The following is a 288,358-nucleotide window of genomic DNA, read 5'->3' as shown; positions in this document are numbered from 1 at the left end:
GAAGGAACAAGGATGGTCGGTGGCGCAGATGAATAGCTGCATGGCGGGGTTGGCCTTTGGGTTCAAGTTGCGGAATTCCCCAGACATCACTAAGTCCTTTTTGGTGCGACAGATGTTAAAGGGGTATAGGAGATTTCAGCGGGTAAGGGACACTCGTCTTCTGGTGTCTTTTTCTCTGTTGCTCCAGTTGGGGGAGCAAGTGGCCTTGGTCTGCCATTCGGTTTGGGAAGTGAGGTTATTCAGATTAGCGTTTGCTCTGGCTTTTTTCAGGGCGTTTCGTTTGGGAGAGTTAGTGTGTAGCAGTGTGACTCGTGAGGGGGGTTTGAGCGGGGAGGACGTGGCTTTGTATGCCGACAGGGTGGTGATTTATCTTCATTTTTCTAAGACGGATCGAGAGGGAAAAGGTCACTACATAACATTGTTTGAGGTACCAGGATGTTTGTTGTGTCCAGTCAAGTGTATGCGGAACTTCCAGAAGGGGTCCGGGGTTGGTGCCGGCCCGCTTCTCAGGCATGCAGATGGGTCCTTCTTGTCAAGGTTTCAATTCCTGGCGGTGTTTAAGACGTGTTTGTGTACCCTAGGAATGGATTCTGGCAACTTCATGGGTCATTCCTTCAGGATTGGGGCCGCCACGGAGGCCGCTCGGCTGGGCATGCGGGACGAGGTGATAAAGTGCATTGGGAGGTGGGAGTCAGAGCGATTTTGTTTATATGTGCGGTTAGGGGCGGTTTGAGGGTGTGGGATTCTGTCTAATCATTGTTTTGCCTTTGTTGTCTTGCAGGTGACGCCCCGTTGTTAGTGTGGATTTTGGGCCACTCATTCGTTTTCTGGGGGGCCTTGCGGTCGGATGTGCGGCGAAATGGGCGACAGTTGGGGTTTGACCGGGAGGTGGCTGTGGTGAGGTGGATCGGGCATTGAGGTATGTTGTGGGGTAGTGTCTTGCAGGAGGTACATCGTCATGCCAGGTTGGATAGGGCACCGGATGTGCTAGTGTTGCACGTGGGGGGTAATGACCTAGGTGTTCGTCCCTGCAGGGAATTGATTCGGGACATCCGGTTTGATTTTTTGCGTTTGTGGTCCCTTTTCCCGTCCATGGTCACTGTGTGGTCAGACATTGTACCAAGAAAATCCTGGAGGGAGGCTAGATCTGTGGATAAATTGAATAGGGCCAGGATCAAGTTAAATAGGGTGATTGGGCGATTTTGTGCCAAGCATGGGGCAGTAGCGGTGCGGCACCCTGAGTTGGAATCGGGGACCGGGGGATTCTGGAGAGAGGATGGGGTCCACCTTAATGCTGTGGGCATTGATCTGTGGTCGCTGGATTTGCAAGGAGGAGTGGAAAGAGCTCTCCGTGTGTGGCGGAACATGCGAGCTTGAGGATTGGAGTCAAGCTGCGCGTTGTTGGCGGGGGGAGGTCATAGAAGCCGGGGCTACTGGATGGTACAGGTGAATGAGAGGGCCTCAATGGTGGGGCTGGACTCTCAGAGTTTGGGCACCTGGTTGGCTTGGTGTGGCATCCATCAGTTGGTGTCCCCGAGCTTGTGGTACGCGGCTGGGGGCAAGATGGAATTGCCGTGGTGGTTTTTGGTTGGTTAAGGTGCATTTAGGCGGCTTCTACGACCTCCCTCGTCAGTTCTAAGTCAAAGGGTTATGTCATTATTATTATAATTATTTATGTTGTTTATGTTATTTATATTATTTAATAAAAACGTCTGCTGTGGCCGATTTAATCCGAACAGTGGCTGTGTGTGGTTATTTGGGATGGTGAGAGAGTTGGATGGTTTAGTTAACGGGTGGTAGTGGTCGTCTTTTTTCTAAAGTGAATAACCCTAATTTGGATAATCTTTCTGGGTACTGTCCCCCCCCCCCCCCCATTCCAGTTATTACTTTAGTTGCCCTCCTCTGAACCCTCTCCAGCTCTGCTATGTCTGCCTTGCTCACACAGGAGACCAGAACTGTACACAGTACTCCATGTGTGGTCTGACCAGTGATTTGTAAAGTGGTAGGACTATGTTCTCATCACGGGCATCTATGCCCCTTTTGATGCAACCCATTATCTTATTGGCCTTGGCAGCAGTTGCCTAACACTGGTTTTTACAGCTTAGTTTGCTGTTCACTAAAATTCCTAAGTCCTTTTCCATGTCAGTGTTACCCAGTGTTTTACCATTTAGTATGTACGGGTGACTTGCATTATTCCTACCCATGTGCATAACCTTACATTTGTCAGTGTTAAACCTCATCTGCCACTTATCTGCCCAAGCCTCCAATCTATACAGATCCCTCTGTAGTAGTATACTGTCCTCTTCCGTGTCAACTACTTTACACAGTTTAGTGTCATCTGCAAAAATTTATATTTTACTGTTAAAGCCTTCTACAAGATCATTAATAAATATATTGAAGAGGATAGGGCCCAATACTGACCCCCTGAGGTACCCCACTAGTGACAGTGACCCAATCTAAGTGCTTACCATTAATAGCCACCCTCTGTTTTCTATCACTCAGCCAGTTATTTACCCACATACAGACATTTTCTCCCAGTCCGAGCATTCTCATTTTATATACTAACCTTTTATGCGGTACAGTGTCAAATGCTTTGGAGAAGTCCAGATATATACGACATCCATTGATTCGCCGCTGTCAAGTCTAGAACTTACCTCCTCATAGAAACTGATTAAATTAGTTTGACATGACCGATCCCTCATGAAGCCATGCTAATATGGCGTTATTTGCTTATTTTCATTGAGGTGCTCCAAGATAGCATCTCTTAGAAAACCTTCAGTTTACCCACAACAGATGTTACCGGCCTACAGTTTCCGGGCTCAGTTTTTGGACCCTTTTTGAATATTGGCACCACATTTGCTATGTGCCAATCCTGTGGAACACTCCCTGTCAGTATAGAGTCCTTAAATATCAGAAATAATGGTCTGGCTATGACATTACTTATTGGATGGATTTTTTGATACTGTCGTGTCGCAGTCGCAGCATGTCACATGTCACATCATAGCCTATCATCATAGAAATTGTTGAGACAAAATGTCACGTGACACATATCGTTGCGTAGCCCTAGTATTAAAGAGACAGGGCGCTGTGGAGGTCACTGTTAAAGGGGCGGGCACTGTGGAGGTCACTGTTAAAGAGGCTTTCACTGTGAAGGTCACTGTTAAGGGGGCAGGGACCACTATTAAAGGGATAACTGCTGTGGAGGTCACTGTTAAGGTATCAGGGTACTGTGAGGTCACTGTTAAAGGGTCGGGCTGCTGTGAAGGTCAGAGTTAAGGGGATGGGCTGCTGTGGAGGTCAGAGTTAAGGGGATGGGCTGCTGTGGAGGTCCTATTTTAAAGTGGCGGGGCAGTGTGGGGGGGTCAGTGTTAAGGGGTGGAGGACGGTGAAGTTCACTGTTAAAGGAGCGGAGTGCTGTAGAGGTCACTGATATGGGGGATACTGTCGATATCTTATAATGACACACAGAAACATTAAATGAGATAGATGAAATATACCCGTGCGAAGCCGGGTCCTTCTGCTAGTACATACATAAAATACCAGGAATGGTAGATCAAGTAAACCTGCCCTATAAATCACCTTACTTAATATATATTACTTAGGCGGCTTCTTTGAAGGTGTCAATCAACTACGCTCTGGTGCATACAAAAGCTTCAGCTAGACCTTCAGGTCATTACACTGTTACATAGCAGACTCTTGAGAGAAAAGACATATGACCGATATCCTTGCAGAGAAATGCCAACTATTCGGCAGTTTTATGGTTGCTTTTACTCGCAATATTTCTTCCACATGCAGAGCTGAAATATCAATACAGCAATAATTCCTAATCTAGCGGATATCCTGAAAAAGTAGCGTCGTCTCAGCTCATTGGGTAAATCTTTCACTGTATATTGGCTCAATTCTGTAAGTGGCAATTGCTGAAATGCCATTATAGAAATCCATCACTGAAATCGATGATACTGTTTTTCTCAACAGGTCTTCAAGTGGCCGGTCCTTTAAAGTTAATGGAGAACTGAGGACTCCTGTCGCTTTACACTCAACTGGTTTCACAGCATTGAATTTTCTCCAAGTATGTTTAAAATACAACAATCATAAAAAGAGGAAACAGGGAAGCAGCGGGGGCCAACAGAGCCTTCTAGAAGTAGAGGACATATTTAGACAAAGGAAGGGATGTCTGTAAACTGCCGAACATCAGCAGCTTCAGTCCTAGGTGTATAGAAGTCGCCAACTATATTGTGGTAAAAATCTTCCAGTAATGATTGCTATGCACAATAAAAATGGTAACATAAAGGGGTTTTCTGAATCTAAAAACTTGCATAGGTGACATGTAATGTAATTCTGATTGAAGCAGCATGCAGATTTGGTACCATTCGTGTCCCTCTAGTTTCTGAGGTCCCCCTTCAACCACTCTGGGTGAAGGAGCTGACTGACAAGACAGGAGCAACACCAAAGCTGAATGGTGGGTATATAATAGTAATATATATATATTACATTGTGGGATGCTTTAAAGGCTATGTACACTAGTGTTGTGCGAGTGCACAAAGTGAATTTCAGGGAAAATTTGCTGTGAAGCCGAATTTCCTTGTGCTTTGTGGTAGCGAATCGATTTTCCCTGAATTGCAGTAAAAAAAAATAAAAAAATCGTACTTACATGCATTTGCTCGTGACAGGCGGGCCACCATCTTGATTGAAGATCTCACACGAAATTGGGGTGTTACAGCCATTAACAGGGTTTATTACAAGGAAATATTTCTACGTCTTAGTTGCCCTTGTGCGGTGCAGTTATATGTTCTAAAGCATTTTTTGGCTTGTATTAGTGGGAAAAAGGGCTTATTAGCCGCTGTGTGGTGAAGTGCTAAAATTACAGCACTTTTTGTCGTGTATTAGTGGCAAAAGAAAAATATACTTGCCGTTCAGCGGTGCAGTTATATGTTCTAAAGCCCTTTTTTCTGTGTATTAGTGGCACAAAAAAAGTATTTGCCGTTGTGTGGTGAAGTGAGAAAATTACAGACTTTTTTGGGGTGTTTTAATTTCCTTTTTATTTATTTATTACATTTTTGGGGCATTAGCAATACTGATGGATTATTGAGCAAATGCTGACCGAGTGAAGGCGGATGCTCTACAGACAGGATCCGTTTTTTGGGGGTTATTGTTCTGATGGATCAGAGGAAGGGCAAAATAATCAGTGACGTCAACACAAACTTACAGCTGACACCCTCTCCACTCTGTCGGGGGGGGGGCTCTACTTGTATAAGAGTTTAATAGAACAGGTTCTGTAGACATCTATGTGGAATTAGCTGACGACGGTGTAAAAGAAGTGCGCTTCTTCTTGGCGCTAACATCGACCTGTAAGGCTGAGTTCATACTTCACTTATTTGGGCAATCACGGGGCCAAAACTGACCAAATAACTGAAGTGTGCAGTGATTCTAAGAGCGACGCTTGTCATCTGCATGTCATACAGACTCACAGTATTATTTCACTACCACAGCAGACTAGCTATGCGTGTTACTGCAAGGCATAGTGTTCTACACCACTATAAAGGCTCTATGCAGCCAGGAAATAGCCGTTTTTTAACGCGATTCACGGTTAAATTCAATAAATTCTGATTGAGCCGAATCGAAAATTCACTCATCTCTCTCTCTCATATATATATATATACACACACACACTCACCTAAAGAATTATTAGGAACACCTGTTCTATTTCTCATTAATGCAATTATCTAGTCAACCAATCACATGGCAGTTGCTTCAATGCATTTAGGGGTGTGGTCCTGGTCAAGACAATCTCCTGAACTCCAAACTGAATGTCAGAATGGGAAAGAAAGGTGATTTAAGCAATTTTGAGCGTGGCATGGTTGTTGGTGCCAGACGGGCCGGGCTGAGTATTTCACAATCTGCTCAGTTACTGGGATTTTCACGCACAACCATTTCTAGGGTTTACAAAGAATGGTGTGAAAAGGGAAAAACATCCAGTATGCGGCAGTCCTGTGGGCGAAAATGCCTTGTGGATGCTAGAGGTCAGAGGAGAATGGGCCGACTGATTCAAGCTGATAGAAGAGCAACGTTGACTGAAATAACCACTCGTTACAACCGAGGTATGCAGCAAAGCATTTGTGAAGCCACAACACGCACAACCTTGAGGCGGATGGGCTACAACAGCAGAAGACCCCACAGGGTACCACTCATCTCCACTACAAATAGGAAAAAGAGGCTACAATTTGCACGAGCTCACCAAAATTGGACTGTTGAAGACTGGAAAAATGTTGCCTGGTCTGATGAGTCTCGATTTCTGTTGAGACATTCAAATGGTAGAGTCCGAATTTGGCGTAAACAGAATGAGCACATGTATCCATCATGCCTTGTTACCACTGTGCAGGCTGGTGGTGGTGGTGTAATGGTGTGGGGGATGTTTTCTGGGCACACTTTAGGCCCCTTAGTGCCAATTGGGCATCGTTTAAATGCCACGGGCTACCTGAGCATTGTTTCTGACCATGTCCATCCCTTCATGACCACCATGTACCCAGAATGAGAACATGTATCCATCCACTGATGGCTACTTCCAGCAGGATAATGCACCATGTCACAAAGCTCGAATAATTTCAAATTGGTTTCTTGAACATGACAATGAGTTCACTGTACTAAAATGGCCCCCACAGTCACTAGATCTCAACCCAATAGAGAATCTTTGGGATGTGGTGGAATGGGAGCTTCATGCCCTGGATGTGCATCCCTCAAATCTCCATCAACTGCAAGATGCTATCCTATCAATATGGGCCAACATTTCTAAAGAATGCTATCAGCACCTTGTGGAATCAATGCCACGTAGAATTAAGGCAGTTCTGAAGGCAAAAGGGGGTCCAACACTGTATTAGTATGGTGTTCCTAATAATTCTTTAGGTGAGTGTATATAGCAGCACAGTGGCTCAGTGGCTTGAAGTACTGGGGTCCTGGATTCTAATCCGACCAGGTACAATATGATGGAGATTATATGTTCTCTCCATATTTGAGTGGGTTTCTTCCAGGTACTGTATATGTGAGGTGTAGGAGGAAGAGTGACAGTCTTGGTTGTGATTAACCCATTCCTGACTGTCTTACGTATATATATATATATATATATATTAGCTATCGGGACTTTAACCCTTTGCCAACATCCGCCATACATACATTTAAAGATGGCACCCGCATATAGCAGACACCCGTGCAGGGGCGGACATACCGCCGGTGCTGCTGCACAGGGGCTCAGAGCAGAAGGGGGCCCCTTCTTACCGGCAGCAGGGGAAGATGAGCGCTTCCATTGTGGAAGTGCTCATCTCTATTCATCTGTATCGCTGTCCTTAGGACAGCGATACAGATGGATGCAGCGGCGGGGCAGGGGAGACGCGTCTCCCTTCCCCAGTCCTCTCATAGGCTACAGGCACTTGGCCTGCAACCTATCAGAGGGCGGCGCAATGACGTCATCACACCGTACAGTGCGGGACACAGGCCGGAAGAGGTCTGCATCGCATCGCTGAAAGTGGCAAGGAGGTAAGTATGTGATTTTTATCTGGCACTCAATGGGCATCTACTGGGGGCCCTATCTTATGTACTGGCACACAATGGTGGGTACTATGGAGGAGCACTATGGGGGCCCTATTTTAAATACTGACACACATGGGGGGCACTATGGAGGGGGGGAGTACTATTGGGGAACTATTTTATATACTGGCACACATGGGGGGCACTATGGAGGGGGAGGAGCACTATGGGGGGCCCTATTTTAAATACTGACACACATAGGGGGCACTATGGAGGGGGGGAGTACTATTGGGGCTCTATTTTATATACTGGCACACATGGGCAGCACTATGGAGGGGGAGGAGCACTATGGGGGGCCCTATCGTAGTTACTGGCACACATGGGGGGCACTATGGAGGGGAGGAGCATTATGGGGACCTAATCTTATATACTGGTATGGAGAAGGGGGGAGAGGAGCACTATGGGGGCATCTTCTGGGGCTCTATCTTATATATTGGCAGACATGGGGGGCACTATGGAGGGGGAGTAGCACTATGGGGGCCCTATCTTATATACTAGCACACATGGGGGGCACTATGGAAAAGGGGGGAGCACTATGGGGGCATCTACTGGTGACCCTATCTTATATACTGGCACACATTATGGGAGAATTTTATACTGGCACATTGTCAGGCATCATGGGGACAAGGGGAGGCGCACGATATAGGAGTATTTTATACTGGCGCAAATTATAGGGCACTATGGGGACCTTGGCTCAACTGGGGGCATTAGGAGGGTTTTTTGGGCACACAGTTGGGGGCATTGGCACACATTATGAGGGTACTATGGGGACATTGGCTCTACAGGGGGCACTAAGAGGAGGTATTTTTTATACTGCCACACAACAGGGCACATTATAAGGGGGCATTTTTCTACTGTTACACATTATAAAGAGAATTATTACTACCGGGGGCAATATGGTGGGCTTTATTACAGTTGAGGAACTATGAGGAACTTGAATATTAGTATGAGCACTATAGGAGCATTATTACTTCTGGGAAACAGTGGGGTCATTATTACTGTAGGGGCACTATTACTACTACGTGTTGTCTGGTAGATAATTATTTCTATTGGTGGAATTTTGGGGAGCACTGTTACTGTGGGGGGCACCCTGGCACAGTATCGGCTTAGCACAATTATTTTTGGGGAACATTATGTTTATTCTATTAATTTAAGGGACACTGTTTCCTGGGCGCAGTTATTTTTTAGGACACTGTGTGCCAATAATTATTGAAGGGGAACTATCTGTGTGTAACTAGAATAGGGAGCACAGTGGGCACAGTATTGGATGATGGAAAACTAGGAAACTAAGACGTCTGTCTGTCAAACTCTGCAGAGAGAAGAGATGACTGAAAGAAATCATCATGGCAGTGTGGTCTGAAAGGAGAAGAAGAGGACAGAGAACATCTACATCAAAGAAGACGTCCCTGGATGTAAGAGGTATGTGGACCTGTATTAGGCTACCTTCACATCTGAATTAGTGATTCTGGCAGGCTCTTCCAGCAGAAAACAGCCTGCCGGAATGCTCCAGCACTGCTGGATGCAGACAGAATGCCTGCCGGCCCCATTAACTATAATGGGGTCTGGCAGAGATCCAGTCACAATCTGGCAAAAATGCAGAGAATCAGCGGGACACAAACCGCTGCATGCCTGAGTTTGTGTCCGGCCAATTCCATGCATTCTCTGCCGGATCAGGTGGCCGGAGCGTAGTGCTGCAGGTGTGAAAGTTGCCTTACCCTGTATGTTTTGTATTGCTATAAGCAATGTTAGGATGGAATAGGTTATGTTGAGAATTTGGCTTGGGGGGGGGGGGGGGGGCAGGCACATTCTTTGCACAGGTGCCCTCTGCTGTCTGTATCCGCCCCTGCAGCCGTGGCTAATGTCTGTGATCAGCGGTAATGCTGACCGTGGACATTTAACTCCTTAGATGCCGTAGTCAAATGTGACCATGGCAACAGAGTGCTAAAAAACAGAAGCGCACACTTCCTGTTCAGGCGGAGACTGGGTGAAGCCTCCTGTTCTAATAATGAGCCAGAGCCTGTATTAGGCTTTCAGGTTCATTAGTAGTACATCCCAGTTCAAGCCAGCAGGAGGCAACACTGACCTGGGATATAGCATTATTCTGTACAGAATAATGGACCATTTCCCATTATTCTGTACAAGTTGCAATCTAATGATGAGGACACTTGGGGACCTAACAAAAAGTTAAAAAAAAAAAAAAAAAAGTTTTGAAAAATAAAAAAAACAAAACAAAAAACCTTTCCCCAAAATAAAAATAAAAAATAACATCATGGGCATCGCTGCGTGTGTACTATTAAAATATTAAAAAAGTTAGCCAATCGGGTAAATGGCGTAACGGAAAATAAAAAAATAGCCAATTCACCATTTTTTCGTCACTTTATCTCACAAAAGAATAAAAAGTGAGCAAAAAGCCAAAACACACCCCAAAATGGTATTATCAAAAACTTCAGATCGTCCTGCAGAAAATTATTCCCCACACACCTTTATAGACAGAACTATAAAAATTTGTAATAATTTGTACCTATGACACTGCTGACCTGTTACATGTGCGCTTGGCAGCTGAAGGCATCTGTGTTAGTCCCATGGTCATATGTGTCCTCATTGCTGAGAACAATGATGTTTTAATATAAGCAAATGAGCCTCTAGAAGCAATGGGGGTGTTGCTCTGTTTTCTCTGCAACTACCATGCCCTGGCCACTTTGACTGACAGGGGCAGGGGTAAAGATATTATCACTGTATATAAAATGAGAATGCTCGGACTGGGAGAAAACGTCTGTATGTGGGTAAGTAACTGGCTCAATGATAGAAAACAGAGGGTGGTTATTAACGGTACACACTCAGATTGGGTCACTGTCACTAGTGGAGTACCTCAGGGGTCAGTATTGGGCCCTATTCTCTTCAATATATTTATTAATGATCTTGTAGTAGGCTTGCATAGTAAAATATCAATTTTCGCAGATGACACTAAACTGTGTAAAGTAATTAACACTGAAAAGGACAGTATACTGCTACAAAGGCATCTGGATAGATTGGAGGCTTGGGCAGAGACGTGGCAGATGAGGTTTAACACTGACAAATGTAAAGTTATGCACATGGGAAGGAATATGTTACTATGTTACTATGTTACTGCCTGACAACTGTAGATATAAGTTGCATATACTGTATGTATAGACAGTCGCTCTACAGCCTGCAGCAGCAATCAGAATAATATAATGCTTGAACTCAGCAATCACTCTTGACTATGCTGAAGACAATACAGTGCTTAGCTTCTGACTACACCAGGTGACTTGCCTGTCCTAGAGAGGTGACTTGCCTGTGTTTTTCAGCAAAATGTGTCATCTTCAAATGACTAGAGATGAGCAAATAATTCAAATATTTGATTCGGCTGCTTCGCCGAATTTTACAAAAAAAATTTGCTTCATCATGTAGCGCATTTCTTTGTAAGTAGTGGGTGCAATGACAGGGAGCAGCAATCGCTCCACGTCATTGTACCCCTCAAATGCTGCCTGTCTCAAGCAAATGGATCAGATAAGTATGATTTATTTTTTTTGCTTTTTACACTATTTCAGGTTAAATTGATTCGCTACCACGAAGCACGAGGAAATTCGGCTTTGTGGTAAATTTAATTTATCCGAAAATTCAGATCGAAGTCCACTTCGTGGACTTTGATTCGCTCAACACTAAAAATGACCTATTGTTTAAATCAAGTTTTTATGTTTAACATATTTTTAAAGAATTTTTGGTTATATTTTTGATTTTCTATGTCATCTATATTTAAACAAAAAACTGGAAATTCTGCCGTTTTCTCACTGGCCACTAAGCCTAATAATAGGCGCCACTTCTTGATCTGTACCGATCACATTACTGCAGTTATATATTATTCTAAAACTGCCTGTAATGAGGAGATATCACCTCTGTGTATAGATAAGACAGGATCCACCATTCACAGTAGGTAATTGTCAGATCTTATCTATTCTTCCCTCATACAATGACCTCTGCACAGGTCACAGCGCATACCTAGAAAACTCTCCCATAGAAGTCAATAGGATCCCCCTGGTCCTACTTTCATTATATAATATCACTGTAGCGTGAACCTTTTACATTTTCTCTAAATTTCACCTAAAAGCCAAATAATCTTAACTTTTTGTGAGTAGTGTATGTTATAAATATGCTAATAAATGGCTAGACAGAATTTTTAACGAGAAAGATGATCCAATGGCTTATTTTCTAGTGATTATTTTTTTAAATGTTATTAAATAATTGTAAATGGGATTCTTAATACTCTACAAGGTACAGTTCGATGGCATCTTATCATCATAACTGTTCAACATGGAGATGCCTGACATTGACAAATTTGTATAATGTACAGTATTTTTTACTTTTAAGCATGAAATGAGTGCACACATCTACCCAGACAGTCTATAAATCAGAACTCTATATCTCACTGAGAAAATTGACAAAGTGACAAAATCAAAACAGAAAATAAATTACGGCTACAATTGACTCCTAGATTGCACTTTCTGCTTTATTATGGTGTGTGGATTTTGCTCTGGATGCATCTATCCCCGAGCCTTAAGGGACATTTCTTTTCTTCCCTTATACAGAGCAAGATTTGATTGATAGACAAACTCCTCAATCAAAGGCAGAAAAAAATGTCCTCTCTCAATAAAAGTTATGTATTATTTTTCAATCTAAGCTAACCATTAGCGTGAATCAAAGGAGGTCACTGACTTTGTATTAATGGCGTTGTGCTGTCAGTGTATAAACCACAACGGACATTGCATGTAAAATGACACAAAGAACTATTCCAAATCTGATTCCTGAAGCTGAAATTTTTTAAATACACTCACTGACAAATAATGTACCAAGATGGAGTTGTTGGAATGGAATGAAACTAAATATGTGTGAATGTAATAATGATATATGCAATTACAAAATTAGAGATGAAGGATATGTTTATTGGGGAGAGAACTGTACAATTGAAAGGTGGATGTAGTACCCAGATGGGCAGCCTCTAGTCTGGATACAAGATGAAAGCAAAAACAAACACAATGCAACAGCACTCTGCAAACACAAATAATAAAGTGATTACAATCATGCCATGCATGTGGAACCTGCATTCCCTGAAGTTAATGGAGGCCATTGTGGCACCAAAAGATGTATAATATAGTGTGGGCTCCGCATGCATGTGGAGCCTGCATGCCCTGAATTTTGTGGAGACCATTATGGCACCAGAGGGGGTAGTACTTAGTGTAGGTTTGTGTCGTAAAGAGATCACCTTGCCGATGGCAGACAGGCACAAATAATTTTGTACAAAGAATTTAGAATTTCTAACATGGCACTAGCATTAGTAAATTTCCTATGGTCAGTATGACATTTATGTATTTACTTTGTTAGTTGTGTTTGCAGAGTGCTGATGCATTGTGTTTGTTTTTGCTTTTCTGTTTTCAGCCATGGCGATGTGCACCTGCGCACTGAGACGTGCTGACTAACCCCCATTCTTTTTCTTTGGACACAAGATGAGACACAGCTGGACATGGAGGCATATAGGGTCAGTATCCAGCGGCACATTTGCCCACAGATGTTACAGCTGGGCCTGTGGATCCTGCACACTCGTAGGTTGTGGGAGCTGGTGCCCCACTGGTCCCATAAATGTTCTATTTGTGATAAATCTGGCGACTGGACAGGCTAAAGAGCAATCCAATCTGGTGGTGACCCTGCGGTGTGTGGACAAGCAATATCTTGCTGAAAAATACCAGTTGGAAGGCCATGCCATGACATTTCTATCCAGGTGTGTTATTGTTTTTTTGTCAGAGAGTGTATATGCATTTGTTATTCATCCATGTGAGAGCACAATATACAGTATGTTCTATTTGTTTATTATTTTGTACTGGAAAAAGAAAATCTAACAAAACAATCAAATATGAAATGCATGATATTGGAATAATTCAATTCTGTAAAAGCACAGAATGCATAGTGTAATATATGTATTAGGTAACATTGGTACAACAAAGACACTGAGCAGGGGATATGTGCATACTAACACAGCTAGGACATTTTATACCATATACATGGAGGAGCAATATCTGCATGAGGTTTCCTCTGGGTCCCTCAACATCCCAGCCAATAGGTCAGTCGGCTGAAAGTCTTATTATGCTTTCCATAATCCAGAACAGATCCATTTTTCTATTTCAACCTAAATAAATTGAATACATTGACAGTTGGATGTGTCATTGAAATATTGTGGTTATTTATCAAACTGGTGTAAAGTAGAACTGGCTAAATTGCCCATAGCAACCAATCAGATTCCACCTCTTTCATTTTCCGAAGGAGCTTTCAAAAATGAAAGGTGGAAAACTGATTGGTTGCTAAGGGCAACTAAGCCAGTTCTACTTTACAGCAATTTCATAAATTATCCTATATGTCCCTACACACTGTAACTCTATCCAGGACCTTTTTCAAAAGTGGTGACAGTTTAAGACTATGTATGACACATCCTATTGGCAAGAGGAATAGTACTGCCTAGTTGTCCATATATTTCCAGGAGGAATAATAGTGTGTTGAAATGCAAAGTTCTAAGAATTTATATTTTAGCGGGAATGGAAGCCTTTACTAAAACACACCTGAAAACCTGCATTCCTTTTAAGTTGCCCATGAGCAAGGGGGCCTAACTAAAGTTGGGCTCCTACTACAAGAGCTGCTTTTATGAAATGTGAACCATTGGATTAGTACATCAAATATAACAGTGACACCTAAAATTTTGACATTTGCAAATGATGTTAATAATTTGACATTTGTAAATAATTTTGACATTTGACAAATGATGTTAATACCAGCCAAATCATTATTCAATTTCCACTGCCAGTTTCAATTTTTAAGTATCTAAAAGAGAAGTTTAACCAATAAGAACCTCAGAAAAAATCTTCCAAATGGCACCAGTAATTAAATTTGAGACATTCCTCCAACCGAACCCCTGTGGTTTTCCAGTGCGGGTTATTAGTAATAGCAAAGCAGGAAAACAGAGGTGTTATAAGCACTTTATAGTGAAATTAGCCAAGTAATAGACCATTAAGCACCGTATATTAAAAATAATAAATTGTGGAAGGTAAGTTTTCATTAAATTTGATGGGAGACTGTTATACACAGCACCATTTATTTATTGTAAGCATTTCATGGGTTATTTTAGGTGAACTGTTGAAAATGACTTAAAGACGTATAAACTGTATGCATCATACATACACCAATCAGCCAACATTACGTGAACTGCCTAAAATTGTCTGGCTCCCACCTTGTACCACAATAACAGCTGAGACTTCTGAAGGTGTCCTGTAGTATCTGGTAGCAAGAAGTTAGCAGCAGATCCTTTAACTCCAGTAAGTTGTGAAGTGGGACAACCATGGTCAGACTGGCCATTTTTCCTGCTTCCAACACATCAACTTCGCAAACTTGTTACTGGCTTCCTAATATATCCCACTCCTTGAAAGATGTTAATCAATGTTGTTTGCTTCACTTCTCTAAGGGCACCATATGTACATGACGAAGGGTTTGGTTCAAATCTGCAATGCATTGCTTTTTGCACCTAATTATGTCAAGAAAAATCCAGTTCTGTATCCTGAATGAGTCCTGAACTCCATGAGCAGTGCCAGCATACATCCCATTCTTCTATACGAGTATTAATCTGAGAACCAGGTAACAGGCCATAGCTCATTGATTCATATGGCAAGCATAAGCTAGTTTATCTGATCCCACAGAAGAGCTACTGTTACATAAGTTGCTGAAAAAAGTCAATGTGGGTTATGATAAAAAGGTGTTATTAAACACAGGGCATTACAGCTTGCTGCCTATGGATCTACATAACATAGCTGTAGACCAGTCCTGGTTTCTACAAGCCACAATACAGCCGCATCTGTGTGGACCGATACATGGGGGGCAAAGATAAGTAATATGCTAATTAATGCACTACTTTAACCCCTTCAGGACCGGGCTCATTTTCACCTTAAGGACCAGGCCATTTTTTGGAAATCTGACCAGTGTCACTTTAAGTGCTAATAACTTTAAAACGCTTTGACTTATCCAGGCCATTCTGAGATTGTTTTTTCGTCACATATTGTACTTCATGACACTGGTAAAATGAAGTCAAAAAAAATTTTTTTTTTTGCACAAAAAAATACCTAATTTACCAAAAAATTTGAAAAATTTGCAAATTTCAAAGTTTCAGTTTCTGTACTTCTGTAATACATAGTAATACCCCAAAAAATGGTGATGACTTTACATTCCCCATATGTCTACTTCATGCTTGAATTATTTTGGGAATGATATTTTATTTTTTGGGGATGTTATAAGGCTTAGAAGTTTAGAAGCAAATCTTGAAATTTTTCCGAAATTTACAAAAACTCAATTTTTAGGGACCAGTTCAGGTCTGAAGTCACTTTGCGAGGCTTGCATAATAGAAACCACCCAAAAATGACCCCATCTAAGAAACTACACCCCTCAAGGTATTCAAAACTGATTTTGCATACATTGTTAACCCTTCAGGTGTTGCACAAGAGTTATTGGCAAATGGGGAGGAAATTTGAGAATTTCATTTTTTTTGTCTAATTTTTTTATTTTAACCCATTTTTTCCACTAACAAAGCAAGGGTTAACAGCCAAACAAGACTGTATCTTTATTGCCCTGACTCTGCCGTTTACAGAAACACCCAATATGTGGCCGTAAACTACTGTGCGGCCACACAGCGGGGCGTAGAGTGAAAGGTGCGCCGTTTGGTTTTTGGAAGGCTGATTTTTATGGACTGGTTTATTTACACCATGTCCCATTTGAAGCCCCCTGATGCACCCCTAGAGTAGAAACTCCATAAAAGTGACCCCATCTAAGAAACTACACCCCTCAAGGTATTCAAAACTGATTTTACATACGTCATTAACCCTTTAGGTGTTGCACAAGAGTTATTGGCAAATGGAGATGAAATTTGAGAATTTCATTTTTTTGCCTAATTTTTAATCTTAACCCATTTTTTCCACTAACAAAGCAAGGGTTAACAGCCAAACAAGACTGTATCTTTATTGCCCTGACTCTGCTGTTCACAGAAACACCCCATATGTGGCCGTAAACTACTGTATGGCCACACAGCGGGGCGTAGAGAGAAAGGTGCGCCGTTTGGTTTTTGGAGGGCTAATTTTGCTGGACTGTTTTTTTTACACCATGTCCCATTTGAAGCCCCCCTGATGCACCCCTAGAGTAGAAACTCCATAAAAGTGACCCCATCTAAGAAACTACACCCCTCAAGGTATTCAAAACTGATTTTACAAAAGTTGTTAACCCTTTAGGTGTTCCACAAGAAATAATGGAAAATAGAGATTCAATTTCAAAATAGAGATTCAATTTCACCCCTAGGTTAGAAACTCCAAAAAAGTGGCCCCATTTTGGAAACTACGGGATAAGGTGGCAGTTTTGTTGGTACTATTTTAGGGTACATATGATTTTTGGTTGCTCTATATTACACTTTTTGTGAGGCAAAGTAACAAAAAATAGAAATTCAGAAATTTCATCTCCATTTGCCATTAACTCTTGTGGAACACTTAAAGGGTTAACAAAGTTTGTAAAATCAGTTTTGAATACCTTGAGGGGTGTAGTTTCCAAAATGGGGTCATTTTTTGGAGTTTATGCTCTAGGGGTGCATCGGGGGGGCTTCAAATGGGACATGGTGTCAAAAAACCAGTCCAGCAAAAACTGCCTTCCAAAAACCATATGGCGCTCCTTTCCTTCTGCGTCCTGCCGTGTGGCCATACAGCAGTTTACGACCACATATGGGGCATTTCTATAAACTAAAGAATCAGGGCAATAAATATTGAGTTTTGTTTGGCTGTTAACCCTTGCTTTGTTATGGTAAAAAATTAATTAAAATGGAAAATTTGCCAAAAAATAGCTGTTTTAGCACTGTTTTTATTTTTTATTATTTACAACGTTCATCTGACAGGTTAGATCATGTGCTATTTTTATAGAGCAGGTTCTTACGGACGTGACGATACCTAATATGTATACTTTTTTATTTATTTAGGTTTTACACAATAATATCATTTTTGACACAAAAAAAAAACATGTTTTAGTGTCTCCATAGTCTGAGAGCCATAGTTTTTTCAGTTTTTTGGCGATTGTCTCAGGTTGGATATCATTTTTGCGGGATGAGATGAAGGTTAGATTGGTACTATTTTGGGGTGCATATGACTTTTTGATCGCTTGCTATTACACTTTTTGTGATGTAAGGTAACAAAAAATAGCTTTTTTTGACACCGTTTTTTTTTTTTTTTTACAGTGTTCACCTGAGGGGTTAGGTCATGTGGTATTTTTATAGATCAGGTTCTTACGGACATGGCAATACCTAATATGTCTACCTTTTTATAATTTATCAGGGTTTTACACAATAATATCATTTTTGAAACAAAAAAAAAAATCATGTTTTAGTATCTCCATAGTCTGAGACCCATAGTTTTTTTATTTTTTGGGCCATTGTCTCATGTAAGGGCTCATTTTTTGCGGGATGAGGTGACGGTTTGATTGGTACTTTTTTGGCGTACATACGACTTTTTTGATCACTTTTATTACCTTTTTTGGGAAGTAAGGTGGGCAAAATTTCAATTTCCACATAGTTTTTATTTTTTTATTTTTATGGCGTTCACCGTGCGGGGAAAGTAACATGACCGTTTTATAGATCAGGTCGTTACGGACGCGGCGATACCTAATATGTGTAGTGTATTTTTTTATTTATTTTTTTATTCAGTGATAAATGTGTTTTTTTGAAACTTTACTTTTTTAACTTTATTTTACTTTTTTTTTTACCCAGACCCACTTGGTTCTTGAAGATCCAGTGGGTCTGATGTCTGTATAATACAGTACAGAACAATATATATTGCACTGTACTGTATTTTACACTTGTCTGAACAGATCTATGCCTTTTAGCATAGATCTGTTCAGCACCATGGACAGCAGGACGCCTGAGAGGCGTCCTGTTGCCATGGGAACCTTCCCCGTCTGCTCAGTACTAGTCATATCTGCGCAGACGGGGAAGGGTAAGCACAGGGCTGAGGGGGGCTCTCTGGGGGCTCTCTCCCTCTCCCATCGGGGGGCTGCAAAGGCAGAGCAGCCCCCCGATGGGAGAGGGAGGAGCTCCCTGCGCTGTTAACCTTTTCCATACAGCGGTCCGTACGGACCGCTGTATGGAAAGGGTTAAACGGCTGACATCGCATCGCAGATGTCAGCCGTTTATACCAGGGTGCCAGCAATGTGCTGGCACCCTGGTATACCCACTAGACACCAACGATGATTCAAGGGGAGGCGGGCGGGGGAATCGCGATCCCGCCTGCCGCACCGCCCGCCTCCCGCACCTTACCGCACCTCCGGCACCGCCTGCGACACCCCCCCTGCACCACCCGCCCACATAATATTATTCAGGGGTGCAGGGGGGGTGAAAAATATTTATTTTAGACATACTAAAGTTTCTGATTCCCGCGGTCAGGGACCGCGGGGATCAGAAACCGCAGAAAGCGCTACAAACTGCAGGTCTGAATTGACCTGCGGTTTGCAGCGATCGCCGACATGGGGGGGTCACAGGACCCCCCTCGGCATTGACCCAAGGTGCCCGGCTGTGTGTGACAGCCGGGATCTCAGCGCTGTCACCATGTCTGCAGACATGGTGACAGTTTATGCCATGACGTGTATACTCATCATGGCGCGCTAAGTAGCAGTGCGCCATGACGAGTATACTCGTCATAGGTCTGGAATATTTTTATCTCCTTCTCTGATCGCTTCCCTGACAGGAATTGGGGCGATCAGAGAAGGAGAAGCACATAGTCCCTCCCTAACCCCCACTTACCTGCCCCGATGCGCTGCGATTGGTCCCTCTGCAGTAATGGACCAATCACAGCGATCGTGGGCGGGTCAGAGCTACAATACAGCTCCTGCCGGCTTCTCTGGTTGCCTAGCAACCCCAGCACGCCGGCTTCACTGAAGCTTCAGCGCTTCGCTCCCTGCGCTGACAGTGAAAGCCGATCACGTACATGCACGTGGGGATGCGGTGAGGCACCACATTCCCCCACGTACATGTACGTGATGTTGCGTGAAGGGGTTAAAGGGGCTTTATTTTCCCCATAGCATGTGATTACTGCACCGTAAACCAGTGGGAAGAGGTGGGTTTGAATCTGGGGGTGCAAACATATCCCAGTAAAAGTGACCACCACCTCCGAAACTGGGATCATAACTAATAGGTCCAACTCATCAGGGGACCTATGTCCAACGAAACGCCTTCGGACGCTTAATAGGACTTAAGAGTGCTACTGTACTAATATCTATACACTGGTGACAGGGCCCTCCACCACAGCGTGACGAAGTTGGGCAGTCTCCATTGCTGCGCAGGGACAGGGAGGGTCTTACAGGTGTTCACTGGCTACTTGGGATTTGTGGATAGTACTTTGCCACCTCAAGGTACATCCAGTGCAGGGTGAGATTAGTTATCAGAGACCCAGCACTAGTTTCCCCTATCCCTAGTTCCGGGTCACCAATTGCGCAGCGTTTGGTGTAAACCATGCACATTTAGGGATTTAATTGATTATAATAAATGTTACATTTTAATGGTATCTCATTAAGAATATATATATAATTGTTAAACACAGGGCATTACAGCTTGCTGCCTATGGATCTACATAACATAGCTGTAGACCAGTCCGGGCGCCCATGCTGATGCCTGGCAATCCTGAAAGCAATGGAAACGTGAAGATCACAAACGGACTAGGGATCAATAGAAAGAAAGTGGCCTGGTCTGAGGAATCCTGTTTTCCTTTACTGTACTCCACGTGGACAGATCAGTGTGTGTGCTCATTTACCTGGGAAAGAGCTGGCATCAGGATACACTATGGGAAAAAGGCAAGCTGGCAGAGGCAGTGTGTTCTGCTGGAAACATTGGGGGAGGGGAACGTATCATAAGTGTCCACCAGAACTGGTGTAAAAAAGTAAAAAATATTGTTACAAGTAAAAAAGAAGCAAGTGCTGCTTCCCATTGAAATGAATGGTAGGCTGTTTGAGACGTTTTTGGAGTCGATTTGAAACAGATTTTGAGGCAGAAACACTTTAAAGTCAGCGCCAAAAAAACTCTGTATGAACTGGCCCTTACAGATATTATTCTAATAGAAATGTACGATTTCAGTAATTAAAGTATATTGCAAAAATGGTCAGTATCATTGCCCTAGATGTGCCTAATTGAAAAATTGTTGCTGTCTGTCTATAAATTAACAAAATTTTCTAAATATGGAAAAACACAGCAATACCCCATGGAGAATCCTTGTACCACCCAATTTAATTGTAAATATGCTACTATCACTACCATTCCCCATGTTCTGACAGGCAGCAATCACATCTGGGAAATGTTATTTATTTTTTATCTGATCATGGTCCTCTCAATAGGCTCTCAGATGCTCTCCACAGACGGTATCCATTTTAACAAGTATGATCTTCTTTGAAAGAAAGGCAGGGGCTGCACAACTCAACCTTTTCAGTGGAAGAGCTGGCAGAGATCCTTGACTATGACTGACTTTAAATGACTATACAAGTAAACTACAAATTCAGCACAGAGAAAATACTATAATCAGAACACGGCAAGAATAGCATTATAGAAAATGACCATATATTTTGCAGCAACAAAGATAAAAAAAATAAAAAAGCGTATGTATAGTATACACTCACCTAAAGAATTATTAGGAACACCATACTAATACGGTGTTGGACCCCCTTTTGCCTTCAGAACTGCCTTAATTCTACGTGGCATTGATTCAACAAGGTGCTGATAGCATTCTTTAGAAATGTTGGCCCATATTGATAGGATAGCATCTTGCAGTTGATGGAGATTTGAGGGATGCACATCCAGGGCACGAAGCTCCCGTTCCACCACATCCCAAAGATGCTCTATTGGGTTGAGATCTGGTGACTGTGGGGGCCATTTTAGTACAGTGAACTCATTGTCATGTTCAAGAAACCAATTTGAAATGATTCGAGCTTTGTGACATGGTGCATTATCCTGCTGGAAGTAGCCATCAGAGGATGGGTACATGGTGGTCATGAAGGGATGGACATGGTCAGAAACAATGCTCAGGTAGCCCGTGGCATTTAAACGATGCCCAATTGGCACTAAGGGGCCTAAAGTGTGCCCAGAAAACATCCCCCACACCAGTACACCACCACCACCAGCATGAACAGTAGTAACAAGGCATGATGGATACATGTGCTCATTCTGTTTACGCCAAATTCGGACTCTACCATTTGAATGTCTCAACAGAAATCGAGACACATCAGACCAGGCAACATTTTTCCAGTCTTCAACAGTTCAATTTTGGTGAGCTTGTGCAAATTGTAGCCTCTTTTTCCTATTTGTAGTGGAGATGAGTGGTACCCGGTGGGGTCTTCTGCTGTTGTAGCCCATCCGCCTCAAGGTTGTGCGTGTTGTGGCTTCACAAATGCTTTGCTGCATACCTCGGTTGTAACGAGTGGTTATTTCAGTCAATGTTGCTCTTCTATCAGCTTGAATCAGTCGGCCCATTCTCTTCTGACCTCTAGCATCCACAAGGCATATTTGCCCACAGGACTGCCGCATACTGGATGTTTTTCCCTTTTCACACCATTCTTTGTAAACCCTAGAAATGGTTGTGCGTGAAAAAACCCAGTAACTGAGCAGATTGTGAAATACTCAGCCCGGCCCGTCTGGCACCAATAACCATGCCACGCTCAAAATTGCTTAAATCACCTTTCTTTCCCATTCTGACATTTAGTTTGGAGTTCAGGAGATTGTCTTGACCAGGACCACCCCTCTAAATGCATTGAAGCAACTGCCATGTGATTGGTTGACTAGATAATTGCATTAATGAGAAATAGAACAGGTGTTCCTAATAATTCTTTAGGTGAGTGTATTTTATAATAAGATTTGTACAAGGTGGGCCATAAAAATCAAGGCCCATTTCCCTTATGTGGCTTGTACAGGATAATTTATATCAGGCCTCATTCATCAGAACTGTATTACAGTAAAACTGTTTTTGTTGCCTATAGCAAGCAATCAGAGCTCAGTTTAGATTAACACATGAATGGGATCCATCATATTCTTCCCAAGTGGTGGAAGGGCAGTAGTATTGTACTTCGGTATGTCCATTCTACAAAGTATGATAGTGGAAGCCAATGTACACACAGGCTCATTCAAAGAAACATTGGACTGTTCCGCTAGTCAGTTTGCAGTTGTATACTGCAAAAAGCAGTATACAAGGTTTGGTGCACAAGCAGAGGATCTGTGGTTGATGGAAAAAAGTAGTCACCTTTTCCAGATACTAACAGTGTCATCCTGTACTCAGACAGATAGTAACATAGTAACATAGTACATAAGGCCGAAAAAAGACATTTGTCCATCCAGTTCAGCCTGTTATCCTGGAAGTTGATCCAGAGGAAGGCAAAAAACCCTGTGAGGTAGAAGCCAATTTTCTCCACTTTAGGGGAATAAAAAATTCCTTCCCGACTCCAATCATGCAATCAGAATAACTCCCTGGATCAATGACCCCTCTCTAGTAGCTATATCCTGTAATATTATTACACTCCAGAAATACGTCCAGGCCCCTCTTGAATTCCTTTATTGTACTCACCATCACCACCTCCTCAGGCAGAGAGTTCCATAGTCTCACTGCTCTTACCGTAAAGAATCCTCTTCTATGTTTGTGTACAAACCTTCTTTCCTCCAGACGTAGAGGATGTACCCTCGTCACAGTCACAGTCCTGGGGATAAATAACTGATGGGATAGATCTCTGTACTGACCCCTGATATATTTATACATATTAATTAGATCTCCCCTCAGTCGTCTTTTTTCTAAAGTGAATAACCCTAATTTTGATAATCTTTCAGGGTACTGTAGTTGCCCCATTCCAGTTATTACTTTAGTTGCCCTCCTCTGAACCCTCTCCAGCTCTGCTATGTCTGCCTTGTTTACAGGAGCCCAGAACTGTACACAATACTCCATGTGTGGTCTGACTAGCGATTTGTAAAGTGGTAGGACTATGTTCATATCACGGGAATCTATGCCCCTTCTGATGCAACCCATTATCTTGTTGGCCTTGGCAGCAGCTGCCTGACACTGGTAGTCACAAGAAAAAATCATTTTAAAGTATGTAACAACCCTGACTGGACACAGGAATGCAAGAAAATTGGAGTTGACCAATAGATAACAGGAACCATAGGGTGATGGTAAATGGATAATGGAGGAAAGGATAGTGGTGTTGACAACCAGGTAATGGAGCAGCTGGATGATGTTAACCAGAGATGAACAAACAGATGAACTGACTCCTAGCTAATAGGGATGAGTGAATGTATAGTTTTTTGGGGTGTCCGTGACACGGACCCGAACCCGAACATTTTCGTAAAAGTCCGGGTTCGGATTCGGTGTTCGGCGCTTTCTTGGCGCTTTTTGAAAGGCTGCAAAGCAGCCAATCAACAAGCGTCATACTACTTGCCCCAAGAGGCCATCACAGCCATGCCTACTATTGGCATGGCTGTGATTGGCCAGTGCAGCATGTGACCCAGCCTCTATTTAAGCTGGAGTCACGTAGCGCCGCACGTCACTCTGCTCTGATCAGTGTAGGGAGAGGTTGCAGCTGCTGTTAGGGCGAGATTAGGCAGGGATTAACTCAGCAAAAACACCTAATTCAGTGATCGATCTACAGCTGTGGATCATTGAACTGCTGCTATTTAATTGCTCACTGTTTTTAGGCTGCCCAGAGCGTTTTTATGTCACTTTTTTCTTGGGTGATCGGCGGCCATTTTGTGTCTTGTGGTGCGCCAGCACAAGCTGCCACCAAGTCCATTTAACCATCAATAGAGTGGTTATTTTTTTTTGCTATATCCTACATCAGGGGCTTGGCTGTGCTTGCTTTTTTTTTGAGGGGTAAAATACAATTGCCAAAATAGCAGTACCCTAAATCTGGTGTTTCAGCTGTGGCTAGCCAATTGTAATACTGTCTGCTGTCTGCCGAAGCACAGTTTTTGTTCTGGGTTGAATACAATTCCCAACTTAGCAATTCCCTAAATAATTTTTTTCTGCTGTATCAGGCCAAGTTTAAATCGATCCATAAACGGGTATATTAGATTTAAGGTGCTGATAGGGTCATTCTCAATAACTTCACACACACGCTACTGTGCATTTCCAAGTTTAATTCTGTCCGTAAACGTATACCTGTCACCCAGCGCCTAAATAATAGGCCTAAAATTTATATTCAGCTAAATCTGTGTTTATTGCTGAGGCTGGTCAATTCATTTAGTGTCCGCCAAAGCACAGGTTTTGTTCTGGGTTGAATACAATTCCCAACTTAGCAATTCCCTAAATAATTTTTTTCTGCTGTATCAGGCCAAGTTTAAATCGACTAAAACAAGCAAGTGGAAGTAATGTATTAAAATATCATTTATTATAAAATATAAAGTATGGGGAAACAACAGGATGGTATACAGTATACAGAAAAGCAAAGGGTCATGCAACACCAATCCATACACCTATCGATCTGTGCAAGATAAGACACAGAGTAGTAAAGCCAATGAACTGGGGCATTAGCTCTGGGACAACCAGAATGGCACAAAAATTGCCACAATGGGGCTATGTGCAAGATTGCAAAAGATCGTGCCTGGTTGACCATGAGCTAACCCAACACATCCCACAATACATAGGCAACAACACTGACCGTTATAACAGTAAACCCTCAATTAGAGTTACTATCTAGATATCAAAAAAAGTGGCAAGATAAACCTGAAGGTACAGGACCCACTATGGATATGTATAGAAGTTTCCTATGGGGATGCCAGGCTGTACTAAACGCAGGACGTACCTGAAGACATGGTAAATGGATGGATAACAGACCCTGAGCGCGAGACCTCGACGCGCGTTTCACCTCAGCGGCTTCGTCAGGAGGCACTAAATGATATGCAAGCAGGGTATATATAGGGGCTAGAATGAGGGTGGGAGGAATTACCTAGATGCGAGACACCTGCAATTCACTCTAACGGGCGCGGAAAACTCCATGATCCACGGAGCCATCTCTCAGCGCGTCCTCGTCTGCGCACCGTGCATGCGCGACGCTTACAGACGTTACGAAGCACGTCGAGATAGCGCCGTGCAGCGCATGCGTGATCCGCGGCCCAGTGGAACGCAGGTGACCCGCAACTCCCGATGGATGATTCGAGGACTAAAAACAAACGCAATCGTGTGGAACATATGACCCATGCCTAAGGGAAAGCGCTCCATATATACATATTGGGTCCCATACAATCCGCTGAATACAAGAAACATATTATGTAAAAATAAAAAGTGTAAATATATAGAGAAAATGTGTGTGTGAAGGGAATCTATATAAATATATAAAGAAGTAAAATGAAGTGAGTGAAAAAAGATATACAGAGGAACCATAATAAATGGAACCAAAGTACCATATATAAGTGGTGAAAGCAATAAATATAAGAGAAGAGTATTATGAAAAATACATATATACTGAATAAGTGATCACTACATACTGTATATATAGTCAATATGATTGAAACATGATCAATATGACAAAATAAATAAAGTGTCCATGATTAAAAGTGAACATTACAATAATATAAATATAATCGGAACATGATCCATATGAGTCAGGAATAGATATAGTTTAAATCGATCCATAAAAGGGTATATTAGATTTAAGGTGCGGATACTGTCATCCTCAATAACTTCACACGCTACCGTGCATTTCCAAGTTTAATTCTGTCCGTAAACATATACCTGTCACCCAGCGCCTAAATAATAGGCCTAAAATTTATATTCAGCTAAATCTGTTTATTGCTGAGGCTGGTCAATTCATTTAGTGTCCGCCAAAGCACAGTTTTTGTTCTGGGTTGAAATACAATTCCCAACTTAGCAATTCCCTAAATCAGTGGTTTCTGCTGTATCAGGCCAACTTTAAATCTATCCATAAAAGAGTATATTAGATTGAAGGTGCGGATAGGGTCATTCTCAATAACTTCACACGCTACCGTGCATTTCCAAGTCTAATTCTGTCCGTAAAAGGGATACCTGTCATCCAGGGCCTAAATACTAGGCCTACAATTTATATTCAGCTAAATCTGTCGTTACTGCTGTGCCTGTATTAGTGTAATACGGTACCTAAATAGATAGCCAGATAGTGTTAGGTGCCTGTAAAAAAAGACCTGAATTTGAATTCAATACATTGGGCCAAATAATTTTTTTCTTATTGTGGTGAACGGTAACAATGAGGAAAACATCTAGTAAGGGACGCGGACGCGGACATGGTCGTGGTGGTGTTAGTGGACCCTCTGGTGCTGGGAGAGGACGTGGCCGTTCTGCCACAGCCACACATCCTAGTGAACCAACTACCTCAGGTCCCAGTAGCCACCAGAATTTACAGCGATATTTGGTGGGGCCCAATGCCGTTCTAAGGATGGTAAGGCCTGAGCAGGTACAGGCATTAGTCAATTGGGTGGCCGACAGTGGATCCAGCACGTTCACATTATCTCCCACCCAGTCTTCTGCAGAAAGCGCACAGATGGCGCCTGAAAACCAAGCCCATCAGTCTGTCACATCACCCCCATGCATATCAGGGAAACTGTCTGAGCCTCAAGTTATGCAGCAGTCTCTTATGCTGTTTGAAGACTCTGCTGGCAGGGTTTCCCAAGGGCATCCACCTAGCCCTTCCCCAGGGGTGGAAGAGATAGAATGCACTAACGCACAACCACTTATGTTTCCTGATGAGGACATGGGAATACCACCTCAGCACGTCTCTGATGATGACGAAACACAGGTGCCAACTGCTGCGTCTTTCTGCAGTGTGCAGACTGAACAGGAGGTCAGGGAGGAAGACTGGGTGGAAGACGATGCAGGGGACGATGAGGTCCTAGACCCCACATGGAATGAAGGTCGTGCCACTGACTTTCAGAATTCGGAGGAAGAGGCAGTGGTGAGACCGAGCCAACAGCATAGCAAAAGAGGGAGCAGTGGGCAAAAGCAGAACACCCGCCGCCAAGAGAGTCCGTCTGCTACTGGCCACCGCCATCTGGGACCGAGCACCCCAAAGGCAGCTTCAAGGAGTTCCCTGGCGTGGCAGTTCTTCAAACAATGTGCTGACGACAAGACCCGAGTGGTTTGCACGCTGTGCCATCAGAGCCTGAAGCGAGGCATTAACGTTCTGAACCTTAGTACAACCTGCATGACCAGGCACCTGCATGCAAAGCATGAACTGCAGTAGAGTAAACACCTTAAAAACAAGGAACTCACTCAGGCTCCCCCTGCTACCTCTTCTGCTGCTGCTGCCTCGGCCTCTTCCTCAGCCTCTGGAGAAACGTTGGCACCTGCCGCCCAGCAAACAGAGGATGTACCACCAACATCACCACCTCCGTCACCAAGCATCTCAACCATGTCACACGGCAGCGTTCAGCTCTCCATCTAACAAACATTTGAGAGAAAGCGTAAATTCCCACCTAGCCACCCTCGATCCCTGGCCCTGAATGCCAGCATTTCTAAACTACTGGCCTATGAAATGCTGTCATTCAGGCTGGTGGACACAGACAGCTTCAAACAGCTCATGTCGCTTGCTGTCCCACAGTATGTTGTTCCCAGCCGCCACTACTTCTCCAAGAGAGCCGTGCCTTCCCCGCACAACCAAGTATCCGATAAAATCAAGTGTGCACTGCGTAACGCCATCTGTGGCAAGGTCCACCTAACCACAGATACGTGGACCAGTAAGCACGGCCAGGGACGCTATATCTCCCTAACTGCACACTGGGTAAATGTAGTGGCGGCTGGGCCCCAGGCGAAGAGCTGTTTGGCGCACGTCCTTCCGCCGCCAAGGATCGCAGGGCAACATTCTTTGCCTCCTGTTGCCTCCTCCTCCTACTCGGCTTCCTCCTCCTCTTCTTCCACCTGCTCATCCAGTCAGCCACACACCTTCACCACCAACTTCAGCACAGCCCGGGGTAAACGTCAGCAGGCCATTCTGAAACTCATATGTTTGGGGGACAGGCCCCACACCGCACAGGAGTTGTGGCGGGGTATAGAACAACAGACCGACGAGTGGTTGCTGCCAGTGAGCCTCAAGCCCGGCCTGGTGGTGTGCGATAATGGGCGAAATCTCGTTGCAGCTCTGGGACTAGCCGGTTTGACGCACATCCCTTGCCTGGCGCATGTGCTGAATTTGGTGGTGCAGAAGTTCATTCACAACTACCCCGACATGTCAGAGCTGCTGCATAAAGTGCGGGCCGTCTGTGCGCGCTTCCGGCGTTCACATCCTGCCGCTGCTCGCCTGTCTGCGCTACAGCGTAACTTCGGCCTTCCCGCTCACCGGGTGGAACTCCACCTTGCACATGCTGGACAGACTGTGCGAGCAGCAGCAGGCCATAGTGGAGTTTCAGCTGCAGCACGCACGGGTCAGTCGCACTGCGGAACAGCACCACTTCACCACCAATGACTGGGCTTCCATGCGAGACCTGTGTGCCCTGTTTCGAGTACTCCACCAACATGGCCAGTGGCGATGACGCCGTTATCAGCGTTACAATACCACTTCTATGTCTCCTTGAGAAAACACTTAGGGCGATGATGGAAGAGGAGGTGGCCCAGGAGGAGGAGGAGGAGGAGGAGGAAGAGGTGTAATTTTTAGCACTTTCAGGCGAGTCTCTTAGAAGTGACTCAGAGGGAGGTTTTTTGCAACAGCAGAGGCCAGGTACAAATGTGGCCAGACAGGGCCCACTACTGGAGGACGAGGATGAGGATGAGGATGAAGCATGTTCACAGCGGGGTGGCACCCAACGCAGCTCAGGCCCATCACTGGTGCATGGCTGGGGGGAAACGCAGGACGATGACGATACGCCTCCCACAGAGGACAGCTTGTCCTTACCTCTGGGCAGCCTGGCACACATGAGCGACTACATGCTGCAGTGCCTGCGCAACGACAGCAGAGTTGCCCACATTTTAACAAGTGCGGACTACTGGGTTGCCACCCTGCTGGATCCCCGGTACAAAGACAATGTGCCCACCTTACTTCCTGCACTGGAGCGTGATAGGAAGATGCGCGAGTACAAGCGCACGTTGGTAGACGCGCTACTGAGAGCATTCCCAAATGTCACAGGGGAACAAGTGGAAGCCCAAGGCGAAGGCAGAGGAGGAGCAAGAGGTCGCCAACGCAGCTGTGTCACGGCCAGCTCCTCAGAGGGCAGGGTTAGCATGGCAGAGATGTGGAAAAGTTTTGTCACCACGCCACAGCTAACTGCACCACCACCTGATACGAAACATGTTAGCAGGAGGCAACATTTCACTAACATGGTGAAACAGTACGTGTGCACACCCCTCCACGTACTGACTGATGGTTCGGCCCCATTCAACTTCTGGGTCTCCAAATTGTCCACGTGGCCAGAGCTAGCCTTTTATGCCTTGGAGGTGCTGGCCTGCCTGGCGGCCAGCGTTTTGTCTGAACGTGTATTCAGCACGGCAGGGGGCGTCATTAGAGACAAACGCAGCCGCCTGTCTACAGCCAATGTGGACAAGCTGACGTTCATAAAAATTAACCAGGCATGGACCCCACAGGACCTGTCCATCCCTTGTGCAGATTAGACATTAACTACCTCCCCTTAACCATATATTATTGTACTCCAGGGCACTTCCTCATTCAATCCTATTTTTATTTTCATTTTACCATTATATTGCGGGGCAACCCAAAGTTGAATGAACCTCTCCTCTGTCTGGGTGCCGGGGCCTAAAAATATCTGACAGTGGCCTGTTCCAGTTTTGGGTGACGTGAAGCATGATTCTCTGCTATGACATGAAGCCTGAATCTCTGCTATGGGACCTCTCTCCTCTTTCTGGGTGCCGGGGCCTAAATATCTGACAATGGACTGTTCCAGTTTTGGCTGACGTGAAGCATGATTCTCTGCTATGACATGAAGCCAGATTCTCTGCTATGGGACCTCTCTCCTCTGCCTGGGTGCCGGGGCCAAAATATCTGACAATGGACTGTTCCAGTTTTGGGTGACGTGAAGCATGATTCTCTGCTATGACATGAAGCCTGAATCTCTGCTATGGGACCTCTCTCCTCTTTCTGGGTGCCGGGGCCTAAATATCTGACAATGGACTGTTCCAGTTTTGGCTGACGTGAAGCCTGATTCTCTGCTATGACATGAAGCCTGATTCTCTGCTATGACATGAAGACTGATTCTCTGCTGACATGAAGCCTGATTCTCTCTTATGGGACCTCTCTCCTCTGTCTGGGTGCCGGGGCCTAAATATATGACAATGGACTGTTCCAGTTTTGGCTGACGTGAAGCATGATTCTCTGCTATGACATGAAGACTGATTCTCTGCTGACATGAAGCCAGATTCTCTGCTATGGGACCTCTCTTCTCTGCCTGGGTGCCGGGGCCTGAATATCTGACAATGGACTGTTCCAGTGTTGGGTGACGTGAAGCCTGATTCTCTGCTATGACATGAAGACTGATTCTCTGCTGACATGAAGCCAGATTCTCTGCTATGGGACCTCTCTCCTCTGCCTGGGTGCCTGGGCCTAAATATGTGACAATGGACTGTTCCAGTGTTGGGTGACGTGAAGCCTGATTCTCTGCTATGACATGAAGACTGATTCTCTGCTGACATGAAGCCAGATTCTCTGTTACGGGACCTCTCCTCTGTCTGGGTGCCGGGGCCTAAATATCTAACAATGGACTGTTCCAGTTTTGGCTGACGTGAAGCCTGATTCTCTGCTATGACATGAAGACTTATTCTCTGCTGACATGAAGCCTGATTCTCTGCTATGGGACCTCTCTCCAATTGATATTGGTTAATTTTTATTTATTTTATTTATTTATTTATTTAAGTATTCCTGCTCATCGCAACACAGAAAGGGATTTTGAGAGGCCTAGGAAGTCAATGTAAAAATCAGCAGAACAACACATTAATGTCTACCGAAATCACCTGAGGCCATAAAGGATGTCAGCTGTGCAAAAGTTTAAGAAGTGTGTGGTGTATTGCAATTTGCTACCATGATTGTAGACATTTGAACCCTTTGCAATACATCATATCTGAAGAAGTGTGGTTCCATCTAAATCAATGTCTAATTCTTCCAAAAAGTATATACTGGCACACTGAAAATGTTTGCAAGCTGCACCAACATGATCCAAAAATCTGTTTTGTGCACAGCTTTGGGTATGTGGATTGTGGATTCAATATTCTTTGAAAATGTGAACACAGTCACAACCATGGGCATCTTCTAGCAACTCTATGCACAGTTATATGATCTTGAGCTTAAAGTGTTATTCCCATCTCATCACATTGGGGGCATATCCCTACCATATGCCACAAATGTCTGATAGGTACGGGTCCAACCTTTGGGATCCGCACCTATACTTATAATGGAGCCAAAAAAGTGCCAGAGGGTGAACATGCGTGGCCGCCATCCATTCATTTTTATGGGAGCGCCGAATATAGACGATTTCCGTCTGCTTCATAGAATTCAATGGAGCAGTGTCTGTGCTTGCGTGGTGCAATGCCTATCAACTTCAAAGGGACTTCTGAAAATAGCTCAGTATGCCGCTTGGCTATTTTCGGTGCTCCCATAGAAATGAATAGAGGGTGGCTGCAGATGGGCGGTGCACCCGCAGGTACTTTGTTTGCAGGCTCCGTTCTAAGTATAGGTCCAGGTCTTAGAGGTGGGATCTCTACCTATCAGACATTGGGGACATATCCTAGCAATATGCTTCTAATGTCTGAGATGGGAATACCCCTTTAAGAATGGTGTCTTTCAGCAAGACTGGGGGCACTTGGCTTATGTAGCGTGCATCCCGGAGCGAGTTAATTTGCAGAAGAATGCATGGTAAGCAAAACGTCATGGCTTTCATGACCACCAGACCTAACAATGTGTGGCTTTTAACTGTGGGGTGATCTGAAGTTATTTAGCTGAAGGGTTTATAAAGCTAATCCCCAGACAGTTCCCCTGGAGTGAAACAGCAAACTGAAATTCATGTCTAGAATATGGAACATGTGGTATTGCAGAAGGTCTTTCTGAACATACTAAGATGGACACAAGTTTGCATAACCACTGGCGGAAACCACTTCTTCCATCTCCTTTAAAAGGTTCCTACATCATTCTTCCATTATCCTGTGCAACTCAAAAAAGAGAAACGTTTCCGTTTTTTGTTGTCCACGTTGTACAATATGAAACTGAGTAAAATGCATGAAATAATACAGCGGGCCAAACTAAAAAGTAATTCCTCTTCTCTTATCATAATTCTGAAATGGGATGGCTGGATTAAGGGCCTTGAACCCAAAAAAATTGTGGATGCCCCCTCCCTGGTGGAATTGTTACATAACGCATGGATAATTTATCCTGTGCATTAGACACTTATAGACAGACCCACTAATGACAAAATGATCTGACAGCAATCTACCAGGTGTAAAGGCAACACCACTGGCCATGTTTGCCAGCCATGTTGGATTTTAAGACTTTTAAATCTTTGTTTAAACATGAGATAAGTGATACCAGATGTATCCAGTAGCTGCGTATCTCCTTCCCAATGGTGATGAACATTTATATTTGTATTTCTTCTAGTAGACAGTACAGGCAGATAGTAAAATGGAGCTCCAATTCCATTAGGCCACATTCACACAACCGTGGGACCGCCATGCCCAGACCTAGGGTCTGCAAAACATGGGCACCGGCCATGTGAACTCCGCATCATAGTGTGGACCCATTGACTTGAACGGGTCCGCAATCTTCAAGATGCAGCGTAAGATAGGACATGTTCTATCTTTTGCGGCGTGGAGGCACAGACCTGGAAGTCCATGGAAACATATGGATGCCCTTCTGTGAGCTTCCGGGTCCGTGCCTCCAAAGATAGAACGTGTCTTATCTTGGTCGCATCTTGAGGATCGCGCACCCATTCAAGTCAATGTGTCCGCATCACGATGCGGTGTGCACACGGCCAGTGCCTGTGTTTTGCTGACCCGTGGTTTGAGGTCCATAACACGGGCACAGGGGTCCCACTATATTGAATATAGTGCTATATATTCGTTTTTTAGAATATTGGTCATTTTTTTTCCATCTGAAGTCATGATTCCTCCATGGTTAAGTTGCTTGTGGGCCAATCACTCATTGGCCTACAAGCAAGAAGCAGGGAGGAATCATGTGTTCAGATGGAAAAAATGACGAATATTCTAAAAACGAATATATAGCACTATATTCTATAGTGCTATATATAAATTTTTGACCCACGCCTGTATTGAGCATGTAATATTCGCATATTACGTGATCATTACCTTGCCGATTTTCGCATAAAAAAAAAAGAATATAGAATATAATGAATATACGAATTCGAAAATATATGACAAATATTCTATAAAATATTTGCGAAATATAACGAATTCGAAAATGACCCCTGCCGCTTATCACTACTAATCATACAGGAGGACAAGATACTTCCAAACACTGAGGTAAATATCTGCCTCATCCTCCTCTCTGCTTTACTTGTCAGGGATTATGATCCTGAATACAGATGATATGAACTTCAGCTGAATCTCTGTAGGAATGGACTTCATGAGGAGACATGAAGTACAGAGAGGAGGTGGGGGAGTGGGTAATGAGCAGCAGCACTTCTATACAGTGTCCATTACCACAGTCTGTCCTGTCTGTCCTCTCTGTACTTCATGTCTCCTTATGAACTCCATTCCCACAGAGTTTAATTTGAAGTTGTATCAGGATTATAATCCCTGATAATTAGGAGAGGAGGATGAGGCAGCTCTTTAGCTCAGTGTTCTGAAATAACTCGTCCTCCTGTGTGATTAGGACAGGTTTTGTGTGTACTAATAGGACGGTGGCCATTTTGTTTCCCCTGATGATTGCTCCCCAGACAAAAGGAGCCATTATAACTAATGAAAGGTATTTGGGAATATACACTGCTCAAAAAAATAAAGGGAACACAAAAATAACACATCCTAGATCTGAATGAATTAAATATTCTTCTGAAATACTTTGTTCTTTACATAGTTCAATGTGCTGACAACAAAATCACACAAAAATGTAAAAATGGAAATCAAATTTTCAACCCATGGAGGTCTGGATTTGGAGTCACACTCAAAATGAAAGTGGAAAAACACACTACAGGTTGATCCAACTTTGATGTAATGTCCTTAAAACAAGTCAAAATTAGGCTCAGTAGTGTGTGTGGCCTCCACGTGCCTGTATGACCTCCCTACAACGCCTGTGCATGCTCCTGATGAGGTGGCGGACGGTCTCCTGAGGGATATCCTCCCAGACCTGGACTAAAGCATCTGCCAACTCCTGGACAGTCTGTGGTGCAACGTGACATTGGTGGATAGAGCGAGACATGATGTCCCAGATGTGCTCAATTGGATTCAGGTCTGGGGAACGGGCGGGCCAGTCCATAGCATCAATGCCTTCGTCTTGCAGGAACTGCTGACACACTCCAGCCACATGAGGTCTAACATTGTCTTGCATTAGGAGGAACCCAGGGCCAACCGCACCAGCATCTCGGTACCTAATGGCAGTCAGGCTACCTCTGGCAAGCACATGGAGGGCTGTGCGGCCCTCCAAAGAAATGCCACCCCACACCATTAATGACCCAATGCCAAACCAGTCATGCTGGAGGATGTTGCAGGCAGCAGAACGTTCTCCACGGCATCTCCAGACTCTGTCACATGTGCTCAGTGTGAACCTGCTTTCATCTGTGAAGAGCACAGGGCGCCAGTGGCGAATTTGCCAATCTTGGTGTTCTCTGGCAAATGCCAAACGTCCTGCACGGTGTTGGGCTGTAAGCACAACCCCCACCTGTGGACGTCGGGCCCTCATATCACCCTCATGGAGTCTGTTTCTGACCGTTTAAGCAGACACATGCACCTTTGTGGCCTGCTAGAGGTCATTTTGCAGGGCTCTGGCAGTGCTCCTCCTGTTCCTACTTGCACAAAGGCGGAGGTAGCGGTCCTGCTGCTGGGTTGTTGCCCTCCTACGGCCTCCTCCACGTCTCCTGATGTACTGGCCTGTCTCCTGGTAGCGCCTCCATGCTCTGGACACTACGCTGACAGACACAGCAAACCTTCTTGCCACAGCTCGCATTGATGTGCGTTCCTGGATAAGGTGCACTACCTGAGCCACTTGTGTGGGTTGTAGACTCCGTCTCATGCTAGCACTAGAGTGAAAGCACCGCCAGCATTCAAAAGTGACCAAAACATCAGCCAGGAAGCATAGGAACTGAGAAGTGGTCTGTGATCACCACCTGCAGAACCACTCCTTTATTGGGGGTGTCTTGCTAATTGCCTATAATTTCCACCTGTTGTCTATCCCATTTGCACAACAGCATGTGAAATTGATTGTCACTCAGTGTTGCTTCCTAAGTGGACAGTTTGATTTCACAGAAGTGTGATTGACTTGGAGTTACATTGTGTTGTTTAAGTGTTCCCTTTATTTTTTTGAGCAGTGTATTTATAATAAAGTAATAGTTAAGAATTTTCATTTTCTTAATTCCCGGAGAACCCTTTTAATGAATATCACTCACAACTGCATAAACATTTCTGCCGCCACATACAATTTCAACGTAGTTGGAGATATGCAGGAAATCTTTTCAGACTACTGTATTAGTGCTATGAAGATTTGGGAAAGTATTTAAAGAACTAGGTGGTAGAGGCCCTTGGGTGGTGTGAGAACCTGGGCTGATGTCTATTTTGCCCTTAATCCAACCTAGATTACCAATAACATGTAAAAACAGTAATACCATTGAAATTAGTGATCTAATGTTTTTTATTCTTTGTTACCAGTTTCTTATAATTTCGTAAGCCACTCTTAATAAGTATGCATTCACCCTGAAATCTCATATTAAACAGAATGCATATGAAAATATCCAAAAGCCCCCATGTTAGCCAGTGTGGGCATTGCAAATCACTCATTATCAGTCATGTGCACTACTCACGTTTGTTTAAATTTCCATCTGCAATCATCTGGATTCCTATTGTACGGTTCACACATCATTTGACACATAAAGAAAGCAAATGTCAAGCACTGTCTGGTGTTCTTTGTCTACAACTTCTATGGGGATTTGCATCCTAAAGCTATGAAACTAATGTGGTGCTAAAAAAAATAGAGCAGATCCCCATAATAACCAGCGTAGACAAGGCAAATTACCCATCCTTTACGGAGATGGTTCTTTGATTTATTAACTGGAAGAATAAAGGGAAGATTTCCAGGGGTATCCATAATTTACATTATAATTAGTAAAGTGAGCTTATATAAATGACCTGCAAGCTGCTGTAAATAAGCTGCAGCTTATAAAAAATGCCACAGTCAAGAAATTAAGAATATATTTGTCATAGGACTGCGCTAAATTGTAAACAATATTAATAATCCACACAAGTGGTCCATTCAAATTAGGTCATAGTAAATGATTAAAAACTGCTTGATCTGGAGGATGAATACAAGAGATCATTTTTCATTTATTCTGCTTCATTTAGAATCTGTACGACACCCTGTAGAGAAGTGGAAGTGTAGAATAAACCCTCAGCTAATGACTTCTTCCTGCTTGTGTAATATACGTTCATATCGATGTGGTTATTGTGCCCTGTACTTGCCATGACAATCAAGCACTGCGTATAGCACAATACTACACAAAAGGACTCATTTCAACACTAATGGTAAATTACAAGAAATGACTTGTAATATTTGGTACAACCAGGATACATTTCTTTGTAACAAGTAGTGTTGGAATTTCATAGACACTGGACTTCATTTTCAAAACCCAAACATTTGAGTGTTTGTGTCTTGCAGAAGCATGTCTGAATGCAACCAAGGGCAATATCTGCATGGAGTTTGTATGGGTTTCCTCAGGTTCTCCGCTTTTCTCCCACACTCCTAAAACATACCAATAGGTTAATTTGAAATTTATTCTACTTTCACACTGGCGTTTTGGCTTTCCGTTTGCGAGATCCGTTCAGGGCTCTCACAAGCGGTCCAAAACGGATCAGTTTTGCCCTAATGCATTCTGAATGGAAAAGGATCCGCTCAGAATACATCAGTTTGCCTCCGTTCAGTCACCATTCCGCTCTAGAGGCGGACACCAAAACGCTGCCTGCAGCGTTTTGCTGTCCGCCTGACGAAGCGGAGCCAAACGGATCCATCCTGGCACACAATGTAAGTCACTGGGGACGGATCTGTTTTCTCTGACACAATCTGGAACCATAGAAAACTGATCCGTCCTCCATTGACTTTCAATGCAGTAACTAGAAAGGCTGGGAGTGACTCAATAAGGTCCTGGTAGGTGGTCACAGGTATCTGGAGCCATGCAGACTCACCAAGCTATGCACAGTAAATAAATACCTTAAATATTTGCAGCAGGCTACAGGGGAGAGCAGAGAGAATAGGAGTGGTGGTGAGAATAGGAGTAATTGTACTTCTGGTGGTGGTTCTCACAATGGAGCTCCCTGGATCAGTGCACCTTTCCTTCACTTCGATGCACTCTCTGGGTTTGAGGTTCTCCTGCCTGGTGGTGGTTCAGGGCGCTCCTGGTGGTAATGAATTTTAAGGTGCAAGGCAGGGTTCCATAAAGTATGAGGCAGCGTCAACAGTAGAACGATGCTTTTACTGGCAATTTCAGTATTTACAGCAGTTGTAACTGTTCAGACTTTGCACAGACCGGCAGATCTTCCACAGTTCTTACATTACTCATGGCCACAAAAGGTAGTGAATGGGCTAATCTTCCTTCTCTGGAGCAATCTTCCTCACACTGCACTTTGCTCTCTAGCTTAAATGGGTTATCCAAGTCTATTAAATGCCCCCCACATGCCGTACCCCTCACAATGAATATACTTACCTGGCTCCCCATGCTGCTCCTGTTCCTCACACCGCCACTTCTTCCCATACGCAGATGAAAACATCCGGTGTCGGGGAGGGGGAGCAGCCAATGGCAGGTGGGGATGGGGACGAGCCTCCCTTACATCACCCGCGATGCTAGAGAGGCTCGTCCCCGTCACCGCCTGCTCCTTTCCCCCCCAAAACCAGATGTTTTCATCCGCACATGGGGAGAAGCAGCAGCGGAGGTGCGGGGACCAGGAGAGGCGCAGGGAGTCTTGGATAACCCCTTTAAGCATCCAGAAATCGGGGTGCAACACTTCACTTGCAGCTTTCTGCACTTTCTCACAAGCAGCTCTACAACGTCCTCTGCAGGATGTGGGCCTTAGCAGATCGCCAGTCTGCCTCTAAAGCATGTACAGGTTTCTGAAATCTTTCATTTCCTGGACAACTTTTTGGCTGTGGAGTCCATAAGCCTCTCATACAAGTAATCTCCACAGTGTGTGTTTTTTGTGTACAATGTCTCTTTTCTACTTTTCTCTCCCTAAAGGCTACATGCACACGACCGTGCCGTGTTTTGCAGTCCACAAACCGTGGATCCTCAAAACATGGATGCCGCCTGTGTGCGTTCCGCAATTTCGTGAACGGAATGAGCCGACCATAATAGAGACATGTTCTGTTATTTTGCGGGGCCACAGAACGGAGCAGTGGATGGGCCCGCGTCCAAGCCACAAAAAATGTGGCTCTGGTGCGAACCCAAACAATGGTCACGTGCATGAGGCCTTAAGCTGGTTTTTAAAGATTTTTCTTCTCACCCACAGGCACCGTTTGCATAACCTCACCGTTTATTATCACGAGCATGCCCACCAATGCATGCTAAGTGGATAGCAATGCCTCCACCTCCTCAGGCCTTAGGGCCCTGGCACTTTTTTTGGGACTACATCTCTGAATTACAGCATAATGACCTTCTGCAAAAACACTGCATATCACATGCAAAGACTTGTATTTACTGTGCCAATGGACTGAAAGAGAGATGCTCATATATGGTTAGGTTTTATTACAAATCCACATTAAGAGGCGGCATGTTACTTCCCATTATAAAACACATAAAAGTATAATCAATTGCAGTTGTTTCCTTCTCTCAGTTCAATAGCAGTTATTCTGGACTGGTACATAGACAGATTATGTTCTTCCTGTATTCTTTGTCAAAAACAGAGAGATACAAAATAAAGGCTCCTAAAAGATTGGGCGTGAATGCCAGCATCACCATCAGCAGTCAGTTCTCTCTTTGGTTTATCAATTTTATATACAATGCATAGAGATTATCAGGGGAATTTATCATTTATAAATTGTAAAATGTGGCGCACAGGATTCACCAATAGCCACAATAGAGGTGCACTCAGTAAAGTGGACTCACCCTGTCCATTCCAAAAATACAAACCGGATTCCAAAAAAGTTGGGACACTAAACAAATTGTGAATAAAAACTGAATGCAATGATGTGGAGATGGCAAATGTCAATATTTTATTTGTAATAGAACGTAGATGACAGATCAAACGTTTAATCCGAGTAAATGTATCATTTTAAAGGAAAAATACGTTGATTCCAATTTTCACGGTGTCAACAAATCCCAAAAAAGTTGGGACAAGTAGCAATAAGAGGCTGGAAAAAGTAAATTTGAGCATAACGAAGAGCTGGAAGACCAATTAACACTAATTAGGTCAATTGGCAACATGATTGGGTATAAAAAGAGCTTCTCAGAGTGGCAGTGTCTCTCAGAAGCCAAGATGGGTAGAGGATCACCAATTCCCACAATGTTGCGCAGAAAGATAGTGGAGCAATATCAGAAAGGTGTTACCCAGCGAAAAATTGCAAAGACTTTGCATCTATCATCATCAACTGTGCATAACATCATCCGAAGATTCAGAGAATCTGGAACAATCTCTGTGCGTAAGGGTCAAGGCCGTAAAACCATACTTGATGCCCGTGATCTCCGGGCCCTTAAACGACACTGCACCACAAACAGGAATGCTACTGTAAAGGAAATCACAGAATGGGCTCAGGAATACTTCCAGAAACCATTGTCGGTGAACACAATCCACCGTGCCACCCGCCGTTGCCGGCTGAAACTCTACAGTGCAAAGAAGAAGCCATTTCTAAGCAAGATCCACAAGCTCAGGCGTTTTCACTGGGCCAGGGATCATTTAAAATGGAGTGTGGCAAAATGGAAGACTGTTCTGTGGTCAGACGAGTCACGATTCGAAGTTCTTTTTGGAAATCTGGGACGCCATGTCATCCAGACCAAAGAGGACAAGGACAACCCAAGTTGTTATCAATGCTCAGTTCAGAAGCCTGCATCTCTGATGGTATGGGGTTGCATGAGTGCGTGTGGCATGGGCAGCTTGCATGTCTGGAAAGGCACCATCAATGCAGAAAAATATATTCAGGTTCTAGAACAACATATGCTCCCATCCAGACGTCATCTCTTTCAGGGAAGACCCTGCATTTTTCAACAAGATAATGCAAGACCACATTCTGCATCAATCACAACATCATGGCTGCGTAGGAGAAGGATCCGGGTACTGAAATGGCCAGTCTGCAGTCCAGATCTTTCACCTATAGAGAACATTTGGCGCATCATAAAGAAGAAGGTGCAACAAAGAAGGCCCAAGACGATTGAACAGTTAGAGGCCTGTATTAGACAAGAATGGGAGAGCATTCCTATTTCTAAACTTGAGAAACTGGTCTCCTCGGTCCCCAGACGTCTGTTGAGTGTTGTAAGAAGAAGGGGAGATGCCCCACAGTGGTGAAAATGGCCTTGTCCCAACTTTTTGGGGATTTGTTGACACCATGAAATTCTGATTCAACATATTTTTCCCTTAAAATGGTACATTTTCTCAGTTTAAACTTTTGTTCCGTGATTTATGTTCTATTCTGAATAAAATATTAGAAGTTGGCACCTCCACATCATTGCATTCAGTTTTTATTCACGATTTGTATAGTGTCCCAACTTTTTTGGAATCCGGTTTGTAGAACCTGAGCAAATTTGTATAAGGAACTGGGCACTCTCAAGATATCTGAACCATACAGAAATTTATTAACATATTAAAATGACAACAATAAAATAGTGCGTATCCAAAAACTAAAAAAACACGTGATATAGTGGCTGAGAATATTCAATTAATAGGTAGAATGTGTATGGCCCCTTTCACACGGGTGAGTATTCCGCGCGGATGCGATGCGTGAGTTGCACCCGCACTGAATCCTGACCCATTCATTTCTATGGGGCTGTGCACACGAGCAGTGATTTTCACGCATCACTTGTGCGTTGCGTGAAAATCACAGAATGCTCCTCTTTGTGCAGACCCCATAGAAATGAATGGGGTTGCGTGAAAATCGCAAGCATCCGCAAGCAAGTGCAGATGCGGTGTGATTTTCACACACGGTTGCTAGGAGACGATCGGGATGGGGACCCGATCATTATTATTTTCCCTTATAACATGGTTATAAGGGAAAATAATAGCATTCTGAATACAGAATGCATAGTAAAATAGCGCTGGAGGAGTTAAATAAAAAAAAAAATTTAACTCACCTTAATCCACTTGCTCGCGCAGCCCGGCTTCTCTTCTGTCTCCATCTTAGCTGTGTGCAGGAAAAGGACCTGTGGTGACATCACTCCGGTCATCACATGATCCATCACCATGGTAAAAGATCATGTGATGGACCATGTGATGACCGAAGTGACGTCACCACAGGTCCTTTTCCTGCACACAGCTAAGATGAAGTCAGAAGAGATGCCGGCTGCGCGAGCAAGTGGATTAAGGCGAGTTAAATTATTATAATTTTTTTAACCCCTCCAGCCCTATTGTACTATGCATTCTGTATTCAGAATGCTATTATTTTCCCTTATAACTATGTTATAAGGGAAAATAATACAATCTACAGAACACCGATCCCAAGCCCGAACGCATTACAATGTTTTGCAGTCGCGTGGAAAAATCGTACATGTTCCCGCAACGCACCCGCACCTTTTCCCGCAACGCCCGTGTGAAAGAGGCCTATATCTATCTAATCCTGATGAAAATGCAGCTAAAATATACCAATGAGTTGATCTAAAAGCGAAATGGCATCAAAGATAAGTTATGTCCTAAAACTATACAAAGACTCTAAATTGATGGATAAATAGTAGCAGCAATGTTCGCATGAATAGCAGCAGTATTCAAATGCCAAATAGTTATCAGAAACGTGGTGGCAGCAGTTAGCATATAGCTCACACCACTTTTAACGCAAAATAGTCCCAGAGATAAATATTAACAGCAATGTTCTGAAATAAGTCTAGTGCAATATATAGTTGGGAGCAACGCTGGTTATTTGGTGTCCCACATTGGAAGATTGTGAAAAGGCAAGGTGCAGCGGCGTCCCACTATATGCACAAACCAGCGGCGTCCCACTGTAATATTATCACTGCGAGTTTTTGTAAATGTTCTGCCGGAAAAATTCGAACAGTCTTACCGCATTACTTTTCACACCACGGAATCACTCTACTAGATGGTTCTGTGTATGTAGAGGCCAATGTTCTCCAAGCGGTAGTAGTCCTCACTTCCCACGCTGGTAAATGTTTGACACGTGCAAACAGACCTTTGCTATAAACTCAGGTCTTGCGTAATATCTTTCTCATTTACCCTTTTACGCAGTGATGGACAGTGTTTTTCTGTGCGAGTCTGGCAGAATATTCCAATTTCCAGTAGTCAAAGGCTTGGGGTCCTGTCAAAGCATTTGACTACTGGAAATTGGAATATTCTGCCGGACTCGCACAGAAAAACACTGTCCATCACCGCGTAAAAGGGTAAATGAGAAAGATATTACGCAAGACCTGAGTTTATAGCAAAGGTCTGTTTGCACGTGCCAAACATTTACCAGTGTGGGAAGTGAGGACTACTACCGCTTGGAGAACATTGGCCTCTACATACACAGAACCATCTAGTAGAGTGATTCCGTGGTGTGAAAAATAATACGGTAAGACTGTTCGAATTTTTCCGGCAGAACATTTACAAAAACTCGCAGTGATAATATTACAGTGGGACGCCGCTGCACCTTGCCTTTTCACAGTCTTCCAATGTGGGACACCAAATAACCAGCGTTGCCCCCAACTATATATTGCACTGGACTTATTTCAGAACATTGCTGTTAATATTTATCTCTGGGACTATTTCGCGTTAAAAGTGGTGTGAGCTATATGCTAACTGCTGCCACCACATTTCTTAAGACTATTTCGCATTTGAATACTGCTGCTATTCATGCGAACATTGCTGCTACTATTTATCCATTAATTTAGAGTCTTTGTATAGTTTTATGACACAACTTATCTTTGATGCCATTTCGCTTTTAAATCAACTCATTGGTATATTTTAGCTGCATTTTCATCAGGATTAGATAGATATACACATGCTACCTATTAATTGAATATTCTCAGCCACTATATCACGTGTTTTTTTTGTTTTTGGATATGCACTATTTTATTGTTGTAATTTTAATATTAAAGATATCTTGAGAGTGCCCAGTTCCTTATACAAATTTGCTCAGGTAATTTATCATTTGCCTTACACCAGTTTTCTGGTGTTAAAAAGTTTCAAAAACCCAGTTTTGCGACTGCAATGCCATTACAACTTTTTTTTATTGTAACTGCAGTGGAGAGGGTGGGTTTCGGGCGGGGCCATCATCCCCAGCACATTTATCATTATTTATGCCAGAAAGTGGCATAAATAATGACTGACATCTATGACAGCTCGGGGCCGCCATAGATTGCAGTCTGGCACACGGACTGTCAGAAGTCTGCGTCTTGTCATAAATTAAATGCCTTTTCTGGCAGCGCAGGCCTTATTAAAACCATTGTAGATAAATCAGGGCCTTAATGTTTTTCTTTACAAATCTGACTTTATGTAGAAGCTGTCCCTTTGAATCTTTCATGAGGTGGTGCAAATAATGCTCTATCAAAAACATAAATTCTTAATTAAAGACTCTTAAATGAGGCTCCACAGTGTTTTCTGTAGCTGGTCTCCTTAAGATCAGCTATTGTTTTGTTTGAGTAGTCTCCAAGGCATTGCTCCCGGTTAGCCAGAATCCTACTCCACACTGATGAGGGACAACACCCCGAAACAGCTGTCTGTGGATGGATAACTCGCTTAGGTCTTCCCCGTCACATCCTTAAAGCTTGTAAAAGAGCGGGATCTTGACAGGGGCCACTTAATATGTTGGATTTGGTGATCTCTGTAATGGGGACACCCCTTTGCTCGATTTTCCTTCCTTTGAGGGATATCTGGATTTCACTGTGTTGAAGACCCATAACTGGGGCTCCACAGTTATTTTGCATATCAAAAACATTCACAGTAATGTTTTATGAGTGCATTTTGTAAGTTGACACTTATAGATGTTCTGCTGGAAGCCAGTCTAGTAGTAGATCAGAGATTATTTATATCGGAAGTAAAAGTCTAGTATATTATAAACACATAGGTACATAAAATTCATATCACTAGTAACTATTACAATTCTATGTTCCTACCATAGGTCCAAGCAGGCCGAAATACTTGTTGGCAGCTAAAAGTGGGGTATGATGTGAAGTGTATACGCATAAAGTGTAGCACTTCACTCAATGTGCACCTTAAATGGGTTTTCCATTTACACAAAAAAAGGAAATAACACCAGCATTCAACTTCTCTGCATTGTACAGGGTGGGCCATTTATATGGATACACCTTAATAAAATGGGAATGGTTGGTTAAATTAACTTCCTGTTTGTGGCACATTAGTATATGTGAGGGGGGAAACTTTTCAAAATGGGTGGTGACCATGGCGGCCATTTTGAAGTTGGCCATTTTGAATCCAACTTTTGTTTTTTCAATAGGAAGAGGGTCATGTGACACATCAAACTTATTGGGAATTTCACAAGAAAAACAATGGTGTGCTTGGTTTTAACGTAACTTTATTCTTTCATGAGTTATTTACAAGTTTCTCTTTGTTTACAGCCATTGACATGTCGCCGAGGTTAACACGTGAGGAGCGGATAGAAATTGTGTTGATGTCTGGTGAACGCAGTAACCGGGTCATTGCAGCAGATTTCAATGCAAGACACCCTACAAGACTACCCATCTCCCATGCTACAGTTAGCAAACTGCTTGCTAAGTTTCGTGAAACTGGTTCAGTGTTGGATTTGCCAAAATGTGGACGCATAAAATCTGTCTCTAATGAAGAAACATCAGTGGCTGTCCTAGCTTCATTCAGCAAGAGGCCACAGCGTAGCACTCGCCGCATGTCACAGGAGAGTGGCATTAGTCGAACATCCCTTCGGCGGATATTAGCTACTCACAAATGGCACCCTTACAAACTCCAGCTACTGCAGCATCTCAACGAGGATGACCCAGATCGGCGCACTGAATTTGCAGAATGGGCAAAACAAAAATTGGAACAGGACCCTCAGTTTACGCAGAAGATTTTGTTCAGTGATGAGGCAAACTTTTATGTGAATAGTGAAGTTAACAAACAAAACCACCGCTATTGGTCTGACACTAACCCACATTGGATAGATCCCTCCAAGACTGTTGGAACAAAAAAATTTATGGTATGGTGTGGTATATGGGGTACAAAGATAGTGGGGACATTCTTCATCAATGGAAACCTCAAGGCCACTGGATATGCTAAATTGCTACATGATGATGTGTTTCCCTCTTTATGCACTGAAGCTGGCACGTTCCCTGAGTTTTTCCAGCAAGATGGTGCACCACCACATTATGGGTGTCAGGTCCGAGCATTCCTAGATGAACAGTTTCCTGGAAAGTGGATTGGTCGTCGTGGGCCAGTTGAATGGCCCCCAAGGTCTCCCGATCTGACCCCCTTAGACTTTTATCTTTGGGGTCATCTGAAGGCAATTGTCTATGCTGTGAAGATACGAGATGTGCAGCACCTGAAAGTACGGATACTGGAAGCCTGTGCTAGCATTTCTCCTTCGGTGTTGCTATCAGTGTGTGAAGAGTGGGAGAAGAGTGTTGCATTGACAATCCAACACAATGGGCAGCACATTGAACACATTTTATAAGTGGTCAGAAACTTGTAAATAACTCATGAAAGAATAAAGTTACATTAAAGGGAGTCTGTCACCAGCATTTCACTTTTTTAACCCTTCCCACAGCTCTCTAGCATGCTTACAGTTAATAAAAACTTTACCTCTGGCATCAATCCTGGACTTATAGAACCCTCAAAAACGATGTTTATAAGATATGCAAATGAGGGCTCGCAAGTGCCCAGGGCGGCGTTACTCTCTTAGGTGCCCTGCTTGCGCAATAGTTACTGTGATGCCGTACAAGGAATGGGCATCGCAGTGCGCATGCGCCGGCCAAAGGAATGAGTGCGCCGGCGCGGGATATTGGCAGCATAACAAGTTTGTACAAAGGCGGTCAGAGGGAAAGGATGGGCGGGCAGAGGGTAGGAAGGGGCGGGGGGACGCAATGAGAAGGCTGAGCAAGCAGGGCACCTAAGAGAGTAACGCCGCCCTGGGCACTTGCGAGCCCTCATTTGCATATCTTATAAAGATCATTTTTGAGGGTTCTATAAGTCCAGGATTGATGCCAGAGGTAAAGTTTTTATTAACTGTAAGCATGCTAGGGAGCTGTGGGAAGGGTTAAAAAAGTGAAATGCTGGTGACAGACTCCTTAACCGCCTCAGGACCGCCGTACGCAGGATTGCGTCCTGGCGGCGGCTCTGCTATTCTGGGTGGACGCATATACACGTCCTCTCGCGAGAGGCGAGATTTCCTGTGAATGCGCGCACACAGGTGCGCGCGTTCACAGGATCGGAAGGTAAGCGAGTGGATCTCCAGCCTGCCAGCGGCGATCGTTCGATGGCAGGCTGTAGATGCGATTTTTTTAACCCCTAACAGGTATATTAGACGCTGTTTTGATAACAGCGTCTAATATACCTGCTACCTGGTCCTCTGGTGGTCTCTTTTGCTTGGATCGACCACCAGAGGACACAGGCAGCTCTGTAATAAGTAGCACCAAACACCACTACACCCCCCCTGTCACTTATTAACCCCTTATTAACCCCCTGATCACCCCATATAGACTCACTGATCACCCCCCTGTCATTGATCACCCCCTTGTAAGGCTCCATTCAGACGTCCGTATGTTTTTTACGGATTCACTGATACATGGATCGGATCCGCAAAACACATACGGACGTCTGAATGGAGCCTTACAGGGGGGTGATCAATGACGGGGGTGATCACCCCATATAGACTCCCTGATCACCCCCCTGTCATTGATCACCCCCCTGTAAGGCTCCATTCAGACGTCCGTATGTTTTTTACGGATCCACGGATCGGATCCGCAAAACACATACGGACATCTGAATGGAGCCTTACAGGGGGGTGATCAATGACAGGGGGGTGATCACCCCATATAGACTCCCTGATCACCCCCCTGTCATTGATCACCCCCCTGTCATTGATCACCCCCCTGTAAGGCTCCATTCAGACGTCCGTATGTTTTTTACGGATACACGGATACATGGATCGGATCCGCAAAACACATACAGACATCTGAATGGAGCCTTACAGGGGGGTGATCAATGACAGGGGGGTGATCACCCCATATAGACTCCCTGATCACCCCCCTGTCATTGATTACCCCCCTGTAAGGCTCCATTCAGACGTCCGTATGTCTTTTACAGATCCACGGATACATGGATCGGATCCGCAAAACACATACGGACATCTGAATGGAGCCTTACAGAGGGGTGATCAATGACAGGGGGGTGATCAATGACAGGGGGGTGATCAGGGAGTCTATATGGGGTGATCACCCCCCTGTCATTGATCACCCCCTGTAAGGCTCCATTCAGACGTCCGTATGTGTTTTGCGGATCCGCAAAACACATACGGACGCCTGAATGGAGCCTTACAGGGGGGTGATCAATGACAGGGGGGTGATAACCCCATATACACTCCCTGATCACCCCCCTGTAAGGCTCCATTCAGACATTTTTTTGGCCCAAGTTAGCGGAAATTTTTTTATTTTTTTTATTTATTTTTTTTCCTTACAAAGTCTCATATTCCACTAACTTGTGTCAAAAAATAAAATCTCACATGAACTCACCATACCCCTCACGGAAGCCAAATGCGTAAATTTTTTAGACATTTATATTCCAGACTTCTTCTCACGCTTTAGGGCCCCTAAAATGCCAGGGCAGTATAAATACCCCACATGTGACCCCATTTCGGAAAGTAGACACCCTAATGTACGGAGATCCGCCTCTGTACAGTATTAGTATTAGAATGCATGGGCTCCGATGAGCCGAAGCAAGGTATTTGCAGGTATTTTTAAAGTGGATCTCCGTACAGTATTATTCCGAAGTTTTGAACGAAGCGACTTCGGATGAAGCATCCAAAGCTCGCTTTGCTCAACACTAATTGCAATGGTGCACATAGCCTTTAAGAAGATCCGCAGTGCATCTAAAGATTTACAAATGAAAGGTATTGGGACCTTTATTATAAACTGACTCGTCAGATATCCTTGCGTCTGCATTGGCATATTTTGTGTCAAATTCATCAAATAGCACATGTAGTTTGTTAAATGTGGCTCCCTTTTAAACCTAACACTTTTGTTTAGAAATGCTACTCAAGTTCTCTGCATCACCCTCCTACTTTTAAAAAAAGTCACAGTGATCTGAAGTAAAACTGATTAACATAGCTAACCACGCGCACGTTACCTACATTTCAAAACTGGAGTGGTATAAAAATGCGACCTCAAAAAGTTGGAAAACACCTATTTTTCGACTTTTGAAGACAGAATTTTGCAATGCAGGGCTTGATAAATTCCCCCTATTAGGGTATAACTAATTGTAAAGCTCAGCCTACACAGTTGGGAAGCACAGGGTAATATAACTTCTCTCACTACTATATAAAGTTTATAGGAAATGTCAGATAGAAGAAAATACAATATGTGTTGCACCTTGTAAATGTCTAAATAATGCCTCGTTTGTGCCTACTGACTCATGAAAGCCTTAATAGTTTAACATACTGCGCCCTTCCTACATATGGAACAGGTGCTAAAACAACTGGAAAAAGAGACTATTCAGCTTCAAATAAAATGTAGAAACATATAGCAAAGATGTCATAGGGCTGTTATGAAAATTCTTTAATATCTAAAATGTTTGCGTTGTACCGAATAGGTTTTTAGAATCTGGCAGCTAAAAAACCTTGAAGCTGGCAAAGGATAGTAGTTAAAAAAAAAAACAAAAAAAAACTTTGTAATTATATGAAGGCTAAAAGAAACTTAAAGAAAAAAAGATATTTAATCTTATTGGATAACTCATGTTCACTCCATGTTTTGCCATACAGTTGACAATGAATGCTGTATATGGTTAAAACAGATGCAAATAAGTATGTCACTGATTTCAGTATACAAAAATATATGTTTGTGGTTTTTCTGAATATTATTGCTGATTAACAGCATAACTGTGTAAGTAATCCAAATTTCAAACGTTGACTACAACCACCCAAAACTGACTCCAGCTTCAACTCCAAAGTCCTGCTAGTTATCAATATTTTTAGATTGAAAGATCATGGCACATATTTTTCAAATCTTTCCTAAATTCATGTGAAAGTATATATGCTACAAGCTATGCATTTAGTAAATGAATTATACATTATTAATAATATACATTTTTACGTTGGAACATAGTAACATAAGGCCGAAAAAAGACATTTGTCCATCCAGTTCGGCCTGTCATCCTGCAAGTTGATCCAGAGGAAGGCAAAAAAAAACCTGTGAGGTAGAAGCCAATTTTCCCCACTTTAGGGGAATAAAAAATTCCTTCCCGACTCCAATCAGGCAATCAGAATAACTCCCTGGATCAACGACCCCCCTCTAGTAGCTATAGCCTGTAATATTATTACACTCCAGAAATACATCCAGGCCCCTCTTGAATTCCTTTATTGTACTCACCATCACCACCTCCTCAGGCAGAGAGTTCCATAGTCTCACTGCTCTTACCGTAAAGAATCCTCTTCTATGTTTGTGTACAAACCTTCTTTCCTCCAGACGCAGAGGATGTCCCCTCGTCACAGTCACAGTCCTGGGGATAAATAGCTGATGGGATAGATCTCTGTACTGACCCCTGATATATTTATACATAGTTATTAGATCTCCCCTCGTCGTCTTTTTTCTAAAGTTAATAACCCTAATTTTGATAATCTTTCAGGGTACTGTAGTTGCCCCATTCCAGTTATTACTTTAGTTGCCCTCCTCTGGACCCTCTCCAGCTCTGCTATGTCTGCCATGTTCACAGGAGACCAGAACTGTACACAGTACTCCATGTGTGGTCTGACTAATGATTTGTAAAGTGGTAGGACTATGTTCTCATCACGGGCATCTATGCCCCTTTTGATGCAACCCATTATCTTATTGGCCTTGGCAGCAGCTGCCTGACACTGGTTTTTGCAGCTTAGTTTGCTGTTTATTAAAATTCCTAGATCCTTTTCCATGTCAGTGTTACCCAGTGTTTTACCATTTAGTATGTACGGGTGACTTGCATTATTCCTTCCCATGTGCATAACTTTACATTTGTCAGTGTTAAACCTCATCTGCCACTTATCTGCCCAAGCCTCCAGTCTATCCAGATCCCTCTGTAGTAGTATACTGTCGTCTTACATGTCAATTACTTTACACAGTTTAGTGTCATCTGCGAAAATTTATATTTTACTATGCAAGCCTTCTACAAGATCATTAATAAATATATTGAAGAGAATAGGGCTCAGTACTGACCCCTGAGGTACCCCACTAGCGACAGTGACCTAATCTGAATGTGTACCGTTAATAACCACCCTCTGTTTTCTATCACTCAGCCAGTTACTTTCCCACATACAGACGTTTTCTCCCAGTCCGAGCATTCTCATTTTATATACTAACCTTTTATGTGGTACAGTGTCAAATGCTTTGGAGAAGTCCAGATATACGACATCCATTGATTCGCCGCTGTCAAGTCTAGAACTTACCTCCTCATAGAAACTGATTAAATTAGTTTGGCATGACAGATCCCTCATAAAGCCATGCTGATATGGCGTTATTTGCTTATTTCCATTGAGATGCTCTAACATAGCATCTCTCAGAAAACCTTCAAACAGTTTACCCACAACAGATGTTAAACTTACCGGCCTTTAGTTTCCAGGCTCTGTTTTTGGACCCTTTTTGAATATTGGCACCACATTTGCTATGTGCCAATATTGGACATTTTTACTACTACTACTCGACTCTGCCCAAAAACTCCATAACTCCGATTCCCCCTCCCTGGATGGCAGCCTTCACTTCAGTATTGTAAAAAAGAGGTATTGTAACAGCGGCTGCTGTGCGCCGCTGTTCCCCTGCTTACCGCCTCCCGTGTTCAGCCGTGATCTGCGGCTCTGTCTGTGTAAGTACTGTTGTTCTGGGATCTGCTCCATAGCTTCCTCTCAGCCTTGGCCACAGCATGCTTGCTGCTTGTTTCCTGCAGCACTTCCTTAAGGGCCGGCGCCCGTCACTTCCTATGCTTTATGGGTTAGGTCATGTGAAATCGCTGACCAATTCTAGGCCTCCCGCACATATATAAGTGGCTCAGCCCCCCTCCCAGATGCCTCAGTGTCAAGGTCCTTGTGTCCTGCTAAGCTTCCTGACATCCGCTTGTGTTCCTGACTCGTACTTGTATTCCTGGACTCTGCTACCTGTTTGATCCATGCCTGCTTGTCTTGACTCTCCTGTTGCCGACCCGGATTGCCTGACCTGTACCTGTGCCGCCTGCCCTGACCTATTGCCTGCTTGACATTACCTCTGCCTCATCCTTCGCTCCTGCACTGTTTCTCCTGGTTACGACTCAGCCTGCTGACAATGCCTGTACCTCTGGTACTTTTCTCAGGTACCTCCTGGTCAGCCTGGACCAGCTGCCTTGTGTGCCTATCCTCAAGCGGTTTTCCACCTGGTGTTCCCCTCGGGAAAATCTATCCCCACCATCAGGGGTACTGTGAAAATGGAGGGGGTTCACTTAGACAACACCCTTAGAGGAGGTAGGACACATGGTACAGTGGGTTCACATCCGCTGGTTAATGACAGGTATCCTGATGTAAACCTGCCAAACATATGCTAGGAGGACACAATTTGGGTTATCTTATACAAGCTGTGGCAGTGCAGCTGCCAGAGAGGCATATTGTTGCCATTAAGATGGTGTGTCTTGCCCAGGGAAAGCTGGGTGAAAGAGCAGTCTGGAAAAATTGGGTTTTCTCTCTGTTCATCAGGTAACTGGGCTTTTAACCCCTTCAAGCGACAGCCAGTTTGGACCAAATGCAGAGCCCCATTTTTCAAATCTGACATGTGTCACTTTATGTGGTAATAACTTTGGAACGCTTTTACTTATCCAAGCCATTCTGAGATGTTTTCTCGTGACCGTGACACAAAGTACTTCATGTTAATGGTGAATTTGAGTTGATACGTTTTACCTTTATGCATAAAAAAAAATCCAAAATTTGCAGAAATTTTAGAAAAATTCACCATTTTCAAAATTAGAATTTCTACGCTTTTAAGACGGATAGTGATATTTCATAAAATAGTTATCACTTTACATTCCCCATATGTCTACTTTATATTGCCATCATTTTGTAATTGTCATTTTATTTTTTTAGGAAGTTAAAAGGCTTATTCCAAAACAAACTTTTTTAAGGACCATTTCAGTTATGAAGTTACCTTGTGGGGCTTACGCAGTAGAAACCACCCATAAATTACCACATTTTAGAAATGGCACCCCTCAAGTAATTCAAAACAGATTTTACAAACTTTATTAACCCTTTAGGTGTTCTACAAGAAATAAAGCAAAATGGAGGGGAAATTTTAAAATTTCATTTTTTTGGGCAGCTTATCCATTTAAATCCTAACAAAGCAAGAGTTAACAGCCAAAGAAACCTCAATATTTATTACCCTGAGTCTGCAGTTTACAGAAACACCCCATATGTGGTCGTAAACTGCTTTATGGGCACAGAGGGAAAGGAGCACCATATTGTTAACGGAGGGCAGATTTTGCTGGAATGGTTTTCAGGTGCCATGTCACATTTAATGAGATCCTGAGGTACCCCTAGAAAGGAAACCCCAAAAAGTGACCCCATTTTGGAAATTACCCCCCTCAAGGAATACATTTTGTAGTGAAGTGAATGCTTTCACCCAACAAGCGTTTCATAGAATTTAGAAACACGTGGCTGTGAAAATGAAAAATGTACTTTTATTTCCAATATAAAGTTGCTTTAGCCCCAAAATTTTCATTTTCACAAGGGGTAACAGGAGAAAATGCACCCCAAAATTTGTTATGAATTTTTTTCTGAATTTTGCAACACCTCATACGTGGTCATAAACCGCTGTTTGGGGGCATGTCAGCATTCAGAAGGGTAAAAGCGACATTGGGATTTTCTAACATGTAATTTGCTGAAATGAGTTTAGGGCCTGTAACATTTGTATTTTTTCACCAATGTCGCTGTTTGGGGGCTTGTTTTTCGCGGGACGGGCTGTAGTTTTTATTGGTATCATTTTGGGGTACATATGTCTTTTTGATCACTATTTTTGTGGAGGTGAACTGGTCAAAAATGGCAATTCTGTCAGTGCTTTTTATTTTTTATGGGGTTCCTCTTGTGGTAAATATTATATGATTATTTTATTCTGTGGGTTGATACGGTTATGGCGATACCAAATTTATGTAGTTTTTTTATGTTTTACTACTTTTTCAGCAGAAAATCACTTTTGTGTTAAAAATAAATGATATTTTGCCTCGCCATATACTAAACTCCATAACATTTATATTTTTTCACCACGTCCTGAGGCAGTCAGTTCTTCACAGTTCTTACAGTAAAGAAATTTTTACACTTCTGGAGACTGAACTTTTTCTTCTCTAGTCGGAGGCAGTGGCCCCTTGTCTTTTGAGGGCATTTGACATGAAACAGTTTTTCACCATATTTTTTGTATGGCCCATTTATATATTTGTATAGGTTAATCATGTCCCCCCTTAGGCCCCTAAGGTGAACGCATTGCACCCGCACTGAATCCTGACCCATTTATTTCAATAGGGCTGTGTACATGAGCGATGTTTTTCACGCATCACTTGTGCGTTGCGTGAAAATCGCAGCATGTTCTATATTCTGCGTTTTTTACGCAACGCAGGCCCCATAGAAATAAATGGGGCTGTGTGAAAATCGCATCCGCAAGCAAGTACGGATGCGGTGCGATTTTCACGCATGGTTGCTAAGGAGACGAGTGATGTATGACCCAGGATCCCATTTACTTTATTATTTTCCATTATAACATGGTTATAATGGAAAATAATAACATTCTTTAATACAGAATGCTAAGTATAATGTCAATTGAGGGTTAAAAAATAATAAAAACATAACTCACCTCGTCCACTTGATTGCGCAGCCGGGATCCTCTTCTTCGTTCTTCTTGAAGGACCTGCAAAAGGACCTTCGCTGACATCATCGCGCTCACCAAGTGGTGAGCGCGGTGACGTCAGCGCAGGTCGTGCTGAATGAAGATAGGAGTTTCTTCTATCTTCATTCAGCAGGACCTGCGCGGACGTCACCACACTCACCACATTGGGATGATGTCAGCGAAGGTCCTTTTGCAGGTCCTTTAACCACCTCAGCCCCCATAGCTTAAACACCCTTAAAGACCAGGCCACTTTTTACACTTCTGACCTACATTACTTTCACAGTTTATTGCTTGGTCATGCAACTTACCACCCAAATGAATTTTACCTCCTTTTCTTCTCACTAATAGAGCTTTCATTTGGTGGTATTTCATTGCTGCTGACATTTTAACTTTTTTTGTTATTAATCGAAATTTAACTATTTTTTTGCAAAAAAATGAAATTTTTCACTTTCAGTTGTAAAATTTTGCAAAAAAACCGACATCCATATATAAATTTTTCTCTAAATTTATTGTTCTACATGTCTTTGATAAAAAAAAATTGTTTGGGTAAAAAAAAAAAATGGTTTGGGTAAAAGTTATAGCGTTTACAAACTATGGTACAAAAATGTGAATTTCCGCTTTTTGAAGCAGCTCTGACTTTCTGAGCACCTGTCATGTTTCCTGAGGTTCTACAATGGCCAGACAGTACAAACACCCCACAAATGACCCCATTTCGGAAAGTAGACACCCTAAGGTATTCGCTGATGGGCATAGTGAGTTCATAGAACTTTTTATTTTTTGTCACAAGTTAGTGGAAAATGATGATTTTTTTTTTTTTTCTTACAAAGTCTCATATTCCACTAACTTGTGACAAAAAATGGGGTCACTTGTGGGGTAGTTATACTGCCCTGGCATTCTAGGGGCCCAAATGTGTGGTAAGTAGTTTGAAATCAAAATGTGTAAAAAATGACCGGTGAAATCCAAAAGGTGCTCTTTGGAATGTGGGCCCCTTTGCCCACCTAGGCTGCAAAAAAGTGCCACACATGTGGTATCGCCGTACTCAGGAGAAGTTGGGAAATGTGTTTTGGGGTGTCATTTTACATATACCCATGCTGGGTGAGATAAATATCTTGGTCAAATGCCAACTTTGTATAAAAAAAATGGGAAAAGTTGTCTTTTGCCAAGATATTTCTCTCACCCAGCATGGGAATATGTAAAATGACACCCCTAAACACATTGCCCAACTTCTCCTGAGTACAGCGATACCACGTGTGACACTTTTTTGCAGCCTAGGTGGGCAAAGGGGCCCACATTCCAAAGAGCACCTTTCGGATTTCACCGACCATTTTTTACAGATTTTGATTTCAAACCACTTCTCACGCATTCGGCCCCTAAAATGCCAGGGCAGTATAACTACCCCACAAGTGACCCCATTTTGGAAAGAAGACACCCCAAGGTATTTCGTGATGGGCATAGTCAGTTCATGGAAGTTTTTATTTTTTGTCACAAGTTAGTGGAATATGAGACTTTGTAAGGGAAAAAAAAATAAAAAATCATCATTTTCCGCTAACTTGTGACAAAAAATACAAAATTCTAGGAACTCGCCATGCCCCTCACGGAATACCTTGGGGTGTCTTCTTTCCAAAATGGGGTCACTTGTGGGGTAGTTATACTGCCCTGGCATTTTCCAGGGGCCCTAATGTGTGGTAAATAGTTAAATGACCTGTGAAATCCTAAAGGTGCTCTTTGGAATGTGGGCCCCTTTGCCCACCTAGGCTGCAAAAAAGTGTCACACATGTGGTATCGCCGTATTCAGGAGAAGTTGGGCAATGTGTTTTGGGGTGTCTTTTTACATATACTCATGCTGGGTGAGAGAAATATCTCGGCAAAAGACAACTTTTCCCATTTTTTATACAAAGTTGGCATTTGACCAAGATATTTATCTCACCCAGCATGGGTATATGTAAAATGACACCCCAAAACACATTGCCCAACTTCTCCTGAGTATGGCGATACCACATGTGTGACACTTTTTTGCAGCCTAGATGCGCAAAGGGGCCCACATTCATTTTATGAGGGCATTTTTAGACATTTGGATCCCAGACCTCTTCTCACGCTTTAGGGCCCCTAGAATGCCAGGGCAGTATAAATACCCCACATGTGACCCCATTTTGGAAAGAAGACACCCCAAGGTATTCAATGAGGGGCATGGCGAGTTCATAGAAATTATTTTTTTTTGGCACAAGTTAGCGGAAATTGATATATATTTTTTTTTCTCACAAAGTTTCCCTTTCCGCTAACTTGGGACAAAAATTTCAATCTTTCATGGACTCAATATGCCCCTCACGGAATACCTTGGGGTGTCTTCTTTCCGAAATGGGGTCACATGTGGGGTATTTATACTGCCCTGGCATTCTAGGGGCCCTAAAGCGTGAGAAGAAGTCTGGAATATAAATGTCTAAAAAATTTAAGCATTTGGATTCCGTGAGGGGTATGGTGAGTTCATGTGAGATTTAATTTTTTGACACAAGTTAGTGGAATATGAGACTTTGTAAGAAAAAAAATAATAATTTCCGCTAACTTGGGCCAAAAAAATGTCTGAATGGAGCCTTACAGGGGGGTGATCAATGACAGGAGGGTGATCAATGACAGGGGGGTGATCAGAGAGTCTATATGGGGTGATCACCCCCCTATAAGGCTCCATTCAGATGTCCGTATGTGTTTTGCGGATCCGATCCATGTATCCGTAAAAATCATACGGACATCTGAATGCAGCCTGACAGGGGAGTGATCAATGACAGGGGGGGTGATCAATGACAGGGGGGTGATCAGGGAGTCTATATGGGGTGATCACCACAGTCATTGATCACGCCCCTGTAAGGCTCCATTCAGACGTCCGTATGCGTTTTGCGGATCCGATCCATCTATCAGTGGATCCGTAAAAATCATGCGGACGTCTGAATGGAGCTTTACAGGGGGGTGATCAATGACAGGGGGGTAATCAATGACAGGGGGGTGATCAGGGAGTCTATATGGGGTGATCACCACAGTCATTGATCACGCCCCTGTAAGGCTCCATTCAGACGTCCGTATGCGTTTTGCGGATCCGATCCATCTATCAGTGGATCCGTAAAAATCATGCGGATGTCTGAATGGAGCTTTACAGGGGGGTGATCAATGACAGGGGGGTAATCAATGACAGGGGGGGATCAGGGAGTCTATATGGGGTGATCAGGGGCTAATAAGGGGTTAATAAGTGACGGGGGGGGGGGGGGGTGTAGTGTAGTGTAGTGGTGTTTGGTGCTACTTTACTGAGCTACCTGTGTCCTCTGGTGGTCGATCCAAACAAAAGGGACCACCAGAGGACCAGGTAGCAGGTATATTAGACGCTGTTATCAAAACAGCGTGTAATATACCTGTTAGGGGTTAAAAAAATCACATCTCCAGCCTGCCAGCGAACTCGCTTACTTTCCGATCCTGTGAACGCGCGCGCCTGTGTGCGCGCGTTCACAGGAAATCTTGCGTCTCGCGAGATGACGCATATATGCGTGACTGTGCGCAGGGCTGTCGCCTCCGGAACGCGATCCTGCGTTAGGCGGTCCGGAGGCGGTTAAGAAGAACAAAGAAGAGGATCTCAGCTGCGCGATCAAGTGGATGAGGTGAGTTATGTTTTTATTATTTTTTAACCCTCAATTAACATTATACTTAGCATTCTGTAATAAAGAATGCTATTATTTTCCATTATAACCATGTTATAATGGAAAATAATAAAATCTACAGAACACCAAACCCAAATCCGAATTTCTGTGAAGAAGTCCGGGTTCAGGTCTGGGTACCACAATCAGTTTTTTGTCACGCGTGTGCAAAACGCATTGCACTCGCGCGGAAAAAACGGAACGCAATCGCAGTCAAAACTGACTGAAATTACATGCCTACTCGCACGATTTTCCCTGAACGCACCTGCATCGCATCTGGCCCTCACCCGCGTGAAAGAGGCCTTAGACGTCTCTTCTTAAGACTAAATAAATTTAATTATTTTAATCTTTCTTCATAACTAAGACCCTCCATGCCCCTTATCAGTTTAGTCGCTCTCCTTTTTACTTTTTCCAGCTTTGTGGCGTCCTTTCCATGGATTGGTGCCAAGAACTGAACTGCATATTCCAGATGAGGCCTCACCAATGCTTTGTAAAGTCAAAATATTACATCGCTGCCCCGCGAGTCCATGCCTCGTTTAATGCATGACAATATCCTGGTGGCCATTGAAGCAGCTGATTGACATTGTATGCTGTAACTTAATCTACCATAGAGAAGGATTTGGGTGTCCTTGTAGATAAGTGACTCTCCAGTGTTACATCAGCTAGGACATATGAAGCACAGATACTATTACTACTAAGATGCATAACTTTACATTTATCCTCATTAGCCAAGTTGATGCCCATATCACTCAGAGTGTTCAAGTCAGCTTGTATGTTATGGACATCTTCCATAGACTGCACACAGTACTACATAGCTTAGTGTCATCTGCAATAGTAGAAATTGTGCTATTAATCCCATCCTCAATATCATTCATAAATAAATTAAATAATAGAGGACCCAGCACTGAACCTTGGGGTACACCACTTACAACCCGGGACCATTCTAGGAATCACTGACCACAACTCTCTGGACATGGTCCTTCAACCAGTTTTTAATCCAATTACAAACTATACTTTCCAAGCCTATAGACCTTACATTACCTATGAAGTGCCAATCCGCTTGGCAGTTTCCATAAGCCCGCCTATTAGTCCCATCTCGCCTTGGAAAAGGTGAGATGGGACACCATTAAGTACAAAATTTCCCTGCATTTTTAAGGATTTAATGTCTTAATGCACATAAAATATTTCCTGATAAAAAAAAACCATAAGTGAAGATAATAATATTTAAGACAATAAATAAAACATTTGTCTGTTTAGTCATCAGTAATTTTCTATAAGCATTGATTAAATTCACTCTAATTCCCTTTGAAGTAAGTTCACTTAATACAAGACGCGGGCTCCACATTTTATGGAAATTGTGTGTAATTATTCAGAAACACCTACAGTAGGCTTACATCTCTGGGAATACGAACACAAGTGAGCACAGCTCTTTGAAGAGAAGTGTGCTTCACTAGAAGGAAAGGGTTGTGATTAAAATTCCATGAATTATCTTATTGGCACAATGTATCAAGCCCCTCGCTGCACTTTGCTAGGAGATATTAAACATTAAGAGCAGTATATTGGATTGAGTGTACCCATAGGCTCTATGTGAAGAGAAATTGCATTTTACAATTAAATATTTGTGTGCGTTTTGGCATAGAGCGTTAAGAGAAGCAGCCAATTTATGCAGGCCCATGGGGCAGATTGTAGAATTGAGATGGTGTCTCTGCATGACAAATATTCAATAAACACCTATGACCATTTATTTTAAACTGAATCATAAACATGGTTATCCTATTGTGTACACTTATAAATGGAGCGCTGATATTTTATCACTTACTGGGATACATGCAGTCAATGTACTCAACAATCTGAAAATGTACTGATTCTCGTTAAAATTTACCTAATATGATTTGCAGTAAATGTATCAAAATTAAAATTTGCAAACATAAAGCAAAATATACGCAAGATAGTAAAAATAAAAGCCATAAGACACAATAAAACAAGGTAAAGGAATTAACATTGTGTTTAATGGGTCTATTTTAACAGTAATGGAATGAAACGGAGTATTCCAGCAAGTCTAATTACAGTAGACACAAGATTTGTGTGTTACATAAGTATTTCCTCATTGGCTTTTAGGGATACATCATCCAATGGTAGGTAGTGGGCCATTGTGCAGAGCTGTAGGGACTTAGTGTGCCACTTTAAAAGTCCTGTATATGCTACCACAGAGTGAATAAACCTCAAGAGCTTGACAGAGTAATGACACTAAGAACGGGATAAATGTTTGATTTTGGGTCTCTGACTAGTGTTGAGCGAACGTGTGTTTTCAAGTTTGGCGTACAAGTTTCGGGTTATCTAAGAATACCATTATGGATTCCGCTACCATGGACCATAACTTATGGTCCGTGGTAGCGGAATCCATGACAGAATTCTTAGATAACCTGAACCTTGTATGTCAAACTTGAAAACACAAGTTCGCTCATCCCTATATCTGACCAATGGGCCCCCCAGCGATCATAAGAACAGGGTTCCGCAAGTGAGAATGGAGCAGTGGTGTGTATGAGTGACCACCACTCCATTCTCTTCTCTGGGACTGGTGAGTACATTGCTCATTGCAGTCTCATATAAGTGAATAGATGTGATGGTCACTCATGTGCACCAGCTGTTCTCATGATCACTGAGGGGTCTCAGTAGGTGGACCCTCCAAACACGTAAACCCTATCCTGTGGATGGAAGTGTTATTAGTAGAAATAACCCTTTAATCCTTATTAGGAGTTATATAATTTAGTATACGAATAGCAGGTCATTTATAATCCTATTTTACTCAGGATGACCTATCCTTAGGATACGTCATGAATAGCAGATAGGTGGAGGTCCAACTTCTGGCACCCCCAAGATCAGCTGTTTTCATAGGCTGGGGTCTGTAGGGTCTGTGCCTGTTTACCGCTCCGATTTAAAGGGAATCTGTCACCTGATTTGACCATATTAAGCGGTCACCATTGCCATGTTTTTTTTTAATTTAAATATCTTTATTACTTTTCTTACATAAAAAAGAAATTATAAAACAGATATCTGATCACAGAGAGTAGGCACGTATGACAGGTACATTTAAGCGATACATCACTTCAGTACTTAAACAGCGCACATACACACCTACAAAGGCATCTATATCCAGAGTATCGATTCTCTATTACACATAACAAAACCCATAGACCCATCCCCCCCCCAAGGCTCCCGGAGAAGCCCTCCCCCGCCCCTATCCCCCCACCCTGCACACCTGGCCTGGTGCGGCCGCCGCCAGGGGGCGTTAGGGCGCCCGTATCCCTCTCTTAGATATTTCTCAAACCTTCATCGTATCAGATCCTGTTTGATGTGAACTGTCATACTGGTATTTATAGTTTAAAAAAGCTTAACAGTTTATTTATTTGTGTTAGGGCATAGCCACAGCACATTGGTGGTCATCGGTTCCAGTCTGGAGATTTCTTCTCGCCATTTCCCCTCTCTATGTGCCCATTTCTGTGGCATAACTCATCCCGCGCCGTTTCATGTCCTCAAAGTCTGTTATTCTTGCCATTAAACCCTGCCATTCCTTCATTGTGGGTGATCTATCTTTCACCCATTGTCGCAGGATTATTACCTTGGCCAACAGGAGTCCCTTCAACCAGTAAATCCGTTCATTTTTGGTAGTTCTTTTTTTATACTCGGGGGGAAAGAGTCCTAGCACGGCTACTTGGATAGTTAGGGGGGGTTATTCCCACTTTGTACCATCATCGCCTGAAATATGCTACCCCAAAAACTCTTAATAGCTGGGCAGTCCCACAGCATGTGCACAAATCCTGCGGCCACAAGAGAACATTTGCCATGTTTAATAAATTACCTTATTTCCTGCAATGGTTTTGTTTCTTCTCTTCATGGTTTTATTTTGTTAAAAAAGTGATTTTTGTATTATAAAGGGTGATGAATAACGCCCCTCTGGGTACCTTCGGGGTTCATTTGCGTAATACAAAAATCGCTTTTTTAACTAAATAAAACCATGAAGAGAAGAAAGAAGACCACTGCAGGAAATAAGGTATTTTATTAAACATGGCAATGGTGACAGCTGAATATGGTCAAACCAGGTGACCGATTCCCTTCAAGTTAGATGGGAGTTGGAACGCCACCAATCGGAAGCTGATGACCTATCCTCAACAGTTAAGTCCTGGAAAACCCTTTTAATAGGCAATTTATATACTCACCTCCAACTAGGTTTGTGTGATTTGTTGAGGAACATTGGAAAAATGAACATTTGCATGTACTCTGTTACTAAGTAGTGTAAAGCTTTGGAAGGGACAGGCAGTGTGACATCATCAAATAGGCAGGAGGTAGATTATAGACTCCAATAGATACTATTGGCAAACTAGATTTAGGAATTGACTCACCAAAAGATTAGAATGAGGAGGATGCTGAATATTTATATAATGAATACTGTAACTTTTTGTACCTGGACTCGCATGTGATACTTTTGCTGTGGATATAAAGCCTAAAGCTTTCAGGTATTATTGTCGCAAGGAGCCACATTACTACCACATCTAAAATATTGCTCCTTTTATGTTGTTTTATTTTTTTTTACGCCACAACACTGAAGATGAATTCAGCATAAGAGTTTATTCCTTAAATAACATACAGTATAGATCTATTACAAACAAATAGATAAATTACACCAGTCATTTAATAACAAATAATTATTAAACAATAAATAAAGATCATTTAAAAGATTAGAAAACATCACAATTTCTGCTACAATATACTTTTTTCCAATGATTTTTAGTTGTCTTTCTAAACAGAGCAGAAGTTCATTTAAAAGGATAACGGTCATATTTTTTTTATTTGCTAGTTTATTAGAGCTAGGCATGTATGGACCGGGCTCACTGCTGGGCAGAAGCCTCTGCCTAGCAGTCCCTGTGGAGAGCCTGGTACATCACCAGAACTCCATAAAATACCTTTGCCTGTGAGATTCAGCGCAGGGCAAAGGAGAGCATCGGAGCATGAAATGCTCAGATGCTAACATCAGGGGGCTGCCTGGGTGAAATTGTCTGAACCAGGACAAACTCTACGTTTTATTGCGACCCTTAGGAGGGGTACAATCTTATGTGTTCCTTTGGATTATAAAAAGGTAGTATACCCCTACCCTAGAGACTTTTTTAATTACTAATTATTATTATTATTACTTCTTAATATAATTAAATATTTTATTTCATTCTATGACTATAATGTGGATTTGGAGCTTTGTCACAAAGCTCTATCCCTTTAAAAATAAATAAAGACATCCTAAAATTAAAGGCACAGCTAGATCGCCGCTAGCATGTCCGCAATATACCTGTCCTATAAAGCGGTCCTATACCTGTCCTATAGGGATGTGTGCTTTTATTGTGTTTAAAAAATTATTTTTGAGATATGTAAAGGACCCTGGTAAGGAGCCCAAGGGGCTGTACTAACCTTCTTGGAGCCCAGCCACGCCCCCTGTGAAGGATCCCAGCACCGCCTGCGTCCTCCGAATCTCCTCCTTGCTCACAGTTAGATTGCCGTAATCTCGCGATGCGCAGTTCCTACCCTGAGGCTGATGCCAGCACAGGGAAGGAACACTATACCGGCACTGCGCATGTGCGAGTTCGCGCATCGCGAGATTATGGCAATCTAACTGTGAAGAAAGGAGGAGAGTGGGAGGACGCAGGCGGTGCTGGGCTCCTTTATAGGGGGCGCGGCTGGGCACCAAGAAGGTTAGTAAAGCCCCTTGGGCACCTTACCAGGCTCATTTACATATCTCTAAAATCATTTTTAAACACGATAAAAGGACACAGCTTTATGGGACAGGTATATTGCAGGCATGCTAGCGGCGATCTAGCCGTGCATGTCCGCATCTCTATAACCTAAAACGAGGTGACAGAATCCCGTTAATCTGCACAGAATTGATACTTAAAAAATAAATAAAATCAATGGTGTTTAAAGGAGAACACTTCCATTAAACAGGCTCGAGACCTCTATGCTAGTAAGAGCTGTCAACTGAATATAGGGGAGCTGCAGCCAAACTATCTTAGGGTACTAAAAGTGAAGAGGAGTTTTTTTTCCACACGTTACATCATTGTGTTAACAGACACCCATGTTAGAGATAATTTTGTAATTATGCAACAAAATGTCATGCTGGTAAAGTACAGCAGTCAATCTTGGCTTTAAACAGGTTGTGCAGTGGGTAAACAACAATGACCTATCCTCAGGCACCCCCTCCGTTCTGCTGTTTGCTGTAGTAGTGGCGCTCGTGCCAGCGTTGCTTCTGCTTCAAAATGACCTGCTTGTTGTCTCACTTGCAGAGGCGGCGCAGTGTAGTTTGCAAGCCAGACGAGCAGAGTATAGGTCATCAATATTTACCCACTGCAAAACCCCTTGAAAGTTGATGCAATCATCACTTGTGAAAGTTAAAAGAAATAACATTTAAGTAAATTTAATGAAATAATTCAATTACAAATAAGCACAGGTCAGTGTCCTGAAGTAATGCATGTTTTTGACTATTACATGAACAACCACCGCAGGCCACAAATGATAGTTCTGGGATATCGACCAAACAAGCACCTAGTAAATTAATTAGAATAATGATAATTGTGGAGGTGTTCCTTATTTAAATACTTTCCCATGGTACATATGGAGATATACTGAAATTCAAACCATACATTTACATATCTTCATTCTGAGGTCTCAGTACAGGTTTATTGTGTACTGGTTACAGGGAGATTTATTTTTCATTATTAGGGATGAAGATATAGTAGCAGAGAAGTTATAATCAGACGGCGTTTCCCATACATACTGGTCTTTGACAGAATTTTTTAGGTAGATCCAAAAAGCCCTTCTCTGGACTGTGTAGCACATTTGCAGTGAAACCTTGAAGCCAAGAGTTGTACACCCAAAGTCACTAGGCATATGGCGGAAATGTGACCGAACAGAGCCTGTGCATCACCCAGGGGATGATGTTTCCTGAGCTAGGGAACATCAATCAAGATCCAGAAGGCAAGGGTTGGGTCGGGAACACTTGACTTCAAGGAGGAAAGCATTGGCCTACTTGACTTGAATCAGCTAAATTACATATGACGGGAACAATGTCTAAAGCTGAGTTTCTGTGGAATTCCAAATTAGAAAAAGGGAACAGAAGTCACTTCTGGAGTGCCATGAGCATATTGCAAATGTACTATGGGCAGTTTGTATTACATAAAAGAGCTGACAGGTTGCCTTTAAAGTTTCACTTTAAACACTATCTTTCACCGGATCAGGTATAGTGAGATGTGGTTAACTCGCTGAGAATCCAGACGTGGAGGCAAAAATGCAATGTCCAAAGAGTTTCATGCATGGGTCTTATTAATCAGAATATGACTCTTACAGAAGAAGCCTTGATTGGTTGGTTGCTTCAGTACCCATACCACCCAGGGCGCTACCTGCCTCTCTGTGTGCCCAACTGTAAGATCAGGCAGTAGATCGCAAGCAAAGTGAAACTTTAAAAGTAATAAGTATTATTAGGCACAAAAACATACAAAAAAATTGTAAACCATAAGCTATTTCCTTTATGTCCCAAATGGAGAAATATAGTGCTTTCCCACAAGGTGGTGCAAGAGAAGGAGAAGCCATATCATACTGTTAATTAATAAAAATAAGAACATTAAATCGGCATGAAATATTTGACATAGAGAATACCTGACCATAAATATGTAATGCTAAAATATTTATTTATATATTATATATATATATATATATATATATATATATATATATATATATAAATAAAATCAAGTAATCACATGATTTTATCTTCTAGATAAAAACTATGGGGGAGATGTATAAAAAACTGACTTTGCTGGCCACAGCAACCAATCACACAGCAGAAATTTTTCAAGAGCACTACAAGAAATGAAAACTGTGCTGTGATTGGTTGCTGTGGATAACAAACAGTTTTACTTTAGACAGTTTCATAAATCCCCTCCATTTTCATTTCATATGCAAAGTCTGGTTTAAGGCAAGTGAATAAAGAAGGTCAAGCAGAAAATAATATATATATACCACTACTAATTTAAAGTCCACACACAAAATCTGTTCTAACTGGCCAACCATGAGTACTAGAATGGATCAACGCTGCTTGATGTCGCGAGGTCCACTTTTCACAGTTTGGAAAAGATTAAATGCTCAACTCACGCATAAAATTATCAAATGACTTCATTAAACCTGCCAAGAAGGCCGCATCCTTACACTTTTGCTCCTTTGGAGGCTTTTGCTTCTATGACGAACTGGACTTGAGGTTTGGTTTTGCTGAGGTTGATTCTCTTGTATTTCCTTCTCTTTAGCTGTGGATGTTAGAGAGTTTTTCCTTCCAAAGGCAAAAAGTTGGGATGTGATATTCGTTATTTCACGTGCGTGATCAACAGACTCCTTTGTTTTTCCATCTGCGCTGTCACCCTCAGATTTTGAAGAGTGCTCATTGGAAGAACTTCCCTTATGCTTTCTTTCCATCTTTAAAGTTTTCATGGTATCTAATGCCTGATTAAGTTCTTGTCTTAATTTTTCTATTTCAAAAATGGACCGATCTCGTTCTTCTCTACAGTTTTTAAGTGAATTGTCCAAAGAAATAAAGAATTCTTTGCCAAGTTTAGAAAATGCCTCTTCTCCTTCAGGAAGAAAAAAAAACAACAATATGTGAAAACAGAATGAGAACATGAACTAGGATTACACCAGGTCTTCTACAAACAAAAGCAAATTTATTATAGCTTTAAATTCTACACACTATTACATATAATTATCACATACCGATATCCTACCTCTGATTATATTTGAAGTTTTATAATAGTCTATACATTCTTTTCCAAGTCTCTCATTGTTGGGCAGGACAAGCTCCCTTAGTAGCCCAGGCAGGGGTTTCAGAATGCACCCCTTCACTTTAGTTAGGTTACTGTCTGTTAAAAAATTATGCATTTGATTGCAAAAAAGGACAATGCTCCCTAGACAACATACCTTACAGGATTATTACCCCCCCCCCCCCCCCCGGCAATGTTGAATTGGTCCCACAGAGGCCTAAAAAAACTTTGTAGAATTGTTATTTTTCTTTAGCACATACATTGCATCCATCTCGTAATGGCATCCTAGATGCCACCAACCTCTTTCCCCAGCCAGCCCTACCCATTTTAGCCTATTTCTAGCCTATTTATTGAACTAGCAAAAATAGCCCAAAACATATGATTAAAGTGGTTATCCCACAAAAACCATTTAGCATCTGCCCACTTGATATAAGATGTCTGATCGCTGGGAGTTAAGCATTTTTCCCCTTTGCTGCAAGAACACAGTAAAGAGCAGTCTGAATGGAGCAGTGGTTACACATGTGCCCTGCCACTCCATTCAATGTCCATGGTGTGGACTTTGAAAGCAAAGTAAAGTGCTCTGGTGTTTCTATTGACTGCACAGACTGGAGAGGCAAGCTGCATGCATGACCACCACTCTATGCAAACCGCGACTGGAGTAAGGAGTAATGAGGGGCTTGAGACCAGTGGCGGATTACAATAGGGACGTTCGGGTCGGCAGCCCCGGGCCCAGCACCACTGGGGGGCCCAACGCTGACCCGAATGCCCACATACTGCGGCGGGGCACGGGAGCGCATAGCTCCCTGTCCCGTCCGCGATCACCGCCATAGGCTTCAGGCCTTGTAGGCCTGAGGCCTATGCGGTAGAGAAACCCCGGCGCAGGCGTGCGTGATGACGTCATCGCGCGCCTGTGTCAGGACGCAGCACTGTGACGCGCTTGACTCATCCCGCCTTCCTCTGCGAGCAAGCGCCTGGCCCTGGACATAGGTGAGTATTTATCTTTTCATTTTTTTGTTCTTTTTTTTCTATTTTTTTTATTTCATGTGCCTACTTGGGGGGAGGAGTGTGGGGACAAATTACTATATGGGGCAGTGTGGGGACAAATTACTATATGGGGCAGTGTGGGGACAAATTACTATATGGGGCAGTGTGGGGACAAATTGCTATATGGGGCAGTGTGGGGACAAATTGCTATATGGGGCAGTGTGGGGACAAATTGCTATATGGGGCAGTGTGGGGGCAAATTACTATGTGGGGGCAGTGTGGGGACAAATTACTATATGGGGCAGTGTGGGGACAAATTACTATGTGGGGGCAGTGTGTGGACAAATTATTATATGGGGCAGTGTGGGGACAAATTACTATATGGGGCAGTGTGGGGACAAATTACTATGTGGGGCAGTGTGGGGACAAATTACTATGTGGGGGCAGTGTGTGGACAAATTACTATGTGGGGGCAGTGTGTGGACAAATTACTATGTGGGGGCAGTGTGTGGACAAATTACTATATGGGGGCAGTGTGGGGACAAATTACTATATGGGGCAGTGTGGGGACAAATTACTATATGGGGCAGTGTGGGGACAAATTAGTATGTGGGGGCAGTGTGGGGACAAATTACTATGTGGGGGCAGTGTGGGGACAAATTACTATGTGGGGGCAGTGTGGGGACAAATTACTATGTGGGGGCAGTGTGGGGACAAATTACTATGTGGGGAGAGTGTGGGGACAAATTACTATATGGGGCAGTGTGGGGACAAATTACTATATGGGGCAGTGTGGGGACAAATTACTATATGGGGCAGTGTGGGGACAAATTACTATGTGGGGCAGTGTGGGGACAAATTACTATGTGGGGACAAATTACTATGTGGGGCAGTGTGGGGGCAAATTACTATATGGGGCAGTGTGGGGACAAATTACTATATGGGGTAGTGTGGGGACAAATTACTATATGGGGCAGTGTGGGGGCAAATTACTATATGGGGCAGTGTGGGGACAAATTACTATATGGGGCAGTGTGGGGGCAAATTACTATATGGTGCAGTGTGGGGACAAATTACTATGTGGGGGCAGTGTGGGGACAAATTACTATATGGGGCAGTGTGGGGACAAATTACTATATGGGGCAGTGTGGGGACAAATTACTATATGGGGCAGTGTGGGGGCAAATTACTATATGGGGCAGTGTGGGGGCAAATTACTATATGGGGCAGTGTGGGGGCAAATTACTATATGGGGCAGTGTGGGGGCAAATTACTATGTGGGGGCAGTGTGGGCCTATCATGCACTTAACCACCTCAGCCCCCCTAGCTTAAACACCCTTAATGACCAGCCCACTTTTTACACTTCTGACCTACACTACTTTAACGGTTTATTGCTCGGTCATGCAACTTACCACCCAAATGAATTTTACCTCCTTTTCTTCTCACTAATAGAGCTTTCATTTGGTGGTATTTCATTGCTGCTGACATTTTTACTTTTTTTGTTATTAATCGAAATTTAACGATTTTTTTTGCAAAAAAAATGACATTTTTCACTTTCAGTTGTAAAATTTTGCAAAAAAAAACGACATCCATCTATAAATTTCTCTCTAAATTTATTGTTCTACATGTCTTTGATAAAAAAAAAATGTTTGGGTAAAAAAAAAAAAATGGTTTGGGTAAAAGTTATAGCGTTTACAAACTATGGTACAAAAATGTGAATTTCCGCTTTTTGAAGCAGCTCTGACTTTCTGAGCACCTGTCATGTTTCCTGAGGTTCTACAATGCCCAGACAGTAGAAAAACCCCACAAATGACCCCATTTCGGAAAGTAGACACCCTAAGGTATTCGCTGATGGGCATAGTGAGTTCATAGAACTTTTTATTTTTTGTCACAAGTTAGCGGAAAATGATGATTTTTTTTTTTCCCCTTACAAAGTCTCATATTCCACTAACTTGTGACAAAAAATAAAAACTTCCATGAACTCACTATGCCCATCACGAAATACCTTGGGGTGTCTTCTTTCCAAAATGGGGTCACTTGTGGGGTAGTTATCAGGGAGATCAGGGAGTCTATATGGGGTGATCACCCCCCTGTCATTGATCACCCCCCTGTCATTGATCACCCCCCTATAAGGCTCCATTCAGATGTTCGTATGTGTTTTGCGGATCCGATCCATGTATCCGTGGATCCGTAAAAAACATACGGACATCTGAATGCAGCCTTACAGGGGGGTGATTAATGACAGGGGGGTGATCAATGACAGGGGGGTGATCAGGGAGTCTATATGGGGTGATCACCCCCCTGTCATTGATCACCCCCCTATAAGACTCCATTCAGATGTCCGTATGTGTTTTGCGGATCCGATCCATGTAACCGTGGATCCGTAAAAAACATACGGACATCTGAATGCAGCCTTACAGGGGGGTGATCAATGACAGGGGGGTGATCAATGACAGGGGGGTGATCAGGGAGTCTATATGGGGTGATCACCCCCTGTCATTGATCACCCCCCTGTAAGACTCCATTCAGATGTCCGTATGTGTTTTGCGGATCCGATCCATGTAACCGTGGATCCGTAAAAAACATACGGACATCTGAATGCAGCCTTACAGGGGGGTGATGAATGACAGGGGGGTGATCAATGACAGGGGGGTGATCAGGGAGTCTATATGGGGTGATCACCCCCTATCATTGATCACCCCCCTGTAAGGCTCCATTCAGACGTCCGTATATGTTTTGCGGATCCGATCCATGTATCAGTGGATCCGTAAAAATCATACGGACGTCTGAATGGAGCCTTACAAGGGGGTGATCAATGACAGGGGGGTGATCAGGGAGTCTATATGGGGTGATCACCCCCCTGTCATTGATCACCCCCTATAAGGCTCCATTCAGATCTCCGTATGTGTTTTGTGGATCCGATCCATGTATCCGTGGATCCGTAAAAAACATACGGACATCTGAATGCAGCCTTACAGGGGGGTGATCAATGACAGGGGGGTGATCAGGGAGTCTATATGGGGTGATCACCCCCTGTCATTGATCACCCCCCTGTAAGACTCCATTCAGATGTCCGTATGTGTTTTGCGGATCCGATCCATGTAACCGTGGATCCGTAAAAAACATACGGACATCTGAATGCAGCCTTACAGGGGGGTGATCAATGACAGGGGGGTGATCAGGGAGTCTATATGGGGTGATCACCCCCTATCATTGATCACCCCCCTGTAAGGCTCCATTCAGACGTCCGTATATGTTTTGTGGATCCGATCCATGTATCCGTGGATCCGTAAAAAACATACGGACATCTGAATGCAGCCTTACAGGGGGGTGATCAATGACAGGGGGGTGATCAGGGAGTCTATATGGGGTGATCACCCCCTGTCATTGATCACCCCCCTGTAAGACTCCATTCAGATGTCCGTATGTGTTTTGTGGATCCGATCCATGTATCCGTGGATCCGTAAAAAACATACGAACATCTGAATGCAGCCTTACAGGGGGGTGATCAATGACAGGGGGGTGATCAGGGAGTCTATATGGGGTGATCACCCCCTGTCATTGATCACCCCCCTGTAAGGCTCCATTCAGACGTCCGTATGCGTTTTGCGGATCCGATCCATGTATCCGTGGATCCGTAAAAAACATACGGACATCTGAATGCAGCCTTACAGGGGGGGTGATCAATGACAGGGGTGTGATCAGGGAGTCTATATGGGGTGATCACCCCCCTGTAAGGCTCCATTCAGACGCCTGTATGTGTTTTGCGGATCCGATCCATGTATCAGTGGATCCGTAAAAATCATACAGACGTCTGAATGGAGCCTTACAGGGGGGTGATCAATGACAGGGGGGTGATCAGGGAGTCTATATGGGGTGATCAGGGATTAATAAGTGACAGGGGGGGGTGTAGTGTAGTGTGGTGCTACTTATTACTGAGCTACCTGTGTCCTCTGGTGGTCGATCCAAACAAAAGGGACCACCAGAGGACCAGGTAGCAGGTATATTAGACGCTGTTATCAAAACAGCGTCTAATATACCTGTTAGGGGTTAAAAAAAAATCGCATCTCCAGCCTGCCAGCGAACGATCGCCGCTGGCAGGCTGGAGATCCACTCGCTTACCTTTCGATCCTGTGTGCGCGCGTTCACAGGAAATCTCGCGTCTCGCGAGAGGACGCGTATATGCGTCCAGGAGGAATGAATCAACCACCTCCAGGACGCGTCGCTGCGTTCGGCGGTGGTTAATCCGCCCCTGCTTGAGACTCATGTCCAAGTGACGGGTGAGGGTTCCAGCATTGGGTCCTCCATCGATCAGATATTTATCACACATCATGTGGGCAGTTAATGAATGTTCCTCCTGGAAATACGCTTTTAGATTCAGCTGAGCACAGACAGGCTTCAGACAGCCCTGAATAGAAAACCTATGTGCCTAAATTAAAAGAGGTTTCCCCAAAATGCATTTTTACAAAGTGCCAACAGGATGTCATAAAAATCTGGTTGGTCACTGAAGCCAATACAAGAATAGCACTTTACAGTACATTTTACTTCGGACAGCACAGAAAAATCTCCAGTTCTTTTAATGTGAAGTTTTAGTAATGAGCCACTCTAAAGGGAGTTTCTCACAACAATTCTGGACTATTATGTGCAGTATTACATGACTAGAAAAGAACATAAGGGGGGAAATTATCATGAGGGTAATATTTTAAGTCAGTTTTGCTCGAGTCTGTGACATACTTTATGCCCCATTTGTCAAATGTCACAGGTCGTTTGATACAATTGTCTTATTCTTAGACCTAACACTTTTGTGTAGAGAAGCTCCTCCAGTTTTTCTACTCTACCTTCCTCCTGGAGTGAGATTGTGACTTTTTTTTGTTGCTATTTAAAAAAAGTCTCAATGATAAATCTGGAGTGAAACTCATTAAAATAGCCAACACCACCTACTTTTCCACTCACATTACAAAACTCGAGTGAGTGGTGTAAAAATACCAAAAGGCGCAAAAGTTTTGCGACTTTTTGGTGCTAGAATTCTAGAGTGAAGGAATGATAAATCAGGGCCAAAGAGTCCAGATCTGTAGTCTTTATTTTCCTACTGTGTCCCTGTTCCTCTGCTGTGAGCGCTCAAAGCTGCACTGATATATACAGTCTTAACTGCTGAACTCATGAGTCCGCTTCTGTGTGTGAGCTCAACAGTCTGGACAGTGCTGTTTTTGTATATATTATGTGACTATCCATATAAAAGCAAATGAAAACACTAATGCACTGCTTGAGACCTAGATACAGTAGAGTAGTAATATCATATATACAGATAAGGTCTTGTATGCCACTCCCATGACACTCCTTGGTCTACTGACAGAGTGGCTGTGCTCCAGCACTTTCTAGAGACTGTAATAATTCTCTGTATTAAACTCACCTTTAATTTTCCATTTATTACATTAGAGTTGCTCTCTGTCATTTGGAACTGTAGTAATCTATTGACTTTTAACTGACCAGTAAAGAGGTTTTCCTGTAATTTCAAGTTATACCCTACCCAGTCAGGAGCTTAGCGGGTGCCATCTTTAAAAACTCAACATGCTGGGAAGGGGTTGGTGGATTAAAAGGCAAAAATTACTAGCCAAAGACCTTGAATGGGAAATCCAGTAAAAATGCTCTTCTGATATGTTAAAAGTACATGCAAGATCATATTAGAAAAATCTGTGATCTTGGACCACAACTGATGATTGAAAGGGCTGCAGAGACCTCAAGCACCTGGCACTGCTCAAAGAGAGAAATTACTGAAAACCTGACAATACGTTCCACACAAAAATACAGGAGTTTGCTAAGAATATTGTGCAGTTTTTTTTTAAATAAATATATTTTATTTTCAAAAAGATAGAATACAACAATCTTCTGTTTCAATATCACAACGCAATGAAGTATGAATGCATTAATAACTTCATCTCATCCTAAACTAAGTTTCCATTTTGTTTATAGACCCCCCTGTCCCTCCCTCCCTCCACCCCCCCCCTTTTTCTTTCCACGGGGCTGCCGTGTCTACATCTTTGTCAGTATTTCCAGTTACCCCCTTTCTCCTCCGCAGAACTGCCGCATCAACCTCGACTGTCATTATTTCCAGTTACCCCAGATCCGCAGCCAGACTACCTTTTTCCCTGCTGTTTGGGCTAGAATATGTTCGTACTGCCTCACCCTATTCATCCACTCCTGAAAACTGGGATATTTCCTGGTGTCCCAGTGTTTAACAATTGTTATTTTGGCTAGTGCAATGCCCCGGAACCACAGTGTCTGCTCAGTTTTGTTTTGGTCTGTCTCTGGGAGTATACGCAGGATAGCATAGTCAATGCATGCCTGGTACTTCATAGGGGAGCAATCCTGCAATTTCCGGAATATTTTAATCCAATATTCATTTACCCTGGGCATTCCCACAGCAGATGTTTATAGTCTCCTCTGTCTTTGTTGCATTTATAGCAATTCTGTTTCCTATCTTTATAAATGGTATGCAGCAGTGCTGGTGTATAATAGAGGTGGTGTATAATTTTCAAAAGGATCCATGCGTGGGCGGGTGACACAGTCGATCTTTTAATATTTCTGTACACTGTGTTCCACATAATAGGTTCCCCTTTATGTAGGTCTCTTTGTGCAGTTTTTAGTAGTAAATATTTCTTAATAGTGTCAAAGGCGTTAGAGACCAGACTTCCCAAAGTCATCGACTAAGATGTATCGATGATATAGAAGAAGATTATTTTTGACCTTTGAAGAACATATTAAAGCTGTGAAAAGCAGAGTAGTAGAAGGTTTTCAACTGCCATGTTGTTGACAGACACTGCAAATAAGGCACAAGTTAAAGATGTTACCTTCATGCTGCTGTGCCGTTGATGGAGTCAAGGTGTCAACAGCTTCCTGAATCTGTTCTGCGTTGTTCTTAAAAATTGTTAAGAAATTTCTCAAGGATGTTTCGGAAGATTTGGTTTTAAGGTCAGCATAGGAGGAAAGGACATCTGTAGAAATTCCGAAAGCAGATATTTAAGGGAAGAGGATATTGAAAATCTTCCATTTAACTATACTTAAAAATTCTTATTTTCAGCAATCCTTCTCACTGAGAGCAGCAAAATATAGTGACAGACATGCCGATTTCAATGGCTTGTTACTCATAAGCTAACATTAAGTGGTTGCCTAGAACCTGTCTTATGATCACTGCAACCAGTGCCTGAAAAAGAGTCACAGCTGCCTGACAAGAGTCCCAGTTATTCATGACCTCCTGCTGATGATTAGAAGATCTCTCAGTTTTCTCCCTAAGAGAAGACGGTCAGTCATCGTAGGTGGGCAGGAGCTCAGGAAGGACCGTCTCTGCTATGGGAGACATGGCCTGGGCTGCGATGATTAAGGCCTCATGCACACAACCGTTCCGTTTTTTGCGGTCCGCAAAAAATGGAAGCCGCCCGTGTGCCTTCCGCAATTTGCGGAACGGAATGGGCGGCCCATTGTAGAAATGCCTATTCTTGTCCGCAAAACGGACAATAATAGGACATGTTCTGTTTTTTTTGCAGGGTCACGGAACGGAGCAATGGATGCGGACAGCCCACGGAGTGCTGTCCGCATCTTTTGTGGCCCCATTGAAGTGAATGGGTCCGCATCCGAGCCGCAAAAACGGCAGCTCGGATGCGGACCCAAACAACGGCCGTGTGCATGAGGCCTAAATAGCAGGTTCACGGCAACCATTTCATTTTATCACTGACAGTGAAATCAGCATATCTGTTACCATTTTATTCTGTCCTTGGTGAGGGCAGCACAAAGTTTATGACAGGACCCCTTTAAGCCTTTAAAGTTGAAAATGTATGTCTGTGAGTACTGAATGTGACAAACACATAACATCTACCAGGTATTAAACCTCCAGTAAAACAGGCCCTAATAATGTAATTATGCCATTATAACATTTATACTGTCATTTTCATCTCATAATTCTATATTTAGTTCAAGATATGCATTTTTTTTTTTTATTATGCTGCTGTTTTGTAGCAGAAGCAAGTACCAGAGTATTAGAATTTCAGGACCTGAACAGATGCAGGTATTGGAAATTACTGTACCAGGAAAAAAAAAAAGATAAAAATACATACACAGGTAAATGTATAATTCAAAAGTAAAAAAGGGCTAAAATGCCATTCAGTGTGTACATAGCGGCCAACTATAAAGCCATTGCGCGGCTGTTGCTCTAGTAATACTAAATTACAAAGACCAAGTGCCTTCTAAAGGGTAAAACTATTAACCCTGAACATGTTGTGCTGAAATGTGTTCCTACAATGTGCAAATGTTATTTTTATGTCTCACTAACCTTTTAGTGGAGAACAAACAACCGCCACAACATTTTCTTGAAAGTTATGATAGGCTTGTTTTATCCCCTGGAAAAGAGCTTGTGTGTACTGAACTTGTAGGTTGTAAATGCCCCTGTGAAAATCAAGCTCAGCTTCCAGGGCATGGATCTAGAAAATAAAGGTCACAAAAAAAATGAGACATCTTACTGTTTCAACATAAACGAACAGTTGTGGTTAATATAGCAGCGCACAAGTTAATACACATGAGGATAGTTTTGAAACCATTATTACTAATGAATATATATAGATTAAAGCGGTTATCCAAGAATGAATAATGATGACTTATCCCCAGGATAGGTCATCGTTATCACATTGGTGGGGGGCCGAGTCCCAGCACCCCCTGTCTTTTAGAGAGCTTCCTTGCTCACCAGAGTTCTCGTGAGTGTAGCAGGCTCCCGGCAGCTTTCCAAGCACAGCGGCGTACAAGAAGACAAACTGCTGCATTTGTGAATTAGCATATATTTGAGCAGCAGTTAAAGTTTTTGGAGGGTGAAGCATAAAACAATGAAAGTATGAACACAGACAAATAAATGAAAAACTTTCACAACAAACCAACTCAATCAGACCTCAGCTCCCTACAAAATGTGGCTGATCATTGCCATTAAATTACTGACTTTATTTTCACAACAGTGGCACAACAAGTCTCAGTCATTAGACAGTACGCTTAAGTTTGTGCCATAGAGACTGCCAGCTCTTGCCGTTCCTGTTGTGCTGTTGAAGGACTCTAAAAAGTTACACCCTGCCCTGACTCTGCACCATACGCAGGGCTGCACCGCTCTCTTTGTATGGATGCTACTCTGGACCTCTCTGGGTTCTTGTTACTGCCGTCATGGATGCCCGATGCACACACCAAAGCAATCTCCGGAAACAGTGTGTCTAGCATAATTTTAGGCCCGATATTTTGTCAAAATGGGGTAACATCTCTTTAGGGAACCACTCAACTTAAAGTGGTTGTGCCAACTTTTAAGTTATCCTATACCCAGGATATAGGATGACTATCCTGTTTCCACTTGTGAATGAAGCAGCAGATTGAGCATGTACACTGTGATTCCATTTATTCTTGATGAGACTGCTGGACGTAGCCAAATACAGCTCTAAACAATCTCCAGTGGTCCCACAAAGAAAGAAAGGAGCAGCAGCGTGCGTGTTCAACTTGTTGCTCCATTCAGAGCGGGAACAGGACCCCTCTTTTCAGTAATGGTTATCAGATAATTTGCCTTGATCCAGGGACAATTATTTTAAAAAAGTACATTAATTGTGCAAAAGTAGTAAAACATAAAAAAACTGATAATTGTGTACAATCAAAACTGTATTAATCAAGATTAAATACAGAATCACTACCAGAATCTATTTATATGCAGGGCTGCGTGACAGTAAGAAGGGGGCAGCCACTACATCTAATGGAAAGAAGGTTTCTACACTAACGTAAAAGAGGGTTCTTTACGGTAAGAGCAGACAGACTATGGAACTCTCTGCCGGAGCAGGTGGTGATAGCGAATTCACTAAAAGAGTTCAACAGGGGTCTGGATATATTTCTGGAATTATCCTGATTGCCTGACTAGAGATGTGAAGGATTTTTTCCCCCAAAATTAGGAAAATTGGCTACTACCTCGTGCGTTTTTTGCCTTCCTCTGGACAAACTTAGCAGAATGATAAACCGAACTGGGGAGATTTATGTTTTTTCCCAGCCTTACAAACTTGTTACTATGTATCTACATACATAATAAGGTTAACATGTCATTTATGTAGAATGGTGAACGAAATAAAAGTTGCTCCCTCCCCCCATTCACTCCAGAAAAAGTTAAACCTCTTCCATAAGTTATATGTACACCAATGTGGGGCCACTGAAAATACAACTTGTCCCGCAAAAAACAAGCCCTCACATAGCTATGTTGGAAAATAAACATGTTATGGTTAATGGATGACAGGAATAACATAACAAAAAATTGATATACGCCACAAAGACAAACCCTGAGTGTGGCGGTAATGGGGTGAGCTAAGACAGGTAGAAAACATAACAGCAAAAATGGTATTGTGTTCTCTTCCGACAACTGATCTCTGAAAGGTGCAATGAAGAACATTTTGTGCATACCAAGACAATCCTTTACCACATGCCCAATGATATGAACATCATAGAGGGTAGTTTCCCAATAGGGACCCCCTCTATTGGCTAGAGCAGAGAAGCACTCAGTATCAACTTTCCTGCTCTAACAGACGTAACCTGTCATTGTATTAATGGGAATCTATCATCAGTTTTATGCTGTCCTAAGGGCAGCATAAATTAGGTACAGTATGGGTTCCCTTATCAAAACGATGAGCCTCTTTCTTGAGCTGACCTAGCCGTTTTGCTAATATCTGTATTGAACACCACCAACACTTGAGCTTTACACTACAACGTGTTCTGCCGAGTCCTCATATTCATAACATCCCACTTCTTCTTGCCCCTGCTGCTGATTAACAGCTTTTTTCCTATTGCAATCAGCGGTGGGGTGGGCATATGAATATGAGAACTCACCACAGTGAAGTTTGTATTGAACAACTCTAGCTATTCAATACAGACTTTAACAAAATGGCTGGGTCCCTTCAAGTAAGTGACCCAACATTTTGCTGAGGGTATCTGTCACCAGTTTATGATGCTCTTAGTTGACCATGACAAGGACGCACATTCACCTGAATGAATAACAACACTACATTTTCCTTGCAGTGGTCACCACAGGTGAATGTATAGCTTGAAACAACTTTCCCTGGCAGTAACAGCTGACAGCCAAAGCTGGAGCTAGGGGGATCCACTGATCACCAAGGTGGCTTCATTTCTAAAAGTGTTTGTCATGATTAGTGTTGAGAGAATTGAAGTATCCAAAGTGGACTTCAATCCAAATTTCAGGAAAAATTTGATTTGCTGTGAAGCCGAATTTCCTTGCGCTTCATGGTAACAAATCGATTTTCCCTTAAATGGTGGTAAAAAAAAATAAAAAATACACGCTTTGCGTGTGAAGCGTCCACCGAGGCTATCTTGATTGAAGATACTGCACAAAATCATGTGCACAGTGACGTATGATGTCACAACGCCAGCCAGCGTGCGGATGTGATCAAGTCACAGCGTGAGATTTTGCGCGGTGTCTTCAATCAAGATGGCTGTGGCGCGGGCTCTTTGCAATCAAATCAGTATTTTTTTTATTTATTTATTTTTTAACTGATCAATCCCTGAAAGCCCTCATTTTTAATCTCAGATGTCACAAACAGCAATGCACTTGGCATTTGATGGGTGGCACAATCACCATTCCCTGTCACTGCGTTTGCTACATACAAAGAAATGAGCTTCATGACAAAACTAATTCTTTATGAAATTCGGCAAAGCATCCAAATCTAATTTTTCATAACTTTGTTCACCTTTAGTCATGATCATGAGAGCATAATGCAGTACAAAGAGACTGTAGGGCAATAATCACATTTTTATGACATGTCTAGCTGTCAACTAAAATGTAACTGAAAAGCCCAGTAAAAAGAATAGCAGCAAAATCAATCTATATATTAAACCTTTCAGTGAAAAACAGCTCAAATCTATGATCAAAGACATCTTGTGTGATATTAATCTAATATTACTGCTATAAGCACATATACAGGCCCTTATTGGTAAAAACTGATAAATATTAAAAGGATAAAACATCATGCTTTTTCTAAAGAGAGAAAGAGAAATCATGTGAAAAGCACGGGTGTAATTTTTCAAGCAGAGGGGGTGAACTATGGCATTGTGACAGTATTTATTTTCAAAAAGATTCATAAGAACAGCTGGCTCCTGCTTCCCCATTGTCAGCAAAAAATTAATGTGGAACAATTCCACTGTGCTGGATGTGCTCCTGCCTCTGAAACAAACACCTGCAGAGTGGAGGAAAAATGACATTTTTTCTGTGTGTAAATATCTGTCACATTTTTATCTTCGGGACGGTGAGAGCAATAAGGTCTGTAATTCAAATGTTTACCAGGCTGACAAATCGTGATGTCTGGGTACTGAAGATTATATGAAATAAATATTACTGTGAAGCATACATAAATAAGTAAAGAACTGCAAACACCAAAAATAAAAGGAGGAAGAAAATGTAGATGCAAATAGAATAGATATTTTTTATGTGTTTTGTTAGTAAGGAAAGCATTTTAAATGTAAAAGTACTACCGTATTTTAATAGGACAGAGGTGATCCAGCATTGAAATGACATTGTAGTTTTAAAGATTCTGTTTGAACAAGTAATACTGCATTTACACAACACAATTGTCATGGAATATTATCGGGAACGAACATTCCCAATCTGCCCGTGTAAAGGATACCGCAGATCACCCAATGAATGACCAAACAGTTTGTTCATCCGGTGAAATTCTCTTTGTTGCGGACACCTCAATCATCATTTTTGAGTAGCAGATCGGGGTGTTGCCCAAACACAATGATTTTGTAGGAGGAGGAGAGATGGCAGTAGCCAGGGCTCATCCTCATGCATTGGAGGTGAATACAGCTCTTCACCTCCACTGACGAGCCGGCAATTGTCGGGAGGGAACGCTTCCTTCCAGACAACTGTCTGCTCATTGGCACAGTGTAAACGTGCCAAGTCTTGGAAGCTGCAGATAAATTATGTTTGGGTAAGTACACTGATCAGCCACCAAACAGCAAAACCACCGACATCCTGTCAACAGATAGAATATACTATATAAGGCTACATTCACACAACCGTAAATGTTTTGCGATCCGCAAATTGCTGTGGGTCCCGCATTTTGCGGCACTATATAAAAATGCCTATTCTTGTCGACAATTGTGGACAAGAACAAGGCATGCTCTATATTTTTTGCCGCCACACATCGTGGCCATGCTGCTCTTTGGATGTGTCAAAAAACGCATAAAAAAAAAATGCATGCAGTTTTTGCAACATACATGCGTTTATGCTGCGTATTCCTCCAGAAAAATTGAGTTACACTAATGTAATTTAAGTCTGCTGTGTGTATTCCTTTGCTGGAAGAAAACATAGCATTATTGCAGGCATGTTTTTGCAAATATTGCATGCGGTTTTTCTGCCACACCCAAAACAGAGCACAGCCACTACGTGGAAAGACCAGATGATGCCAAAAATCATGCAGACACTGGCTGGTGCCTGTGAGTGTGGCTTGTTCACTTGTGGTCTGGTCTCATCCTTAGATAGCTATGGACGCCTTTTGAAAGCATTTTTAAATTATTCAATTGTATTTATTTTTCAATCCAATAGTGCATACACATAACACAACTGAAGTGTTTGAGTTGTATGCTAGCCCTTAGACATCATGCACACGAACGTGTGCTGGACGTTCAGTGCATTGGGGACCGCAATTTGAATGGGTCCATGATCCGTCCCCACCGCAAAAAATAGAACCTGTTCTATTTTTTTGCGGTGCGGAGGCACGGAGAGAAACCCCACGGAAGCACTCTGTTCTGCACAGCTACTTCCGGATTGCGGACCCATTCACCGTGATACGTTGTCCACACGGCCGGTGCACGTGTATTGCGGGCCCGCAATACGGACACGGCCGGGCAATGGCCGTGTGCATGAGGCCCTAGTCATAGTTACTAAGTACCTAGTTATTAAGTAACTATGACTAAGGGCCCGAAACACGTCAGTTGTAATGTGTCTGCACCGTTGGATTTGCTGGCTACAATAAAGAAAACACTGTTTTATGGAAGCTAGAATCTTCATCTTGGATCATCTGCATGTATATCTGCCTCCGGAGACAATTTGAGCACCAAATCTACAGACTAACATTAGGAGTCTAGTAACCTCCAGCTCATAATGGGGATAGTAACCAAAACTGAGGTATAAGAAGAGTGGAAGGTATATCCCTAGCTCAGTGATTTTAAGAATTACATTGTCCTGTTGAAATCTGATTGGTTACTATAGTCAACGCGTCCACTTTCTTTGGATTAGTTTTCCGATTCTATTCTATGATGAAAGCTGCTATAGGTCCCAGCAGCAAGCCTTACTATTCAAAGATATATATTGTTCACAGTATCACGTTGCGATAAAAGTAGTCAGGCAACATACAAATGAAATATATTTGTAGGACTGAGGGGTAATCCACGTATTAAAAAAAAGCCTTGACTGAGTGGGCATTTCGCTTTGCAAAGTGTTGGCACTTCTTTTGAAAGTGTTTGACTGGTCTTGGTTTTCCAGAATCAAGTGCCTCTATCCGTGCAATAAAACCTAATCAAGCATCTGTTTCCTGGTCCTGGCCGGGAAATGCTCCATAGACTTCAGAGCAGCTGTTCATCATAATAGCTTTACTTCACACATAACAGCAAGCAGATCAATTGTGCAGCACTAACCAATGAATAGACGATTGAATCACTGTGCTAAAGTAACAGTCAAGGTACCTGTTGCATTGCCATTAGCCTGGAATAATTGGTGGCTTTCACTAATGCTTCTGCCGCTCTCTTTGCCCGCTGCTGAGGGGCACCTTTGGGAAATGCTGGCAATACTGCGAGAACATTCTCCACAGTAAATTCCTGGCTTGCTGAACACTCAATTTTTGCCTGTAATACAAACATAATAAAGTCAACTGGTGGAAACCAAGAAAGCATCTTCTTCAATGAAAACCCAAGTGGAAACAAGCTGAATAAACAGATAATATATGAGGAATTACAAAGTCATAAACATGAATGGAAATCAAAGCACTGACAATTTTGTTAGCTAAATGTTTATAGCTCGCTTTACATGCCCCCATGTTTTACCACCACCTACAACTAAACATTAAATTCATGAGAGCAAGTAGGATGCTTACATGAATATGTGTGTGGTTTCTATAAAATATTGTTTTACATTTTCTATTAAAAGCTGTCCAGATGAGTTTACAAAAATGTATTTATACAGAAGTGATCACCACTGGCGTGTGCTCAAGGCTGATGTGGAGCTTCACAGGAATTAGTCATTCATGGGCCACCAGGGGCATAGCTATAGGGCTAGAACCCAGGAGGAGAACTAAAATATTCTATTATCAGGGCCCCTCAACAGTATGATAAAACTACATTATATACAGGGACACTGCAGGAAAAGGACGGAGAGGGAGCCAGGCCTCGTCTGAGGGTGCGAGCTTGATAAGCTGGGGGTTGTGAAGAAGCTGCTGGGGGGCCCATTAACAAATCTTCTGTAGGACCCAGACATTTTTAGCTACGTCACTGTGGGCCACCCTACAAGTATGGCTCCAATTAAAGCAGTGACTATTCGCAATTCTCGGAAAAGAGTACTGTCATGTCGGTACTTTCATGTTATAAGTTGGCTGATTAGATGTAACGTAGATCATACAGAAAATCCAATAATCTGGAATAATATATATGGTCCGTCAGTGAAAACCCAATGCTTGGAACTTTGCTGTAAATAATTTATGAAATGTTAGACATTTTTCAATAAATATTTTTTTTTTTTAAATTAAAGCGAGTGTCAGCAGATTTTTGCTTAAGAAAGCATATCAGCTGGTAGAGCTTGCTGACAAAAAAATCAGTAGCTTTCTTAGGGAAAGCACTTTGTTCTAATATGCAAATGAGCTGTTTAGTGCACCAAAGGCAAGCCCTAGTCCTTCAGTGCACCAAAGTGCCATCCCTCTGCAGCCTACGGTAAGTTCCTCCTTTTCTCAGGTTGATTGACAGGACTGGGCATCTGTATGCTGCTCTCATCTGTAATATCGTGCATGTGCCGTGTGCTAGAATTTCTGAGGAAGGTCAGTCACCTTACATTTAAGCTGCAACACAGATTAAGGATTTCCCCCAATCAAACCCACCCTTGAGTTCTCCCATTATAAATCAGAAAGAGCATTCATGAAACACTCTGCCTGATCATAGAGAGAACTGCAGAGCTGTACACTACCAGGGATGTTGATATTAATCCCTTAATTGCCCTAGACCACGGAGGATTTTATTATTGCCATTTCTGTGCACTACACCACCAGGGTTCTTTGCACTAAAGCACCAAGGGTGCTGATAACCTCCTTTTTTCCCTAGACCACTGAAGGAATTCTGGATAGGTCATCAGTATCTGATCAGTGGGGGTCTGACACCTGTCGATCAGCTGTTTGAGAAGGCAGCAGTACTCGCAGTAGCACCGTGGCCTTCTCTCAGCTTTTCCTAGGCCAGTGATGACACTTTTATCGACACGTGGCTTGGTGCAGCTCAGCCCCTATACCAGGGGTCAGCAACTTTTAGCACTCCAGCTGTTGTGAAACTACAATTCCCAGCATGCTCCATTTATTTCGATGATAGTTCTTAGAAGAGCAGATGCCTGCTGGGAATTGTAGGATCACAACAGCTGAAGTGCCGGAGGTTGCCTACCCCTGCACTATACAATGTACAGCACTGTGCTTGGTGAGTACGCAGAAAGCCGCATGGCTCACAGGAGCGCCAGTGCCTCCTCAAACAGCTGATCGGTGGGTGTTCTCGGGTGTAGGATAGGTTATCAGTAATAACGTCTTGGAAAACCCTTTTAACTCCTTTTTTGACAGGGATACTACTACTACTCTACCTAATTTTGGATAATTATTTGGCAATATATAGCAATATTTATTTGGAGCTGTTTTGGAACGTCTAGTTTAGAGGGAACATTGCATTGTCCAGGTCCCTAACTGCCCTGCTCACTAGTTACAAAAGCTTAGAGGCCCCCTGACCTCAGCGCAGAGGATATAATAAAATTAAAAATAAAATGTTTAACATAGAGATAGACAGAAGGATAGATATGAGACAGATAAACAGACAAACAGACTGTGGTAAAGGAATAACATTCTTTTGGAAGAACTACTTTAAATAAGGGAAAATCAGGCCTAGTTTATTACAGTATATCAAATTTTAATAGATTCAGTACAGAAATTGTACAAACAAATATAAAATCCAGAGTAACTACTATTTATTTTATTCATGTTCCTTTTTTGTTCTTTTTATCCACTGCACTCATTCTGCATGTGTGGGTTTCGTCCAGGTTGTCTGGTTTTATCCAACGCTCCACAAACATACTAGTAGATTTAATGGTTTCCTGTAAATTGACTGTAGGAACTATTCATTTATACAGTATGTACTTGATATAGGGAAAGTAGATGGAGGTCCCACATGGGAGAGGAAAAGAAAAGCGAATACAGTCTGTTCTGTGAAACATGCTACAGAATATGCTGGTGCTATATACAAGTAAAAAGCAATAATCTCGTGGAATACTGAGAAGAAGGCTTATGAGACAAGTGTATACTTTACCAGTTAGCCAGCGCGTCATCAGATTATATAATGCAGATCACTGCCTGGCAGCACACCCACTACAGATTTCAGTTTCACCAATTTAAGAATCGGTTTGAGGTTAGCAGTCAGCAGGATGCATTGTATGAATTCACTTGCAACCAGTAAAACAAGCAAAACAATCTAAGGTCTAGTACCTGCTATAACAAGTATGTAACAGCCATATCCAGACACAGGAGCAAACTTAAAAATTATAATTATTGTAATTGAACAAAAATGGATGTATTGCATTCTCTAACAAGTCCATAGATGAGTTAAGGATGGCTCCACTAGAGCGCGGCTCCATAACCCCACTAGTGTACCTTCTCTAGCTGGTCATTGACCTCTGACCCTTCACCTTGTGAGATCATCAATCTTATTTGGAGTGGTTTAAAGGGGTTGTCTCACTTTAGCAAATGGCATTTATCATGTAGAGAAAGTTAATATAAGGCACTTACTAATGTATTGTGATTGTCCATATTGCTTACTTTGCTGTCTGGATTAATTTTTCTATCACACTATACACTACTCGTTTCCATGGTTACGACCACCCTGCAAACCAGCAACGGTGGCCATGCTTGTGCACTATAGAAAAAAAGTGCTGAACTATGCGCACAACTGCAGTCCCAGCCACCACAGAGGCCAGAGCTTTTTCCTATATTGTGCAAGCACGACCACTGCCACTGGATTACACTGCCTTTGTGTACTCCCGTGGTCCCAGCTACCAGAAAGGCTGCTGCCTTTTCCTATAATGTGGAAGCACGACCACCACTGCTGAATTACAGGGTGGTCGTACCCATGGAAACGAACAGTGTATAATGTGATAAAAAAATGAATCCAGCCAGCAAAGGAAACAATATGGACAATCAAAATACATTAGTAAGTGCCTTGCATTAAAGGGGTTATCAAACCCCTAAAATGCCCAAGACCCTCATAGAGGTTATACTTACCTTGTTTCCCCGGCACCCGTGCCGCTTATGATGCCCACGCACCCACCGCTGCATCTCCTGGTCCTGTGGATCAAAACATTGGGCGATGGGGGGGGAGGGGTGGAGGTCGACGCCAATAGCAGGCCTCGACAGGAACGAGCCTCCCTAGCATCACGGGTGACGCTAGGCAGGCTCATTATTCAGCTCAAGAGCAACCAAAAGGACCTTAAAAGAGGCAAGTGGTAAATTATCCACTAAATGGACTCCCCTAAGAAAAAAAAAAATATATATATATATAAATTGCTAGAGCTGAAATGCTAGGCTACATTTACTAAAGGACTGAAGAAGATTTGCAACTTAAAATTCATATGGAATACACGGATAAATATAAACCGATACTTCAAAACACATACTTAGAAAAAATTAATTATTTTCAACATACAAAGCAACCTAAGATCCCTTCTGTATTATGATTCAAGTTCAAAAAGAGCGTGAAAATTAGCTTTGAGCTAAATAACCGTTAAAATTAAATGGGAGAATATTCCCGGCAGAATTTATTCATTTATTATGTTGCTTTATGCGCTGTAAAGATGCAGAAATGTTTCTTAACTGCAGCAGATACCTGCAGGGAAATTTTAATGAAAGCTCTCAGCCAGGTTAAAAGCTAGAAAACTGGGAAAAAGAAAAAGTAAAGTGAACGGTGTGTTTATACTGAGAAGGACAAAATAATATCTGGTGCGGTGTAAGCTATGGCTTCTCGACACAAAAGGAGTCACTCATGTCGATCAACCCGATTGCTTCAGACAGAGAAAGGCTTGCTCAGAATAAGATCACATCTGTCAAATCTGTACCTCACCAACAAAGTGGGGAAGGGGGGGAAGGTGTGCCTTACAGTTTGAGAAGCATCTCCCTAACCCACAGAACTAGCAAAGTATAAGGTTTAAAGGGGTTGGCCACTTTTGAACCTAAATTTCAGAAATACCATATACGAGCGTGTAATGGAATAAGAAGCTGCTAAATGGCCTGCAGACATCCTTAGTCTGCATGTAGTTGGCAGAAGACTGCGATACAGTTGAATTCAGGCGGGTACTTGAGGCCACTGGCCAGGTGCATAGGAGTAAATCAGATTACGTACCCGGCTAGTGGCCATAAGGAGGGCTTGGGCGGCCCCCCAAGGCATCAGCATTCTTTCCCTTTTGGGTCTATGGCCAATCCGCCTCTTTATATCACTGGACATGGGAACCATGTGTGTGTGGGGGGGGGGGGGGGGGGGGGGCGGACGGACTCCATGCGGGCCAAGATAAGCCTACAGGCCATTTAGCAGATTCTTATGCGATTACACACCTATTACTTTAAAAACGTACTGTGTTAGATTCCATTATTAACACTGGATTTAGTCTTCACTGTGCTCAGACTGGAACTTCTCCCCAATGTACATAGTTTAAAGGGCCTGTCCAGACGTATGACAAACAAATGTACAGGGAACCTAAGCATCTACTAAGCATTACAAACTTTTGAAAAAGCCCAAGGAGCCACACCTCTAACCTCCACATTGCCCCTCTCACAGTAGGGCTGCCCCCTTAGTGTACCTCTTACAATAGAAAAGACCCTGTAGTGTTAATAAAATAAGACGTAATACTCACCTAGCTCCGTACTCCCGATGAATGATGGACAACGCATCATGCTCCACCCGGCAGCAGGCGCAAAGCAGTGACGTCATCGTGCCTTCTGGGCAGAAGGGCATGCAGGCCAGAGAATGATCCCTGACCTGTGCTCTCTCCTGCTCAGCTCGGCAGGCATGATGACGTCACTGCATCTTGCCTGCTTGGTGAGCCAACAGGCCTGCGAATACTGCGGCAGGGAGCTGATGGCTTCCTGATTTACCACTGCATTTCACTACTGTATATCTGCAAACCAACTGTATAGGCTAGCCCTCCTGCAACCACGGGACAGCTGCCGAAATCTGTGAATATCAGCCGGATCCAGAAGACTGCAGCGGTCATGTTTGGTATATCATTGCTGCAGGATAGGTAAATGAAGGGCAGCTGCGCTGGAGTGGCAGGGGATTTGACAAGTGATTAAGGTTTGGTTTATTTTTAGTTGTTTTTTTTTTTTTAAGATTTCCTGAAGCTACTTTTGTTTCTCATATTCCCTGAAACCTGATGCACAGAAATGAAGGCAGAGTCAAAAAAGGGCCCCGTCACCAAGTGCAATCTGCAGGCAGCATGTTTTTTATGCATAAAATTATTCTTTGTGCATAACAAAGTTTTATATATAAAAAGTAATTTATACATTCCAATAACGTGTTCAAATCCAATGTCTTTATGAAGAAAAAAAGTGAAAGAATATAAAAAAATATATGGCGAGTACACAGAGATGTTTAGATGATGCTAATGATACAACAGGCATTCACTCACCCAAGGCGCAGATGGTACAACGAGGGTTATGGTCAGCAAGTCTGTGCAACATTCCTCCAAGGACTGATTACATCTTGTCAAATGATTTATTAACCTGGAATATGTAACGGTTGGAAGTATGTGATGTGCCGATTCTGAAGATTCTGCTCCTGGGGCTAAAATAATACTCAGTGTTTGTCTCGCAGCATGCAGGTGTCTGAACAATGTGCTAAGCTTTCCTTCCAGCGCACTCTGTTGAAAACAGAAAAAATAAAAAAATTGAAAGTTCAAAGAATATCAAACATCTTCATACTAAGGAGACTTTGTAGCAAATCCTCACAGTTACCACATTTTTTATACATCTCTTTTATTATTAAACGGACATAGGAAAAACAAGTTCAAAATGCACCACCTTGGGCAGTAGGAGAGGACAAGCTGATATAGATGTTACATATAATTCCCAATCTGAATCTAGACGTGCAATTTGAGAGAGTAAAAAGGGGGACAAGAGATAGGATTAGTTTCCCTGTATTTCTGCTATTTAACAATAGGAACGTTCCGAGAGGATTCGGTGCAGGCGCGGTGAGGGAAAGACGTTCGCAGGCTGCCAGCTTTCTCACCACGCCTGCGCCGAATGCTGAACGGCGTGAGATTTCACCAGAGTACAGGGCTGGCAGACAGATGGGAGCGCTGCCTGGCCCTGTGAATCAGGACTTGGAGGGAGGCGACAAAGGTGGGAGAACGGAGCCTCTAGGAGCAGGAACAACGACCCCCCCTGCTCCTAGAGGCTAATTAGCATATTATAAAAGTTAGATATCTGGCATAAAGGGGCATAGATAAAAGTAGGAATAGGCTAGTTAGGTTTAGGTGAAAACAGGTAAAAACAGGCCTACTTCTCATCTCTCATATCTTCCCTGTCACACAGCCCTAAACAACTTTTTAGCACTTTTAACTCCCTTCTCCGCCCCCCAGCGCCCCCACCCTCTCCTCTCTTCTCAGCTGAGGACTTTGTCAAATATTTAAAACAAAAGATAGTCAACATCAGAGAAAGCTTCACCACACAGTCCCCACAGACCCTCTACACAACGGCTCGGTCCCCTTCTCCCAAAACCCGCTTCTCCACCATTACAGAAGAAAAACTCTCCACTCTACTCTCCAAATCTCATCTGACCACCTGTGCACTTGACCCAATCCCATCCCACCTCATCCCTAACCTCACCACAGTGTTTATCCCAGCCCTAACTCATCTCTTCAACCTATCACTAAACTCTGGTGTCTTCCCCTCTGCTTTTAAACATGCTACGATTACACCCATCCTCAAAAAGCCTTCACTTGACCAATCTTCCTTGTCCAGTTATCGCCCCATATCACTTCTTCCGTATGCCTCAAAGCTACTTGAACAACATGTCCATTCAGAACTGTCCTCCCACCTCTCCTCCTGCTCCCTCTTTGACCGCCTACAATCTGGCTTCCGACCCCACCACTCAACCGAGACTGCCCTTACCAAAGTCACCAATGACCTACTGACAGCCAAAACCAAGAAACCATACTCTGTCCTCCTTCTCCTTGACCTGTCCTCTGACTTCGACACTGTTGACCACTCCCTTCTGTTGCAAACTCTCTCATCTCTCGGCATCACCGACCTGGCCCTCTTCTGGATCACATCATACCTCACAGACCGGACGTTTAGCGTCTCCCACTCTCGCACCACCTCCTCGTCTCATTCCCTCTCTGTTGGTGTCCCGCAAGGCTCTGTCCTAGGACCCCTGCTCTTCTCTATCTACACCTTTGGCCTGGGACAGCTCATAGAGTCCCATGGCTTTCAGTATCACTCCTACGCTGACGACACACAAATCTACCTCTCTGGTCCAGAAATCACCACCTTACTATCAAGAATCCCACAATGTCTATCTTCTATATCATCCTTCTTCGCCTCTCGCTTTCTAAAACTTAACATGGATAAGACAGAATTCATAATCTTTCCCCATCTTGTTCAACCCCCTCAACAGACCTATCTATCATGATCAATGGCTGCACACTCTCCCCGGTCAACAAAGTCTGCTGCCTTGGAGTGACCTTGGATTCTGCACTTTCCTTCCGACCGCAAATCCAAGCTCTTTCCACCACCTGCCGCCTCCAACTCAAAAACATCTCCCGCATCCGTGCTTTCCTTAACTTTGAATCTGTGAAAATTCTTGTACATGCCCTCATTATCTCTCGCCTAGACTACTGCAACATTCTCCTCTGTGGCCTTCCATCTAGCACTCTCGCACCCCTCCAATCTATCCTCAACTCTGCTGCCCGACTAATCCACCTCTCCCCCTATTACTCCTCTGCCTCTCCCCTCTGCTAATCCCTTCACTGGCTCCCCATTGCCCAGCGAATTCACTTCAAAGTACTAACAAATACATACAAGGCCGTCCATAACCTGTCCCCTCCCTACATCTCTGAGCTACTTTCCAGATACATCCCCACACGCACTCTTCGATCCTCACAAGACCTCCTTCTCTCCTCTCCTCTTATTGCCTCTTCCCACAATCGACTCCAAGATTTCTCCCGTGCATCCCCCATACTCTGGAACTCGCTACCCCAACATATCAGACTCTCACCTACATTGGAATCCTTCGAAAGAAACCTGAAAACCCACCTCTTCAGACAAGCCTACAACCAGTGACCCCGCTGCCTCTATACCGCCATGACCAACTTAACTCGCACCTACTGTGTCCTTCACCCATACCATGTAGATTGTAAGCCCTCACGGGCAGGGCCCTCTCTCCTTCTGTACCAGTTTGTAACTCGTCTTGTTTATGATTAGTGCAATTGTCTGTATTATGTATGTGCACCGCTCATCATATGTACAGCGCTATGGAATGAATGGCGCTTTAATAATAAATAATAATAATAATAATAATTAGCACATCGCTAATGTCAGCTAGCTTAATAGGGTTAAATCTGGTGACAGAAACCCTTTAATGTTGTCATTTATCAAACTGGTGTAAAGCAGAACTGGCTTAGCTGCTCATACCAACCAATAAGATTCCACCTTTCATTTTTAACAGCTCCTTTGGAAAATGAAAGGTGGAATCCGATTGGTTGCTATGGGCAACTAAGCCAGTTCGACTTTACACAAGTTTGATAAATGACTCCATAAGAAAATTGCTTTCTGGCAGCCCCATGGTCCATAGACACAATGGTCAGGAGAGGACCTCAGTGACTTCTATGGTAGAGTTTTCTAGGCATGCTCTGTGACCTGTGCAGAGGTCATTGTATTGAGGGAAGAATAGATAAGCTTTGACAATCATCTATTGGGAATGGTGGATCCTGTCTTATCTATACACAGAGGTGATATCTCCTTATCATTACAGGCAGGATTAGAATAATATATAACTGCAGTAAAGTGATCTGTACAGACCAGGAAGTGGAGCCAATTATTAGGCTTAGTGGCCAGTGTGAAAACTACAGGAATTTATGGTTTTTGTTTAAATATAGATATTGACATGGAAAATTAAAAATAACATTTAAAAAATTCTTTCAAAATATGTTAAATGTAAAAACATTTGAACACCATTTTTTTCCCCCCCGATAACACATTCCCTTATGGGCTGCTTTAGCTGCTCATATCTCAGCTTTTTTAATTGGGGTCTGATTCATTAGATCTGATGAAGATTGGTGGTCTGACGAAGATTGGGGTTTGATAAAGATTAGTGGTCTGATGAAAAATATTATTTTTCTTATTTTCCTCCTCTAAAAACCTGCATCTTAGGCCTCATGCACATGACCGTTGTTTTGGTTACGCATCAGAGCTGCAGTTTTTGTGGCTTGGATGCGGACCCATTCCCTTCAATGGGGCCTCAAAAGATGCGGACAGCACTCAGTGTGCTGTCCGCATCCATTGCTCCGTTCCGTAGCCCCGCAAAAAAATATATATAACTTGTCCTATTTTTGTCTGTTTTGCGGACAAGAATAGGCATTTATTTTGCGGACCGCAATAAAAAGGAAAGGTCGTGTGCATGAGGCCTTATAGAGTGAAAAATATGGTGTATCAAGAAATGGTTCATAAATTATCCATTTTCCAAATGTGAAATGTCCCATTTAGTAGCACCAGCACCCCCTGCTTAGCAGTGTCTTTACTTTCATGTACACATCGATCAGCCTATGATTGCAATGTTCTTACACATGCAATAAATGTCACATTTACTAATGTCGGTGCACATAGATTTAGTTGTACAATATGCCAAAATGTGGCACAATTTGGAGCATCTAGGTTTAGCAAATGTATCTGAACCTAGTATGGCAAGGAGTGTGGCTTATCAGAAAAGGGGCATTGTCTAACGTATTCCCTTTATTTACAAACCAACTGAAAAGAATGGCGTGGTATTAAACAGGCAGGAGGTGCTCAAACCCATATGCAGTTGTGCATATATATATATATAGGGGAGCAAATCCTGCACTTGTGGCCTGTTGCTAATGTCGATCCCCAGCAAAAATACATACAGTAGAGGATGCCAGCAGCGGACTACAAGTACCACAACAGACATCCTACACAAGATAGCAATTACTCGCAGACTCCTCCCTCCTCCCATTGCAAGCATGGCTACATGCTGGAGGTAACTGGTGAGTTGGCTATGAGTCAGACCTTACACTCCTGTAATTTGCCCACTGGCTCCTGGTATTACCCATGTGGCACAGGTAGGTGAGTGTTAGGACCCGAGCTACTTGAGAAACCTTGGCGCGGTGCTCGGGCTCAGACATGTCCTCCACAGTAGGATATGTTGGCTAATCTCTCAATTTTAACATCAGTATGAGGGTTTAGTACGACTGCAGAGTGCACCTGTCTTTGCAAATGTTATTGTATCCCCTTTATTGCCAAAATTCTGCCTTAAAAATGTGGTGAACATCTTGACAGTCATCTATAGGATTCTTAAACCTAGTAAATCTGCCACTCTGTAGCAATAGGGAAATGCACAGTTATGCTGGCAGGGTTGGCCAACCCAAGCAGGAAGGAATGTCTCAGACTACTAAAACACAGTGTGTATTTAGTAGTTTCAAAGTTACCGGCCATTTTAGGTGAATGCAGACGGGACAAATAGGTAGATTTGCTGCAAAAGTTCTAAAAAGAATAGCAACAAGTACTTTAACTATACATTTCCCCATGTTAAGCTTTATGGAGAACTGGAAGGTCACTTTAAGGCAATGCAGTAAGAACTGTTTATACAAAAGAAACATGTTGCAGTAACACCTGCATAGACGTATCATGTTTACTTGCCATGGGAAATGCTCCAAGTCATGGAAGAATCCTATACACTCCAGACATTCACATTTTGTCTTTAAAAACCAGCTGCAGCTGATGTGCAATGGACAATATCTGACTACTAAAAACAACACCAGGCAGAACATTTGGTCTTTGACATCAATATATAAACATATTTCAAAGATTTGGCTAAGACAGATTGTTTTTAAAAGAACAGCATATAGAAAGAAAATAAATGTCAGCACTGGAAACAAGAAGACACTAATATACTACTGGAGACGTCCCATTGTTCTTCGTGTTTTTCCCTTTGGTTTTCACTCTTTTTAGGCTACTTTCACACTTGCGTTCGGAACAGATCCGTCTGGTATCTTTACAGACGGATCCGCTCCTATAATGCAAACGATGGTATCCGTTCAGAACGGATCCGTCTGCATTATATTTCACAAAAAAATCGAAGTCTAAAAGTTAGTCAGACGGATCCGTCCTGACTTTGCATTGAAAGTCAATAGGGGACGGATCCGTTTGAAATTGCACCATATTGTGTCAACTTCAAACGGATCTGTCCCCATTGACTTACATTGTAAGTCTGGACGGATCCGTTTGGCTCCGCACGGCCAGGCAAGCAGCGTTCGGGTGTCCGCGTCCCCTTGCTGAGCGGAACGGAGGCCAAACGGTGCAAGACTGATGCATTCTGAGCGGATCCGCATCCACTCAGAATGCATTGGGGCTGGACGGATCCGTTCGGGGCCGCTTGTGAGAGCCTTCAAACGGAGCTCACAAGCGGAACCCCGAACGCAAGTGTGAAAGTAGCCTTAACCAACTGGACAAATTACAAAAATATACATGTATTTTAATTTTGCTTGCAGAGCTGTATTATATCCATACAGTAACCTCTCCCCAATGAACAAAAATGATACATACAGCCCATTTAGTCCTGTAAAATGCATTCATAGGAGAGCTAGACAGGACCAAACATTGTGTCATGTGAGCCATCAAGTATCTAGCAAAAGAATAGTAATGTATTGAGGAGCAGAACATGATCCGTATAGATACTACTGCTCTCTGCAGAAGCACCTTAGCATATCTGTCAGTGTCTCTGTAGAAACAGATCTGTGTGTTTGTTTTTCTTACACTAAATTTTATTAACATGACAACATCATCTTGAGACAGGCAGCCATTTTATAACATCACCTACAGACAGGAAGTCATGTAAATACACATAGTAATGTAGTTACCATAACAGCCACAATAATAATCATGATTCCACCACTGGTCCTATTTACTTATCACATGATTGTGTCCTGTGTGCTGACCCAGCACATGTATGTCATGTAACACTGCTGCTTACTGAATATCAGGGATTATAGGATGTCACATGACTGATGCCATGTTTCAGTTAGGCCCTGGATTGATACATGGGCTATACCATTTTACTGCATATAGGGGTCAACCGTCTGATATAACAAAGTTATGTAAGCAGAATTTTAATACATGTATATTAGAAAATTGTGTGATTTCCCATTATGGAAACAAATACATATAAAAATGGAATACAACTTTAAAGGTGTTGTCCAGCCTCATAATACTTTATTATTTAGCATGTGTTTCATACATAAAAGCTAGCGCAGACCAAAAGACTTCCTAAGTCTAGAATCCCGCATGCAGTTTTCAAAACAGTTTTTGATGCAGCTTTTTGAGCCAAACACAGGAATAGAAGAAGCAATCTTTATATGTTTTACTGTTCTTGGATTCACACTGGGTATGGTTTAAAAACTGCATAAAAAAGAGATCCAAAAAAATGAATGAGCGACCAACTTCTGGTGGAATGGCGCTCATTTATTGCCTGGCATAGAACCATGTAAAAGCACCTTAAGGCCTCTTTCACACTAGCATATTTTCTGTCTGGAAGCGATGCGTGTTGTGAAAAGACATTGTATATCATTGATCATCCCTGCATTCAGGAAAAATCTCATTATTTTCTATATTGTGCAACCATCAGTGAAAAACACGCAGCCCCATTCATTTTATGGGGCCAGGGCTACATGAAAAACAGAGGGCACCCAGATGCAATATGTTTTTCACTGATGGTTGGTAGGAGATGTTGAGTGTTATTCTTTAGTTTTTCTTCATGGGCATGAAAAATTCTTCAAGAACTGATTGCAATTGCGTGGAAAAAACTGAAACAATGAATGCAATCACAGAAAAAACGGATTAAACTTGAATGAAAAACCATTCGTTTTTTCCTGAACAGACCCTGAATCATTCCGTATCCATCGTGAAATATGCCTAAGGCACTGACGAAGAAACCTGAGCACTCAGTAATTAAGTGGTAAGGTGCAGGCACTACCACGGCTCCAATCCAACTCCTCCAAGCCACGAACCAGAGTCTGTACAACAGAAAACCTGGGAAAGGTGTGGGCAATACCCCTTTAGGGGCTCATGCACACAAGCGTGTGTGGCCCGTGCTGCAGACCATAAAGCCGTTTGCTTATGCGGACCCATTGACTTATGGTCCGAAACGCAAAAAAAAAGGACATGTTCTATTTTTTTGCGGTGCATAGGCACAGTCCAAAATCCCATGGAAGCGCTTGGTAGTGCTTCCGTGGACTTCCAATCCATGCCTCCGCTCTGCTCCGTATCTTGAAGATTGCGGACCCATTCTAGTCAATGGGTCTGCATTCGTGATACAGACTGCACACGGTTGGGGCCCGTATATAGCAGATCCGCGGTTCTGCAATACAGGCATGGGGCACACATGCTCGTGTGCGGGAGCCCTAAGTGAAACACAAAGTAATAAGAGCAAAAACGAAAATAATACACACAAAAAAAGATGAAAAGATACAACACAAAGATACTAATTCTCAAAGTTGGAGCGTCACTTTAGCCTTGAAGTCATTTGTAGGAAACAACTGCATGAAAACAAAAAACAGCTTGGACTCTGAAGTCCAAGGTGAAGAATGTGTTGTAAACTGATATAAGGATGCAATTATGTCCCAGCTAGCCAACTGTACACAGACTACAACGCCAACACTTTAGTGTCTGAACAAGAATAACAAAGCAGGAAAACAATATATAAAGCCAAGACAGTGAAAAGAGTCCATCGTTCCCCTGACAGTGATGGAGGACCAGTGTATGAATTCAATATCCTTAAGGGACTCACCGGTCTTGTAAACTCTGACAATACAGATTATTCCACTGAATTTTCTCCCGAAAACTAATGACACTGCTGAGGAACAGTGATAAAGCTGACAATAAAATTGTTATGATTAATAAAATGATCAGAAGAACTGCAAAAAGTAGGCCTTAAAGACACAGCTAACTCGGAGTAATCCATGTAGTTGTATTCTTCTTACTAATCTGACTGCTTATACGAGAACTGAAAGCACTTACAGATTTCATGATGTATATTCAGTAGCTTTTCCGGATCAGTCTCTCCGGTTGTCATCCGGAAAAACGGATCCGGTATTTATCTTTTTCACATTTTTAAAAGGTCTGCGGATCCCTTTTTTCTGGAACACTTAGGGCCGAATCTGGCATTAATGCATGTCAATGTAAAATAGTGTTCCGGAATTTTGGACGGAGAAAAAAACGCAGCATGCAGTATTTTCTCGGTCCAAAAACCGTACAGTGACTGAACTGAAGACATCCTGATGCATAGTGAACAGATTGATCTCCATTCAGAATGCATTAGGATAAAACTGATCAGTTTTTTTTCTGGTATTGAGCCCCTAGGATGGAACTCAATACCGGAAAAGAAAAACGCTAGTGTGAAAGTACCCTAATCCTCCCACATATTAAGCTGGCCACACACATAAGATGTATATCGACCAAACCCGCCAAGCTCAAATTAACATCTAATGTGTATGGGGTGTCTGACGACTTTCTCCTGCTGGATGCTGGATATAAGGATCAGGCATGTTGGATTTAATTGCCTGATCATTTTGTTAGTGGGGAGACAAGTTGCTGCCAGAGAAGTCTGACATCAGCTTTCTCCCATCTCCTCATTCAGTACTGATCATGCATATGTATGGGAGGATCACATATGGCCAGCTTTACTGCTACTACTTTTCCCATGTATCTCATCATCCCAAGTCTTAAGACATATATTGCTGCTGCTATTTTAGAGGTGATATTTTTGTTTTCCCATCCCTGCCAAACAGTCATAACTTTTTTATTTTCAATCAACATAGATGAATGAGGGCTTGTTTTTTAAGGAATGAGTGGTACTTTTAATGCCACCATTTATTGATTCATATAATGTATTTAACTATAAAAACCTAATTTTAATGGTCACTAACTTTTCATACAACTTTGCATAAGACATTTTGTAATTTTATCAGAGAAAAATGTCTTGTTCTAGAGTTATCAGCTGTTTCTTCCCCTCCTTCTCCCTTTTCTAAAATGACTGTCATGAGAAATCGGTCTTGGGCGGCTGATGCTCATCCTATACAAGTCTATGGAAAGGGGAGGAGGGAGGGGTGAGCAGGAAATGAGTGAGACACACATAGCCAGAAAGACTGCTGCATCTAAATAGACAGTTTCTGCCTCAGACCAAGTGCTATATTCACATCAGCTCAGGACAGTACCTCTCTGGAATGATCCTGGGGCTGCTTCTCAGTGAGGAAGAGAAGGTCCGGGAGAAGGTTCTCCTATGCTTTTCGTGTGCAATGGATGGGAACTAGTCTCCACCCACCAAATGTAGAAGAACAGCAAACTAGACATTCAGCATGCACAGGTAAAAACTGCTAAAAATGCCAGGTACACATCATAAAATGGCCATAAATAGTATTATCACTCATGTACGCACACTATACTATTAATTAATGCAAAGTTTGTTGAAAGGCGAGGTACACTTTAAATAGTTTTTGTTATGCATTACTTTTTTTTTTTTTTAAAGCTTTATGTTTGATATTGTGATACTAATAAACTGTGTTTTCATCGATGGAGCTGTTTGAGCTTTTTTTGTGGAGTGAACTGTAGTTTTTATTCCTGCTATACTACCATATTGGGAAAGATAGAACTTTTTGATCATTTCTTATAAAAAAAAAAATTAAATATAAAAGAACAAAAAAAAAAGCATTTCGTCACCGGCATTTTTGTGCTATACCCTGCAATACTTATGTACTGCAGTGCATAGTGATTTAACCAGCAGACCTGGGGGCCTTCAGTAGGCCTCTGGCTGCAATAAAACAGTCAGCAACCTGTGACTGCATCATGGGGGTGCAGTCGGGAAGTTAAATGGATAAGAGGTATATCTGATGCCAGACTCTGTAGGCAGAGGTCTCAGCTCTGCAATACAGCTGGCACAAACCAGGTATGGCAGCCTCCCTCATATGTACATGTACGTTACTGGTCATCAGGATGTTAAAGATTTAGTAAGAACATTTAGCAATATCATATTAAATATTTCCCACCATTTGGCCTTAAGTAAAAAAAAAAGGGAAAAAAATCCTGTCCTGAAATGGCATTTCAGGTCTCAAAACACTGTAACGTGAAGCAAAACACTGCGAAAACCTCAGGAAGAAAGGTTAATTGGTTGATTCATACTTTTTTTTATTGTGTTGACTTGTCCAAATAGCTGTGGAAGAATATATTTAATAGAAAACATAATAAGGAGCAACAGGCCAACACGATTCCGCAGGCTTATGTAAACACTATAACTACTACCACCCGGGAATATTTTTTAAGCAAATATTAATCTTCTGAATTAATTAAGGGCTGCAGTCAATCTTTAATGAAATCCAAGTGACTTTTTTAAAATTTTCATTACAACTGTGACTTGATTGGATCTCTTAATAGCAGACATTTTGAGAAAAAGAAATAAGAATTGGCAGATTTTACTATGTTCAGAAAACTTGTGTTATTCATTTATATTAAAAGACAATTCTTTTTTAGGACTGACCTCACTTTTCAAAAATTTCTTTTTCTGCGACACAGCCAACCTTCGTATCTGGCTCTTATGTCTCTCCTTCCAGCCAACTTTGATCGTCCCACTACAGCAGAAAGTGTCGAGCTGCCATTAAAGGGGTTATACAATCACCCACGATGCTAGGGAGGCTGGTCACCATCGCGGCCTGCTATTAGCTTCCCCCTCTACCCACCCGTCGCCGGATGTTTTGATCCGCGCAACAGGGAGATGCAGCGGCGGCCGTGCAGGGATCTGGAGGGACGCGGGTGGCGGGGAGAAGGTAAGTTATGCTCTAGAGGAGAGTCCTGGGCATTCTGGGGGCCACTAATTTTATTTATTTAAAAAAAAATAATATACGGTATGTGTAATGCTGTTGATCATAAAATAATCTGTGCATCATAAATTTGTTAACATAATGTATCACTATTTTCTTTTGTGATGGATTTAAAGGGAGGCAGCTTCTTTTAGCATATTAAAGATATACCTCCATTTTCTCCCAGACAGCCCCCCTGACTTGAGCATAACGGCTAGGGCAGCGCTAAAGCCCGCCCATCAGAGCCCGTGACATTACCAAACACACTGCCAGGCGGAAGTTTCCGCCTGGCAGTGTGTTATGATAAACAAAAGAGCCCTTGCCCTGTGCGATCTAGCGCAGGGCAAGGGAGCGCATCGGAGCATTAGATGCTCCGATGCTAGCCTCAGGGATGCTGCCGGGGTGAAAATAAGGGTATGTCTGGGTTCAGCTTTGAACCCGGACAACCCCTTTAAACTAAGCAGAGTGCTATGTAGGGCTTGCATAGACAAAACATTAACTTTCTTTTTGAAAACTGTGCATTTTGCAGAAAAATACTTTTCTTTTTATTTTAAAGGCAGCCTGTCACCAGGAAATTAACCGTTAAACCAGGCACAATGCCTTGTAGGTCTAGCTCTACTGAAGGTAATGATAGCTTTCACTTCAATCTGTTGCTTTGTTCTGGACAAACAGTATGTTTAATCCACATTCAAATGAGCAGTTACGTGCACTGGGGGTGGTCCCAAGCCACTCTGTGCACCCTTGCTCCTTACAGGGCCAGGTGAGATGATTATGCAGGAACCTCGCCTTGTTAATCAAGAAGGAGAGGAGCTGGCAGTGGAAGCATGAGGTGTAAGGGTGCACAGAGTGGCTTGGTCCCACCCTTGATGCACTTAGCTTTTCATTTGCATAAAGATGAAACCTGCTTTATCTCCAGAATGAAGCAACAGATTACTTTGTGAAAGGTACAATTACATTCAGCTGGTCTAGCCCTACGTGGCATGGTTTATTAGTGAATTTCCTGGTGACAGATTACCGTTAAATATGCAAATGACATATTTGGAGCAAGAAGGGAAGGCCCTAGCCTCAGTGCACCATTGTCTTGTTCATCTTTTCACAAAGCCCCTTCTCTCCACTGAGCATCTGGGGGAATGTAAAGTTATGCATTTGGGCACTAATAACTTGCATACAGGCGCAAAATCATCATGGTGTACTGGATGATTGACATTGCATACTGCCATTTAGTCTATCAGCTGCTTCTAAGGCCAGCAGGATAGAAAGAAGAGAAACCCAACTAATATCGGGCATGGGGAATCTTAGTTATGCGAAAAGATTAAAATGCATTCTGTCTTGTCCCGTAGAAAAAATGTGGTAAAAAGCTATTCAATGTAAGGACCCCTAAATAGAAAAGGGGCACCTGAAAGTAGGTCTGGATGAGTGCCACCAGGGGTGGGCTAATCAGAAAAACAGAAGACTGTCTTGTGGGCCCATGTTTCATCAGAAATAATCTTGAAGATATATCTGTGAGTACAGCAGTTAAGTCCTCATAATGTTGTCTCCTGTTGTCTACATACCCAGTTTTTCAACTGTCAAGAATTCTACAATATACTTAATATATTTACTTACAGAAATGTATGTAAATTAGGCATATTTCTGGTGCAGATGGCACAAAGGCAATCTGTGACTTTTCCCCGCTCACACCAGGTCTACAAAAGTGGGCGCGGTGTGGACAGGAAAGGGGACTGGCCGGTAAACCCATCTCATTCATCATTTTCTACACCTGTTTTAGGCATAGAAAATGGTCTAAAAAATCTATGCCAGCAAGGGCGCTGGCATAGATTTAGAAGTTCCGGTCTTAATAAATGACCCCAATTGTTTTTTAAAGGGCACCTGAAGGCATCTGTGCTCCCATTGCTGAGAAAAATGATGTTTTAATATATGCAAATGAGCCTCTAGGAGCAGCGGGGGCATTGCTGTTACACCTAGAGGTTCAGTTCTCTCTGTAACTGCCATGCCCGCTGCATTTTGAGGACAGGGCCAGGCAGATTAAACATGATCAAGCATGTTTGAATCCTGAAATCCTTGTGAAATCATATGAGCACACGCTAAAAATTCTGAACAGCACACTGAAGAACCATATAGATTTAAAGGGATTGTTTGGACTACAGATATGGTCTCAGAATAGGTCATCAATATCAGGATGGTGGGGGTCTGACTCATAGCACCCCTAACAATGAGCTGTCTAAAGGGGCCGTGGTTCTCTTGTGAGCGTTGTGTCCTCTTCAATGTCCTGCATGCAGACCCCTAGTAGGGGCAGTGCAGTATAACTACAGCTTCCTCTTCCATTCACAGAAGAGGATGCAGTGCCCCCACAAGCGCTGCAACCCCCTGATCAGTGATGGTGTCGGGTGGCAAACCTTATCCGATCTGATATAGGTGAGCTATTCTGAGGACAGATCATCAGTATCTGTAGCACAGACAGCCCCTCTTAAAATATTTTTTCATCTCTTCTAAACAGATGTTTCCCCCAGAGGTTCAAACCAGTATCGACTGTTTCTATTAACTGAGACGATCCCTCAACAGGGAGTTATGCATTGAAAAATGTAATAGTCATTTTGGACAACTGGAGCCATGAGACCCTACAGTATGTAATGCAAAGAACAGTCCAGACTACCACTGACTTTTACTTTTTCCCATTATATCCTTTCTCCCCCTCGTTTCTCCTATACCCCCTTCTGTTTCTCTTATTTTCACCAATAAATTGTGATGTGTCTGAACTATAAAATAAAATTCCAAAATACAACTGTATATAATATTATACTTCATATTCAGAGTTAAAGGGAATCTGTCACCTGGTTTGAGCATATTCAGCTGTCACCATTGCATTGTACAGTAAACTACCTTATTTCCTGCAGTGGTCTTCTTTTTTCTTTTTATGGTTTCATTTTGATAAAAAAGCGCTTTTTGTGTTATGCAAATGAACCTCCAAGGTGTTTATAGGGGCGTTAGTCTTCATCTCGAGCCCAGTAACGCCCCCCTGCAGTGCCCATCCCGCCTTAATTTCGAGCCCAAGTACGCCTACTCATTATGAAATATGGTCCCACAGCCGAGGTGAACGGCACCGCCCCCTCCGCTACGTCAACTTATACAATCAAGCTACACCCCTGGCTTCTTCCTTTCGGCCGCCAAAAATCTTGCGCAGGCGCAGTACCGCCGACTGCCTGTGCGATCAAATAGCTCCTGAGGGCAACAGCTTCAAAAGTGTCACTGGGCATGCGCCGGAGGGGGCGGCGCCGTTCACTTCGGCTGTGGGACGATATTTCATAATGAGTAGATGTGGTTGGGCTCGAAATTAAGGCGGGGTGGGCACTGCAGGGGGGGCGTTAAGAGATGAAGACTAACGCCCCTCTGGGCACCTTGGAGGTTCATTTGCATAACTCAAAATGAAACCATGAAAAGAAGAAAGAAGACCACTGCAGGAAATAAGGTAGTTTATTGTAAATGCCAATGGTGACAGCTGAATATGCTCAAACCAGGTGACGGATTCTCTTTAATGTAACAAACAGCAACAAAAAATCTTAAAATGATATTTCATGATAGACAATGCTTCATTTTATTTCATTCTCTTCACAATTAAATTACATACCAATATGACCCCTTATCTTTCTGATTGCCTTTCAAAATGTCCTGTTGAAATGCAAATTCCTGCCTTTGTTACCCCTAATCTAATACACTGTAAATCATTATTTAAGCAAAATGGTTGTAATTCTCAAAGACTTAATTGTAAAGCCTGCTGCACATATTTTAAGAAGCAATGTGAAATCCTGCCAGCAGGTGCAATATAGGAGGTAGTGCTGGAAATGAATAATTCAACAAGGAAAGCACTTCTGCTGAGAAGGAATTTGCAATAATGTTTTTCAAGCGAGATCAGTGGCTATCATAGGCTGTCAATGTCAATTTCCTTCGGTTCAGCCAGAAAAGGTCACACCCATAACGCAAACAATGGGGGTATGTCATGCCCATTTTGTGTTTCCTCATATAGGTTAGGTCTTTTGACCATTCAATTTGTCCTGATAATAACATACATTGTGTCATGCTGCTTGCTTCCCATATAAATTTGAAAATTGGTTTTGACTTTGACATATGAAATAGATGCTAAATACTCTGAGTTATAAATAAAAAAATATATAAAAATATAAAAAATCTAAATAGTAAAAAACTATCAATATATATATATATATATATATATATATATATATATATATACACATATACACACACACACACACATATATACATATACAGTACAGACCAAAAGTTTGGACACACCTTCTCATTCATGAGTTTTCTTTATTTTCATGACTATGAAAATTGTAGATTCACACTGAAGGCATCAAAACTATGAATTAACACATGTGGAATTATATACATAACAAACAAGTGTAAAACAACTGAAAATATGTCATATTCTAGGTTCTTCAAAGTAGCCACCTTTTGCTTTGATTACTGCTTTGCACACTCTTGGCATTCTCTCGATGAGCTTCAAGAGGTAGTTCCTGAAATGGTTTTTACTTCACAGGTGTGCCCTGTCAGGTTTAATAAGTGGGATTTCTTGCCTTATAAATGGGGTTGGGACCATCAGTTGCGTTGAGGAGAAGTCAGGTGGATACACAGCTGATAGTCCTACTGAATAGACTGTTAGAATTTGTATTATGGCAAGAAAAATGCAGCTAAGTAAAGAAAAACGAGTGGCCATCATTACTTTAAGAAATGAAGGTCAGTCAGTCAGCCGAAAAATTGGGAAAACTTTGAAAAGTAAGGGCTATTTGACCATGAAGGAGAGTGATAGGGTGCTGCGCCAGATGACCTGGCCTCCACAGTCACCGGACCTGAACCCAATCGAGATGGTTTGGGGTGAGCTGGACCGCAGAGTGAAGGCAAAAGAGCCAACAAGTGCTAAGCATATCTGGGAACTTCTTCAAGACTGTTGGAAGACTATTTCAGGGGACTACCTCTTGAAGCTCATCAAGAGAATGCCAAGAGTGTGCAAAGCAGTAATCAAAGCAAAAGGTGGCTACTTTGAAGAACCTACAATATGACATATTTTCAGTTGTTTCACACTTGTTTGTTATGTATATAATTCCACATGTGTTAATTCATAGTTTTGATGCCTTCATAGTCATGAAAATAAAGAAAACTCTTTGAATGAGAAGGTGTGTCCAAACTTTTGGTCTGTACTGTATATACACACACACCTATATAGATATATACACTCACCTAAAGAATTATTAGGAACACCATACTAATACGGTGTTGGATCCCCTTTTGCCTTCAGAACTGCCTTAATTCTACATGGCATTGATAGCATTCTTTAGAAATGTTGGCCCATATTGATAGGATAGCATCTTGCAGTTGATGGAGATTTGAGGGATGCACATCCAGGGCACGATGCTCCCGTTCCACCACATCCCAAAGATGCTCTATTGGGTTGAGATCTGGTGACTGTGGGGGCCATTTTAGTACAGTGAACTCATTGTCATGTTCAAGAAACCATTTTCCTGTCTTCAACAGTCCAATTCTGGTGAGCTCGTGCAAATTGTAGCCTCTTTTTCCTATTTGTAGTGGAGATGAGTGGTACCCGGTGGGGTCTTCTGCTGTTGTAGCCCATCCGCCTCAAGGTTGTGCGTGTTGTGGCTTCACAAATGCTTTGCTGCATACCTCGGTTGTAACGAGTGGTTATTTCAGTCAAAGTTGCTCTTCTATCAGCTTGAATCAGTCGGCCCATTCTCCTCTGACCTCTAGCATTTAACAAGGCATTTTCACCCACAGGACTGCCGCATACTGGATGTTTTTCCCTTTTCACACCATTCTTTGTAAACCCTAGAAATGGTTGTGCGTGAAAATCCCAGTAACTGAGCAGATTGTGAAATACTCAGACCGGCCCGTCTGGCACCAACAACCATGCCACGCTCAAAATTGCTTAAATCACCTTTCTTTCCCATTCTGACATTCAGTTTGGAGTTCAGGAGATTGTCTTGACCAGGACCACAACCCTACATGCATTGAAGCAACTGCCATGTGATTGGTTGACTAGATAATCACATTAATGAGAAATAGAACAGGTGTTCCTAATAATTCTTTAGGTGAGTGACTCACCTAAAGAATTATTAGGAACACCTGTTCTATTTCTCATTAATGCAATTATCTAGTCAACCAATCACATGGCAGTTGCTTCAATGCATTTAGGGGGGTGGTCCTGGTCAAGACAATCTCCTGAACTGCAAACTGAATGTCAGAATGGGAAAGAAAGGTGATTTAAGCAATTTTGAGCGTGGCATGGTTGTTGGTGCCAGACGGGCCGGTCTGAGTATTTCACAATCTGCTCAGTTACTGGGATTTTCACGCACAACCATTTCTAGGGTTTACAAAGAATGGTGTGAAAAGGGAAAAACATCCAGTATGCGGCAGTCCTGTGGGCAGAAATGCCTTGTGGATGCTAGAGGTCAGAGGAGAATGGGCCGACTGATTTAAGCTGATAGAAGAGCAACGTTGACTGAAATAACCACTCGTTACAACCGAGGTATGCAGCAAAGCATTTGTGAAGCCACAACACGCAATACCTTGAGGCGGATGGGCTACAACAGCAGAAGACCCCACCGGGTACCACTCATCTCCACTACAAATAGGAAAAAGAGGCTACAATTTGCACGAGCTCACCAAAATTGGACTGTTGAAGACGGGAAAAATGTTGCCTGGTCTGATGAGTCTCGATATCTGTTGAGACATTAAAATGGTAGAGTCCGAATTTGGCGTAAACAGAATGAGAACATGTATCCATCCTCTGATGGCTACTTCCAGCAGGATAATGCACCATGTCACAAAGCTCGAATAATTTCAAATTGGTTTCTTGAACATGACAATGAGTTCACTGTACTAAAATGGCCCCCACAGTCACCAGATCTCAACCCAATAGAGCATCTTTGGGATGTGGTGGAACGGGATATTCGTGCCCTGGATGTGCATCCCTCAAATCTCCATCAACTGCAAGATGCTATTCTATCAATATGGGCCAACATTTTTAAAGAATGCTATCAGCACCTTGTTGAATCAATGCCACGTAGAATTAAGGCAGTTCTGAAGGCAAAAGGGGGTCCAACACCGTATTAGTATGGTGTTCCTAATAATTCTTTAGGTGAGTGTATATATATATATATATATATATATATATATATATATATATATACACATATATATACATACATACATACATACATACATATACACAGGGAGTGCAGAATTATTAGGCAAGTTGTATTTTTGAGGATTAATTTTATTATTGAACAACAACCATGTTCTCAATGAACCCAAAAAACTCATTAATATCAAAGCTGAATATTTTTGGAAGTAGTTTTTAGTTTGTTTTTAGTTTTAGCTATTTTAGGGGGATATCTGTGTGTGCAGGTGACTATTACTGTGCATAATTATTAGGCAACTTAACAAAAAACAAATCTATACCCATTTCAATTATTTATTTTTACCAGTGAAACCAATATAACATCTCAACATTCACAAATATACATTTCTGACATTCAAAAACAAAACAAAAACAAATCAGTGACCAATATAGCCACCTTTCTTTGCAAGGACACTCAAAAGCCTGCCATCCATGGATTCTGTCAGTGTTTTGATCTGTTCACCATCAACATTGCGTGCAGCAGCAACCACAGCCTCCCAGACACTGTTCAGAGAGGTGTACTGTTTTCCCTCCTTGTAAATCTCACATTTGATGAAGGACCACAGGTTCTCAATGGGGTTCAGATCAGGTGAACAAGGAGGCCATGTCATTAGATTTTCTTCTTTTCTACCCTTTCTTGCCAGCCACGCTGTGGAGTACTTGGACGCGTGTGATGGAGCATTGTCCTGCATGAAAATCATGTTTTTCTTGAAGGATGCAGACTCCTTCCTGTACCACTGCTTGAAGAAGGTGTCTTCCAGAAACTGGCAGTAGGACTGGGAGTTGAGCTTGACTCCATCCTCAACCCGAAAAGGCCCCACAAGCTCATCTTTGATGATACCAGCCCAAACCAGTACTCCACCTCCACCTTGCTGGCGTCTGAGTCGGACTGGAGCTCTCTGCCCTTTACCAATCCAGCCACGGGCCCATCCATCTGGCCCATCAAGACTCACTCTCATTTCATCAGTCCATAAAACCTTAGAAAAATCAGTCTTGAGATATTTCTTGGCCCAGTCTTGACGTTTCAGCTTGTGTGTCTTGTTCAGTGGTGGTCGTCTTTCAGCCTTTCTTACCTTGGCCATGTCTCTGAGTATTGCACACCTTGTGCTTTTGGGCACTCCAGTGATGTTGCAGCTCTGAAATATGGCCAAACTGGTGGCAAGTGGCATCTTGGCAGCTGCACGCTTGACTTTTCTCAGTTCATGGGCAGTTATTTTGCGCCTTGGTTTTTCCACACGCTTCTTGCGACCCTGTTGACTATTTTGAATGAAACGCTTGATTGTTCGATGATCACGCTTCAGAAGCTTTGCAATTTTAAGAGTGCTGCATCCCTCTGCAAGATATCTCACTATTTTTGACTTTTCTGAGCCTGTCAAGTCCTTCTTTTGACCCATTTGCCTAATAATTATGCACACCTGATATAGGTTGTTGATGTCATTAGACCACACCCCTTCTCATTACAGAGATGCACATCACCTAATATGCTTAATTGGTAGTAGGCTTTCGAGCCTATACAGCTTGGAGTAAGACAACATGCATAAAGAGGATGATGTGGTCAAAATACTCATTTGCCTAATAATTCTGCACTCCCTGTATATATATTTTGTGAGACATACATGAAGGAACAATTAGCTTGTGCTTCCACTAGGATAGATAGTGGACGCTCTTGTTAACTAGCATAGCTGGTTTCAGCTAATCTGGGCCTGGCTTTTACTAGGAATAAGCCAAGAGCTGAGTGGGTGCTTATTTCCCACGATCCACTCCGGGTTTCACACGTAGCCCATGTCCACGGTTGTGTTCAAAAGTCAGCAGCATGAAGCAGGGTATATCTGCTAGAGTGAGAGGCTACAGATCACAAGTGCAAGGCACGTGTGGAGCAACACTGGCCTGTGGATGGATCTAAATGAGACCCAAGCCTGCATTACCTATTTCGGTTGTTATGGACTGACTACCTGATCCGGCATTACTGAACTGTAAGTTGGCTGGAACAGTTAATAAACCGTATTGAAGTGACTTTGTTGTATCCCTTTGTTGGATCGTAGGAGCCCACAGCATTACTTATGGTGGAGGATGCGGGCACACCAGTAAGGCAATCATCGTGTTTGCATGTCTTGGATTAAACCAGCAAAGTTCCAACCTAAGCCAGCAGCCGAGATGGAGGAACTACTGAAGCAGCTGGTGCTGGCCAATGCGCAGCAACAACAGACTAATGCACAACAGCAACAGACCAACAGCCTGTTGCTGCAGCAGATTGCAGCCCTGAGAGACACCACCAGTGGTGACCCAGCTCCAGCCAGTGGCCCGGAATAAAGTCCAGCATTGAGGAAAATGACTCCAGAAGACGACGTGGAGGCCTTTCTCACTGTTTTTGAAAGAACAGCAGAGCGGGAGAATCTGAAATCCGACCAGTGGGCTGAAGTGGTGGCTCCGTTTCTGGTGGGGGATGCACAGAAGGACTACTTTGACCTCAGCCGTGAGGTTGCCCAGAACTATGGGAAGCTTAAAGTTGAGGTCCTGGCCCACGTGGGCTGTGAGGGCCCAGCAAGTGTACCAGTGGGCATTTGTAGAGTCTCAGCCTGCCAGGTCGCAGGCTTATGACCTGTTGCACCTTGTGAAATGGCTCCAACCTTAGACTTTGGGCCCAGCCCAGATGATGAAACAGGTGGTGGTGGATCGGTTTGTGCGTACTCTGCCAGTGGCCATCCAACGTTAGGTGGGTCAGAGGGACCCGGGTAACCTCGACCAGTTGATCAGCCTGGTCAAGCGATACATGGCCACTCTGGATTTGGTGTGGGACTTCTCAAAAACGGGTGACACCCAAACCCCGACCCTGCTTACAGAGACTGGGAAAAAAATACCAATCTGAAACAGGGAATAGTGCAACCCAAAGGCCCATTAAGCACTCCCCGTGGGCTTGAGAAGACACGTATATATCCGATGCTGGCGGTGCCACGGGCCTGGACATAGGGTCGCTAACTGCCTCTTGACCACTGAACCTATGGGTTCTCGCCGGTCCTCATTCTATGCCAGGCCTGTCTGTACCGCGGACACTCTGCTGAGAGTTGGTGAACCTCCCATGTGCCAGGTGTCTATTAACGGGTACCAGATTATCACGCTGTTAGACTACGGGAGTCTAGTGACCCTATTGCACGGGTCACTGGTTTCTCAGGAAAAGCCCTCTGAACAAAAGGTCTCCATTATCTGTATCTATGGGGATATCCGAGAGTATCCGACGGTGATGGTTGACATGGCCACGCCGGGCAGGAAAGTACAGCATGTGGTGGGAGTGGTAAAGAATCTTCTGTACAGGGTTATTTTGGGAAGAGACTTACCAATATTCGGGTCCTTATGGAAGGACGGAGTGCAACCTCTTGTGGAGAAACACTCTTCGGGTCCTGAACCCGACGACCCCGATTCCGGGGTACGGGCCGTAGGGGTCCGCATCTAAGGGCCAGAGTGTAACCCCGATATGTTTACCTTAGAGGTATTGGCCGGTGAGGCTGCTGAGGCCACATCTATCCCAGAGCTGGAGGTGTCCCAGGACACATTCGGGACCGCCCAACTCCAGGACCCCACTCTGGTATGGGCCAGAGAGAGAGTGACTGTAATCAATGGGGTAGCCCAACTACCGGGCGCCGAAGCGATGTTTCCCCATATGGCTGTTTCCCAGGACTTATTGTACCGGGTGGACAAGGTCAGACAGGATGTAGTGGAGCAGTTAGCGGTACCACAGCTCTACCACAGGGCGGTATTAGATTTAGCTCACACACATGTAATGGGAGGTAATCTTGGGGTCAAAAAGACAGTAGCGCGTATACTCTAACGGTTCTTTTGGCCTGGTGTTTATGAAGAGGTTAAGAGGTTTTCCAAGTCGTGTCCAGAGTGTCAGTTTACTGCTCCCACAGCGAATTTCTGTAGTCCACTAGTACCTCTTCCTATTATAGAGGTAACTTTTGAGCGGATCGCTATGGATCTAGTGGGGCCTGCAGTAAAGTCGGCCAGGGGCCACCAACACATATTTGTGGTAGTGGACTATGCGACTCGGTATCCGGAGGCCATTCCTCTCCGACATACCTCAGCCAAACTTATTGCCAGGGAGCTATTTGCCATGTTTTGCCGCACTGGGTTGCCCAAAGAGATCCTTATGGATCACGGTACTCCTTTTCTGTCCAAAGTGACAAAGAGTTGTGCAAACTGCTCCGAATCAAGCAGTTACGCACCTTAAAAAGTATGTTAAAAAAGGTATTATCTCAAGACGGGAAGGACTGAGATATGTTGCTTCCATATTGGATGTTCACTATCCGAGAGATACCCCAGTCCTCAACAGGGTTTTCCCTGTTTGAACTGTTATATGGCAGACATCCCAAAGGCCGGCTGGACATTGCCAAGGAGACATAGGAGCAAGAGCCTACTCCCTATAAGAGTGTAATAGAACATAGAAAACCAGAACAAATATATAATGTGAACTTGCTAAAGGCTTGGAAGGATCGAGGATCCCTGTGGGCCACTGAGACACTGGTTGGGACTAGTGTAGACACTTACACGTCAGTCCCGACAGAGGGCAGAGTAAAAATAGCATAATCCCTGTAAAAACAACAAAAAACGGTAGGTCAGAAAGTTAGTGCAGCAGAACACAGATGTCTTTTCAGAAAAACCCAGCCGTACATCGGTGGTCCAGCATGACATTGTCACCAAGCCGCGGGTAAGGGTACAAGTAAAACCGTACAGTGTGCCAGAGGCCCGGAGATAAGCCATTACGGAAGAGGTACAGAAAATACTTAGCCTAGGAGTTATCGAGAAATCCAACAGTGAGTGGGCCAGTCCCATTGTGTTGATTCCAAAGCCGGACGGATTGTTACGATTTCCGAAAATTGAATGAGGTGTCGAAGTTTGACTTTTATCCAATTCCCCGGGTTAACGAGCTGATTGAAAGACTAGGCCAAGCCCAGTACTTCACGATGCTGGATTTAACTAAGGGTTACTGGCAGGTACCTCTGAAAGAGTCAGCAAAGGAAAAGAACGCCTTTGTCTTACCAGAGGGACTTTATCACTATGTTGTTTTGCCTTTTGGGTTACATGGGGCCGCCACGTTCCAGAGGCTGATGGACATAGTCTTAAAACCAAAACGGAAGTATGTATCCGCCTAGTTAGACCATACCATTATTCATAGTGGCGTCTGGCAGTCTCATTTGTCCCATGTGAAGGCAGTCGTGGACTCACTCAGAGATGCGAGCCTGACTGCAAATCCTCAAAAGTGTACAATAGGGATAGAGGAGGCCCGTTATTTGGGGTACGTGATTGGCCGTGGGATCATCAAACCCCAAATAAACAAAGTAGAGGACATTGAAAATTGGCCCCGACCTCTCACGGCGAAGCAAGTCAAAACGTTTCTCTGCATCATTGGGTATTATAGGCGATTTAAACCCAATTTCGCCGGAAGGGCTGCACCCCTGACCGATCAGCTGAAAGTAAATAAGTCAGTCAGGATTCAGTGGAACCCTCAGGCAGCTTTTTGCTTATTCCCAGTAAAAGCCAGGCCCGGATTAGCTGAAACCAGCTATGCTAGTTAACAAGAGCGTCCACTATCTATCCTAGTGGACGCACAAGCTAATGGCTTTTACTCCACCAAGGCCGGGCACCTTGATGACACGTCTCAGGTGGCACACCGCAAAGCATGATATGCATCTATTCTAATAGGTTTCCGTCACTATTCTTTGAGACACATACCTTCCTTCATATACAGTTGCAAGAAAAAGTATGTGAACCCTTTGGAATGATATGGATTTCTGCACAAATTGGTCATAAAATGTGATCTGATCTTCATCTAAGTCACAACAATAGACAATCACAGTCTGCTTCAACTAATAACACACAAAGAATTAAATGTTACCATGTTTTTATTGAACACACCATATAAACATTAACAGTGCAGGTGGAAAAAGTATGTGAACCCCTAGACTAATGACATCTCCAAGAGCTAATTGGAGTGAGGTTTCAGCCAACTGGAGTCCAATCAATGAGATAAAAAATAGTGGTTTTTCTGAACCCTTTTTACGGCGCTGAAAACAGGAGGCAAGTTCTCATAAAATATTTAAAAAAAGGAAAGTAGCTATTTATTCTTTTCCAACGCGTTTCAAGGGCGCACAGCCCTCTTCATCAGGACAATAAAAGCATATGCTAAGTCGTATTAAAACATCGTCTTTTAAAAGGAATTTTGGCGCGCAGGCCAGTGGTTTGCTGGGCGGGGAGCTGGTGTGCATGACGTTATTCGTGACGTCACGTGGAGAAACGCCCATAGGTATCTGACTGTCACTGGGGATATGGTGATCGCTATTGTATAATGGCTGGTTGTTATCCATATGGTATGCGTGACTTTAGATTGGTATTTGTATGTGCTGGCCGTCTTTTCATGTTAGGGTGGTATGCGGCATATTTTATATACTGTGGGTTAATTTTGATGTTTTTATATATTAATATTTTTTAATATATTTTTTCTTTCTGTTTGTTTTTTGTAGATTGTGTTATTGCTAGCATTCCGGGCTGAAGACGGCCGACAGTAGCCATATCGTCCGCAGGTAGTGTCGCTGTATTTAGCGTTTATTATGTAGCAACCGGTGCTGCAACAGGGAGGAAGGGAAGTTATATTTTGTCAATATGTTTTGATGTGGCAACATTTTATCAAAAAGTGTTTATATATTTTTACACTTGAAAAACGGGTTGGGTACACTGTTGGTTATATTTAGGTCATGGGATGGAAGGATAAGGAGTAAGGGGAAGGGAGAAAGGAAGGGGAGGGGGGGGGAGGAAAAATCTATATATTTTTGTAGAAAATGAATTAGAGGGTATGTGTTTATAGTATGGTTTCTGAGATTACATTGAGCCCATATGGTGCAAGGGTGTCCAGCTGATATATCCAGTATACTTCTCTCTTTTGTAGAGTATTAAATCTGTTAAAGGTATTTTCTGGTATAAAGTCGATTGGGGTGATGAAAAAGAAAAACATCCCCTAACCAATTGTTGATGCACAGTGTCTGGAGTGTCAATGAGATGAGATTGGAGGTGTTAGTTACAGCTGCCCTGCCCTATAAAAAACACACACCAGTTCTGGATTTGCTTTTCACAAGAAGCATTGCCTGATGTGAATGATGCCTTGCACAAAAGAGCTCTCAGAAGACTTACGATTAAGAATTGCTGACTTGCATAAAGCTGGAAAGGGTTATAAAAGTATCTCCAAAAGCCTTGCTGTTCATCAGTCCACGGTAAGACAAATTGTCTATAAATGGAGAAAGTTCAGCACTGGTGCTACTCTACCTAGGAGTGGCCGTCCTGTAAAGATGACTGCAAGAGGACAGCGCAGACTGCTCAATGAGGTGAAGAAGAATCCTAGAGTGTCAGCTAAAGACTTACAAAAGTCTCTGGCATATGCTAACATCCCTGTTAGCGAATCTATGATACGTAAAACACTAAACAAGAATGGATTTCATAAGAGGATACCGCAGAGGAAGCCACTGCTGTCCAAAAAAACATTGCTGCATGTTTACAGTTTGCACAAGAGCACCTGAATGTTCCACAGCAGTACTGGCAAAATATTCTGTGGACAGATGAAACCAAAGTTGAGTTGTTTGGAAGAAACACACAACATTATGTGTGGAGAAAAAGAGGCACAGCACACCAACATCAACACCTCATCCCAACTGTGAAGTATGGTGGTGGGGGCATCATGGTTTGGGGCTGCTTTGCTGCGTCAGGGCCTGGACGGATTGCTATCATCGAAGGAAAAATGAATTCCCAAGTTTATCAAGACATTTTGCAGGAGAACTTAAGGCCATCTGTCCACCAGCTGAAGCTCAACAGAAGATGGGTGTTGTAACCGGACAACGACCCAAAGCATAGAAGTAAATCAACAACAGAATGGCTTAACCAGAAGAAAATACGCCTTCTGTAGTGGCCCAGTCAGAGTCCTGACTTCAACCCGATTGAGATGCTGTGGCATGACCTCAAGAAAGCGATTCACACCAGACATCCAAAGAATTTTGCTGAACTGAAAAGAGTTCTGTAAAGAGAAACGGTCAAGAATTACTCCTGTGTGCACGTCTGATCTGCAACTACAGGAAACGTTTGGTTGAAGTTTTTGCTGCCAAAGGAGGTTCAACCAGTTATTAAATCCAAGGGTTCACATACTTTTTACACCTGCCCTGTGAATGTTTACATGGTGTGTTCAATAAAAACATGGTAACATTTAATTCTTTGTGTGTTATTAGTTTAAGCAGACTGAGAATGTCTATTTTTGTGACTTAGACGAAGATCAGATCACATTTTATGACCAATTTGTGCAGAAATCCATATCATTTCAAAGGGTTCACATACTTTTTCTTGCAACTGTATAGAGCACCGCTGTAGAAAAAAAGCAAATGCTGGAGTGCCTGCGGCTGAAGGGAGATCCCTCAAGCCCAAAATTAAAGAAACTCTGCGGCACTTCCGTGAATGTGCGTTTATTTACCCAGTATCATGCGACATTTTAGTCCTCTCAGTGGGACTATTCTCAACCACTGCTTGAGAATAGTCCCACTGAGAGGACTGAAACGTCACATGATACTGGGTAAATAAACGCACATTCACGGAAGTGCCGCAGAGTTTCTTTATTTTTATATCATATATATATATATATATATATACACACACATATACACACACACACACATACATACATACATACATACATACACACACACACACACACACACACACACACACACAATGCAGCAGAATTATTTGTTTCTTGAAGGTGGAGGATTGAATCTTCAAATATAAATGCACTCCAGTTGCTCATTTTCTCGTTTGTAATCCAGCAGCATCTGTGACAAGATAATATTCAATAGATCGCTCTACATGTTGCAGTCTGTGCACACTTCACTTATTCATGTTAATTATTCATTCAGTTGTCTCTCCTTCCCCTATGGCTTAGTAGAGATATAAAGGATTGAGACACTATCAGATCTTCAAATTAGAAGCTTTGATGATTTGAACATGAGGTTTTCTGCAGCTATCGACTTGACAGTTGGATATTTTTTTATCTCAACCCGCTCCTGTCACAACATTTTTCCACCAGAAATGAAACAACAAAAATTTTGGATATATCTCATTTACGGAAACAGTGCAAGTAAATAATCATATATTGAATTTTGGTATTGCAAAATAAGAAAATAATATTGCATGAATTAATATTAGTAATACACTGCCTTTTCAAACAAAAAGTTGCCAGAAAAAAAAAAAAAAAGTCACACACTCTAATATTTCGTTGGACCGCCTTTAGCTTTGATTACGACACGCATTCGCTGTGGCATTGTTTCAATAAGCTTCTGCAATGTCACAAGATTTTTTTCCATCCAGTGTTGCATTAATTTTTCACCAAGATCTTGCATTCATGATGGTAGAGTCTGACTGCTGCGTAAAGCCTTCTCCAGCACATCCCAAAGATTCTCAATGGGGTTAAGGTCTGGACTCTGTGGTGGCCAATACATGTATGAAAATGATGTCTCATGCTCCCTGAACCATTCTTTCACAATTTGAGCCCGATGAATCCTGGCATTGTAATTTTGGAATATGCCTGTGCCATCAGGGAAGAAAAAAATCCATTGATGGAATAACCTGGTCATTCAGTATGTTCAGGTAGTCAGCTGACCTCATTCTTGGAGCACATACTGTTGCTGAACCTAGACCTGACCAACTGCAGCAACCCCAGATCATAGCCCCCACAGGCTTGTACAGTAGGCACTAGGCATGATGGGTGCATCATTTCATCTGCCTCTCTTCTTACCCTGATGTGCCCATCACTCTGGAACAGGGTAAATCTGGACTCATCAGACCACATGACCTTCTTCCATTGCTCCAGAGTCCAATCTTTATGCTCCCTAGCAAATTGAAGCCTTTTTTTTCTGGTTTGACTCACTGATTAGTAGTTTTCTTACGGCTACACAGCTGTTCAGTCCCTATCCCTTGAGTTTCCTTTGCATTGTGCGTGTGGAAATGCTCTTACTTTCACTATTAAACATAGCCCTGAGTTCTACAGTTGTTTTTCTTCGATTTGATTTCACCAAACGTTTAAGTGATCGCCGATCACGATCATTCAGGATTTTTTTCCCACCACATTTTCTTCCTCGAATACGATGGGTCCCCACTATCCTTCCAGTTTTTAATAATGTGTTGGACAGTTATTAACCCAATTTTAGTAGTTTATGCAATCTCCTTAGATGTTTTCTCTGCTTGATGCATGCCAATGATTTGACCCTTCTCAAACAGACTAACATCTTTTCCACAGCCATGAGATGTGTCTTTCGACATGGTTGTTTAAGAAATGAGAAAATACAATCAAATACAGCCACCACAGGAGCTGTTCCTACTCATAGGACAAGGTTTAGTCCTACAAGGCTACCACCGTATCCAAAAAAATAAAAAATCTAAAAAGGGCAGTAGTAAAATTTTACTTTTAATGATTTGTGTAAAAGGTCAAAAAGCCCATAATGTAACCATAAAGCCACACCAGAATCAACGTCCACACCATTTAATTCACGTCCTCACAGATAGATGATCTATCTGTGAGGACGTGAATTAAATGGTGTGGACGTTGATTCTGTTTACCTCTACCTATACATCTATTCGGGTAAGCGGTGTGTATATTACAGAACACTGGTTGATTTAAGTATCTAACATACACGTGTCTGATATGGATTTTGTGATGCTTATTGCCTAATTGGTGTGGCTTTATGGTTACATTATGGGCTTTTTGACCCTTTAGACAAATCATTAAAAGTTAAATTTTACTACTGCCCTTTTTAGATTTTGTTTTTTTAAGAAATGAGAAGCAACTCATTGCACCAGTTGGGGTTAAATAACGTATTGCCAGCTGAAAGATAATCGCCCATGCAGTAATTATCCAATAGGAGGCTCATAACTATTTGCTTAGTTAAATCCAGGTGGCGACTTTTTTTTGGGACAGGCAGTGTAATTAGAGATGAGCGAATTTCATATTTTGAAATTCGTTCACACTTCGTTTGTTTGTTAAAGGTGAATTGCGTTATGGTTTCCATTACCACGGACCATAACGCAATTCTATGATGGAATGCATAACGGAACCTTTAACCAACAAATGAAGTGTGAACGAATTTCATAAGCGGAAATTCGCTCATCTCTAGTAATAATGTATAGTAGTACATATTCTGCATCTATTATTAATATGAATTTATATAGAAAAGTACAGCACACACTTGTTTCCCTGTACAGTGCATTTGGAAAATATTCAGACCCTTTCGCCTTTTTCACATTTTGGTATGTTGCGGCCTTGTGCTAAAATAAAATAAAAACTACTTTTGCTCAATCATTCTGCAATCAATTGTACCTCAATATAGTGAAAACAGAATGTTCGAAATCTGTAAGTTTATTAAAAAGGAAAAAAAATATATGTTGCCCTGACATAAGTTTTCAGATCCTCTACTCAGTATTTACCATATTGTTCAGACTATAAGATGTTGTGGTTGTGGGTGGATTGGGGGCAATTGCAGTGCATCTTATGGTGCGAATGCTAATGACTGCAGGTGGTGAGGAGAGCGGTGAGTGAAACGCTGCACTGGCTGTACTCACTGCTCCCTGGTCGTCTTCCAGGTGCCACAATTATGTGTCCTTAAGCGTACAGCATTAGGAAATAGTGCACACAGGCGCCCAGTATGACCTGACACTGTGCAACGTCAGGTCACAGTGCAGTGCAGGCCTGAAAGAAGACCATTGAGTGGGGCAAGTGTCAGCACAGTCTGGAGCAGGAGTGTTAAGTTAATTTTTTTCGCCTGATGGAGATTGGGGTCGGATCCAAGGTCTGAGGAGGAATGGGGGTCTGATCTGGGGATCTTCCACAATTATAGATTTTAAATTTATAGATTTATTTGGTCTACAAATCTGTTTATCAGACATGAATATACACCCTGTACAGAATTATTAGGCAAATGAGTATTTTGACCACATCATCCTCTTTATGCATGTTGTCTTACTCCAAGCTGTATAGGCTCGAAAGCCTACTACCAATTAAGCATATTAGGTGATGTGCATCGCTGTAATGAGAAGGGGTGTGGTCTAATGACATCAACACCCTATATCAGGTGTGCATAATTATTAGGCAACTTCCTTTCCTTTGGCAAAATGGGTCAAAAGAAGGACTTGACAGGCTCAGAAAAGTCAAAAATAGTGAGATATCTTGCAGAGGGATGCAGCACTCTTAAAATTGCAAAGCTTCTGAAGCGTGATCATCGAACAATCAAGCGTTTCATTCAAAATAGTCAACAGGGTCGCAAGAAGCGTGTGGAAAAACCAAGGCGCAAAATAACTGCCCATGAACTGAGAAAAGTCAAGCGTGCAGCTGCCAAGATGCCACTTGCCACCAGTTTGGCCATATTTCAGAGCTGCAACATCACTGGAGTGCCCAAAAGCACAAGGTGTGCAATACTCAGAGACATGGCCAAGGTAAGAAAGGCTGAAAGACGACCACCACTGAACAAGACACACAAGCTGAAACGTCAAGACTGGGCCAAGAAATATCTCAAGACTGATTTTTCTAAGGTTTTATGGACTGATGAAATGAGAGTGAGTCTTGATGGGCCAGATGGATGGGCCCGTGGCTGGATTGGTAAAGGGCAGAGAGCTCCAGTCCGACTCAGACGCCAGCAAGGTGGAGGTGGAGTACTGGTTTGGGCTGGTATCATCAAAGATGAGCTTGTGGGGCCTTTTCGGGTTGAGGATGGAGTCAAGCTCAACTCCCAGTCCTACTGCCAGTTTCTGGAAGACACCTTCTTCAAGCAGTGGTACAGGAAGAAGTCTGCATCCTTCAAGAAAAACATGATTTTCATGCAGGACAATGCTCCATCACACGCGTACTCCACAGCGTGGCTGGCAAGAAAGGGTATACAAAAAGAAAATCTAATGACATGGCCTCCTTGTTCACCTGATCTGAACCCCATTGAGAACCTGTGGTCCATCATCAAATGTGAGATTTACAAGGAGGGAAAACAGTACACCTCTCTGAACAGTGTCTGGGAGGCTGTGGTTGCTGCTGCACGCAATGTTGATGGTGAACAGATCAAAACACTGACAGAATCCATGGATGGCAGGCTTTTGAGTGTCCTTGCAAAGAAAGGTGGCTATATTGGTCACTGATTTGTTTTTGTTTTGTTTTTGAATGTCAGAAATGTATATTTGTGAATGTTGAGATGTTATATTGGTTTCACTGGTAAAAATAAATAATTGAAATGGGTATATATTTGTTTTTTGTTAAGTTGCCTAATAATTATGCACAGTAATAGTCACCTGCACACACAGATATCCCCCTAAAATAGCTAAAACTAAAAACAAACTAAAAACTACTTCCAAAAATATTCAGCTTTGATATTAATGAGTTTTTTGGGTTCATTGAGAACATGGTTGTGGTTCAATAATAAAATTAATCCTCAAAAATACAACTTGCCTAATAATTCTGCACTCCCTGTAGTTTCCTAAGGGTACTTTCACACTAGCGGCAGGATGGATCCAACAGGCTGCTCACCCTGTCGGATCCGTGCTGCCGCTATTTCGCCGTGCCGCCGCTCCGTCCCCATTGACTATAATGGGAACAGGGGTGGAGCTCCGGCGCAGCACGGCAGTGCACGGCGAGAGGCCGCTGGACTAAAAGTACTAAAAGTCCGTCGGCCTCCCACCTCGCACTGCCGTGCTGCGACGGAGCTCTGCCCCCATCCCCATTATAGTCAATGGGGACGGAGCGGCAGTCCGGCAGCACGGCAAAATAGCGGCAGGACGGATCCGACAGGGTGAACAGCCTGTCGGATCCGTCCTGCCGCTAGTGTGAAAGTACCCTAAGAAAACAACTTCAAGTGCTGTGTATTTAAGTCACATGAGCAGATGTATACCTATTATAGTATATCGTACAAACTACTGTTTGCAGAACCCTCAGCATCATGTCCATCATCGCCCTACCAAAAATGAGTCTGGCAGACAGCAAACTGCTTAGGAAATTTGTTCTCTTCCAGGTGAATGGGGATCCAAAACCCCTTCCTGTATTATTTTCCACAGTGCACCTTGTACTACGCAATGGAAAGCTATGTCAGCGACTCTAAAACACGTATATGTATCCAAGGATAAAACTAACAGATGCTAAGATTACTTTTATAATGCAGCGCCTTTTTTGGGTATACCTATAATGCCAAATATATTTTAGGCATGCTTATATTTACAGCAATCAAATATTCTTAGCAACATCAAAATCATGCCATGAAAGGGGTTTTCAGGTTTCTAAAAATATAGAAAATTCATAGCAAAATGAAAAGTTAGGCAAGTTTCTAATATAACCTGTCATCAACCTCATGCTGACCTCACTGAGGGCAGTATAAAATAGTGACAAATGCTGAGTTTAGCGGTGTGTAACTCATGAGCTTAAAGTAAGTGGCTGCCGAGAACCAGCATCATAATTATTGCAGCACAGGCCTTGAAAAGAGTCAAATCTACTTGAGAAGAGTCATGGTTATTCATAATCTCTTGCACTCTCACCCATCTGCTGATGATTGGCAGTTCTCTACTACAGAGAAAGAGAAAACTAGGTAGAAGACTGTCAATCATCAGCAGGTGGGCAGGGAGAGCAGGAATTCATGAATAACCATGACTTCTCAGGTGGCCGTGAATTTTTTTCCAGGCACAGTCGGCAATGATTGTGATGTTGGTTCTCCGCAACCACTTACTTTTAACTTTTAAATGACAGACCGCTGAAATCCACTCACCTGTCTCTAATTTATGCTGCTGTTAGTATGGGCAGCATAAAGTAGATGACAGGTAATCTTTAAGTTTTAAAGTGGTTTTCCACTTTAAAAATCAACTACCGAAGTTATTCAACAAAGTCACGCGCAACTTTGTGAATAACTAACTTCGGCTCATCGGAGCCCATATATTCTAATACTGTTTGGAGATGTTTTATTAATAGTAGTATTATTCTGAAGTTTTGAACGAAGCGACTTCGTATGAAGCCTTCGAAGCTCGCTTTGCTTAACACTAGTTCTGTCCTCTTTTATCATTACCATTCTGTGTAATGATGTGCCTTGTAATTTAGTACCCATCCCATATTGTGCTGATAAGAATTCCTGAGTGATCTCGGAGACATGCGTGCTGCGTACTGGAGGAGGGTCTAAAAGTTTAAATATCTGTGACACACATTCATTCAGGAGACTCCAGCCTGAAGTTCAACCTAGTTAGGATGGAAGTATTGATTTGTTGTCACAGTCGTTACCTCTGACTGTGACCTTCCGTCCTTGCTCGTTCGGCGCTCCTCGCTGAAGTTCCGTTCCTGTGTCATTTGTGGTTCTTTATGGGTTAACTCCCCTGTGTGTCTATTAGGAGTTAATCCTCTCTGTCTGCTCCATGGGTGTGGCCTCTCTGCTGCACCCATGGAATCTGTTTATAAGGCTGAGGTTTCCTCAGTTCTGTGTCAGCTCTCCTGGTGTGTGTTGTCTGGTCCTGCTCCTGGTTTGTACTCTCTCTCTCTCTCTCTCTATCTCATGCTGCTGACCCATGGGATCCGTGTCTGTCTGTGCTCTGTGGGTTTCCCTACTTGTTCATTGACGTCCTCTTTCCTGTCTTTCTGTTATCTGTTCTGCTAGTTATGTTTTACTTACTTTGTGTTTATTCATATGTCTGTGTTCAGCAAGCCCTTGCTGCACCTTTCTTTGCAGCAGAGTGGCATGCGCAAGGCCATGCAGTTTACTACTGGTGGAGCAAGTCCGTCTCGGCTCATTGTAAAGAAGTGGAGTAGACGGCTCTACTGCTCAGGTAAATGGTAGAGGTGCAAGACTGCTTGGTCTGACTCACCCAGTCAGAAGCATAAAATTACAAACAATAAGGGATAAGCAGGCACACTCTTGATTTGGGTACAAGATGTATTTTATTTATATTCTGTTACTCATGTAGTAGGTAAGAGGGTATAAGTATAAAATAGGTAAAAAACATAGGGGGTGTTGAAGTGATCACCAATAGGTGAAGGGTGATGCCCTGGAAAAAAAGGTCCTAGGAAAAAATAAGAGTGTATATAGGATAGTGATAGGAGTACCCGGGTAGGAGTGTTATTGAAAATCCTTCAAAAGTATATAGTGAGCACAATGTCTTTTGTAGAACAGATGATAATATACGTAGGAAAGAGCGAATAAATGAAATAAAAACCTTAGAAAAAATAGTCCTTCATAAAGTGGTGAAAAACATATATGAAAAAATATATATATGGAAAAATAAAAACTGTAAAAAATTCTCCTTCATAAAATATGGATAATGGAAAAATTTGGCTTGCAGTCCTTTATAAGGTAATCACTGTATGGTAGATAAAATCAAATAAAAGATATTATAGCGAGGATATTATCCTATGTTGCCCCTTTATGCAACTCAGTTGGTGGGGTATAAGGAAGATAACAGTTTGGCAGTGTACTGCTCAGCAGAGGATGGTGTGTCTTTACAGGTATGTAGTATTACATATGTATTACTCTGTAAATGTCAGGGGTGCTCTGTGCCTGAGTGCGGCGTCCCGCACTGTCTCTGGCTACAGAGATCACTTACCCTTCTTGACGCTTGTATCCTTTTGGTCCTCCGATAGTGGTTCCTGGTGGTTGGTTGTTGCGATCCAATCCAGCTCTCCGGAGTCAGTGGCGTGCCTCGTGTTGCCTAGGACGCCGGGGGGCGTGGTTCGCGCGTCTGAAGGGTGACGTATGTGGTCACGTGATCGCGGATTCTGTTAGGCTTGTTAGCAATGCTTCTCCTGCTCTGTAGAGAGTGGTGGATAGTCCAATTGTCCAATGATCCTCTTAAACGCGTTTCGGGAGTCTATCCCTTCATCAGTAAGTGGAGGATTATAGTGGACACTGTGGTTTTTATAGAGCGATGTCAATTAATTAGTTTATCAATCAATAAAACCTAACAAGGAGGTTGATGTGTTCAATGGATGATTCAGTTTTCTTTGGCCAATTAGGTTTGTGGCAAAAATAAAATATACAAATAATCAAAAGGATCGATAGATAGGAATGTGTAGCAAAAATTAAAGAATTGTACAACTCAACATGTTTGTGTAATTATCTAGATGGTGTTAATCAGTCCTATGATAAGGTTATTATTTATTCAAATTAGTATATCTGCCAGATTTTGTGGTTTTGGTGTTTTATTTTCAAGGAGGAACCCTCATATAACCTTTCTATTTCCTATTTGATGGTATATGGGAATAGTAATATTGAGTATGGTTTAGCAATGTGGATTGCTTATTAAGCAGGTATTTGATTGTTAGTAGTATTTGTAATATAGTAGGCTTGTTATTTTTTAGGGGGTATAGACATCTTATGATTGTTATTTTTGTTTGTAGGTGTTGCCTCTCAATATGAGGCCTGCGGTAGTCCTGATGTGCTCCAGACCAGGATACACGTGGGAGATATGCCCATGATGTCACTGGTCCGTAGTATAAAAGACCCAGCGAGCACCTGGGTCCATCATTCCCGCATGTACCAAAAGGAGAAGGACTATCAAGGCATGACCTGTGTTATAGTATTTGAGGTGAAAGGAGCTTGTTAGTCTCAGGGGATACATACATATTATAATTTTTGTTTTCTTTATTTTCTAGTTGTGAGTATTCTATCACTATAGGTGCTAGTTTATTCCAGCTGTGGATGTTTTCTAGCTATGGATATTTTCTAGTTATGAGTATTCTATCACTGTAGGAAGCCTGTAGTGGTGCTAATGTGCTCCAGCTGTGGATACGTGTTAGGGACATGTCCATGATGTCACTGGTCCGCAGTGTGAAAGACCCAGTGAGTATTTGGGTCTGTCACTCTTGTATGTATCTTAAAGGAGAATGACTACAGAAAATATAGGCAGTGAGGTTTATTAGTTGTGGACTCAGAAGTCTTGATATAACTTAGTATTGGTAACAATCCTTTTTGGTACACAATGGGAGATATCCATTGCATCACTACGGACCAGTGATGCAATGGATATCTCCCATTGTGTACCAAAAAGGATTGTTACCAATACTAAGTTATATCAAGACTTCTGAGTCCACAACTAATAAACCTCACTGCCTATATTTTCTGTAGTCGTTCTCCTTTAGATACATACAGGAGTGACAGACCCAAATACTCACTGGGTCTTTCACACTGCGGACCAGTGACATCATGGACATGTCCCTAACACGTATCCACAGCTGGAGCACATTAGCACCACTACAGGCTTCCTACAGTGATAGAATACTCATAACTAGAAAATATCCATAGCTAGAAAACATCCACAGCTGGAATAAACTAGCACCTATAGTGATAGAATACTCACAACTAGAAAATAAAGAAAACAAAAATTATAATATGTATGTATCCCCTGAGACTAACAAGCTCCTTTCACCTCAAATACTATAACACAGGTCATGCCTTGATAGTCCTTCTCCTTTTGGTACATGCGGGAATGATGGACCCAGGTGCTCGCTGGGTCTTTTATACTACGGACCAGTGACATCATGGGCATATCTCCCACGTGTATCCTGGACTGGAGCACATCAGGACTACCGCAGGCCTCATATTGAGAGGCAACACCTACAAACAAAAATAACAATCATAAGATGTCCATACCCCCTAAAAAATAACAAGCCTACTATATTACAAATACTACTAACAATCAAATACCTGCTTAATAAGCAATCCACATTGCTAAACCATACTCAATATTACTATTCCCATATACCCTCAAATAGGAAATAGATAGAAAGGTTATATGAGGGTTCCTCCTTGAAAATAAAACACCAAAACCACAAAATCTGGCAGATATACTAATTTGAATAAATAATAACCTTATCATAGGACTGATTAACACCATCTAGATAATTACACAAACATGTTGAGTTGTACAATTCTTTAATTTTTGCTACACATTCCTATCTATCGATCCTTTTGATTATTTGTAAATTTTTTATTTTGGCCACAAACCTAATTGGCCAAAGAAAACTGAATCATCCATTGAACACATCAACCTCATTGTTAGGTTTTATTGATTGATAAACTAATTAATTGACATCGCTCTACAAAAACCACAGTGTCCACTATAATCCTCCACTTACTGATGAAGGGATAGACTCCCGAAACGCGTTTAAGAGGATCATTGGACAATTGGACTATCCACCACTCTCTACAGAGCAGGAGAAGCATTGCTAACAAGCCTAACAGAATCCGCGATCACGTGACCACATACGTCACCCTTCAGACGCGCGAACCACGCCCCCCGGCGTCCTAGGCAACACGAGGCACGCCACTGACTCCGGAGAGCTGGATTGGATCGCAACAACCAACCACCAGGAACCACTATCGGAGGACCAAAAGGATACAAGCGTCAAGAAGGGTAAGTGATCTCTGTAGCCAGAGACAGTGTGGGACGCCGCACTCAGGCACAGAGCACCCCTGTCATTTACAGAGTAATACATGGATTATCACCACTATATGTAATACTACATACCTGTAAAGACGCACCATCCTCTGCTGAGCAGTACACTGCCAAACTGTTATCTTCCTTATACCCCACCAACTGAGTTGCATAAAGGGGCAACATAGGATAATATCCTCGCTATAATATCTTTTATTTGATTTTATCTACCATACAGTGATTACCTTATAAAGGACTGCAAGCCAAATTTTTCCATTATCCATATTTTATGAAGGAGAATTTTTTACAATTTTTTTACAGTTTTTATTTTTCCATATATATATTTTTTCATATATGTTTTTCACCACTTTATGAAGGACTATTTTTTCTAAGGTTTTTATTTCATTTATTCGCTCTTTCCTACGTATATTATCATCTGTTCTACAAAAGACATTGTGCTCTCTATATACTTTTGAAGGATTTTCAATAACACCCCTACCCGGGTACTCCTATCACTATCCTATATACACTCTTATTTTTTCCTAGGACCTTTTTTTCCAGGGCATCACCCTTCACCTATTGGTGATCACTTCAACACCCCCTATTTTTTTTACCTATTTTATACTTATACCCTCTTACCTACTACATGAGTAACAGAATATAAATAAAATACATCTTGTACCCAAATCAAGAGTGTGCCTGCTTATCCCTTATTCTTCTCTGCTCATTGCCACTCCTGCTCCCTTGCGTGAACTCCTGCTTGTATTATTAGTTGCCCTGTTTTGTATTTGCCTGTCTGTTATGTTTGCCTATGTGCCGTCGGTACCTTCTGGTACCTGTTGTCCATTCGTTCCTGCTGTCACTGTCTAGTTCACGCTCCAGAGTGGACCCTGGCAACTTCCTGAGGCAAAGCCTAACCCTACCTTCTGGGGCCCTAGTGAATACCAGGAGTTGCTTAGTCACGCCCCTCTGGAGTATTACTAGACAGTGGCGCAGTGGGGGTTTTCTCCCACTGTGCTGATGGTACATAGAGCTCTTGTTTTGTCTGTGTTGCCTTCCCTGGTTTTTGTTTGTGCAATAAACTCTTGTGTGTCTGTACCTGATTTCGGTTTGTTTATTGCTTGACGACGCGGTGGTCTCTCCTGGGACCTCCAACTCGTGACAGAATAAACAAGTAAACTTTCACAGAGTGTTTTTTTGTTCTGTTTTCTGCTTATCTGTGGTGTGTGTGTGCATTCTGTATTTCCCTCTTTATGCTGCCTTTAGGTATCGGATTTGGTTGCCTTGGTGTACTGGCTGCGGTGTTTTCTGTGTATGCTGGTTGCCAGCGGCGACGTCCGGTGTAGCCTTTTAGCTTGCAGTTTTGCCTACGGCCGTGCTTTCCTTTAATCGGCGCAGGTATCTGCTTCTGGTCCTGGCCTCCGGAAGGGGGGTGTCAGCATGTCTGACCAATCAGTTCTTGGCAGACATGCCATTCTCCGGAGGGAGAGTGGAGGGGAAGGTGTTAGCACACTGCAGTTCACCATGACTTTTGTGGCCATGTAGTCTGGCGGCATTCCCCTTGGCATACTGGCTGCGTTTACCGTGTAGGCTGGTTGCTAGGGGCTGCGTCCTGGCTGCGGTCGTCTTATGTGTTCTGCTTGTGTACCTCTGTTCCCCTTTGATTCCGATTTTCTTTGTGTTCCTATTCCTGGTCCCAATCCTCCGGAAGGGGGTGTCTGCATGTCTGGCCTATCAGTTCTTGGCAGACATGTCATTCTCCGCAGGGAGAGTGGAGGGGGAGGTAACTGCATGGTGCGGTTCACTTGACGTGTATGCCGTGTTGGCTGGCTATCTTCCCCTGGCGTACTGGCTGCGGACCCTCCGTGTAGGCTGGTTTTCAGGGGTTGGGCTGGTGGCGGTCGTCGTGTGTGTCCCTGCCCTTGTACCTAGTCACCCCTTTGATTTCTGTCCCCTTGCCTGGTTTTGTTTGGGTTGTTGCCCCACTTCTTCCCCTTTCTGTTTGGGAGGAGAGGGGAAGGGGCTTTGAGGGGTGGGAGTGTCACAGTCGTTACCTCTGACTGTGACCTTCTGTCCTTGCTCGTTCGGCGCTCCTCGCTCAAGTTCCGTTCCTGTGTCATTTGTGGTTCTTTATGGGTTAACTCCCCTGTGTGTCTATTAGGAGTTAATCCTCTCTGTCTGCTTCATGGGTGTGGCCTCTCTGCTGCACCCATGGAATCTGTATATAAGGCTGAGGTTTCCTCAGTTCTGTGTCAACTCTCCTGGTGTGTGTTGTCTTGTCCTGCTCCTGGTTTGTACTGTCTCTCTCTCATGCTGCTGACCCATGGGATCCGTGTCGGTCTGTCTGTGCTCTGTGGGTTTCCCTACTTGTTCATTGACGTCCTCTTTCCTGTCTTTCTGTTATCTGTTCTGCCAGTTATGTTTTACTTACTTTGTGTTTATTCATATGTCTGTGTTCAGCAAGCCCTTGCTGCACCTTTCTTTGCAGCAGAGTGGCATGCGCAGGGCCATGCAGTTTACTACTGGTGGAGCAAGTCCTTCTCTGCTCATTGCCACTCCTGCTCCCTTGCGTGAACTCCTGCTTGTATTATTAGTTGCCCTGTTTTGTATTTGCCTGTCTGTTATGTTTGCCTATGTGCCGTCGGTACCTTCTGGTACCTGTTGTCCATTCGTTCCTGCTGTTACTGTCTAGTTCACGCTCCAGAGTGGACCCTGGAAACTTCCTGCGGCAAAGCCTAACCCTACCTTCTGGGGTCCTAGTGAATACCAGGAGTTGCTTAGTCACGCCCCTCTGGAGTATTACTAGACAGTGGCGCAGTGGGGGTTTTCTCCCACTGTGCTGACGGTACATAGAGCTCTTGCTTTGTCTGTGCTGCCTTCCCTGGTTTTTGTTTGTGCAATAGACTCTTGTGTGTCTGTACCTGATTTCTGTTTGTTTATTGCTTGACGACGCGGTGGTCTCTCCTGGGACCGCCAACTCGTGACATTTGCCCTATCTCTTGTACACCCTGGGGTGTCGGTCATGTGTTATAACGTGGTAGATAGCCATGTGTTATTGCATGATCGACTGAGTCTCCATCCCATTTAGGCTAGTGATTAGGGATGAGCGAACCCGAACTGTATAGTTCGGGTTCGTATCGAATTTTGGGGTGTCCGTGACACGGACCCGAACATTTTCGTAAAAGTCCGGGTTCGGTGTTCGGCGCTTTCTTGGCGCTTTTTGAAAGGCTGCAAAGCAGTCAATCAACAAGCGTCATACTACTTGCCCCAAGAGGCCATCACAGCCTTGCCTACTATTGGCATGGCTGTGATTGGCCAGTGCAGCATGTGACCCAGCCTCTATATAAGCTTGGGTCACGTAGCGCTGCACGTCACTCTGCTGATTCAAGCATAGGGAGAGGTTGCAGCTGCGACGTTAGGGCGAGATTAGGCAGATTAACTCCTCCAAAAGACTTCATTCTGTGATCGATCTGCAGCTGTGGATCATTGAAGTGCTAATATCGACTTGCTCACTTTTTTGAGGCTGCCCAGAGCGTTTTTAGATCACTTTTTTCTGGGGTGATCGGCGGCCATTTTGTGACTTGTGGTGCGCCAGCACAAACTATCACCAAGTGTATTTAACCATCAATAGTGTGGTTATTTTGTGCTATATCCTACATCAGCTGCAGGCTGAGCCTGTGTCACCGAAGTGCATTTAACCATCAACAGTCTGGTTATTTTTTGGCCATATACTACATCAGCTGCAGGCTGAGCCTGTGTCACCGAAGTGCATTTAACCATCAACAGTCTGGTTATTTTTTGGCCATATACTACATCAGCTGCAGGCTGAGCCTGTGTCACCCAAGTGCATTTAACCATCAATAGTGTGGTTATTTTTTGGCCATATACTACATCAGGGGCAAGTTGAGCCTGTCACCCAGCGCCTAAAAAATAGACCTGACATTTCTATTCAACCAAATCTGTACTGTTTTAGCTGGTCAAGTTATTTGTAGTGACCGTAAAAGCACATTTTTTGTTCTGGGTTGAAAAATCATTCCCAAATTTGCCATTCTCAAAATAACTAGTTTCTGCTATATGAGGCCTACTTGAAATCTATCCCAAAAAGGATATCTTACATTGAAGGTGCTGATAGTGTCATTCAGAAAAACCTAAGACACACGCTACCGTGCAGATAGAAGTCTGATTCTGTGATTTTAACCTATATCTGTCACACAGCGCAAATAAAAAAACAGGCCTCACATTTCTATTCAACCCAATCTGTACTGTTTTAGCTGGTCTAGTTATTTGTAGTGACCGTAAAAGCACACTTTTTGTTCTGGGTTGAAAAACTATTCCCAAATTTGCCATTCTCAAAATTGTGGTGAACGGGAACAATGAGGAAAACATCTAATAAGGGACGCGGACATGGTCGTGGTGGTGTTAGTGGACCCTCTGGTGCTGGGAGAGGACGTGGCCGTTCTGCCACAGCCACACGTCCTAGTGAACCAACTACCTCAGGTCCCAGTAGCCAGCAGAATTTACAGAGATATTTGGTGGGGCCCAATGCCGTTCTAAGGATGGTAAGGCCTGAGCAGGTACAGGCATTAGTCAATTGGGTGGCCGACAGTGCATCCAGCACGTTCACATTATCTCCCACCCAGTCTTCTGCAGAAAGCGCACAGATGGCGCATGAAAACCAAGCCCATCGGTCTGTCACATCACCCCCATGCATATCAGGGAAACTGTCTGAGCCTCAAGTTATGCAGCAGTCTCTTATGCTGTTTGAAGACTCTGCTGCCAGGGTTTCCCAAGGGCATCCACCTAGCCCTTCCCCAGGGGTGGAAGAGATAGAATGCACTAACGCACAACCACTTATTTTTCCTGATGATGAGGACATGGGAATACCACCTCAGCACGTCTCTGATGATGACGAAACACAGGTGCCAACTGCTGCGTCTTTCTGCAGTGTGCAGACTGAACAGGAGGTCAGGGATCAAGACTGGGTGGAAGACGATGCAGGGGACGATGAGGTCCTAGACCCCCACATGGAATGAAGGTCGTGCCACTGACTTTCAGAGTTCCGAGGAAGAGGCAGTGGTGAGACCGAGCCAACAGCGTAGCAAAAGAGGGAGCAGTGGGCAAAATCAGAACACCCGCCGCCAAGAGACTCCGCCTGCTACTGACCGCCGCCATCTGGGACCGAGCACCCCAAAGGCAGCTTCAAGGAGTTCCCTGGCATGGCACTTCTTCAAACAATGTGCTGACGACAAGACCCGAGTGGTTTGCACGCTGTGCCATCAGAGCCTGAAGCGAGGCATTAACGTTCTGAACCTTAGCACAACCTGCATGACCAGCCACCTTCATGCAAAGCATGAACTGCAGTGGAGTAAACACCTTAAAAACAAGGAAGTCACTCAGGCTCCCCCTGCTACCTCTTCTGCTGCTGCCGCCTCGGCCTCTTCTGCTGCTGCCGCCGCCTCGGCCTCTTCTGCTGCTGCCGCCGCCTCGGCCTCTTCCTCTGCCTCTGGAGGAACGTTGGCACCTGCCGCCCAGCAAACATGGGATGTACCCAGGGCCGGCCTTAGGTGTCCAGGCGCCCTGTGCGAGCTAACCTTGTGGCGCCCCCCCCCCCAAAAAAAAAAAAAACACTGCTTGTTGCTGGCATCATGGCATAGGCTGGCTGACTATCCAACCAAGTAGTTACCAGCCCACACACCCCAAAGGCCGGTGTAATGTCATACTTCCCTACTTCGTGAGATTTCCCTACCCTCGTCACTTCCGGTCGCACCGGACATGACGTGAGGAGGTGTGCAGCGCCGCGCAGGCGCACAACGTCAGGTTAGGGAAGTTTCACAGCAGAGTGCGCATGTGCCAGGAGTCTCGCCGGCGGTTAGGGAAGGGAAAAATTACGTACGGGCCAGTGCTTTTTCCCTACCCTAACCGCCGGCGAGGCTCCCAGCGCATGCGCACTCTGCTGTGAAATTTCCCTAACCCATCGTTGTGCGCAGTGCGCCCCCCCAGTATAATAAACATTGGTGGCGCAGTGCGCCCCCCCAACACCCCAGTATAATAAACATTGGTGGCGCAGTGCGCCCCCCCAACACCCCAGTATAATAAACATTGGCGCAGTGCGCCCCCCCAACACCCCAGTATAATAAACATTGGCGCAGTGCGCCCCCCAACACCCCAGTATAATAAACATTGGCGCAGTGCGCCCCCCCAACACCCCAGTATAATAAACATTGGCGCAGTGCGCCCCCCCAACACCCCAGTATAATAAACATTGGCGCAGTGCGCCCCCCCAACACCCCAGTATAACATTGGCGCAGTGCGCCCCCCCAACACCCCAGTATAATAAACATTGGCGCAGTGCGCCCCCCAACACCCCAGTATAATAAACATTGGCGCAGTGCGCCCCCCAACACCCCAGTATAATAAACATTGGTGGCGCAGTGCGCCCCCCCAACACCCCAGTATAATAAACATTGGCGCAGTGCGCCCCCCCTCAATATAATAAACATTGGTGGCGCAGTGCGCCCCCCTCAATATAATAAACATTGGTGGCGCAGTGCGCCCCCCCTCAATATAATAAACATTGGTGGCGCAGTGGGCAGTGCCAATGAGGGTTAAAAAATAAAAAAATAATTAACTCACCTCCTCCAATTGATCGTCTTCTGTTCTTTCTTCATGACCTGTCAAAGGACCTGTGGTGACATCACTGTGCTCATCACATGATACATCACATGATCCATAACCATGGTAATGGGTCATGTGATGAGCTCAGTGACGTCACCACAGGTCCTGAAGAAAGACCGGCAGCTACACGATCAACTGGAGGAGGTGAGTTAATTTTTTAAAATTATTTTTTAACCCTCATTGGCACTTCCCACTGAGCCACCAATGTTTCTTATACTGGGGGGGCGCACTGAGCCACCAATTATGTTTGTTTCTTATACTGGGGTGTTTGGGGGGGGGGGGCGCACTGTGCCACCAACGTTTCTTATACTAGGGGGGGCGCACTGAGCCACCAATTATGTTTCTTATACTGGGGTGTTGGGGGGAGGGGGGGCACTGTGCCACCAACGTTTCTTATACAAATACAGGAGGCGGGTGCCGGAATCAAATAGCCGACACCTGACCTCTGTGACAGGGAGCTGCGATCAGCGGCAGTTAACCCCTCAGGTACCGCACCTGAAGGGTTAACTCAACTGCAGATGATCGCAGCTCCCTGTCACAGAGGTCGGGTGCCGGCTATTTGATTCCGGCACCCGCCTCCTGTATTTGTATTCAGGTCAGTTTTCTTCATTGGTGGCGCAGTGGCCACAGCCCCTCCCCTCCTCCTCCTCCTGTCTCTCTTCTTATTGGCAGCGGCGGGGGCAGCAGGCAGGTCAGACAGGGGAGGGGGAGATGGAGGGGGCCCCCCGAGGGAGAACACAAGTACAGCCTCGCCTGCCGCAGATTACATTGCGAGCTGTCGGCCGCCCAGCGCCCCTGTTACTATGGCGCCCTGTGCGGCCGCACAGCCCGCACACCCCAAAGGCCGGCCCTGGATGTACCACCAACTTGTACCACCAACACCACCACCTGCGTCACTAAGCATCTCAACCATGTCACACGGCAGCGTTCAGCTCTCCATCTCACAAACATTTGAGAGAAAGCGTAAATTCCCACCTAGCCACCCTCGATCCCTGGCCCTGAATGCCAGCATTTCTAAACTACTGGCCTATGGAATGCTGTCATTTAGGCTAGTGGACACACACAGCTTCAAACAGCTCATGTCACTTGCTGTCCCACAGTATGTTGTTCCCAGCCGCCACTACTTCTCCAAGAGAGCCGTGCCTTCCCTGCACAAACAAGTGTCCGATAAAATCAAGTGTGCACTGAGCAACGCCATCTGTGGCAAGGTCCACCTAACCACAGATACGTGGACCAGTAAGCACGGCCAGGGACGCTATATCTCCCTAACTGCACACTGGGTAAATGTAGTGGCGGCTGGGCCCCAGGCGGAGAGCTGTTTGGCGCACGTCCTTCCGCCGCCAAGGATCGCAGGGCAACATTCTTTGCCTCCTGTCTCCTCCTCCTCCTACTCAGCTTCCTCCTCCTCTTCTTCCACCTGCTCATCCAGTCAGCCACACACCTTCACCACCAACTTCAGCACAGCCCGGGGTAAACGTCAGCAGGCCATTCTGAAACTCATATGTTTGGGGGACAGGCCCCACACCGCACAGGAGTTGTGGCGGGGTATAGAACAACAGACCGACGAGTGGTTGCTGCCGGTGAGCCTCAAGCCCGGCCTGGTGGTGTGCGATAATGGGCGAAATCTCGTTGCAGCTCTGGGACTAGCCGGTTTAACGCACATCCCTTGCCTGGCGCATGTGCTGAATTTGGTGGTGCAGAAGCTCATTCGCAACTACCCCGACATGTCAGAGCTGCTGCATAAAGTGCGGGCCGTCTGTTCGCGCTTCCGGCGTTCACACCCTGCCGCTGCTCGCCTGTCTGCGCTACAGCGTAACTTCGGCCTTCCCGCTCACCGCCTCATATGTGACGTACCCACCAGGTGGAACTCCACCTTGCATATGCTGGACAGACTGTGCGAGCAGCAGCAGGCCATAGTGGAGTTTCAGCTGCAGCACGCACGGGTCAGTCGCACTGCGGATCAGACACACTTCACCACCAATGACTGGGCCTCCATGCGAGACCTGTGTGCCCTGTTGCGTTGTTTCGAGTACTCCACCAACATGGCCAGTGGCGATTAAGCCGTTATCAGCGTTACAATACCACTTCTATGTCTCCTTGAGAAAACACTTAGGGCGATGATGGAAGAGGAGGTGGCCCAGGAGGAAGAGGAGGAAGAGGGGTCATTTTGAGCACTTTCAGGCCAGTCTCTTCGAAGTGACTCAGAGGGAGTTTTTTTGCAACACCAGAGGCCAGGTACAAATGTGGCTAGACAGGGCCCACTACTGGAGGACGAGGATGAGGAGGAGGTGGAGGAGGATGAGGATGAAGCATGTTCACAGCGGGGTGGCACCCAAAGCAGCTCGGGCCCATCACTGGTGCGTGGCTGGGGGGAAACACAGGACGATGACGATACGCCTCCCACAGAGGACAGCTTGTCCTTACCTCTGGGCAGCCTGGCACACATGAGCGACTACATGCTGCAGGGCCTGCGCAACGACAGCAGAGTTGCCCACATTTTAACGTGTGCGGACTACTGGGTTGCCACCCTGCTGGATCCCCGGTACAAAGACAATGTGCCCACCTTACTTCCTACACTGGAGCGTGATAGGAAGATGCGCGAGTACAAGCGCACGTTGGTAGACGCGCTACTGAGAGCATTCCCAAATGTCACAGGGGAACCAGTGGAAGCCCAAGGCGAAGGCAGAGGAGGAGCAAGAGGTCGCCAACGCAGCTGTGTCACGGCCAGCTCCTCTGAGGGCAGGGTTAGCATGGCAGAGATGTGGAAAAGTTTTGTCAACACGCCACAGCTAACTGCACCACCACCTGATACGGAACGTGTTAGCAGGAGGCAACATTTCACTAACATGGTGGAACAGTACCTGTGCACACCCCTCCACATACTGACTGATGGTTCGGCCCCATTCAACTTCTGGGTCTCCAAATTGTCCACGTGGCCAGAGCTAGCCTTTTATGCCTTGGAGGTGCTGGCCTGCCCGGCGGCCAGCGTTTTGTCTGAATGTGTATTCAGCACGGCAGGGGGCGTCATTACAGACAAACGCAGCCGCCTGTCTACAGCCAATGTGGACAAGCTGACGTTCATAAAAATTAACCAGGCATGGATCCCACAGGACCTGTCCATCCCTTGTGCAGATTAGATATTAACTACCTCCCCTTAACAATATATTATTCTACTCCAGGGCACTTCCTCATTCAATACTATTTTTAATTTCATTTTACCATTATATTGCGGGGCAACCCAAAGTTGAATGAACCTCTCCTCTGTCTGGGTGCCGGGGCCTAAATGTGTGACAGTGGCCTGTTCCAGTGGTGGGTGACGTGAAGCCTGATTCTCTGCTATGACATGAAGACTTATTCTGTGCTGACATGAAGCCAGATTCTCTGTTACGCGACCTCTCTCCTCTGCCTGGGCCTAAATATGTGACAGTGGCCTGTTCCAGTGGTGGGTGACGTGAAGCCTGATTCTCTGCTATGATGTGAAGACAGATTCTGTGCTGACATAAGGCCAGATTCTCTGTTACGGGACCTCTCTCCTCTGCCTGGGTGCCTGGGCCTAAATGTGTGACAGTGGCCTGTTCCAGTGGTGGGTGATGTGAAGCCTGATTCTCTGCTATGACATGAAGACTGATTCTGCGCTGACATAAGGCCAGATTCTCTGTTACGGGACCTCTCTCCTCTGCCTGGGTGCCTGGGCCTAAATGTGTGACAGTGGCCTGTTCCAGTGGTGGGTGAAGTGAAGCCTGATTCTCTGCTATGACATGAAGACAGATTCTGTGCTGACATAAGGCCAGATTCTCTGTTACGGGACCTCTCTCCTCTGCCTGGGCCTAAATGTGTGACAGTGGCCTGTTCCAGTGGTGGGTGACGTGAAGCCTGATTCTCTGCTATGACATGAAGACTGATTCTGCGCTGACATAAGGCCAGATTCTCTGTTACGGGACCTCTCTCCTCTGTCTGGGTGCCGGGGCCTAAATATGTGACAGTGGCCTGTTCCAGTGGTGGGTGACATGAAGCCAGATTCTCTGCTATGGCATGAAGAGACTGATTCTCTGCTGACGTGAAGCCAGATTCTCTGCTATGGGACCTCTGTCCAATTGATATTGGGTCATTTTTATTTTTTTAATTTTTATTTTAATTAATTTCCCTATCCACATTTGTTTGCAGGGGATTTACCTACATGTTGCTGCCTTTTGCAGCCCTCTAGCTCTTTCCTGGGCTGTTTTACAGCCTTTTTAGTGCCCAAAAGTTCGGGTCCCCATTGACTTCAATGGGGTTCGGGTTCGGGACGAAGTTCGGTTCGGGTTCGGATCCCGAACCCGAACATTTCCGGGAAGTTCGGTCGAACTTCTCGAACCCGAACATCCAGGTGTTCGCTCAACTCTACTAGTGATGTATTTACTTTTTATTATTTAGCATGTGATTTCTTTGTGTTATCGTATATTTAATCCCAGTTAGCAAACATATTTATTCACTTAGCTTGTGAAAGCTTATTCATTCTCAAATGTTTTGAATTCACGTTACATTACACAAGACCTGCACCTGTGTATGACATGACAGAGTTCAGCCTTTGGAAGTAAACAAGAATGCTCCCATTCAATTCAATGACTATGAGTCACTGATGCACAAAGTAAATTACAAGCTGTGTAAATGTTCTTTACGTACTACTGAAAATAATCATCAAAATGATAAATTACTAGCTATGCTCAGGTAATAAACTCACAGTACCTGACTAGGCTACCTGTAGGCTATGATTCACCAAGGGAACATAATAAAGATTATTTTTTTTTTAAATGGGGACATTCGCTCCTCACTGGATGCAGAAAGAATGGGTCTGCGCTTCCAGCGTGATGACGTAGAGGTTTTAAACGGCTGTTAGATGGGTGCACTCCAGTCTATATGGCCTTTAAAAACTGTCCCATAGATTTCAATGGGGTATGCCTGGCCACAAAAAAAAAAGAAGTGAATAGTCCCATTGATTTCAATTGATTCTAAAAATGTCTGTTACTTAAACGCCCATCACACAGCCGTTGTTCCCGTTCGTGTAAATTTAGCCTAAGCCTTTATTCTTGTTTAGTAATAAAGGATAAGTTTTAGAGAAATTTATGATCAGGTAATAAGAGAAAAATCCTTAGAGAAAGGAAAAATCCTGTTTGTCAGAATTTCAAAACCAGGTACAGTATCAATGATTTTTTATTTTATTTTTAAGATTCACTTTTACCACAAGCTATAAATGGTGGGCATCATGCCTCTAGTAATCTCAGCTATTGCAATAGACATCAGAAAACTGAATTTTCTTTTTATACACAGTATTTTTGGCATGCAAATTAGCCTGATTTCCAAAAGGAAAAGAAAGCGGATCCTCTAATGCTACCAGGGGTAAGCTAGCTGTCCTGTAAGTCAATGTTTGACCTTTTAGACCTTATAGGATAGTTAACTTATATCAAGTTGCATCAGGGGCTCAGTTTCTTATCTTTTTTGAAAGAGTTGATTGAATAGCTTTTTCCCAGAAGAACATTGCCTGACTTATAGGAATACTTAGAACCAATGAGGATAAATAGTAACCCCATGACAATATTTTTGGGTTTTCTAGATAAAAGGTTTAATTTTCTTTTTTCAATGAACGCAATAATATAAACATACACCATAAATAATTTCCTTTTTGTCTGGAAATGCATTGTTCTAGCCATGTAATTATTATTATTGTGCTTACTAGCATCTTGAAAACTTACCACATACAGAAGGTTAAGGTTATCAACTTTCCCATAACATAGATCCAGAAGAGTCACTGGATTTTTAGTTGCTTGTCTTCCAGACATTAGCCATGGTACAGAAAGATTTTCTACACTTGATGTCTATGAGGAAGTAACAGAGAATATACAATATATTAATTTTCTGGGGTTTGGAAAGAATACATAATCATGATGCTACAGAGATTATTGTACATGATGTATCCTGCAGTCATTTTCCATTCTGTCTGTCTCCTACATCTTGCTAACCTGCTGAATAGATATTAGGAAGAAGTAGGAGACAGATGGAAGGGAATGTGATTATAGCACCAGACTACATAAAATTTGACTATGAATATGATGACACATAGATCTGCATGGGAGCTGTAGACACAGAACGGTAGAACATTTTTAAATAAAGTTTAGAAGTAAAGTTGCTTAAATCCTCTTAAAGAGGTAGTACAGGTAGCATATATTGATGACCTATCCTGAGGATAGGTAATCAATATCAGATTGGTGGGGGTCCGACACCCAGCACCCCCACCGATCACCTGTTTGAAGAGTTGGCGGTTTTTCTGAAAATCTCTAAAACCCACTTTTTCAGGACTAGTTCAGGTCTGAAGTCACTTTGTGATGCTTACATAATAGAAACCACCCAAAAATGACCCCATTTTAGAAACTACACCCTCAAGGTATACAAAACTGATTTTACAAACTTTGTTAACCCTTTAGGTGTTCCACAAGAATTAATGGAAAATAGAGATGACATTACAGAATTTCACTTTTTGGGCAGATATTCCATTTGAATCATTTTGTTCAGCTAACAAAGGAAGGGTTAACAGCCAAACAAAGCTCAATATTTATTGCCGATTCTGTAGTTTACAAAAACACCACATATGTGGTCGTACGGGCACATGACATTGCGCAGAAGGAAAGGAACGCCATACGGTATTTGGAAGGCAGATTTTGCTGGACTGGTTTTTTGACACCATGTCCCATTTGAACCCGCCCTGATGCACCCCTAGAGTAGAAACTCCAAAAAAGTGACCCCATTTTGGAAACTACAGGATAAGGTGTCAGTTTTGTTGGTACTATTTGAGGGTACATATGATTTTTGGTTGCTCTATATTACACTTTTTGTGAGGCAAGGTAACAAGAAATAGCTGTTTTTCTGACAGGTTAGATCCATAGCAACCCTCGGTTCCCAGTCACCACAGCACGGGGACCCGATGGGGATGTACAACCTGCCGCAAACCCCCTATATGCTGCAGTCAGTGTGACCGCGGAATACAGTGGGTTAATCCGCCGGCATCAATGTTTTCACCGATGCTGGCAGATACAGCCGGGCCCCTGCTGCTGATCGTGGCAGCAGTTGTGGGGCAGCGCGTTAACCCTAGGACGAGAATGCTCGTCCTAGTGCGTTAGGTACCTGCAAGTTAGGGCGAGCATTCTCGTCCAAGGTCCTGAACGCGTTAAAGGGTTTATTCCACGATTAATGTAGAAAAATAGAAATCATATATTATGACAGTCTCCTTCTAACAAAGCTAGAAACAGCCCTGTACCTCACATGTATCCAGAGATTTCCTGATTCATTGCTCTGTTAAATTTATATCAAGCTGGCAGCAAACCAGGTGTATCCTTTCTGCTGCAGTTCTCTCCCTATCACAGCTCAGTAGGTAGTTGAAGGATGAAACTGAGCATGTGCGTCCACCTCAGCAAGGTGGACAGAGAAATAAGAAAGAATAAACAGCAGGTGGCACTATAAAGATACATTTTATTGAATACTTCAGTGGCTACTAAATGTTTTACATGCAATTACAAAAGTATTAGATCTAGATGCGAGTTAGAAAACTGCAGAATATTTTACACAAGAAAGTGGCATAAATTATTGCTCAAACCTTTACCAGCTCATAGCTGGTGTAGATTTGACTTTCTGGTGCAAGGAGAGCTAAAAGGACCAGGTACATCTCACTCCAGCACAAAGGATATTAAGACTGGATTGAGAAACACTAGTCTTAATAAATCACCCCCAGTGTACTGAAAATTTGAAAGATATTTCCAAATTCATTTCTTGGCTTTTTTAATGATTTGTGCTATCAGTGTCAAAAGCAATATTTTCACATATATGCACTCAGTCCTTGTCAGGATCTACAAATATATCTAGATTTATTAAACTGTATGTCTATCTAGGTTAAGACGCTGAGTCAACAGTGAAATCTAAGAAAAACAATAACGTAAGAACAAAGCAAGTGTAATACATAGATACACACAGGAATCTGCAGCAGACATTACAACAATCTAAAAAATATTTGCACAAAACTGAGATCTTAAGGAGAAATTTATCACTTTCTGTGCCAGAGAAGTGTCAGAAAAAAATTGCTACCGGCGTTTTTGTGACTTTTTGAACGGCACGTGTGACAAATTTTGTGGCTTTTCTGCGATACCCTCATAATTAGTGTTGAGCGAAGCGAGCTTCGGATGCTTCATCTAAAGTCGCTTTGTTCAAAACTTCGGAATACTGTGCGGAGATTCGTCTCCATACAGTATTAGAACGTATGGGCACCGATAAGCCGAAGTTAGTTATTCACGAAGTCGTGCGTGACTTCGTTGAATAACTTCGTAATTGATTTTTAAAGTGGAAAACCACTTTAAAACTTGAAACCGAAATCAGCTTTGGTTCCAAGGTACTAGTCGGAACCGAAGCAGAGTTTGGTTTCAAGTTTTTAAGTGGTTTTGCACTCTAAAAATCTATTACCGAAGTTATTCAACGAAGTCACGCGCGACTTCGTGAATAACCAACTTCAGCTTATCAGAGCCCATACATTCTAATACTGTACATAGACGAATCTCTGTACAGTATTATACCGAAGTTTTGAACGCAGTGACTTCGGATGAAGCATCCGAAGCTCGCTTCACTCAACACTACTCATACAGTAACTTTCTGAAAAGGTGGTTTCAAAGATTCTCCCCCATAGTGCCTTAAAAAAGATTTTTGCAATATAGTCCTATTACACACATTACAGAGAAGGACTGAATCCATTTTCTCGCTTGGCTTTGGCTAATAGCTTCCTAAATTGGTCAATTACACAATTATTATTTACATAATGAATAGTTTTAGTAATTGTGATACTCCTCCAGTATTTGCCAATTAGGGACAGTCATGTGGGTATGAAATATAATGGATCAGGATGGGAGAAAAATGAGGAATCCGTACTAAAATTTTTATTCAAAACACCATAAATTATTTGAAATATTTGCTTGTTTTGGACATTATTGCCCTAAGGAAAAATGAAACCCTCAATACATTTCAGAATTTGATTTGAAGTGTAAAATTCTGTTTGCTTTAATCTATAGATGAAAAGAATCTACACAGAATGCTGTAACATATCAAAAAGAGCTGAATTCTTCGCATCATCTTCCCTGGCGGTCAGAAGTCCAGCGTCTGAATTAAAATGAATTCACTGTAAGGTTCTGTGACCTGGCCTTTATAAACTTATTAATTGCCTTGACTTTCCTGAGGGCTCATCCATACCATCTGTACATTGATGTCTTTAGGTCTTATTTGTCTGTGTTTAGGGTTACAGGAGAATATGAAAGGTTAATCTATTTAAGAAAAACCTCTATCAGGAATGAAATGTCTCTCCTGATGGACCATAACTCTACCAAATCAAGTATTGGTGGTACATATTAATATTTGTTATATGCCCTTCTGCGCATTGCATGAGCCAGTTTAGACCTGGCAATATAACCCGCTAGAAAACGTAAAGGATTACTCCCATCTTATAACATGATGGTAATATAGTAACATAGTTTATAAGGTTGAAAAAAAAGACGTTAAAGAGGTTGTCTCATCACAGAAAATGGGGGCATATGGCTAGGATATGCCCACATTGTACCTATATTGGGAATGCCCCACAAAGTGGTGGCTGGAGGACTCTGGTCCGGCCACCACCAAGCGCACTCCCCATAGAAGTGAATGGGAGCGGACTGTGCATGACCGGCCACTCCTCCAATTTATTGCAATGGGCTTGAAGGCGGCCACATAGAAAATGAATGGAGGGCGGCTGCACATGCACATGCGCAGTGCGCCCTCCACCACTTCCGGGGCTCCGTACTCTATATAGGTTTGGGTCACAGCGGTGGGACCCACACCTATAAGACAATGGGGGCATATCCCCATTGTTTGTAATGAAAATAACCCTTTAAAAGGTAAAAGCCAATTTTCCTTATTTAAGGGGAAATAAATTCCTTCCCGACTCCAATCAGGCAATCAGAATAACTCCCTGGATCAACGACCCCTCTCTAGTAGCTATAGCCTGTAATATTATTACACTCCAGAAATACATCCAGGCCCCTCTTGAACTCTTTTAGTGACCTCACCATCACTACCTCCTCAGGCAGAGAGCTCCATAGTCTCACTGCTCTTACCATAAAGAATCCTCTTCTATGTTTGTGTACAAACCTTCTTTCCTCCAGACCCGGAGGATGTCCCCTCGTCACAGTCACAGTCCTGGGGATAAATAGATGATGGGAGAGATCTCTGTACTGACCCCTGATATATTTATACATAGTTATTAGATCTCCCCTCAGTTTTTTTTCTGAAGTTAATAATTAATAGATAATGGCTCCTACAGAGCCATTTTCAGTGATATCATATAAAGGTGCCAGAGCTGCAAAAACAATTCACAAGCACTGTTTACAGCAGCAGCCAGGTCAAAAACCAGCGGAAGAAAAAGAATATGGATGAAAGTTAACAAAGGTAACAGGAGCAGGGAGAGAATTACAATGAGAAAATTAAAAATATTGCAAAGCGGACTCTAATGTACTAACATACTTTCATTATCAGCGCGAAAGTGTAATGTACTAAGACAGGTTCACCAGAGGTCAACCTTAGTTGCAGATTATTACTGTAAATTTTACTTGTAAAACAAAGTACTGTCCAAATGAGTTAAACTGACACACCACATGGATACTCAGAACGGTATTTGCAGATGAAATCATGTTTCAATAATTGCTTCAATAACTGCTAGTCCAGTTTGGGAATGGCGGGTTTAGGAAAAGAACAGCCCAGAGTTTATTTACTAAATTTCCTGGATGGATAATAAAGAAGTACAATATATCTATCTACACGAGTGCCGCAGTTATATATATATATTATAGGAAAAGAACAGCAACCTGGGTTTGTGCTTTCAAGATGTTCTGCCAGCCATAGACGAAGCGTAAATTGTGCTAGATGCCAACTTCACAGTAAAGAAATTATGAAAATACTTCTTTACAGTTAAGTAAAACATATTTGCTGCTTACTTTAGTGTAAGCTCTTTATATTACAGTTCAAAACACATAGATTCGAGTGCTTGCAATGCTGGCTCTTCTCCAGTGTTTCCCTGTAACAGTAAAGTTCCCCATATTTCCAATGGGCCAACATAACTCTGTCCAGGAAAGTTACAGCTCGATCCAAATTTTCACCTATTCAGCTACATTTGTTTGAAAGGTTAAAGCTTGTTCCAACCTCCATTTCTTAAGCTTAGAACCTGGCAGGTTGTATTTTATTCTATTTGCCTTGTAAAAAATGTACAAAACTAAAAGTTAAAAGGGTTGTCCCATGAAAAATATTCTACACAGTTTTCAAACCAGCACCTGGATTTGAATACTTTTGTAATTGCATGTAATTAAAAATTTTGTATAGACACTGAGTTATTCAATAAAATGTATCTGTATAGCGCCACCTGCTGTTTGTTTTTTCTCATTTCTTTGTCCGGCTGACTGAGAAGGCCGCACATGCTCAGTTTCATACTTCAACTGCCTCCTGAGCTGTGATAGGTAGAGCTGAGACACGCCCCCTTTAGCTGCAGCAGAAAAGACACTCCCCTGTGAACTGCCAACTTGATATACATCCAGAAGAGCAATGAATGGGGAGATCTCAGGATCCATGTGATGTACAGGGCTGGTTATAGTTTTGTTACAGATAGTCACTCATGTCCTATATGATGGCTGATATTTATTTATTTTCATGTGAAAATCTCTTTAAGACAACACAAAACCTAAAAAAAAAGAAACTATGTAATAAGAGCTTATACTTACTGCATAGAGCCACCTTTGGTGAAGCTAAGCTTACTGTAATATAATACAGTAGCAAGCTGTACATCCAAAAATTAACATACGTTAATTGTCTGCTTTATGAGCAGCAGGATAGCTTGTCATTGCACCAGGCAGCAGATAAAACATGACAATAGCCTCGGTCTGCAGAAAACCCTTGCTGCATTTACACTGCTTGATGGAGAAGGCAATTATCAGGAAGGGACAGTTTCTTCCCGTTGACTGCCTGCTCGTCCACTGTATGGGGACAAGCAATGGCTACTACCATCTCTGCCCACACAGCCATTCTGCTGCCCAAAAACAATTATTTAACGTACTGCATCAACTATTAATTCACCCGATGGACAAGCGGTTGGCTTGTTCACCGGAGGATTGGCAACACATTTACGCGCGTTCGCAGTAGTGTCTGTTCTCGTTAATTGGGCCGCATAAACCTGCCTTTAGCAAAGCTGTGAGAAACTAAGATTTATTAATGAATTTACTATACTAGAAATCAATGAATTCCTAAAATTCTACTCCAAGAAAAAGTGGGTGAACCCTTTGGAGTTGACCTGGATTTCTGCACTAATTACTAATAAAAAATGATCTGATGTTATCTAGGTCACAATTATAGACAAACACCATCTAACTAATAAAACACAACCACTTATAACATTCATGTCTTTTATTGAGAACATAGAGGGAAAATCCACAGTGTAGGGAGAAAAAGTGAATGAACCTTTGTTATAAAGGGTCTTTCCCATCTGGGCATTTATGCTATATCCCCCCTCCCATCTCATGGCGTCTGTGAACCGAGACGTGTCCACGCATGAAAAGTTCTTTCCATTCACTTCTACAGGAGTTCCGAATAAGCCTGCTCAGCTATTTTTGGAACTCCCACAAAAGTGAATGGAGAGAGCCACACGTAGATATGCTATAAAAACGTCCAGACAGGAATACCCCTTTAATAGTCTTCCCAAAAGCTAACTGGCAAAAGGTGTCAAATAAATAGATGAAATTAAGTGTGGGTTTTAAAGGTACTTTGCCCATTAAATAAAGGCAAACAAAGCTTGGTTTCTGACTAATTTGTTCTGCTCAAGAAAGATTGACTATTGTGAACTATGCATCAATGCAAACAAGTTTCAGAAGATATGTTAAAGAGAGACACATGAAGCTAGAAAATGCTACAAAAGCATTGCCTAAGACCTGCATGTGGATCAATACAGGATTAGACAAATTATCTATGGACAAAAGGAAAACATGCAAAACTATTACTACTCTCCCAAATAGTGGGTGCCCTGTTAAGAGACTCCTCTTAAAACACACAGAAGGATATGCAACAATTGTAATGTGATGTATAATGTATGTAATATTACATCAATATCGTAAAATATCAAGATATACAACAACTGCAATGTGAAGGTTGTACAATATATGTAATACTGCATCAATGTCGCTGTAACCATCTATATTGAAATGAATCAATTGGATATGATTTATCTATTTTAATAAAAATGCTATTTAAAAAAAAAACACACAGAAGGTAAATGATGCTGCATTGACTCAGAGGATAGCTACCTTGCACCTGATAGCATTAAAGGCTCAACTTTCTTTTCTAATCTGCATACCTTTTCCCAGATAAGGATTTCTTGGCCTATAACATCCATCCTGCCTACTTGGCACCGTCCATAAGTTGAAACAGTACTTCAAATCCCAACAAAGGGCTCTCAGTCAGTTAACCCAGTTCTCTATGTTATGCACTGATGAGCATCAATCACCCCAAAACAGCAGATGAGGTACTGGCTTAGCTATCATCCTAAAATGTGTAGTTTATCCTATTAGTCAACGCTCTGCCTTTTAAACAAGCCTTTAGCCATTAGACATAATTTAGGATTATAGCTAAGGGTACTTTCACACTAGCGGCAAGGAACTCCGGCAGGCTGTTCCGGCGGGTGAACAGCCAGTCGGATCCGTGCTGCCACTAGTGCACACGTGCCCCCGGACTATCAGTCCGGCCCCATTGACTATAATGCGGGCAGGCCAGAGTTCCGGCGGCAGCATGGCAAACATGCAGAGAGGTGGCCGGAATAAAACTACGACATGTAGTTTTATTCCAGCACGCGTGCACTAGCAGCAGCAGCACGGATCTGACAGGCTGTTCACCCGTCCGAGGGCATGCGTGCACAGCCTGCCGGAGTTCCTTGACCCTAGTGTGAAACTAGCCTAAGCCAGTACCTCATCTACAAATTAGTCCTCATTTGTGCAGAGCAGAGAGAACTGGCTTAACTGGGTGAGAGGCCTTTATCAGGATTTGAGGGTACTATTTCTCCTTATAGAGAGCACCTTTAAGGCATAAGAAGTCTTAGGCCAAGCAATGCTCTTCTTGGAAAAAGAAATACAAATGAGTTCTCTTTCTAAAAAGAAAAGAAAGCTCTGCCTAGTGGGTTTACTCAATGCCCTCAATAAAAGACATACATGATACAACTGTTTCTGTGTTGTTAGTTTAGATAAAATGGCCCGGATTTACTCATCGTAAATATGGCTTAAAGGGAACCTGTCACCTGCAAAACGCATATTATACCGACCACAGTACCTTACAGTATCCCCCAGTGTGTTGCTAATCATGTTTTTCTTTCCTCTTTGTGTTTCTTCATACTTGTTAAAAACGCTGTTTTAATGTCGGTTGGCGCTGTCTCCGAGTCAGGCTTGAAGTCAAGGGGGCAGCGGCCTCCTTGCTTCAAGTAAAGCTAAGCCTGCCCCTTACCCCTCCTCTCTACAATTAGATGGACATGCTGCCGTGAAGCCAGGATCGCGCTCTTCTAGCGCATGCGCGGTACGCTGCCTGTTACAGCGCGATCCTCACTCACCTGCCTGCATTTTGCTGACTGCGGATGCGCCAGACAGCTCGATCACGCGCGCACCCGTCGCGCTGTACCCGGAGTGTACCGCGCATGTGCTAGAAGAGCGTGATCACGGCAGCATGTCCATCTAATTGTAGAGAGGAGGGGTAAGGGGCGGGCCTAGCTTTACTTGAAGCAAGGAGGCCGGGGGGGCCTACTGGCACATGTTAAGGGGGGGCCTACTGGCACATGTTAAGGGGGGGCCTACTGGCACATGATAAGGGGGGGCCTACTGGCACATGATAAGGGGGGCCTACTGGCACATGATAAGGGGGCTATTGGCACATGATAAGGGGGGGGCCTACTGGCACATGATAAGGGGGCTATTGGCACATGATATGGGGGCTATTGGCACTTGATATGGGGGCTATTGGCACATGATATGGGGGCTATTGGCACATGATAAGGGGCGGCTACTAGCACATAAGGGGGGGTTACTGGCACATAATGGGGGTTACTGGCACATAATAAGGGGTGGTTATTGGCACATAAGGGGGGGCTACTGGCACATAAGGGGGAGCTACTGGCAAATGATATGGGGGGCTCTGGCTGCTGGCACATGATGGTGGGGGGGCTCTTATTACTGGCACATGATTGGGGGCATCTTACTGGCACATGATTGGGGGCATCTATGGGGCACATCTTACTGGCACATGATTGGGGCATCTATGGGGGCACATCTTACTGGCACATGATTGGGGGCATCTATTGGGGCACATCTTACTGGCACATGATTGGGGGCACATCTTACTGGCACATGATTGGGGGCACTATAGGGGCATCTACTGAGGCTAAAAAGAAGGGGTATTTTATATGGGGGGTTCTGTATAGGGGCATTTTTTTACTGGGACATATTATGGTGGGGGGAAGTGGGGGAAGAGCACTATGGGGTCATCTACGGGGCACTGAGAAGGGGTATTTTATATTGGCACATTATGGGAACATTAGCTCAACTGGGGGCATTACAAGGGGGTATGTTTTGCACATTATAAGGAGAATTATTTCTACTGGGGGGCATTATGGTGGGCTTTATTACTCCCCCATGGTATGACCCCCTAGTAGCAGCAGCACCAGCCTCTCCCTGCTCTGCTATCCCTTTGCCCCTTCTCCAAATCCTTATTATGAAATCTTTCTCATTAGGATAAAACACAACATCAGCTCCGCCGAGCCCCCGGCCAAAGTGTTGAAGTGGCGTCCGAGATCCCCAAGGGCCAAGCCAAGTAATTGTAAGTTTTCATGTGAAATATGTTCTTATGATCTTTATTATCGATTTTACATTGCAGATTTTTTATTTTTTTGCAGCATATGGGTGAGATTTTATAAATATTTTTATTATTTGGTCGAAAGGCTCATTGGGGGAGGGGGGATTGTAACAGGACTGCCGTAGAATATCTAAAATAGCTGGTCAAGTAAAATGTTGCATGCAACAATCATTAAATAGGTGGCCAACAAAAAAGGGGCGGGTCAAAGGGCGTGGTAAAACACTGTCTGAGCATGCTGAGAGTTGTAGTTTTGCAACAGTTGGAGGCATCCTGGTTGGGAAAACACTGTGATAATATGAACAATGGGGGTTCTACAAAAGAGCTATCGTGGGGCAAAGTTCATATTCGTGTTTACACACGTGTTTGAAAATGAATGCTTTCTCCTATTATAAACAAGTAAATAATGGCGCAACGCTGTAGGGCTGGTGTGCAACTTTTTCCAGGGCTGGTTTTTATCCCCAGTCCGGCCCTGGCTCCCAGAAGGTTAGTACAGCCCCTTGGGCGCCTTATCAGGGTCATTTACATATCTATAAAATCATTTTTTAAACACAATAAAAGGACACAGCTTTATGGGACAGGTATATTGCGGGCATGCTAGAGGCGATCTAGCCGTGCATGTCCTTAACTCTATAAGCTAAAACGAGGTGACAGAATCCCTTTAACTATTAAGGTGCTCCCGAACTTCAATCCATTGTATTTCAGCATACAACACAAAGTTATGTGGCAAACTTACGCTTAAATTATTTTCTTAGGGTGTCATTGCAGTAAATGACACTCAGGTGGGTGTACAATCTTGCTTAAGTTACTATAAAACAGAAGCACATGCCTGTATTCATCAATTTAAATTCCATTGTAATGCCAACAATGCACTTATTTAAAACAGTATCCCAAGACGTTCACATGCTGCAGAAAGTAATGAGCAGCAAGGTTTCTCTTATATGTTGAATGGTACGCAGAATGTTTAATCTTCTCATAGTGGAAGGTAGTGAAGATGCTGCTTGTCTGACTGCCAGGTAAGTGTCTACACCTCTGTCTACTGAACTGTGCCCAGTCCACAAAACCACAAACCACCAGTTAACTAATAATTCTAGGATATGCGCTTGTTATAAAAAAAAAATCATTATGTAATGTAAATTATGAAACCCTGGATTCTTAGCAATTACTAACATAAAATGTAAATCAATATACTGCTAAATCAATAGAAAACACATAAGTATTTTGTATTAAAACGCTATATATATATATATATTTTTTTTTATACCCGTCAAGTTTAGGACTGAACTTCGAACTACCCCTATAATCCTATTAGAAGATGCCATTAACAAAGTGTTGCCCCCATACTAAGAATACATGACAGTTCAATCTAGACCCAGTAAGGGATATGGTGTGAATTACTGCCAATAGAAGCACTGGATATATATTAGTTATATAAGACATACAATACCCCAATTCCAAAAAAGAGGCAATGATTTGCAAATGTCATACACCCATTTTTAATTCACAACAGAACACATTTCAAATGTGGAAAGTGACACATTTTACTATTTCATGGTTGCTGTTGCATTGTTTGTTTTTGCCTCTGAAATGGTCATATATCATTTCATAAAAAGGCCATAACCCCTGGAAACGCGCAGTATATATGTATAATATGAATGAAAAATGGATCAAGCCAGCAAAGGAAGCAATATAGACGATGCCTTGTATTAACTTTCTCTACATGATCAATGCCATTTTCTGCAGTGAGACAACACATTTATCTTGGAAACATTTCTCCTAAAGCATACTAATAGTTTAAAGCAGGGATGCTCAACCTGCGGCCCTCCAGCTGTTCTAAAACTCCCACTCCCACCATGCTCTGCTGCAGGCCGATAGCAGTAGGCTGTCCAGTAATGCTGGGAGTTGTAGTTTTGCAACAGATGGAGGGCTGCAAGTTGGGCATCCCTGGTTTAAAGTGTTGTTCCCATTTGATTAAGTAGTTGCATATCACTAGGATGTCATTACTTTATGATACACGGGGTTCCAACCTTTGCAACTCCATCGAATTCTGAGAATGAAGGGGATGCAACTGTGGTATAGCACTGTGGCCCCTTCACTGTTTTGAAGAGTTACTGTCATTTCTTTTTTCATAAATGAATATATAGGCGATTATAACAAACTTTGTAATATATCTCATCAGAGAAAGATGCTTCCTTCGCTTATCAATCCACTTTGTCCCCTTTTTCTCCACTCTCTCTCATTTCACTGCTCAAATCTGTCCTCGGGGAAGATGGGCTGCCTGCTCTGACAGATTAGATTACATAGAGGTCTATAGAGAGATGGAGGAGAAGCGAGAGGCTGAAGAAAGGCAGAGAGACTTACAGAGACTGCTGCTGGTTTGTAGTTGATTTACAGTCTTAACTAATATGTTCTGCTGTGTAATGTTCTTCATTACTGCTGCTTGAGGGTGTGCTACAGAGAAATATGGAGGAGAATCTCCTGTGTCTCCATGTCTTTATGGCGGACAGGATTCCAGCTAGTCTCCAACCACTAGCTCAGAAAAAAATAGGGGTACAGACAGATAGCTACCGTATTTTTCGCCCCATAAGATGCACTCCCCCCCCCCCCCCCCAAAAGTGGGGGAAAAGTGCCCCTGCGTCTTATGGGGCGAATGCTGGCAATTTACATCGCAGTCTGCGATGTATTAGTGAGGAGGGACTGTAGTAGGCGGGGAGAGCGGCGGGGCCGTGCAGGCAATGTACTCTGGCCCCGCCGCTCAGTATGTACTGTATTATACGTAGTGTTAATCATCAGATCTAAACTGAATAATGATGCGCTCCCCCTGCTCCCCATGTGTACCGTACTTACCGGTACACGTCACACTCCTGTAGTAAGCACTAGCAGCTAGCAGGCAGGCAGGGCGGCCGTAACTCACGGAGGTCACGTGCCTGCTCTGTCTACTTTATGAATGAAGCAGGTGGAGCAGGCACATGACCTCAGTGAGTTACGGCCGCACGGCCTGCCTGCTAGCTGCTAGTGCTTACTACAGAAGCGTGACATGTGTACCGGTAAGTACGGTACACATGGGGAGCACATCATTATTCCGTTTAGATATGATGATTAACACTACGTATAATACAGTACATACTGAGCGGTGGGGCCAGAGTACAGTGCCTTCTCTGCCCGCCGCTCTCCCCGCCTACTACAGCCCCTAGGAATCTGTGGATGGGATAATGATGGGGGGGTCTGTGGATGGCATTATGATGGGGGGGGGGATCTGTGGATGGGACTGTTATGGGGGGATTTGTGGATGACACACATAGCAGTGTCATCCACAGATCCACCACCCTATAACAGTGCCATCCACAGATCCCTCCATCATAATGCCATCCACAGACCCCCCCCCCCCATCATAATGCCATCCACAACTCCCCCCATAACAGTGCCATCCACAGATCCCCCATAATAGTGTCATGCACAGACCGCCATTAGTTCAAACCCACCAAAAGCACACCTTTTGGTTAAAAATATATTTTTTCTTATTTTCCTCCTCAAAAACCTCGGTGCGTCTTATGGGCCAGTGCGTCTTATAGGGCGAAAAATACGGTAATGCTAAAAATGCCAGATACAAGTCATATAATGGTCAGAAATAGTGATATGCCTCATGTATAGTGGTGCTTGGAAATTTTCTATGTTCCTGCCTAAATGTGACCTAAAACTGAATAATACAGAAACTACATCAAATTGTCACACAATTCCTAAAGGTAGATAAAGATAAACCAAATCAAACTATTGAGTCAAAATATTAGACCGTCAATTATTTGAGGTAAATGATCCAATATCACATGCCTGTGAGTGGCAAAAGTATGTGAACCTTTAGGATTAGCAGATAATTTGAGGTTGAAACTAGAGTCAAGTGTTTTAATAAATGGGATGACAATCAGGTGTGAGTGGACAACCTGTTTTATTTAAAGGACAGGGATTTATTAAAGTCTGATCTTTACAACACACCTTTGTCGAGGTGTATCATGGCACAAACAAAGGAGATTTCTGTTGACCTGAGAAGGAGTTATTGATGCTCATCAAGCTGGAAAAAGCTTACAAATCCACCGTCAGAAAGATTGTGTACAAATAGAGGAAATTCTGCACGACAGGGAGATGCAGCAGCAGCTATGCCGGCATCAGAAACGACGTGGGTGCCGGGGAGCGAGGTAAGTACAACCTGTGTGAAAGGCCGGCATTGGGGGGGGGGGGGGGGGGGGCGGCATTTTTGGTGTTGGATTACCCCTTTAACCCTCACCTGATCTCTGTTCTGACTCTGAGCTGCTCACCCTGACCTCGGATTGTTTATTGGAAACCTCAAACTCTGCCTGCACTAACCTCGGCCTTCCCCCTTTAAGGTTTTGCCTGATCCTCCGGTGCCCCACACTGGTGTCTCCACCCACGTGAGTCAGCAGTCACTTGAACAGAGACTATTCCAAGAGGTAGTGGCCTGATGGTTCTCCTGCAGTGGAATTGAGAGGGGTTAAAGGAAGGCTAATGCCTTTAGGAGTAGTCCCAAGCCAAATTTGTCCACATAACACAGCGATTCCACATCCGCTGTGTAACTCACCAGCCATTCAAGTGTATGGGGCCACACTGCAGTTCCTTGTACAGTCAGTGGCTCGGAGTACTTTAGCAGACTGAAATAACCTTGTAACTGGCTTGTTAAAAAACTGGTCCTAGAGTATGGCTGAAACAAGGAAATTAAATTGTGTGCCCCTCCAGGGACATGTAAGTGATGCCGTTCCTCTGTTGCCACGCTGCAGAATATGTTGGCACTATATAAGCAATAGAAAATAAATGAACCTGTCCATGGCACTAATGGCATATCTATAGGGGTGGTGAGGTTACCCGCACACCGCGGTCCTGGAACCTGAGAATATCAAAATGTCCTTTTACACAATATAAGATTAGCAACATAATGATGTGTGACAGTTGGGGGTGGGAGGGTCATGGTATAGGTATAGAATTTTCTTTAGGGCCCACCTTGCATCTCTTGTTAAGTTAATGTTCCAGAATATAAAGACATTTTGGATTACAATGGCAGCAGGTACTATCTTGCCTTGGAACGCAGAAACATTGAGGTCAAATAACAATTTGGGATAGTTTAACTGGATGCTGGATTCACTGGAATTCTACACTAATAGGAACTTGATTAGAAGATGTTTACTGTGGGGGAAATAAGTAAAGACAGGTGTTTATATGTTAAGAAATAGAACTCAGTGAAAAAATGGAAAATACCAGCTGATATCCCATAAAATATATCTAGAGAGTGCAAAATCAAACAATGGAAGCTTCTATAAACTAAGAAGGAAAAGTGAATGTGTTCCTTTGAGTGAAGAAAGTAAATAACCTCGAAGCCAAGTGATCCTGTGCTCAAACACACATCTGTTTGCATTCTTTGACATGTTTCTAAATAGTATGTTTGCATATCGACTGCAAATACTAGAGGGATGATTATGAAATGTTGAGTGGGGTTATTCATTCCATCATGACAGATTGCTGGTTGGGATTGCTAAAAACTGACATACACCAGGGGAACGTCAAACGGAGTGAAAACAGCGGCTCCGGAACGAAATATTCTTCATTGCTGCTCTCTTCTCCTTCCATAATCAAGTAATGATATTTGCAAAGCACAAACATAGTAATTATATAATAATCTGCATGTGGATGAGATGTCTGTATACACACATACAGATGACTCGCCTTATAGAGGGTCTCTGCCGAAATGTGATTTTTACAAAAATCTGATTAACATAGTTTTCCCGATTTCCTCTTATGGGATCAGATCCTTTTATATGGACTTAACACAGATTGCAAAGAAAAACAACCATATGAATGCACCCAGCAATTTAGGTTTATTACGAAAATATTTGAGGAAATTTACCTTTAAAATGGAGGTAGTGTTACTGATATTGCAAGATTACCAGAAGGAAGTTTATAATATGTTGTTCTTCATTCAGTAGAGTCTTAAAGGGGTATCCCAGCTGTGGCAAATCATCCCATATCCACAGGATGGTGTTGACTATTAGTTAAGTCAAGGTCTTACCAATGGAACCCTCACCATTGACAAGATTGGGGATCCCATACATCGCAGAGCCCCACAAAATGAAAGGAGCTGCAGGTCAGACATGGGCACTGCAGGTCCATTCATATCTATGGGAGCTCCAGAGATAGGCGAGTACAGCTCTCCACTGTTTCTGAAACTCCCATAAAGATGGCAGGAGCGACAATGCGCATTCTGTTCATTTCGGGGGTGCCTGTGGGGTACAGGGTCCTCATACTTGCTATAAGTAGAGGTCCCATGGGTAGAGCCCCCATTGATCTAATAGTTTTCCCCAATCCTGTGGATAGGGAATAACTTGCAACAAATTGAATACTCCTTTAAGGCTAGTTGCAGACTAACGTCAGAGATCGAGCAGTCTATTCCGGCAGGGAACAGACTGCTGGACCTCTGAGCACTGCGGTACTGCTGGAGGTTTGTAAGGCTCCATCTGGCCCCATTCTCTATAATGAGGACTGGCCGAGATCCGCCCGCATTTCAGCAAATATGCCCAAAAAAAAAAAAAGGGGTTTTCTTCTAGCTGATTCTCGCCATATTTTCCGGAATGCAGACAGATCTCCACCAGTCCTCATTAAAGTGAATAGGGCCAGACGGAGCCTTACAAACCCCGGCAATGGCGAAGTGTGCAGAGGTCCGGCAGGTAACAGCCTGCCGGATCTCTGACGCTATTCCAGTATACAAAGATTGACACATAGAAAGTATGCAGTACAGAGTAAAAATTCTCAATATATAAAAATTAAAGGGGCACTTTTTGTAATGTAAGGTGACACAAAAATTATTGTTTTAGCACAGTTTTTATTTTATTTTTTTCTACGACGCTGAGATGAGGGGGTGGATCATGTGATATTTTTGTAAATCTGGTGGTTACGGACACAGAAATACCCAATATGTCTGTTTTTCTTTATTTATTTTTTTACAATTTTATGGGTTTTATTTGGGTAAATATTTTTTTTTTTTTTACTTGAAACAATTTTTTTTCATTTTGAAAAACACCTTTTTTTTTGTCCCACTCTGGGACTTCAACTTCTGGGGTCTGATCCCCTCTGCAATGCATTACAATACAACCTGTATTGTAATGCATTGACTGTCAGATTTTATGCTGACAGCCTGCCTGTGAGACCCAGTCTAAGGGCTGGATCTCAGAGGCTTCCGTAGAAGGCAAGCTCCGATGCCTATGGAAGGCATTGGGCCTGCCTTCTCTGCCATCGGGTCCCCGCCACTGCAGCGCGGGGACCCGATGAGGAAGTGGAGGGCATCTATACCCTCCGCGAACCCTCTGCATGCCGCGGTCAGCTTTGACCGCGGCATACAAGGATATAATAAGCCGATGCCGGCGTATGCAGCAGGGGCCCGGCTGTAAGTGACTGATCAGGCGGGACCAGTTCGCCGCACATGTACGAAGCTGGTCCTTAAGACACGTCCACCAGTGCCGTACATGTACGGTGCGGGTCCTTAAGGGGTTAACCAGAAGGGACACTGGGAACTCTGCAGATTGTACGTATTAGGCTGGGTTCACACCAGTGTTGCAGTTTCAGTTGTTCTGCTACGTTATAGGTGCAAAACATCAAAAGTTATGGAAGTGCGGGATCCAACACATAACTGAAACTAACAGCTGCGCACAGACCCACTGATAAAGGGGTCCAATGGGTTTCAGTTATGGAATCCTGTATTATACTGGATATGCTGCACTATTTTGTCTGGTGTTTCTGACATCTGCAACTGAAGCCTCTAGCCAAGCCTCCGAAGCAGATGTAAATTAAGTCTTCGATATTATCCAAGGATTAGTCAGTACCATAAATCCCAATGTTTTTAATGTCCTTGCTTTTCATTTCAAGTTCTGTCCATTCCCAAACTTTTGTGAATGTGCTACTTTTAAAAAATACTTTCTGTATTTATATTCGTGCCACTAACCTAGCGATCACAAGAATGAGGTTACACAGGTACTACGGAACTGCGTATGAGACTGGAGCAGTAGTGCGCATGTGTGTCCACCACTCCTTTTACTTCTACAGGACTGCTGTAAACACTGTACTCAGCAGGCCCATGGAAGTCGATGTAGTGGTAGTGCGCCTGTGGGTCCATCACTGTTCTACTTCTATGGGACTGCTGTAAACACTGTATTTAACATTCTTATAAAATTGAATGGAGCAGTATCGCGCATGTGGGTCTATCATCCATTCACTTCTATGGGACTTCTGCAAACACTGTACTCAATTAAAGTGAATGGAGGGCTAGTGCATACATGTGTCCACCATTGCTTTCACTTTTATGGGATTTCTGCAAACACAGTACTCATCCCCATCGAAGTGAAAGGAGCAGTGGACATGCATGGGCACTACTGTTCCATTCTCATGGGGCAGTTCAGCGGCACCTTCAGACCATCATTCTCATTATCATTGGGGGTCCCAGCGGTTGGACCTCCAGCGATCCAACACTTGGCCCCTGTCGAAAGTATTATTAGTGACACAACCCCTGGCTATGTGCAAATAAAACAAAAACATGGAAAATCCCATGAAGACATTGTGATGCCAACCTTTTAGTAACCGGGAACTGCTGACAACAGCACGTTACATTACTAATAATGTACATTACTAACAACAAGTTACATCTAATAGGATGAAACCATCTTGCATTTAGTTGCTAAGCCATTAACTTTTCTAAACTATATTTATAGCAGGAGTAGGGAACCATCAAACAAGAAATTTCCTGTTCTTCTCCATCACTCGGCCTGCCCTGATTCATGGAGGCTATTTATAAAACCTAAAAACCACAGCAAGTGAGAAGAGAGGACCAGCCAGTTCTGACTATGCAAGACTGACATGGAAAATCTTTATGCTATGAATCACTAACATATGGCGGAGGGGGAAAAAAAACAAAGTTAAACAGCGCAGTCAATAAAGAACACACTGTGAAATTAACTAGGGTTCTAACTCATGTAGAAAAGCGGAAACAAGTAAGATTTTATGGGGGACTGAAAGCAGCCAATAAGTGCAGCTGTGGAAAACATCTAGATTTGGATATTACAGATCTAGTTCACTTTCAACATATATAAAGTGTTCTAAAAATGCTATGTCATTAATACGATCCCTGGAAATGTATGTTTATGCTGGGATATTCTTCACCTAGAATGAAACAAGTCAACATCAAAACATGCCAAGACCTATAACTGGATATACAGCATGACTGCTCATGCCAAAAAATAAGGTATATGTTTTCAGAATAGTATACATTCTGTACCCTGCATTTAATAATTTATCTCTCCACACTAGCCAGCTTGATCTGATTGCGTAAGCTGTCCATAACTGAAGGCATCACAGCCAAAGCAAACAGACTGGTCTCCAGCAAAAGCATGTCTGAAGGATCTACGGAGCTATGGTACCTATGACGAAAGACGCATCTAATGGAGACCAAATTACCCAACTGAGCTGTAATGGTCGAGGCGGCCAAAGTACATGACTTCTCCAGGGATTCCAGGTACTCACATATACACGTGCTTTTAAAAGTATGCTCGTACCACAAATAGGATGGTACATCTATAAGTAATGGAGGTTACAGGAGGGTTATTATAGGGGTGCAGAGTGTGTAGTTGAGCCTGGGCCAAGGAGCCCGAGAGAGCTCATAATGTCCCTCTTCCCCATGTGAGGGGACCAGTACTGATAAGTGAGGGCCTGATTTTGCACTGGGATCCTGGAGATACACGTCATGTTTCTGGGCGGTCATCATGATCACTAAGCAAAGGAGCCCTAAAAGGGGTGACTATGAAATACTAAAAGAGTACTATACTAGTTAAGGCTATGTACACACCTGTACCAGTTGTTCCATCTTTCTGTTCTGATCTAGGCGGCACTGGATGTGACATAAAATGGAAACGGATGGTGGTCAACTTACTAAATTAGGGCCTGTCAGGTTTCCAGCAGGGAGTCTGGAATGTTATTGGAGGGGGGAAAAAAAGCATCTATCAAGACTTCCATCATGGTTTCTCAAGTTGAAACAAAAGCAATATGAGGCGTATACGCATAGACTTTTGATAGTCAGACTAGCACAGCATGCTCCAATACTATATCAAGTAATTGGACCAATTATATGTGAAATCTAGGGGAAAAAAAGCACATATTAATGATTATTAAAGGATTCAGCATAACCGCCATGGATACTGTAAAAACAGAGGCTATGGCATCGATGTGAAAAAGAATTCTGGCAATTGTTTCTGGGGAAAGTATGAAAAAGAATTCTACTCTAGAACACTCTAGGCAGGGCTACAAAAAAAAACTCTCTTCTGAAGGCGAGCTATCACAAGTGTTTTCCAGCTGCATACTGTAAAGACGATTCAGCAGCACAACTTTCTGTTCTCACTGTATGATTTCTACAATGCAGCGCTAAGTGGCTATCGTTTCCCTGCCTGAACACCAGTTGTCAGGTGCACACAGTCATGTAAAAGTTCTAGAAAAGGAAAGACTTTTTCCACGAGTTCTATTAAGTTATAATAAATTTATCAGGCCTTAGGCTAGAGCTACATGGTGCCATTTGTTGCAGAAAAGTCTCGCAACATTTTTAATAATCATAATCAAAGGTGTTGCGTTGGATTTTTGTTCAACTGTCGTGTCACAATGCGAGACCATTATCATTATGACACATGTTGCGGTGTAGCCCTAGCCTAAGAGAACCTGCCCCTTTCACTTTTGAAAAATGCTGGATGTGGGGAAAAAGCCCAAGAAGTTGCAGATTTTTAGGTTCTGCCAAAGGGTAAGAAAATTTTGTTCAATACCCGATTTATAATGTATGAATTTCAGCAGTGGGTAATTGGCAGAAACTTTTTTCCGATCTTACTTATATGTAACTTACTGCAATACTAATGGATTCACAAAAGATATATTGACTATGCCAAAAAACTGAGCAAAGCAGCTTGGATCCGAACTCCTCATCATTTCCAATTATATATCTAGTGGTACATAGCTTCCTAAATGAGCTCCCCTTCCAGCCAAACAGTTTTTGCTTCAGGTTTTTAAGCACCTTAATCTGACACACATTATCAAAAATAGCTATTAAGAATATGTCAGCAAAGTGGCTGACTAATTCACTCCTATGCCGACACTTACCACATTAAATATAAATGGTCACAGTTAAGTGCTTATATAAGGCACCATCCACTTTACTCATACATTAATATCACTGCTACATTAAACTTTATTTTATTTAAAAAAAAATACAGAACAGAGATCGTATTCGGAAATATGGTAAACAATATGTGAAATGGGTTACTGTGGGGCAGAGATTTAGAAAGTTTTTTTACATGAAGAGGATCAGGATTGATTCTGGTTATTATATTATATTGCTGCAAGTATCTCTCAGGAAAATCATGGATGATGGATTCCATACAGATGTAGCAAAACTGGGTTTGTAATCTCACAACCCACTGTAATATTACAGTGTGATAACTGTAGTTTTAAAAGATACAGACATGCAGATAAATCTAGTGTTTTCGCCCATTCATGATACAGCTTATCAAGCTCCCTCCTGACCTCTTCACAGGTCACACGGGATGCCTAGAAAACTAGCCCATAGAAGTCAATGGGGTCAGCTGTTGTCCATTGTGCCTATGGGCTATATACAGTATCTCACAAAAGTGAGTACACTCCTCACAGTTTTGTAAATATTTTATTATATCTTTTTATGGAACCACACTGAAGATATGACACTTTGATACAATGTACTGTAGTTAGTGTACAGCTTGCATAACACTGTAAATTTGGTGTGCCCTCAAAATAAGTCAACATAGCCATTAATGTCTAAACCACTGGCAACAAAAGTGAATCCACTGAATGGGGAGCAGGTGTGCTAAATTTGGTGTTATCACTCTCACACTACAAACATATAGCAAAATATCCGAAGTCGTACAGTATTAGAATGTATTGGCTCCAATGAGCTGAAGTTATTACTTTGCGAAGCCTCGCGAGACTTCGCATAATAACTTCAGAAATTGATTTATACTGTAAAAAAAATTAAAAAAAATTAAACATTTCCCGAACTCGGGTTCGGTTCCAAGGTACCACTTGGAACCGAACCATAGTTCAGGAAATGCTTTTTTACAGTACAAATTAATTTATGAAGTTATTGCGCAAAGTCTCACGAGACTATGCGAAGCAATAACTTCGGCTCATCGGAGCCAATACATTCTAATACTATATGGAGCTCCTGCTTCGTACAGTATTAGAACAAAGTTTTATGTGAATCGACTTTGGAGGTTTCATCCGAAGTCTATTCACTCATCCCTACTCAGGAGTAAGACAGATTGTCGAAACGCGTAGACCACAACATACTCCGGTCGGCCTATGGAATCTTAAAAAGACTACAATAAAGAAACTGGATTTTATCCATAGTTCGCGTACTGGATCTTTTCTCCCACTCTCACACTATCTAATACAGGTCACTGGAAGCTCAACATGGCACCTCATGGCAAAGAACTCAATGAGGGTCTGAAAAAAAGAATTGTTCCTCTACATAAAGATGGCCTAAGCTATAAGATTGCCAAAAACCCTGAAACTGAGCTGCAGCACGGTGGCAAAGACCATACAGTGGTTCAACAAGACAGGTTCCACTCAGAACAGGCCTCGCCATGGTCGACCAAAGATGTTGAGTGCTCGTGATCAGCGTCATATCCAGAGATTGTCAAAATAGGTCGTCAAAATATATGTATGAGTGGTGCCAGCATTGCTGCAGAGGTTAAAGGGGTTGGGGTCAGCCTGTCAGTGCTCAGACCATACACCGCACGCTGCATCAAATTGGTCTGCATGGCTGTTGTCCCAAAGGGAAGCCTGTTCTAAAGATGATGCAAAAGAAAGCCTGAAAACAGTTTGCTGAAGACAAGCAGACTAAGGATATGGATTACTGAAACTATGTCTTGTGGTCTGATGAGACCAAGATAAACTTATTTGGTTCAGATGTGTGGTGGCAACCAGGTGAGGAGTACAAAGACAAGTGTGTCTTGCCTACAGTCAAGCATGGTGGTGGGAGTGTTATGGTTTGGGGCTGTATGAGTGCTGCCGGCTGTGGAGAGCTACAGTTCATTGAGGGAACCATGAATGTTAACATGTACGGTGACATACCGAAGCAGAGCATGATCCCCTCCCTTCAGAAACTGGGCCACAGGGCAGTATTCCAACACGATAACGACCCCAAACACACAACCAAGACGACCACTGCCTTGCTAAAGAAACTGAGGGTAAAGGTTCTGGACTGGCCAAGCATGTCTCCAGACCTAAACCCTATTTAGCATCTGCGGGGCAACTTCAAACTGAAGGTGGAGGAGCACAAGGTCTTTAACATCCACCAGCTCTGTGATGTCGTCATGGAGGAGTGGAAGAGGATTCCAGTTGCCACCTGTGAAGCTCTAGTGAACTCCATGCCCAAGAGAGTCAAGGCAGTGCTGGAAAACGATGGTGGCTTCACAAAATATTGACACTTTGGGCACAATTTGGTCATTTTCACTTAGGGGTGTACTCACTTTTGTTGCCAGCAGTTTAGACATCAATGGCTGTGTGTTATTTTGAGGCACACCAAATTTACACTGTTATACAAGCTGCACACTGATTACTTTACATTATATCAAAGTGTCAGATCTTCAGTGTTGTCCCATGAAAAGATATAATAAAATATTTACAAAATGTGAGGGGTGTACTTATTTTTGTGAGAAACTGTAGCTGCCCTGAAAACACAAGAAGTCTTAATATATTTTAGGCCCAGTGGCCAGTGTGAAAATCACAGGATTATATACATATTTGTAATGAAAAAAACTCACCAAAAATTCAAAAAATATGTTTGACATACAAAAGTTATTTAAAGGAGCTATTCCCATAAATAATGTAAAAATGAAAACCATAGATAATCTAGTACATACAACCTCTTTCTAACAAAGCTAGAACAAGCCCTGTACATTACATGGATCTAGAGATCTCCCCAATCATTGCTCCAATTGTTCTGATAGATTTATTTCAAGTTGTCAGCTTAGGGAGGTGGGGCATATCCCTTCTCTGGTCTGTGCCCTTTCCGCTGCAGCTGGTGGCAGTTAAAGGATGGAACTGAGCATGTGCTTCCTTCTCAGTGAGCAAGACAGAGAATTTAGAAAAAGAGCAAACAGCAGATGGCGCTATACTGATAGATTTCATTGAATAACTCAGTGGCTATAATACATTTTTAATTACATGCAAGTACAAAATTATTCAGATGCAGATGCTGGTTTAAAAACTGAAGAATATATTTTTGTGGAAAAAAAAACCTTTAACCACCTCCGGACCGCCGAACGCAGAGACGCGTCCTGGAGGTGGTCGATTGATTCCTCCTGGACGCATATATGCGTCCTCTCGCGAGATTTTGGTCAGAGCCGGCCCGCGCATGCGCATCGCGGGCCGGCAAAAGTTCGAGGAGTATTTTGTCAGCAACCTGCCAGCCAATAATCGTTGCTGGCAGGTTGCAGATTTTTAAAAAAAAATCGAATCAGAAGCCATCTAACACCTTATATTTATAAATATAAGGTATTAAATGGCTTCTCTGCTCCTCTGCTGGTCCTTTTCGTCGGTTGGTTCCAGCAGAGGAGCAGACATCACTGTGAGTACCCACCAAACACCACACTTAGCCCCAGATCACCCTCATTAACCCCTTGATCGCCCCCTGTCAATCACCTAGTGAAAGGAAAAAAAGTGATCAGTGTAAACTGTCACTTTTTTTTTTTCACTGGTATTGACTGATAGTTTTAGGATAGTTTAGGTCCCTTGGTTAGGTAGTTAGCATCAGTTAGCGCCCAGCCCACCGCACCGCAGTCACTTATTCGCTGATTAGCGTATCGCTATTCAGCATTTGTACTTTTATAGTATCTGTAAGTGATCAAAACTGATCACAGTCAGATCTATAATTGTATTAGTGTCACCTTAGCTCGCCCTCCACCCAAAACGCAGTGTTTGCCCAATCAGGCCTGATCGGTCGCCCACACGTGCGTTCACCCACGCCCGCCCCACCGCAGTGACAAAAAAAATATATATTTTTTGATCACTGCACAATCAGTTTACAAGCACTGCGGCGATAAAAAAATCAGTTTTGATATTTTTTATCAATCGCAGCGGCCTCCGGTACTTCGCTAGCCTCCCCTTTGTAAGACAGGCTTGCTTTTTTTCTTGGGTAGTCTCAGGGAATACCCCTAAATTTAGTAGTCCAAATGTCAAACAGGGGGTATTCTTCTGAAGAGGCCTACAGGATTCTGACCCAGTCGGATGAGGAATGGGAACCCTCATCTGACGAATCTAGCGGGTCAGAATATGAACCTGTAGAAAGCAATGGCAGTCTGACCCAAAGTTCGGACGAGGAGTTTGAGGTCCCTGATAGCACCAGGCGTACCCGGCCCCGTGTCGCTAGACCACAGGTTGTGCAGGATCCGCTTCAAGGGCAGCAGAGTGGGGCTGGCGCTGTCGGATTAAGTGGTGAGGCATACACCAGCAGCGCAGCCCATCCTGGACCTAGTACCAGCACTGCCGTACAACCTGGGGAAGTAGCGAGCACCAGAAGGGCAGTTGAAGCTGGTACGGTGGCAAGTGCAATAGTTACCCCGTCGCAGCCACCGCAAAGACAGGCCCGTAGAGCCCCTAGAGTCCCTAAAGTGCTGGCAAACCCTGATTGGCAGCCCCCAACTTCAGCCGCACCAGTAGTTCCCCCTTTCACCGCCCAGTCTGGAGTTCAGGTTGAGACAGCTCAGATCGGATCGGCACTTTTTTTTTGAGCTGTTCTTGACTGCGGAGCTCTTGGACTTAGTCGTGGCAGAAACAAACCGGTATGCCACTCAATTTATAGCTGTCAACCCGGGAAGCTTTTATGCCCAGTCTTTCCAAAAACTTTTCTGGGCCTTCTCCTCAACATGGGCCTGACAAAAAAGCATGAATTACGGTCATATTGGTCCATGAACCCAATTCATCACATGCCCATGTTCTCTGCTGCCATGTCCAGGACACGATTTGAGACCATCCTGCGTTTCCTGCACTTTAGTGATAATAGCACCTCTCGTCCCAGAGGCCACCCAGCTTTTGACCGGCTCCACAAAATTCGGCCCCTCATAGACCACCTTAACACCAAATTTGCAGATTTGTATACCCCTGAGCAAAACATCTGCATAGACGAGTCCCTGATACATTTTACCGGGCGCCTTGGCTTCAAACAATACATCCCAAGCAAGCGCGCCCGCTATGGGGTCAAATTGTATAAACTCTGTGAAAGGGCCACAGGCTATACGCACACATTTCGTGTCTATGAGGGTAAAGATCAGACCCTGGAGCCGGTCGGTTGACCTGACTACCTGGGGAGCAGTGGGAAGACAGTCTGGGACTTGGTGTCACCCTTATTTGGCAAGGGTTACCACCTTTTTGTGGATAATTTCTACACAAGTGTGCCCCTCTTCAGGCATTTGTTTCTAGAACAGATTGGCTGCTGTGGCACCGCGCGACCTAGTCGCCGGGGCTTCCCCCAACGGCTCGTTACCACCCGTCTTGCAAGGGGGGGAGAGGGCTGCCTTGTGTAACGAAGAACTGCTCGCGGTGAAATGGAGAGACAAGCGTGACGTTTACATGCTCTCCTCCATTCACGCAGACACGACAATACAAATTGAACGGGCAACCCGTGTCATTGAAAAGCCCCTCTCAGTCCACGACTATAATGCGCTCATGGGAGGGGTGGACTTCAATGACCAGATGTTGGCTCCTTATTTGGTGTCCCGCCGCACCAGAGCTGGTATAAGAAGGTGTCTGTATATTTAATTCAATTGGCTATGTACAATAGTTTTGTTCTCTACAGTAAGGCTGTGAGAACAGGATCCTTCCTCAAATTTCAGGAAGAGATCATCAAGAACCTCCTGCATCCAGGAGGTTCCGTGGCCCCAACCACCAGTGTAGAGAGCCGTCTACACGAGCGACATTTCCCCAAGCGCCACCCCGAAAAAGATGTCGTGTCTGTAGCAGGAGTGGAATAAGGCGTGACACCCGCTATTTCTGTCCTGACTGCCCTGACAACCCTGCCCTATGCTTAGGGGAGTGTTTCCGGGAGTACCACACACAGGTACACTATTAGTATAGGGATTGCGTGACACACGACAGGCACACAGGGGTCTTAGGGCCCTTTCACTCACAGCTGCTGCAAACCTCTCCTTTCACCTGGGACAAAGTGCATAATATACTTCGCCACATGCACATTGTCCCATGGGGAAGGAGAGGTTTGTCCTATAAATGGTAAAAAAAAAAAAAAATCACAGGTAAGCAAAAAATTTAATGTTCCAAAAGTTCAATAAAGTTTATAAAAGTTAATGTTCTGTTTCAAATGTTATATAAAGTTAATGTTAATAAATTGATTGCGTTGCGGCCTGTTTTTTTTTTTTTGTTTTGTTTTTTTACCTTCTAGGTGGACCAACCGATCGACCAGCTGCAGCACTGATGTGCAATCTGACAGAAGCATTGCGCTGCTGTCAGATTACACAAAAGTCGGTGTATGCGGCGCTGCAAGACGATATTTCTCCTCTGCAGTAAAAAAAGATACGTTTGCCGAGGCTTATGAGCTGAGGGGCGGTGTTCATATGCTTTGGCAAAGACTTTGTATATAAAAAAAAAAAATTCCGGCAATGATTTATTCATCCAGATCGATTGATGTGAATGGAGAAATCGGGTTTGCCAGGGCATACGGGCTGAGTGGGTTTGGATGTTGGGCGGAGCTCCTATGTCCTGACGCCTTTCCCCTCCTTTTTTTTTTTTTGGCAGAGATTTTTTCTTGTAAATTTTTGTTTTATTAACAAATATAATAGCAAAATAATACAAGTTTAACAAATTCATCCACATTGATCGATGCGAATGAAGAAATCTGTGCCGTTCATTTTTTCTTTCAGCCCAGAGGCTGAACGGAAAAAAAAAATTTCATTACCCGTATGCTCAATATAAGGAGAATAGCAGAAACTCCTAATGCTGGCCATACATGTAATGATTGCAGAGACCCTCAAATGCCAGGGCAGTACAAACACCCCACAAATGACCCCATTTTGGAAAGAAGACACCCCAAGGTATTCGCTGAGGGGCATATTGAGTCCATGAAAGATTGAAATTTTTGTCCCAAGTTAGCGGAAAGGGAGACTTTGTGAGAAAAAAATAAATAATAATCAATTTCCGCTAACTTGTGCCCAAAAAAAAAAATCTTCTATGAACTCGCCATGCCCCTCACGGAATACCTTGGGGTGTCTTCTTTCCAAAATGGGGTCACATGTGGGGTATTTATACTGCCCTGACATTTTAGGGGCCCTAAAGTGTGAGAAGAAGTCTGGAATCCAAATGTCTAAAAATGCCCTCCTAAAAGGTACTCATTGGAATTTGGGCCCCTTTGCGCACCTAGGCTGCAAAAAAGTGTCACACATGTGGTATCGCCGTACTCAGGAGAAGTTGGGCAATATGTTTTGGGGTGTCCTTTTACATATACCCATGCTGGGTGAGAGAAATATCTCTGTAAAATGACAACTTTGTATAAAAAAAAATAATGGGAAAAGTTGTCTTTTACAGAGATATTTCTCTCACCCAGTATGGGTATATGTGAAAATACACCCCAAAACACATTGCCCTACTTCTTCTGAGTACAGTGATACCACATGTGTGACACTTTTTTGCAGCCTAGGTGCGCAAAGGGGCCCAAATTCCAATGAGTACCTTTACGATTTCACAGGGAATTTTTTACGCATTTGGATTCCAAACTACTTCTCACGCTTTAGGTTCCCTAAAATGCCAGGGCAGTATAAATACCCCACAAGTGACCCCATTTTGGAAAGAAGACACCCCAAGGTATTTCGTGAGGGGCATGGCGAGTTCATGTAAAATTTTATTTTTTGTCACAAGTTAGTGGAATATGAGACTTTGTAAGAAAAAAATAAAAAAATAAAAAATCATTTTCCGCTAACTTGTGACAAAAAATAAAAACTTCCATGAACTCACTATGCCCATCAGCGAATACCTTAGGGTGTCTACTTTCCGAAATGGGGTCATTTGTGGGGTGTTTCTACTGTCTGGGCATTGTAGAACCTCAGGAAACATGACAGGTGCTCAGAAAGTCAGAGCTGCTTCAAAATGCGGAAATTCACATTTTTGTACCATAGTTTGTAAACGCTATAACTTTTGCGCAAACCAATAAATATTAACTTATTGCATTTTTTTTATCAAAGACATGTAGAACAATACATTTTGAGAAAAATTGATATAGAAATGTAGTTTTATTTGAAAAATTTTACAACTGAAAGTGAAAAAAATCATTTTTTTGCAAAAATTTCGGTCAATTTCGATTAATATCAAAAAAAGTAAAAATGTCAGCAGCAATGAAATACCACCAAATGAAAGCTCTTTTAGGGAGAAGAAAAGGAGGTAAAATGTATTTGGTTGGTAAGTTGTATGACCGCGCAATAAACCGTGAAAGTAGTGTAGTGCAGAATGGTCTGGTCATTAAGGGGGTTTAAGCTAGGGGAGCTGAGGTGGTTAAACAAAAGGCCATTTTCTGATGACACATTCCTGTCACGGGTAGAGTCACGGAAATCAAGATAGAGCGGAGGTGCACCCCCTGAGCTGCCACCCGGTCCCCTGTCCCTGCCTACTTGCACCACCCGCCCTAGGTGACGGAGCGCAACTGGGCGACAGTCCCTAACCTACTAAGTGTAATCATAGAGAAAGAGACAGCAGGGAAGAGGACAGCCACTTAGAAGTTACAATAAGCGGACAAGAGGTAGAACAAAAACGGAAGGCGAGGCGGGTCAACTAGCCGAGGTCAGTCCAGGAGGTCACGTCAGAACAAGGGAAGAGGCAAAGACAAATCCGTAAACAAGCCGAGGTCCGAATCCGAGAGGTAGCATCAAGGTACAGGGAGCAGGCAGAAGAGGTGTCAAGAGGCGGATCGAGGTTCAATTCCAGAGGTAGCTTAATAACAATAAAGTACATAGCCTATAGGACGAAAATCACAGGCAACCTGTAGCCAGCAGGCCACCTGTATTTATAGTGGGGAGTGAGGGTCATGTGACGTGGCCAGCGTCACATGACCGACAGACAAACAAGTCGGCGCTCAAGGCAGACCTAGGAGCAGGGAACCTCCCAGCTAGCAAGGCCGCCCTGGGAACGAGGCCAAACACAGATCCTTGCTCCCGAAGTTAAGCAGCAGGTCTGCGGCTGATGGGAGACCGAGTGCGCCTTCGGTGCCCCGTTACAGTACCCCTCCTCCCTTTTACGAGGGGCCACCGGACCCAAGCATTGTGGACGAGGTTTTTCAGGGTGTTTCTGGTGAAATTTAGTAATTAACCTGGAAGCATGCATCCTAGACATAGGTATCCAGGACCTCTCCTCAGGTCCAAAACCTTTCCAGTGGACCAGGTATTGAAAGGAATTTCTAATCTTTCTGACATCTATTATTTTAGAAATAATGAATTCCTCCTGACCCTCAACCTTCACAGGTGGAGGAGGTTTTTTTAACCGGAACCACTGGTGACACATATTTCTTAAGTAACGACTTATAGAACACATAATGTATACGGAGGGAGTCGGGTAGCTTAAGTCTAAAAGATACTGGGTTAATAAGCTCAATAATATTGTATGGTCCAATGAAACGCAGCGAGAATTTCTTAGAACATTGTTTCAAAGCAAGATTTTTAGTCGACAACCACACCTTATCGCCGAGTACAAAATTTACCCCCTTGGAACGTCTCTTATTGGCGTGTTTACACTGGGTTTCCTGGGCCTTTTCCAGGTTCGATTGAACCTGTGCCCAGACTGTGAACAGTCTAGAGGTAAAAGAATCTGCCTGCGGGTTGAGTGAGGATACAGAGAAATTAGAACTAAAGCGAGGATGTAAACCACTGTTACAAAAAAAAGGAGACACCCCCGTGGAAGAATTAACCCAATTGTTGATGGCGAATTCTGCCAACGGGAGGTATCTCACCCATAGGAGTTGATTATGCGATACATAGCACCTTAGAAAAAGCTCCTGTGCCTGATTTAACCGTTCCGTCTGTCCATTGGTCTGTGGATGGAAAGCAGACGAAAAGGACAAAGAGATGTCGCATCTGCTACAAAAAGCCCTCCAAAAGCTAGAAACAAACTGAACGCCTCTATCAGAGACGATATTCTCAGGGACACCATGCAGACGTACCACATGTTCAATGAACAAGGATGCTAAGGTCTTTGCATCAGGGAGCTTACTTAAAGGAACAAAGTGCACCATCTTGCTAAAACGGTCAACCACTACCCACACCAATGACTTCCCCTCAGAGAGGGGCAGATCAGAAATAAAATCCATGGAGATTTGAGACCATGGCTGACAGGGAATGGGTAGTGGTTGTAGTTCACCAGCGGGATGTGTTCTTGGGGTCTTAGACCGGGCACAAACATTGCAAGCTAAAACATAAGACCGTACATCTTTAGACAAAGTAGGCCACCAGAAAGACCTCAGCAGCAATTCCTTAGTGGTAGCAATACCTGGATGACCACAGAGCACTGAGTCATGACATTCACCCAATAATTGAACACGAAAGCATTCAGGAACAAACAACTTATCTGCCAGTGTTTGTGGAGGAGCAAGTTGCTGAGCCTGTTGAATCTCAGAGGAAAGATACGCAGAAACTGCTGCCACAAAGATGTTTGTTGGCAAGATGGGTTCCAGGGGGGTATCAGGAGGTTGGACGGCATTAAAACTCCGGGACAAGGCATCTGCCTTAACATTTTTACTTCCTGGTCTGAAAGTAACAGAAAAGTTAAAACGAGTAAAAAAAAAAAAAGGCCCATCTGGCTTGTCTAGGATTAAGGCGTTTGGCCGCCTCAAGAAACACTAAGTTCTTATTATCAGTGAGAAGAGTAATACGGTGTCTAGCCCCTTCTAAAAAATGCCTCCACTCCTCAAATGCCCATTTAATGGCCAGTAACTCGCGGTTTCCAATATCGTAATTTCTCTCCGAAGGAGAGAACTTGCGAGAAGAAGGCGCATGGCCTTAAATTAATGAGGTTAGCGGACCCCTGTGAAAGGACGGCCCCCACACCATCCTCTGAAGCATCCACCTCCACCACAAAAGGTTCCTCGGTATCGGGCTGAACCAAGTCTGGAGTCATTTGGAAACAATTTTTTAGGGTATCAAAAGCTCGACAGGCCTCCAACGACCAGTTAACCAGATCCGAACCTTTTTTAGTTAGATCCGTGAGGGGTTTGGCAATAACAGAAAAATTCTTTATGAATTTACGGTAAAATTGGCGAATCCTAAAAAACGTTGTAGTGCCTTTAAGGGGGATGTCTTACCCAGTCTTGGATAGCCTGAACCTTACTGGGATCCATTTTAAATGAATGAGGAGTAAGAATATAGCCAAGATAGGGGATCTCTTGAACTCCAAATACACATTTCTCTAATTTAACAGACAAATGGTTCTCCCTGAGGATTTTAAGAACCAGTCTGATGTGAGACACATGAGAATCCCAGTCAGGTGAAAAGACAAGAATATAATTGAGATAAACAATCATAACTTTGCCAATAAGTTCTCTAAAAATGTAATTCATGAAATTCTGAAACACAGCTGGGGCACTGCAAAGACCGAATGGCATAACAAGATACTCAAAGTGTCCCTCTGGAGTATTAAAAGCAGTTTTCCACTCATCTCACTCCTTAATACGAACTAGGTTATAAGCTCCTCTCAAATCAAATTTAGAAAACCAAGAAGCACCCAAAATCTGGTTAAACAAATCAGGAATCAACGGGATGGAATACTGATTCCTAATAGTAATTTTATTAAAATTTCTGTAGTCAATGCAGGGCCTGAGACCACCGTCTTTCTTCTTAACGAAAAAGAATCCTGCTGCCAGGGGAGAGGTGGAGGGCCTAATATGTCCTTTCTTGAGACTCTCCTAGATGTAGTCTTTCATCCTTTAGGAAATTTGGACTCAGGTATCAAGTCAATAACACAGTCATAAGACCTATGGGAGGGAGAGTATCTGTCTCAGAGGTGGAAAAAACATCTGAATAATCAGCAATAAAATTAGGAATATCTGATAAGACCCCAGCTTGAACTACGGTTAAGCAAGAATTACAATTAGGCCCCATCTCTTTAACTCGCCCGAACTCCAGTTAATGACCGGATTGTGTTGCTTAAGCCAGGGCATACCAAGGACTACCTGAACTGGAAGATTCTCTAAAACAAAGAAGGAACATTTCTCAGAGTGGCAGATCCCTACAGATAGGGTAACCTCCGGAGTACGGAGTTTTACTGTGCCCCCTAGCAGGGGGGTAGAATCGATGGCAACAACCTGGATCGGGGTGGGCAATTCTAGTATAGGAATTCCCATCTGATCAACGAATTTGTAATCAATAAAACTAAAAGCTGACCCTGATTCCACAAAGGCATATACTGACCCCTTTAAGACCCCAAAAGCAATAGAAACCGGCAGCAATAGTTTACTTCTTACCACCTCCGGGAGTATTTTTTCCTTGAATCCCTCAGACTTGGATGATTTTCCAGAAGGCGGAGATTTAGGACACTGACGGATCCAGTGTTCAGGATCCCCACAATAAAAACAAGAGCCGCGACGTCGACATAGTTCTCTTCGCGTCATCCCGAGTTGCATGGGCTGGTCCGAGTGGGCTTCCATCCTGGGTTCAAAGGGGGGAGTCTCAGGTTGAAGAAGGGTATGAGGAGAAAACATATGCTCCCGCTGTCTCTCTCTGATCCGTCCATCTAATCTGATGGCTAGCGTCATGGTCTCCTCTAAAGAGTCAGGACAGGGATAACAAACCAACATATCCTTTAACTTTTCAGTCAAGCCTGCCCTAAATTGACATTTGAGCGCTGGTTCGTTCCAGCCCAAAGGAACGCACCACTTGCGAAACTGCGTACAATAATCCTCCACGGGACGATTTCCCTGAGTGAGGGCCTTAAGATTGGATTCTGCCACAGAGGCTCGGTCAGGTTCATAATAAAGAACCCCTAACGCCTGGAAAAAGAGGTCCACAGAGCTAAGACAAGGGGAATTTGGTGGTAAAGAAAAGGCCCATTCCTGGGGGTCCCCTTGAAGCAAGGAAATGATAATACCAACCCTCTGTGGGTCAGGACCGGAGGAGTGGGGTCGTAGTCGAAAATAAAGTTTACAGCTTTTCTTGAAAGCTAAAAAACTTCTGCGGTCACCCGAAAACCAATCGGGCAATTTAATGTGAGGTTCCACCTGAACGGTGGCGGGAGCAAGAATAGGGGGAGTTCGGACAGTTTCCTGAACTTGTAGTCTCTCCCCAAGTTCCTGTACTATTTGAGCAAGACCCTGCACATGTTTGGTGAGGCTCTGTATAGGGTCCATGCTGAATTTGGGCTTGTGATTCTGTCACGGGTAGAGAGTCACGGGAATCAAGATAGAGCGGAGGTGCACCCCCTGAGCTGCCACCCGGTCCCCTGTCCCTGCCTACTTGCACCACCCGCCCTAGGTGACGGAGCGCAACTGGGCGACAGTCCCTAACCTACTAAGTGCAAGCAGAGAGAAAGAGACAGCAGGGAAGAGGACAGCCACTGAGAAGTTACAATAAGCGGACAAGAGGTAGAACAAAAAACGGAAGGCGAGGTCGGTCAACTAGCCGAGGTCAGTCCAGGAGGTCACGTCAGAACAAGGGAAGAGGCAAAGACAAATCCGTAAACAAGCCGACGTCCGAATCCAAGAGGTAGCGTCAAGGTTCAGGGAGCAGGCAGAAGAGGTGTCAAGAGGCGGATCGAGGTTCAATTCCAGAGGTAGCTTAATAACAATAAAGTACACAACCTATAGGACGAAAATCACAGGCAACCTGTAGCCAGCAGGCCGCCTGTATTTATAATGGGGACTGAGGGTCATGTGACGTGGCCAGCGTCACATGACCGACAGACAAACAAGTCGAGCACCGAGTGATCAGCTCGGCGCTCAAGGCAGACCTAGGAGCAGGGAGCCTCCCAGCTAGCAAGGCCGCCCTGGGAACGAGGCCAAACACAGATCCTCGCTCCCGAAGCTAAGCAGCAGGTCTGCGGCTGATGGGAGACCGAGTGCGCCTTCGGCGCCCCGTTACAATTCCCTTTAAGTTAAAATGGCCTTGGCTCCTGAGCCCAATATTGAAAACCATTCTTCGACTGTTCCGTTATGTGTAAGGACTTGCTTTATCTGTGTTCACTGCTTAGTTTTCTTTAATCTTCTTCTTGTATTATTTCAGGGTGACATTTTGGGGGATAAAGGGAGTCATAAAGGGATTTTGTCACCACCTTTTCATGTGCTCTCTGAGAGTAGGATATGGTAGTGACAGGCGGACTGAGTTCTGTAGTGTCCGTTATGTGTCTATAATGTCATTTATGAGACATTTATCATTTATTAGCTGCAGGGCTGGCATCGCGCTCTGAGGAAGGAGTACTCTCATTCATAAACTGTAGGGATAGCTCCGCCCACCTTATCTATGATGGACAGCTTTTTCCCTGTTACTGCCCATATGGAGACAGGTTTCAATCACTGGCAGATGGGTAGGGCTCATTGCCCATCACTACTCTATGGTACCACCATAGAGGGCAGCATGAAGGCGCTGGCAGATTCTCTAGAAGTTACAATAGTTTTAACCAATTAGCATTGTAACTTGAGTATTCTAGGTATTCTTATACGAGAGATTTATGGCATGAAAAGTATATGTAATAAAAGTCTGGTACAGGCTCGGAAGAATATGAGTCCCTTTCTCTCGAAGCAGAACATGAATGCACGCGACTCTCTCCAGTGAAGAATATGGGTGATGGGAAAACCTTACATCCTCCTTTCTGGAATGGGAAACGGGTCAGGGGACCCAGTCTGATGATTTATGGAGAACCCGGAATATAGTGCACACACAAGCAATTCTGTGTGCAGACGGTTGGGACCACAAAGAATGGCATCGCGGGCCACAGGCTGTGCACCCCTGCACTAGAGTTACGGTCACAAAAAGACTACAGCGTTTATTAATCCATATATAAATAGTAGAAAGGCGGTCGGCACTGCCCAGAGTGCACAATATTCGTACGTGGACTCCTCCAGCAGTCATTTGTTTGTGACCACTGGGGGTGCCCAGCTGGCCCACAGCTTCAACTCTTAAACCAACATCATGTAGATAGAAGAAAACAGCGGCACTCACCAATTTTCTTTCTGCAGCTTTTATTGTTCCATTTTAAAACACGGTGGATGGCGGTACAGCACAGCAAAAGGCAACAGCCGGTTCTGCCCTTCCTCAGGCCTCAACGTTATGACAGTCGCGTGCACAACGTAATATACCCTCACGTCAGCGTCACCACTATGACTACCATCAGCCAACTCAAACGAAGATAAATATACAAAATAACACTATACAAATACCGCTAAGTCAATCTTATCATTTAACCCCAAAAGACCCATTGCATATGTTTTAATGATCCATGAAGCTTCTCGTTGCAGTTGGAGTTGATTTCTGTCCCCACCACAATCTGGGACTTGTACTACATCTATTCCTGCACAAGTCAATATGTCATTTCTCCCTTCATGTGCTTCATGTATATGTTCTGTCAATCTAGATGCTCCTATTCCTGTCTCTACGGACCTCCTATGTTCCTTAAATCTCACGTATAGACATCTTATGTTTTTTCCTATGTAAAATCTGCCACAAGGGCAAAATATGACATATACCACAAATTGTGTCTTGCACATTATGAAATGTCTCACCACATGTTTAACCCCTCCTATATTTAGGTGCTGACTTTTACAAATAAATCTACACAGGGAACAATGCCCACAACTAAAATTACCTTGTGGCGTATACTTCCCTAGCCAATTCAGATTCTCTTCTTGCAATTCTTTGTCAAAAGTCCACCAATGAAAAGTCACTGATATCTACCACCGAGCTCTGTTTCCCACATAGAAGACACTGGAGGCTAATGTGAAATAAGGATCTGTCTTTAAACTTCCATTGCCTTGTATGGAGGGAAATACGGGTCCTGTAAATGGAAACGCGTCAGCCAGGTTAACACATTTGCTTATCTTTACCTTCAATATCTTTTTATGTTTTGGATCAGTGTGGGTCTGACCTTTGGGGCCTTCATCACCCCCATCATTACCAAGAACAAGGGGTCTCAAGTGCCTATTCTTGGCTAGAGATTTACCGTGCATGCACAGCAATCCTCCATTAAAATGAATGAGACTGTTGGAAAGCGCCAAGTGCTCACATTAGTCCCTGCCTGATAGTCCCATTGATACCATTACTTGTGCGAAAATTAATTTCTTTTGACAATCGCTGTCATGGATATAAAGCTAGAAAACCAAGATGGGTAAGAAATGAGCATATGACTATAGATTCCATGGTTTCTGGTGAAAAGGGTACAGAATTAATTAAGAGAAAATATGATAAATGTGTTTGTGCAGCCATGTCATCCCACAAATGTGGAGCTGTAAGCGCCTTGATTTTTTACATATACACACAGACTTCAATGCTGGCTTCTATGAAGGATAACCACATCGGTGAAGAGATATTTGCATTATCTTGCGTTTGAGTCACAGAATGGCCCAGTGAGGAACACGAGGCCGGTTAAATGCCCCATCAGCTACCTTAGCCTCCGATTAGCATTTCTCATTTAGTTAAGGGAGGAAAAAAAGGAAATAAATTATTTTTTTTGTCTGCACAGAAAAAGATAATGACACAGAACGGGAGATTTTTGAAAGTTTTTCTTTTTAAGTGAAAAAGCTTTAAAGTAAAAATTATACTTCGGAAAACCCTTTTATTGTTCCATTATTGTATTACAACGCATGGATCTTTGGGAACAAGTATCTGTTTTGTACTCAGTGACATTATGTTCTTTGTTATACGATAGAGAACATTTGGGCTGCAGCTCTACATTAAGACACAATCTGGTTATGTAGCTACACAGAGACACCTAGTGTCAGAAAAGAGAAACAGAAGATAATTTTTCTACATTCATTTATTTTTATCATTTTACTTTTCTTCCTAAAATTAATCTTCTCTAAATATGGCAAAACAGTAGACATACTGTAGCTGTAAAGTGTGCTTAACTATATTTGAACAAAGATCAATAGCAAAGGCTATACCAATTCTGTCTTTGGCCTAATTGTTTATTTTCTTTTTTTTTTAATAACCTTTATTCTATAATTTTTAAATAAACACAAAGCAATATAAAATATCTATCTATCTATCTATATATATATATATATATATATATATAAATTCAGAAAAATGAGCGGCACTCCAAGGATAAAAGCAGTGAACCCTTTATTCACACCGGTGGTGCAACGTTTCGGCTCTAGTCACGAGCCTTCCTCAAGCAAAGATACAAATGACAGTGATTATATAGGGAATACAGATCATGTGGTCACAGCCCAGTGGGTGTGTTCAACAAATCATAACAATAATTTGCAGTGAATACACATAGTACCTTGTAGTGCAGAGAAATATGCTGATCATCATTGGAGAACAGTGATATGTGCTAAATATAAAGCAGTATACGGATCGAATACATAGACATGATCAAATAGTGTATCAACATATGGTATATTCATTATACATAAGTGTATGAAGGGGGAGGAGCAAGGAAGTAATATCGCAGAACATACCCATCCAGCAATGAGGCTCATTCAGCGCCGTGAAGTCGGCGTTGTAGATGTCATTCTGCGCAGGCGTGGCAGCGCACCAATAGCGAGTACTCAGCGAGCCAGGAATGCTACGTGTCATCACAGTGAGCCGACACCCCTACGTCACTGCAGACGTCCTCCCGGAGGGACACAGTGTGTAATCCTATGCGCATGCTCAACAGAAAATCGAGCTAGACGCGCCATCTTTGTTACTGGAGAGCTGCCCATAAAAAACCACTATGCATATCGCACCTAACTGAAGACAAAAACGGGCATAAGAGAGTTAGAGAAGGGCAAAAGGAATCCCATTTAGCAGGGTACCCATATGCCCCACCCTGGCAGAAAATCCACCGCAGCCACGATAACCGCAGTACCTGCAGGGATAACGCCAGGGATTCCAACCTCCCATCCTGCCCGAGAGGGATCTCCTCTGCTTGGTCAACAGATGCTGCAAAAGTGTATACAGTTCAGCTCCCAATACCGAAGAAAAAATGTATATGACAAAAGAAGATTTAATAGGGTGTCATCACACGGTGCCTGCCATGCCTGCCAGCAACAGAACTGAACCAAACATAAATATAAAATGTAAAGTGTAATGGAATGAACCCCTTCCATGGTATGCTGCTTATACTCCGACCATATGTTCCATACCCCAAGGTGCAGAGTGACAGTGATCTAAAAAAGAAGAAAAAAAACATTAGAATAGGAATAATGTGAGTTGTATAACTCTCTGAGTGTGTACACAATTGTGCGAAACAGTATCCAGCAATGCAAAGAGGGCAAACCAACCCTCACAGAACATCCCCAAAATTGTAGTCAGCGTTTAAGCCCTTTGGCTTCAAGCTGTCCAACTTATGGATCCAGCTCAACTCTCTGCGTTTGAGTATCCTGGATCTATCCCCACCTCGCCGAGGCTGGGGTATATGGTCCAGGATCCAGCACCTCAAATCACCTTCTTTGTGCGTGGCCTCAGTGAAATGTTTCGATACTGGCAAATCCAGCCGTTTTTTGCGTATACTGAGGCGATGATTGTTGAGGCGGGTCTTCAATTCAGTTGTTGTCTCACCCACATAAAGCAAATTACATGGGCAAGACAACACATAGATGACATGGTTAGAGTCACAAGTCAGATGAAATAAAATGCTGTAGGACACAGCGGTATTAGGGTGTACAAAATACCTTCCCTTGCGAATATATCTGCAATTAACGCAGTTTAGGCAGGGAAAACAACCTAAGCCAGACTGAGTCAATTTGGTTTGCTTCAAAGATCCCCTGGAGCCAATATCGGCCTTGACCAACTGGTCACGCAGGTTCCGGGATCGGCGATATGATGACAATGGTGGACATGAGAACTCAGGGATATCTTTGAAGCATGTACCCAACAGACCCCAATGCTTGTTCAATATCTTGTTTATTGAAGGACTGAGTTCAGTATATACTGAAACGAACGGAATCCTGGCCTTTTTCTGGACAGTACCCCGTTTCGTCAGTAACTCAGTCCTATCAAGCGTGCGCACTCTGTCCATGTGTTCGTTCAATAGTGCTACTCAAGTGAGTGTCCTGTCTAAGGGATTTTCATTTTGTCCCAGTGCACCAGTCGATTGGTTTGAAATAGAATCCAATCTGTTTTCCTGAGTTCTCATGTCCACCATTGTCATCATATCGCCGATACCGGAACCTGCGTGACCAGTTGGTCAAGGCCGATATTGGCTCCAGGGGATCTTTGAAGCAAACCAAATTGACTCAGTCTGGCTTAGGTTGTTTTCCCTGCCTAAACTGCGTTAATTGCAGATATATTCGCAAGGGAAGGTATTTTGTACACCCTAATACCGCTGTGTCCTACAGCATTTTATTTCATCTGACTTGTGACTCTAACCATGTCATCTATGTGTTGTCTTGCCCATGTAATTTGCTTTATGTGGGTGAGACAACAACTGAATTGAAGACCCGCCTCAACAATCATCGCCTCAGTATACGCAAAAAACGGCTGGATTTGCCAGTATCGAAACATTTCACTGAGGCCACGCACAAAGAAGGTGATTTGAGGTGCTGGATCCTGGACCATATACCCCAGCCTCGGCGAGGTGGGGATAGATCCAGGATACTCAAACGCAGAGAGTTGAGCTGGATCCATAAGTTGGACAGCTTGAAGCCAAAGGGCTTAAACGCTGACTACAATTTTGGGGATGTTCTGTGAGGGTTGGTTTGCCCTCTTTGCATTGCTGGATACTGTTTCGCACAATTGTGTACACACTCAGAGAGTTATACAACTCACATTATTCCTATTCTAATGTTTTTTTTCTTCTTTTTTAGATCACTTTCACTCTGCACCTTGGGGTATGGAACATATGTTCGGAGTATACGCAGCATACCATGGAAGGGGTTCATTCCATTACACTTTACATTTTATATTTATGTTTGGTTCAGTTCTGTTGCTGGCAGGCATGGCAGGCACCGTGTGATGACACCCTATTAAATCTTCTTTTGTCATATACATTTTTTCTTCGGTATTGGGAGCTGAACTGTATACACTTTTGCAGCATCTGTTGACCAAGCAGAGGAGATCCCTCTCGGGCAGGATGGGAGGTTGGAATCCCTGGCCTTATCCCTGCAGGTACTGCGGTTATCGTGGCTGCGGTGGATTTTCTGCCAGGGTGGGGCATATGGGTACCCTGCTAAATGGGATTCCTTTTGCCCTTCTCTAACTCCCTATGCCCGTTTTTGTCTTCGGTTAGGTGCGATATGCATAGTGGTTTTTTATGGGCAGCTCTCCAGTAACAAAGATGGCGCGTCTAGCTCGATTTTCTGTTGAGCATGCGCATAGGATTACACACTGTGTCCCTCCGGGAGGACGTCTGCAGTGACGTAGGGGTGTCGGCTCACTGTGATGACGCGTAGCATTCCTGGCTCGCTGAGTACTCGCTATTGGTGCGCTGCCACGCCTGCGCAGAATGACATCTACAACGCCGACTTCACGGCGCTGAATGAGCCTCATTGCTTGATGGGTATGTTCTGCGATATTACTTCGTTGCTCCTCCCCCTTCATACACTTATGTATAATGAATATACCATATGTTGATACACTATTTGATCAGGTCTATGTATTCGATCCGTATACTGCTTTATATTTAGCACATATCACTGTTCTCCAATGATGATCAGCATATTTCTCTGCACTACAAGGTACTATGTGTATTCACTGCAAATTATTGTTATGTATTGTTATGATTTGTTGAACACACCCACTGGGCTGTGACCACATGATCTGTATTCCCTATATAATCACTGTCATTTGTATCTTTGCTTGAGGAAGGCTCGTGACTAGAGCCGAAACGTTGCACCACCGGTGTGAATAAAGGGTTCACTGCTTTTATCCTTGGAGTGCCGCTCATTTTTCTGAATTTATCTATCAGGGAAACCAGTCCATTCCCTTTGGGACGTGCACCCGCCATTTCCCTCTGGAGCCAGTGCCGCCATTTTCCAGTAGAAAAAATAATTCATAGTTTATTTAGCCACAGTGGCACAAGAGGCGACGTTTCGGCTCAAAAAATTATTTTTTCTACTGGATGTGCTGTCCATTTCTATCTACATACCTTGGGTAAGCAGTGACAACCCTGGACATAGCACCCGTTATATTGTCATGTTTTGGTGCTGCCACATTTTTCTAATATATATATATATATATATATATATATATATATATATAAATATCTGTGTTTCTTTTTTTCAAAAGCCTTAGATAGTAATAAAAGATTCAAAAAACATGTGTTGTTTTTTCTTTTGCTCATTCCCCCCCCCCCCCCCCCCATTCTTCTATGTATTAAGTTAGTTGCTCTCTGTTGGCAACATTGTGTATTATTAGTAAGGTCGTTTGCTACACTGTTCGTCTTACTTGTTATCTAAGCTGCTATTCTATTGCTAGTTTCCGGCTCTAATAGAGCTAGGCTAATATATGACGATCCATTACCTGAATCTCCTCCACTTAAGTTCTCAATTCTATTTAGTCTTTCTTTAGTCTCCAAACTCAGTTTAAACCAGGGGGACGCCTGCAGTTCGGTCCCCTTATTTCACAACACTAATGCATTCAAAAAGTCAACACAACCACCGCCGTAATAGATTTAGATCCAAACATCAACACCACTAAAATACATAGAAGAATGGGAAACAAATTGAGCAAATAAAAAAAAAAAATATGTTTTTTGAATCTTGTATTACTATGTAAGGCTTTAGAAAAAAAAGAAACACACACACATATATATATATATATATATATATATATATATATATATATATATATATATATATATATATATTTTATATTGCTTTCTGTTTATTTTAAAAGAATAGAATAAAGGTTTTTTTGTTAGTTTTTTTAAAGAAAGAACATAAACAATCAGGCCAAAAACAGAATTGGTGAAGCCTTTGGCTATTGATCTTTGTTCACTTTTGAAATATTCTGGGCCAAAAGGGTCACATCTTATAAAAAATAACTCCATATTTGCTGCACATAGTAACCATGGGTGTAGCAGTGCTGATTTGGACAGATAAAGCTTTGCTGAATTTGTTATTTGGCAAAAAATAGTCATTTTTTATGAGACTATGGATGTTGCACACGGTTTTACACAGACTGCACTTATGTCTAATGACATAGACTTAACTTGTGAAGAACACAATTGCTTGACGCCACACAAGTTCTGCTTATACCAGCAGCAAATCTAAAGAGGCTTTGCAGGTGTTCTATAACTGTACATTTTTAGGCTTATTTACCAATATGAAGAAATATTAAAAATTCTTGCCTGTTCACCCAAGGGGGCTGGATAGGAGTCGGTATGTAGCATTCTGTTCTACATCATCATGTCATAGATGTGACTAATACATATAAAGAGAGAGTCTGATCTATTGGACAGTGTAGACCTGGGATCAGCAACCACTAGCACTTCAGCTGTTCTGAAACGACAGCTCCCAGAATCCTCCTATTTTATGGGAGTTACAAGGACAGCCGAGCAAGTGTGCATCCTGGGAGTTGTAGTTTCACAACAGACTGTCGGAGGTTGCTGATCCCTGGTGTAAACATATCAGCTGTATAAACCTCTCTATACGGGTTATTCTGTACAATATATGGACCTGACATGTAAGGGTATATAGGAGGGCACAGTTCAAGGCCTGGCAATGCCCCCTTTTAAGGGTAGAGTACAAGACAGACAAGGAAAGTGAATTATGACTGCCCCAACTGCTGCATAAAAATATCTGATGTCTAAAAACAGTCATTAATACCCAGTTGACAAAGAATAAAACTGACATGCATTTACTCAGATTAATAGCGCAAATCTACTTGAGACCTGTCAGAAATTGTGACTGGTGCTGGGCTAGATACTGCGACTCTAATAGATTACTACGACTATGGGGTTTAAATGCTCTGCTGGGGGCCAAGTCCCTTAAGTCATCCTTGAAAGGCTGAATGTGGGCCATATACTGTCTATATCTCTATTCGGTTCTCTAAGGAGAGCTGAAAAAGCACAATGTACTCTAGTGTCCGACATGTCAGAAGTTAATTAAAACGACAGTGTCCTGGTCATTTTAAATCACTTTACAGTGCTAGACACTATTATAAAAAGGGCTGCAGAGCGCTCTTTTGACTCTCCTTATGGATATAGAAAAATTGCCTTCTTGAAATGACAATGACATTTTAAAGGGAATCTGGATCAGCAGTAATACATGGGTATTACTGTACATAAGGAGACCAGATTGCCATTTTTCATTTTCCTACTGCCCCTTGTTACCCCACTATCAACATTCAAAGCTGCACCGAAATACACAGAACAGCACAGCAGTCTGGACTAACAAAATGGAGAGGACTCCTGTGTGCATGCACCGCAGTCCTGGTGTGGTGCAGTCAGCTCTAGCCTTGAATGCTCGTCCCCGCTACGGTCACATGTTCACAGTACTATGCGGTCACATGGTATACCTGCACTGTTTCAACTGAATCTATACCATGTGGCTGCATGGAACTAAGAAAATGTGACCGTAGCGGGGATGAGCACTCCATGCTAGAGCCGCCCACACCAGTTTAAAAATAGTCTACAGAGCCCTTGAAGATGGAGACGCAATTCATTTGGCAACCGGCAGTGGATGACAAGTTTAGGGTCTGCAACAGAGCAGTAAAATAAAAGTATAGTTACTCTTTAATTTATAATTCAGCCCCTTCAAGTACTACAATCCACCAAGGTAGCCCTCAGACCAATAAGGGTTGTATATACCATGACAACCACAAAACTAACCAGACACACACACAGACTGATTTGCTTGGGACCAGAGGTACCTCCTCACCTGATGATTCCGACGCAGTTTGTCCTGCATGGACTGGCATATCTCAATCATTCGTATTAACTCTACTCTGGTGACTTGTACTTCAGGAGTTCGGTTTTCACTGGTAAGTAGAGATCTGATTTGCAAAGACAAATAAATTACCAAAGGTTCAATACAGTACCTGAACTGACAAAATGACGGTAATATTTTTAAGAAGCAAATCAGATTTGGAAATTTATGGAAATCTGGAAATTTACCCTTCAATATAAACATGCCACAATAAGTGAAACCCGTCAAGTTATTTTTAAGCCGATTTATAGAACAAGGGGAATACAATATAAATAATAGGTGAAATAATCCACAGTTCAGTACTTACTGCATCTTATCAAGAACTGCTTGAAGTGCATCGCCAAGTTCAAGAAGTACAGAAGCTCTAGAGCTGAGTCCTTCTGTCAGCAGCATCACCTGGCAGAAAACCAGAGGCACATAACAACGATCAGCCCACACTGGTATGAATACTCAGGCTACAAATATGGGTCAGAATTTACTTTATGTGAACTTTTATATTTCTCTCCAAAATCAAAAGTTACCTTCACATATAAATCATTCAGATGCCCTCTCCTTCCAAATTTGTAAACAATTTGTAAAATGTTTTCCTTTAGATATACCTGTAGCTACTTCCTGTAAAAGCTTTGTGCTGTTCAACCTGGCCACAATCATGGTTCCCACGAGGGTTGTCACCAAGGTTTTTAAAAAGCTTAATTTGCCCTGCACTGTTACAGGTGCAAATGACGGGGGGGGGGGATTTATCACACCCTGTACTCCAGAATTCGGTCTTCAAAAAGTTGCACAATAGGGCTTTTGCGACTTTTTGGACTTACTTCTGTAAAAATGTTGCAACTTACATTTTAACATCACTCATTTCTATAGGTACATTAATGAGTTTCACTCTAGACTTATCACTGGGAAGCAAATAAGTTGCAAAAATTTCCCAATGTCACTTCAGTAGGTGCTAGGGATAGAACACTTGAGTAGCGTTTCTAGACAAGCGCGTTTGGTTTAAAGATGCACCCCATTTATTAAACAATGTTAATAAATTTGATGCAAAGTAGGCCAAGTAAAACTGATTTCCGATGTACACTCCTCAACTTGGAAACTGCAAATCAAATAGGACAAGCTGTAAGGTTAAAAGGGGTTATCCAACCCCTATAATGCCCCCCAAAATGCCCAGGCCCGAAATGCTAGGGAGGCTCGTTCCCGTCGCAGCCTACAAGATCAGCACTGATCAGCATTGCATGTCCCGGTGGTTGGAAGAGCAATGGCAAACTGGAATGACAGCAAGAGATTCACAGAGGTGAACCTCTGTATGGACGGACCATCTGATTAGAAGAATGGCACGTAGTGATGCATTCTGCACTGCATGTGAAATCAGAAGGTGTTTGCACCACATTGTGCTATGAACCAAATGTCCACCTACAGGTGTTCCATTGACCTCACGCCACCGCTCTCAAAGGCAATCATGGTGCACAGCAGGACGAAAATAGAGGTTGGAATGGAGATCTTCCCTCGTCAGCATTGAATTCTGCTTTTGTCTTGGACGCAACAATAGTCAGAGATGGGTCTGGAGAGCAAGTGAAGAGGCCTTCACAGGGGGACGTCACAACAGTCCTACTCCCAGGATTATGGTTTTGGGTGGCATAATGTACTGTAGCTGGATCCCTCTAGTCTTCATTTAATGTACACTAACAGCTCAGCATTACTTTGATTTGTTCGTGGAACCAGTGGTATGGCGATTTCTACAAAGCGTCCGAGGAGGCATTTTCCCAACAGAACATCACCAGGACACTACTGTGAGCAGCCTGTGTGGCCTAAACGTGCTACTATGCCCTGCAGCGTCTCTCTTGACATGTAAGAAAAAGTGGAGAATACTATTTATCACGATAATCCTTTATATTTTAATGAAACATAACACTTTAATTATTAGAACAATCAATGTACCAGTTGATAGAAGTCCTGGAGACTAACAATTATACCCAGCATAGTAAGTATTTGGCAAATTACATGGTTTTAAGGATCAGATCTTTTTCTATTACAGTGCTCTAAATTTCCATCGAGCAGAATATGACAGAATTCCAAATATAGCTCCAAATCCTAAGTATGTAATGTAATAATTTTGATTCCCTGCAGCCACCAATGGGGAAAGAGCATATCACTTTATATAATTTGCCCCACATTCTGGCATAGGCCGACAGGATATTGTTGGCATCGACAAAAATTGATTATAACAAAAAAGTACAGTGCCAACTTTTGAAAGGCAATCCAGGGCCAAAATCTAAGTAAACACAGCATACGGGCCGATCCATTTAGAGACATCACATTCAATACTGGTTCACATGTATTACCTGTCTTTCCAGCTGTAAAACCTGGGACTTTAAGAGATTGACACGCCGCTCATCTAAGCACTGGTTCTTGCCCTCATCGATGAGCTGTCTGTACTGAAATCTACAGACAATTGTGAAAAGACCCCATTCAATTACATCATTAAATAACCACCAATTAGAAAAATAGGTAAACGCTTATATCTAACAATGAGAAATAAACCCCTTACAATTCTTTATAGTGTATTCCAGATTAATCAAACTAGGTTAAAAGGGTTTTCCGAAATATTTTTACTATTCAGCAGTATCTGATCGGTGGTGGTGAGACATCCAGGACCCACACAGATCAGCTGTTTGAGAAGGCACCAGCGCTCACAGTAGCGTCGCAGCCCCATTCATTTCAATAGGGGTAAGCTGACCCCAGGCCATGTAACCAATGAACGTGACATCACATGGCGTAGAGAAGGTTGTGAGAAGGCCATGGCGCTACTGTGAGCGCAGCCTTCTCAAAAGCTGATCGGCATGGGTCCCGGGTGTTAGACCACCACCGTTCAAGATACTGAGGACCTATTTAGAGGATAGGTCATCAATAAAAATGTCTTGGAAATTTTCTTTTAAGATGGCAGATCTGTGACTCCAGGGAAGGAGGCATCGCTATACTCACAGTATACAGAAAACATGACCAAAGGCTTCAGTACGGTTTTCTCATAATTTAACACTTTGTGAAGTCTTTCCTCCACCTATGTCTGCAATCTTTCAGTCCCACACCATGTTTTCAGAATTGAGGCCCGGCAGGCGGTAAGGCATTATGTCATATAAAATTGCAGAGAATGAGCGAAGCCGGAGTCAGGACAAAACTCAGATATTGGTTTTGCCAGAACCCCCTTTTAAATACAACTTGCACTTTGGCCACAAGTCAGTATTTTGCATCAGTATTTTTTAGCTAAAACCAGGAGTGGATCCTACAGAGAAAAGTATAATGAAAAGATTTGTGCCTCTTCTGTGTCCTAGAACGGCTTCTGATTTTGGCTTACAAATACTGATGAAAAATACTGACCAAATGCTGCCTGTGTTTGACTATCTCTGCAGTCAGATCTGTACTGGAGAAGTCAAATGGATGGGATCACAGGTGCTTTGTTTTCAAGGACAGTGAAAGGACCCCCGAATCCTCTGTATTTGTTTACCATGGGGTTGGGAGAATGAAAGAAGGCCATGAGACACATGTGACCCCGTTCTTTTTATAGCAAAAATAAAAAATAAAATACCTTCATTGGACATTTTAAGAAATAAAAAAGTAAAGTTATCGAACCCTTCACTAAATAAAAAATAACATTGTTGCGACACTTTAAATAAATGTTCTGCAACACAGTTTACAGCGTTCAGGTGCAGCCTCTGAGAGGGAATCTCGAGTACTTGCTGATCCATTCAACAACAAAACCCTGGATCAGGGGTACTCAACTAAAAGATTTCAACCAGAATCTGGACTTTGAATGCCAGCTGTCAGGACCCCTGCTGTGGGGATCAGAAGTGTTCAGAGCAAGCAACGGAGGAGGAGACTGGCGATGCCAAGCAAGCAACGGAGGAGGGGACTGGCGATGCCGAGCAAGCAACGGAGGAGGGGAGTAGTGATGCCAAGAAAGAAACGAGGAGAGAGCTAGTGATGCTGAGCAAGCAATGGAGGAGGGCACTGGCAATGCTGAGCAAGCAACGAAGGAGGGGACTGGCAATGGCGAGCAAACAACAGAGGAGGGGAGTAGTGATGCCGAGCAAGCAACGGAGGAGGGGACTAATAATGCCGAGCAAGCAACGGAAGAGGGGACTGGCGATGCAGAGCAAGCAGCGGAGGAGGAGACTGGCGATACAGAGCAAGTAACAGAAGAGGGGTCTGCCGAGTTAGGATCGGTTTACATCACATTTAGTCCTATGTTTGGCAAATACACTGGAAAAAGCTCCTGGCGCATATGTCAAACATATCCATAGGGCTCCATTCATCTGACAGAGGCCAAAGAGTGTCCTTTACGGTAATATGACTATCGGTATTTCATGGGATATCATAGGTATTCCTCTTCGTACTCTATACTGTTTCGCATAAGCATCTGAACAATTACTTTTTTTCAGATTCCATACCAAAAGTTTTTATCTCACTAACCCACACATATATTCCATACCAAGGTTTTTACCTCACCAACAAAAACATACCCATACAGGCAATGGAAAATAGGCATTTCCTTGTTACATTTTTCACTTTACACATCATTGGTTCTCATATGCTTTGAAATCCCTACGCTGGGTCCTCCGTGGGCCATGATAAAGCGCTGTACAGTTCTACGGAACTATATACAGTACTTCTGCTACTGATATAACGTAAAGTAGCTTTTCAACACAGAATATTATCATAGTGAGCATTTCTTGTTAGATAAATATCCTCCTAATTTCAAGGCATGTAGCCAGGTCCTGTGCTGTGTGACTATCGTTCCCATGAAATTTTAGAATTCTTCACTGCCTCCCACTGCTGATCAGAATTTGTGACCACAAGAGTATAACTGAGCTCTATGATGACGGCACTGGCAGTATATCCAAGGAAATACAGGAGAAAAACAGTTCTTCCCACACATTAAAAAGTCAACGTCCCAGTGAAAGTGCCCAAAATAGAAGATCAAACTTCCAGCTACAACTTGTAATATGTACAAATAATAAGCCCAGAAGTGTTGCTCTCATTCTCAACTCGTTTACTGCTACCTGGTTTACAAACATGAGTAGTGAATCAGTGAAATGGACATGCGAAGATCAATTTGAGGGGTATTCCCAATATGAACATTTTGGCATATCCACAGAGTAAGGGTCCATTTACACGACCATACGAATGGGTCCGCATCCGTTCCACAATTTTGTGGAAGGGGTGCGGACCCATTCATCTCAATGAGGCAGCAAAAGGATGAGGATAGCATACAGTGTGCTGTCCGCTTCCATAGATCCGTTCCGCGGCCCCGCAAAATATAGAGCATGTCCTATTCTTGTCAAGAATAGGCATTTTCTATATAGCACAGGCCATGTGCGGTCCACAAAATGCAGAACGCCTGCAGCTGCAATTTGTGGACTGCAAAACACTTACAGTCGTGTAAATGCACCCTAAGATAGATGAAGGGACCACTTTAAGAAAGGATTGTCTATTCTTCCAATCTGATCTGCACCATGGCACACATACTGATATGGCCTCTTTAAAAATTCTGTTCCTCAAAGCACATTTTGGAAAACCATTGTTGCAGAGAGGGGGATAAACATGTCCTTATCTATACAGGTGGTCTTCATGAATAATGTTAAAGAGGACCTTTCACCTTGAAAAACATTGTGAACTAAGTATGCTGCCATGGAGAGCGGCGCCCGGGGATCTCACTGCACTTACTATTATCCCTTGGCGCCGCTCCGTTCTCCCGTTATGTCCTCCGGTATCTTCGCTCAGTAAGTTATAGTAGGCGGTGTCTGCCCTTGCTACAGCCTAGGAGAAGGAGACGCCCACAGGACAAGGGCAGACACCGCCTACTATAACTTACTGAGCGAAGATACCGGAGGACATAACGGGAGAACGGAGCGGCGCCCGGGGATAATAGTAAGTGCAGGGAGATCCCTGGGCATCGCTCTCCATGGCAGCATACTTAGTTCACAATGTTTTTCCAGGTGAAAGGTCCTCTTTAAAGTTATAGGAATAAACCTATACAATCAATATTTGGCTTTGGATGTCATTATCTCATACCCTAAGGAGGTTAGTTTGATGCCACTGTCCAAATAAATGACCGCAGTAGTTTTAGTCTGCTACCCAACACTGAGAAAGACTGCCTATGAAAAACTCTCATTTGGGCCTCATGCAAATAGTCATATTACAACTAAGTAATTCTCCAAGTTGTACAAAATCTAATAAGCCATAAGCTTCAATATTCAGCACAGTGGCTCTGTGACAAATGTGTGGCAAATATTGTTGCCTTGCAGTACTGGGGTCTTCAGTTCCAATCCAACCAAGAGCAACATCTGCATGGAGTTTGCATGTTCTTGTGTTTGAGTGGGATTCCTCCAGGTATAAACATGAAGAGGAAAATGGGTTCTCTGGGTCCCAGACCCTCTAGTTGTAGCTCAGTTTCCTCGTACACTACAAATCGATACGCTCGTTGGTTCATTTTGGAATTTAGGATTGATGCGAGCGATAACAACCTCTGTATAACGCAGAAGATTTATTTTGGATCCATATAAGTCAATAAAATAGCATGGTATCTTTGAATGCCTCACTGCCTAACCGTATTATATATATATTTTTTATTCTGTACAAAAATAATAAATTGTCCCACGTTCTATTGGACACTGTATTATGGAGCTACAATCACACAATCACACACATCAGGATGCAAACCTCAAGTCTTCTAGTTCTTGCCTTAGTTGATCATTTTCTTCTTGAAGTTTCTAAAAAAATAAAGAGACAATATCAAAGTCAAAAATTACAGGCACAGAAGTACAGTTTTACTTAAACCTATTCACTAGAATCTGCAGTCTACAGAAAATTGATCAGATCTCTGTTTAATATAATGATATACAAGTCCCGATGAAGGGCTTTATGACACCCATTAAATAGGGGAACATTATTGGTTCTGGTTGTCTCCTCACACAAGAGATTCCAAAGAAATGAAAAGCCAAGCATAAAAACTTTCTAGCTGAGCCATAATCATTTATCCACAAATGTCAGAAACACTGTAAAGAACATAATAAAGACGTCCAATATCATAAGAAAACATGGCTGGATGTCACGTTGATAATAAAATAATATCTAGAAGTCACTAGTACACAGGTTACCAGTGATGATCTCGGATTGATCTGACTGGCTCCTATGTACTACAGCCTCATTGACCTTTCTGGCTTCTAAGAAATGTAAAATATGAATTACATATACATAACAAATTCACGCGTCGACTCTTTTTTACAATGTACTCTACTTCGCACTGAATGTTTCATGCTTTACTTTTAGCTTATTTTCTTTGGGAAATATACAGAAACACATTGGGAACTGACCGCCAATTTCTGCTCATTTCCTGAAGACCTCCTACTTGAGGCAAGTGACTGGAACTCAGTCTGGCCATCTCCTTTTAATAGCAGCTTTCCATGATTTCCTGGGCCAATGGAAAGATGTGTGCCTGCTGTGGACCGACGGACAAGCTTCCCAGCCTAGTTAAAAAGAAAAAAGAAAAGTAAAAACGACTTAGACTTAAAACATCATACAAAAATTGACCATATTCACAGCGGGAAGCTGTATGAGTATAAACCACTATGGAAAATCAAGAGCGAAGTATCAGACGTCTAGAAATGTACTGCAAGACAGGACCAATTATAACCTCATAGAACCATGCCATGAAAAGTTAAGATAGTGTCAGAAGATTACAGTTTCTCTTCATTGGGAATTGGTACATTACTTAGGTGTAAGCATCGCTTTAAATGGTATTAAATCAATGAAGACTTGGCTAGGGGCGGATCTTCTAATAGACACTTATAGTGCCCAATGGTCCAAATCCTCTGCCTGATCATTGCTGTAGACACAAACACAAGAATTTCCCCAGCCATGGATACAAGAGTAGTTTATTGAACTCCAAATTCATAAGAGGTAATTCACTACAATGATGGAATCAATAAAATCACTTCATTTACCAGTGAGATCTAATCAACCATAAAATGCAGGGCTCCATTTCCATTGTTGATAAAGAAATAGCGATTTTGTTTTTGTGATTTTATGCTGCTCATGCCACTTTTAAAAAGCAGGGCAGGTGAGCGGTGTTAATAAGGTTTATGCCAGATTTATCAAGTGTGACTTTTTAAAGGGGGTTCTCTGCACCGGCAAACCCTTTTTAAATGGCCAGGTATGGTGCACGAGTATGCCAGTGTCCCAATAAAAGAAACACCGCTTAGACGCGTCTGGCTCACACTGGGCCCTTACACAAGGCAGTGTCTCTTTTACTGGGATGTACATTCACTCAAGTTTTTAAAGAATTTTCAATAAATATGGATTATTTATAAAACCAAATGGTGGAGAACTAATCCTGCAATTTATCTACACAAGTGCATTTTTAAGCAACAAATTTATCAAACGTTCTGCAAAATTTGAGAAATCTGGCGCATGTCACACCAACTCAGACTGAAGAAAAACGAACTTTATAAAAAAAAAAATCCCATCATGCTAAATTTACCCCTTTGATTCTTCAGTGAGAACATCAATAATTTCAGTATTCCTTTCAATTAGCCAACCCAAAGAGATGATACAAAGAGTGGCCCCCGCTCTGCACAACCACATAGTACATGGTTGTCGATTCATTAGAATGGAAGCAACATTTATCGCGCAGTGGCCACATGGTTTGGGTTGCTGAACCAGCAGTGATCAACTGATCGCCTGAAGGTCAGCAATTAGAGAAGCGGTTGTATAGCTGGGAGAACTTCTTTAAATACACATCGTTACTCTGTATTCCTCCTCCCTGACCAGTTTCTGTCTTTGACGATATCAACCACTCTCTCCTGTTGCAAACCCTCTCTTCCTTCAGTATCAGAGACCTGGCTCTCTCCTGGATCTCCTCGTACCTTATCAACAGAACCTTCAGTGTTTCCCATTCATACAAGACCTCCTCATCACTCTCAATCTGTTGGTGTCCCTGAAGTCCTGCATCCCCTACTTTTCCTCATTTACACTTTTGGCCTGGGACAAGTGCCCATAGACCATATTCTGGAACATACTACCCCAACACATCAGACTGTCCTTCAACATCCAAACCTTCAAAAGCAACCTGAAAACCCACCTCTTTAAGAAAGCGTACCATCTGCAATAAGCACACTGCCATCATACAGCCGATGAGCAGCTTTCACCCACACCTCCTGTCTCCTTCCCCTCTCCCTTGTAGATTGTAGGCTCTCATGGGCAGGGTCCTCTCTCTCTCTCTCTGTACCAGTTACTAAGTTCATGCACATTGTACTTGTATTGCTCTACATTATGCATGTGTAACCTCTTAGATGTACAGCGCCATGAAATTAATGTAACAAGTGAATAATAATAATTGTGTTTTTTTTTTTTATTATGCAGTGGCCCATGGTTTGAGATCAACTGATCGGCTAAAGATTCATCTAGAGAAAGGGTTGTATAGATGGGAGAACTTCTATAAATACACATACATTATATGGATATGTGGCCTTTAAAAAATGGAGCTGTAGAAAATAAAAGGTGGGATCTGATTGTTGCTACGGGCAACTAAGTCAGTTCTACTTTACACCAGTTTGATAAATCTCCCCCACTGAGCTGAATGCTGACAGATCCAAAAAACAATCCATGGCTCATTCTCTTTTTTTTTTCTCCACTTGAAAAAAACAGGTGCAGATTGCATTCGAGCTTATTGTCAGAGGTATAAATCAAAGTTTAGCGCAGTCTTTTCTACACAGTTAACAAAAGGTGTAAAGACGTACACCACCCTGTCCGAGGCCATAAAGACACTTTTTGGTCTCTGTTGAGCTTTTCCAGGGAGATATACTCCAAATGCAGAGTGCGCAGAGCCTAAATGGAATAACAGATTGCAACCGATTCGATGGACAGATAGGTAAAGGGTAAGAGAACAATACCAAACAACAAGTTTAACCCTTTATTCATAGACTTGAAAAAATATTTAGTGATCAAATCTGTATTGGTAATAAATAGAATCTTTCCCATTTTTTCTTTTAGATTCAGAGGTTTTAGTAGCTTCTGCGGTCTTCAATGAGCAGCTGTAGTCCTCCACTGACACGTCCATTGTCCCGTTATAATAGGGGAACATGAATAGAAGTGATCGCAGTAGGAAAGCTTGCAAGCATGACACGTTCAGTGCCAAGCACCACACTCTAATTAGTGAGCAGTTCCGGTCTGACAAGAAGGCCTTAACCTTCTGGAGGGCATAATGAGCCAGGCAATGTTTGAAGCTTAAAAATAAGCTGTCCAGAACAAGTCGGGAGCTGAGAACTACTTTAAAATGTGCTAAACCAACAGATACAGGTGACCGAACACTGAACTGTACACTTGGCAAAGGCGAGAGAAGCGCTGGGGGTAGAGAAGGGTCGCTGGGGCTTTGTTGGTCCCTTTGTTTACGAAACAAGCGACACAATCTTACCGATCCCAGCCCTTAGCGGACAGTTATGTGCAGCAAATTAGAGGCAGAGACAAAAGCGTTAGCTAGCGTTAAGAAAAATGAAAGGGGGCAAATTGAGAGGAATGAAATCTGGATATTAATGCTGAACTTCATTTAAATTAAATCTAATTATATATAACGGGTCGGGAGATATACACGCAAGTCTGAATGTAACAGGATTAGCTGCCTGTAAAGCAAACAGAAGTGGAGCGTTCCAGATCCTCTGATGCTATAACATGAAGAATAGTTTTCCATTACTAACATAAAAATTCTTGGGGTTTTGTGAAATACATAACTTTTTGATGTTTTCATTGACATTTCTGTGCTGTTTCATAAAGTTTTTTTTATTTTAAAGGGGATTTCCAAGACCTATACTGCCACCCCATATGCCCTGGGCCCTCACAGAGGCGGTACTTACCTCGCTCCTCGGCACCCGCGTCAATTGTGATGCCGGCACGGCCACCGCATCTCCCTGTCGTGCGGATGAAAACGTCAGGCGTCGGGGCAGCCAATAGCAGGCTGCAACGGGAATGAGCCTCCCCAGCGTCATCCGCGATGCTAGGGAAGCTCACTCCCGTCGCGCCCTGCTAATGGCTGATTCTCCCCCCCCCCCCCTCAGTCTCCAACATCAGAAGCGACACGGGTGACTGGGAGCGAGGTAAGTAAAACCTTTATTGGGGGCCCAGGCATATGGGGGGCATTATAGGTCTTTGATAACCCCTTTACAAAAGGGGTCATTTTCCGTTTAAGGGTCCATTCAAACGTCCGCAAAATGGGTCCGCATCCGTTCCGCAATTTTGTGGAACAGGTGAGGACCCATTCATTTTCAATGGGGCCGGAATGTGCTGTCCGCATCCGCATTTGCGGATCCACAAAAAAATAAAACATGTCCTATTCTTGGCCACAAAAAAAATAACTGAAATAAAGTGGCCTAAATGGGAGGAAATGCTCAATAACCCCAAACACTGTGGCGTGTTTATAACCGGGGGAGCAATTCCTCCGCATGTGATCCGTTGCTAACAGCAATCCAAAGCAAAAATGCATACAATGGAGGATGTCGGCAGCGGACCACATGCACCACAATGGCATCCTACACAAGATGGGATAATGTGTGGATGCAAATATACAAATACATAAATCACTGCGAAAGGTGCACCACAATGATAAGCAACTGACAACACTGGCCAATCCCTCAAGCTGATGTTAAGAACTGAGACTTTAGCCAATGTATTCCAGTCAGGAACACATCGGAGCCCTTTTGCACCACCGTCAAGGTATCTCGGTGTGGCATGGGTTCCTACCACTAAACTACCTACCAAGTGTGAACACGGTCTGAGAGGTGCTAAGATACAACTTTCTGCCAAGCTCCCACATACCTCCATAGTGAGATCGCTCAGGCAGTGGGAGAGATAAGGCTGTAAGCCCCTCCTATAACAGGCCATGTGACACAGGCTACCAGGTGCCACAGAACCCTGGGAACCTGAGACCCGAAGGGCCAGCGGTAGGGGTGACAGCCACTTCGGTGGAAGAGGGGGAGACAACCCTGCTAAGTGTGATGGTGGGAGACTTGCCGCCGAGTCCTGAATTGGCAGACCTCAATGTCTCCGGGGATAATTTTGGTACCGCCCAACATCGGGACCCAACCCTATCCCCCGCCTGGGAAAATGTGTTACTAGTAGATGGTGAACCACAACAACCTGGGACAGAGTCAGTGTTTCCCCGTTTTGCGGTTCATCAGGATATGTTGTATCGGGTAAACCAACTACGGGGTGAGCCTATTGAACAGTTGGTGGTCCCCAAGGCTTATCACAAGCTTGTGTTAGATCTAGACCACCAACAGGTTCTCGGGGGTCACCTGGAGCTGCAGAAAAGTCTTGCCCGACCTGCCAGATAACTAGCCCCCAACCACATTTCCGTAGTCCCCTAGTACCTCTCCCGATCATCGAAGTGACCGAAAAGCTATGGACCTCATAGGCCCAGTACCGAAGTCCGCCAGAGGGCATCAACGCATCTTAGTCAATCTAGACTACGCCACTCGGTACCCGGAGGTGGTGCCACTGCGACATACCTCGGCCAAACTCATAGCTAAGGAATTAATGGAGATGTTTTCCCGAGTAGGACTACCTAAAGAGGTTCTGACCGACCAAGGGACCCCTTTTATGTCCAAGGTGATGAGGGAACTCTATAAGTTGCTGCACATAAAACAGCTACGGACGTCCGTTTACCATCCGCAGACGGATGGTCTGGTACAAAGGTTTAACAAAATATAAAAAAATATGTTGAAAAGGGTGGTGGCTAAAGATGGGAAGTACTACTGCCCTATCTCATGTTCGCAGTGTGAGAGGTACCCCAGGCCTCTACTGGGTTCTCGCCCTTCGAACTGCTATATGGGAGACACCCTCGCGGTCTCTTGGACGTGGCCAAAAATACCGTGGGAACAACAACCCACTCCACATAAAAAAGCGTCATTGAGTACATTACCCAGATGCAAGATCGGATAGAGACAGTGTTGCCTCTTGTTAGGGAGCATATGGAGGCAGCTCAGCAGCCCAGAGGCGGGTATATAATCGGCAGACTCGGGTCTGGATTTTTAACCCGGGTGATCAGGTTTTGGTTCTGGTGCCGACGTGGACAGTAAGTTCCTGGCTAGGTGGTAGGGGCCCTAAGAGGTACTCGAGAAAATTGGAGATGTAAACTACAAGGTACACCAGCCAGGGCGGCAAAAGCTGGAGCAGGTTTACCATGTGAATTTACTCAAACCGTGGAAAGATAGGGAAACCTGTACAGAAGACAGCCCACAGCCGGGTTTTCTAGGAGAAGAGGTACCGGCCCCTCTGTCTGATGCAAGAGAGGCGGCTGCCACAGTAAAGATTGCTGACGGCCTCTCCTCTAAACAGACTTAGGAGGCCAGGGAGTTCGTTAGTCGGAACACGGATGTGTTCTCGGACCTCCCTGGACGCACTTCCATAATCCAGCATGACATTGTCACTGACCCTCAGGCAAAAGTCTGATTAAAACCATACCGGGTACCCGAGGCTCGGCGACAAGCCATATCAGAGGAGGTGCAGCTAATGCTGCAGCTAGACGTCATTGAGGAGTCAAAAAGTGAGTGGGACAGTCCTATAGTATTGATACCCAAGCCGGACGGGACGTTGCGGTTTTGTAACGACTTTCAAAAACTTAACGAGGTTTCCAAATTCGATGCATATCCCATGCCCCGGGTGGATGAGCTCATCGAGAGGTTAGGACAAGCCCGGTATTTTTCTGTTTTGGACCTCACGAAAGGGTACTGGCAGGTGCTCTTAACAGAGGCTGCCAAAGAGAAAACTGCCTTCATCACGCCTAAGGGGCTGTATAATATAAGGTCTTACCCTTTGGTCTGCATAGCGCCCCCGCCACTTTTCAAAGACTAATAGACATCGTGCTTCGTCCACAACGTCGGTACGCTTCGGCTTACCTGGACGATATTGCCATCCACAGTACCGACTGGGAAAGTCACCTACCCAAAGTGCTGTAGTGGACTCCCTTCGGAAAGCTGGCCTAACCGCTAACCTCAAAAAATGTGCGATAGGGTTATAAAAGACTAAGTACCTGGGAATGTCATTGAGCGCAGAGTCATCAAACCCCAAGTGAACAAAATAGCGGCGATACGGAATTGGCCCCGACCTGTCACCACTAGGCAAATAAAGTCCCCCCTGGGAATGGTGGGCTATTACATGAGGTTTGTTCCCCACTTCGCTACTCTAGCCGCGCCCTTGACAGGACTCTTGAAGGGACACAAGTCAATTATGGTTCGCTGGGATGATCGGGCGGGAGAGGCTTTCTCCGCTTTGAAGTCGGCCCTGTGCGGGTCCCCGGTTTTGGTGACGCCTGACTTCAAAAGGGGGTTTATAGTACAGACCGATGGCCCTGAAGTAGGCCTCGGTGATGTAGTGTCTCAGGAAGTCAACGGGGAGGAGCATCCCATTATCTTCCTCAGCCGTAAGCTCAGCCCAGCCGAGACCAGGTATAGTATAGTGGAGAGAGAGTGCCTGGCTATCAAGTGGGCACTCCCGCTATTATTTATTGGGGACAAAATTCTGCCTGGTGACTGACCATTCCCCTCTCAAGTTGATGAGCCATGCCAAAGATAGGAATGCCCGGGTCACCAGATGGTTTCTCTCCCTACAAAACTTTAAATTTTTGGTGGAACGCAGGGCAGGCCGGTTACAGGGAAACGTGGATGCCCTGTCCCGGGTATACTGTCTGGCATGTGTTCACCCCCTCAGGGTTGAACAAAGTGGGGGGTGTATGACACAGTGAGGGGTTTGGTCCGGGAAAACAGGTATTTTCCTCCCAGCATGTGCTGCTGGGCTGATTTACAGTCAGGTGAGGTCAAATACCAGACCGGATTTTAAGTGCTGGTCCAGGTTTTGGCAGCATCTGGCTGTCCTTAAATAGGCAGGTAGACTCAGAAGCGAGGTCTCTGTGTTGGGATCTGGGAGCCTTGTGTCTGGATGAAGGCTTGCTACCTGTTTGGCGTGAAAACAGGTTGTTGCTGCTATCAGCAAGGACTCTTTGAGGCAGAATTGCCGCATGGTGTGAATTACCACCAACACCGCAAGGTGACTTTTTGCTCGATTATGACTGTTTGTTTTGTCACTTGCCTAAAGTGTGAATAAAACACTGAACTTTTTGATCCAAAGAACTTGTTGTTGCCTCTATACTGCGTCCGCTAATCCTGTCTACCTTGAGCGAAACCCCACAGTAGGGACACGAAAATGGCCTTTAGTAGATCAGTAACAGGAATGTCTGCCAAAATGAAAAATACAGAGGAGCTGCACCCCATTCACTGTCTCTACAAGCTGAAGTCATAGTTAGGGCCGGGTTCAAATCACTGTATAGTTTTAGCTCTACTTAACAGTGCTCCATCGCCATCTATAGACTCCAAATGAGTGTATGAGCGGCCAAGTCAGAAAAGGTGGAGGTCCCAGCCTAAGGCTACTTTCACACTGGCGTTTTGGCTTTCCGTTTGTGAGATCTCTTAGTGAAACTCGTTCAGGGCTCTCACAAACTGATCAGTTTTGCCCCAATGCATTCTGAATGGAAAAGGATCCGCTCAGAATGCATCAGTTTGCCTCCGTTCTGTCTCCATTCCGCTTTGGAGGCGGACACAAGCGCTGCTTGCAGAGTTTTGGTGTCCGTCTGCCGAAACTGAGCCAAACGGATCTGTTCTATGACACAATCTGGCACAATAGAAAACAGATCCGTCATCAATTGATTTTCAATGGTGTTCAAGACGGATCCGTTTTGGCTATGTTAAGGATAATACAAATGGATCCGTTCTGAACGGATGCAGACGGTTGTATTATCTGAACGGACTCGTCTGTGCAGATCCATGACGGATTCGCACCAAACGCGAGTGTGAAAGTAGCCTTAAAGGGAATCTGTCACCTGGTTTGAGCATATTAAGGTGTTACTACTGCCATGTACAATAAAATACCTTATTTCTTGCTGTAGTCTTAATTTTGTGTTTCATGGTTTCATTAGCGATAAAATCCACTTTTTATGTTATGCAAATGAGTGTCCAAGGTGCCCAGAGGGGCGTTAATATCCTTCTCTGGAGCCCAGTAACTCCCCCGTACAGTGCCCAGCCCGCCTTTTCCAGCATAAGTAACTGCCCACACCCAAACTCTTTGCCGCCACCCCCCTCCGCTATGTGAAATCTCACGCAGGCGCAGTACCGCGATGTAGAAGCTCCTGAGGGCAACAGCTTCAAATGTGTCACTGGGCATGTGCCGAGCCCAGTGACAAACTTAAAGCTATTGCCCTCAGGAGCTTCTATATCGCGCAGGCAATCCGCGGTACTACGCCTGCGTGATATTTCACTGAGCGGACGCAAGGAATCTGTGGGCGTAGTTACATCCAAATAATCCCATAGCGGAGGGGGGTGGCAGCAAAGAGTTCGGGTGTGGGCAGTTACTTATGCTGGAAGAGGCATGCTTGGGCTCTAAAGGAAGGCGGGCTGGGCACTGTACGGGGGAGTTACTGGGCTCCAGAGAAGGACATTAACGCCCCTCTGGGCACCTTGGACACTCATTTGCATAACATAAAAAGTGGATTTTATCGCTAATGAAACCATGAAACAAAAAATTAAGACTACAGCAAAAAATAAGGTATTTTATTGTACATGGCAGTAGTAACACCTTAATATGCTCAAACCAGGTGACCGATTCCATTTAACCACCTCCGGACCGCCTAACGCAGGATTGCGTTCCGGAGGTGGCAGCGCTGCGCAGAGTCACGCATATACGCGTCATCTCGCGAGACACCAGCCTGCCAGCAACGATCATTGGCTGGCAGGCTGGCGATTTTCAAAAAATCCAATCCAAAGTCATATAACAGATCATATTAGTAAATATGATCTGTTATATGGCTTGTCTGCTCCTGTGCTGGTCCTTTTCGTCGGTTGGATCCAGCACAGGAGCAGACTGAACTGTGAGTACACCAACACTACACCTTAGCCCCAGATCACCCACCTGCACCCCAATTAACCCTTTGATCAACCCTTTGAATGCCCCTGTCAATCACTAGTGAAAGGAAAAAAAGTGATCAGTGTAAACTGTCACTTTTTTTTTTTCACTGGTATTGGCTGTTAGGTTTTAGGGATAGTTTAGGCCCCTTGGTTAGGTAGTTAGCGTCAGTTAGCGCCCACCCCACCGCACCGCAGTCACTTTTATTCGCTGTTTAGCGTATCGCTAATCAGCATTTGTACTTTTATAGTATCTGTAAGTGATCAAAACTGATCACGGTCAGATCTATAATAGTATTAGTGTCACCTTAGCTCGCCCTCCACCCAAAACGCAGTGTTTGCCCGATCAGGCCTGATCGGTCGCCCACACGTGCGTTCACCCACGCCCGCCCCACCGCAGTGACAAAAAATATATATTTTTTAATCACTGCACATTCATTTTACACGCACTGCGGCGATAAAAAAATCAGTTTTGATATTTTTTATCAACCGCAGCAGCCTCCGGTACTTCGCTAGCCTCCCCTTTGTAAGACAGGTTTGCTTTTTTTCTTGGGTAGTCTCAGGGAAGACCCCTAAATTTAGTAGTCCAAAATGTCAAACAGGGGGTATTCTTCTGAAGAGGCCTACAGGATTCTGACCCAGTCGGATGAGGAGTGGGAACCCTCATCTGACGAATCTAGCGGGTCAGAATATGAACCTGTGGAAAGCAGTGGCTCTCTGACCCAAAGTTCGGACGAGGAGGTGGAGGTCCCTGGCAGCACCAGGCAAACCCGGCCCCATGTCGCTAGACCACAGGTTACGCAGGATCCGCTTCAAGAGCAGCAGAGTGGGGCTGTCGCTGCCGGATCACGTGGTGAGGCATACACCAGCAGCGCAGCCCTTCCTGGACCTAGTACCAGCACTGCCGTACAACCTGGTGAAGTAGCGAGCACCAGAAGGGCAGTTGAAGCTGGTACGGTGGCACGTGCACTAGTTACCCTGTCGCAGCCACCGCACAGACAGGCCCGTAGAGCCCCTAGAGTCCCTGAGGTGCTGGCAAATCCTGATTGGCAGTCACCAACTTCAGCCGCACCAGTAGTTCCCCCTTTCACCGCCCAGTCTGGAGTTCGGGTTGAGACGGCTCAAATCGGTTCGGCCCTGGGATTTTTTGAGCTGTTCTTGACTGCGGAGCTCTTGGACTTAGTCGTGGCAGAGACCAACCAGTATGCCACACAATTTATAACCGCAAACCCGGGAAGCTATTATGCCCAGCCTTTCCGGTGGAAACCAGTCCAAGTTTCCGAACTTAAAATTTTTTTGGGCCTTCTCCTCAACATGGGCCTGACAAAAAAGCATGAATTGCGGTCATATTGGTCAACGCACCCAATTCATCACATGCCCATGTTCTCTGCTGCTATGTCCAGGACACGATTTGAGACCATCCTCCGTTTTCTGCATTTTAGCGACAACACCACCTCCCGTCCCAGAGGCCACCCTGCTTTTGACCGGCTCCACAAAATTCGGCCCCTCATAGACCATTTCAACCTGAAATTTGCAGATTTGTATACCCCTGAGCAAAACATCTGCGTAGACGAGTCCCTAATACATTTTACCGGGCGCCTTGGCTTCAAACAATACATCCCAAGCAAGCGTGCCCGGTATGGGGTCAAATTGTATAAGCTCTGTGAAAGGGCCACAGGCTATACCCACAAATTTCCGATCTATGAGGGAAAAGATCAGACCCTGGAGCCGGTCGGTTGCCCTGACTACCTGGGGAGCAGTGGGAAGACAGTCTGGGACTTGGTGTCACCCTTATTCGGCAAGGGGTACCATCTTTATGTGGACAATTTCTACACAAGTGTGGCCCTCTTTAGGCATTTGTTTCTAGAACGGATTTGCGCCTGTGGCACCGTGCGAACTAGTCGCGTGGGCTTCCCCCAACGGCTTGTAACCACCCGTCTTGCAAGGGGGCAGAGGGCTGCCTTGTGTAACGAAGAACTGCTCGCGGTGAAATGGAGAGACAAGCGTGACGTTTACATGCTCTCCTCCATTCACGCAGACACGACAATCCAAATTGAGCGAGCAACCCGTGTCATTGAAAAGCCCCTCTGTGTCCACGACTATAATGCGCTCATGGGAGGGGTGGACTTCAATGACCAGATGTTGTCTCCGTATTTAGTTTCCCGCAGAACCAGACGCTGGTATAAGAAGGTGTCTGTATATTTAATTCAATTGGCGCTCTACAATAGTTTTGTTCTCTACAGTAAGGCTGGGAGAACAGGATCCTTCCTCAAATTCCACGAAGAGATCATCGAGAACCTCCTTTACCCAGGAGGTTCCGTGGCCCCATCCACCAGTGTAGTTAGCCGTCTACACGAGCGACATTTCCCCAGTGTCGTTCCTGGTACCTCAACCCAACCGTCACCCCGAAAAAGATGTCGTGTCTGTAGCAGGAGTGGAATAAGGCGTGACACCCGCTATTTCTGTCCTGACTGTGCTGACCACCCTGCCCTATGCTATGGAGAGTGTTTCCGGAAGTACCACACACAGGTACACCTAGCATAGGGATCACATCTCACCAGGACAGGCACACAGGGCTATTAGGGCCCATTCACTCACAGCTGCTGCAAACCTCTCCTTTCACCTGTGATAAAGTGCATAACGTACTTCGCCACATCTTTGGGCGATTTGCGCTTTGCACATTGTCCCATGGGGAAGGAGAGGTTTGTTCTATAAAGGTAAAAAAAACTAAACAAAAAAAAAAAATACCGGTAAGTAAAAAAGTTAAACGTTCAGTTAAAAAAGTTTAAAAAAAGTTTCTATGTTCTGTTCAACAGTTAATAAAGTTATTGCTTTGCGGCCTGGTTTTTTCTTTTTTGTTTTGTTTTTTTTACCTTTCAGGTGGACCAACCGATCGACTAGCTGCAGCACTGATGTGCATTCGGACAGAAGCATTGCGCTGCTGTCAGATTACACGCAAGTCGGTGTATGCGGCGCTGCAAGACGAGATTTCTCCTCTGCAGTAAAAGATACGTTTGCCGAGGCATATGAGCTGAGGAGGTGGCGGTGTTCATATACTTTGGCAAACACTTTGTATATATAAAAAAAAAAAATCCCGGCAATGATTTATTCATCCACATCGATTGATGTGAATGGAGAAATCTGGTTTGCCAGGGCATACGAGCTGAAGTGGGTATGGATGTTGGGCGGAGCTCCTATGTCCTGGCAGACGCCTTTCCCCTCCTTTTTCTTTTTTTGACAGAGATTTTTTCATCCACATTGATCGATGCGAATGAAGCCCAGAGGCTGAACGGAAAAAGGAGACTTTTGTATTACTTACCAGTAAAGTCTCTTTCTCGCTCTTCCTTGGGGGACACAGGAAACCATGGGTATAGCTCTGCTCCCTAGGAGGCGTGACACTAAGTGAAAGCTGTAAGCCCCTCCTCCATCAGCTATACCCTTCAGCCTGGAGAAGAGACTGCCAGTTGCGTGTCCAAGTAGTGAAAGATAACCACCAACCGGAAAAAGAACCGTCAAGCCCCAACGGGGGCAACCAAGCCGGAACCACAACTGTAAACCCAAATGAAGGGCGGGTGCTGTGTCCCCCAAGGAAGAGCGAGAAAGAGACTTTACTGGTAAGTAATACAAAAGTCTCCTTTTCTCGCCCATATTCCTTGGGGGACACAGGAAACCATGGGACGTTCCAGAGCAGTCCCAGAAGGGAGGGACCAGAACAAACTAGACCAACACCGGAGGCATCAATCAACTGCCGCCTGCAACACCAGACGGCCTAAAGCAGCGTCAGCCGACGCATGAGTATGCACCCTGTAGAACTTGGTGAAGGTGTGCAAGGAGGACCAAGTGGCCGCCTTGCAAATCTGCTCCGTAGAAGCCCGATTTCTCTGAGCCCAGGAAGCCCCGACCGCTCTAGTGGAATGAGCGGTAACACCGAGGGGCGGAACCTTGCCCTTGGCGAGATAAGCCTCAGTAACAGCCATCTTGACAAAACGGGCGATAGCGACTTTGGATGCCGCCAACCCTCTGCGCGACCCCTCCGGAACCACAAAGAGCGAGTCAGTACGCCTGAAAGAGCCGGTTACCTCCAGGTAAGCCTTGAGCGCCCTGACAACGTCCAGGCGATGAAGTTCCCTCTCCCTAGGGTGGGAAGGGGAAGGACACAAAGAGGGGAGAACGATGTCCTCGTTCAGATGAAAGGCGGAGACCACCTTAGGAAGGAAGGAAGGGACCGGACGAAGAACTACCTTGTCCTGGTGGAACACTAGGAAAGGTTCCAGACAGGAGAGTGCAGCCAATTCGGACACCCTCCGAAGAGAGGTGACTGCTACAAGGAAAATAACCTTGCAGGACAGAAGTCGCAAGGAAACCGTCCGCAGAGGCTCGAAAGGAGAAGCCTGGAGCGCTGAGAGAACCAGGTTCAGGTCCCAGGGCGGTACCGGAGGCCGGTACGGGGGAACCGCGTGAGCCACGCCCTGAAGGAAGGTCTTGACAGGACCAAGGGGGGCCAGTGGGCGCTGAAACAAAATGGACAGCGCAGACACCTGACCCTTCAAAGAACTAAGACCCAGACCTTGGGCAAGTCCGCTCTGCAGGAAGGACAAAACGGTGGGGAGAGAAAAGCGGAGCGGAGGAATCCCTAGATCGGCACAGAACCCCAAATAGGTCCTCCAGGTCCTATAATAGATCCTAGAAGAGGACGGCTTACGGGCGCGGATCATGGTGCGGACGACGTCCGCAGAAAAACCCCTACGTGTCAGGACGGTGGTCTCAACAACCACGCCGTCAAACGTAGGGACCTTAAACGCGGGTGGAAGATCGGTCCCTGAGAGAGAAGATCTTCCCTGGCGGGCAGCGGCCAGGGCGCGTCTGCCAGGAGCAGCATGAGGTCGGCATACCAAGACCGGCGGGGCCAGTCCGGAGCGACCAGAATCACCGAGACGCCTTCCGCCGCGATCTTCCGAAGGACCTTGGGCAGGAGTGGGATGGGAGGGAATATGTATGGACGCGCGAAGCCTCGCCAAGGAAGAACGAGGGCGTCGGCTCCGCAAGCTCCCGGATCCCTGGCCCTGGACAGATAGGCGGGGACCTTGTGATTGAACTTGGAGGCCATGAGGTCCACGTCCGGTATGCCCCAACGAAGGCAAATGGCCTCGAATACCTCCGGGTGAAGAGACCACTCGCCGGGGTCGACAGTGGTGCGACTGAGGAAGTCCGCCGCCCAATTGTCCACCCCTGGAATAAAAATTGCCGATAGGGCCGGGACGTGGGCTTCCGCCCAACGGAGAATGCTGGAGACCTCCCTCATTGCAGCAGCGCTGCGAGTGCCCCCCTGGTGGTTTATGTACGCCACAGCCGTGGCGTTGTCCGATTGTACACGAACTGGATGACCCTTCAACAGATGAGTCCAGTGTCGTAGAGACAAAAGGGCCGCTCTCAGCTCCAGGACATTGATCGAGAGTTTGGACTCCAATGGAGACCAAATGCCCTGGACGGATCGGGGAGGAAACACGCCTCCCCAGCCCAAGAGACTGGCATCGGTTGTAACCACCAACCAGTTGAGTGGCAGAAAAGACCTGCCCAGAAGAGGGGACTGTAACCACCAGCGGAGAGATGACCTCACCGGAGGCGATAGATGGAAGGGATGATCCAGAGACTGCGGCGATTTGTCCCAGGAGGAGAGGATCGCCCGTTGGAGAGGGCGGGAGTGAAACTGCGCAAACGGGATCGCCTCGAAGCAGGCAACCATCTGCCCCAAGACCCGCATGCAGAAGCGGAAGGACGGTCGACGGTGGAGAAGGAGACCCCGAACCGCCCCACGGAGGATCAGACGTTTTTCCGAGGGAAGACGTACTTCCGCCGCTCCCGTGTCTAAAAGCATTCCCAGGAAGACCAGTTGTCTGGAGGGGGGAAGGGAGGACTTGGGGAAGTTGATGACCCAACCGAACCTCGTCAGAGTCTCTAGAGTGAGATCCACGCTGGCAACCGCTTGAGAAAGGGACGGAGCCTTGATGAGGATATCGTCCAAGTACGGTAGCAGAAAAACACCCCTGGAACGGAGTAAGGCCAAAACCGGGGCCAGGACCTTGGTGAACACCCGGGGGGCTGTTGCCAGCCCAAAGGGAAGGGCGACAAACTGGAAGTGGAGGTCCCCCACGGCGAACCGGAGGAAGCGATGGTGACACCGGGCTACCGGAACATGGAGGTAGGCATCCTGTATATCGATGGAAGACATGAAATCTCCCTGCTCCAGGGAAGCCACCGCGGAACGGAGGGACTCCATCCGAAACCGTCGAAGGAGGAGAAAACGGTTGAGCTTTTTGAGGTCCAAAATGGGCCGCATGGAACCTCCCTTCTTGGGAACTACAAAGAGGTTCGAGTAGAACCCTCGGAACCTTTCCTCTAGAGGAACGGGGGTAATCACCCCCCTGTCCAGTAAGGCTTGAACGGCCGCGGAGAACGCAACCGCGCGTTTCGGGTCCCGTGGCAGGCGGGAGCGAAAGAACCGATCTGGAGGGAAGGATGCAAATTCGATTTTGTATCCGGAGCACACAATTTCGAGGGCCCAGGCGTCGGAGACGTGAGCCAACCAGACGTCCCTGAAAAGGAGGAGCCGGCCCCCCACCCGGGTGGGTGGGGGCGCGCCTTCAGGCAGAGGATTGCTTTGCTGCGGGTGTGCGGGCAGCCTGCGGCTTGCGCCAGGAGGGCTGCGCCCGAAAAAACGGCTTCCTATGCTTATCCTGGGGAGGAGCCGAAGCGGCAGCTGTGGTGGGAGCCCCGGAGGCCCTGCGGGAGGACCGAAAACGAGACGCACCAGGGCGTCCGCGGGGGGCGCCCCTGGCTTGGGGTTGAGGAAGATGGGTGCTTTTACCACCCGTGGCCTCCGAAATAAGTTCGTCTAGGCGGACCCCGAAAAGGCGGGAACCCGCAAACGGTAGCCCCGCCAAGGAACGTTTGGAGGCAGCGTCCGCTTTCCAAACCTTCAGCCAGAGCTCCCTCCTGACGGAAACTGCCAGGGCGGAGGAGCGTGCAATAAGGGCTCCCGCATCAAGGGAGGCCTCACAAACAAAATTCCCGGCCCGAACAATAAGCTGGGCCAAGGAACGCAGTCCTGGATAGGGACGTCCGAGTCCAACTCCTGTTCCAGCTGCGCACCCCAAGCGGAGATTGCTTTCCCTGCCCAAGCAGAGGCAAAAACCGGTCTGAGAGCAGAACCGGAGGCAGCAAAAATGCCCTTAGAAAGGGTCTCCATGCGACGGTCCTCCGCTGACTGAAGAGAGGACCCGTCGGGAACAGGGATGGCCGTGTTCTTCGACAGCCGGGCCACAGGGGGGTCCACCTTGGGTGGGGAAGACCATATGGCCACGACATCTGCTGGAAAAGGATAGCAAATGTCCAGCTTCTTGGGGTTGACAAAACGGGCGTCCGGTCGAGCCCAAGCCTTAGACACCACAGAGGAGAAATCAGAGTGGATTGGGAAGACTTTTGAGACCTGCCTGGGTCTGATAAATGAGACGCTAGCTGCGTCCGAGCTAGGGGGATCATCCTGCACCTTAAAGGTGTCACGAATATCAGAGATGAGTTGACCCATCGCTGAGGCTAGCTTGGACGGCAGGGCCGAGTCCATTTCCAAATCTGAAACCGCCAATTCACCTTCAGAGAGCGAATCCTTTGGGGAGGAGAGGCTCGTCTGGGTGCGCACGCGTGGCGGGGAGAGGGAGGCATCCGAGGAGGAGGCTCGCTCTACTCTAATACGCTTCTGAGAGTGCCTAGCTCGGGAGGGGTCACTAAAGGAGAGTGAACCCGCTGCAGCGGCAGAAGCGGTGGACCCGGAGGGCGCGACAGTAAGAGTGGCGTCCTGCGGGGTAGGTGGCCTGTCTATTAGGCGGCCCACGACATGAGTGAGGCTTTCCACGGCCTGGGACAGGGATCTAGCCCAGTCAGGCGGGTCAGAGGCAGCAGGGAGCGACACAGCGGGCGACTGAGGCTGCGGTGGAGCCCGACATGCAGTACAGTGCGGATCAGACTGCCCCCGGGGAAAGGGTTCCCTACAAGCAGTACAGGCATGGTACCAAGGCTTGGCGGCTGCAGAAGGGTCTGACATGGTGGAACAAAGATGTTGCACTTAAAGTGGGAGACCCCAAGGAAAGAAACGGGGATAACACCCAAGCGACAGTACTGTGGCACGGAGGGGGTTAAAAGTCCTACCAGACCCGGATGATGCAAGCGGCAGCGGTAAGGGGGAACAGACTGAGGAGGCTGTGGAGGAGAGGCAGCAGCACCGGCTTCGGATCGCACTCGATGAACCCGGAAGTAGCGGAGCGCATGTAGGAAGCTCCGCCCCCTCCCTGCCGCTCTGAAGCAGAGCCGCGCGCGCGCGGCAAAATGAACTTAACCCCCAAGGATAATGAAGTGCCGGCCTGAAATGGCGCCGTTCACGCCAAGAAAGCGGCCCCCTCCGCGCCTGGATGTGGCAGAAGGCAGCGTCCCTGCCAAGGACTTGCCCAGATAAACTCCCCTGCCCGGTAACGGTCCGATATCGGGGGGGGGGGGGGGAGGGGTGGGCGCACGATGTAGCAGTGGCCATGTAGTAACAGTGGCCATGGGAGCCCAGGAGGCCTGTAGCAGCGGTGGGAGGGAGGAAGGGGAGGCTGGAGCAGCCTGTCTCACCATGCGCTGTCTTCACCCTCAATCCGTCCAGCGGGGTCGCCCCTTCAGCTCCTGGCACCGCAGTGGCAGGAAGCCGGGGGAGGGACTTGGCGTGCGGGCGACCCTGAGCTGGCGGGACGCAGGGGAGCGAGGCTGCCCTGGTCCACCTTGTCTTCTGTGGGGGAGGCGGCAGTGCGGAATTACCGGCACTGGCGCAACTCAACCCCGGGAGAAACAGAGGGGTCTAATGCGCCTCTGTTGTCCCTGTAAGTAGAAAAAAACCGAATTAAAAACAACAAATAACGTAAAAATAAAAAATCATAGGAAAACAACCCTGCATAAGCAGGGGGTGTCTTGCCTCCTTGGACACTAAGCAAAAACTGGCAGTCTCTTCTCCAGGCTGAAGGGTATAGCTGATGGAGGAGGGGCTTACAGCTTTCACTTAGTGTCACGCCTCCTAGGGAGCAGAGCTATACCCATGGTTTCCTGTGTCCCCCAAGGAATATGGGCGAGAAAAAAAAATCTCATTACCCGTATGCTCAATATAAGGAGAATAGCAGAAACTCCTAATGCTGGGCATACATGTAATGATTGCGGAGACCCTCAAATGCCAGGGCAGTACAAACACCCCACAAATAACACCATTTTGGAAAGAAGACACCCCAAGGTATTCGCTGAGGGGCATATTGAGTCCATGAAAGATTGAAATTTTTGTCCCAAGTTAGCGGAAAGGGAGACTTTGTGAGAACAAAATCAAAAAAATCAATTTCCGCTAACTTGTGCCCAAATTTTATTTTTTCAATGAACTCGCCATGCCCCTCATTGAATACCTTGGGGTGTCTTCTTTCCAAAATGGGGTCACATGTGGGGTATTTATACTGCCCTGGCATTTTAGGGGCCCCAAAGCGTGAGAAGAAGTCTGGTATCCAAATGTCTAAAAATGCCCTCCTAAAAGGAATTTGGGCCCCTTTGCCCACCTAGGCTGCAAAAAAGTGTCACACATCTGGTATCTCCGTACTCAGGAGAAGTTGAGGAATGTGTTTTGGGGTGTCTTTTTACATATACCCATGCTGGGTGAGATAAATATCTTGGTCAAATGCCAACTTTGTATAAAAAAATGGGAAAAGTTGTCTTTTGCCAAGATATTTCTCTCACCCAGCATGAGTATATGTAAAATGACACCACAAAACACATTCCCCACCTTCTCCTGAGTACGGAGATACCAGATGTGTGACACTTTTTTGCAGCCTAGGTGGGCAAAGGGGCCCACATTCCAAAGAGCACCTTTCGGATTTCACAGGTCATTTACCTACTTACCACACATTAGGGCCCCTGGAAAATGCCAGGGCAGTATAACTACCCCACAAGTGGCCCCATTTTGGAAAGAAGACACCCCAAGGTATTCCGTGAGGGGCATGGCAAGTTCCTAGAATTTTTTATTTTTTGTCACAAGTTAGTGGAAAATGATGATTTTATTTTAATTTTTTTTTTTCATACAAAGTCTCATATTCCACTAACTTGTGAAAAAAAATAAAAACTTCCATGAACTCACTATGCCCATCAGCGAATACCTTGGGGTCTCTTCTTTCCAAAATGGGGTCACTTGTGGGGTAGTTATACTGCCCTGGCATTCTAGGGGCCCAAATGTGTAGTAAGGAGTTTGAAATCAAATTCTGTAAAAAATGACCTGTGAAATCCGAAAGGTGCTCTTTGGAATATGGGCCCCTTTGCCCACCTAGGCTGCAAAAAAGTGTCACACATCTGGTATCTCCGTACTCAGGAGAAGGTGGGGAATGTGTTTTGGGGTGTCATTTTACATATACCCATGCTGGGTGAGAGAAATATCTTGGCAAAAGACAACTTTTCCCATTTTTTTATACAAAGTTGGCATTTGACCAAGATATTTATCTCACCCAGCATGGGTATATGTAAAAAGACACCCCAAAACACATTCCTCAACTTCTCCTGAGTACGGAGCTACCAGATGTGTGACACTTTTTTGCAGCCTAGGTGGGCAAAGGGGCCCACATTCCAAAGAGCACCTTTCGGATTTCACAGGTCATTTTTTACAGAATTTGATTTCAAACTCCTTACCACACATTTGGGCCCCTAGAATGCCAGGGCAGTATAACTACCCCACAAGTGACCCCATTTTGGAAAGAAGAGACCCCAAGGTATTCGCTGATGGGCATAGTGAGTTCATGGAAGTTTTTATTTTTTGTCACAAGTTAGTGGAATATGAGACTTTGTATGGAAAAAAAAAAAAAATCATCATTTTCCACTAACTTGTGACAAAAAATAAAAAATTCTAGGAACTTGCCATGCCCCTCACGGAATACCTTGGGGTGTCTTCTTTCCAAAATGGGGTCACTTGTGGGGTAGTTATACTGCCCTGGCATTCTAGGGGCCCAAATGTGTGGTAAGGAGTTTGAAATCAAATTCTGTAAAAATTGACCTGTGAAATCCGAAAGGTGCTCTTTGGAATATGGGCCCCTTTGCCCACCTAGGCTGCAAAAAAGTGTCACACATCTGGTATCTCCGTACTCAGGAGAAGTTGGGGAATGTGTTTTGGGGTGTCTTTTTACATATACCCATGCTGGGTGAGATAAATATCTTGGTCAAATGCCAACTTTGTATAAAAAAATGGGAAAAGTTGTCTTTTGCCAAGATATTTCTCTCACCCAGCATGGGTATATGTAAAATGACACCCCAAAACACATTCCCCACCTTCTCCTGAGTACGGAGATACCAGATGTGTGACACTTTTTTGCAGCCTAGGTGGGCAAAGGGGCCCATATTCCAAAGAGCACCTTTCGGATTTCACAGGTCATTTTTTACAGAATTTGATTTCAAACTCCTTACCACACATTTGGGCCCCTAGAATGCCAGGGCAGTATAACTACCCCACAAGTGACCCCATTTTGGAAAGAAGAGACCCCAAGGTATTCGCTGATGGGCATAGTGAGTTCATAGAACTTTTTATTTTTTGTCACAAGTTAGTGGAATATGAGACTTTGTAAGAAAAAAAAAAAAAAAATCATCATTTTCCGCTAACTTGTGACAAAAAATAAAAAGTGCTATGAACTCACTATGCCCTTCAGCGAATACCTTAGGGTGTGTACTTTCCGAAATGGGGTCATTTGTGGGGTGTTTGTACTGTCTGGGCATTGTAGAACCTCAGGAAACATGACAGGTGCTCAGAAAGTCAGAGCTGCTTCAAAAAGCGGAAATTCACATTTTTGTACCATAGTTTGTAAACGCTATAACTTTTACCCAAACCATTTTTTTTTTTACCCAAACATTTTTTTTTTATCAAAGACATGTAGAACAATAAATTTAGAGCAAAATTTATATATGGATCTCGTTTTTTTTTGCAAAATTTTACAACTGAAAGTGAAAAATGTCATTTTTTTGCAAAAAAATTGTTAAATTTCGATTAATAACAAAAAAAGTTAAAATGTCAGCAGCAATGAAATACCACCAAATGAAAGCTCTATTAGTGAGAAGAAAAGGAGGTAAAATTCATTTGGGTGGTAAGTTGCATGACCGATCAATAAACGGTGAAAGTAGTGTAGGTCAGAAGTGTAAAAAGTGGCCTGGTCTTTCAGGGTGTTTAAGCACTGGGGGCTGAAGTGGTTAAACCTTCGCAGATCACATATTTGTCACATCTTAAATTAAAAAGGTTGCTTCAGTGCAAAAACTGCAGATACTCAGTTTTCAGCTGATATGTTAAGGTAGAGAAAGGCCACACATCTGTTCACACACTGCAGAGCAGGAAACGTGTTATATTTGTGCTATTCCCAGGGCCGGAACATTTATCAAATAAAGTCTCCAGCTTCATGTAAAATGTCTATACATCTACACAGAGGACAACCATACCAAAGACACATCATAAATTCCCAATGAAGCAAAAATAAAAGCATTAAATAGTCAAAGCTCTACTATTAAAACCAAGCTGCTGTTTGTATCTGCTGTTTAATGGACCGTATAGAGACCTGCACACAGGGTTAATAGTCTCCACCCAGTAATAATACAGACACAGCAAAGCTGAACAGGTCACTAGAAGATTTTTATATCTTTTATTTTTATAACTTCATCTGTATTCTCCTTAACCACCTCAGCCCCCAGTGCTTAAACACCCTGAAAGACCAGGCCACTTTTTACACTTCTGACCTACACTACTTTCACCGTTTATTGCTCGGTCATGCAACTTACCACCCAAATGAATTTTACCTCCTTTTCTTCTCACTAATAGAGCTTTCATTTGGTGGTATTTCTTTGCTGCTGACATTTTTACTTTTTTTGTTATTAATCGAAATTTAACGATTTTTTTGCAAAAAAATGACATTTTTCACTTTCAGGTGTAAAATTTTGCAAAAAAAACGACATCCATATAGAAATTTTGCTCTAAATTTATAGTTCTACATGTCTTTGATAAAAAAAAAATGTTTGGGTAAAAAAAAAATGGTTTGGGTAAAAGTTATAGCGTTTACAAACTATGGTACAAAAATGTGAATTTCCGCTTTTTGAAGCAGCTCTGACTTTCTGAGCACCTGTCATGTTTCCTGAGGTTCTACAATGCCCAGACAGTACAAACACCCCACAAATGACCCCATTTCTGAAAGTAGACACCCTAAGGTATTCACTGATGGGCATAGTGAGTTCATAGAACTTTTTATTTTTTGTCACAAGTTAGCGGAAAATGATGATTTTTTTTTATTTTTTTTTTTTTCTTACAAAGTCTCATATTCCACTAACTTGTGACAAAAAATAAAAAGTTCTATGAACTCACTATGCCCATCAGCGAATACCTTGGGGTCTCTTCTTTCCAAAATGGGGTCACTTGTGGGGTAGTTATACTGCCCTGGCATTCTAGGGGCCCAAATGTGTGGTAAGGAGTTTGAAATCAAATTCTGTAAAAATTGACCTGTGAAATCCGAAAGGTGCTCTTTGGAATATGGGCCCCTTTGCCCACCTAGGCTGCAAAAAAGTGTCACACATCTGGTATCTCCGTACTCAGGAGAAGGTGGGGAATGTGTTTTGGGGTGTCATTTTATATATACCCATGCTGGGTGAGAGAAATATCTTGGCAAAAGACAACTTTTCCCATTTTTTTATACAAAGTTGGCATTTGACCAAGATATTTATCTCACCCAGCATGGGTATATGTAAAAAGACACCCCAAAACACATTCCTCAACTTCTCCTGAGTACGGAGATACCAGATGTGTGACACTTTTTTGCAGCCTAGGTGGGCAAAGGGGCCCATATTCCAAAGAGCACCTTTCGGATTTCACAGGTCAATTTTTACAGAATTTGATTTCAAACTCCTTACCACACATTTGGGCCCCTAGAATGCCAGGGCAGTATAACTACCCCACAAGTGACCCCATTTTGGAAAGAAGAGACCCCAAGGTATTCGCTGATGGGCATAGTGAGTTCATGGAAGTTTTTTTTTTTTGTCACAAGTTAGTGGAATATGAGACTTTGTATGAAAAAAAAAAAAAAAAAAAAAATCATCATTTTCCACTAACTTGTGACAAAAAATAAAAAATTCTAGGAACTAACCATGCCCCTCACGGAATACCTTGGGGTGTCTTCTTTCCAAAATGGGGTCACTTGTGGGGTAGTTATACTGCCCTGGCATTCTAGGGGCCCAAATGTGTGGTAAGGAGTTTGAAATCAAATTCAGTAAAAAATGACCTGTGAAATCCGAAAGGTGCTCTTTGGAATGTGGGCCCCTTTGCCCACCTAGGCTGCAAAAAAGTGTCACACATCTGGTATCTCCGTACTCAGGAGAAGTTGAGGAATGTGTTTTGGGGTGTCTTTTTACATATACCCATGCTGGGTGAGATAAATATCTTGGTCAAATGCCAACTTTGTATAAAAAAATGGGAAAAGTTGTCTTTTGCCAAGATATTTCTCTCACCCAGCATGGGTATATATAAAATGACACCCCAAAACACATTCCCCACCTTCTCCTGAGTACGGAGATACCAGATGTGTGACACTTTTTTGCAGCCTAGGTGGGCAAAGGGGCCCATATTCCAAAGAGCACCTTTCGGATTTCACAGGTCAATTTTTACAGAATTTGATTTCAAACTCCTTACCACACATTTGGGCCCCTAGAATGCCAGGGCAGTATAACTACCCCACAAGTGACCCCATTTTGGAAAGAAGAGACCCCAAGGTATTCGCTGATGGGCATAGTGAGTTCATGGAAGTTTTTATTTTTTGTCACAAGTTAGTGGAATATGAGACTTTGTATGAAAAAAAAAAAAAAAAAAAAAAAATCATCATTTTCCACTAACTTGTGACAAAAAATAAAAAATTCTAGGAACTCGCCATGCCCCTCACGGAATACCTTGGGGTGTCTTCTTTCCAAAATGGGGTCACTTGTGGGGTAGTTATACTGCCCTGGCATTCTAGGGGCCCAAATGTGTGGTAAGGAGTTTGAAATCAAATTCTGTAAAAATTGACCTGTGAAATCCGAAAGGTGCTCTTTGGAATATGGGCCCCTTTGCCCACCTAGGCTGCAAAAAAGTGTCACACATCTGGTATCTCCGTACTCAGGAGAAGGTGGGGAATGTGTTTTGGGGTGTCATTTTATATATACCCATGCTGGGTGAGAGAAATATCTTGGCAAAAGACAACTTTTCCCATTTTTTTATACAAAGTTGGCATTTGACCAAGATATTTATCTCACCCAGCATGGGTATATGTAAAAAGACACCCCAAAACACATTCCTCAACTTCTCCTGAGTACGGAGATACCAGATGTGTGACACTTTTTTGCAGCCTAGGTGGGCAAAGGGGCCCACATTCCAAAGAGCACCTTTCGGATTTCACAGGTCATTTTTTACTGAATTTGATTTCAAACTCCTTACCACACATTTGGGCCCCTAGAATGCCAGGGCAGTATAACTACCCCACAAGTGACCCCATTTTGGAAAGAAGAGACCCCAAGGTATTCGCTGATGGGCATAGTGAGTTCATGGAAGTTTTTATTTTTTGTCACAAGTTAGTGGAATATGAGACTTTGTATGAAAAAAATAAAAAATAAAAAAAATCATCATTTTCCACTAACTTGTGACTAAAAATTAAAAATTCTAGGAACTTGCCATGCCCCTCACGGAATACCTTGGGGTGTCTTCTTTCCAAAATGGGGTCACTTGTGGGGTAGTTATACTGCCCTGGCATTTTACAGGGGCCCTAATGTGTGGTAAGTAGGTAAATGACCTGTGAAATCCGAAAGGTGCTCTTTGGAATGTGGGCCCCTTTGCCCACCTAGGCTGCAAAAAAGTGTCACACATCTGGTATCTCCGTACTCAGGAGAAGGTGGGGAATGTGTTTTGGGGTGTCATTTTACATATACCCATGCTGGGTGAGAGAAATATCTTGGCAAAGACAACTTTTCCCATTTTTTTTATACAAAGTTTGCATTTGACCAAGATATTTATCTCACCCAGCATGGGTATATGTAAAAAGACACCCCAAAACACATTCCTCAACTTCTCCTGAGTACGGAGATACCAGATGTGTGACACTTTTTTGCAGCCTAGGTGGGCAAAGGGGCCCAAATTCCTTTTAGCAGGGCATTTTTAGACATTTGGATACCAGACTTCTTCTCACGCTTTGGGGCCCCTAAAATGCCAGGGCAGTATAAATACCCCACATGTGACCCCATTTTGGAAAGAAGACACCCCAAGGTATTCAATGAGGGGCATGGCGAGTTCATTGAAAAAAAAAAATTTTGGCACAAGTTAGCGGAAATTGATTTTTTTGATTTTGTTCTCACAAAGTCTCCCTTTCCGCTAACTTGGGACAAAAATTTCAATCTTTCATGGACTCAATATGCCCCTCAGCGAATACCTTGGGGTGTCTTCTTTCCAAAATGGTGTTATTTGTGGGGTGTTTGTACTGCCCTGGCATTTGAGGGTCTCCGCAATCATTACATGTATGCCCAGCATTAGGAGTTTCTGCTATTCTCCTTATATTGAGCATACGGGTAATGAGATTTTTTTTTTCCGTTCAGCCTCTGGGCTGAAAGAAAAAAATGAACGGCACAGATTTCTTCATTCGCATCGATCAATGTGGATGAAAAAATCTCGGCCAAAAAAAGAAAAAAGGAGGGGAAAGGCGTCTGCCAGGACATAGGAGCTCCGCCCAACATCCATACCCACTTCAGCTCGTATGCCCTGGCAAACCAGATTTCTCCATTCACATCAATCGATGTGGATGAATAAATCATTGCCGGGATTTTTTTTTTTATATATACAAAGTGTTTGCCAAAGTATATGAACACCGCCACCTCCTCAGCTCATATGCCTTGGCAAACATATCTTTTACTGCAGAGGAGAAATCTCGTCTTGCAGCGCCGCATACACCGACTTGCGTGTAATCTGACAGCAGCGCAATGCTTCTGTCCGAATGCACATCAGTGCTGCAGCTGGTCGATCGGATGGTCCACCTGGAAGGTAAAAAAAACAAAACAAAAAAGAAAAAACCAGGCCGCAAAGCAATAACTTTATTAACTTTAGAACAGAACATATTAACTTTTTTAAACTTTTTTAACTTTTTTACTTACCGGTAATTTTTTTTTTGTTTTGTTTTTTTTACCTTTATAGAACAAACCTCTCCTTCCCCATGGGACAATGTGCAAAGCGCAAATCGCCCAAAGATGTGGCGAAGTACGTTATGCACTTTATCCCAGGTGAAAGGAGAGGTTTGCAGCAGCTGTGAGAGAAAGGGCCCTAATAGCCCTGTGTGCCTGTCCTGGTGAGATGTGATCCCTATGCTAGGTGTACCTGTGTGTGGTACTTCCGGAAACACTCTCCTAAGCATAGGGCAGGGTGGTCCGGACAGTCAGGACAGAAATAGCGGGTGTCACGCCTTATTCCACTCCTGCTACAGACACGACATTTTTTTCGGGGTGGCGGTTGGGTTGAGGTACCAGCAACGACACTGGGGAAATGTCGCTCGTGTAGACGGCTAACTACACTGGTGGATGGGGCCACGGAACCTCCTGGGTAAAGGAGGTTCTCGATGATCTCTTCCTGGAATTTGAGGAAGGATCGTGTTCTCCCAGCCTTACTGTAGAGAACAAAACTATTGTAGAGCGCCAATTGAATTAAATATACAGACACCTTCTTATACCAGCGTCTGGTTCTGCGGGAAACTAAATAGGGAGCCAACATCTGGTCATTGAAGTCCACCCCTCCCATGAGCGCATTATAGTCGTGGACTGAGAGGGGCTTTTCAATGACACGGGTTGCCCTTTGAATTTGTATTGTCGTGTCTGCGTGAATGGAGGAGAGCATGTAAACGTCACGCTTGTCTCTCCATTTCACCGCGAGCAGTTCTTCGTTACACAAGGCAGCCCTCTCCCCCCTTGCAAGACGGGTGGTTACAAGCCGTTGGGGGAAGCCCACGCGACTAGTTCGCGCGGTGCCACAGGCGCAAATCCGTTCTAGAAACAAATGCCTAAAGAGGGCCACACTTGTGTAAAAATTGTCCACATAAAGATGGTACCCCTTGCCGAATAAGGGTGACACCAAGTCCCAGACTGTCTTCCCACTGCTCCCCAGGTAGTCAGGGCAACCGACCGGCTCCAGGGTCTGATCTTTTCCCTCATAGATCCGAAATTTGTGGGTATAGCCTGTGGCCCTTTCACAGAGCTTATACAATTTGACCCCATACCGGGCACGCTTGCTTGGGATGTACTGTTTGAAGCCAAGGCGCCCGGTAAAATGTATTAGGGACTCGTCTACGCAGATGTTTTGCTCAGGGGTATACAAATCTGCAAATTTCTGGTTGAAATGGTCTATGAGGGGCCGAATTTTGTGGAGCCGGTCAAAAGCTGGGTGGCCTCTGGGACGGGAGGTGGTGTTGTCGCTAAAGTGCAGGAAACGCAGGATGGCCTCAAATCGTGTCCTGGACATAGCAGCAGAGAACATGGGCATGTGATGAATTGGGTGCGTTGACCAATATGACCGCAATTCATGCTTTTTTGTCAGGCCCATGTTGAGGAGAAGGCCCAGAAAAATTTTAAGTTCGGAAACTTGGACTGGTTTCCACCGGAAAGGCTGGGCATAAAAGCTTCCCGGGTTTGCGGTTATAAATTGTGTGGCATATTGGTTGGTCTCTGCCACGACTAAGTCCAAGAGCTCCGCAGTCAAGAACAGCTCAAAAAATCCCAGGGCCGTACTGATCTGAGCCGTCTCAACCCGAACTCCAGACTGGGCGGTGAAAGGGGGAACTACTGGTGCGGCTGAAGTTGGTGACTGCCAATCAGGGTTTGCCAGCACCTCAGGGATTCTAGGGGCTCTACGGGCCTGTCTGTGCGGTGGCTGCGACGGGGTAACTAGTGCACGTGCCACCGTACCAGCTTCAACTGCCCTTCTGGTGCTCGCTACTTCACCATGTTGTACGGCAGTGCTGGTACTAGGTCCAGGAAGGGCTGCGCTGCTGGTGTATGCCTCACCACGTGATCCGGCAGCGACAGCCCCACTCTGCTGCTCTTGAAGCGGATCCTGCATAACCTGTGGTCTAGCGACACGGGGCCGGGTACGCCTGGTGCTGCCAGGGACCTCAACCTCCTCGTCCGAACTTTGGGTCAGAGAGCCACTGCTTTCTACAGGTTCATATTCTGACCCGCTAGATTCATCAGATGAGGGTTCCCACTCCTCATCCGACTGGGTCAGAATCCTGTAGGCCTCTTCAGAAGAATACCCCCTGTTTGACATTTGGACTACTAAATTTAGGGGTATTCCCTGAGACTACCCAAGAAAAAAAGCAAGCCTGTCTTACAAAGGGGAGGCTAGCGAAGTACCGGAGGCCGCTGCGGTTGATAAAAAATATCAAAACTGATTTTTTTATCGCCGCAGAGCGTGTAAAGTGAATGTGCAGTGATCAAAAAAAAAAATTTTTTTGTCACTGCGGTGGGGCGGGCGTGGGTGAACGCACGTGTGGGCGACCGATCAGGCCTGATCGGGCAAACACTGCGTTTTGGGTGGAGGGCGAACTAAAGTGACACTAATACTATTATAGATCTGACCGTGATCAGTTTTGATCACTTACAGATACTATAAAAGTACAAATGCTGATTAGCGATACGCTAAACAGCGAATAAAAGTGACTGCGGTGCGGTGGGGTGGGCGCTAACTGACGCTAACTACCTAACCAAGGGGCCTAAACTATCCCTAAAACCTAACAGCCAATACTAGTGAAAAAAAAAAGTGTCAGTTTACACTGATCACTTTTTGTCTTTCACTAAGTGATTGACAGGGGGCGATCAAGGGGTTAATTTGGATGATGGGGGTGATGGATGGTGATCAGGGGCTAAGGGCAGTGTTTGGTGTGTACTCACAGTGATGTCTGCTTCTCTGCTGGATCCAACCGACGAAAAGGACCAGCAGAGAAGCAGAGAAGCCATATAACAGATCATATTTACTAATATGATCTGTTATCTGGCTTGTGATTCGATTTTTTAAAAATCAGCAACCTGCCAGCGACGATCATTGGCTGGCAGGTTGCTGATGAAATACTCCTCTAACTTTTGCCGGCCCGCGATGCGCATGCGCGGGCCGGCTGTGACCGAAATCTCGCGTCTCGCGAGATGACGCGCCGGCGCGTCCAGGAGGAATGAATCAACCACCTCCAGGACGCGTCTGTGCGTACAGCGGTCCGGAGGTGGTTAAAGGGCATCTGTCAGCAGATTTTTTACCTATGACACTGGCTGACCTGTTACATGTGCTCTTGGCAGCTGAAGGCATCTGTGTTGGTCTCATGGTCATATGTGCCCGCATTGCTGAGAAAAACAAAGTTTTAATATATGCAAATGAGCCTCTAGGAGAAACAGGGGCGTTGTCATCACTCCTAGAGGCTCAGCTCTCTCTGCAACTGCCACACCTCTCTGCACTCTGATTGACAGGACCAGACGTGAAGATGTTTTCATATGTGTGTCATATAATATATGTAATTTGAAGGGTTATTCCCATCTCAGGCAATGGGGACATATCGCTAGGATATGTCCCTAATGTCTGATAGGTGCAGGTCACACCTCTGGGACCCACACTATACTTAGAACAGAGCCCGCAAAGTCCCTCTGCATTCATTTCTATGGGTGCCCTGAAAAGCGTGCCTCTCGGCTATTTTTGGAAGTCCCATTAATGGGAGGCATACTGCGCAAGTGTGGACACCATTCCAATTTCACTCCTATGGAGCCGACGGAAATGGCCGAGACAGTGCTAGGCTATTTTTGGCATTCTCGTAGGAAATTAACGGTGCCTCCTCCGGGACTTTGTAGGCTCCGTTCTAAGCATAGGTGTGGGTCCCAGAAGTGGGATCCTCACCCATTAGAAATTTGGGGCATATCCTAGCGATATGCCCCCAATGTCCGAGATGGGAATAACCCTTTAATTTCTAATAGCATGTACAGGTACAAACGGGCAATTAGCAGTGCACCACATGTGAACCCTACTTCTGGGCTGCATTGTGTATAGACAGCCTCACACGGGCGAGTATTCCGCGCGGATGCGATGCGTGAGTTGAACGCATTGCACCCGCACTGAATCAGGACCCATTAATTTCTATGGGGCTGTTCACATGAGTGGTGATTTTCACCATTGGTTGAAACATATCGCGTCATTCTAGTGGGAGTTTTCAAATATACCCGGCAACTCCACTCTCCTCATAGACTGCCCGATCCCCTGAGGACGCCATATCCATGGCGAAACATGTCGGGGGGCAGCATCTAAGTTTTTAGAACACAGTGGACCCTTTATGAGAGTGCTCGTTACAGAACAGCTAGTTTATAGTGCAGCAGGTGACTGCGTCGCCAACGAGGCAGCACAGCGAGAGACTGTACTGTCAATTGAATCAATCTAGGAGATAAGACAGGCAGCAGGCAGTTATCGCAGCACCTGCAGCACTATTAACGCTACAATACAGCGCCAACAGGCACAAAAATCAAGCAGCCTACTAACAATGTTGTGAACCACTGTAGCAAAACAGTGGATACTTATATCCAATTCAGCATACCAAGAGGCAAGTAGCCAGCTGAATCTAGCTACAGTCACCATTGTCAAACGGCTGCCAGTTGATTAATATATTTAGTATAGCACTGCTCAGGTCCACCAGTGAAAGTTTTAAACTTATAATTTAAGTAGGCTAGCAATAAGTTTTTTCACCAATTATTAAATGTAATAAATAAAAGTTAATTTTTACTATAAACAAGATTAAAAAATCAAAAAGCGCACGTCAAGAGCAGGCAGCCAATAGTCTTATGACTAAATGTAAAATACAATAATAAGTGCCTCTACGTACGCTGGGTATACACCTATGTAATAAGTGATTTTCACGCATCACTTGTGAGTTGCGTGAAAATCGCAGCAAGCTCTATTTTGTGCGTTTTTCACGCAACGCAGGCCCCATAGAAGTGAATGCGGATGCTTGCGATTTTCACGCAGCCCCAAGCAAGTGCGGATGCGGTGCGATTTTCACTCACGGTTGCTAGGTGACGATCGGGATGGGGACCCGATCTTTATTATTTTCCCTTATAAGGACCTGTGGTGACGTCACTCCGGTCATCACATGGTCCATCACATGATCTTTTACCATGGTGATGGATCATGTGATGGACCATGTGATGACCGGAGTGAAGTCACCACAGGTCCTTTTCCTGTACACAGCAAAGAAGAGAAGCCGGGCCGCGCGAGCAAGTGGATTAAGGTGAGTTTAATTTTTTAATTATTTTTTTTTTAACCCCTCCAGTGCTATTGTACTATGCGTTCTGTATTCAGAATGCTATTATTTTCCCTTATAACCATGTTATAAGGGAAAATAATACAATCTACAGAACATCGATCCCAAACATGCCGATTTTTCTCACGCGCGTGCAAAACGCATTACAATGTTTTGCACTCGCGCGGAAAAATCGCGCATGTTCCCGCAACGCCCGTGTGAAAGAGGCCTAAGTGTCATTTAGATTCCATTCTGTCACAAACAAGTATATTTTTAAGTACACTTAAAAATAGAGCGCAATCAAGAAAGAAATTAAATAGAAAATGAAAATAAAACGGTAACAAAATATGCTCCAAAATGTTTTAATCCTTTTATTGCAGTTCTGTACTGGAAACAAGTGCTGGATTATCACATTCTCTGAATAAGGAAGGGGGTGGTCTAGCCAGGTCTATAAAATCAGCTTCATTGAAATAATGTAATCAAACGGAAAAGAAAAATAATTCTCACAGCAAGAAGCTGTTTAATAGGAAAAGTCCAGGCGGTGCAGTAACCCCCCCCCCCTCCACACACACAGACACTGCGACAGCTGCTAAAATATCTGAATGTCAAGGCTTTATAGCACCTACTTGTTTGCAAATAGGGTGCCTAGAAAATAAATTCTGGGAAATCAGCTGCGGAAAATGATTTTTTTTATTACAGTTTTTTTTTCACATTTTCCAGGAATTTGTTGTATGAAATAACATAATTGCTGTCTAAGTTTAGCTGGACGTCATTTAGTGAAAGAGTTTTAAGAAACTGTACAAAGTAAATGGAACACAGAGATCAGATGTTCTATAACGCAAATCTGAAAAACGTCAGAAAAGCAGCAATTGCAGGGGTTGTGCAGCCGGTACACATTGATGACCTGTCCTCAGGATAGGTCATCAATATCTGATCGGTGGGGGTCCGACTCCCGCCGATCAGCTGTTTGAAGAGGAGGCGATGCTCGTGCAACCGTACTTACTCTTCAAGATTTCACTGCGCAACGTCTTGGTGGCAGAGAGTAATTACAAGCACTCGTGCCATTCCCTTGGACCAGCACTTGGACTTACACTGCGCCACCACTACAAGCAAGACCGCGCACAGTGTAATTTTGAAAAGGAAGCAGAACTCGCACGAGCATTGCCTCCTCTTCAAACAGCTGATCAGGAGGGGTACCAGGAGTCAGACCTCTGCCGATCAGTTACTGGTGACTTATTAATGATTATGACCCATTTAAGGTCAACCTGCTACCAGAAATGAAACCTGCGAGAAAAGTGCTAGGAGCTGCAGTACAACATACCACCTACAGAGCGTCAGCTCTTGTACCAGGCACCCGCCCACTCCTTTTTTTCCACATTCTGTTATGCTGCAGCCTTGTGCTAAGATTAAAAAAATAAAGTTTTCCCCATCTATCTGCAGTACCCCATATAGAAAAAGCGAAAACAGAATTTTAGAAATGTTTGCACTTAAGTTCAACTGATTGGACAGACCCTTTGCTATGACTCTTTGAGATGTTTCTACACCTTGAGTCCATCTGTGGTAAATTCACTTGATTGGACATGATTTGGAAAGACACAGCCCTGTCTATATAAGGTCTCACAGCTGACAATGCATATCAGAGCAAAAACCAAGTCATGAGAAAAAGAACTGCCTGTAAAGCTCAAAGACAGGATTGTGTGGAGGCACAGATCTGGAGAAGGGTACAAAACATTTCTGCTCCACCGAAAGTTCCCAAGAGAACAGTGGCCTCCATAATTCTGAAATAGAAGACGTTTGGAACAACCTGGACTATTCCTAGAGCTGGTTGCCTCACCAAAATAAGTCATCATAGGGGCTTGGTAAGAGAGGTGACCAATAACCCAATGGTTATTTTGGCTGAGCTCCAAATGTCCTGTGTGCAGAGGATAGAAACTTCCAGAAGGTCAACCCTCACTGCAGCCCTCAAACAATCTGCACTTTAAGGCTAGAAAAAAAAGCCTTTCCTCAGTAGCAAACTGCGGATCCCCCAAATATGGATACCAGCCGTGTGCGTTACGCATTTTGAAGACACGAATAGGAAATGTTCTATTTTTTTTGGGGGGGGGGGGCCACAGAACGGTCATACGGATGAGGACAGCAACCGATGTGCTGTTGGCATATTTGCGGTCCCACTGAAGTGAATAGGCCTGCATCTACTCCGGTGAGCGCAGCAGCTCTCTGATATGTGGGCATGGTGGGAATAGGACGCCGGCTAATGTGATAATGATGGCCTATGCTGAGGTATGCCTGTACTATTAAAATATAAAAATATTTATCCCATACAGCAAACGAAAAAAAAAACTCAAAATGGCAGATTTACCGTTTTTTGGTTGCTTCATCTCCCACAAAAAAAATTTAATAAAAATTGATCAAAAAGTCATACACACCCCAAAATGGGTATCAGTGACAAGTATAGATTGCCCCACAAAAAATGAGAACCCACACAGCTATGTACACATAATGTCAAAAAAACATTATAGGGTCAGAATATGGCGATGGATAGAAAAAAAAATCCTTAAAGTTTTGGTTTTTTTTGTATTAAAAGGCAAGAATAACTATACATATGTAGTATCACCAGATTTGTACGGTCTCAGACAATTAAAAAAAAAAAAATACAGGTCAGCATTACCGTATGGGGAACGCCGTGAAAACAAAACCCATAAAACTGTTGCAGAATTGATTTATTTTTTTTCCAATTTCAACCCATTTGGAATTATTTTCCAGCTCCCAACTACATCGTATGCAATATTTAATGGTGGAAATAGAAAGTGCAACTTGTGCCGCAAAAAACAAGCCCTCATACGGCTGTATGTGAATAAAAAAAAATTAAAAAGTTATGGCCCCAGAAAATCTAAACGCAAAAATTAAAAACCCTACAGGGTTAAAGGGGTTTTCCGAGACTTAAACACTGATGACCTATCCTCTGGATAGATCATCAGTATCTGATTGGTGGGAGTTCGACACCCAGGAGCCCCACCGATCAGCTTTCCCTAGGTCATGTGACGTCACGTTCACGTTTTCAGATTTAAGTCCTCTTCCGTTCCTTTATTGCACAAAACATATCCGTATGGTTTCCATATTTGATCCGTTTTTTGCGGATCGGAAAAGGAAACAGTAGCTTATTAATCACCAAACACATGAGCAATATGGGCTGGGCATAGCATTTCTACAGTATGGATCCGCAAAATATGGATGACATACGGATGTGTTCCGTATTTTTTGCGGACCAATTGACTTGAATGGGGCCTCGGACCGTGATTTGCGGATAATAGGACATGCACTACTTTTTTGCGGAACGGAAATACGGAAACGGAATGCACACAGAGTACATTCTGTTGTTTTTGCGGACTCATTAAAGTGAATGGTTCCGCATAAGGTCCGCAAAAAAAAAAAGCCCTTACTTTTAGACCATATTAATATATCTGTCCCAGTGAGCAGAGCTTTATAGGGTTGAGATAATTAAAAATCTTGGACAAGCACTCCAATAGCCTAAAATGTCATATTTACCCCTTTCTCCAGTGCTTGTCTGATCCTCCTGATATTGTTAGAAGTAGCATGCTGCCACTGCAACCAATCACTGTCCTCAGCAATCTGTGCACTTATTCAAACAGTTGGTGGGTTGTGAGAGGTGCGGCCCATGGCACAGCAGCACGCCGATACTGACAAATCAGCAGCCTCCTCCCTAATAACAAAGCTCTGTTCTGTACGGAGCTTTGTTATTGGAGCTTTCAGGCACCAGCGGTATTGCGGTGCAGCCTGTGCCGTTCACAGCGCTCATGACTGGCAGTGAAATTATCGTGCATATTCATACGTATTAGACATTTTTTAGGGAGTAAAACTGCCTGTACAGGTGTCTATGACGCTTGTACAGGTGTTATTGCGACCTCTGATGACGAGTATACTACCAGCTATTGGGACATTATGTGGTTACATAAGTGTGCACACCTTCTTATAACTGGGGATGTAGCTGTGTTCAGAATTAAGCAATCACAATCAAAATCATGTTAAATAGGAGTCAGCATACACCTGCCATTATTTAAAGTGCCTCTGATTAACCCCAAATAAAGTTCAGCTGCTCTAGTTGGTCTTTCCTGAAATTTTCTCAGTCGCATCTTACAGCAAAAGCCATGGTCCACAGAGAGCTTCCAAAGCATCAGAGGGATCTCATTGTTAAAAGATATCAGTCAGGAGAAGGGTACAAAATAATTTCCAAGGCATTAGATATACCATGGAACACAGTGAAGACAGTCATCATCAAGTGGAGAAAATATGGCACAACAGTGACATTACCAAGAACTGGACGTCCCTCCAAAATTGATGAAAAGACGAGAAGAAAACTGGTCTGGGAGGCTACCAAGAGGCCTACAGCAACATTAAAGGAGCTGCAGGAATATCTGGCAAGTACTGGCTGTGTGGTACATATGACAACAATCTCCCGTATTCTTCATATGTCTGGGCTATGGGGTAGAGTGGCAAGACGAAAGCCTTTTCTTACGAAGAAAAACCTCCAAGCCAGGCTACATTTTGCAAAAACACATCTGAAGTCTCCCAAAAGCATGTGGGAAAAGGTGTTCTGGTCTGATGAAACCAAGGTTGAACTTTTTGGCTATAATTCCAAAAGATATGTTTGGCCCAAAAACAACACTGCACATCACCAAAAGAACACCATACCCACAGTGAAGCATGGTGGTGGCAGCATCATGCTATGGGGCTGTTTTTCTTCAGCTGGTACTGGGGCCTTAGTTAAGCTAGAGGGAATTATGAACAGTTCCAAATACCAGTCAATATTGGCACAAAACCTTCAGGCTTCTGCTAGAAAGCTGAACATGAAGAGGAACTTCATCTTTCAGCATGACAACGACCCAAAGCATACATCCAAATCAACAAAAGAATGGCTTCACCAGAAGAAGATTAAAGTTCTGGAATGGCTCAGCCAGAGCCCAGACCTGAATCCAATTGAATATCTGTGAGGTGATCTGAAGAGGGCTGTGCACAGGAGATGACCTCACAATCTGACAGATTTGGAGTGTTTTTGCAAAGAAGAGTGGGCAAAGCTTGCCGAGTCAATGTGCCCTGCTGATAGACTCATACCAAAAAGACTGAGTGCTGTAATAAAATCAAAAGGTGCTTCAACAAAGTATTAGTTTAAGGGTGTGCACATTTATGCAACCATATTATTTTATTTTTATATTTTTTCTTTCCTCCACCTAAAAGATTTCAGTTTGTTTATCAATTGAGTTGTACAGTTTATAGGTCACATTAAAGGTGGAAAAAGTTCTGAAATGATTTATCTTTGTCTCATATTTTTACATCACAGAAACCTGACATTTTATATCCACTGTATGTCTGTAGGCAAAGCACTAGAAATTCCCACAACTAAAAGTACCTGGAAAAATTCTGAAGAATGCATGGACGACATGTTCTTTTACTCGAAAATCCTGGAAATAAAGAAGTGAATTAAAAAAAATAATCTTATTATTTCTTATAATAAATAAAGCTTGACATAGCAATATTTTTTTTAGCTAAAAATTAAAGGGCTTGTCAAATCATATACCTGTGATATACAGGGCCCCGGCTGCACATATCTAGAGCACTGCACTCAGGTATATAGTTATATATCGCTATATTATCATATACCTGTGATATACAGGGCCCCGGCTGCACATATCTAGAGCACTGCACTCAGGTATATAGTTATATATCGCTATATTATCATATACCTGTGATATACAGGGCCCCGGCTGCACATATCTAGAGCACTGCACTCAGGTATATAATTATATATCGCTATATTATCATATACCTGTGATATACGGGGCCCCAGCTGCACAAATCTAGTGCACTGTACTCAGGTATATAGTTATATATCGCTATATTATCATATACCTGTGATATACGGGGCCCCAGCTGCACATATCTAGAGCACTGCACTCAGGTATATAGTTATATATCGCTATATTATCATATACCTGTGATATACGGGGCCCCGGCTGCACAAATCTAGAGCACTGCACTCAGGTATATAGTTATATATCGCTATATTATGTGCTTGCTTCGGCAGCACATATACTAAAATTGGAACGATACAGAGAAGATTAGGATGGCCCTTGCGCAAGGATGACACGCAAATTCGTGAAGCGTTCCATATTTTTATTGGAATACCTTTATAAGCCTTTGGAACATGGGGGTTTAAACCTCCCATGCTTTAAAGGCTACTTCATTGCCGCCCAGTTATGGACGTGCAGCGAATGTTCAAATAGTACTTTAAGTAGTCTAGTAAGAAGTTCTCCACATGATAATATATTTACGCTTTTGGAATCTGGGTTGTTGACTAATAGGGATCGGGGGCATAGAGGGACCATAAAACTCCTAATGAAAATATGGGCTGTTACTAGAGAATGGTTGGGGGTAAAAGGATCACTCACATTCACGCCTCTTTGGTACAACACTCACTTACAGGTATTAGACGGTATAGCAAAGGATCAATTCTGGCAAAAGAATGGGATTCTTTCTTTGGCACAGGTTGTTAAAAATTGAGAAATTAAGTCGTTTGTGGAACTATCACATAGTGTAGAGAACTTGTCATTGTTTTTTGCATTTCCAGCTTCATTCGGCACTTTTTAGTTTGGATGATAAATCACTGATAGAAATAGATAAGTCCTCCGTGATAAACGAGCGGTTTGGGAAGGCACCAGTAAGAATGAAGATTTCAAATATATATAAATTATTAATTAACTCACGGTTTTTTGAGACACAATCACCTGGGCAAAAAGCTTGGGAGAGGGATTGCCCAAATATACAAAGTGTAGGGTGGGGGAGTATTTTTACTAACTCAGATGTACTTTCGCACAACTTCAACCACGTCCTAATACAGTTCAATATTTACCACAGATTATATGTTACCCCCACTCCTCCAACTGTCCTCGATGTGATACTGCCAGAGCGGATTACATACATATGATCTGGGCATGCCCAGAACTCGGGGCATACTGGAGTGGTATCAATAAGTTCCTTATTTATAAATTAAAAACATAGATTCCTCTTGAGCCACAATTGTTTTTACTGAATGGTCTCTCGATACTAACTGGTCATAAACCCCAAAAGATTCTACTAGGGAGAATACTACTATTGGCCAGGGTTCTGATTAGTCGGAGCTGGTTTGCACGGCAGGCCCCAGAAGTAAATAAATGGATAAATCTGGTTAATAAGGTGAAAAATTATGAACGGAGTCTTTATAAGCAGAGGGGTGGAATTGAGAAATGGGCTAAGATATGGGACGGCTGGTAATTCTGATAGGACTGCAACATTTTAGTTTATCCTAATTATAGTGTTTATTTTTTGTTTTTTTTTGGCCCCTCCCCTCTCCTCCCTTTTCCAGGGGGGCTGGGGGGGGGGGGAGGCGGGGGCACACGCATCATAGGCTGGGGGGGTACAGGGGTTAGGGGGGGGGGGGAAGGGAAAAAAAGGGTTGAAAATGTATACTAATTTCTAATTGTATTTTGTGTACTGTTTTGTATAAGCAATAAAGATGTTAAATAAATAAAAAATATATATATATCGCTATATTATCATATACCTGTGATATGCGGGGTCCTAGCTGCACATATCTAGAGCACTGCACTCAGGTGTATAGTTATATATCGCTATATTATCATTTACCTGTGATATACGGGCCCCGGCTGCACATATCTAGAGCACTGCACTCAGGTGTATAGTTATATATCGCTATATTATCATTTACCTGTGATATACGGGCCCCGGCTGCACAAATCTAGAGCACTGCACTCAGGTATATAGTTATATATCGCTATATTATCATATACCTGTGATATACGGGCCCCGGCTGCACATATCTAGAGCACTGTACTCAGGTATATAGTTATATATCGCTATATTATCATATACCTGTGATATACGGGCCCCGGCTGCACATATCTAGAGCACTGCACTCAGGTGTATAGTTATATATCGCTATATTATCATTTACCTGTGATATACGGGCCCCGGCTGCACATATCTAGAGCACTGCACTCAGGTGTATAGTTATATATCGCTATATTATCATACACCTGTGATATACGGGCCCCGGCTGCACATATCTAGAGCACTGCACTCAGGTATATAGTTATATATCGCTATATTATCATATACCTGTGATATACGGGCCCCGGCTGCACATATCTAGAGCACTGCACTCAGGTGTATAGTTATATATCGATATATTATCATACACCTGTGATATACGGGCCCCGGCTGCACATATCTAGAGCACTGCACTCAGGTGTATAGTTATATATCGCTATATTATCATATACCTGTGATATACGGGCCCCGGCTGCACATATCTAGAGCACTGCACTCAGGTATATAGTTATATATCGCTATATTATCATATACCTGTGATATACGGGCCCTGGCTGCACATATCTAGAGCACTGCACTCAGGTATATAGTTATATATCGCTATATTATCATATACCTGTGATATACGGGCCCCGGCTGCACATATCTAGAGCACTGCACTCAGGTATATAGTTATATATCGCTATATTATCATTTACCTGTGATATACGGGCCCCGGCTGCACATATCTAGAGCACTGCACTCAGGTATATAGTTATATATCGCTATATTATCATATACCTGTGATATACGGGCCCCGGCTGCACATATCTAGAGCACTGCACTCAGGTGTATAGTTATATATCGCTATATTATCATTTACCTGTGATATACGGGCCCTGGCTGCACAAATCTAGAGCACTGCACTCAGGTATATAGTTATATATCGCTATATTATCATATACCTGTGATATACGGGCCCTGGCTGCACATATCTAGTGCACTGTACTCAGGTGTATAGTTATTTATCACAATACTATCACATACCTGTGATATAGGTGGTCTCTTCTGCACATATCTAGTGCACTGCATTCAGGTGTATAGTTATATATCGATATATTATCACATACCTGTGATATAGGTGGTCTCTGCTGCACATATCTGGAGAACTGTACTCAGGTGTATAGTTATATATCACGATACTATCACATACCTGTGATATACGCGGTCCTGGCTGCGATGCTCCCGCCCATTTCAAACTTTTCAGTTATCTCCTAGGCAGCCAAGGACCTGCAAGGGCGATACAACCGACAGAACGCTGTAAGTAAATTCCTATACGTACGTAACGCTGGAGCACTCTGGATTTTCCGTAACATAATTCTATTCATTACTTTACTAGGAGTAATTGTTCTCCATTCACATTCTACAATAAACGTTGGATAACAACACTGAACTCACTACACAGCTGCCAGGACTTCCCAGCAGTCCGTTCGGCTGCAGCGTGATGACGTAACGAGGCCTTCTGGAACGCACGTGCGTTCCAAATTGCCAGGCGGTCAACATGGGGAAGCTGAATGTGGTGCTGCTCCGGTACTTGTCCAGAGATGACTTCAGAGTGCTTACCGCGGTACGTATGTGGTCCGGAGAGCTGTGTGGTCTTGTATAGACCGAGTGTTACACACTGTGCCCTAGAGAGCTGGGTATGGTCTCCTGTCCAAGGTTAGGGTGGCACTGACAACCAGTCCTTCAGTTAGTATCCTCAGTTACTGTGTGTGGCATAAGAGTGGGCCTGTAGAACCCCGTAGGTACAAGTCCACCCAAAAAGTGGGCCTGTAGAACCCGGCGGGTACAAGTCCACCCAAAAAGTGGGCCTGTAGAACCCGGTGGGTACAGGTCCACCCAAAAAGTGGGCCTGTAGAACCCGGTGGGTACAGGTCCACCCAAAAAGTGGGCCTGTAGAACCCCCGCAGGTACGAGTCCACCCAAAAAGTGGACCCGTAGAACCCCCGCAGGTACGAGTCCACCCAAAAAGTGGGCCCGTAGAACCCCCGCAGGTACGAGTCCACCCAAAAAGTGGGCCCGTAGAACCCCCGCAGGTACGAGTCCACCCAAAAAGTGGGCCCGTAGAACCCCAGCAGGTACGAGTCCACCCAAAAAGTGGGCCCGTAGAACCCCCGCAGGTACGAGTCCACCCAAAAAGTGGGCCCGTAGAACCCCCGCAGGTACGAGTCCACCCAAAAAGTGGGCCCGTAGAACCCCCGCAGGTACGAGTCCACCCAAAAAGTGGGCCCGTAGAACCCCCGCAGGTACGAGTCCACCCAAAAAGTGGGCCCGTAGAACCCCCGCAGGTACGAGTCCACCCAAAAAGTGGGCCCGTAGAACCCCCGCAGGTACGAGTCCACCCAAAAAGTGGGCCCGTAGAACCCCCGCAGGTACGAGTCCACCCAAAAAGTGGGCCCGTAGAACCCCCGCAGGTACGAGTCCACCCAAAAAGTGGGCCCGTTGAACCCCCGCAGGTACGAGTCCACCCAAAAAGTGGGCCCGTAGAACCCCCGCAGGTACAAGTCCACCCAAAAAGTGAGCCTGTCAGTCTTGCGTCGTTCACATTGCATTTTGTGACTGTAGTTTGGTTATGTGTTAGGATAGCAGCTGCATAACTATAGGTCTCAATTCACCTGAGAGTCCCCCAAATAGCACTCCTCCTGGCGTCCATCCGGCTGCTATATGTTGGTTTATCGTTTTATAATTGCACTGTGATCTTCTATATAGTGTGCCACTCAGAAACGTATAGCATGAGTTGCCCTAGATGTTTTTTCAATATTGTGGCCGGTGGGTGACACACAAGCTGCACGGCTGTTCTTTAAAGATCCATCACAACCCCCCTAGATCTGTTATATTGACCTAATTGATCCTCCAGATCTCTTTTTTGGGGGGGGGGGTAAAGCTGAGCAGCATGCTGCCGTATTCCAGCAGTCAGGGGCTCCATTCACGTTTGATCTGGTCTCTATTGCGTTTTCTGCCGCACTAATGTTGTCTGTGGAGCTGTTCTCTAGGTTCATAGAATAGAGAGCGGACGGAGCCATTATAAGCCAGTGGGATTCATTGCCTGACACAAAGCCAAAGAATACCGGGAACCTGTGGAAAAAAAACGGACACAGTGTGAGCAGACTCATCCGAACCCTATGGGGATGCTCTGCTTCCTAGGGCACTTACTCAATTTTGCTCTTGACTGAACATTAGTGTTAAGCAAACGTGTTTTTTTTAAGTTCGGCGTACAAGGTTCAGGTTATCTAAGAATTCTGTTATGGATTCCGCTACCATGGACCATAAGTTATAGACCGTGGTAGCGGAATCCATAACGGACTTATTAGATAACCAGAACCTTGTACGCCGAACCTAAAACACAAGTTCGCTCAACACTACTGATCATCAGGGAGGTCAGGTGGTGGCTTGTACCTTTTTATACATTTCTTCAAGGGGGTATCCAGGAATACTCTCCTGCCTGACTCGAAATTGGGTGTGGAGAGACACCACTTCATGCTTGGTGGTACAGTTTTAGAGGCAGCTGTCTGAGTCTCATGCATGAGGGTACGGCCACCCGGTCAGAGTTCCTGATGCAGGTTTGGAAGCTAATATCTGGAGTGGATCATAAAAGGAGAGAAAGTCTAAAAGCTACTTTCACACTTGCGTTGTTGTTTTGCGGTATTGAGATCTGGCAGAGGAGCTTAATACCCGAAAAAAACAGTTTGTTTAGTCCTCATGCATTCTGAATGGAAAGAGATCCGTTCAGGATGTCTTACGTACCGGCAGCATTCTGTTTTGTGACCAGACAGATAACCGCTGCAAGCTGCAGTTTTGTGTCTGGTCATAAAAATGGAAAAAACAGATCCGCCACTGAAAGTCAATGTTTTTTTTTTTTTTTTTTTTTTTAGCTACTTAAAAAAAACGGATCCATCACCCATTGACCTGCATTGTTAATTCCGGTATTAAATACATTGAAAGTGTGAATGTAGCCTAAAGGACAGATAAGACTTCAAAAACTCACCTTAGGCTATTTTCACACTCATGGACGGATCCGTTCAGATAATACAACCGTCTGCATCCGTTCAGAACGGATCCGTTTGTATTATCCTTAACATAGCCAAAACGGATCCGTCTTGAACCCCATTGAAAGTCAATAGAGGACGGATCTGTTTTCTATTGTGCCAGATTGTGTCATAGAAAACTGATCCGTCCCCATTGACTTACATTGTGTGTCAGAACGGATCCATTTGGCTCAGTTTCGTCAGACGGGCACCAAAACGCGGCAGGCAGCGCTTGTGTCCGCCTCCAAAGCGGAATGGAGACGGAACGGAGGCATACTGATGCATTCTGAGCGGATCCTTTTCCATTCAGAATGCATTAGGGAAAAACTGATCCGTTTTGGACCGCTTGTGAGAGCCAATGACGGATCTCACAAACGGAAAGCCGAGACGCCAGTGTGAAAGTAGACTATATATGTAAAAAAGAAAAGTATAGCCACCACAAGAAAACTCCTGTGCTTGTAGTTGAACATTTTCATAGGTTTCTATGTGACATATGGAGCTGGCTGTTTTTGCCGAAAAACGCCAGTTAAAAAAAAAAAAAGCACCAAACATGGCAAAAAGCCTAAAAACCAATAAAAAAGACTGAGGCCTAGTTCACACAAACGTTTTTTTTTTTTTGCGTTCCATATACGGAACAATTCATTTCAATGGTTCCGCAAAAAAAACGGAATGTGTTCCATATGCATTCCGTTTCCGTATTTCCTTTTTACCGTTCCGTTGAAAGATAGAATATGTCCTATATTTGGCCGCAAATCACGTTCCGTGGCTCCATTAAAGTCAATGGCTCCGCAAAAAAAACTGAATACATACGGAAATGCATCCGTATGTCTTCTGTATCCGTTCCGTTTTTTTTTAACCATCTATTGAAAATGTTATGCCCAGCCCAATTTTTTCAATGTAATTACTGTATACGCCGAACGGAAAAATGGAAAGGCAACGGAAACACAACGGAACTCAAAAACGGAACAACGGATCCGTGAAAAACGGACCGCAAAAAAAAAATATATAAAAGCCATACGTTCGTGTGAACTAGGCCTGAGGGGAATTTATCATTTCCCCTACGCCAGTTGTCTGGAGTAAAAAAGTCGCAAGCTCAGTTTTTTATGCAACCTTTTAAACAGTATTGTCCCTAAATCGTGGAGCAAGTGGTGTTTCTATGCCACCCTCGCCATTTTCCAGAAATGGGGCATGGCAAGAGGGGTGGGCGCTGGGCCTTGCACACTTATTTACTTTTATGCCAGGTGTCTGGTATAAAAGAAGCCTCAAATGTACAGTAACTTGGAGCTGCCATAGATTTCAGTCTATGCGCATGGACTGCTAGAGCATCCATCTAATTTATGATGAGGCCTGCACCTTTGCCATAATTTAGGCGCAGTAGCGCAGGGAATAACAAAACGGTGAGAAAATATAGGGGGTCATTTACTATCCAGAAATACGCCTATATTAGGTGTATTTGTGACGCAAAGGTTATTTGCACTGCAATCTGCAACTTTTCCTCACTCATGCCAGGTCTAAAAATAAAGTGGCGGTGAAGGAGGTGAGCCGGCAGGCCCATCTCATTCATTATTTTATATGCCCGTTTTTGGCATAGAAAATGGTCTAAATGTAAGACGGCTAGGGAGCTCTCTAACATTTAGAACTGGCGCTGGATGTGCCGAGTTATGGAGAGGCCGGCGCCTCTTCGGAACTTAGGTGGATCCACTGCCAGCTATAGGGGCCTCATTTCAGCAAATGGCATTTATCATGTAGAGGAAGTTAATACAAGGCACTTACTAATGGATTGTGATTGTCCATATTGCTTCCTTTGCTGGCTGGATTCATTTTTCCATCATATTATAAACTGCTCATATCCATGGTTACGACCACCCTGTAATCCAGCAGAGGTGGCCGTGCTTGTACACTATAGGAAAAGCTGCACGGCCTCTCTGGTGGCTGGGACTGTGAGAGCGCACATAGGCACACATGCGCAGCAGCTCCTGTCATGGCTACCATGTATTTGTGCTGCAGCGGTGGCCGTAACCCCTGGATACGAACAGTGTGTAATGTGACTGAACAATTAATAAAGCCAGCAAAGGAAGCAATATGGACAATCACAATACATTAGAAAACTCCCGCTGTTCTGCAACTACAACTCCCAGAATCCTCCTTTCATTTCTATCCGAGTTGCAATAACAGCAAGGCCCCTTTCACACGGGCGAGTTTTCCGCGCGGGTGAGGTGAACGCATTGCACCCGCACTGAATCCGGTCCCATTCATTTCTATGGGGCTGTGCAGATGAGCGGTGATTTTCACGCATCACTTGTGCGTTGTGTGAAAATCGCAGCATGCTCCTCTTTGTGCGTTTTTCACGTAATGCAGGCCCCATAGAAATAAATGGGGCTGCGTGAAAATCGCAAGCATCCGCAAGCAAGTGCGGATGCGGTGCGATTTTCACGCACTGTTGCTAGGAGACGATCGGGATGGAGACCCGATCATTATTATTTTCCCTTATAACATGGTTATAAGGGAAAATAATAGCATTCTGAATACAGAATGCTAAGTAAAATAGGGAGGGGTTAAAAAAATATATATTTTTTAACTCTCCTTAATCCATTTGTTCGCGCAGCCGGCATGTCTTCTGTCTTCATCTGTGAGGAAAAGGACCTGTGGTGACGTCACTGCGCTCGTCACATGGTCCATCACCATGGTGATACCCCCCATAATGTGCCAGTATATAGGGCCCCGATAGTGCTGCCCCTCTTCTCCACAGTGCCCCCCATATTGTGCCAGTAAATAGGGCCTCATAGTGCTTACCCTCTTGTCCTTATTGCCCCCCATATTGTGCCAGTATATAGTGCCCCATAGTGCTTTCCCTCTTCTCCATAGTGCCCCTCCCCATATTGTGCACCCCCTTCTTGCCACAGTACACTATAAATAATAAAAACAATAAACTCATATACTTGCCTTATGCTGCTGTCAGTGATGCGATGCAGGCCTCTTCCGGCCTGTGTCCCGCACTGTACGGCTCGGGCGGCGCGATGGCACTAGGCCTGTAGCCTCAGAGGAACGGGCAAGGGAGACGCCTCTCCCCTGCTCCTCCGCACCATTCATCTGTATCGCTGTCCTGAGGACGGTGATACAGATGAATATGGAGATGAACGCTTCCACAATGGAGGCGCTCATCTCCACTCCTGCTGCCTCCGGACGGGTCCCCCTCTAGCGCTCCGCACCCGTCGCCCGTGCACCTTTGAAAACGGGCTGACAAATACCCAAGCGCCAGGACCAAATTCCTGATCGCCATGGCGACCAGGCGCCTGGGATTTGTCGAGGCCTGTTTTACAGTTTGTGGATAAGTGGGGTCTTTGTTGTTGGACGCCCCAGTATTAGTCATTCTGATCGCATTGCCTTCTTTAATGACTGTTTTTGTTTTTCTTCCAGGTTGAAATGGGCATGAGGAACCATGAGATTGTGCCGGCCAGTTTAATTGCCTCAATAGCCAGTCTGAAACATGGCGGCTGCAACAAAATCTTGCGAGAGCTTGTAAAGCATAAACTTGTTGCATATGAACGTACAAAGAGTGAGTAATAATCTGCGTTTTTCCATTCAATGAGTTTATATAGCTTTAGGCAAATCACAGTAAGGCCTTGGGCTCCAGATTTGGTCAGTGTTTTGGATCCATATTTTGGAGCCAGATTAGGAGTGGCTGTATAAAACTTTCCATTATATGTACAGTCGTGGCCAAAAATTTTGAGAATGACACAAATATTAGTTTTCACAAAGTTTGCTGCTAAACTGCTTTTAGATCTTTGTTTCAGTTGTTTCTGTGATGTAGTGAAATATAATTACACGCACTTCATACGTTTCAAAGGCTTTTATCGACAATTACATGACATTTATGCAAAGAGTCAGTATTTGCAGTGTTGGCCCTTCTTTTTCAGGACCTCTGCAATTCAACTGGGCATGCTCTCAATCAACTTCTGGGCCAATTCCTGACTGATAGCAACCCATTCTTAATCACTTCTTTGTCAGAATTAGTGGGTTTTTGTTTGTCCACCCGCCTCTTGAGGATTGACCACAAGTTCTCAATGGGATTAAGATCTGGGGAGTTTCCAGGCCATGGACCCAAAATGTCAACGTTTTGGTCCCCGAGCCACTTAGTTATGACTTTTGCCTTATGGCACGGTGCTCCATCGTGCTGGAAAATGCATTGTTCTTCACCAAACTGTTGTTGGATTGTTGGAAGAAGTTGCTGTTGGAGGGTGTTTTGGTACCATTCTTTATTCATGGCTGTGTTTTTGGGCAAAATTGTGAGTGAGCCCACTCCCTTGGATGAGAAGCAACCCCACACATGAATGGTCTTAGGATGCTTTACTGTTGGCATGACACAGGACTGATGGTAGCGCTCACCTATTCTTCTCCGGACAAGCCTTTTTCCAGATGCCCCAAACAATCGGAAAGAGGCTTCATCGGAGAATATGACTTTGCCCCAGTCCTCAGCAGTCCATTCACCATACTTTCTGCAGAAGATCAATCTGTCCCTGATGTTTTTTTTGGAGAGAAGTGGCTTCTTTGCTGCCCTTCTTGACACCAGGCCATCTTCCAAAAGTCTTCGCCTCACTGTGCGTGCAGATGCGCTCACACCTGCCTGCTGCCATTCCTGAGCAAGCTCTGCACTGGTGGCACTCCGATCCCGCAGCTGAATCCTCTTTAGGAGACGATCCTGGCGCTTGCTGGACTTTCTTGGACGCCCTGAAGCCTTCTTAACAAGAATTGAATCTCTTTCCTTGAAGTTCTTGATGATCCTATAAATTGTTGATTGAGGTGCAATCTTAGTAGCCACAATATCCTTGCCTGTGAAGCCATTTTTATGCAATGATGGCTGCACGCGTTTCTTTGCAGGTCACCATGGTTAACAATGGAAGAACAATGATTTCAAGCATCACCCTCCTTTTAACATGTCAAGTCGGCCATTTTAACCCAATCAGCCTGACATAATGATCTCCAGCCTTGTGCTCGTCAACATTCTCACCTGAGTTAACAAGACGATTACTGAAATTATCTCAGCAGGTCCTTTAATGACAGCAATGAAATGCAGTGGAAAGTTTTTTTTTGGGATTAAGTTAATTTTGATGGCAAAGAAGGACTATGCAATTCATCTGATCACTCTTCATAACATTCTGGAGTATATGCAAATTGCTATTATAAAAACTTAAGCAGCAACTTTTCCAATTTCCAATATTTATGTAATTCTCAAAACTTTTGGACACGACCTGTATATCCCTGTATTTAAGATCCATAGTACTGGCTTACCAATACTGATGCATAATACTGGCTGTACACATTCCAATGGGACTGAACTGAGGCTATGTTCACACTGCAAAATCCACAGCAATAGCTGAAAACAAGTCCTTTTTGGTTGTGGTTTTTAGAGTTTTTACAAGCATTTTAGAATACTTTTTGAGTGCGTTTTTTTTTTTTTTTTTTTTTTGCATCTCCATTGACTTCTATGGAAACCACAATCAAATCTGCTACAAAGTAACATGCTGCCTTTCAAGCGTTCTTCAAATCCGTCATTGAAAAGAACTCTCCATGTGCACACGGTTGAGTGTTTTGTTTTTTTTAACTTTCGAGTCAATGGTAAGTTGTTGATGATGCTTCAATTGTGGATTATGCAACAGAAAATGCCAATTTTTCCACTGCTGAATCAGTGCCAGACTTCACCCACGTGACTATAGCATGAGGTGTATTGTTGTGACCTGACTCTCCCCCAGTGGTAGATATCTGGGGATATACACTCCTCCACATACAAATTGGAAACCAAAAGGACAAGCTGTAAGGTTATGCAAAGCAGGGAAGAATCGGGTATAAGATCCACACTAAGATTACTAATGATCAAATTTAAAGCACCAAGCTCCAATCTGAGATGTTGGTAGGGGGGGGGATAAAAACCAGGTTGAAAGCAAAGTTTTTTTTTTTAGCCACATGAAACCTCAAACATTGGATTGGGATCTAAAGTCACGTGGGATGATTGTGTGATGCCTCCTGTTCGTCGACATGCCAGTTATCGCCACTTGTCACAAACTGAAAAGGATAGAATCCTTGAACTCTGAGACCTTGGTTTATCACTCCTGCAGATCGCTGCGCACCTAGGCAAGATGTCAGAACTGTACAACGTTGCATGTCCCGGTGGTTGGGAGAGCAACGATGAACTATAATGACAGCAAGAGGTGCACAGAGGTGAACCTCTTCACAAACGGGTCATCTGATTAGAAGTCAATTCTGTACTGCAAGGGAAATTGGACGACACATCACAAACAGCAAACAGTGTCTACACAAACCATCAGAAGGCTATGAGCCAGACGTCTAGCAACAGGTGGTCCGCTGACCGCATGCTGGCGCACAGCAAGAAAGCAATGGAGGTCTGTCCTCCTCAGTGATTAGTCCCACTTTTGTCTTTACCCCGTGATGTCTGGAGACCCCGTGAGCAACGCCTTCACAAGGGAACATCACAACGGTTATGGTGTGGGCTGGCATAATGTACGGTAGCCGGATCCTAGGGGTGGGCGGTTTAGGCGATATGCAATATAAATTTGGGCCACGATATGGATTTTCGCCATATCGCCGGACCGCGATATGATCGCGCTCTCTGCGCGCACTATTTTCTCCTGAGCCGGCCGGCACAATGGAGACTGGAGAAGGAGGGAGTTCCTCCCTCCCCACTGTGCGCGGCTGCCGCTGAACACCAATGAGGACCGAGTAGGAGGAGGAGGGGAGGGACTGTGGCCACTGCGCCACCAATGAATGTGCCGGCCATATCCCACAGGGTCCCCCTCCTCCTGCCCATCATTGGTGGCAGTGGGCAGTTCCGATCGGAGTCCCAGCAGTGTAATGCTGGGGCTCCGATCGGTTACCATGGCAGCCAGGAGTCACGCTACTGAAGTCCTGGCTGCGATGGTATGTTAGTGAGCAGCATTATACTCACGTGCGCCGTGGCCGCCGGGCGCTCCTTCTTCTGTCTGTGCGGCTCATTGCTAATGCTTATAGAATTAGCAATGCACCGCACAGACCTATGAGAAGGAGCGACCGGCGGCTCACTAACATACAATCACAGCCAGGACTTTAGTAGCGTCCTGGCTGCCATGGTAACCGAACGGAGCCCCAGCATTACACTGCTGGGACTCCGATTGGACCTGCCCACTGCCACCAATGATAGGGGGGGGGGGGGGGGGGAAGGGGACCCTGTGGCCACTGCCACCAATGATTAATACTGGGGAGGGAGGGGGGGTGGGTTTGAGTTACCGGGGGGGGCGGATCAGAGGCTGGGGGGGGGGGGATCAGAGGCTGGGGGGGGGGGGCGGATCAGAGGCTGGGGGGGGGGGGGGGCAGATCAGAGGCTGGGGGGCACATGAGAGGCTGGCTGCCATGGTCAGCTCCCTGCTGTTGTGTGCACAAAGCACGGCAGCAGGGAGAGTGTAAAGTCCTATTCACCCTAATAGAGCTCTATTAGGGTGAATATGACAAGGGTTCTAGCCCTTAAGGAGGCTAATAGTTATTAAATAAAAAGTAAAAAAAAAAAAAAAAAGTTTAAACACCCCCCCTCCCCCCCAAATATAGAAAACATTATATCGCATATAGATTTTAGGCCATATCGCCCACCCCTACCGGATCCCTCTCATTTCGGGGCTCCTGGGGGACTTCCTGAGCTGTAGTGGGGGGGTGGTACCTCTGCTGTGACTGATGGAGCAGGCATGAGGTGCTGGGATCATATAATCCCGCCGCCCCTTGACTACACGTGCACGCTGGTGAGGCTGCTAGACTATCTGAAACACTAGCAGTCTCAGCGGAGCAGACCCTGTACAGATCGGGACAACCTATGGTAAGCGGTTGCAGCGATTTGTATCTTACAGGGGAGAATAACTGAGGTGGACGGGAGCTGCTGCGCATGTGCGCGCTCACTCCATCAATTCCCGGGCACCAGAAAAGCTGGCTTTTTTTTCTAGCTGTGCGCAATCATGGCCACCGCTGCTGCACTGCAGCGGTGGCCGTAACCCCTGGAGACAAGCAGGGTATAAAGAGGACAAAGAAGTAAGATAGTGGGGACCGGAGCCATTTCTGCTAATTCATCTACATTAGTAAGTTACTTATAGCAGTCATGCACATAATAAATATAACTTGATGAGTTGAGACAACTCCTTTAAATTGATTTGGTTGTGGAACCAGTTATACAACAATTTCTCCAAAGCGTCCCAGAAGCTGTTTTTCAAGAGGACACCACCAGGCCACTTTTTGCTCATGCTACTGTGAGCAGCCTGCGTGGCTTAAATGTGCTACCATAGCCGCAGGATTTCAGGACTTGTCTCCCATTGATTACACTTGGGACATTGTTTGTCGCCAATTGCAAAGGGATCTGTCAGCAGCAGATCTTGATGATTTGCATGTCCAAGGGCATTCAGTGTGGCAGAACATTCCTCAGACAACCATTAATTACCTCATTGATAGCATGCCACGGCGTGTAAGTACGTGTATTTCTGTGTGGTGCTCATACTGAACACTGAATAAATCAAGATGTTCTAAATATTTTGTCTCCATTTCTTTCTTTTTCTTGTCATTAAAATGTCTAGGTATCCCATGATTAATTCCACTTCTCCATCTTTCCCTTCTTGTTACAATTTCAATGCCGAGGAGTGTAATAACAGACTATTTCAATGCGCACCTGTCCCGAAAATACAATACAGTGGGTAACAGGCTGTAACTAGATGTGGCAATTTGTCAGTTCGGTCATTAGTATAACAGTACATATCTTATGCTAGTAGCTAAGCCTTAGGGTCCATTCACACATCCGTGTGTGTTTTTTTGCGTATCTGCAAAACACTGGCTGGCAATGAGCGTTCCGTATTTTGCGGACCACACATTGCCGACACTAATAGAATATGCCTATTCTTGTCCGCAATTGCGGACAAGAATAGGACATGTTCTATTATTTTTGGGAACGGAATTACGGACCTGGAAGTGCGGGTCCGCAATTCCGTATCCGAGCAGCACATCGTGCTGTACCATAGAAATTAATGGGTCCGCAATTCCGTTCCGCAAAATGTGGAACGAAATTGTGGACGTGTGAATGGACCCTTTAAAGGGGTTCTGCAGTTTGTTTAAACTGATGATCTAGATCATCAGCATCTGATCGGCGGGGCCTTCTCACTGTTTACCGCAGGCCCAGTGACATCACGACTAGTATCAACTTGCCTGTGCGCGGCTAAGCTCTGTTCACTTGAATGGAGCTTAGCCGCGCCCAGGCTAGTTGATACTAGTCGTGACGTCACTAGGCCAGCGGTAAACAGTGAGAAGGCCGCGGCGCTGCTGGAGCGCCGCTGCCTTCTCAAACAGCTGATCGGCGGGGGTCCCGGTTGTCCCCCAGAGGATAGAGCATCAGTTTAAAGGGCTTCTGTCACCCCACTAAACTCTTTTTTTTTTTTTTTTTGAGTACTTATCCTGCAATATAGCTATACTTATAATCCCTATCCTGCAATATAGCTATACATTATTTTATTAATCATTTTCGTTCTGTAGATATGCCCAAAAATTTACTTTTATAATATGCTAATTACCTAGGGCGTCTACTTGCTGGTAGCAGCCGCAAAAAACCGCCCCCTCCTCTTGTTGATTGACAGGGCCAGCCGCGATCTCCTCCTCCCGACTGGCCCTGTCAGCATTTCAAAAATCGCGCGCCTGTGTTGATTCGGCGCAGGCGCTCTGAGATAAGGGGGCTCGCCTCCTCAGCACTCCCTCAGTGCGCCTGCGCCGATGACGTCTTTTCTCTCGGTGACGTCATCGGCGCAGGCGCACAGAGGGAGTGCTGAGGAGGCAAGCCTCCTTATCTCAGAGCGCCTGCGCCGAATGAACACAGGCGCGCGATTTTTGAAATGCTGACAGGGCTGGCCGGAGGAGGAGATCGCGGCTGGCCCTGTCAATCAACAAGAGGGGGCGGTTTTTTGCGGCTGCTACCAGCAAGTAGACTCCCTACTTGCTGGTAGACAGGTAATTGGCATATTATAAAAGTAAATTTTTTGGCATATCTACAGAACGAAAATGATTAATAAAATAATGTATATAGCTATATCGCAGGATAGGGATTATAAGTACCCAAAAAAAAAAAGTTTAATGGGGTGACAGAAGCCCTTTAAACAAACTGCAGAACCCCTTTAAAAAGTTGATTCTGAACACATTGAGACGAGTTAAAGGCAGTGTTCTGTTATTTATTTTTTTGTCTTTTGTTTAGCTGTTCAGGGCTACCGGCTAATTTACGGTGGATATGACTACCTGGCGCTAAAGACTCTTTCATCTCGAGACGTCGTCACTTCAGTTGGTAACCAGATGGGTGTTGGTAAAGAGTCAGGTAAGACAGTTCTTTCCTCAAAATGATTAGTGTCTTCTTTGAAAGGTTAGGAATGGCACGTCTCTGAATCTGGATGGGTGATCTGGTCATGTCACTGCAAAGAACTTAAAGGCTATGTACACTTTTGAGGACAATTTCTTTTATTATTGCATTGTACTCATTATAAGGTTAAAAAAAAATATCACTTTTTTCAATTGGTCTTTATTAAAAATATGGAGTCCATTTCTCTGTACAGAGCTGACATGCTCTAGTAGCAGGATCTGATTTTTCTCTCTGCTCCGTCTGGCATCTCAGCTGACGGCTCCTTATCTCTGTTCTCTGACCTTATAAACACTCACCAAAGCTCAATCCTTATCTTACTGATATGAATGTGACTTTAATAAGTGTTTATGACCTCTCAGTAGTTTAGAGCTGAGGGTTTTTAGATGACTGGCACAAAGTGAAAGTCACAGTGACACCGCTAGACAGTTAGCCCTTTATGACAGAATGGCTCGATATTTTTAATAAATGCCAAATGAAAAATTGATTTTTAGCCCAAAATGAGTAAAATGCTGTCATACAAAAAATTGCCCCCAAAGGTGTACAGAACCTTTAATGAAGTGCTGCAGAGAGCAGCCATTCAGATTTAGAAGCTGTAAACCTAATGCCCAAACCCCAGAAATTAAACCTGAAAAAATAAGCGGCTAGTGTCAGTCACTTGAATGGGGCTAAGCTTGTAGTACGGTATATTTCCCGCCCACTACTCAATGTATGGAGCTGTGCTCGATCCAGTTACGGTTTCATTGAATGGTTGATCAGCTGGAGTGCCGAAAGTAGGACCCACCTCCACTGATCTGATATTGAGCACCATCCCAGGAATATTCATTAATTGGTCATAAACAGTAGGTGAATGTTGGCTGAACACGCTGTAATGTGTACAGATGTGGCTGGTGTTATTCTCACTGGCTTTACAGTACTACAGCAGTACAGTAGCTAATATCTGTATGTGGGGGACCTCAGTATCCCCTGCTGGCAGATCTCAGGAAAAAGAGGATTGGCATGCTGAATTCCAGCATGCTCGATCCTTTTGTTCTTAAGGTAGATTCCCCTCTCCCTGCTGAGAACACATACATGTATGGAGGAATTGGAAACGATAGTGTTAATTATCCCAATCAACTGTCTGTTCAGCACAGAACATTCCCAAGGCTGGAAGTTTTATATTTGTGCTGCTCGACCACAATCGCCTATGATAGGACTTTAGATTTGTTTCTTTAACCCCTTCGCTACCAGCACTGTACACTTTTCAAACAGCAGAGACTCATGGCTAATGTCCACAACCGGCAATAATGACGATCGCAGTCATTACAGACTTTAGATGCCGTGTACAAATGTTATCACGGTATCTAAATGCCCAAAATATTGGGAGTATAGTAACAAACTAGTGGACATTGTAGCCTCCTTAAAAAAAAAAAAATAATAATATTTAAATTAAAAAAACACATTGTAATCCCCCACATTTCCTTACAATACAAAAATAAATTTATAAATAATAATAAATATAAACATGTGCATCACCGCATCCGAAAATGCTCATGCTATTAAAATATAAAAAAAAGCTTCAGAAAAACACATACAAAAAAAACCTGATGCGGATTCCACGTCTTTTTTTTTTTTTTTTTTTTCTTTTTTTTTTTTTTCTTTCTGCGCTGAAAATACTTTGTTTGAACCTAGCCTGAGTGTGTGTGTGTGCAGATTTTACAACTGGTGCTTGTATTATGTCTCATCTAAAGTGCACATTTCAGTTCCTCAGTAACAGAGGCGTTTACTTATCACTCCATATAGATATCTACATTGTTGCAAATGAAGAGGAGAAACAGATGGCATTAAAACTTCACCGACTGGGAAGAACATCTTTTCGTAACCTTAAAAACAAGCGCGACTATCACAAGCACAGATGCAAGATGTCATGGCTCTACCTGTCTCGTCTGGCGGCTATGAAGGAGTTTGCATACATGAAGGTAACTAGTCAATTTCTTGGTCGAATAACAATGGTTTTAGGTTGGTTTATCGATCGTGCTGATCAGTGTGTGGAGAGGTAGAAAGGGCTTCCATGGTGTATGTGTGAACTACAGGGGACGTGGTTCTTTATTGTGTGTGTGGTTTTCTCTTTTTTATAATGATCCAAGCATTTCACTGCACACATATAGAGCCCCACATGTACACCCTATTCAAGCTCATCTTCTGTACAATACAGAAGGCCCTCTCTTACCCAGCGCCGGAAATATTCCCTCAGTAGAAGAATTTTTGTGATAATATCTACCCACAAGGAGTCTCAGCAGAAAGACTTTGGGTAAAGAAGCCATGTTTTGGGTGCTGCCACCCTAAGTGTATTTATGAATTGCCAACAGTCTGCAATAAAGGTCCATCTGGGTGTTACCAATTGGGGGGGGTGTCCCTGCACCGTCTGACACTGGCAGCACTTGAGTTTTTTTTTTCCGGTCATCTTTGCCCATTAATAAATGAAGGTTAATATCAATACAGGACTGTAGAGTGAGTGGCATGAGGGGTACCAGATCTGCTTATAACCTCCGGCGCTCCAACTGTCGTGAAACTACAACTTCCAGTATGTAAAATTGCTCTGCTCTTCTCCGAACTCGCATAAAAATGAATGGAGCATGCTGGGAATTGTAGTTTGACAACAGCAGAAGGTTGCTGACCCCTGGTATTGACTGTTGGTATTTTTTTATTTATTATAAATTTTTTAGCACATAGTCGTTGAGCCTAGTAAGCTATAAAATTCGGAATAGTATCCTAAAGACATAACCATGCGTTCGCCCTGCTGTATTAGGAATATGGGTCTAGGAGGCTCCCCCTTCTGCCTGGCACAGTGAGATGTGTGAGAATAATTTATTCAGGCTGACTTGGTTTCCGATTTGCTCTGTCGTTTGGCTTGGCGGGGGCGAGCGAGCACTGGCGCATTAGTAGTATTAGTACACAAGCCGATGGCGTTTCAGTAACAGCTTCTGACTCGGACAAACATTGAACATTTCAGTCTCAAGTGCAATCAGCGCCAGTGGACAAATCTGACTTGTATAAGGGCAGCTCTGTCCGCTGCTTATCCTGGCTTTGTCTCCTGGTGAACCACAGTTTTACTTAATACAACCCAAAGTAAGCAAGAAATATTTCAGCATCTACAGAGATCAGCTCGTGTCGGGTTCTCTGAATGCTGAGAAACTGTATAACAGGGGAAAAGTAACTTGGGTGCAGTCAGTAACAAATAACCTGACAACAGGCGCCGCACTTACAGAGAAGAGGTGGCTGGAAACCATTTTCGATAGGTATATCACTCTACTTCTAAATTCTCCTGATCATATGATCTTCCGTTCACACTGGTGTAATATCAGGGCCCATGATGAAAGTGATGCATCCGTTGAGTCATTGACTCACAAGTGATCTGATGGATCCCATATAATGGATATGTCAGCTTGCTGGTTTCCAGGAATGGTTAGCGCAGCAGAGAGTGACGGAGACCGGAGAGAACGTAAAGGGAATGTGTCATCAGAAAATGCTCTGCTGTTTCAATCACTTTTCCATGTTTAACATATTTTTTAATAATCTTTGATGTTATCTTTAACTTTCTATGTCACTTTTTATATTTAAACTAAAACCAAAATTCCTTCTTTTTTTTTTTTGCACTGGCCGCTATGTCTAATAATTTTTTATTTTTTTAATCAGATTGTTTTTACTAGTTTTCCAATACGTATTACAAAGAATAAAAACATCATACATTAAAGTTAGATTAAGAAGCAAGTCTCAACAGATCAATGTACATGTATACCTACATATATATTTGACATGTAATACCTTCCCCTGAACCCTTAACTCCTCCCCCTCCTGCTGCCCCCCCAAATTCCGTTATCACCTTTACCCCATAATATTATTCGATTGCACAAACTCCTGCCATGGCTCCCATATTTTCTCATATTTGAGGGGACCTCCTCTTTTCTGGAAGACAGCCTTTTCGTGTCGGAGGGTCAGCCTGTATGCAATTTAGAGCTATCAACTTCCTAGCCACATATAACAAGCGACCTATAGCCACTTTAAGCATATTTTCTGTTCCCAACTCTGACACACAACCCAATTACACACCTTGGGATCCTATGGTGTACGTACTGTGAAAGCTTTCTGTATCCCATCCGATGTAAGAAAACCGGTGTCTTGTACACTCTATGGATAATAAATAATTTAAGGAGGACAAAGCTACCGCTTCTAGTATGTCAGACCATTGCACCCACATCCTGTTCCCATTTATGCATCCTGGTGAGTGGATGTAACTCCAGGTATTTGTCAGGCAACAACCGGTAAAGAAACATAGAATGTGTTGGCAGATAAGAACCATTTGGCCCACCTAGTCTGCCCAATATACTGAATACTATGGATAGCCCCTGGCCCTATCTTATATGAAGGATGGCCTTATGCCTATCCCATGCATGCTTAAACTCCTTCACTGTATTTGCAGCTGCCACTTCTGCAGGAAGGCTATTCCATGCATCCACTACTCTCTCAGTAAAGTAATACTTCCTGATATTACTTTTAAACCTTTGCCCCTCTAATTTAAAACTAGGTCCTCTTGTAGCAGTTTTTCTTCTTTTAAATATTCTCTCCTCTTTTACCTTGTTGATTCCCTTTATGTATTTAAAAGTTTCTATCATATCCCCTCTGTCTCGTCTTTCTTCCAAGCTATACATGATAAGGTCCTTTAATCCTTCCTGGTAAGTTTTATCCTGCAATCCATGTACTAGTTTAGTAGCTCTTCTCTGAACTCTCTCCAAAGTATCAATATCCTTCTGGAGATATGGTCTCCAGTACTGAGCACAATACTCCAAATGAGGTCTCACTAGTGCTCTGTAGAGCGGCATGAGCATCTCCCTATACACCCAAGCATTCTGCTAGCATTTCCTGCTGCTCTATGACATTGTCTGCCTACCTTTAAGTCTTCTGAAATAATGACCCCTAAATCCCTTTCCTCAGATACTGAGGTTAGGACTGTATCACTGATTTTATATTCTGCTCTTGGGTTTTTACGCCCCAGCTGCATTATCTTGCACTTATCAACATTAAATTTTAGTTGCCAGATTTTTGACCATTCCTCTAGTTTTCCTAAATCCTTTTCCATTTGGTATACCATGGGATGGATATCATCCCTCTCCCCTCCTGAAACTATAAAATGTAACGCTGTATCCCGCTGTGTCACCACAGTACCACTCTTGATCATAGTGTTGTAAGCATGTTGCATTTGCAGGTATTGATAGAAACAACGTCTAGAAATACCATAAACTTCCTGAAAGCTAGTGAAGGCTCTAATCAGTCCGACCTCCAGGAGATGTCCCGTTCTTGTCACTCCTCCCTCCTTCCATTCGTCAAACGCTGTGAGAGAACCGAATTCAGTCAAGGCTGGGTTGCGCCATATTGGGGCATATTCTGTGATCCCAGTAACCCTTCTCAGGTGTTTGATGTTTTGCCAAACTGAATACATTGTACGCCATATGGGAATATCTGATCTCACATCTAACCCCTCCAATAGCATCATTAAATCCCATCCTTTCAGGTGAGACCTAAGAATCTGGCTAGTCATAGCTGTGGCCCCCAATTCTAAAGTGCTGACTTTGGGCCGCCAGATCGTATACCCATGGATTGGGAACTGCTAGGCCCCCCTCAGTTTTAGAATACTGCAGGGTCTCGAGTTTTATTCTAGGTTGTCCCTTACGCCATATCAAGTCCCTAAATCGAATTAATCTAGTTAAACCTGTCCTTTGGCAGCCAGACCGGGGCATTGTGAAGAATATATAGAAGCTGCGGCATCAAAACCATCTTAAGAAGGTTCGTCCTACCCACCACTGATGAGTAGAGTTTACACCAGGCCTTAATTTTATTGCGAAAGTTAGTTAGTAGTTAGTTAGTAGTTCTTCAAAATCTTTAATTTTAGGAGATATGTTAATACCCAGATATTTAAATGTCTCTACACATGGAATATTCCTGTCAGAGACATTACGGCAAATAAGATGTATCGCCCAGAAACAGTAGGCTGTCTGCATACATCGCCACCTTTATTGTGTACTGTACCATCACGAAACCCCTGTATAACATGAGACTTGTGCACTGCAGCAGCCAATGGCTCTATCACCAGAGCAAACAACGGCGACAGAGGGCATCCCTGTCGAGTACCCCGTTGTAGTTGAAATCTCATGGACATGCCCCCATTTGCCCTAATTCTCGCCTTTGGGCTGGAGTAAAGTACTTTCACCCAAGATATGAATCTTTTTCCAAATCCCATATGATTAAGCATACACCACAGAAACAGCCTCTGCACACTATCAAACGCCTTAGCCGCATCCAATGAGAAGAGGGCCCTATCTCCCACATTATCCGCTGGGATCGGTAAACTAGTAAAGACCTCCCATACTGCATGGACTGAAGCTGAACCCACATTAATCTCAAAGAATTCCTTTATCGCTGCTTTCACCTCCACTATTTCTCCCAGGATGCCATCCTGCACGCTCCTCTTCAAAATGTCTAAGGCCGTGAGCAAGGTCTAGGTTGGACCGAAACATTGGCCAATGACTAAATACTACTTTTTCTGAATGGATAAAATATAACAAAATAAGAATAGAACTTGGAGTGCCGTGGTCTGTTCTAAATTTATGAAGCTCATTCTGAAAAGTCACCTGAAACCACTAAGCTAACCTTTCACTTATGCTCAGTCATCATCCATTTCAGCTAAAATTGGAACTACTTGTCATTACAGATGACAGATACAGATGTTGAACAAATTCCAGTTTTCAAATGAAACCTGGCGATCAGCTGTGGTCAAATGGACATTTCTCCTGTAGCGACCGTTGCAAAGAAAATCTAGTATTATATGGCCGGCGTCCAAATGAATGGCAAAGGCGTCAAATGCTTGTTGGGGCTGGGTTCACCACAGCGGTCTGCTCGTAGAATAGGTCCTAAGTGGGGGACATCACTTTAAATTGGAATAGTGCACATGATAGAAACATCTCCAGCAATATTTTTTCCTGTATAAATGATGTTTTGCAGATCTAGGACCACTAAGGAGTCACAGAAAGAATAAGATATTTGGAAGAATGTTCCCAATGATTTATTTTACATCCTGTTACATTGTTCCATATGTTTGGAGCTGTATGAGACCCAGGGTAGCAAGTCACGAGTTTGATATTGAGACCTTAACAAATCCAACTTAACAATCGGTCATGTCTCAGTTGTTCAGAAGGTGGTGTTTGAGATTTGGTATTTCCTCATTGTCTTTCTCACTCCCCATTTGGACGCCTGAGACGAATGGGAAGTACGTGCTCTAAAAGAGGAGTTTTAAATTGCTTCTGCTGTTCCCAAGGAAGAATGTCATCCTTAAGCTTGAAATTCCACAGTCTAATTGCTTTTCTGTAAATCCATCAAATAATTGCCGGCAGATCAAAGCCCGGCTTATTCTGGGCACAGGGATCTTTTGTCTGTCCTGGTAATCGCTAATACTCCAAATGGTAAATGATCGCCGTGCACATTGCTGCTCCCTGTGTCCAGGTATTATTAGCATAGATCCAGGTTCAGGACATTCAGCTGGATGTGAGCAACAATTCCATGGGGCTCTTTATTTTTCAGCAGTTTTATGTTTTGGTCCTATACTGTACATTTATAGCTAACTGCCTTCTGTCAGGAGAATCTCAATACCAAAGCTTTTAAAATGAATCTCTGCTTTTCGAGGTCGCTTTAAAGAAAACATTAAGGAACTGTATAAATGTAGAGTGCCGTAATATAAAAATCAGTCACTCTCCCTTTATCCACCGGAACAGTCAGATAATCGGTTGCAGGTCTGGGGTGAATTGTAGATTCCCTGTGCCTGCCCTGGAGACCAAGAACAGACTGATGGTGCCAATGGGTCTGAAGGTAGTTTTAATGGCCATTTTCATTACGAGGTTCTGTACCTTTTTTAAAGGGAATCTGTCACCAGTTTTGTGGTGTTCTAACCAAGGACAACATAAACTAAAGACAGGTCTCTGCAAAACGCTGGGTCATTTTCTTTAGGCCGAATGCACACGGCCGTGTTCCGCGGCCGAGAGCGGTCCGTGGTATGTCGGGCTGGATTCCTGTTCACAGCAGGAGCGCACGGTGTCATTGGTTGCTATGACGCCGTGCGCTTCATGCCGCCGCTGCACTACAGTAATACACTATAAGAGTGTATTACTGTAGTGCAGCGGCGGCATGAAGCGCACGGCGTCTTAGCAACCAATGACGACATGCGCTCCTGCTCTGAACAGGAATCCAGCCCGGCATACCGCGGAACACGGCCGTGTGCATTCGGCCTTACTCCACCCAGTCATTTTGTACTGAACAGCTCCAGGGTATTCCAATGAGTCCCCATATTCATGAGCTCCTTGCTATCCCCTTCTACCTGCTGCTGATCAGAGGCAGGGAAAGCCGTGAGCGCATGAATATGGGAATTAACTGGCATTAGCGGGAGCTGTTAGAACCTAGCAGCATAAACCTGGTGACAGAATACCTTTTTAAAAGTTTTTTTGTGACTTAACCGCCTCCTGCCAAAGCATAAATGTGCCATCCTTACTTTAAAGGGAACCTGACATCAACTTTGTGCTGCCCATAATAACGGTAGAATAAAGTAGAGATAGGTGAGTTGATTTCAGCAGTATTTCATTTAAAAGCTAAAAGTAAGTGGTTGACGAGAACCAACATCACAACCATTGCAGACTGGGCCTGGAAAAGAGTCCCGGCCACCTGACAAGAGTCCTGGTTATTCATGAATTCCTGCTCTCCCTGCCCACCTGCTGATGACTGACAGTCTTCTACCTAGTTTTCTCCCTTTCTGTCTAGGAGAGAACTGCCAATCATCAGCAGATGGACGGGGAGAGCAGGAGATTATGAATAACCAGGACTCTTCTGAAGTAGATGTGACTCTTTTCAAGGGCTGTGCTGCAATGATGATGATGCCGGTTCTCAGCAACCACTTACTTTTAGCTCATGAGTGACACCCCGCTGGAATCAGCATTTCTGTCACTATTTTATGCTGCCCTCAGTGAGGTCAGCGAAAAGTTGATGATGGGTTCCCTTTAAAGGGCATCAGTCAGCAGATTTGTACCTATGACACTGGCTGACCTGTTATGTGTGCACTTGGCAGCTGGAGGCATCTGTGTTGGTCCCATGGTCATATGTGCCCGCATTGCTGAGAAAAATTGTTTTATTATATGTAAATGAGCCTCCAGGAGCAACGAGGGTGTTGTCGTTACACCTAGAGGCTCTGCTCTCTCTGCAACTGCTGCACCCTCTGCACTTTGCTTCACAGGACCTTGCAGTGAAAGTATCATAATGCCTGGCCCTGTCAAAGTGCAGAGGGCGTGGCAGTTGCAGAGAGAGCAGAGCCTCTAGGTGACAATCTGTAGTCTGATACTATACAATTCGTTCTGGCAGTGCAGGGACTCAACCCTAACTGGAGACAACCAAATGGACCTTTATGAATTGATTCATAATCTTCTAGTAGGAATAATAGAAGAATGCTTTAGACTAAAGAAGCAGGAAATAAATAGGGGTGGGGTTCACTTATACATATGCATTGATAAAGGGATTTGTGGAAGTGCAGAATGGGCCGAGCGCACTGTAGTCACAGGCATTGTATGTCCCTGAGGGAAAGGGCAGGACAGATGATAGCTTGTGCTCCTCTTTTCCCTGTCCACAGGTCCTGAGCCATTAAAGGGGTTTTCCAATATTTTCATATTGCTTGCCAATCCGCAGGATAGGTCATCCATATCGGATGGGTAGGGATCTGACTCCCGACCCCCCTGCTGATCAGCTGTTTGAAGAGGCCGCAGCACTCTGTGAACACTGTGGCTTTATCCTAGGACTGTGACATCACGTTCTTCGGCCACAACAGCTCAGTACCATGAATCGCGCTGAACTGCAATACCAAGCACAGGCGCTATCCAGTGGACGGCACCTGATCAGCAGGGATGCCAGGAATCGGACCCCCACCAATCACATATTGATGGCCTATTCTGAGGATATCTCGGAAAACCCCTTTAATCTGTTGCTGATAAAACTCCTGGTCCCCCAATAGTGTATGTGGTGGAGACACCAGGCTTATGCAGCGCATGCATTTCTCCTGAGTCTGTTAGAGAGGACCTGTCACTGGATTTTTGGGTGTATAATCCTCTTTGAAAGTTTTCCCATCTGTCACTGAGGCCTCATGCACACGACCGTATGTCCTCCGAGACATACGGTCTGTGAGCGGGCCATATGTCCCGGAGCGGCATAAATCGTGCGCACAGCATCATAGATTCCAATGCTGCTGTGCATGTCGGGCCGCCCGCTGGGCCATTGTCCCGCACTCATAAGATCTTATGAATGCAGGACAATAGCTCCGCGGGCGGCCCGACATGCACAGCAGCATTGGAATCTATGATGCTGTGCGCACGATTTATGCCGCTCCGGGACATATGGCCCGCTCACAGACCGTATATCTCGGAGGGCATACGGTCGTGTGCATGAGGCCTAAGAATTGAGTCCAGCTACAGCTAAAATGCTCATTTAAATATCTTGTGGGAAAACTTTTAAAACAAACTATTAGCTACGCCTCTGAGGTCAGTAAGTGGTCATGTGGTTAGCCCGCTACGTTATCGCTGCAGCACGGTAAGTAAAGGTCATTGGAGAGCACGAGGACGGTGGGGGATTTTATTATTCTGTGACAGCACCCCTAGATGGAACCTGTAATCAGTGAATCTGGATACTGCCCAGTGTGGACATTCCCCATTGATAAGTGGAACAAAATTCCACTTATCAATGGCAGAAGACCACCACTGAGGAGAGCTGCTAATACTTACCATTATAGCTGTTAATCATTTATGCCGAACCTGAAAATGCAGAGTTATGAAAACTTCTTTGGTTAACAGACATTTTAAATCTGTTTTTTCCAGGCCTTGCATGACCGAGGGTTCCCTGTTCCCAAACCCTATGACTACAACAGACATGCCATAGTAATGGAGCTCATTAATGGCTACCCCTTGTAAGTAACGAGGAAGTTCTTCACAAATGTACAATTTGGTGAAATTTAATATTTTTGCACACTCTACCCACATTGGTTGTGAAACTGAAAAAAATTATGCTTTAACGCAGGCGTGCTCAATCTGCGGCCCTCCAGCTGTTGAAAAACTACAACTCCCATCATTCGCGGACAGCCTACAGAAGGGCATGGTGGGAGTTGTAGTTTTACAACAGCTTGAGGGCCGCAGATTGAGCATCACTGCTTTAGGGCTCATGAACACAAACGTATTTTCTTTCCCTGTCGTTTTGGGTGTTTTTTTGCGTAAGCTACTCCGTGTGCATTCCATTTCCGTATGTCCGTGTTTCCGTTCCGCAAAAAAAAAGAACATGTCCTATTATTATCCGCATTACGGACAATGATAGTATTTTTTTTATTAGGGGACAGCTGTTCCGTTCTGCAAAATACGGAATGCACACAGACGTCATCCATATTTTTAGCGGATCCTTTTTTTGCAGACCGCAAAATACATACGGTCGTGTGCATGAGACCTTAAAAGGTTTTTGCCATCTCAGATATTTATGGAGCATCCACTATCTGTAGGATGGGCCAACCTGTCCCCCCTACAAGGATCAGGAATGTTGAAATCCTAGCATTAGGCTTGCTGTCTCCATGCACCTTGATGATTTTCCTGATCTTGCAGAAATCTGTTGGATTCATTTAGTCTTTCTATTCTGTGTGGCCAGTCTTGGTGTATGTACCAACTTCTTGCTGTGCTTGTACCTGGAACGGTAAGATTTTTGGATTCTCCAACACTTAGTTTAGGAATTATGCTTTAGAAAACATAAATTTTACTCTTTAAAGGGAATCGGTCACCACAATTTTGGACTGCTATCTGCAGTCAAGCATGCAAAAAACGGAACGCAAACCGGGAAAAAAAAGTTTGTGTGTGAGAGGCCTAATAGTTTGCGTTCCTGGTAACAGATTCCCTTTAAAAGGACTCCTCACCCTCATACAGTGCAGTCCACGTCTTTCCGTACAGGTAAGGGCGGGTTCACATCAACATTATGAATTCTGTAGACAGGACTTTTTTTTTTTTTTTTCGTCCTGCATAACGGAAACTAGACAGATCGTTATACTTGCTCATAGACTTTTATTATGACTGAGTAAGGCTACTTTCACACTTGCGGCAGTGTGTTCCGGTGGGCAGTTCCGTCTGCCCGCCCGATCCGCCGATTTGGATGTGACTGAAAGCATTTGTGAGGCGGATCCGTCTCACAAATGCATTGCAAGAATGGATCCTTTTCTCCGCTTGTCATGCGGACAGACGGATCCATCTTTTTTTTTTTTTTTCACATTTTTACCGGTCTGCGCATGCGCAGCCCGCAAGGACGGATTCGGCATTCCGGTATTTTGAATGCCGGATCCGGCACTAATACATTCCTATGGGGAAAAATGCCGGATCCGGCATTCAGGCAAGTCTTCAGTTTTTTTTCGCCGGAGATAAAACCGTAGCATGCTACGTTTTTTTCTTTTGCCTGATCAGTCAAAACGACTGAACTGAAGACATCCTGATGCATCCTGAACGGATTACTCTCCATTCAGAATGCATGGGGATATAACTGATCATTTATTTTCCGGTATAGAGCCCGTGTGACGGAACTCTGTGCCGGAAAAGAAAAACGCTAGTGTGAAAGTACCCTAAAGCGGAATGCCTCTTTGAAGGTTTTCGTTTTGAATTCCATCTTACGAATTCCGTTATTTTCCGCTATAACCATGTTACAACCAACAGCGGTAATGGAATTCATAACGTTGATGTGAACCCGACCTGACACCTACCAAATGAAGTCTTATGTGAGTTGTAATAGCGCTCATATCGTCTACACTATTAGCTGTATAGAGGGCCACGTACAATATATTAGCTGCACAGTGCGTAAACTAAAAACGTGCATGAGCAAATACATTGCTGGGGCAAATCTCTGGACCTCTGCACAGTAAAAGTATTTCTAGGGCCTCAAAACAATTTAAGGAAGCTCTGAGTAATTGCCTTGGAAAGAGTTAATATACCAGCGAGAGATGTGGATTGGAGAAGAGTTTGGTTATCCCTTGAAGCTTTCTGGATCCACCTTATAGACTACATTTGAATACAGGTTTGATAGTAATGTCATTGTAAAGTGTATATATAGTCTGACATATACCTGCTGTATTTGAGACATTTATGCTTTCTACCAGTCATTCCCCATGTGATCATCACTGCTGTAATTTGGGGGCGGAGGTCGTGTTTTTAATGCGGAAATAGAGCGTGCCTTTAATTTTTTCTATTGGACGCTGCGACATCATCTTGGGCCCTCATTAAATGCCTTATCTGAGAAGATCTGCTCACTTGGCTCCAGGCCCAGAAATATTTAAAGGGTTTGTCTGAAGACGATCAGCTCCTGTCTGCTGGTCCAGCTTCAGACCCCTCCAGCACCTGAGCAGCAGCCAGGCAATTCTTCCTGCAAGTTGTCTTATCGTATGGTGCTGACACTTTAGGCCCATTCCCTCTGTCTCATGGAGGAGTGTCCCACACCAGGACGTATTGGAGGGAGTTGTCCATTATTCCCACATCATTCCCCTCGAGAGCATACACCCATCTCTCTTCTCCGTAAAGCAGAACACAATTAAAAGAAATGTTTAGTTGCGGCCAGTCTTTGACAGGCATCAATGGAATGGCACAAATGTGTCAGAAACCGGTTATTTATAACCTTTTAGTTGCAGAATTCTTTATAGTATTTCATATTTTTGCCACAAGGTGGCAGTGCAGCTATGCGTCCTGCTCTTTCTGCCCAGCACAATGGTCTCCTTTGTAGCGAAGGTTGCGAAAGTGAACCTTGAATCCAGCCGTTCAGATCAAGTGACTTATGACAAGGTTAGCCAGTGCATTTGGTGATCGATGGCTGGGCCAGACCTCGGCAATAGCATACCCATCTGCAAGTGACAGCAGCATGGAAAGCACGTTCTTCTGATCCCTTTTTTTAATTTGCTAAAGAGCAGCAAGTGTAATGTCACATTATACCCATCTCAGGATGATATCTTAAGGCCCCTTTCACGCGAGCGAGTTTTCCGCGCGGATGCAATGCGTGAAGTGAACGCATAGCACCCGCACTGAATCCTGACGCATTCAGTTCAATGGGTCTGTGTACAGAAGCGTTTTTCTCATGCATCCATTCTGCGTTGGGTGAGAATCGCAGAATGATCTATATTGTGTGTTTTTTCACGCAGCCGCGGCCCCATAGAAGTGAATGGGTCTTCAGTGAAAAAACTCATTGCATCCAGATGTAACCTGGTGGTTGCTAGGAGATGTTTGTAAATTTTCAGGTTTTTGTTCACGCTCGGGAAAAACACATCAAAACGCATTGCACCTGCGCAGAAGACTGAACAACTGAGCACACTCGCAGATAAAACTGACTGAACTTGCTTGCAAAATGGTGCGAGTTTCACTGAACGCCTCCTGAGCCAATCCGTAACGCTCGTGTGAAAGAGGCCTAAGTGTCACGCTCTTATAATTACTCGCCTCCTTAATACTGGATATTTCAGAATAATCACTGAAGCAGATAACATCTATACACCTAATAAAGACTGTAAATCCCATGTAAAAGCATGCGTAGGAAACGTTGGCTTTCTGGCTACCGTCTGACATTGAATGATGGCCGGCCAGTGTTTACGGGGCTATTTCAGAAATGAAAGAAGTTCACACTATACAGAGCAGTGTGTCCCTTAAATGAGAGGGAACCCGTTGGGTGAAGAAGCCAGTCAGCCGAGGTGAGTTCAGTACTTTGCTTCCTTTGGCTCTTGGATAAGCGTATAACGCCCATTAAGGTTAGTTTTATTAGGATATGTAATATTTAGTTTACAGTGGTTCACCATGGTGTGATTTATGGCATGGTTACAGGATCCACAATCTGCTTGGCGAGGTGGCTGCCAAGGCTGTTTCAGACTAGAACTGAGAAGGCTGCCTTCTTTTCATTTATAGTTTCCACTTTGACATTTCAGTCATCTCACTAGGTGCATCAAGGGACTGTTCTCACACAGCGATGCTTGAAAGTTTGTGAACCCTTCTTAATTTTCTGTATTTCTGCATACAATTTACCTAAAACTAAATCAGATTTTCTCAGAAGTCCTAAAAGATTAAAGATAATCAAATAAGCAAGTCAAAATATTAGATCCGGTCATTCATTTGAGGAAAAATCCAATATCTCATACCTGTGAGTGGCAAAAGTATGTGAACCTTTGCTTTCAGTATTTGATGTGACCCCCCTTGTGCACGAATTACTACAACCAAACATTTCTGGTAATTGTTGAATTTAAGCCCATTCTTCCATTCAAAGCGGCTTCAACTCTGTTATGTAGGTGGGTTTCCTCCCATAAACTGCTCACTTCAGGGTCCTTTCACAATCTTGTTGGATTAACATCAGCGCTTTGACTTAGTCTTTCCAAACCTTTACGGGGAAGTCGGTTTTGTAGTACTCTACATTGGTGTATTAAATATGTCAAATGTTGCATGGTGTTTGTAAAATTTGGCACAGCCGTATGGACACATCGGGTTCTAATTAAACTAATGAGACTGTACTGTTTAGTTCATCTACATTGTTAATGGCAATACGGCACCTGTACGGCCATTAACAATGCAGACCAACTAAACAGTGCAGCTTTAATAGCTTAATTAGAGCCCGCTGCAGCCCATACGGCCATGCCTTAATCAACCGTAGCGCGGCCGCATTTCAACCGCGATACAACTATGCCATTGGGTTGTACCCTTACACATCTTGTTGTTGGTCTGATCTTTATTGGTCGACCACCGCCGGGGTGTCAAAATAATAATGGTATTCAATTTACTCTGTACACTTTCTGTCCGACTGTGGATTGGTGGAGTCAAAACTCTTTTTAGATGGTTTTGTTATCTTTTCCAGCCTGATCATCAACAACTCTTCTTCTGAGGTCCTCAAATCTTCTTTTGTTCCCCTCCATGATGCACTTCAACAATATGTGTTGGGAAAATCAGACTTTGATAGATCCCTGCTTTTTAAATACATCAGGTTGCTCACTCACACCTGATTGTTATCCTATTGATTGAAAACACCTGACTCTAATTTCACCTTGAAATGATCTGCTGCTAATAAAGGTTTGCTTACTTTTGCCACTCAGACATGCGATATTGAATCATTGTCCTCAATAAACAAATGCCAAGTCTGATATTTTTTGACTAATTTGTTTGATTTTGCTATCTTTATCTACTTGTAGGATGTGTCTGAAAATCTGATGTAGTTTTAGGTCAACTTTATGCAGAAATATAGAAAACTCTGAAGGGTTCACAAACTTTCAAGCACTACTGTATGTAGCTATGGCAATAATGTTTTCCATAGGAAAAGCCTTTAAAGGTGTGGTGGCAAGCCGAGAATTTCAAGGGTAGTGTTTAGAGCTTCTAATCATGTGAATTATTTGCTTATTACAACCCCATGGTATAGTACGGATGTCTTTATCCTCTCACTTTTAGGTGCCAGGTCCGTCAACTTGAAGATCCAGCAGCCTTGTACAATGAATTAATGGAACTGATCATCAAGCTTGCCAATCACGGTCTGATCCACGGTGACTTCAACGAGTTTAATGTAATGGTGGATGACGAGGACCACGTCACCATGATTGATTTCCCACAAATGGTGTCTACATCTCACGCAAATGCCGAATGGTCTGTGTCAACCCTGATCGCTATCTATTAACGAAACAATCTTGTAGAATTATTGGTTGTAAATCCGTCAGCAGAGTGATCCCATAGACAGGGTAACCTTGAATTGATTAATATAGCATATGAGCAAAACCTTGGCTCAGGTACCCGTGGCTTTTCTACTAAATTATTCATTCATGCCTCAGCTACCTTCTAATAGCATCATTTTTCTTTTGTCTGCGAGTACATTGATAGAGACATGAATCGACCAAGTGCCGCCAAGAACATGTTTAAGTGATTTATTGGTTCAGATTGTAAATGCAGGGAAGTATTTTAATGTGAGCTACTCTAGTGCGATCTCGGTGCAGATAATAAGACACTGATATCCGAGCAACATGAGAAAGGAGCTGAACGTGGCGGCTGAGGCGCAGTATGAAATGTTTTGGCTCGTTACATACAGCATTGAACATGGTTTTATCTTCTTAGGTATTTTGACAGAGATGTGAAATGTATTCGAGATTTCTTCATAAAACGCTACAACTATGAAAGTGAACTTTTCCCCACCTTCCGTGACGTCCAGTAAGTGATGCCTTCCTTCCTTAGTAATGTCTCATGACCTTTATCATACTATGATGCTGTGTCTGGATGAGCAGTGGGCTCCAGCCTGAGTTCCTATGGCTTTTTTGGGCATGCAGAAGTTTTAATTTTGAGCCATTGGTAGAGGCACATAATAACTAGGTTGTTCCATGCAAAAAGAGGGTCAGCAAGGTGTTCACACAAGCCATAAACTGACCCCTCTTATAGGAAAGAATAGACTACATGTATAGTTATAGAGCAGAGGAGAGAACCATTCGTCTCCTGTAGGTAATGTACATGCAATCCCTTTTTAATATCTTAAAAGGGTTTTCCCACTAACGATACATATACACTATCCGCAGGGGCGATAGGCGATAAAAATCTGGTTGTTGGGAGACCCCTGGTGATCATGGGAACGGGAATTCTGAAGTTTCCTATGAGACAGGAGCATTTGGGTTGCATGCGTGACCACCGCTCCATTCACTTCTAGGGGACTGTCGAGTACAGGTCGTGGATAGTGAATAAGTATTGTTACTGGAAAAAACCCTTTAAATAAATTACTTGGCAGATTCTTTGAATTTGGGTTATCACCATCTTAAAAGTTTCTGCCATAAATGATCCATAGGTACGGGTCTGACCTCTTTGACCTTTCATGAGAACAGGGTTACTGTGAACCCCAGCCAGTTCCCCTTAGAAGTTCAGTAGACAGATGCCACTGCCTGCTCGGCTTTCTGGATTTCTCATAGTCTTCACCACTGCCAGCTCTCTAACGAGAGAGAGAGAGAGAGTGGTCAGCTTGAATCAAAGCGGAAAATGGGGTCTCATTATCCGAATAGGTGCAGGTCTTATCTAGCGTTCCTGGTAACACCCTGTGCATATGCCAGAAATTAATACTATGAGTTCACCCCTTTAATGCAGTCTAAGAATTTTACCCCTCCCCTTTCTTGTCCCGATGCATTTTACACTTTTTCGTGCATGCGTCTTTGAAAGCCAACTTTTTTTGTTTGGTTATGTAAATAACTTTTGCATCTTTTCTCTGTGTTTCTCTTAGTATGGATTTGTTTTTATTTTTATACTTATACTTGGATGCAGGGGATGTAAAGTGTTTTTTCACTTTTTATTTTTTTTTATTTTTTTAGCCCTTTCCATAAGAGTCATTTTGATAGGAGAAGTGGTCACCAGGATTGGGCTAGAAGCTGCGGTGTGGTGGCTTTTGTTGTTTTTTGTCTTATTTTTATTTTATTTTTTTTATCTTCTACTTTCTGGCCCCCATAAGGTCATACAACCACAGGGACATTTAAAGAAATGACCTGCTATTTAAATATTTTTTTTTTTTTCCATGTCACGATCTATATTATAAAATAAAATCCTGTATTTTTCGTACTGGCCAACTAAGCCACTCAGCGGCACTTCTTGGTCAGCACAGATCACTTTACTGCAGTTATCTGCTTATCATTACAGGCAGGATTACATTGACCTACAGTGCCTTGAAAAAGTATTCATACACATTTTTTTTTTTTTTTTCACGTTATACCCACAAATGTAAATGTATTTGATTGGGATTTTGTGATAAACCAACACCAAGTAGCAAGTATGTGTGAAGTGTCAAGAAAATGGTATAAAAGTGTGGCGTGCATTTGTATTCAGCCCCCTGTACTCTGATGCCCCTAAATAAAATAAAGTGCGACCAATTGCCTTCAGAAGTCACCTAATCAGTAAGTAGCGTTCACTTGTGTGTCATTTAGGGCTCATGCACATGAACGTATTTTCTTTCTGCTTCCGTTCCATTGTTTTTGTTTTTTGCGGACCGTATGCGGAACCATTAACTTCAACGGGTCCGCAAAAACAACAGAAGGTACTCGGTGTGCATTCCGTTTCCGTATTTCCGTTCTGCAAAAAAGTAGTGCATGTCCTATTGTCCGCAAAACACGGTCCGAGGCCCCATTCAAGTCAATGTGATCACAAAAAATACCGAACGCACTTGGAACACATCTGTATTTTGCGGATCCATACTGTAGAAATGCTATGCCCAGCCCATATTGCTCATGTCTTTGGTGATTAATAAGTTACTGTTTCCGATCCGCAAAAAACTGATCAAATACGGAAACCATACGGATATGTTTTGTGGAATAACTGAACGGAAGAGGACTTAAATCGGAGGGGAAAAAAACTCATATACGGAACAACGGATCCGTGAAAAACGGACCGCAAAACACCAATGGTCGTGTGCTTGAGCCCTTATTCTCCAAATAACTACAGCTGTTCTGTGAAGGCCTCAGAGGCTTGTTAGTAAAAATGGAAGGAGTATGACACAACTGCAAACCTACCAAGATATGGCCATCTAGCTAAACAGTTTTTTTTGTTTTATAATCTTACAATAAAGGTTACTTTTTATAGAAGGGGCCCCAAATAGTGGGATTATCGTGGGTTTATTTAGCCCTCTTATGTTCAAGCTGGTAGACACATACCCCAAAAGACTTGCAGCTGTAATTGCAGCAAAAGCTGGTCCTACAAAGTATTGACTCAAGGGGGCTGAATACAAATGCACGCCACACTTTCCAGATTTTTATTTATTAAAAATTTAGAAAACCATGTATTTTTTTTCACTTCACCCATACTTGCTACTTTGTGTTGGTCTATCACATAAAATCCCAATAGAATACATTTGTTTGTGGGTGTAATGGGAAAAAAACGTGGAAAAGTTCAGAGTATGAATACTTCTTGTATATACACAGATAAGGCTACTTTCACACTGGCGTTTTGGCTTTCCGTTTGTGAGATCCGTTCAGAGCTCTCACAAGTGGTCCAAAACTGATGAGTTTTGCCCTAATGCATTCTGAATGGAAAAGGATCCGCTCAAAATGTGTCAGTTTGCCTCTGATCTGTCTCCATTCCGCTCTGGAGATGGACACCAAAACGCTGCTTGCAGCATTTTGCTGTCCGCTTGACGAAACTGAGCCAAACAATACAAAACGGATCTGTCTCCCATTGACTTTCAATGGAGTTCATGACGGATTCGTCTTGGCTATGTTACAGATAATACAAACGGATCCGTTCATGACGGATGCATGCGGTTGTATTATTGTAACGGATCAGTTTTTGCAGATCCATGACAGATCCGCCCAAAGCGCGAGTGTGAAAGTAGCCTAACACAGGGTCCACCATTCACAATAGGTGATTATCACAGCTTCCTCCTGACCTCTGCACAGGTCTCAGAGCGTGCCTAGAAAACTCCCACCTGTCCATTGTGTTCATGGTCCATGGTGGCTGCTGTAAAGTGTTCTAGATCTCTAAATGTTGTTAACAGCCCAGGCAAGATGGCAAAAAATCGACACATTCCCTTTAACATGAAATCATTTTTACTGGTGATTTCTCCTTTAGCTGGCCGTGATCTAGTAGCCCCAGTTACAACCCCTGGTTTTCCTCCCCACATTTAGCATGTAGCTGCAAACTCTGCACGGATGATAAGAATCATCCTTGCAGAGTTGTATGCTGACCACCCAGATGTTTAAACTATATGGGCAGTCAACAAATGGTTAAAAAAGAAAAAAAAACGCAGCTCTGACATCTGCATCGAGCTTGTCCGTGTTCCCAGTCCTCCCACAGTCCACACACATACTTGGGTTAATTGACATCCTTTCAAACTGGCTCCAGTGTGTGTGACTATTTAGTAATTGCCAAGTCCCGGCTGCTTGTAGCTATCAAGTCAGAAAATCTTACAGAATCTGAAAATTACTCTTTATACCGGGGGGAAACGTAAGTGTTTTCTGTGTCTCCCCCTGACATGCAGGGAATTCCAGCTTGAAAGAACATTTGAAATCTAATTAAGATGGGTCCTAGTCCCTCCACCACTTCTCCGTTGGGATGGATTATTATATATGAAAATTTTAAGCAAATTCTTTTGCTGAGAATTGGGTTATAGGAACTTGAGAAGCAAGTGAGATTTCTGTGCCAAGGAGGTTTCAGTTTTCTCATGAAGTGTATACTCTTCAATTGCCATGAAGTATAGAATTAAGTTATTGCAGTGTAACACAGTACAAGATATAATCCCACAGCGCGTGCTCATGTATCTGCTGCATTCTTTCATGTCGTCAAACGTTTTTCCCCATTTTTATGTAATTAAAGCTTAAAGAGGACCTTTCACCAGAGGAAAGCCTCTAAACTAACTATACAGAGGTGTAGAGCGGCGCCCAGGGATCCCCCTGCACTTACTGTTATCCCCGGGCGCCGCTCCGTTCGCCCAGTATAGCCTCCGGTATGTAAGTAGTTAGGCTCCACCCACTTGATCCTGCCGGCGTCTTTCTCCTATGCTGTAGCGCTGGCCAATCGCAGCGCTCAGCTCATAGCCAGGCTATGAGCTGAGCGCTGCGATTGGTCAGCGCTACAGCATAGGAGAAGATGATGCCGGCAGGATCAAGTGGGTGGAGCCTAACTACTTACATACCGGAGGCTATACCGGGCGAACGGAGCGACGCCCGGGGATAACAGTAAGTGCAGGGGGATCCCTGGGCGCCGCTCTACACCTCTGTATAGTTAGTTTAGAGGCTTTCCTCTGGTGAAAGGTCCTCTTTAAATACTATGCTTAGTAGCTTCCATTCCTCACCAGATTTAAGATATTTGTTTGCTGTCAGTGGATGAGTACACAGTACGTGTTCAGCGGCTGAAAAAACGTAAGACACCGTCCTGGTCTCAGCTGAGAAGTTTAGGCTAGTTTCATACTAGCGTTGAACATCTCCGGCAGGCTGTTCTGGCAGGGAGGAGCAGTCTGCCAGAGTTGTCTGTATCGGAAGATACCGGACACACGCTGCCCCCATTCATTTTAGAAGGGAGCGGCAGAGATCTGTCCGATTCTTGGCATATTTGCCGGGATCTCCGCCGGTCCCTATTATAGTGAATGGGGCCGGACGGCAGTGCAGTAGCTTCCAGCAATGCCGAAATGCTGAGAGATCCAGCAGGTTGTTCCCTGCCAGAACAGCCCAAAAACACTAGTGTGAAACTAGCCTCATACAGTTTTAGGGTGCATTCACACAATGTGGGACAGCTGCACCTGTGTTGCAGACCACTAAACCCCGGCGCCAGCCATGTGCGCTCCAAATCACGGTGCGGAACCATTGATTTCAGTGGATCCGCAAGATGTGGCAAAAGATAACACATGTTCTGTCTTTTGCGGCATGGACCCAGGAGCTCATGGAAACACACATAAGGGCTTCTGTGTGCTTGCGGGGTGTGTGCCTCCACTCTGAAAAAAGATAGCACATGTCCTATATTCCGCTGCATCTTGCGGATCACGGACCGATTGAAGTCAGTTAGTCGACACCCAGCACTCATGTTTAGCAGATCTGCGATTTGTGGTCCGCGACACGACCACAGCAGTGCCATGGTGGTGTGAATGCACCTTTATCCAGTCTAGATTATGCTCCATGAACTAAACAGCAGGGGCTCCAGTGATACTTTGTAGCAGACTAAGGCCCATTTCACATCAGTTGTGCCGGCCACATCCACTGATGACACTGGACAGAATAACTGAGCATCTTCTGTCCGGCACAGTTTGGCATACACCATTATGACAGCTGTATAAGGCTACTTTCACACCTGTGTTCAGTATGGATCTGTCCTGTATCTGCACAGACGGATCCGCACCGATAATGCAAACTCTTGTATCCGTTTGCATTATTCTTTAAAAAAAAAAAGTCTGTCAAAACGGATCCGTCCTGACTTACATTGAAAGTCAATGGGGGATGGATCCGTTTTCAATTGCACCATATTGTGTCAGTGAAAACGGATCCGTCCCCATTGACTTACATTGTAAGTCTGGATGGATCCGTTTGGCTCCCCATCATCAGGTGGACATCAAAACGCTGCAAGCAGCGCTTTGGTGTCCACCTCCAGAGCGGAATGGAGGCGCAACGGAGGCAAACTGATGCATTCTGAACGGATCCTTATCCATTCAGAATGCATGGGGGCTAAACTGATCCGTTTTGGGCCGCTTGTGAGAACCCTAAAACAGATCTCACCAGCGGACCCAGAAATGCCAGTGTGAAAGTAGCCTTAGAACGATCCCAGAAAACTATGGGATCAGTCCTGGCTTCAGTTCCACTCCAGCGTTTTCTACTTCATGACGGAGGAGAACTGAACTGGTTTGCTGGATATATGTGAAGGGGGAGTATGATCTGCACTGGATACAATTGTATCCACTTGTCACCTAAGACCAGAACTAGATCCAGTACGTACCGTCTCTCACCCTGTGTGAACCTATGTTTTCATTCGTTGAATGCAAACCGATCTTGAATATGAGGGGGAATGAAACACTATTGGGGGTCATTTACAAAGGCTGTATGCCAGTTTTCTGGTGCACAGAAGTCTCACATTTATGTGCAAATGGCATTTTGTGCAGACCTTTTGTAACTTTTTGCCTTTCTCTGGTACTCTCAACACGTTAGAAAATAACGTCCAGAGCTTAGGGGATGGGGCTGCCCGACACACTCGCCTTAATTTATACGAGAAAACTGATGTAAAACTGAAATCCACACCAGTGCCTAGGTTTCGGTTTCTGGCGCGCGGACATCACCGATGATTGTAATAAATTGGTCACATTTTAAAGGGGTTTTCTGGGATTTTCATATTGATAGCCTATCCTCAGTGAAACACTGTGATCCATACGTGATTGGCCGGAATCCGGCTCCACCGCCGTTCAGCTGTTTGAGGAAGCCACGTTGCCCCAGTGAGCCCTGCGGCATTCTCGCAGCTTACCAAGCACAGTGCTGTTTATTGTATAAAGTTGCTGTACTTGGTTTCTCAGCTCAGCCTCATTCACTTGCACCTAGGCCACGTGACCAATGAACGTGATGTCACATAGCTTAGAAAGAGGCCTAAGCCCTCACTGAAAGCCACAGCCTCTTCATACAGCTGATCAGTGGGTTCCAGGAGTCAGACCCTTGACACTCTATCCTGAGGATAGGCCATCAGTATAAAAATACCAGAAAACCACTTTAAGCCAGCAGGCTTTTTACTGAGACTATGGACAGCCAGCGTACATTCATCCCTATGTTACTGCTTGTACGTTAGTCATTAATGGATTCGATGGTCTTCATAAAGGTCACTGTTCATGACACTTCAGTAAAGCAGTATAACTACAAATAAAAGCACTACTGTTTAGTCATGGTACAAATCATAACTTGGCTACTCGCTACTCCTTCATGTATGTAGCGTTTTAAACCAGGTTGGTGGATACACATCTTGCCTATTGGTTTAGATCTTACCTCCTGATATATCTGCTTTGGTTTCTTTTAAGGAAAGAGTGCTCTCTTGATGTCGAAATTGCGGTTAGTGGCTACACCAAAGAAATGCAGGAGGATGATGAGCTCTTACAGCCGACTGGTCCCGACGATGTCGAGGAGGGAGATGATGAGACGGTCTGTACTCCGCCTAATGGAGACTATGAGCAGGACACTAACACCATTGAAGATACAAGAGTATTAGAAGCCACCGACAGAGTTCATCCTGAAGGCTCTGAAACCAAACCCAGCAGTGACAATTGTGGACGCAGCTTAGACATGGCAGAATTCAATAAAGCTTTAGACGAACTAGAAGGAAGGGCTGTTGAAAAGAATGACAAGAAAACCACTGAACTCTCTGTAGCTGGAGAAGATGAACGTGACAGTTTGGGAAATGAAAAGCTAAGCTTAGATGAAGATGTTGGAAGCCTAGGAAGTGATGAGCTTGAGGATTATGAAGATGAATGTCCTGACCTGGTGGGTCTGTCTGGGGCAAACAAAGAATACAGACCATTCAGGTAAGGAAAGCTTTCCAAGATCCCTTGTGAACACTAAAGGCTTTTGTTGTCCCCCCAGTCTGATGTTCCTGTCATACCCTTCATCATGCTGATCAGTCGCAGAAACTGGACCCCCACCGATCAGACATTTTTAGGTCTAGCCCAAGGACAAGGTTATCGGTGTTACAGTCCTAGAGAGCCGCTTTAATTTACAATGTAGTGATTGACATGGAATATGGACTTGCCAGTAGATGGGGTAAAAATCTCCTTCATCTCTGAATGTGACTTTCCCACTATCCTAGAGAAGTGTATGGAAGAAATGATGTTCTATTGTGAATAGCTCAGTGGAATGTGAAGGCCCACTTTATCCAGTGGTCATACAAATGATACATCTACTAGATCCTGCAGTTATTAATGAAGACTTGTCATCTTTTCTGAAATGTCCATTTTAGTAATTCCCATAGAAAACAAGATTGAAGCATCTTTTCGTAAAACTCTCTATTCCTTAGTTATTCTTCCTGAAAATATTTGAATAAATTAAGTTGTACATTACCAATACCTTATCAGTAACGTTTGGACAGTCTAATTAGTGCCAATTGTCAGACTTTTTAGGGTAAAAACTGTTAACGGTAATAGAAACGTCAAGCTATCAATATTTTGGGCATCTATGGAAAAAATGCTGCAAATTAAGAATGCTTTTAGAAATAGAAGTGTTAACAGTTAAGTTTTATCGATTCACAAAATGCAAAGTGAAAGAACAAAAGAGAAATCTAAATCAGATCAGTATTTGGTTTGACCACCCTTTGCCTTCAAAACCGCCTCAGTTCTTCTAGGTACACTTTCACACAGTTTTTCAAGGAACTCGGCAGAGGAGGACGAACCACAGATCTTTTGTGGATGTAGACTTGCTCAGATCGTTCTGTCTCTTCATGTAATCCCAAGCAGACTCATTGATGATGAGATCAGGTCTCCTATGGAGCCATATCACTTCCAGGACTCCTTGTTCTTCTTTTACGCTGAAGATTTTTGGTTGTTGGTCTGCTGTAGAATAAATTACAAGCAGACTGCTCCCTGATGGTATTGAATGAAGTATCTGCCTGTATTTCTCCGCATTGAGAACACCATTAATCCTGACCAAATCGCCAACGCAGGTTTGCTGATACGCAGCCCCAGACAGCAGGGAACGTCCACCATGCTTCACTGTTGCTTGTAGTGATTATCGTATCTCCATTAGTTGAACAAACATCTTTCTGCTACAGCTACGTTTCAAAGTTTGACTCATCAATCCCGAGCACCTGCTGCTATCTTTCTGTGTCCCAATTCCAATGTTTTCATGCATAATGGAGTTGCATGGCCGTGTTTCCATGTCAAATGCATGGAATTCTTGCATGTTTTTGACCACAATTCTTCCATGAGGACTACTTCTGGTTAGACTTCTCTGAACTATCAATTGGTTTACCTGGGTCCCACTGTTTTGTGTCATTCTGAGCTGAAGGCACTGCTGGACATTTGCTGATTTCAAAGGAAAGTAAGCATGTGTCTTTCATCTTCTGCAATAAGTTTCCTTAGTCGACCACTGTATCTACGGTCTTTAACGCTGACAGTTTCTTTGTGCTTCTTCAAAAGCACTTGATACAGGTCGATACTTATCTATCATGTAGTACCATCAGGGTGGTGTCGATTTGCTTCAAATGTATTCTGCTGCAGGTCAACGACCTCAAACATACAGCCGGTGTCGTTAAAAACTATCTTCAGTGTAAAGAACAACAAGGTGTCCTGGACCTTAGTGTCTTCCACAGAGCCCTGATCTCAACATCAAGTGTGCCTGGGATTACATGAAAAGACAGGATCTCGGCAAAACTGCATCCACAGAAGAGATGTGGTTAGTTCTCCAAGATGTTTGGAACAAACTGTCAAGTTCCTTTAAAAAAAACTATGTGCAAGTGTACCTAAAAGAACTGATGATGTTTTGAAGGTAAAGGATGGTCACACCAAACACTGATATGATTTACATTTCTATTTTCTTAATTCACTTAGTTTATTTATATTTTTTTTAAAAAGCAATTAAAACTTCTATTTTTAAACAAATTCTTTCTTTGCAGCTTTTTTACACACCTGCTTAAAACATTTGTACAGTCTGTATTTCAAAGCGAAATAACAGAGGAATTGCACAATATAGTTCTGAGAATAGACACTCTAGTATTTTATTTTTCATGGTGAACACGGGTATGTACTATCTGTCAGGTCCTCTCTAACAAAGTCTTGAGGTGGTAGAATAGTGCATTGAACATTTGCTTGCAGGGTACGTGTTGGTTACATAATTCCTTTTTGTTTGTAGAGATGAAGACAGTTTACAACATATTAATCAGCACCGCACAAGAACCACAAGTGTAACCTCTATGGCTACTGTCAGCAGCTGCTCTACAATCCCACCAGTAAGTAACTACTGATTTCACTGATTTTCTAATCAAGCAGCTATTTACTAGAATCGGGGCAATTATCGTAGATGAGTGCTAGGAAGAAGAACACTTGTTGCAATAATTGCTTGGGGTGATAATGCCACCAATTGCCCGCTGAAGGAGGAAAAACTTGATCACATCTTTTACGCAGCACATCAAATCAATGTATGCCGGCAGCAGATCGTCCTGTGTAAACAGGGATGAGAGCTCACAATAGGAATAATCCATCTCCGACAATTATCGGGCACGTTTGTATGTTAAAGTGCCTTAAAGGCGTTTTCAAGTTTGCTTCAACACCCTTTAAAATAATCATTTACGAAGGTAGATGTAATTTTGTAAATTCTTTATTTTTCCTTTTTCGCTCCTGTCCTGGGCTTTGGTCACATGACCATGTCTATGCTTCTCTTTCTTATTTCCTATGATATTATGTCCATGGGCGTGTCAAGGCAGCAACAGGGGCAGTGATAGAGCAGTGTCTATGTAACTAGCTGGGTGGGAGGAGCTATAATCTAGCTGAGTGTTTAGGGGCAGTGATGGGAGAGTGTCTATGTAACTGGGTGGGAGGAGATGTAAACTAGCTGGGTGTTAGGGGCAGTAATAGGGGAGTGTATGTAACTAGCTGGTGGGAGGAGCTATAAACTAGCTGGGTGTTAGTGGCAGTGATAGGGGAGTGTCTGTAACTAGCTGGTAGGAGGAGCTATAAACTAGCTGGGTGTTAGGGGCAGTGATAGGGGAGTGTGTAACGGTGGGAGGAGCTATAAACTAGCTGGGTGTTTAGGGGCAGTGATGGGAGTGTCTATGTAACTGGGTGGGAGGAGCTATAAACTAGCTGGGTGTGGTTAGGGGAGTGTCTATGTAACTAGCTGGTAGGAGGAGCTATAAACTAGCTGGGTGATAGGGGAGTGTCTAACACCCAGCTAGTTTATAGCTCCTCCCACCCAGTTACATAGACACTCCCCTATCACTGCCCCTATGTAACTTGGTGGGAGGAGCTATAAACTAGCTGGGTGTTTAGGGGCAGTAATGGGAGTGTCTATGTAACTATGTGGGAGGAGATATAAACTAGCTGGGTGTTGTTTAGGGGCAGTGCTGGAGGTGTGGCAGAGTGAAGTGCATCATGGGTTTGGTTGGATGCAGTAGCAGAAGTGCTGCATACAGGATGGACACAAACCAGAGTGATTAGTTTACATGGTGAAACCAGGTCAGGAGAGTCCAAACGCATGGGGATGATAAACGTGGCATAAACAACTACATGAGCAGATCTGTTAAAAAACATAATAATCCCAGAATACCTCTTTACTAGTGATGGTCGAGCACCCGAGTATAATGGAAGTCAATGGGAGACAACCAGGCAACTCCTGCTCTGAAGAGGGGAGGGTGCCTTGTCCATTGGAAAAGGTCAGAAAGTGACAAACACCACCGAAATGGGTCGGGAAAAGGCATGGGGATTATGTCTGGATGCATCTTGGACTCCCAGGTCGCTGCTGGGAACCATGTTGTCAGAGTTGTATGCCACTCTTACAGACTGACAAAAATACGCACAAAACCCCCCAAAAATCTATTTTACAGGAAAAATTGTTAGGAAACATTCTTTCCTGTATATTCCATTGTATATAAAGTGCAAGTGCTGCAAAAAATTACAAGTAAGAGGCACTCCGAAACAGCCTGTATATCACATAAAGGAGGGCCTCATTTACATTGTGGTACAATTGTTCAGGTAGTGGGACTCCTACACTCATAAAGCCTATGCACTATGTGAAAGGGCTGCCAAAAATTACAAGGAACCGGCACTCCAATACACCCTTTGTTACACATAAATGAGGGCGTCATACATTACATTAGGGGCGAGGGCCTGCTGCCACATTGGTGACTCTAGATAACCTTTGGGCGATTGCACGTCCCTGTGACGTTGACGATCCATTTGGTTATCTGCCCTATCAACTTTCGAAGTTCTTTTCTCGCCTACCATGTTGATCACGGGTAACGGGGAATCGGGGTTCGATGCGGAGAGGGAGCCTGAGAAAGGGCTACCACATCCAGTGGAGGTCAATGACTGAAATCTGATTGGCTGTTGTTGCCTTGACCCTTTTTTTTTCCTAATTGTGAACCACCCAGAGATGGTGGGTCTAGTTATTAAAGCACAAGAATCCAAGGAAGGCTGCAGGCGCGTGTCAATTCCCCACTCCTGACTCGGGAAGGTAGTGACGATAAATAACAATACAGCACTCCTAAGCGGCCCTGTTATTGGAATGAGTACACTTTCCGTTAACGAGGATCTATTAGAGGGCAAGTCGGGTGCCAGCAGCCGACTTGCTCCCAGCCTCCACAACGGTCACCCAGTGTGCCGTCATGGTGAGGATTGTGTTGACTAGGCTCTTTTTCTACTGAGACTGGACTTGGAGGTGAGGGCCTGCTGCCACTTTGTTTACTCTAGATAACTTCTAGGCGATCGCACGTACCCGTAGCGGCGAAGATCTATTTGGATGTCTGCCCTATCAACCTTGGAGCAATTTTTCAACAAGGACCTTCTGGTATAGCACGGTTTTGCTTGTCCTCTCCACCAGAGGAATGAGAGATGAGAAGTTCTCTTTGTAGCAGGGGTCGAGAAGGATGAACAACCAGTAGTCCGTGTTGTCTAAAATGCGTATAACGCGCTGGTCGTGACATGAAGTCAGCCATGTGTGCCAGAGTACCAACAGGCAAGACTTAGCTGTCATCAGAAGGTGAGCTGACCCTGTAAAAGATTGTAGGTGAGGGCCTGCAGGTGAGCTTTCCCTGTAAAACATTATATGCGAGGGCCTGCAGGTGAGCTGACCCTGTAAAACATTAGGGGCGAGGGCCTGCTGGTGAACTGACCCTGTAAAACATTATATGCGAGGGCCTGCAGGTGAGCTGACCCTGTAAAAAATTATATGTGACGAATAAGCATGTTGATATGATATAAGAGGAGGATGAGAAGAGGAAGATTCAACCATATACACATAAAGGAGGGCCTCGTTAACATTGTGGTACAATTGTTCAGGTAGTGGGACTCCTAGAATCATAAAGCCTATGCACTAAGTGAAAGGGCTGCCAAACATTACAAGGAACCGGCACTACAATACAAGGAGGGCATCATACACACCCTTGAAAAATTATGATTGGTGGCCTGATGGTGACCCTCAAAAACATTTGGAGCAAGGGCTTGCTGATCTGACCATCCAAAACATGAGGTGCGAGGGCCTGCTGCTGAGCTGACGCTCTAAAACATTATATGCGAGTGCAGGCTGTTCAGTTGATGCTCTAAAACATATGCAAGTGCATGCTGTACAGCTGACCCTATAAAAAATTTTTAGTTGAGGGCCTGCAGTTGAGCTTCCCCGTCACTTAGTGCTCGCCTTCTTCATATTAATGGTTTTGTCACTAGATGTGGCGCAGATTGTTTAAAAGTATATGGCACAGAAACCCACAGAATATGGACACTATATTAGGCCCAGAAAGAAACGGTTTTTGTATGGCGTACTGTATGTCACAGAAAACAACACACTATGGACACTAGATTAGGCCCAGATTATTTACATTTATGCTAAAGAAACCGTTTTCGGATGGAGTACTGTATATGTCACGGATGTGTATTACACGCACAGACTACAGAGACAGTAGATGAGGACTGGCCCCTGATTATTTAAATTTACGTTAAAGAAACAGTTTTCGGATGAAGTACTGTCTATGTCATGGGTCTGTATTAAACGCACACCATAGACAATAAATGTGACGCTGATTATTTGAATTTACGCAAAAAGACAGTCTGCGGATGATGTGCAGTATATGTCCCTAATGGGTAATAAAGAAAAATATCTTGCTGCTATCACACACACAGTAGTCCTTAGTAGGACTTTGGGGTCTTTAAAAAGCTTTTGGTAGTAAAAACAGCACATTTCTCTCCCTGCACTATCTGTCCCTTCCTCAGCACGGATGTCCCCGAGACTGATCTATTTAGCACAGGTAAAAATATATTGCTGCGCTAATAAACACACACACAGTAGTCCCTAATAGGACTTTTGGTTCTTTGAAAAACTTTCTGCGAATAATAACTGAGAATTTTGTTCCCTACACTGCCTTTCCCTTCCTATGCTCTGCTCTCCCTGACTATGACTGATCCGAGCACGTGTCATCAAGTGCTATATAGCACCCGATGACGCGTTTCGGCCAGCCAATCACTGTAATGCCAGCAGCCAACATGGCTACTGGCATTACAGTGATGGCAGTACTGACCTGCACGTTTATTGGCTGCTTAGCAGCCGCGAAACGTGCGGGGAGGAGACTCGAGCATGGCGCCGAGTACCACCATGTGCCGAACATGCTCGCTCATCAACTACTCTTTACGTTTGTGTTTTAAGCACAATAGAAATCCTATGCAGCGTACCATCAGTATTATGCAGCCCAAGTAAAACTCTATGCGGACACTAGGTCATAATTTGTTAATTTGTTGCCTGTGGATTTATGTTTTCTAGCAAGACGCCTCCTACATTGTCCATATTCCTGAAATAATATCTGAATTGAGGGATTCCAGCCGTTATACATGAGACGTAAATCGTACTAATCTCAAAACAAAACACGTATGACTTTCTCCTGGCTCTGGAGTCAGAAGAAGGGGTTGCTCCATGTGTTTTCAGTTCTGTGCAGAAATATAGAGGGACAGGAATCTAAAGTAGTGTTTGTACAGCAGATTTCAATACTTGCCATGTATTAAAGGAAAAGTAAGGTGAAAACCAGGATTTCCCATTTTAATGACTCAGTCATTCTGGCCAGAGGTTACCAAACTGGATCTCCATGCTCCAGACCTTCTGTATTACATCAGTTCTTCTGGATTGTAGCGTGCTCTTTCTGTTGCTAAAATACCGCAGATTTCATCCCAATGTAGAAAGCTGGAATCCGCAGCAAAATCCTCGTCTGGACTTCCAGACTATTTATTCTTCAGTATTGAACAATTAAGTGAATGATTTTGAACGAAATCCAAAAAATGCACGTCAAGGCGGTTTTTATCCATAGTAGGATGATGGGAGATATACATCACGTGACAGATATATCAAACATTGTTTGCCTATTACTGTATGTATTCTATGTCTTTTCAGTATCATAGGTGCCAACCCTGGTGTATTGAATGATTTGGCAAATATATCAACTTTCCTAGCAGTTCCCTCTTTAGCATAAATTCCTTTTTCTGGTGACAATTGCCAGGTTACTTTACTCACAAATTTTAGGAATTTTAGACGTTGCTGCTGCTATCGGATGTTGTGCTGTAAGTTTCCTCGCCATGAGTGCACCCTCTTATCACTATTCCGACAACCACACCACAGATATCTTCACAATTGGGGATAAAGAGATTAAATATGCGTGCATACTAAAGGGAGATAAGAAGCGGTGTAGGGAACTGCCTAGCTGGCCTGGGTTCTAGAGCTTCATGCATCACCTGCCATGTCTTTCCAACCACCTCCCTCCATACCATGAGCTTTAGAAATGCAGAGGCCAGAAGATCAGCAGCATGAAGATCAGGGAGGCAAGGGGATACACTATACAGCCTTCACTTTTAGACGGATCTCAGACCTATCTCGGCAGGATTATTGGTGTATGTGGCCCTCTGAACCTAATGTGGCGTAACTGGAGAACATTTAGTCCTGACTGTTTTTGCTTGCACCCTGCATTCACCTTTTCAGTACTGACCAGCTTATTATGGACCTCAACAGTTTCACTTGTGCGAGATCCTAAACCAGCTAGGTGAATGTTCCCTTTCAATAATGAATTGATACCCACCAGAGAGTACAAAGGTCCTAGAATCGTCCAGAACACTGCACAGTAACGCAATATTATATAGTAATGCAGACATTGCACAAATGAAATTAATGAAAAAATATATAACCTGTCTACTGCACCATCAGGAGTGGATGGCATTTTACTATAAATGGCCACTAGATGGCGCCAGAAGTTGACCTGATTGATGCCCAAAATAATTCTGAAATGTTAACATAATATTGGCTGATTATTCTGGCTCTTGTTTTTTCAGTAAGGTGAAGTTGTTTTCCTGTACCAGGAAGCGACTGCGCAGTACACACAACAGGTGCTAAAGGAGAGATACTGTCATAATGATATGGCATTAAAGAGCAGCTGTCAGCAGGATTTCCAAACCAGGCATACTGCCTAGCAGGTTGATTTAAAAGCATACCTTTCTTATGAAGATCGTTTGATTTATTCTGGAGAGAACCTACATGTTCCCTCCCGACCCAACATTTTAAATTTACGCCTAACACTGCACCATAGTCATCATAGAAGACTCATCAGCCTTCCTGTGTAATTCAGCATTGTGTGAACAGCGATATCTCATCAGTGTATATTAGCATAATTATATATTGTGTCTCTCTCTCTCCTCCATGAGTGTCCTGCGTGCCACAGTTTTGTAGCCTGTTGCCCAGAAGTCCTCAGGAAATGTCTAATACTATGACGAGCAGGGAGCTGTTCCTTGTCATTCACTCTGAAAGGCTGCAGGACCTTTTAGGAATACAACCACCAGGCACCAGTATACCTGGGCACAGGTGACAATGCGGTGACATCATTGCACCTCCTTTGCCAGGCTCGTTGCATGGAAGACACTTTGCTCAATGTGGGAACAGATTAGGTAGATAATTCTTTTTTTTTTGGGCACTATTATTGTGTCTGGAACACTACAACAATGCAGCACAAAGGGGGTATTGTTACTTTAAGGATGGCACTAGAATTGTGGAAGGCACAAAGGTGGGGTAGGAGACACAGGGGCTACCACTACTATTTGGTGACACTGAGGGACACTATTGTGCATTATTACATTGTCCCAAGCACAAAGGGGTGTTCTTACTTTGAGAACATAAAGGGGGCAACTGTTACTGTGGGACACAAACTGGGGTTATCCCTCTATAGTAGGCACACAGGGGGATTTATTACTGTGTATGGGGGCACTGATATTTTGTGGGGCACAACAGAGGACAGTATTGTGTGGGACAAAAGGGGAGGGATATTGAAAAGGGGCATTGATGTTCGCAGCAGGATGAGGAGTTTTGCTGTATAGATTAGAACTGGTGTCTGACCATTATTTGGTGACTGTTTTTAGAGGTATACAATTATACATAGAGCTGAGCCACTGTAGTTAGCCTGCCCTGTTATAAAAAGCGTCATAGATGTGTTGTGTATATAAACATACTTACATACACAATATATGGTTTCAAGTATTGAACACACCTCTTAAACATTGAATTCAGGCGTCTCATTCAGTCCCATTGCCACAGGTGTATAAAATCCAGCCCCAACCATGCAGTCTGCCTTTACAAACATCTGTGAAAGAATGGCTACTTCTAAAGACCTCACTGAATTCCTGCGTGGTACTGTAATAGGATGCCACCATTGAAAGTCACGTTAAATTCTTTCCCTCCTAGATATTCCACCATCAAGTGTGAGTGGTATTACCACAAAGTGGAAGTGGTCCGGAACCACAGCAACTCATCCAAGTAGGAGCAGACCATGTGAATTTACGTAGAGGGGTCAGTGAATGTGGACTTCCTCCTCTGCCATTAACATCAGCAAAAAAACTGTGCAACTAGAACAGTTTGGGGAAGCCCCTTTCTGTTCCAGCATGACCATGTCCCAGTGCCAAAGCCAGGTCCATAAAGGCATGGTTGGAGGAGTTTGTGGAAGAACTTGACTGGCCTGCACAGAGCCCTGACCTTAGCCTGTTCAAACCCCTTTTGAGATGAAATGCAACTAGCAGAAATACTGAGCCAGACCAACCCATCCAACATTAGTGTCTGACCAGACAAATGTTCTTCTGGAAAATTGGGCTCAAATTCCTACAGCCACACTCCAAAATCTTGTAGAAAGCCTTCTCAGAAGAGTGGAAGCGGTTTTAGCTGTAAAGGGGGTGGGGGTGGGGGGGGGGAGGAACCAACTCCATATCAGTGTCTATGGTTTTAAAATGGGATGTCCTAAAAGCTCCTGTAGGTGTAGTGTATATACACTGCGTGCAGAATTATTAGGCAAATGAGTATTTTGACCACATCATCCTCTTTATGCATGTTGTCTTACTCCAAGCTGTATAGGCTCGAAAGCCTACTACCAATTAAGCATATTAGGTGATGTGCATCTCTGTAATGAGAAGGGGTGTGGTCTAATGACATCAGGTGTGCATAATTATTAGGCAACTTCCTTTCCTTTGGCAAAATGGGTCAAAAGAAGGACTTGACAGGCTCAGAAAAGTCAAAAATAGTGAGATATCTTGCAGAGGGATGCAGCACTCTTAAAATTGCAAAGCTTCTGAAGCGTGATCATCGAACAATCAAGCGTTTCATTCAAAATAGTCAACAGGGTCGCAAGAAGCGTGTGGAAAAACCAAGGCGCAAAATAACTGCCCATGAACTGAGAAAAGTCAAGCGTGCAGCTGCCAAGATGCCACTCGCCACCAGTTTGGCCATATTTCAGAGCTGCAACATCACTGGAGTGCCCAAAAGCACAAGGTGTGCAATACTCAGAGACATGGCCAAGGTAAGAAAGGCTGAAAGACGACCACCACTGAACAAGACACACAAGCTGAAACGTCAAGACTGGGCCAAGAAATATCTCAAGACTGATTTTTCTAAGGTTTTATGGACTGATGAAATGAGAGTGAGTCTTGATGGGCCAGATGGATGGGCCCGTGGCTGGATTGGTAAAGGGCAGAGAGCTCCAGTCCGACTCAGACGCCAGCAAGGTGGAGGTGGAGTACTGGTTTGGGCTGGTATCATCAAAGATGAGCTTGTGGGGCCTTTTCGGGTTGAGGATGGAGTCAAGCTCAACTCCCAGTCCTACTGCCAGTTTCTGGAAGACACCTTCTTCAAGCAGTGGTACAGGAAGAAGTCTGCATCCTTCAAGAAAAACATGATTTTCATGCAGGACAATGCTCCATCACACGCGTCCAAGTACTCCACAGCGTGGCTGGCAAGAAAGGGTATAAAAGAAGAAAATCTAATGACATGGCCTCCTTGTTCACCTGATCTGAACCCCATTGAGAACCTGTGGTCCATCATCAAATGTGAGATTTACAAGGAGGGAAAACAGTACACCTCTCTGAACAGTGTCTGGGAGGCTGTGGTTGCTGCTGCACGCAATGTTGATGGTGAACAGATCTAAACACTGACAGAATCCATGGATGGCAGGCTTTTGAGTGTCCTTGCAAAGAAAGTTGGCTATATTGGTCACTGATTTGTTTTTGTTTTGTTTTTGAATGTCAGAAATGTATATTTGTGAATGTTGAGATGTTATATTGGTTTCACTGGTAAAAATAAATAATTGAAATGGGTATATATTTGTTTTTTGTTAAGTTGCCTAATAATTATGCACAGTAATAGTCATCTGCACACAGATATCCCCCTAAAATAGCTAAAACTAAAAACAAACTAAAAACTACTTCCAAAAATATTCAGCTTTGATATTAATGAGTTTTTTGGGTTCATTGAGAACATGGTTGTTGTTAAATAATAAAATTAATCCTCAAAAATACAACTTGCCTAATAATTCTGCACTCCCTGTACACATGCATTTTTATCATTTTACAATTTTTTTTTTGGGGGGTCCAAACATGTCTTGGTTCTTCTGCTCCTGATCTATTCAGAACCTTGCTATGCTCCTCCTCATCTCTCTCTTTCTCCCGCTCTCTGTATATATGTAATTGTGCAGGGATATCAGCCAGTGCAGTTTCCCTTTTTGTTCTTTTTGCGGATAGTATCTGTGTCAAAACTTCTCTGCTCCTTGATCAGTTAAACAAATAAAAAAAAAATATCTTAACTAGATCATCATGTAAAAACTCAGTGTGTGGCCATCCCATTTTCTTCATCCAGCACATGAATAGTTGCCAGGATGCTCCTGCATCTGGCCTGCATGATGGAAGGCATTATGTCATGAGCTCCATTGGGAATCCATAATTCACCATGTTCTCAGGACTTTATCAAGTGTAGGAGGAGGTTAGACCATGCTCCGGATCTCTCTGCTCTTTGTGGCTTCACACAAATCACACTCAGTTTTCCCAGCATTATTCAATAAGAAATGGATAACCTTGCATGCAAGTGCTCATCTGCTGTACTACTAATAAGCAAAAAGAATAATCTAACTCTTCAGAACTGTTGGCTCCCTGATACAAGAACAGATTTGGGGGTTATCACTATTATAGAGCGCAGAATACAACAAACCATACAAATCTGTATCGCTCACAAAAAGTAAAAATGCATTTTTCTGAAAGCACTCCTCCGATTATACTTTTGAGGTGTTCTTTGCATTGATATGTTGTTTTGCTGTTTAAAGGAGCTGGTGAAGCAGAAGGTGAAGAGGCAGCTGACAAAGGAGCAGAAATCTGCCATCAGAAGACGACTGCAAAAGGGAGAAGCAAATGTGTGCACAAAGCAGCGCAGAGAGAACATGTTCAACATTAAATGTAGCGTCGATGCTGCCAGCTTCTGGGGATAGATGGCCTTGCCTTTCACATGTTATGAAATATCGATATGTCTTTTTAACACTTAAAGTTAATGGATATAGTTCTTAAACCTGGATTTCCTCTTTTTCTGCATTACTTTCATATAGAGTCATACTAAGATTTTATAGCTTCGAGTGTTCCAAATGTAACAACTGCTCCAAGGCAATGGCCGGAGAGTCATGACTAATGGATCTACAAGATGTATGAGGAGGAGAATTTCTGCATCAGTGCAGTACAGTTTTAAAGGGGATTTCTGTGATTTTGACACAGTATCTGATCGGTGGGGGTCCAACACCCGAACCAGCTGTTTGAGAAGGCAGGAGCGCTCCTGTGAGTGCCGCGGCCTTCTCTATGCTTTTTCCTAGGCCGAGTGACGACACGTTCATATGTCACATGGCCTAGGAGTAGCTCCGTCCCATTCAAGTGAATGGGGCTGAGCATGTTACCAAGCACAGCCAATATAAGACGTACGGCACTCTGCTTGGTGAGCTGCGAGAAGTCCACAGTGCTCATAGGAGTGTCAGTACCTTCTCAAACAGCTGATCGGGAGGACAGGTTATTAATATCAAAATCCCCTTTAAATATGGCTATATATGCGGATCAGATGGGGGGTTGTTAGTCACTCCATGTATTGGTTAGGTTAGGGGTAATCTAGCCACAAACATCATATATCCACTGGCTAGGTGAGGTTAATTTCACACGGGGGATGTTTCCATCTGGATGGTGTCCAAATTCATAATGGAAAGCACCCGGACGGAAAAATTACCAATTCAGTTTTCTTCACACACTAACATCAGTCCATACCAAGAAAACCGCAGCATGTTCTAGATTTGTCCATTTTTCCCCCACAAGACTCATTCATGCAAATAAATGGGTCTGTGGGAAAAACAGGTCGCACAAGGATTGCACCCATGTGCCGTCTGTTTTAAAATGTATCAATTTTCACTGTCCTGAACACAGGCAAGTTTGCTATTGGCTATATGAGATAGACCAGATAAATGTTAGATTGGTTTGGGTCCCAGAGGACTCAGTGCTGGACCCCCATGCAACCAGGCCTGAAGGAGTTTGGCATGTACCCTGCTGCACTGTTGAAGCTTTGTGGGATTGCTGCATAGTTTTCTCACCCCGATAAAGCACTAGTCAAGCACTATGGGATGTCACACCCATAAAGTTTAAATTTTAGATAAGACTTTTTTTTCATTGTAATTCTAAAAATAAACTTTATATATAGTAGCTCACACAGAGTATCCAGCAGCAGTAAAAAAAAAAAATCTTATAAAAACAATAGCATTTACAGGGCCTTATGTGCATAATCATAGGCTCACTATAAACCAATACAAAAGTTCAAATGAAGTGTGAACTTATATCTCACATAACCAAAAACCTGTTACCCATGTTATATAGATTTATCCAAAGACAACGACTAAAGGTCCCTTTACACGGGACGATACAGCAGCAGATTGTCGGAAAGGAAGCGCTCCTTCCCGACAATCTGCTGGTGGAGGAGACCGCTGCTTTTACATGCAGGGATCTCCTCCACACTATGGGTAGGAGTGATAGCTAATACCATCGCTCGTCCCCATAATGACTAGTTGTTTGCCATCAGCAGATGCTGTTTACACAGAACAATCTGCTGCAGGCAACCGATAACTTTTGTGACCGCACAAATGATTTATTTCCTGATTAACGAGTATTTATCTCGTTCATCGGGTAATCAGTGGTACATTTACACCGCCAGATAATCCCTAGGGAGTGGTTTTTATTCTCAGGCTGTGTAAAGGAATTGAAGGACAATTGATCTAATGCTTGTTGGTAATAATCTTCCTGACCATCGGGCAGTGTGAAGCACCCAATCAGGTTCTGGACTTCTTGCCTATAATATCTTTCATCATTTCCTGATATTTCTTCTACTATAGTCTAAAGGTGGATTTAGACGGGCAGATGAGCAGCAGATAGGAAGTGAATGCGGGATTGCTATCGGTAATCCTCATGCAGCTGCATTGTTTCTGGGCAGAAGATCGCTGTTTAGACAGCACGATTGCTGCCCAGAAACAATAATTTAGGTGTATGCACAAATGACTGTTTCAAAGGCTGGTTCATCAGGTGACTTGTTGCACTTTTACGATGGGCAGATTGTCGAGAATGAGCGTTCACAGGAACGTTAATTCCTGATAATCTGCCCGATTATCTGGGTATCTAAATCCACCTTTAGAAGGATGAATAGATGTACTATCATGAGTAGACGACAGACTAAGAACACATCCTTGTGCTGTCCCTGTATTCAGTATGAGAGCGAACAAACCCACTTTCCCATCTCTAACATTCTGCAGTCTATTCCCAAGGAAGTCCAGAGTCCATAAACAAAGCATATCAGTCAATCCAAGATTCCTGGGCTTATCCACAAGTTTCTGGGGAATTCTAGTACTAAAAGCAGAACTAAAATCAACAAATGGTATCCTATTTTGGTTGCTCTAAATGTGGGGCTGTAGGAAAGGCAATCCAAACTGAATCTGCCATAGATCTGATTGCTGATAAGTGAACTGGTAACTCGGCAAAAGAATAGGAATATTAGCCTTAGGGTCCATTCACACGTCCGTAGAATGTGTCCGCACCCATTCCGCAATTATCCGGAACGGGTGTGGACCCATTCATTCTCTATGGGGCAGAAATGGATGCAGACAGCACATAGTGTGCTGTCCACATCCGCATTTCCAAAGTGCGGCCCCGAACTTCTGGTCCACGGCTTCGGACAAAATATAACATGTCCTATTCTTCTTGTCCGCAATCAAGACGAAAAGCTACAGGATTAATAATGGCAGTGATCTTATATGGACCAATAAACCATGGACCCAACTTCCAAGAAGGTGCTTTCAACTTAATGTTTCTTGTGGACTGCCACACAGAATCACCCACTCTTAGGTCTGGACCATTCAAACGTTTCCTGTCAGCCACACATTTATACTTGTTGCCCATATTCATCAAGTTATCTTGAATTTTCCGCCATATAGATGACAATGATGATGAAAAACATTCCTCCTTGGGGATACCAGAAGTATCTGAACTAGAAAATGTGCCAAACTGCAGAGGAAACCCATATGCCCCAAAAAACGGCGACTTACCAGTCGACTCCTGTCTCCGACTGTTTATGGCAAACTCTGACAAAAACCACTCCTCCTGGTTCTCAGAGACAAAAACATCTCAAGTAAGTCTCCAGACTTTGATTAGTGCGTTCCGTCTGTAGATTTGACTGAGGATGAAAAGCCGAAGAAAAGGACAGTTGTACCACCAGTTGAGTACAGAACGTCTTCCAGAATCTGGAAACAAACAGAGTCCC

General features: G+C 43.8%; 2 protein-coding genes and 1 non-coding gene across 4 annotated transcripts; 2 read left to right on the top strand and 1 right to left on the bottom strand.

Moving 5' to 3' along the window:
• Window positions 1–66,463: 66,463 nt before the first annotated feature.
• On the bottom strand, window positions 66,464–233,993 carry LOC120991376. 2 transcript variants are annotated; one of them, XM_040420200.1, is made up of 13 exons: window positions 233,864–233,993; window positions 230,066–230,117; window positions 192,629–192,781; window positions 191,976–192,025; window positions 187,601–187,700; window positions 185,575–185,663; window positions 185,220–185,334; window positions 139,933–140,055; window positions 89,413–89,643; window positions 83,196–83,354; window positions 76,771–76,918; window positions 75,296–75,439; window positions 66,464–67,277 (listed from the first exon to the last, which is right to left on the bottom strand). In XM_040420200.1, the coding sequence occupies exons 2-13, from the start codon at window positions 230,096–230,098 to the stop codon at window positions 66,832–66,834; spliced, it is 1,791 nt and encodes a 596-aa protein (XP_040276134.1). In that variant the 5' UTR covers window positions 230,099–230,117; window positions 233,864–233,993; the 3' UTR covers window positions 66,464–66,831. The 2 variants fall into 2 exon arrangements, with proteins under 2 accessions (XP_040276134.1, XP_040276133.1); XM_040420199.1 differs by having other exon boundaries at window positions 233,735–233,957.
• Window positions 230,725–230,831, top strand: LOC120992624. Its single transcript, XR_005777027.1, has one exon. It is a non-coding gene; the product is annotated as a U6 spliceosomal RNA (small nuclear RNA).
• A 53-nt stretch (window positions 233,994–234,046) lies between the features above and the next one.
• RIOK2 (RIO kinase 2) lies at window positions 234,047–285,109 on the top strand. Its single transcript, XM_040421574.1, has 10 exons — window positions 234,047–234,148; window positions 240,024–240,162; window positions 246,862–246,978; window positions 248,800–248,975; window positions 257,949–258,037; window positions 263,547–263,738; window positions 264,201–264,293; window positions 271,582–272,082; window positions 274,400–274,496; window positions 284,856–285,109. Exons 1-10 carry the CDS (start codon window positions 234,083–234,085, stop codon window positions 285,015–285,017), a joined length of 1,632 nt encoding a protein of 543 aa, XP_040277508.1. The 5' UTR covers window positions 234,047–234,082; the 3' UTR covers window positions 285,018–285,109.
• The last annotated feature ends 3,249 nt before the right edge of the window (window positions 285,110–288,358 follow it).

Source organism: Bufo bufo, chromosome 2 (genome assembly GCF_905171765.1).
Source record: "Bufo bufo chromosome 2, aBufBuf1.1, whole genome shotgun sequence".
Taxonomy (NCBI): Eukaryota; Metazoa; Chordata; class Amphibia; order Anura; family Bufonidae; genus Bufo; species Bufo bufo.
The sequence above is the reverse complement of the archived record's forward strand: the minus strand, read 5'-3'. Positions and strand labels throughout refer to the sequence as shown.

Excerpts from the sequence above, each read along its gene's own strand:
- LOC120991376 (XM_040420200.1), bottom strand. The coding sequence starts at position 230,098 with ATGTCGTCCATGCATTCTTCAGAATTTTTCCAG. Across the intron at positions 192,782-230,065 it reads ATTCTTCAGAATTTTTCCAG|GCTGGGAAGCTTGTCCGTCG; the intron begins GTACTTTTAGTT and ends CTTTTTAACTAG. Across the intron at positions 185,335-185,574 it reads GCAGTTCTTGATAAGATGCA|ATCTCTACTTACCAGTGAAA; the intron begins GTAAGTACTGAA and ends TTTGCAAATCAG.
- RIOK2 (XM_040421574.1), top strand. The coding sequence starts at position 234,083 with ATGGGGAAGCTGAATGTGGTGCTGCTCCGGTACTTGTCCAGAGATGAC. Across the intron at positions 240,163-246,861 it reads TGCATATGAACGTACAAAGA|CTGTTCAGGGCTACCGGCTA; the intron begins GTGAGTAATAAT and ends TCTTTTGTTTAG. Across the intron at positions 263,739-264,200 it reads TCTCACGCAAATGCCGAATG|GTATTTTGACAGAGATGTGA; the intron begins GTCTGTGTCAAC and ends TTATCTTCTTAG.